General features: G+C 42.1%; 15 protein-coding genes and 2 long non-coding RNA genes across 34 annotated transcripts; 9 read left to right on the top strand and 8 right to left on the bottom strand.

Annotated features, from left to right (window-relative positions):
• Window positions 1-65,208: 65,208 nt before the first annotated feature.
• LOC125766662 (uncharacterized) lies at window positions 65,209-71,732 on the bottom strand. Of its 2 annotated transcripts, XR_007418680.1 has the most exons (4): window positions 71,201-71,732; window positions 66,655-66,974; window positions 66,436-66,575; window positions 65,209-66,371 (listed from the first exon to the last, which is right to left on the bottom strand). It is a non-coding gene; the product is annotated as an uncharacterized LOC125766662 (long non-coding RNA). The 2 variants fall into 2 exon arrangements; XR_007418679.1 differs by having other exon boundaries at window positions 66,436-66,974.
• Window positions 71,733-71,882: 150 nt separating this feature from the next.
• On the top strand, window positions 71,883-74,048 carry LOC125766654 (stress-induced-phosphoprotein 1). Of its 2 annotated transcripts, XM_049432881.1 has the most exons (3): window positions 71,883-72,092; window positions 72,186-73,108; window positions 73,194-74,048. In XM_049432881.1, the coding sequence occupies exons 2-3, from the start codon at window positions 72,204-72,206 to the stop codon at window positions 73,264-73,266; spliced, it is 978 nt and encodes a 325-aa protein (XP_049288838.1). In that variant the 5' UTR covers window positions 71,883-72,092; window positions 72,186-72,203; the 3' UTR covers window positions 73,267-74,048. The 2 variants fall into 2 exon arrangements, with proteins under 2 accessions (XP_049288838.1, XP_049288837.1); XM_049432880.1 differs by having other exon boundaries at window positions 71,883-73,108; window positions 73,194-74,046.
• Window positions 74,049-75,456: 1,408 nt separating this feature from the next.
• LOC125766639 (uncharacterized) lies at window positions 75,457-78,587 on the bottom strand. The gene is made up of 2 exons (XM_049432857.1): window positions 76,426-78,587; window positions 75,457-76,354 (listed from the first exon to the last, which is right to left on the bottom strand). The coding sequence occupies exons 1-2, from the start codon at window positions 77,996-77,998 to the stop codon at window positions 75,576-75,578; spliced, it is 2,352 nt and encodes a 783-aa protein (XP_049288814.1). The 5' UTR covers window positions 77,999-78,587; the 3' UTR covers window positions 75,457-75,575.
• A 576-nt stretch (window positions 78,588-79,163) lies between these two features.
• On the bottom strand, window positions 79,164-103,148 carry LOC125766637 (arf-GAP domain and FG repeat-containing protein 1). Of its 4 annotated transcripts, none has more exons than XM_049432847.1 (8): window positions 103,042-103,148; window positions 101,895-102,762; window positions 85,738-85,926; window positions 84,891-85,600; window positions 83,990-84,673; window positions 83,350-83,580; window positions 82,821-83,269; window positions 79,164-82,739 (listed from the first exon to the last, which is right to left on the bottom strand). In XM_049432847.1, exons 2-8 carry the CDS (start codon window positions 102,056-102,058, stop codon window positions 82,695-82,697), a joined length of 2,472 nt encoding a protein of 823 aa, XP_049288804.1. In that variant the 5' UTR covers window positions 102,059-102,762; window positions 103,042-103,148; the 3' UTR covers window positions 79,164-82,694. The 4 variants fall into 4 exon arrangements, with proteins under 4 accessions (XP_049288804.1, XP_049288806.1, XP_049288805.1 ...); XM_049432849.1 differs by having other exon boundaries at window positions 102,993-103,091; XM_049432848.1 differs by having other exon boundaries at window positions 102,965-103,053.
• Window positions 103,149-103,848: 700 nt separating this feature from the next.
• Window positions 103,849-106,852, top strand: LOC125766640 (intraflagellar transport protein 80 homolog). The gene is made up of 3 exons (XM_049432858.1): window positions 103,849-104,863; window positions 104,943-105,322; window positions 105,389-106,852. Exons 1-3 carry the CDS (start codon window positions 104,060-104,062, stop codon window positions 106,473-106,475), a joined length of 2,271 nt encoding a protein of 756 aa, XP_049288815.1. The 5' UTR covers window positions 103,849-104,059; the 3' UTR covers window positions 106,476-106,852.
• Window positions 106,853-106,962: 110 nt separating this feature from the next.
• On the top strand, window positions 106,963-108,543 carry LOC125766653 (reticulocalbin-2). The gene is made up of 2 exons (XM_049432879.1): window positions 106,963-108,002; window positions 108,077-108,543. The coding sequence occupies exons 1-2, from the start codon at window positions 107,164-107,166 to the stop codon at window positions 108,246-108,248; spliced, it is 1,011 nt and encodes a 336-aa protein (XP_049288836.1). The 5' UTR covers window positions 106,963-107,163; the 3' UTR covers window positions 108,249-108,543.
• Window positions 108,544-108,720: 177 nt separating this feature from the next.
• Window positions 108,721-116,606, bottom strand: LOC125766627 (dedicator of cytokinesis protein 7). The gene is made up of 7 exons (XM_049432819.1): window positions 116,295-116,606; window positions 116,103-116,187; window positions 113,593-116,031; window positions 111,493-113,517; window positions 110,383-111,427; window positions 109,919-110,318; window positions 108,721-109,827 (listed from the first exon to the last, which is right to left on the bottom strand). The coding sequence occupies exons 1-7, from the start codon at window positions 116,330-116,332 to the stop codon at window positions 109,623-109,625; spliced, it is 6,237 nt and encodes a 2,078-aa protein (XP_049288776.1). The 5' UTR covers window positions 116,333-116,606; the 3' UTR covers window positions 108,721-109,622.
• A 331-nt stretch (window positions 116,607-116,937) lies between these two features.
• Window positions 116,938-118,693, top strand: LOC125766651 (glucoside xylosyltransferase 2). The gene is made up of 3 exons (XM_049432876.1): window positions 116,938-117,358; window positions 117,431-117,743; window positions 117,808-118,693. Exons 1-3 carry the CDS (start codon window positions 117,207-117,209, stop codon window positions 118,471-118,473), a joined length of 1,131 nt encoding a protein of 376 aa, XP_049288833.1. The 5' UTR covers window positions 116,938-117,206; the 3' UTR covers window positions 118,474-118,693.
• Window positions 118,694-126,220: 7,527 nt separating this feature from the next.
• LOC125766658 (uncharacterized) lies at window positions 126,221-134,001 on the top strand. The gene is made up of 3 exons (XM_049432886.1): window positions 126,221-126,382; window positions 130,187-130,334; window positions 132,851-134,001. Exons 2-3 carry the CDS (start codon window positions 130,187-130,189, stop codon window positions 133,411-133,413), a joined length of 711 nt encoding a protein of 236 aa, XP_049288843.1. The 5' UTR covers window positions 126,221-126,382; the 3' UTR covers window positions 133,414-134,001.
• Window positions 134,002-134,744: 743 nt separating this feature from the next.
• Window positions 134,745-136,868, top strand: LOC125766661 (U2 small nuclear ribonucleoprotein auxiliary factor 35 kDa subunit-related protein 2). The gene is made up of 6 exons (XM_049432889.1): window positions 134,745-134,845; window positions 134,933-135,509; window positions 135,570-135,808; window positions 135,871-135,974; window positions 136,136-136,292; window positions 136,365-136,868. Exons 1-6 carry the CDS (start codon window positions 134,817-134,819, stop codon window positions 136,843-136,845), a joined length of 1,587 nt encoding a protein of 528 aa, XP_049288846.1. The 5' UTR covers window positions 134,745-134,816; the 3' UTR covers window positions 136,846-136,868.
• Window positions 136,869-136,925: 57 nt separating this feature from the next.
• On the bottom strand, window positions 136,926-138,941 carry LOC125766647 (putative gustatory receptor 28b). The gene is made up of 2 exons (XM_049432873.1): window positions 137,455-138,941; window positions 136,926-137,395 (listed from the first exon to the last, which is right to left on the bottom strand). Exons 1-2 carry the CDS (start codon window positions 138,670-138,672, stop codon window positions 137,282-137,284), a joined length of 1,332 nt encoding a protein of 443 aa, XP_049288830.1. The 5' UTR covers window positions 138,673-138,941; the 3' UTR covers window positions 136,926-137,281.
• Window positions 138,942-148,773: 9,832 nt separating this feature from the next.
• Window positions 148,774-159,040, top strand: LOC125761592 (uncharacterized). Its single transcript, XM_049422844.1, has 4 exons — window positions 148,774-148,923; window positions 157,464-157,577; window positions 157,665-158,065; window positions 158,178-159,040. The coding sequence occupies exons 2-4, from the start codon at window positions 157,478-157,480 to the stop codon at window positions 158,334-158,336; spliced, it is 660 nt and encodes a 219-aa protein (XP_049278801.1). The 5' UTR covers window positions 148,774-148,923; window positions 157,464-157,477; the 3' UTR covers window positions 158,337-159,040.
• Window positions 159,041-161,535: 2,495 nt separating this feature from the next.
• Window positions 161,536-276,754, bottom strand: LOC125761586 (protein gustavus). Of its 13 annotated transcripts, none has more exons than XM_049422828.1 (6): window positions 261,380-275,781; window positions 258,558-258,605; window positions 256,894-257,449; window positions 233,853-233,916; window positions 226,475-226,568; window positions 217,566-225,807 (listed from the first exon to the last, which is right to left on the bottom strand). In XM_049422828.1, exon 6 carries the CDS (start codon window positions 224,614-224,616, stop codon window positions 223,438-223,440), a length of 1,179 nt encoding a protein of 392 aa, XP_049278785.1. In that variant the 5' UTR covers window positions 224,617-225,807; window positions 226,475-226,568; window positions 233,853-233,916; window positions 256,894-257,449; window positions 258,558-258,605; window positions 261,380-275,781; the 3' UTR covers window positions 217,566-223,437. The 13 variants fall into 13 exon arrangements, with proteins under 13 accessions (XP_049278795.1, XP_049278794.1, XP_049278785.1 ...); XM_049422827.1 differs by having other exon boundaries at window positions 256,894-257,446; XM_049422832.1 differs by having other exon boundaries at window positions 256,894-257,446; window positions 261,397-275,781.
• LOC125761594 (uncharacterized) lies at window positions 226,594-233,378 on the top strand. The gene is made up of 2 exons (XR_007418128.1): window positions 226,594-232,603; window positions 232,719-233,378. It is a non-coding gene; the product is annotated as an uncharacterized LOC125761594 (long non-coding RNA).
• Window positions 276,755-277,787: 1,033 nt separating the features above from the next.
• LOC125761579 (ribonucleoside-diphosphate reductase large subunit) lies at window positions 277,788-281,221 on the bottom strand. The gene is made up of 4 exons (XM_049422814.1): window positions 281,001-281,221; window positions 280,825-280,913; window positions 280,502-280,679; window positions 277,788-280,172 (listed from the first exon to the last, which is right to left on the bottom strand). Exons 1-4 carry the CDS (start codon window positions 281,038-281,040, stop codon window positions 277,912-277,914), a joined length of 2,568 nt encoding a protein of 855 aa, XP_049278771.1. The 5' UTR covers window positions 281,041-281,221; the 3' UTR covers window positions 277,788-277,911.
• A 106-nt stretch (window positions 281,222-281,327) lies between these two features.
• Window positions 281,328-282,456, top strand: LOC125761589 (protein YIPF5 homolog). The gene is made up of 2 exons (XM_049422840.1): window positions 281,328-281,440; window positions 281,583-282,456. Exon 2 carries the CDS (start codon window positions 281,608-281,610, stop codon window positions 282,454-282,456), a length of 849 nt encoding a protein of 282 aa, XP_049278797.1. The 5' UTR covers window positions 281,328-281,440; window positions 281,583-281,607.
• Window positions 282,457-282,507: 51 nt separating this feature from the next.
• On the bottom strand, window positions 282,508-284,055 carry LOC125761591 (transmembrane emp24 domain-containing protein 7). The gene is made up of 4 exons (XM_049422842.1): window positions 283,625-284,055; window positions 283,302-283,412; window positions 283,016-283,235; window positions 282,508-282,943 (listed from the first exon to the last, which is right to left on the bottom strand). The coding sequence occupies exons 1-4, from the start codon at window positions 283,811-283,813 to the stop codon at window positions 282,786-282,788; spliced, it is 678 nt and encodes a 225-aa protein (XP_049278799.1). The 5' UTR covers window positions 283,814-284,055; the 3' UTR covers window positions 282,508-282,785.
• Window positions 284,056-288,358: the final 4,303 nt, after the last annotated feature.

The raw sequence follows: 288,358 nt of genomic DNA, 5'->3' as shown, positions 1-288,358 counted from the left end.
TTCGAAAGGGTGACAGGGTGCCTTAAGTAAGCCAACTAACAGTACCATGAATCATTTTTCCCCATCACGTAAGAAGTTTTTCATTTCTGATGCCCCACACTTAACAATGGCAAAATGAGCAATTTTTCTTTTTGCTTTTGGTCTTTAGTCTTCACTAACAGCACCACACACACACACACACACACACACACACGAAGAAAACTCCAAAATCAAGCCTCCATGTTGCCGTGACACCACAATGCCCATTATGAGTAGCATATTAATTCTCATAATCTGGAGCTGGTGGTTGCGCTAAATGGAAAAATAATTAACCACTAAAACAACTGACACTAGGCGTTTCTCTCTGTATTATTCATTTTATACCAAACATCTGGGCAATCCGGGGTTGCTCGATTGTCACGAACGTGTGCTAGTTGACTGAACCACCATCAATGAACTATTAATGCAGCCTTTTGCGTGGCTGACACGCAAATCGCAAGTCACAAGATTTTGTAATCAAACTGTAAATTATACACTAATCCTAGTTTAATAACTCTATTCCGGGTTGGCAATGCTAATGAAAGATTGATATCATTTAACATTGGTACGAAATCGTTGGACTAGATGAAAAAAATGTGTATTTTAAAAAAAGCATTGAAATCAATTTGTGATTTGTAGGATTCTAAAATTCAAGAAAATGTAACACATAGAACAAGGTTCGAGAAAGGAGAATAAAATGCATAATGAGAAAACGTGAAGTATATTGATTTACTAATTGATGTAAAAGGCAATTTTTTGAGAACTATATGTTAATAATAATTCTCAACACAGCTTTAATCATCACAGTAGTAGAACAGTAATAGTTTTAAATTTTTACATTTGATTTAGAAGATCACGACACATACTAGGCGTTTTCCATCGCTTGTAAGCCAATTTCTCTTTTCATTTTATATGTTTCTGTACAACTTGAGCGTGTTCTATTAGTGATAAAAATGAAGATAAAGAGGAGGCTATGTTTAGAAATTTTAATACTGCATTATTTGCATTGATTCTCCAATGTTGCTTTCCTCGATCCCCCTCTATGTTCCTAACCGTTCACTCCGTATTCGTCCTCCCTTAATTATCCCCAGACGTCGCACTGCAGCAGGTCGTTCTGACCCATTGTTGCCTGCTCTGCGATCGTTTAACTCCTCTTTCCACTTGTTTGATTTCCACGTCCCTTTATCCTCCTTTCGTAATCGTCTTAGATTTCCCTTTTGACCTCCTCCTCATACTCAATACTGTAGCCTTACGGCAGACATAATAATAAATTGAAATTGAAATTGAAATTTGCAATTAAAAAACAGCTAAATAAAAATTGACGTTTTTTTCCAACCAACCCCTGCATCAATCTATCAATCTATATACATATATAAAATTCTCCTCTTGCAAACTCCTCTTAAACGGCTGCACCGATTTGTACGAAATTTTCGCTGAACGTTCGTTAGGTATGAGAATGGGTTTACCGCTACTTTTCGTTTCGCTAGGTGGCCTCTGGCCAATATTATGAGTTCTTTTCTGTTTTTCCTAAGGGAGTTATCTAGTAGGCATAGCCATTTTTTCAACACGAATAATGTTGAACACTACTGAAACAAAAAAGTTCTAACGGACAAATCATTCAAAGTAGGTACACATGACGATTTATTTGTGTAATTTTATTCAATAAAATTTAAAGTGGGTGATAAGTGAATAAAAAGCAAGATAAGGAATAATTAAAAAAAATGTTGTGTAGTGATGGTCCTCCGCATCATGAACATGGTGCAATAAGTCCTTCGTTTTGATACGTATAAGAAGCTCAAGCGGCTCAGGAGTTGCTCGCAGTTTTAATTACTACTCACAAGCTAATACATATCATTTTTTTATACATGTACGAATGTACTCAAAGATACATTCGGCGATACATGAACTAGCCCAGAATGCTTTTAGTGATAGTTTAAAAATACTTCATACATCGGATCAACAATTGATGGTTCTTTTCAGCGAATGCATGCGTCGGTCATCGTGGGAAGGATCCTGAACATGGTGCAATAAGTCCTTCGTTTTGATACGTACAAGAAGCCCAAGTGACTCAGGAGTTGCTCGCAGTTTTAATTACTGCTCACAAGCTAGTATCATTTTTACCCCTCAAAGGTACATTCGGCGATACATGAACTAGCCCAGAATGCTTTTGGTGATAGTTTAAAAATACTTCATACATCGGATCAACAATTGATGCTTCTTTTCAGCGAATGCATGCGTCGTTCATCGTGGTGAACATGGTGCAATAAGTCCTTCATTTTGATACGTACAAGAAGCCAAGTGACTCAGGAGTTGCTCGTAGTTTTTATTACTACTCACTATCTCATGTTAACTTTTTTTTAGTGATTTGCGGCTCGGTGGTACATGTGGAATCGGTGGCTTCCGCGGAATGACCTGGTATTAAATCCCAATCGTCAAGGAAAGCCAGAAATGTCTCCTGAAGTAGCAGAAAAGAAAAAGAAGAGCCACAAAAAAGAAGAAAAATTGCTTTGATTGGGAATATCATTTGGATTAAGAATGGCAATAATTTAAGAATTTTCAATTAATCAACGATATTCTCTAATCGCCACTCTAATAATAAGACACGAATCAAGATTGAACACTCAAAATGTCTGCTTTAATTGCAAAACGCATGTTTAAGGGCAAAGCTAGGTTTGCCGGGTAAGCTAATTGTATTATATTATTTGTAGTGTACAATTGTTTTTCGTATTTATACTTTCTTTATTGTACTAGAAAAGAAAAAGAACCTTCAAGTACTTTTACATCGCTCGCAGCAATGTGGATGATGTAGTTAGGCAACAAATATATTTTAGTATTTATTATTTTTCATTTGTTATTCAAACTATTTTGTCTACCACGTTGGTTTAACAATATATTGGGTTATGTACTTAGGAGCGGGGAAAGGACAATTCTACTCTCCTTTGTCTAAAGTAACAATTGTACAATGACACTAAGATGAAAGAATGAGGAATCGTGGATGCGGAAACAAAAGTGGGCCACAGAGACATTATAGTAAAACAAGTGGCACGAATTGTTGAAAGCTAAAAGCGCTCAAAAAAGATTAAATACAAGGAAGGTCTTTTGCGAAGACGACATGATGGGGCATAAAGAGGTATAACTGATAGAAGAGAAGAGACATTCAGATCATTGGAAAGAAGACTTGCAATAAACCATGATTTAGAGTGGGAATGTAGAGCTTCTATGAATTTACTCGAATGAATTTTTGCTGCACACCTTCCAGATTGATCATCGAAGTTTTCATATCTCTGAATTAGGACGAACTCATGGCTCATCTGCCTCAACATTTTTGAAGGAAAAGGACATTATTACAACGTAGAAATTATTAAGGATAATCTAGAGGGAACGACAGTCAGCGGACGAACTCACAGGAAGGTAGATTCTGAGAGCAACCGCGTAAAGCAAAGCATCAGGGGTAGGGACTATAGAAAAACAGTCATTTGCAAATAGCATAAATAAAAAGAACTAAGAACACTCGATTGAGGAGTCGAAAAAAGGGACAATAGTATAACTCTAAACGATCTACCATTAAGATGGTAGGGTAGGAATTCACTTACTTTTACTAATATTCTTTAGTACAGATAAACGAAAGAATGGAAATGAGGGGGTAAAGGTGAAATCGACTTTTTGGATAACTTGCCCAGAAAACATTCTGCACACTAGAGGATCCACGATTCGTTCTATAAAATAGCTTTCCTTGAATCAACCAAACAGGCAGTTTTAGGAAAGCTGATGTTGATCAGCTGCTAATTGCCATTTTAAGGTTGGAAATTCTTGCGCCACCTACGACAGGTACTATTAAGCCCTAAAATATTCTCTATGTAAAGAATTCATCTACGATACTGATTGCCATCGCAGTTTCCATCAGTTCTATGTGCAAATATCGATGACACTTTCCAACAAAATGTAAAATTATCATTAATTGCTTCTATTTCATTGCGGCCATTATCAATCAACCTGTCTGATGCAATAAACGTTAGTTACCTTTACTTACATACATCCATAAAATGCCTTTCGTAAGAGTTAGGAAATAAGTCGAAATTCGTAACCAACCGTAACCAACGGCACATGATTCGAGCGAGTTGCGATACCTGACGCACCCTAATTCTGAGTTCCTGCTTGGCAAACACATAAATAAAACTATTCGTTATTTTCAACCGCCATCAAGTGGTGCTTGGCGTGAAGCACGATTCCCCTCTGCTTCATAGTTGAAGCTCCTGCACGTGCGTTTTTATTTGAATGTTTTCGTTGTTTTCGATTTCCTCATTCCGTTGCATGCGCTTCCTTCAGGTACATGTGGCAATTGGGTAGGGAGTTTTCCGAGACGGAGGGGAGGAAGTTTTGCTTTCGTTTATTAAATGATTTCGGTTACACTTTACGCATCGACTAGCGCACACTGTAGTGTGCTAGGGGCTGTGCAAACGGAGCACCATCATCAACGGTCGACCAGAAATGGCCGTTGGTCGTACGATGATGCACTTGCCATGTAAAAAGCGTGGGTTTAAAAGGCGCAGCATTGCATTTGGGTTCTAGCGTAGTAACGAGGGTGCTTCACTGTTTCATAAGCTAGGGATGTAATATCGCTGATAAGCAACATTGGGCACATAGACACTTTAAAGAGGACCCCGGATGATAATTTAACTGTCACGATCGTTATCTAAACCATCACTGCCCAATTCGGTTAATGATTTTATACCATTGTTTTCCATTTCTCTCCCGTGACACGCTGGGTACTGGGACCGACATTGCCAAGACTTTCTTTTCCTGTTTTGTTCCGGCCATCGCAAACCACCGCAATCGGGAATCATATTCATTAAGTCCCATTACTGTCACCGTTGAGTGCGTAAAAACAATATCCTGCGTACGTTTGGTTGCGTGTTTCGATTGTCCTATCTGCTAACGTTACGCTATAACGTTACGTTCGATTTGTAGTCGTAGGAGAAAGAAGAGTTCAAAAATCTGTTCTACTTAAGTTGGCCATTTTTAATGTCGGTTTAGATGTTTGGCTTTTGAAGATGATCTGCTTATGTTCAACCAAAAACACCTACGCACGAACGAAACCCAGCACGATTTTACCATAAAACGAAAGCAACGTAATTCATTACTATCCACTGGGACGTTCAGAAGAGGCTCGAAGAGGCTAGGAAGCTTGTTTCAGTTCCGCTTAACCACATCAACATAAAATGGTTTCTCCGCCTTGCCTATTTCGGTAACTTTATTAACCTAATTTAGTTCAATCGGAAGATTTGATAATCGCTCCAATATTGCTGAATATTTATGGGGATTGAAACGGATTGTAAGATTGCTAACCATAAGTTAATATGTTTTGCTGTCGTTGTTGTAGTAACATAATTTTGCGACATTTATTGGTTAATTTGCTCAAAAATCAGCAAAAACTATCATTGGAGTAGTCGATACATCAATGACCTATTTATGAATGAAGGGATTTCAAAATCAGATTTTTATTTAAATGTTCCTTATTGTTTACTTTTTATTTATGACGGTTTCTGTCCAAATCTCAGAAATGAAACAAAATTGAATGTTCGCACGATTCTCAGTTTTTGTCGCGCTAATTCTAATGAATGTATAATTTCGATACCTCTATTTTTACCTCACATATTCCAACGCCTTTTGTTCATCGTCTGTCTGTTTTTTGCTGAAATAAAATCGATCGGGCAGGCACATATTTAAAGCTCCACCACGTTGCACGTTGGAGCGACGGGTAAAACTAACCAATAATGTTTTGACAGCGACACACTAATCCAAAGCAAAGTAAACACCGTCGGTCATAATCGGAATGACTTCGATCCGTGTGCAAATAGGCTGTCACCGTGTTTCAAACTTCGCACTGACGTTTTGCTAACCACCGGTCCCGTTTTCATACAATCCGCAACGGCCCATCCGCCAGTCACTGGTCAGTGAGCAAAATTGCGTTTCAACACTTCCGTCCCGACCAACACTTTTCATTTCAAACTATCAGGGAGCAGTTTCGATTTCCGCATCGTTTTCCCCCAATCAATTGCGTGCCCCGGTCTGCACTCATCGAGTGCATCGGGCAGAAACGCACATCGCTTGTCGCACTGGCGACTGGCTGGTGCACATACATACACATTATGCGCCACATTGATTGGTACCGATTATTGCCGATTGGTGGTGTCGATCGGAGCGAATTTTCCGAAACACGGTAATTAAATTAGCCCCAAGTTGATAGCATGTCAACCGATTTACACGTTCATCCCGCACCTGGTAATACCGACCGGGGATTGGTTTGGATTCTCACTTCATTTGCCTCTATCGTCTATTAATAATTGATCCTTAAGGTTGACGCGTACGGCGTTATGATCGAGCTTTTTTAAGTTTACTAATAATTTCAAATCCGTTCAAAATTCACATAAATTTTTTGTAATGTTTTAAAAGACATTACGTATAAAAGCAGTTTTAACCATGAAGTTTTTTTTTGTAGTAAAATGTACATAAATTCTGCGAAATGCAAAAACACCTCAAACTGTCGCTAATGGACAATTCTTACACCTTCGGGACACTTGAATGTTTAATCCCTGATTCGATCGCATTAGGGGAAAACGCGATTGTAGTGTAGAGAAAATTGACAGTAAATACCTGTTCAATGGTGTGATCGCTCAGGGGCTCACCATGATACGCTGTCGACAAATAATCATCCCACACCGAAATGGTGCTGGATCTTCAATCACCGCTGATTAGACGTTCATTATCGAAAAGGGGAGCAATGTACCGGGATTCGCAAACCCACGTCTATCTAATCGGTTGTTAATTTATTATAATTTCCATCCCTTCAATCAGTCCGACACGTCGCGGATCACGTTTGGTGATTTGGTGAATTACAAATCCACCCGGATCGTTTGCGGATCTGTTGCGGATGCATTACGGCAACACGAGCCATACACGGACGGCAAGCATCGCCCTCTTCCATTGCATTTTTCGACGTTCATCTACCGGTGAAGGTGGAATAGTTCAAACAGATGAATGAATGGTAAAAACCGTTCGAGTGTTAAGTGGCCTGTAAATCGGCGTTCCACAATCGCTACTTCATCGAAACACGGAACCGTCCATTCGGCAAAAGTGTCGTCACGCGTTAAGGGGCTTTCTGCGGTGGCCATCGACCCAGTCACATCTCCGAGACATTCCAGTGCGGTCGAAACATTCTAGCACGGTTTCTTCGCGCTTCATAAAACGAACAACCGGAACATGGCGGGATGTTTGGGCATTAGAACCAACGCAGCAACGTTTGCCTAGGCTTCGGACACGGATGACCGACGTGTGGTTGCTTTGCGGGAATTGACCAGCGAAAACAAAAAAAAATGAACACGCAATCACTGATCGATGCGGTTCGAAAGGAAAGGTTGGAAAGGGATGAAGCAAATACAACGGGGCAGGCGATAAACGAGCGAAACGAAATTTCAATTGGAAAATCGTGATTCTCATTTGAATTTAAGGTAAATTTATTCGGCTCCTGACCACCGGTGCTACTTGTTCTCCTAAAGCGACGATTTAGTGGTTTTTTTAACGGTGGACTACATGAAATACGGTAGCATGTACGTGCGGTAAATTAATATGTAATTACATCACTGACCTGGCCGAGAACCGTCTATCCGATGGGATGGGACAGTGTAGATGGTGCTGATCGATTAGCACACTAGAGCGAACGGAACATATTTGGTATGCGTTTGCAGTGTTGTTGCTGCTGGTTTTGATTATAAACTTGTGTATGTCGCTGTTGACAGTGACCATTATCGTTTCTTTAAAAATGGCTACTTAATATAAAATAAGTCCAGAGCCATACGTGATTGAAGCAAACCTATACTAATCATGAAATAAGCTATGGCTTATGGTGGAAACCATTTCTACTACAATCTTGGAAACATACAAATAGAAATTAGAACTCTATACTAAAAGATTCGTTTGTGATAAAGGACAACATAGAATACATGAGCAAATTTTAGCTTGGCGTACAGCAATAGCGAAGCGGTAATTGAACAAAAGCGTCGTATTAACTAAAGCAAAATAAGTAAAAAAATATTCACACAACAAATTTACAGGCATTGACAATACGACTAAATGTCGTAATAATTAAATATAATTAAAATAAAATAAAAGTATCCTAGAAGTCATGACAAAATAAATCTTTAAAAAGTCATTTAAGTGTCGAGTTTTAGTATACATTTTAAACAATGTGTTCTGTGTATATAACACAGAAGCACAGTTGAAATTTCCTGAATGGTATATAATATTAATTTATATACTTGCATCACGGGCAAATTACTACTTTTGATGAAAAATGTCTCAACTATTAAACAACAATGAATAAGAATGTTACTTATTCATTAAGTTCATTAGACATAATTTCCAAATCGGGTTTCAAATTGCAAAAGCTTTTCCTTGTCTTCTCGTGTAACACAACCGGCAATTGCCGTAGGCTGTACGGAAAGCACAGACGTTTGTATAATGATTGGCCACCTTTAAGGTGCCGAAACGTAATCACAAAGTTTCTCCTGAAGTTCTAAACTAAAAGAATGTGCCGGAAAAGCTTCTAAGCTCAGTCGTAACCTAGCGCACGGTTAGCGATATAGCTACGTCCAAGCGGGAGTCAAACCTAAGAACAATAGTGAAAACTCATTCAACACATCAATCAACCGGTTGCCTTTGAAACTAAAATTTCCTAATGAGGACCGAGTGAAGTCGAAAAGTGAGTTGGCTCTACCCAAGAACGGTAGCAATATAGAATCGTCCATAATTGGAGATAATTTGTGCGTAATCTAGTTCTTACTGTTGCTTTTGTTTGACGAAAGTACCCAAACCACTTGTCTTTGCATTCGATGGCTGATTCGAACGGCATCAGTATTAGCTGATGGGCGAAAGTTCACCTTGGGAGTGCTACAATTAGACCGTAGTGGAAGGTTCACAGGTCAAACGATTGGGAGTCACTGTGGGACGTCTCGCTGCTCTCAGTTATTGGACATTCATCTTCAGCCTGATTATTCGACGAGCAAAGGAGCATTGGAGGCAGTCCTCCAGTTGAATTTCTCTTGACTCTGTGGAGAGTGCGGCCAGCAACGCTGTCGGTGGAATTGAACTTTTGAATCCGTTGGCTTCCGGTACCGGCCGGCCGGCTGCCTGGCAGGCTGGCTAGCTGGTTGCGGTGCACTATCGTCCTACCTACGAGGTTAGTGAAAGATTCTTTTCATCGCCAACTTTTTCAGCTTGCCTGCAAGCTCGCTACTATGACAGCATGACTGTCAACAGTCAGTCTATGGGTACCGGACTTCGAAGTGCTCCCTCCACATGCTGACGTCTGCACGACCCTAAGGGCTTTGGATCGAGAGCCCGAATGGCTGCAAACAAATTCATTTCGTACGTGATTTTTTTCCGGACACAACTTTGCATACAGAGTAGGGCCGAGTGGGACGCTACGTGGGGACAGACGTCCCCAAGTTCATGCCGCATGCAGCCTGTCTGATCCTGGACGGCGCAACAACACCCAACCTTCACCCCAACTCCCTTCCCCGTGGCCTTCTCACCAACGCCTGCTTAGGACAATCGGGACGGGAATGCTTCATTAGCATTCAACAGCACTTCAAATCCGCAGCCAAAGAGCCATAAAATAACAACGAAAGTTGACTGCTGAAGATGGCAACACGAACAGAACAAGGCAAATGGGCACTCGAAGGGGTCGAAGGGTCTGCTTCAACAGGGCACCAACAAACAAGATAAAGAAGCACGATTCTTTGGAAAATTACTTATGTTTCGCATCGAAAAGTTTTGCACCGCGTCGCTGCTGTTTTAATTTCGGATCTACCGGTGCCACTGTATGTTGATGCGAGGCTTTAGCATATTGGGTTGGGCGCGGTAACGTTGGTGGCCTCTTGTGGTCTGCCAGGGTCAGTTGTGGCTACTTCTTTTTTTGTTTCTTTTCTTCTTTGTGTGTGTGTTTTTTTTACCAGTAAGTGGGAGGCATTGTGCCGAGAAGATCATAAAGAAATGGAAAAGTGGTGCACGTCCCATGACCAAAAAACACAAAAATCTCCTAGTACGGAATCATTGGGTCGATTATGACGGCACGATTGTGTGGGCGTTTGAAAGAGTGCGGAGGTGACGATTTATCTCTGCAACGAGCTACTAAAACGCTTGAGTGCATCTATTGTCAAAGAGATAACCTATTCCATACTTTTGATAGATTTGTAACAATGAGAAACAATTAAAATCTGAGACATTAGAAATTAATTTTAAGCAATTTATATTAAAAAAAATAAAATAATTTATTTCTATTGCTTTACAATATTACCACAGCCCAAATCAAAAAAACACTTAGTTTTTCAATAATAATTAAGAACTAAAATTAAGGTGCTATGAAACATACGGTTACAAGGTTGTAATGTGCTGTAAAAAGTCACGTTATTTGTTGTGCCGTAGCGCGCGTTACGTTATACATAACGTCCCTGCGATTGTGAATACAATTCCTACACTAAGTGGATACTAAGTCTACCATTATTGTAGAACGAAATGCAAAATGAATCATAATTTAAAATAAATAAGTAACAGACCACAGATGAATTTGCTTTTCGGCAGTAGAGCTATTAAATTATAATGAGATCAAAACAACACTATCATCTTATCTAAATGGCCTGCATTCATAAAACTTTCGAAATAACCTAGCATGAAAATGCTATTTCAATAAATCTTCCAGACCTGCCGTGCAAGTTTTGATGTCTTACTTCAGACATTATGTTACACTTCTTCTATTGAGTAGCGCCGTTTAGTATCGCGCGGCGCGCTTTGTAATAGGATGTGCTTTAAAAGTTAAGCATAAGATAAATGTCCTTGTCCGTTAGGCCTTTCGTGAGCTTTTCCCGTGAACACCGGAATACGGCTTTTACGATGCCAATCTTTGACATTTGGTAATGATGCTTTACATATTTGCGTCACACCTGATGTAGTTTTACATTGTTTCAGCCGGTTTCATCGTGCCAATTTTGATATCGCAAATGCCAAAGCCGCATAGCATGCACGTTGCAGGAAGACCGACAGACGATATGCGATACAGCATCGTCAGCGTACGGATCACAACACATACACCGTTCACCACGGTTTAAGTGAAATGACTCGCTGCCGTCGGCAACCATCATCCTGCCACGGTGCCATTCGGCGGAACGGTTCGGCGGGATCTTTTATCACGGATTTCAACAGAGCTTTAGTGAGCATGGTGCACATAGCGCGTTCACACTTTACGATCGTGTGGCACAGTCTTACACGGTGATGCCACTGCAGTTAGCCAAATATGCGATGGTACAACGAAACGACACGAGAGTTTGCTACAAAATTTCTCCCAAGCGAAGCTGCTTGGAACCATTTGGCAGGAAGTCTAGCACCGTGTTCATGATGATAATAATATTTCCGCTAAAATTCTACCTGGTAACATCCGATGGTGCCGAACTCACTTTCGGAAGACCTTCGGCGTAAAACAGTGCCACGACGTTCATTGGCCTACGGTTGACGGTTTCTTTTATGTTGCTGCTTAATTTCCTTCGTACTTCACGCGAAATATGTTTATTTATGATGGCGGATAAGCGTTAAGCATTAAAAAGTCATAAATCTTTCAGTCAGTGCTCTTTAGAGAAAAAAAAATTTAAAATTTAAATCATACAAAAAGCTTCACGCGAGGATTTTTCTACCAGAGTGCATTTTTGGAAAAGGCTAGCGGCAGCAGAAAATATGCTAAAACCTATACAATGAGTATCCGTTATTAATGGAATGGCGCCGAGAGGGTTAATGCAGCACTGAACGTAAGTGCCATCTGGTACTTCTGGGAACTGCAACTCAAATAACTTCAACCCAAATAAATACCATGGAACAAGAATAGTAAAAGATGTTTAAATAAATAATACAGGTATATTTTAGTTTTAGGTTCAATCCGTTTGTTCAATACGTAAATTGGAAAAAAGTGAACTTTCTTCTCACATTAAAACATTTTTATGTAGACGAGTTAATTACGCATTGACTTATGTGAACAAATCCAAAACCTATTTATACCTTCGTCTTATTACACCAACCGTCAATTGCGAAAAGAAAATGACTCATTCATTTCCTCCGAGTAATCGTTGTTTGAAAATAGTTTTTCACGTCAACCGTAACCGTACCGTTGCATGTCGTCTAGAATTGTTGTTGCTTTGAAACTTCGAAACTCGATAAAAATGGGCAATAAAACAATAGCAGATCCGCAAGAAACATAAAGGTTCTCGGTTGCAAAAGCACTACCAACAAAGGCAACGAGAAAAATAAAACGCATACATACACTCACTTACATCCAATAGGACCCATCTTAAACCCGTGCAGCAGTAAACAATACTGATAGCAAACGTTTATACGAGCGAATCGTGACTTTGGGCAACGATTTCAGCTAATCGTCGCCCCGAACAACGAGTATCCACTGCCACGTGTGTGCAAGTGTATGCGAAAAGTTGTCACCATAAGTTGACAGACATCTGACTGGGACAAGAAACCAGGACCGTTGTTCGTTGGATTTATCACATCAAGTCCGAAGTCACTGGCACTGGGCGGCACACAAACACGCACACCACCACGCACGGACGTAATGAAGCGTTTACGAGGTCGAAAAAGTGGAAAAACCATCGGAAAATGCTTTCCATCGTCGCACGTCCGCTGCTGTTCGATGTTTCGGATGGGGTAAGCAGGGGTATAGGGGAGAGTTGTGGTTGCGGATCGATAGACAATGAACCCCGAAAAGTCATTATTATTCGCCTAGCACACGCTGAGAATGGCTCGTAAAACATACGTTACGGAGCTGTTTATTTCTCACAAGTAATATGCATCTGCTTTGGATCGTTACTGCCGGGTCCGATGAGCTTTCTGGACCCTGCTTCCCATGTGCTGGCACGTCGGTTCAGGTGAAACCATTTTACGACCCGTCCGAGCTCATTCCAGCAGCGTACACCACTGTAATCCGGTCGCGAAATACAAAAAGCGTATCGGAAAATTCGCAAAACCATGTTGCACATCTGTCCTGTCCCTGGGCTGCCCCTCTTCGGTTGGGATTCGCTTTCCTTCTCCGACACAAAACATTTCTTTGCGCTAGCATAAGCCGAACCGTCGTAAAGCATATTTTTCAATGACACTATCAAAATTTCATAAACGAAATTACCAGCATCCGAAAGCATTGAAACCGATAAAGCGAGACTAACCTTGTCCTTGGTGACAAGATTCGGGAGGTTATTTGTCGTGGAGAGCGTGCTGGCGACAAGCACTTTATTTGGCTTTCTTCTTTCTTACATACATCACCATCCTGCTAGAAAATCAAGCTATCAGAAGGGGCTCGAAACATTCTCCCCCTTATCTCTTCTCCCTATGCTCCCCTTTTCACACTTCGATGTAACCCATCGTACACCAACCGTCGAAGGTTCTACTGCTCGGCACGTAATAAACCATTCATGAGCTCCGAGGACATCTCGCAGCGTTCGGACTATAAATGGAGAAATTTGACACATCCTACAGTTCAAGAACATCCAGCAAAACGAGTTTTCCAAGGGAAATATGTAGGTAACAGCGTTTTGGACATTGCCGGCAAGCAGGGAACTGGGTCAAATGATGTATAAAAGTGCATGTCCGACGGCATCCTAAATCCAAACCATCCATTATTTGCCCATCCTAGGGAGCTGATGTCATTATCCGTAGCAAGAATCAGATTTATGCAAGTCATAAAACTTACATCATGTGTAGTTTTGACCGATAAACTTTCATTTGGCCTTTCGTTGCAATTCTCGAATAGGAAAATATCAAACAAATAATTTTTGCGAATCACTATTATAACCAAAATTTTAATCATGCGAAATATTATTGCATGCGCACATTAATTTGATTTTTAAATTCGGGTTGCGAAGTAATTGAAAACGAACAAATTAGTAATTAACTTTAAATAGTTTAACTCAGTGGCAGTACAAGCATTGTAGCAAGAGCTGAGGTTCAACGGATGATACAAAGACCCAACATTCCGAAAGTTTGCCAATGTTTTTGTTTCATAGGAACTATTTATCTATTTTCTTTTTATTTACTAGAATGTGTTAGAGATATAAAACACATTTCAAGTTATTTCAATAAAACTCCGGTCCGGAGCTTCATACAAACAAGTAATTCGTAAGCGATGCCCATCAGCTATACAAAGTTTATTTATCTAGAAGAATATTTGCGTTCATTGGAGGGCGAAACATCGCTCGATGGTTTCAATTGCCCATTAAAAATGATGAATGGTCTGTAAATCTTACTAAAAACAGTATTGATACAAAACAGTTCTCAAAATTAGATGTCATTTAAAAAAGCGATTATTATTAGTAAGCAAGATCATGATTCGACCAAAGCTATAGAAAGTGTAAAAATTATGAAAGAAAAACGAGAGATTACTATCGTAATAAATAGCCATCACAGTTTCTGTTTTAAGTTCAATTTTATAGCGAAAAATAGGAGCTACGCACATTGTGTTGTTAATGTGTGACAATGTTGCAGTAGCGTGTGGTGTTAACAAGACACACTACAGATAACTTCTTAATTAACTTAATCATACCAGGAAGCATCGTTGACTTATTAATTAAAAGTGAAAATAATGCATGCACCATTATGTGTTTTAATACTTTAATGTGCAATTGCGTTGCATGTACAATATGAAGGTTTCTTGCTACTGCGGGTTGCGTATGAAAGCACGAGTAATGCGGGTTGCCTAAGAAAAGGCGCAAACAGTACATAGATGTGGCGTAGCAACTACGTATGCATGGTAATTTCAAAATAATTTTAATTTATAAAACAAAATTTGATCTATAAACAAGTCTTTTCGCATATTGATTTTTATAGATATTTTTGGAGATAAATTATGCTTGACAGTCCCATATTTTGTTGACCAATGTTAGACCAGCATCCATAAGCAAAAAAAAAAAAATGATTGCCAAGCATAAATGCCGATGCCATAAAAATTCACAGCATAATATAAACTCTACACTAACGGCCAGGCCGTTCTTTATGAATAAAAAAAAATAATAAACTCTACACTAAACAGCGACACAGGTTAGTAATGATGAAAATTGCAAAATACTTGACGAATACAATTCAACCCATAGATTATTAAATTTAAGTATATCTAAACATTTCTTTAATAATTATTATTATCATTTATATATTTATTTTATATGTTTGTGTACAAAATTGCTACCTCAACAACAATTCAAACCCTCCTGCATTATCCGTACAAGCTGGCCAAATGCTCCCCGCATGCAGAACCCTCATGTAATGATTATTAACTCTAACCCGAGCATAAAATAAAAGCTAAACGTGACCGATAAGGTTATAAATGTTTGCGGTTTCTCCTTGGTAAATAAAAATGATCAAAACGATATTATTTCCTCTCTTCTTTCCATTCTTTGGCGCTTTTAAATTTGAATGTAATTTATTTATTTTAAATACAACGAAATGCATGTAAGCTGTTCTATTCACGCCTCATACCGGCTGATTACCATTACCTGCTGCAACGTTAGTCAATCTTTATAATAATCATCTTCAATTTATAATCTTCATAATCTTCATAATAATCACATAATTCGTTAAATGTGTAATCGTGTAATCTGTGTTGTTCTCTTCGTATGCAACAAGCCATTTGGAAACCGATAACGAACAAAGATTCTTTCTGATCAGTTCTTTCTCATTTGTGCATGTTAAATTAAAATTTGCACGAAAACGAAACCGTTTTTGTGGTCTACAACTAATTCATCGTTTTGCTACCATATCTTGATCGAAGCCCACATTTATTGCTTATTAAATGAAATTATTAAAACAATTCTTTATTAAAACAAAACTGCAATTTAAATGAAATACGGTATTTATTATACACAGTTGCAATATATGTATTTTCAATGCGTATTCATGAAACGTAGCCACTATTGTACATATTGCAAGCAATTTTAAATACAAGGCACCATTTGGCACCACATATCCTTATAATTGGCCAAGATTGCACCACTACTCCGATTCCGGCGCATTTTCTTTTTTTCTTTTTCAACTCATCCAATTCACCCTTTCCCTCGAGTATCCTTTCTTGTAGCTTTCAAAGCATTTGTTTTGCTTTTTCACCATACGTAGTGTTGTATGGTACTGTATTTTTGCTATCATCTTAATATTATTAGTATCATTTCAGCGATCAGCTGAACACGCTAGTAGCTTATGCCGCGGCACTGAGTGCCGTGAGTAAAAAGTTAATTACTTAAAAAGCTTTCACGTTTGTTTTATGTGTCTCAGTTTCCGAGCTTCGCTGTTCAGCAAACGGGGAGATTTTTTTGCTCGTTTTTTTCCAGGATCTTCAGTGTCGGCCGGCTAGCGCCCTCCTCCAATGCCCAAATGGCCAATTCCGGCCACTCGAGGGAGCGACACTGTCATTTCCATCGTCTGGAAAAGTTCTGGTACTTGCTATAGCAGCGCAGCCCGGGCTCTCCTCGTCGGAAAAAAGTCCTTGCATACTACTCCTGCCGCGTGAGAAAACGCAAGGCGATGAAATATGCTCAAGTGGACAAACAAACACAAAAAAAGGGCAAAGCAATGCAAACACAAACGGATCTGCACGATAATTGCATCCGGTCGTCCCTTGCTGCTGCTGCTGCTGCTGCTGCATTTTGCACTAATTTGGTAAACATTTTAACTTAATTTACGCCTGTCGAGCATTTGTCCGCTGTCTGCTACTATGTTACGCAAGGCGGTTGATAGTCCACTTTTAAATCATTTATTTTTACTTTGTTGCGCGTTTGCCATAAGAATGATGTTTGTTGTACTGCTTACAGAGCCGCTTGGGAAACCCAGGAAAAGAACAAGATATTTTATAGAACCAAGTTTCCCATTAAACGGCCTGAACTAAGGCAGGTATTTCGATAAACGTTAAATATTTCATGATTTTCTTTTACCAACTGAATCCTCCATTAAATGGTATTGTGGCGAATGGCTTTTAATCATACAATATGAATGGGAATTAAGCAAAGTTTAATTTTGAAATAAGGATTAGTTTAATTACCATCGCTTGACGATCCAAGCGACATCCCATCTGGTCAACCTGTGGCCAATCGATGTCGCGTGTACCTGCTGCAACCCCTAGCAGCAACAATAGTCACGATACTGCTAGATAACGAAAGCAACGTTATGGTCAACTGAATTTATGATTTTAATTAAACCTCAACACCGATAGCACAGGCTAATACTGATGCTGCAGGGCGTCGTAGGTGAACAAGCGACGGTAATACACCTGCAACACGGCATCCACTACTATAATCATGGCCCAAGATCCCCTGCCGACAGACTCACCGATGGTCGACATGACGAAAAACATCGATTCTTCCCACAATTTGAGGAGAAGCGGGTTGTGGTACCCGGTTGGATTCGATTTTAAGAATGAATAAAACCTTCAAATGGAATATAAGCACACCGCATCGGTTTGCACTATTGTGGGAGGCTAGTCCGTTGGTTGAAATATATTGCCACCGAGTTCGATTTTCCTTCACGTTCGATGACGGACGAAAAAGCGGGTCAGTGAAATTATATATTATAATTTCCTCACATGCACTTCCCGTAGTGGAGAGCATTGTCCGCATTGTCGCGCATATTGATATTGGCCCGAGCAGCGCACGGGCATCTTTTGCACATCTGATTAACCTTCCGCAAACAATGCGCACAGCAGGGTTGGGTGTACAGTTCGAACCTAGACCTAGTGCACTTGCGTTTAGTAGTGTGTGCAGTTAGTGGTGCAGCATCATTCAACCGACCGGCCGGCCGGTGTCTGATGCTTCCGGCTACGGTTACGCCGCAATGCAACGGTCTCTTCTCCCCTCCATGCTGGTGACGTGACGATGTTCGACGTTGCGCCAAGTGAAGTCGCATTATGCACACACCATAAAACCTTCAATAAAGTTGACAATATTTGATATTCTACGTCCCGTCTTTTTTTTTTTTGTTTTTGGGAAATGCATTTCATTGTTCTAGGAAAACGGCTCCAAAATCAACCTCAAATGCTTCACCGTCATGCCTTCCGTAGTGGTATGAGGTGGGAACGCTGCTTTCCGGTGACAGCTTTTGGTCAGGGTGGGTTTGGGCTGTTGATTTGGCGTTGACTATGCGGAAACACCGCGCCATTTGCCGAGTTGGAGAGCACTTGGGAACATCATGATGGCGTCGAATTCGGGAATGGATTTCACACGCGTGTGCAATTTCACAGCATCGAGTTGATTTGCTCTAGTTTACTTGACATACTAGGTGACAATGTATATAAATTATTAAACATACATTTATGAACTTTCTTACAATTTTTTTTACAAAGAGCACGCGAAACAAATAAAAAATAAACTTGCTAAGTTTTATCCAGCGATATACAAATTTGTATCAGAACAAATCTAGCTAAACGGTTCAACTTTGAACTACGCCAATGCTAGCAACGTGACCCCGGGTGTACTTCAGTTCACCATAAAACGGTTTTCAGTTTTCAAACCATACCGCATTCTCGCCCCACGCTCAATGAAGGTGTCAAACGATGCTGGAAGCACATAATAATTTTGCTATTGAATGCAATTTCCTATGATTGTGGTGTACAAATTTCTCTGTCTGAAAACTGCAAACACCAGCGACGACGATGACTCCTCTCGCCAAGCAATGACTGTCATATCGAGGCTTTTAATGGAAGCAAGATAGCGAAATGACACTTTGGCCATTGCGAAGGATGAAGGTAAAGGATGCCGCACATGATGATGGCACCCTCGGGTGAACGGGTCGGGTTTGATGCGAGTCAGATGTTGCAAATGAATGAAAACAAAATGCGAAACTTGGTGAGCGTCAATGTTTTACACACACGAAAAAAAGTGAAGGCAATGCACGAGTGTGTGAAAAGGGCACGGACAAAAACCGTATAGGTTTCGCATAATGAAAACTTATTGTTATGCAACACTGATTTTTTGAAGCACTTTATAGCACCCCTTATTCATGGCGTTCTTATCCAGCCGGTGTGAAAAGCGCTGTCAGAAAGCTTTCACACCCATCGGTGTTGACGGTATATAACAAGGAAGAGTTTTCGATTCATTGCAAATCCCAGTGATGGAAAAAAGCCAAAAGAAAACAAACGAATCCCCCAATCTACCTGTATCACACGCTTTTGCGTGTGGGCGTGTGTTGTGGTCGTGTGTTATAAAAAGGGAAAATTGCATCTCGTAACGAAAAAAAAAAAAAACAACTGCACATTGAACATCCGGAAAGGGAAATGCAACCCTGCTCGTTGTTCTCGAGGGTTTTTGTTCAGTGAGAAGAAGAAAAACTATTCCCTCGCCACTCTAGTGGCCACCGTTCGCTTTTTGTCGGATCTAGGGGCTAACAACGAAAGGAAAACTCAAGCCTTCTCGTGGCTGTAGTGCATGCACAATATAACCGAATCATAAATAAAGTTTTGATTTGACATTATTCCTATCCTGACCTGTACTGGATGTGGCGTACTTGCCTGACACAGACTAGAAGCAGCAGTCAGCACAGCAACAGCTCAAGACACGCGCGATAGAAGTATTGGGTGGGGGGGATGGGAGGTTAGTAAAGTTGTTGGAATGACGCATTGTTGATATAGCCTTTTTAAAACTTGTTTCTCATCCTCGTTGGATCTGCATGCACGTTCTAAGTGAAACTTCCACTTGGTAGTACAAATTAAACGAAATAGCTTGGTGCCAGAAAAAAAGTACTATGTTTTTTGGTCTGATTGTATTTAGAACAATAGTTCATCACCACTCATTGGTTTAGGAACAAGATTAGAACAAAACAATTTCATTATATTTACATAGGCAGATCGTACAAAGGGAATGAACTTTAGATGTACAGTCTGTTGAGAAACTTCGTTTAGTGATAACATTGATAACGTGTACATCTAATAAAAAAGAAGCGAAGTAAATGTAAACCCAGACATGTGGATATCTCGCAGAATTCTGAGCAGTAAGATGCATCTCAAACTCTAAATTAATGACGATAAGGATATTCAACCTAAATTGAAATTTGAAACGAATGGAACATTTTCTGGCCCTAAAACTTACAGATTTCTTTACACATGTACAACTGATTGTAGCGCCCTTGAACGCCCTTTTTGGCTTGGTAGGTTGTAGGTGGTTGGTAAGAGGGATAAATCACATTAAAATAATGTTAAATGTATGTTTCAGTGTATGTGTTGTTTATGTTTGGTGTATGTGATAAACGACGCCGGTCCACACGACAGGACTAGGTATCAAATCGCATCAGGACCGTGACTATCCTACTACGTGGTAAAATCTCTTGATTCGGCCTGGCCGTTCTTAAGCAAAAGCAAAAAATAAATAAATAAGTAACGAGCCTAGCTATCACATGATCATAGTTGATCAATCAATTCCACGATCAAATTTCAAAATAAATAATAATAAATTGAATGAAAACTTCGGAATTTAATTATAATTATTTAGGCAATGATTACTCTGCGGGGACTGTCCCCACACTTTTTACTGCCCCGCGCACTTGATGTTTTGATAGCAAAGTGCTTTTTAGATTGGGCGCGCTTAATTTTTGACTAGGAGCAATTGATTTCAACGGGTTAGTTTCTGACAGCTTTTAAGGTTCGAGTTTATAACTAGTACAATGTATGCATGATTTCGGACATTTTTTCCGGGTTTGTAGGCTGCAGAAGATAATTAACATTTTGTTTCTCGTGTCGCAAAATTTTCATGGCCAGCCAACTGGAAAAAGAGCGTAAGCATCACATTATGACTATTAGGACGGATTCTAACGCTTGGATACAACAGTTCGATAATATTCTATGTGAAGGTATTTTACGATAGAAATATATAAAGCTAGAAAATAATCTGTAATTACTAACGAAAGTTCATTCCCAAACACAAACAATCAATTTCGTCCTCACCTCATAAATCTTATGAAAAGCATCCTGGCTCAACATACCACATACCAATCAAACTGCGCAAACAAACACAATCGTTTCTATTTAGTAAGCGAAAGCGGGCTTTGATTAGGGCGTCAATATACGCACCCGTCACTATTTGCACTTACCCTGGGAAATGCATTAATTTCAATTTCCACCAATGTGCACAGACCAATGTGCACTCGCGTCCGAAGAGTGTCCAATAGTAAAGCATGAACTTTCGGTAACGAACGAGTTTGCATTGAACGGCAGTGCAACAGTACTGCACCATACCAAAAAAAAGCTGCCTTCCATACCAGGAAATATGTTACTATTTTGCACCCGTTAAATCTGTTTACACTCACTCAGCCCACACGCACGTCGACTATATGCACCGTTGGGCGCCATCATCGATGAATCGTACGATCGTCCATGCGGAAATGAAATAAACTTCTGGCAGTATGACGCCAGAAAAAAAAGCACATTTCGGTGTAGAAAACCCCCGACGGCACCGTCGCTTCGGTGGAAAATGATATAAAAACATTGCACCGGGCTGCCAAATCACCCGTTTAATTGGTACAAATTTAATCTGAACAAATTGAAAATCTATCTGATTGAAAATCGGCTGCAAATGATGACAATGACAAAAACGATACAACATGTTCGTTTTTTTATCTCCTTTTCGACGCGTCCTCAAAAGCTTATAGTTTCCTGCGTCGTTTGGAGCACAAAGTGAAAAAAATTGTGCGTTTTTGATAACAAATGACGAACATAAATTCGTACAATTTATCCCTCAAACGTGGCGCAATCGTTCAAATTATTCGTACGGAAATAATTGAGAAACATTTGAAACCGTGCATAAGAATTAAAGGAAACACACACTGTAATATTCTAGAAAGCTGTTTATTGTGCTTCATACAGATTTAATGTTTTTTTTCATTTTCATTTGTGTTTTTTATCTTTAGGTTAGAAAGATACAACAATACTAAAGAGTTGTTAATTATTGAGTTGTTGTAAAAATCCATTCGTGTAGAGCTATTTCACAAAATGCTACTTAATTGCTTAGTAAATATCTCAACCGATTTATTTCCACCCGTCTAACATTCAACACCATAAGCGAACTTCAAAAATGTTGAACTTGACACTTTCAACACCAACATAGCACATATCATTGCATATTAATAAGGTCAATTCATCACATCGCAAAGCAGCGTGCTTCTAGCTTGGCTCTTGATATTTGTTGCCTTGACTTATTGAACCTTTCATCCGACTGCCAGATCAATCGGTACGCACATATCGGTACGAAATCACTGACCGTGAACTTTTGATCCCGCACAGCATCCTTGTCGTTTGCACAAACGCTCCGTTCGAGACATAAGGTGGACATAATTAAACCCTACGGGCACTATTAGCTGTGGAATCGTTGAATTTCCTACCAAATACTGCCAAAGGCCATCGGTTGAGCAGCCTGTGTGGAATGTGCTAATCCGTCTTTCCAGCAGTTCAATACCATACCAAAATACACCGTGGTTTGCTTCGTACCATGGCTGGTATATAATTCCCCGTCGAATGCAGTATCTTCTTCCGATTGGCGAGCAACAAAGCAATTGAAATCAGTTTGAATCATATTATATTTTCAATTATTTCTAGCGGCTTTTGTTCCTTTAATGAAGTTAATTGTTTCGAGATTAGCTCTCGTACAATTTGTCTTGCTCGGTAGACCGTCCCGAGAAGAAGCATCTATGCCGCAAGCCACCGCCATCATCACAACCAAATGGACCAACTTTTGTATCACGTAGGTTCGTTTAATTGAATCGCATACGATCAACTTGGCGACATACGACGCTGCCTCCAGCTGCATTCGAACGCAATGCCATATGGCAAAAGTTACCAGCGATCGTTGCAAAGGACACAATCCTGCTCCGAATCCTGGTCGTTTGCAAGAAATCACTCCCGGTGCCATTTTGGACAAAGATACAAAATGCCTTTTTCCCCTGCGGAACGTTGTGCTCTGATGTGGTGTTTCCGCGAAACGGGCCCATAAGCTCCAAGCCCGGCATGTAGAGCGAAACATTAAAAAGCTATCCCTACCACGGATAATGTCTCCTGGGGGTGAACGTAGGCGGAATATGCCTGGTGCTGGCACTGTGAATTGTTTGATTAGAGATTTCGCCAGTTGATAATGTTTAAGGTTTGCACCACCGTTACGACCGCAACAATAATGATGCGGTTTTGTGGTTCTGATTCAATGCTTCCTTCAAAACATCAGTGAATCGGTTTTCCCGGACTGGTTGTGTTTAACCGTTTCCAAACCAGATTAAGACACGGATTTGGAGATTCTTCGTGAATCTTATTCCGAGTGGTTTTACTCGACACAATACCACAGACCGGAAGTTTCCTTTAGTAAGCAAACGTCTATACCGTGTTATTGATTTGGGTGGTTTGGTGGAAACAGAAAACTAAACTACGCCTACCGATAACCTTTAATTAATAATGCGGCAAACAACCAGATCGTGCTGATTTCATGCAGGAACATTTCATTATATGTATATGTATATTCCCACACGTGAGGAATTTAATTGTAGGTCAGATAATAATTCTTATGAAGTTTTTTTCATGTTCTGTTAAGTTTGTAAACAATTATTTTACATTTAACTATTCTGAAAAACAGACCAGCAATCTGCTGCTAAATTATCTGTTACTTAAAATTATCACACCAAAATGTACTTTGCACACTTAATATCTCTGTCGCTTCAGCTGAAACGACACTGCATGACAATAATTCTCATCTTACCTTAGCAACACGTACACTGTAATATTAAACTCCCTTTTTAACCCTACATTTAGGGGTATACATGACGACCGCATGAGTCCGCATGTTGTTATCCTCCAGCAACCAACTTCTTGTTCTTGATGCCACACTAAACAACATCTCCAAACGATGCCAGCAAACTGTAGCAAATTTGGAACATTTTAGCATCATTATTATTTTACATGACTACATTACAGAGAGAGAGAAAGCGAGCCGTACAAGACATGTAACACTTTTGCTTATCTGCCAGCCACCTTTCTCCTGTTGCCTGGTCGTTTTTCATACCGGCGAAAACGATCCCCGTAAAATTATACTCCACTGGGATGCATAGTACTATCACGCTACTACGCGGTGTAAATATACATATCGTGGCTCCGGTTCGGTTGATTCCGAACACGGTCCCATCCGTGTGCCTGACATGAAGATCTTCAATTTCTCTTCAGTTTTGTCAAGCATTATCTGCTAACAGCATAATAAACATATAGACAATATAATATCACTTATGCTACCCTACAGGGAACTGTTGTTGTTTTTTTTCTTTGCACCACGATAAGCTGGTTCGTTGACGTTTTACCTAACACGGGAGTATAGTTGCTATGCTACGATCGTGTCATAATGTCTGCGTTTAGAATTCTGCCCAGAACTTTCCTAACCACGATATAGCGACTCTCTAAGTCCTTGACGAAATGGGATGAAATGCGAGGGAAATGCAAAAAAAACATTCCCTGCAGCTCGAGCAGCTTTCGCATAGCCGGTTGCACGAATTTGGGGTGTTTGTGCACGTCGCGAGCTGCAACCTTTTCCTTGTTGTTCGAGTGTCAGCACCACTATGGTAACATAAACTTACATTCGGCACATACACGGAACATGAAGCAACGAAATTTCTCACTGCATTTCGCACTCAACACAATGCATTTAGAAACGTTTCATTATACATCACCCGAGTTTAGTTGCATCCTAGCTTAGCATAATACGGCTAGTTTCTAAATTGCACGAGATAATAGACGTGTGAGATGTATAAAAAATATAATGTTGAAAATTAAAATTTATTATAAAACATTCTTCACAAATAGCAATGGCTTCAATATGAAAGAATTGAAACGTTACGTCAAACTTGCATCATACATTTACATCAGTTTTGTTTCACAAAGCTCACATACAACCACAGCATCGCAATTATTTGCGCATTTTTAACGGCTACTGATAAAATAGTTCAAATTTCAAATTACTTTTTGGATTTATGCCAATATTAAGAATATTTCTTAAACAAAAACACTAATCAACCACCATGCCAAACTTTTCCAAGTCGAAAGCAAAATTCTTTAGTTTGTTAAGCATTCTTACAAATCCTTGATCCACTTGCAAGTTCATTCTGCATTGCTAGCCGTTACGACACAGTGCACTACAATCCTTACAGCTAGTGTGATTTTAGTTGCACCAGTTCCCGTCAACATTCCAACCGTTCCTAAATGAGCCATGTGGGTGAGCGTTCAGCTTCCCCGAGAGCGATACATAAAATGTTAAAATGTTGTTGTTCTTTTCGTACAAACCAGAGCACGATGTTGCTGGTACCTGCAGGACTCAGCCCTTGTTCCCTTGCCGACTGGCAGCGGTACCGAAAAATGTGTAATTTTGTTGTGCTAGCACCGTCAGCTAGCAACCAAATCCACCCGAGGCTTATCCCGGGTTCCACCAACACTTCGGTCTGTTAGTGAACCATTGGCCGGAAGGGAGTACATCTGCATCTTGCCGCGTTGTTTTCGGTGTGTTGCATCTGATACGTCTCTGCAACCCATCCCTTTGCCCTTGCAAACACGGGTGAGAGTCCTGTGCTCCCGGTAAGGTAGCCGGTATAATCCCTGAAATGAAAATCTCCTAACAACCGTGCGGTACCGGAGCTAGAACTTGACGATCTACGTACAACAAAAGCAGTCTCAGCAGCGATGTTAATGAAGAACTGCTTATTAGTGCATCATGCTGAGCTGCCTTCTGCTAACCGGATCCGTGCCGGGCCGGAAAGAAACAAATTAACGCACCGCGAAGCGCAGAAAAGTCGTCTTCTGCCAAGACGCCCAAGTAAAGCGAACAAAACTTTCCAGCCAACTAATTATTAAGCTATGCACAACTGTCTGATTGTTGTAAGTTAATTTTCAAGAAAACTGTGTTGTACGTTAAACGAGCAACTCAGCGTTATATTACTTTATTTACTTGGTTCATACCCCATTTACAGCTTTTGAATAAAGAAAAAAGATAAGAGATTATTCAACTATTAGGTAATGCCCAAATTGAGAATTTTTACCCCCTTCTGACTCACCCCTTCGTAACAAAAAGTAACATTGGAAGCATCCCTCCTATATTAAATATTTTATAACTTGATTTGGGATAATAATTTGATTTGATTTACAAATTTGGAGAAAGTTTTTTTTTTAATTAAACATAGAAATATATTCATCGGTTCATTTGCCACAAAATTAACTGCCGTTAACATTTTAAGAGACCAGACTGATCGGCTTCACAACCCTCTTCAGTCCAAATTGATCCTTAATACTTACTTGCACGATCTTTCTCTGAGTAAAGTCTGATCCTGATTTCCTGTTAAACAATATTTTCAGCAAAACCTTAAGATGAAATAACTGTTTAATATTTGGTCCAGTGTCTTCTTTTGACTACAACATTTCTCAAAAGATTTTTTTTAAGACTAGATAAGGAATATATGACATTCACAAAATGCATTACTCGCTCCGGTGGGTGGGGTATTGAATTGAACCGTTTTCTATTTGTTTTCATTATAATTCGTATAATTTAACTGATTAACTTTGCGCGGTAAAGAAGCTAACATTTTTTCATTCATCCGTTATAAATCAGGTCCTTTAAAAGCTTATATTTGTTTCGCGCCCCAGCCTGTAAAAAAATAAACAAATAGTATTTAAGAAATAGAACAACATTCACTAGTAATCACGTCGTTCATGCATATGATGAAAACCAAATATTCATGCACATCCGGAAGGCGCAAAAGAACTAATGCATTCTCCCTCTGCAATACTCAGTGCTTTCAAATAGTGGCCGACCGTATCTGCAGCATCAATGACCATAAATAACTATGACCTCGCTGCATTGTGCGTACAACGTTGGTGTGCAGGAATGAAATCGTTTTTTTAACCTATCGACAGTGTGGCGACGCTGTAGCGCATTGATTATTAATAGGGCCAATTTTATGCCATCCTGCTAGTGCGCAATCCTAAAACAATCCCAATCTGCAACCACCCTCTCAGCATAGCTTATTGATGGTGTTATTATTATTTGAAAGTCCTATCCATTTTTGTTCCCCGAAAACTATAAATATTATTTTGTCGCCGATTGTTTAGTTGACTGAGCCCGCAACTATCGTACAGTATGGGAGTGGCGGTAGGCAAACAAGGAAATAATGTTCGTATTTTCGTGCAATACTTTCTAGCCCATTATACATCGGCCACGTTAATCCGAAGAATCCGTTTTTCGGCCACGGATAACTCTGTTTGGAGAGAGAAAAAAGGGGAAAATTAATGTATGAAGCAACATCAGAAGCGCTATTGTAGTTGCCTGACCGTCGTTCAAAAGTGGATTGAGTAGGTAAATATAATGTTTCAAAGGGCTTTGTTCCACGCTTTCATCCTCAAATGCAAAAACGGTGCAGTTTGCCACGGATCTTTACTACCCTACTAAAAACTAAAACTACTACTAAAAAGGAGTGGGAATCAAAACAATCTTCCTACAAGTAAAACAGAATTTGAAGGAAATCAGAAGATATTAAAAGAAACAAAGCTTACAGATTCAAACATCATGATTGGTGACAGTTGCATGTTCATCATCAGTGACTGCCGTACAAGGATGCAACTAGAACTATCCCAACGGTTGCGAAAGTGTATGTGTGTCTATCTGTGAATGCGAAAATGAGCTGCAAAAAAGGACACTGGAATGAAATTAATTTATTTCAACTCACCATTGCCACTGCACTTGTGTCGCACCTCTGATTCATCCAATGCATCATGGGACCAGAAAACGTGGATCGCAAATATACCCAGAGTCGTCTGTTCGTGGTATGAATTTCCCTGCACTCAGTACTTCCTCTTAACCGAGCGCGATGTGTGATTTGTGTGCCGGTGTAGGTGTAATTTAACGCCCGGCTTCAGCTGAAGTTTGATTAAAATTAAAGCCCCAAGTAGCTTCGTACCCGTTTCACACCCGTTACCATCATGCAGAGTCTGTCCGGTGAAAAGGATTCCGCTGGTGCGTATAAAATTCTATTATCTACACAACTACTATACACATATTCACTTTAATTATGCCCCAATGTGCTTCCGGCAAGCGAGTACCTCCCAGCACCACACCAGTTGTAGTTCGAAATGGGAATGGGTCATCATTCGTGCAAACTATTCTCGCAACGGTCCTTTTGAAGGCAACGCAACCTTCCTACGATCCCGTTGGCCCTCATTAACGATGGTGAAAATACTTAATTGAATACACTGTGAACCGTTATTAATAAAGTTAAGGATGGTTTGATGGTGCGTGTAGGAGTATAGAGATTTATACATATGGATACGCTCAATCGTCATTCGGCCGGGATTAGGTTAATCACCGCCGTGCACTGACCCATTCACTCGCATGAACCACACTGATTAAGTTTATGTGTTTGCAATCTCATACCTGAAGATTCAACCAAACAACCATGGGAAATGATCCTTAACTTTGTTTGGATTTGTATGACATTCGAACGCATTTTGGACGAGTGCCGTGAGATGAACGGACAGGTACACTAATTAATTGAACTGATTGATTTCTGTACATAGAAAGTGAAAAATGTTCATTGAAAGCACGAACACAAATTAGTTTAAACGTATCGCGAGTTTGGATTGTAGCACGAGTAAAGTTTTTCGATAACATATCACCAGGTTTTAGAGAGATCCTTCACATTTTGGACTTCGTACTGTTTTATTTTGCCACTAATAATTGTGAATACTAGGGATAAATCTTTGTTTACCTAGGATTTATTAATCTAAAATTCCAGAACAACTTTTTACAAATTTGCTACATCTCTATTTGGTATCTAAATTGCTTCTGCTAGTAATTCATCCCTAATTCGCCTGCGTCCTAATCAATAATACAATCAAATTACATCAAATTCCTTATATGTTCATATCGCGAGATTACAGATATTCTTATTTGTTCGCGAGCGTGTCTTGCGTTATGTCTTGCCTCAATCTTCAAGGGTCCGAGCGTGGCTTGTGTCGGGCCGAACCCTGCTATTGCTCAATTCGCTCTCTTTCTCTCTTTACTTCTCTGTCTCTCTTTCTTTCTTTCTCTTTCTATTTCTCATTCTATCTATTCTATTTCAACGATTAAATAGGTCGTACGACCATAGGTTACTACCCTTCTATGCCTTACAAATAGGTCACTGGCTTACTTATCCGGTGCCACAACTGCTTAGTGAACTTTTACAATTAGAGTAGCGTTCTACTCATTAACATTAACATTAACGGTTGAATCGTCGATCAATTGTTTTTATTCTTGCGGACACATCAATTATTACTATACCTCTATAGCTGCAGGCATTTAATATAAGCATATTTTGCACTGGTGAGTCTAATTCGTTGAAAAACATTCATTCGATCATCGTATATTTATACAGCTCGTTCTTAGAGTGGCAGCTCCGTTTATTTCTATATGATGATGTTCTTAGCCGTGTTCAAGTAAACAAGGAGCAAGGAATAAGGAGTGTGCATCGGAACACTAGATCGGTAGTAATATGTAGATGGGATAGATAATGAGATAGCATACAAAGTGGCGCCCCCTTGTAAGACTTATTCGCTCCGGTGTGACGTTTGATTATTTTCCAAATCTTCGTCAGGAGTTGTGTGATGGATTTTGGATGAAGGAATATGAAAAAAAACTACAAGGAAAAGGACACCCGGTGAATCAGTTTCTCCAAGAAGATGGCTACCCACAAAACAGATTTGAAATCGAGTATAGCGAGAATCCAAGAAGTCATTTAATTCGCAGCGAGTTGAGTAAGAAGGGTTGCAAGAGAGGGGTGACCGAAAATGAGGCAAATTGCAAATATCATCTAAAGTTTTTTAATCCGGTGTATCTATACATGACATGTTGGCTAAAGTATACGATTCCAAATGCCAACACTAGACTCAATGATAGATCGAACGAGTGAACAGTATAATACCCTCATACTGCGTAGTTCGTTTAATTCACAAGAAGCTCAAATCAGCAATATGTCTAGATAGTAATTAGTGTGGTGCTATTGTGGTCAATGTGAGAAGTAAACGCAGCTGGAGGCTCCCCTAGTAGATGCACGATATCAAGCTACTGTCACCTAGCATTAAAGAAACCCAAAAAGCAATTCCCCAAAAGGTCGGCTCAAGAACAACAAGGTACCAGGCTCCGACGAAATTTCATTTCATTTCATTTCGTTTATTGTATGTCTCGAGGGTTTGGCAATATATAACTTCAGACTATAAATACAGAAAAAAACTTAAGATTAAAGTAAACTTAAGCAAAACTAACGACTAAGAAATAAGAAGGATTCCGTGAGCAGAGAAAGAATCTGTCTTTCTGAGCATAGGAAAAGAAAAAGGATAACTATAAAGAAATGGGCAGTTAGAAGGAAACAGACAGAAGAACGCAAAGAAGAAAGCGATACATTGAAGTCAAAGTGGTTGGACCCAAAATGAAGCTGCTTAGACAATTTGAAACCTGGATCGGCGCAAAGCCAGCGAGTCCAAGCTCAAAAGCTGGCAGCGAGAGGGGTAAGAAGGAATGAGGAAGAGAGAGCGCTCGAAAATGCAACAAATTGCAACTGTCGTAAAGAGTTTTTGGATGCGTTCTAAGCTATTGATGTAAACTTGACTCGAAGGGGTCCAAATAACAGCACTAGACTCGATTATGAAACGAACGAAAGAAAAGTAAAGAACCCTCAGGCAGCCTAGGTCGTTAAATTCACAGGAAGTGCGAATCAACAATCCAAGCGCTCGGCTAGCACTATTAATGAGGAGGTCAATGTAAGAGGCAAAGGCTTACAGAACGACGAGTTCGTGCATGAATTGCAGGGGCGAGTGCAGCAGGATCCGGGGGTTAGCATTCGGGCACTTGTGCGTGTAATTGGTGTAGGTGCAAACACGGTGAACCATGCGTTAAATGAGGATCTTCGCTATGCGTCGTACAAACGCCGCAGGGGTCAGCTTTTAACACAAAAAGGCCGCGAGAAGCGTTTGGCACACGTAAAAAAGTTACTTAACAAGATCAACATCCGGCGGAACCTGAAACGATCTGGTTCTTTTCGGATGAAAAAAGGTCATTTTTGTAACAGTATGTGTAGGCCCAACAGCACACCCAACGGAAACTCTGTTAGGTGTGTCAAAAAAATTCAGCATGCTTGTTTCCTCTCGCTATGTTGGTATTATTGACAGCAGACAGCAGTCTGCCACCCAAGATGCATACCCGACCAGCCAAACCAACATGCTTTCTCGCTTTGGCACGTTTGATTATTCATAAGACAGAACGAGAAGGTATGTTAATATTGCTAAAGGGGTAGCCACTCAAGATGCATAAATAAACGAAAACAAAGTAAACGAAAACACGATCCTACACTGTTGATGTCTGTACACGTACAATGCGTATAATTAATACGCACAGTACCAATGGTATTTACCGGTGCGTAAAAAACGCGATGTACTATTTCTCTCGATAAGTATTGTTTGGTATTTTATACTTTACGTATCGTGTTATCCTTCTCCTTCTCTTTTGCAATAACGCAGCAAAATCAAATTTTGCGATCTACGCAGATCCGTTCGCACTAGTGATGTGTCATAGGCCCAACTCACACGTGACGCCCACGCCCTGCCCACGTCCACAAGTAACTTCGTAGAAAGCCGAAACAAACCCTCTATGCTTACTGCACGCTGAAGCAAAACAACGCTTTACCGATTGCTACCCCGAATGCGGCGTACGTGGTATTCTAATGCGGATCACAGGTATAATTTCCGAATCCTTTTTCACTTTGCGAAGATCCCAGGTATAATTCCCGAATCCTCTCTCTCCTCGTGATTTGTGGACGCGTCCAGGACAGGACCCAATTTTTTTGAAATTTTGTATGACTTCGGCTTTTTTGGACGTCTCATGAGCCCTCATGTGTACGCGACCATACGATTCATTTCATGGCTCGACCCGGAGTCGGGTTCAACAAAATCGAAATCGACTCCGACTCGTGGGTGCAGCGGGTTCGGGCCGACCCGTAAACATAGGTATCCCGGTGTGCAGAGAGCGAGAGAAACGGACCAAAAAATGGTGGGAGAAATGGTCCGAAGCGCCATGTAAAAAATGGTCCGAAGGAAGACATGGTCGGACCATTTCCTATGTGCTAGCATAGGGCAAAAAAGAGAAACGGACCATTCCTAGCATTCCATTGCAGAGCGCGCTCTCCGTATTTCTGTCGTTGTGTGCGTGTAGGTTCAAGAAGTGATCTTCGGTTCCACGTACGAATGATGTCGAAGAGGATGACGAAAACACGATCCTTCGCTGCACATAGGAATACAGTGCATACGATACGGGCAAAACCCACAAGAAGAAGAAGACACAATCCTTCATTGTATGTACGAATGGGATGAGCGAACGGCGAACGACGCCAGCAAGAAGCACAAAAGGAAGACAAAAACAAGAGCATGTACTGCATAGAACCGCAGTGCCTGCGCGTACAGGATATTTGACATCATTTTTCACCAAATCAAATGCGAAAACTAATTTGCGGCTTGTTGATCGTACGGCACAAGATCAACCAGAACAATAATCACTATTTCACACACAACACACAACACCAACTGTATTCATCGGCGTGTAAAAAAGCGAAGAATTTTCCACAACATGTACCGAAAGTTTTTTTCCTCACTTCAATTCAATGCGCTTGCCGAAGCAAGCACGGAGTGAAGGGAAAAAACTAACACCACACGTTAATGGCTTGAAAAGACATACAAATTCTAATTAAATCGCAACACTTGCTTAAATACTGCACTGCACAAAGCTAAAGCGCACATTTCCAATCCTCCGCGCAGCATACACGCACAGATTCAAAATTTTCTAAGTCCCACAACACGTCCGCCCTGGACTTAGCGCACAGCAAACTGAGCCTTTCACTATGTGGGTTTTACGCTAGAGGAAAGAGGCAGGATGAACAGTTCAGGACGAGATGCAAATAATTCTACCTTGAGCAAACTCTGTCGGTTTACACATACAATCAAAGAACCCTTTTTTTTAAACGGATCCGCTCTGAAAATAGTCAAGTTTCGAAGAGAAAAACCGTAGCGACCAACTTTGTCCTAAACTTTTACCGAAACTACACGTCAACGGACCAAAATGGTCCGTTCGTCTCGCTCTCTGCGCACCGGGTAGGTTCAGTAGTTCCGACCCGAACTCGCTGCACCCACGGGTCGGAGTCGCTTATGGCAGTTTGCACCTACCGGAATCGTTGCACCTACTGGACCCGAACGGGTTCGGGTCGCTTATGGATGGCTCCGACCCGGTTGGTTCGGGTCGACCCGCACATAACTAGTTCGCACCGGCTCTACCATGGAGGTGGAGCCGAACGATGGATCAGAAACTTGCTTCACTACAGTGAAAGACAAAAGTTCTGATCTAGGACTGCCGGCAAAGAAAAAGCCAGTTTTGTCTCCCGGTGCTCCTTCTTCGTCTCCTGCAGTGGATCCGAAACCGAGACAAGGCCATATCATGCATCCTGTAAAGGGGTGTATGATTTTTTATTCATGCCCAGGAATAAACCACTTGATGTGAGATCGATCACAGCATCTATCTATAAAAATAGCCAGAGGTCCCGGATGTTCTTCGCCGGCGTCCAAACAAGACGTGGGTCTTCGCAAAAGACCGCGATCAAACCAATGGTGTTGTCGATGAATTCGAATACCCCCTGGAAAACATCCTGAAGTACGGAAACGGGCGTTCTTCGTGCCAAACTTGAAATTAAACAAATTTACGCTTCAAGCTTGGTTGACGGAGAGAAAGTGTTTCGTGAGACTTCCTCGCTCCCTCGAATCACTTTCGAAGGCACAGTCCTTCCGGATTTCTTGCTTTTTGAGGGACTTCGTGTGCCAATTCGTCGATCAAATAAAAATGGCGAATTGCATTAACTACAGCCAGATTGGGCATTCAATTCGTTGTTGCAGGAATGCAACGAAATGCAGTAAATGCAAAGGAGCGCACTTCACTTTGGAGTCCGCAGCCGAAAAGTGTTTGCGTTTTAAGCTGGAATGGCACGAGGTGAACGACTGCCCTCAGAAGACAGGCGGAGCGCAAGAGGACCGTAATTAACAGTGCCAGGGGATTATATGCCAATATTTTGAAGACGACCCCAACCGTGCATCTGTTCGACTCGTTTTCTTTATATGCGGATAACGAATCGTTGCCCAATCTTGTTCCTTTTGCGCGAGTAAAGCTATCGAACTTTTGAAGGCTGTCACGTGGAAACAACGTCACATCAGCGCTCTCCTCGGGATAATTCCCCACGTGATACGGTACGTCCTACAAGTCCCGTACGAACCCGAGTCCCAAAAACCTGGCGTTCCCAAGTGATCCAGATCCTTCTCCCAGATCCCTAGCCTGACAGAGATTCTACAATCTCGGATCGAGTACCTCCACCTTCCGCAGCCACTTGCGGGTGTGGTTCGCTTGGCACGTCCTTTCCTAAAAGGAATGATCAAACGATGGCCGGAACAATGACCTTGTCTTAGTATGATGATCCGTTTGCGCGAATGCAACATATTTATAATGTATTTGCCTTAAGCGAAACTTGGTTCTCCCATGAAGAAACTTTAACATTCCTGGGATAGAATATGTATTATACGTCAAGATCAATATAACCAAGCCAGTGATAGGCGCGGTTGAGGAGTATTAATTGGTATTCTACAGTCGCAGACTACAGTAGACTGTGATAGCGGATTGGAGTTTGAACCCATCCATATGATGATGCGCAAGTACTATAACGACTTTTTGGAAGAGGGAAGCGATGCAAGCGAAAGCTCAGTTTCACAACTACGGAAGGAAGGGTTGGACATCTATGCCTCCTTCTTGAAGAAGATTAAGGGTGCCAAGAAGACCCAGAGCGAGCGGAATGCCGCTACTCTGAAGCGCTTGCGGGCCTGTGTGGATTCAGCAAAGGACGGTGAGGTGTTGGAGGCCCAGTCGAAACTGCTTCGTCGTATCCTAAAGCTGATGGAGTCTCTCCTTCAGGAGAGTGAGGCAATAAAGGCGTAATTACCGTACAGCAGGCTACGAAGCACAAAGAGGAGGAATTCGTCAATCAGACAAAAAAGGGACGTAAGCTCAAGGCTAAGAAGGACGTCCCAAAGCTTCCACTTAGGGATCGGAAGAAGCAGCCGGCAAGACAGGACAAGGCAAAGGTGGTGGCTGTGGAGAAGCCACAGAAGGTTGCTCAAAAACCTTTACAACCTGCCAAGGAGGCAAAGAAAGCCGGCAAACCGCAGAGGGCCCCAAACCGCCCTGAGGCTGTCATTATACGTTTTGAAGAGTAGATCACCTACGCGGAGATTTTGAAGGGACTAGAGACGGACGATAGTCTAAAGTCAGTGGTTAATACGGTTAAAGTCCTCCAGCACAACCAAAACCACTGTGCTCCGTCGTTCCACTTAATGTGACAAACGGGGCTAGAGGAAGAAGTGGATATCGTACCATCTGGTGAGAGGCCATTCTCACAACAATAACGTCATCTATTATTCGGATCAGTCGGCCGCGAACGTGACGACGGGGTTGCTTACCTGTTCAGCGGCTTATCACATCTAGCCACAAAGGATTGGTTGCTGTGGTTATCGACAACACTATTTTTTGTAGTTGTTACGCCCCACCCAGCTGGACAGAGGAGGAGTTCGCTAGGTTGTTGGACCAGGTGGTGCCGGCAGTGGCCGACGCTACACGAATCGTCATTGGTGACATGCGCGGTCCGCATGTTGAGGAAGCAACATGCGAAGTAAGGGCGAAAGACAGAAGGGGGCAGTGAGCTTTTACTGACTGCGTTCGTCTTTTTGGACGTTGTCGTTTTAAACGACAGTGCAACTCCAACGATCCAGACATCCAATAAAGCGTCTTTTATCGACGTCACGTTTGCCAGTGTGCTAATGGCTCAGAATTCTCAGTGGAGGACCCTGGACACCCACATGCAGTATGATCATCGTGCTCTAATATAACACATCGGCCATGCTTCCTGCAACAACGGCCATTCATGCGAACATAGTCACTATAGATTAAAGACCAGCATGTTTAGGAGTGATCTGTTCAAAGAGGCTCTGACCTCTTACCTAGAACAGAATGAAGTTGTATATGCATCCTCAATGATGCTGGCACTGGCACATGCCTACGAGGCCACTATGCCGTTAAGAGGCAAAGGCTAGGGGATGGCACGGACTCGGTCCTTTTGGTGGACGAACGGGATTGCAGAGCTTCGCAAAGCGTGTCTCCGAGCGAGTCGCCTTTCGCCGAGCGAGCCGCAGAGATCATTCCGAACTGATCTTTGTCAGCAGCGCTTGCGCGAATTTAGAGCAGACCGTAACTCACACAAGCTGGCCATTTGGGAGAGCAAAAAGATATTGTTTGCTGAGCTAGTAGAGTAAGCGGACACGGTGCCATTTGGCCCCGCGTACCAAATCCTTATGAAGATCCTACGGGGCACCCGAACCCCCGTAAAAAAGGATCCAATACATTTGCGAACAATAGTGGACAACTTATTCCCGGAACACCCCCCGGTGGAATGGCCGCCATATGAGCCGGCGATGGATTGCACTTCGGTTCCTGTAACCAATGATGAAATGATTGAAGCGTGTAGTAAGTTGCAGCCGAAGAAAGCGCCGAGATTGGACGGAATACCGAACACCGCGTTGGCTGCAGCTATGAAGACACAGCCAATACCAAAACCAGGGAAACCCCCTAAGGGTTTGGGAATGCATAGACCAATATGCCTTATTGCTGGCCCGGATAAGGGCCTAGAACGTTTGACCTTGAACAGGCTGAAGGACCATGTTGAATCTACCGATGCCCTATCTGACAGACAATTTAGGTTCCGTCGTGACAGATCAACAATTGATGGGATACGAAGTGTCATTGCCATAGCACAGCAGGCCTGATCAAAAAACCGGTACAGCAACCGTTTTTGCGCAATTGTCACTTTTAGGTGTACACAATGATTGTAACAACCCAAGGTGGTTCGCCATAGCAGAGGCACTGAAGCGAATACAGGAGCCAAAGTATCTGTACGAACTAATAGGGGATTACTTTCGAGATCGAGTGTTGATCTATGAAACGTCCCAAGGCACAGGAACACGCAGAATATAGGCGGGTGTACCGCAGGGTTGGGGTAAACATCTCACCAAGCAACATCATTGCTCTCATGATGATTAACAAGGATGTTTGGACGGCTGTGTCTAGAGGAATAAAGGAAGTAATGGTGCGGCTTCAGCAGCATACCATACGCAATGAACGTCGTTTCCAGTAACTTAACCTTGTGCAATAACTAATAAGAAGAGCAGAGAAAAGCAAGGTTTCTTCGGAACCTTGCCCATTAACAACTTAATGGATTGTCACTGATTTGCTTAAGGGTGATCATGTGATCAGTGTAGACGGTCGAATTTTCGTTGGTAAGACTTTAGTACTTGCTGTCGTGGTGTGGATATCATCCATTTTAAGCCTGGTCCTCTAACCAAGGACCATAGCCCAGTGCCGTGGGAGGTTCTATATTTGATACAATCGAATGTACCCTAAGGGCCACTGCACGAAGTTATACCTTTCTGAGTGATCTGTCAGTGGTTCGAGGTTCGAGGGGAGTTTAGTCTGGAAGGTGCTCTGGCAAATCGGACATCGGAATTACATGACATGGTTGACATGGTTGCTGACCCAGGCCAGTCTCTTAGTTAATTGAAACGGCGGTTGGATTAATGGGAAGTATGTCTCCGTCCTACCAAAACTTGGCAAGTCTCCAGTAACGCTCACTGTCTGTAGTCGGTTCGTCCAACCGACGGGCTGTAGGTGCAGGTGAGCTAGCGCCCTGCTCTAACCCGACCTGGCTCTGAGTGAGTTGCCTCATAACGACACACATCAACCATCGCGTGGCCTCTCTGCTTGCATGGATAACATTGGGGTCATTAAGGGGACTACAGCCGTCGTATAGTGATAGCGGACTGGAGTTTGGACCCTATCGAAATGAACTCTAAAAAGTTTTCAAAATGTCTGAGACTGCTAAGGAGCAGTCTATATGTTGTGTACGGGTGTATTAACCGTGGGCGCTAAGCGTAACGCCGTTACTCGGTCCTGTCACTGCGTGACAGGACACGATGTATCGCTTCGGCAGTTATCGGCTTGCGCGCCGTTGTTTAGCACTCTCCATTGCCGGCCGCCAAAGCGACAAGTTCATGGTTTGTCCTGTCGTATAGTTTTACGTTATGTAAAAAATGTGTTGAGTCAATATTGTAATTTGTGACGTGAGTTTGTTTTTAACTTCTTTTGACGAGAACACAAAACTATAGAAGAAATTTTGTCCTTGTAGAAGGCCAAAATGCTCCACGAGAGCAAGCGTGAGGAAGTTGATGCGCTTATGGGAGCCGCAGAGCTGATCCTCCAGCGGTTCTGTGAGTACGTTTCCTCGGCAAGGGAGAACGAGACGGTGAAGGCAAATCCTGAGCCCGGTAGAGACGCTCTCGAAGGAAAACAAGTCGCTCCTTAAGCGACTTGTGCGACAGACCTCACAGATGCGAGGGAATGTGGAACGCACTGCATCCCGCACACTCAACGGACGCAACGGAGGCAACGGAGGCAACTAAAAAGCAACGGAGGCAATGGAGGCAAAAATGGCAAATGAAGGAACGAACGCAACGAAGGCAACTGAAGCAACTGAGGCAACGAAGGCAACGGAGGAAACAATGGCAACGGAGCTTACGGAGCCAACGGAGGCAACGGAGACAACGGAGCCAACGGAGCCAACGGAGCCAACGGAGCCAACGGAGCCAACGGAGCCAACGAAGGCAGGATCGTTGAAGGTGGTAAAACCGTCTTTAAAGAAGAAGCCAGAGGCTATTCTGGTAAAGGCGACAGTGTCTTTCTCATACACCGAGATCCTCAAAGGTCTTCGTACGGAGGAAAACCCGAAGAACGTTGGCGAGCAGATCTCGAAGGTCCGGAGGGCCCAAAATGGAGACCTGCTCTTGGAGCTAAAGCCTGTCAAGTCCGCGCACGCAATTGTACCGCTTCTCGCTGAGCATATTGGAGATAAAGCAACTGTTTGCGCCTTAAACATAGGCTATACTTCATTATAGCATGCTAGGAATAGGAATTTATGGTAAAATATACAAATATAACGACATCCACTAGGGCACATGTAGTTGTAATAAGATAGGCACTATGAGCTAGGTTAATGGTAGCAATAATGAAATAAAGTTAGTCTAAGTCGAACCATCGAGCATTATTGTAGCTGTCGAAACAGCAACCTTACGGACATTAGCGTGAACAGTCATGTTGGAGATCCGTGAGGTTGATGAGATCAGCAAGGTGGAGAATGTGGCAGCTGCTGTAAAGGATCAAAGCAGTATCGCCTCCCAAAGCGGAGCTGCTCCCTGCGTTCGCATGTCAAGACGTGGTGCTCCTTAATGACGGAGTTACACCAACATATTGGACACCTGAGCCGTAATCTTACATCGACTTCACGTTCGGCTCGATGGCAGAGTTCGCGAGACATTGATGAGCTCGGGAGGTTTGAATATTCAATCCAATAAAACATGAACTGCAACAGCAGTTCTACATCCATTGCAGCAAGATTGTAGCGTCCTGCACATAGTGCAGGGTGAACAAGTATTGACCTAGATCACTTTTACGTTCGTGGGCGTCGATTATCTAAGACTATTCAACATGACAATCGGGCCTAGGACTGAAAAAGGTGATGGCTATACATCTGTTCGTTGGACGTCGAGAATGACGAATGGAATTCTGCTCAGAAAACGGAACAAACTTTCTAGGTGCTGGTGAGAAATTATCAACCATTAGGGAGATTGATTTCGACTGCGCGGATGATTCAATCTATAATTATATTTTTCCCAAGATCAAGTAAACATTAATTAGATGGGAAATGGGTATAAAAGCAGGAACATTTCTATTTGTTAAACCGACGAAAGTAAGTTTGGTAAAGGATTTGTCTGTAACATCCAAACATAACAAAAACCAACTGAAACTTCAATGTACCTGGTATTCCCGATATGCGAGACGTGTATATCCGGAGGATCTGCGCACTATTGACGGTGTAGTGTGCGGAAGCTATCAGCAAACAGCCATAATGATGGGTTTGCTGCGGGATGATTCAAAGTGGGATCGCGCTCTTCAAGAAGTGGTAACCTATCACATGACGGCCCAGTTGCGCCATTTCTTTGCACTAATACTTTCGGCAGGGATACCACAAAACCCCCGCACCCTGTAGGATAAGCATGCGGCACAGCTTTGCAAAGATTTCCACCGCGACCGGTACACGGTGGAGGACTTGAATGTAAACATGATGCTAAAAGATATTGAACACTTCCGTGCACTAAGTGAGATCGATCGATACTTACAGGGTACCACGCCTCCAAAGAATCTAGAATGTTTCTCCGATATGCCGCAGCTTGCTGATTTTGCGCATGTGCAAGCACACATCGCTAACGATGACGGTGATGTCAACCAGCTCATCATCGCTGAACGTGTGTAGTCCGTCAGCGATTTAGAAAGCGCCCTTTCCACCCTACATGTACTGAACGAAGATCAACGCCGAGTGTACCATATTATAATGGCCGCTATCGATTATCACTTGACAACGAACGACGACACCGATAATAATAATAACGATGATGGTAAACGGTTTTTCTTTTTGGAAGGTCCTGGAGTTACGTGGAAATCGTTTTTGCTGGAAAAAATATTGGCATACACGCGACAACAACCCAAAATTGCACTTGCAACTGCATCGAGATCGTGTACACAAGTCCCAGTGCGAACGACACTTCGACAGGAGTCGGAGCCGACGTACTAACCATCTATGGGTATGCTGGAACTTCAAAATCATGTGCGGCTGCATCAGCAGCCATGATGTCTGGAGCATCGCTTGTCAGATATCGCGTAGACTGTGTTATGCCTGGATCATCTAATTGCCTATGCTACGCCGAGAAGGAGGGAATAGCCTCACCCGGTTGGATGGACAATGCTAACGTAGTATTCGACAGAGGCCTCGACTGGAATGTGGCCAACTCCAGAGAGGTTGAGCACTACCCCGACAACACCACGCGCGCAGTCTGTATCGCAACACGTGGTATTAGTCCATCTAAATAATCCCCCGCGGTTATTGGTCCATTTGGCTTGGCACCTTTTCACCCGCAGTCGAATGGGGAAGCAGAGCGATTTGTGGATATCTTCAAGCGCGCCCTACGTAAAATCAGAACGGGTAAAATTTCTCACGACGAAGCTCAAGAAATCTTTTTTATAGTGTATCGATTGTAATGAGATGTGGTTGTTTGGCAGCACTGGTGTAAGGGAGAAGATAGGTGAATCGTCAAACACATGTGGACTGTCAAGTCGTAAGGTAAGGATCAGCTACCAGTCCCTCTCTGGTGAGTACGGGTTCTGTTAACGAAATGCTTACGAATCCAAAAAAACGGTCCAAAAAAATGCTTCACTCTCAGCAGAATCACCTATACGGAGCCTAAACGACAATTCTGCACCTGCTCGATCGATCAAACAATAGCAAGGATCGCGAAAGAAAGTCGTTAAAATGTAACAGTCGTTAGAATTTAACAAAAGTCGTTAAAAACTGCATGCCATTTGTATCGCGAACAGATGAACTGATATCCGGATATCCGGATAAGGATCCGCATGGATCGTACAAGCATGAAATATGGGTGCGAAAAATAATAAAAATTATTTCAATCTTACGCTCTCTTGTTATATCGTATTTTTCGGAAATAGTCGCTCCTAATCATTTGTCTGAAAAGACAACGATATAGAGGTGCAGAAGGGACATATTCCATGCTGCAGAAAGGCTATGAAATTCACCTCTTTCGACACCATGGTTCACTGGTTTGCATATGACTGCAGCCAGCCCGGTGCATGGGACAGCCCGGGTATCACAGGATCGGGTATCAAATCCCAGCTGGACCGGTCCCTTCGTAGCATGGACTGACTATACGGCTACGTTGTAAAGTAATTTTAGTAAGCCAGAAATGGTCGGCATAATTCTAAGGGGTCGTTAGGCCGATAGATGATTATACGCATAATTTTTTTTATACGCATATGTAATTGTAATTATAATTACATTTACACATTCCTCAGAATTCTAACATAAAGCACATTTTTAAACTAAGTTTAACGAAAATGTCGTTTGCATAGCCGTTTCGTCCCATTTATTTGTTGTATTGGATAGAAAATAATCAATAAATTCATTTGTTAATTTTAACGACTGGGTCTGACACGTAGTTAAATAAACGATCGTCACGAGCGTACACGATACAAATTAACAGTTGTTTATTCAACTGCTCGAAACTTTTACCCGTGTCTCTTATGGGCCTTGACGTCGAGTCGTTAACTGTTCTAACAGTCGTTAATTCTAACAGAAATTTTTAACAAATGAATTCGGTTCATCCAAAATGAATTTTTAACGACTGTTAAAATCTGTTAACTGCTTGGCGATTCCGGCTAGTAGCTGCTTTGAAAGAATACAACATAAAACGTCATTATCAAACAAAACACTTGGATCATGGAAAAATGACTGGTCAAGAAAGAGCTGATCATTTCAAGACTTTGGAAAAAAAAAGTGAAAAAACAGCAGAGTATATTTACGGCTCAAACATTTTCGGCAAATATAGCAGTGAAAGCAAGCTACGCTGTAAGTTTGATATTGGCAAAGAAAATGAAACCCTTTACGGATGACGAAATGGTTAAAGAATGCCTAACTACTGTCTCAGATATTGCATTTCCAGAAAAAAGACATAATTTCAAGTATACGCTTATCTCGATTTACCATAGCCAGAAGAACAGATGAATTAGCGAATAATATAGTTCAAACACTCAAATTACGCATAGAACAATTTGAATGGTGTTCTGTAGCTCTGGACGAAAGCTGTGATATAGGAGACATTTCACAATTGGCAGTGCTTAAAGGGGCATAGATAGCAATTACAACATAACTGAGGATTTGCTAGAGTTAGTTCCAATGAAAGGCACAACACGAGCAGAAGATATATAAGTTCATAGTTCAAATTTCATGTAACATTACATCTAATGAGACACTTGAGATTGATGAGTTTCAATAATATTGTCTAAATTTGGAGTGATTGATGAAACTGCAACTCTTATGCAATTTTTCAATCTTGCATCTCCAAGTCTTGAGCGTCTTTCATTTTTGATAAGGTTCATGATTGGGCTAAAGTCTGAAACAAGACCCCCCCCCAATCACGGGCACTCATTTGAGTTACTTTTTTTCGAGCAGGGTGGCTCGCAATCGGTTGCGTGTTTTTTTAATTATGTTTCGAGACACAGACACCTGAGGGCATGGCCGTCGAAGAAGAAAATGTAGCCATTGGTGCCGTCTATCGACCACAGGTCAAAGATTGGCGATCCGTTGGATACCGCCCGAATTATGGAGCAAAGTTGGGCCAAAACTGAGGAAAATTGGGCTAAAGTCTGAAACGATGAATAAATCACTTTTCACTATGCGAAAACCTCCTTACAATTTAATCGTAATTGTAAAAAAAATCAAATTCAGGCCACATTGCATAGTCTCCGAACCACCCTGTACAAAAAATTGACACGCTGATGAGTGACCGTGAGTGGGGGGGGGTCTTGTTTCAGACTTTAGCCCATGATTGAAAACAGTTGTTCACAACCATATGTTGATCCAAACATACTCATAACGCGCTTAGCATGTGTAGACAATTTTGGAAATTTTTGGAAATTTAAGTATTATGTATGTGGAACCGAGGCGTATGTAAGGTGTGAGTGTACCCGCGAACTCTCAATTTTGACATGTGTCACCGTGACAACTGATGCGCAGTTGTTCGCGCCTTTTTTCTATTGAACCAGAGTGCTGTAAGCCGATCTCATTTTGCATGAATAAAGTTATTAAACTGAAGTAACGAAAAACACAAAAATTGGTGTCAGAAGTGGGATACCGTCTTCAGAAGCAAGAACAGTGATCTGACAAACAATGGCAACGCTTGATCCTTCGGCTATGGCTTCGCTTTCCGCTATGATCGCGGAAGTGTTGAGTGCTGCTATCGGTACTACAGCAGTACAAGCAAGCCAAGAAAGTAAACCGTCCGCACCTCGATTCACCCATGCACCCTATCAGACCAACGAAGGCACCGTCTGCGACTATTTCAACCGAATGGAATGGGCTCTGCAGCTGCACGGAATCCCTGTTGAAAAGTATGCCGTATACGCAAGGGTACACATGGGAACGGAGCTGAATAACGCACTGAAATTCTTGATTGCACCTGAGATTCCAGAATACGTCACCTACAAGGAGCTGCGACAGACGCTCGAAACGCATTTCGACAAGAAACGCAACAAGTTTGTCGAAAGCATCAAGTTTCGGCAGATAACGCAGAACAAAGAGGAGACCATTGCACAGTACACACTTCGCCTGAAACAAGGAGCTGCCCATTGTGAATACGGTAGTTTTTTGGATCGCATGCTCATCGAGCAACTCCTTCACGGGTTAGTAGAGCGAGACATCTGTGACGAGGTAATCGCTAAGAATCCGATCACATCCGATTCGATTAAAGAAGCCAACGAGATCGCGAACACATTAGAAGCTACCCACAACACTGCTCAAGAGGTCAGCACCAGTTCAAAAACAGCGGAACCGACCAACAAGCTGGGACCGAAATCGAAGAAAACACAAGCGCTTCCGACAAGCCTAGCAAATCGTTATGGCAATCGTCACCTAGAGGCAATCAGTGGTCAAATGTCACTACGGAACCAAATGCGTGTAATGGTTGCGGAGGTAACCATTTGCGAAACCAGTGCCGATTTCGTGATGCCCGTGCAACAAAATGCAACAAAAAAGGTCACATTGCAAAGGTATGTAGATCCGATAACACGCATAATCGTAGAGTCTCTAAATTCGATTTAGTACAAACGCTCAACGCTGTCAAATCAGCAACACTAGCTGACAAGAAAATGGTCCAAGTGCAGATCGATGGACAGGCTTTAACCGTAGTGTCTACGACCAAAAAAATACACGTTGTTCTACGACCGCCTACCCGGGTAGGCCATACAATTTGTATGGGAGTTTTCGTTTTTTCGGATTCTGAAGCGTATATCTTTTGATCTGCTCGTCGTATTTGCATGAAACTTTCAAGAAAGATGGGTTTTTTAGTTGTCCAACTAATATCATTTAGCTGAGAATTTTAAAAATTCTGGTTTTGTGTATTTTGCATTTTTTACAAAATTTTCTCCGTATATCTACGGCCGCCTACTCGGATAGACCATACGATTTGCATGGGATTTTTCAGTTTTCAGATTCTAAATCATGTATAAAGCATATATATCAAGTTTTTCGGGGTTAATTGTAGCCAATTAATAATTTTTAATCATATTTAATTTTTGTGTATTATTTTCGCAACTCTGCGTTATTAAAAACAATAAATCCTTTTTTTATAATTAAGAGCTTTCCACGTAAGCTACTATAAACCTTAAATGTTATCATATTATTAACACTAAGTGCTAATATTTCAAATTATTTACATTTGGAGAAATATGTGTTAAATTCAGAACGCGAAGAACAAGCAAGTTTTTTGACATAAATAGCAATTTCCTTTATGTTTGGTTCTTCCTGAGGTATCTCGGCTGAAGGTTGTCCCAGAAAATTTCCGAGAAAATAAAAACTCCCATATAAATCCCATGCCCTACCCGGTCAGGCGGTCATAGATATACGGAGAAAAATTTGTAAAAATGCAAAAAAACTGGAAACCAGAATTTTTAAAACTATCAGCTAAATGATATTAGTTGGACAACTAAAAAACCAATCTATATTGAAAGTTTAATGCAAATACGACGAGCAGATCAAAAGATATACGCTTCAGAATCCGAAAAAATAAAAACCCCATACAAATCGTATGGCCTACCCGAGTAGGCGGTCGTAGATATAAGGGGTATCAATCGAAATTTTTTTTTTTAAATGGTAAAAATAATTTTAAAATTTTTCTTTTTATACGAAATGGAGAAAAACATGTTTTTTTAGGCATTTTAAAAATTTCAAGTCTGTACGACTTTCCTATAAAAAGATATTAAGAAATAAAAGTGCAAAACTTACCCAGGTAGGCGGTCATTGACAATAGGGTTAAACAAGGAGCTGGATACAGGAGCCCCATGTGACATTATTTCTGAGGACAGGCTCCGAACATTTAAACAGCAGTATGGTCTACTTCCATCTGATCGACAATTTTGTAGCTACTCGGGACACCGTGTCACCTGCTTGGGACGTGTACCAGTGAACGTTGCTATCGGAGATGCACAACGGAAGCTGAATTTGTATGTTGTATCTGGAACTTCCGAGCCACTATTGGGGTCTATGATACCTTTCACTAGCTTTTTTATATGGACTTTGACGTTTGGCGGCTTATTTGCTGCATGTTTTCCATACAAACAGCTCATCAAAAATAGCCTGCGTATTTCAGATTAGAAAATTTTTCTAATGTTAGTTTCGATCAGCTACTCGACAAATGTCAAAACAAGGCATTTTTCTAGCAGTTCTGAAACAGGTTAGGCCATATTCGATTCGGGTGAATGTTGATTGAATTAGGATTTAAAACAATAATGAAATTACATGAGTTTAATTATGTTAAGCTTTTTATGAAAAATAATACACATTTTTTGTTGTGCTATGCCTATATTTCGAACTACATTTCGACGCTGTAATTCCTGTTTCGTCAAAACGCGGTTCTACAAAACTGCAGCCTAATGTAATTCTTTATATCAAAATGCTAGGTCCTTGAGGAATCCTTGCATGATGATATTACCTGTCAACAATTTCCCGCTCGATTCTGCTCGATGTTTTGACAGATCCGGGCTAAACATTTTAGCTTTCTAACTGAAGGTATCATAGACCCCATTAATAGGGTAGGGAATGGATAGCTCAGTTCGCAGATCACCTTGACCTGAACGCTATGTTTGCTCTAGACGTGCCCATCAAATCCATTACCGATAATGTAATATCAGCTAACCAAAAGTCCAAGCTAAATGAATTGTTAGAGTGTTACAGCGATGTGTTTAGCGACATTCCTGGAAATCTCATTGGTCCCTCGGCTAAAATACATTTGAAACCCGGAGCTTCACCAATATTTTCCAAAGCAAGAGATGTTCCACTTGCGCTTCGAGAACGGTACGCCGCCGAGTTAGATAAAAAAATTGCTGCAGGCTTTTACGAAAGAGTCGATTATTCCGAATGGGCTTCACCGACTCATATTGTAGTAAAAAATAACGGGAACATTCGAATCACCGGCAACTACAAACCTACCGTAAACCCCCGGATGATAATTGACGAACATCCCATCCCAGGGATAGAAGACATATTTACCAAATTAAAGGAGCCTCATTATTTTGCCATTTGGATTTAACAGATGCGTACACGCATCTACACATAGATGAGGAGTTTAGACACGTGCTTACGCTAAACACCATCACACACGGGCTCATTAGACCCACGAGAGCAGTATACGGTGCAGCAAACATTCCTGCGATTTGGCAAAGGCGTATGGAAAGTATTCTGCAACCTTTCGCAACGTAGTTAATTTCTTTGACGACATCATAGTTGCTGCAAATAGTTTCGACAATTTGCTGGAGACACTGAGAAGCACATTGGAAACATTAAAAGAAAGCGGACTCAGGCTCAACCGATCGAAATGTGTTTTCGCAGTCTCGTCCTTGGAATGCCTAGGTCACAAAATCCACCGCAACGGACTGCACAAGTCGGACAAACACATCGAGGCGGTCCGAGACGCACCGCGACCAAAAACCCCAGAAGAGCTTCAGCTATTTCTAGGTAAGGCAACCTATTATAGCTCCTTCATTCCAGATTTATCCACCAGAGCTCGCAGTCTTCGCAACCTGCTCACCAAGGAAACGTTCGAATGGAACGAGGAAGCTGATAGAGCTTACCAAGACCTAAAAGACGCGCTAATCTCACCGCAAGTCTTAGTACAGTACGACCCGAAACTGCCACTCATTTTAGCGACAGATGCGAGTAAAACGGGACTAGGAGCCGTACTTTCTCACCTATTTCCCAACGGAGTCGAGCGGCCAATAGCGTATGCCAGTTGCACAATGTCAACAACAGAACAGAAGTATCCACAGATTGACAAGGAAGCGTTAGCAATTGTGTGGGCAGTTAAAAAATTCTTCCATTATCTGTATGCTCGTAAATTTACGTTGGTGACAGACCATAAACCACTAACTCAAATTATTCATCCAGAGAAATCCCTTCCAACTCTGTGTATCAGCAGAATGGCAAACTACGCAGACTACATGGCTCATTTCAACTTCGATGTTGTTTTCAAACCAACAAATCAACATACAAATGTTGACTATTGCTCACGAATTCCAAGTAGCGCAACAAACTCTAACGTAAACCACTTCAAAGACGAAGGAAGAAGCACTAACGACGATTTCGAACAGTTTGCGTATGTACAGATAGAGCAACTACCAGTAAAAGCAGATCATATCCCTAGAGAAACTAGAAAAGATCGACAACTGGGAAAGATCCTGCATCATCTAGAACAAGGTCAAAATCTTGCACAATATGGATACAAGGCTCCTGAATCAAAATACCCAATAGCAGCTAACTGTTTACTTTTTGAACATCGGGTAGTGATCCCCACTACACTCCGCCAACCGATTCTCAACGATCTGCATGTGGCACAATTTGGCATCGTTCGTATGAAAGCTTTAGCTCGATCATATGTATACTGGCCCGGTATCGACGCCGATGTTGAACAGACAGCTAAAGGATGTGCAGCATGTGCACGCTACGGACCAACACCACCCAAATTCGACAATCACCATTGGGAATATCCTAGTGCGCCATGGGAACGTATTCACATTGATTATGCTGGTCCCGTAGCTAATACGATGCTTTTGATAGTCGTAGACGCGTTCAGCAAATGGGTCGAAGTAAAACCAACCAATGCGACAACATCAATAGCAACGATAAGAATTTTAGATGCACTCTTCGCAACATGTGGAGTAACGATCACCGTAGTGTCCGATAACGGCCCACAATTCACAGCTACTGAATTTAAAGAGTTCCTGCAAAAGAGTGGAGTCAAGTATCATAAACTGACTGCCCCATACCATCCAGCTAGTAACGGACAAGCGGAATGCTACGTTCAAACAGTTAAAAACGGTCTTAAAGCAATGGGAGTAACCAGCGAAAGGCTGACAAGAAACCTGAACATATTCCTGTAACAATACAGAAAAACTCCGAATGCCGAAACGAAAGACTCACCAGCCAAACTATTTCTAGGGCGCAACATACGTACTCGTCTGGACCTAGTTAGACCACTAACAGTGAACACGAATATTACAGAAAAGCAGCAATCGCAGTTCGAACCAACGTTCCGTGTATTTTAACCAGGACAACAAGTGTTCTTTCTGACAGGTAACACCCGCATGGATAAATGGATACCTGGTACCATCTTTGCTCATTTCGGAGATGTACACTATGACATCTTGTATGAGGGACAGCATATGAAACGTCATATCGACGAAATTCGAAGCTTAAATGGGAAACATAAAGTTCAAGAACGTTGGACGACAGACAGACCAATTCTACCAAACGAACCATCAAGTTATGCTAGTAGACGCGTTCGTTTTTACAGGTCCGCATCATCATCACCAACAGCCTCAGCAGATCCAATAACCAGTGGAACGTCTGCTGATCCCGTTTCGGAAGATGAACAATTCGTTACGACTGATTCGAGTCCTCAACGCCACCGAGAACAACAACGAGTTGTTTCACCAGTCACCTTGCGACGTTCGAATAGACTCCGACATCCGCCAATGAGATTTTCTCCTTAACTTCAATTTGTCTACACGATGGAGGAAATATTATGTATGTGGAACCGCGGCGTATGTAAGCTGTGAGTGTAACCGCGAGCTATCAATTTTGACATGTGTCACCGTGACAACTGATGCGCAGTTGTTCGCGCCTTTTTTCTATTGAATCAGAGTGCTGTAAGCCGATCCCATTTTGCATGAATAAAGTTATTAAACTGAAGTAACGAAAAACACAAAATTAAGTATTTTTGATAAAACGTATGTCTTAGTCTCTTTGTCTTAAGACCAACATTATTGTTGCAACTGTGCCAAAAATTGAATTGATCTCATGAAATGAAATAAAACTCGTAATTAGTAATTTCCAACTTAAGTAAGTTGTTTCTAGTATTGACAGAAATTAGTGGATTGGGATTGTTTGATAAAAGAAAACCAAGCTGATTTGTTTCATGTTTATTTTAACGGCAACATTTTCCAGAATATTTTCATGTAGATATTGTAGTAAAACTTTCTTTACATGCATTTGTTTCCAGCTAACGTTGAATCACAGTCATATTAAATTTACATTCCTATTAAATTTTAAATTTATATTATTGAGAAAAAGTTGAGCAAAATTTCTATGCATTTGTCGAAAAAAAACTTTATATTGCACATATTTATACGTTAATTATTTATATAATTATACATTTATAAACATATTGCAAGAATGTGCTATCAATCCATCGTGCGGCTCGCCACCTTCATTTCATTTTGAATGTGGCCCGAAGCTCAAAACAGGGTGCTCATCCCTGGTATTCAAGATAAGAGGAATGAATATCAATCTACTACCCGACAGACAAAGAGACCTCAAATTTGAGAGAATTACGGTAAAAGATCAAGAAGAACATGGAAAACGACGGCGAAACCCGAAAAAAAGCATGAAACCCTTGATTGTGTGTGTGAGCCGACAGAGTTTGTTGAAGCTAGAATTGTTTCCATCTCGTTCTGACCTACATTGTTATCCTGCGTCCTTACTCTAGCGTTCATCCCACACTGTGACGAGCTCAGTTTGCTGTGCGCTAAGTCCAGGGTGGACGTGTTGTGGGACTTAGCAAATTTTATATTTGTTTGTGCGTGAATGATGCGCGGAAGTTTGCAAGTATGCGCGATTGCTTTGTGCAGTGCAATATGCTGACCAGTGTTGTGATTTATGTAGAGTTGATGTGCCTTTTCATGCCATTAACGTGTGGTGTTAGTTTTTTCCCTTCACTCCGTGCTTGCTTCGGCAAGCGCATTGAAATGTAGTGAGGGAAAAAACTGTCGGTGCATGTTGTGGAAACTTCTTCCCATTTTCACACGACGATGAATTCAGTTGGTGTTGTGTTTGGTGTTTGAATGTTTATGCGTGTATTTTGGTGATAAATAGTGTCAAAACATATTGTACGCGTTGGTGCAGGATAGTGTTTTCGTCTTCCTTTTGTGCTTCTTTTGTGCTGCGTCATTCGCCGTGCGCACACTGTAATCCTGTGTGCAGTGAAGGATCGTTTTTTCTTCTTGCGCTGTTTGCCGCATCGTACGCGCACCCTAATCCAGTGTGCAGTGAAGGATCGTGTTTTTGTCGTCCTCTTCGGTGTTGTTCGTGTGTCGTCGTGTTTGCCATGCAGCGAAGCATGCGACATGACACACACTGTTACACGTCTTACACTATAATTGTAGAGCGGTGCTACAGCCCCGCCTACTTAAAAATCATGTAAAAGCTCAAAAAATCAAAAACAGAACGAGAGGTCGCGATACGTTTTTGAATACGGGCGCGCGAGAGGCACATAGGGTTTTCCGATTCGAGCAGTGGCTTCGCGTCGAGTAGTTTAAATGCCCATATTTTGCTATACGGGTAACCAGCCTACGCGAAACACGAGAACGGGTTTAGCCCATCTGAAGGCTACTCGCAAAGAATTTTTTACGCATAAAATGCATTTAACCAAGACCTTCAAGGTGATCCGCGGTATGCCGGATCTACGTGAGAGCGAGATTATGATTGGCCTGCGCAAGCAATCCCTGAAATCTTTATCGGTCCAGAAAATCTCAAAAAACACAGAGGAGGGGCATCGTTGGCAGGCTCGTGCAATTTACGTGCAATCTCCATGGCTGCTCCTAATTGCATCCGCGCAGTAGATTGCGTCCGCGTGTCTTGTGAGACTCATAGCGGTGGCCGCGGTCGAATCATCTAATTCGCCGTTGCCAAACCTTCGGTCATGGTACTAGAAATTGCTCCATGAGGCAACAATGCGAAAATTGTGCGTAGGAACACGACTCCGAAACATGCCCTGTGAAAACACAGGATAATTATAAATGTGCAAACTGCAAGGGAAATCATCGCAGCAATGATAAAGATTGCCCTTCTCTGCAACGCTACCGCCAGCTTCGCCAAAAAACCATATCCAACCGCTCAAAGACTCATGCTACAGCTAGTGTTGGGTAAAGTAGCACATTTTGGTGTGCTGTGCGCACACCAAGCTGTGCTGTGCGCACTGTGTGCACAGCAGCACATTACCCAATACTAGTTACAGCCCCTCTTCTGCCAATTTCGTCGCAATCGAATTTTTCGTCTCTTCGTCGCCGTGATTTGTTCGTGGCTTCTGCCTTTGCTGCTCCTGCCACAAACGACGCAGCAGCTGCGAAAACAAAAACAACATCACCATCGTTTGCTGCTGTAGTTAATACTCCTGCAAGTAATACATACACGCACCGTGATACGACAGTATATGCCATACATGCCTCGATCGCACGCCCTACGACAAGTACGAACACCACCACGGAAACCCATCAAAAATCGACGAAGACCATTCATTTTCATTCCATTACTGTTGAGGAATGGATTGGGATCTTCCCAATCATTGGGACCCAGCGATTACGTCATTGCCGTTCTCGTCACGAAAAATTTACCGTCATTGCGGAGCTAGCTATTCGCTATGGCTGCTAAGCTTCGTGTTGTAACATGGAAAGCCCGCTCGGTATACGCAAAGGAAATTTCGCTTGACGATTTTCTTAACAGGCAAGAGGTTGACTTAGCGCTCATCACTGAGACACATCTAAGACCGGATGTCAACTTTTCTCTCAAAGGTTGTCATTTCCTGCGACTTGACCGTAGAAACACCAACACTAGAGGCGGAGTTGCTGCCATTATCATTCGGATTGGCATCAACTTCACCCAATTGCCCCACATCAACTCCTCAGTCATAGAAGCAATGGGAATTGAGGTATATTCATCGGCTGGAAGGATTAGATTTGTCGTAGTGTACTGGCCAGTACAGTGTAGAATCAACGATGACACTGCTACTGCTTTTAAAAACGACCTGCACACCATCACTCGCACACGACAAAAATTGATCGTTGGAGGCGATTTAAATGCACGACATAGAGCATGGAATAATCCTCGCCGAAATCCGAATGGAGAACTACTCTTCAAGCATGCCCAAGAAGGAAACTTCACCCACGAGTACCCAACATACATCTCTGCGAGGATTTGCCAACATACATCTCTGCGAGGGGCACATATAGGACACTAGGCCACTTTCTGGCGAACGTCTTAATAACCAAACCAGAGACACTAGACGAATTTACTTCCGACCACTTTCCGGTCGTGACGGAGGTCGATTGTTCGGTTTCTAGAGGATATGCTCGACGGCGGAAGGATTGTCATAACGTTAACTGGGAGCTATTTGGTCGCCTAGTAGACAATAGCTTACAGACTACTGAAATTACCACCGTTGCGGAAGTAGACAACGCGATTACTAATCTCGAGCTAGGCATTAGAAATGGGGAAGCGGCATGTGTCAAGGAGTCAACGATCAGAGGTGAGTCATTAACTATTGATTCCTACACTCTGATGCTTATCAGGGAACGAAATCGGCTTAGGAGACTTTTTCAACGAACAGGTGAGATGGATGCCAACAGCATTGCTGGGTAAGCTTTTTGAGAGGATAATCTTCGATCGCCTTCAGCGATGAGTATCTGAGCCCGTCGAATGGAAGAGGCAACGGCTAGATCTGTTCTCCAAGGCCGGGAAACCAGCCCGGCAAAGTCCGACCTCCAACTCCATGTGGTGCCGGGTGGGATATAGCTAGACCGTCGTATCTAGTTTGCATACCAACGGAGGCGGCACGACCCACGCCTGAAGGACTTGTTTTGGATTTTAGAGAATGATCTGTTTTGGTGCTGGTGGGCGACCCAGCCCAGTCCCTTAGTAAGGTTGGGTGAAACCAACTTGAAACGGCGGTTTGGATCAATGGGAAGTCTTCCTCCGTCCTAGTAAAACATGGCAAGTCTCCAGAAGCGCTCACTGTCTGTCGTCGGTTTGCAAAAACTGATGGACCGTAGGTGCAGGTGAGCTAGCGCCCTGCTTTACCCCGACCTGGCTCTGAGTGTGTTGCCTCATAAGGGCGCACACCAACCCTCGCGTGGCCTCCCTGCTTACATAGATAACCACGGGGTCATTAAGGGGACTACGGTCTTCAGGCAGTGATAGCGGACTGGAGTTTGGACCCAATTGAAAGAATGAACTCGAATCAAAATTTTACCATGTCGCTAAGGAGCACTGCTAAGGAGCAGTGCATCGTGGAGATATCGGCCTTGGAAAAGGCCAAGATGCTTCGCGAGCAAGAATATGAAGAACGCGACGCGCTAAAGGAGGCTGCCGATCAGCACCTGCAGTGCTTCCGCGAATACGTCTCGTCGGTGAAAGGGGGCGAGTCAGCCAAGGCTAAGCCGAAGCTGCTCACACAAATCCTGGAGCTGCTGGAGACGTTAACCAAGGAGAACAAGTCGCTACATAAGCGACTTGAGGCAAAGATCTCAACGTGGTCTGGAAGTGCGGCAAGCACCGTAGACCAGAAACCTGAGGCACAAGAGTTCGTCCACCAGACGAAGAAGGGCCGCAAGCCGAAGGCCCAAAAGTCTGCCATGGAGTCGGCCAAGAAGAAGTCTAAAGGCGAAACGGTCAAGCCTGCAAAGCAGGCAAAGAAGGTAAAGGCGGTGGAGCGGCCCAAGCCGGCTAGTCGTAAGACCGGACCGCGGGCGGCGAAGCCGCAAAAGAAGCAGCGACCAGAAGCAGTACTGGTCAGAGCAGGAGAGTCCTCCTCCTATGCAGAGATCCTCAAGCGTTTTCGCCACCGGGAGGACCTCAAAGAGGTAGGAGATCAGGTCTCCAAGGTCCGAAGGGCCCAAAACGGAGACCTGTTGCTGGAGCTTCGGCGAGGGAAATCGGCTCGTGAGATTGTGCCGGCCCTCGCCAAGCACATTGGAGAAAAGGCCACATTGAGGGCTCTAGCCCCAACAGTTCTGTTGGAGGTCCGTGATGTGAACGAGGTGACCACGGCCATTCAGGGCCAGTGCGGAGTTGCCGTGCCCTCTGCAGACATACGGCTCCGCAAAGGACGTGTCCCAGGAACACAAGTGGCCAGCCTTAAGGTTGGCCACCAGGAAGCCGAGAAACTTCTCAAAAAGGAGACTCTCAAAATCGGCTGGTCGATCTGCCCTATAAAAGCAGCACAACGATATACTCGATGCTTTAAGTGCTGGTGCATAGGGTACTAAGTTACAGATGCCCTAAAGAGGACAGAAGACCTCTGCAAACAATGTGGACAAAAGGGACACGTCCTGAAAGATTGCCGCAACAAGGCGACATACTTGGATTGCAAGGGGGCAAGGCGTCGGGGCACTCGACTGGAAGCAGCGGGTCACAACCAGAACCACTGTGCCACATCTTACCATTTGATGTGACAGGTGGCATTGGAGGAGAAGGCTGAAGTAGTTCTCGTGGCTGATCCAGTGTTAGGCAAGACGCACAACCGCAACATTTTGTATGCGGAGGATCAGTCAACTGGAATAGTCACTTGCGGCGCATTCCCCGGCCAGCGGCTTATTCCAACAAGCCAGCCTGGGTTGGTAGCGGCAGTAATAGACGGCATCGTCGTTTGTAGCTGCTACGCGCCACCCAGGTGGACGGTGGGAGAGTTCGGGGCGCTGCTTGACCACATCGTGGTTGTGGCGGCGGGTGCGGCGAGGCTGGTCATTGGGGGTGACTTCAATGCCTGGTCTGCCGCGTGCGGCAGCCATATGCCTAGCAGAGGAGAACCGCAGAGGCGACGTGGTGAACAACTGCTCACTGGGTTCACGTGTCTGGATGCGATACTCCTAAACCAACCAAGAATACCAACATTCTGGACGCCTGAACGGTCGTCTTTCATTGACCTCACTTTCGTGACGCCGAGTATGGTCCCTTATTCGGATTGGCACGTGCTACAGACTCGCATGCAGAGTGATCATCGGGCAATAGTGTTTGACGTGGGAGCGATGTCGAGCACGGCGCCCGTCGTTCAGAGTCCTGCCGGTCGGTTCAGGATGAGCAAATTCAATGGAGAGCTCTTTAGAGAGGCTCTAGCACTGCAATTAGAGCAAATCGATGTTGAAGACTCACAGAGCCTGACTTTGGCTCTGAATGACGCGTGTGAGGCGGTTATGCCGCGATCATCGGATGGCGGACGGCCGGTACGTGCCCAAGCCTTCTGGTGGACCGAAGAGATCGGTGAACTGCGGCGTGCATGCCTTAGGGCTGGCCGCAGAGCGCAACGCTCACACAGGACGGAGTATTATTCGTTGCGCCGGGGTGAATGTAAAGTCGCCCGCGGTCAGCTCAAGAAGGCTATTGAAGCGAGTAAAAGGAGACTCTTTAGAGAGCAGATAGAGCTGGCAGATAACATGCCATTTGATCCGGCCTATCAGATCCTTATGAAAGTTTTGAAGGAGAATAAAACCCCCAGAGAAAGGGATCCTGTTCGGCTGAGCGCGATCGTGGACCATCTCTTCCCGGTGCATCCACCGGTGGAATGGCCACCATATATGTAGTGTGGAAGACGATCAGCCTCCTACTCCAATCGCCAGTGGTGATATCGTAGCCATTGGGAGGGGGCTAAAGCCTAAAAAGGCACCAACGATGGATTGTATTCCTAACCCGGCCTTAGCTTTAGCCATGATAGAACAGCCTGATGCATTCAGGACTGTTTATGAAAAGGCTCTAAATGAGGGCTTCTTTCCAACGAGTTGGAAGAGGCAGTTCATGGTTTTAATACCAAAACCCGGTAAGCCGCCTGGTGAGCCTGGGACCTTTAGACCCATATGCCTCATCGACGGCCCCGGGAAGGGACTCGAACGTGTGATCTTGGATAGACTCCAAGATCACATCGAAGCGACGGGGACCCTATCCGAGAGGCAGTTTGGCTTTCGGAAGGGTCGCTCGACCACGGACGCAATTCGGAGTGTCATAGCCATAGAGGCAGAAGCCAGATCGAGCCATCGATATGGTGGCCGCTATTGCGCTATTGTCGCTCTCTATGTTGAAAATGCGTCCAACAATGCGTCCTGGAGTGATATTGCCGCCGCTTTGCAGCGTATCAGGGTCCCTGTTTACCTGTATAATCTCCTAGGAGATTATTTCAAGGGCAGGGAGCTGGTGTATGAGACGAGTACGGGGCTTGTTTCACGTGCAGTAACAGCGGGAGTACCGCAGGGGTCGGTTCTTGGGCCGACCCTTTGGAACGTAATGTACGATGGCGTCTTGTCGCTTCCACTGCCAGAGGGAGCGACACTGACAGGTTTTGCAGACGACATCGTACTAAATATGCAGGGAAGTACCATTTCTGAGGTTGAAACGCGAGTGGAGGAGTCAATAGTAATCGTTGTTGACTGGATGCACTCAGTGCGTCTGAAGCTCGCACCTCGGAAAACTGAGTACATCTTGGTGAGCTCACATAGAGCTGTGCAGAGCTCATCGATCCGAATGGATGGACACGTGATCCAATCGTCGCGGTGTTTGAAGTACCTAGGCTTCATCATAGATGACAGACTAGAGTACACTCAACACGTTCAATACGCTGTTGAGAAAGCGACGAAGATCACAACCATGCTGACTCAGCTAATGCCGAACAGGGTCGGGCCGCGCAGTAGTCGACGTCAAGTCGTGGCATCTGCTGCTATCGCCATAGTGCGATACGCGGCTCCCGTTTGGCACGAGGTGTTGCGATATGACAACCGCCGCCAATGGCTGCGCAGGTTCCATCGAATGCTGGTACATCGGGTGATCAGTGCTTTCCGCACGACGTCACACGATGGGGCATGTGTTTTTTTTTTTTTTTTAATATTCGTGAAGTTTATTAGAACATTCATATATATTGCTCTCGTCTACTTCACTACGCTTGACTACTTCACTTGTTCCCGTGAGGGTTCCTTTTTGTGAAATAGATCTCTATTGCCGCTATAGGCTCTTCTTCTCACCGTGCTGAGCGCACCTTCCATTTTATTTTTATAATTTTATCAAGCTCGCTAAACATTGTTGATTTCGCTTGATCTTGGCCACGTTGGGCACTCCAAAATTACCTAAGTCCCCTTGGTGGTCTCGGACCTCACTTATTAGCGCGACGATGTGTCTGCCTCTGTTGCCGCGGCTTCTTCTGCGGCAGAGAGGCTTCCCGATTCCCTGACGCTTCTGGCAAGTGCCTCGTTACTTGCCGGGAAATCATCTTCGTCACTAGACGAGTTCTCGCCATATAGCCTCGCCAGTGAAACAGCAGTCCGTCGACGCTCCCTCCACCTGGCGACACGTTCACGGTTGGCCGCACGGCGAACGGCTGTTGTGGGCGATGGAGGTGGTGATGGTGGCCGACGATGGGGCATGTGTGGTGGCTGGCATGTTGCCGCTGCATATATTAGTTGAAAAGGACGCAAGGGTCTACTTCCGCCGGAGATCGACTGGTGAGACCACCGAGACCTGCAGGAGGGCCGAGCGTGTAGAATCCGTCCGTACATGGCAGCGTGAATGGAGCACGGCTGTACATGGGGCTTGGACTCGCGCCCTCATCCCAGAGGTTGAACCATGAATCGGGAGAAGTCATGGGGAGGTGGATTTCTACCTCTGCCAGTTTCTCACCGGACATGGGTTCTTTAATGGGTACCTCCAGCGGATGAATTTCATCTCTTTCCCCATGTGTCCGGTGTGCGACTTAGAGGAGACACCGGAACATGTATTATTCTACTGCGAGAGGAACGCCTCGTCTCGTCTCGCAATAGAACGTGGTGTAGGGTTGGCAGTTACCCCGGATAACATTGTCGCGGTGATGATTGCCAGCGGCAGTGTATGGGGAACTGTTGCCAGTGAAGTCAAAGCTATCATGGTGCGGTTGCAACAGCGTGCAATACGCAACGAGCGCCGCAACCAATGATATAATAATAAGGGGAGGAGCGAAAGCAAGGTTTCTTCGGGGCCTTGCAAGTAGTACATAGTGGCCTGCACTAATTCTTAGGACAATTACCTAAGACAATTCTTAAGTCTTAGGACAATTCAGTGACTGGTCTTGACGGTCTTATCTTCGGCGCTGTGCCGTGGGAGATTCGGTTCTTTTAACTCAATCGAATGCACCCTAAGGGCTGCTGCACGTAGTAATACCCTCCTGGATGATCCGTCAGTAGTTCGAGGTTCGAGAGGAGTTTAGTCCGTAGGTGCACTGGTGCATGGTGCAAATCGGACAGTACCCAGAGTGTGGTGCTTCCAGCTTAGTTGGTCTTCCCTTCTGGAAGGTGGGTTCCTATGAAGGTTCTCCTCTCGGTCATCAACAAAAAAAGGCCGGGAAACCACCCGGGGAATCATCGTCGTACCGGTCAATCTGCCTGCAGAGTTTTCTGGGAAAAGTATTGGAGCGACTTATACAGCGCAGACTTACGGAGCATCTGAACACAACGGGCGGTCTCGCTAATGCCCAATACGGATTCCGAAAAGGACGCTCGATCATGAATGCCATCAACAGGGTGATCGCCAACGGAAAGGTGGCGCTTGACAAGAAGTGCAAGGGTGATCGACTGTGTGCGATGGTGACAGTCGACGTGAAGAACGCCTTAAATACGGCCAACTGCACAGCGATCCGAGCAGCTCTGCAGCGCCGGAATACGCCACCGTACCTCCAGGCGTTGCTGCGGAACTACTTTCCGAATCGCACACTCCACTACGAGACGGATGAAGGTATGGTCTCGCTACCAGAATCAGCGCCTTTGCTACGAGGAACCTGAAGATGATCGAACGTTGAATTGATGGAGTGGATTTGAAGCTGGCCCATCAAAAGACCGGCTACATGATCTTCTGCACTCATCACAACCCGCAAATAGGTCAATTACTTGCGAGGGACACACGATCGTATCCACGGGTTCGCTCAAATACCTGGGGGTCGAGCACTCTCGCAAACAGCACAACAGCCGGCATTTGGAGAAGGTTTGCAGCAAGGCATCACGTATAACGAATGCCTTGGCCGCTCTGATGCCGAATAAGTGTGGCCCAAAAAACAGCAGAAGAAGATCCTTGGTTAACGTTGGGAAAAGCACCATCCGTTACGCGGCACCATCGTGGAGACGGACGCTTCTTCAGAGCGGATATCCGCGGCCACAACGAAAAGGTAGCGAGGGGAAGTTTTTTTTATTTAAAAACAATAATTATTTTTTATTGTAGTGTATAAATTTTAATTTTAGTAAATAAAATAATAATACAGGGTTTTCCAGCCCAGTTCAAATATATAATGGGAGGTTTCAAATTCGTAAAACGCAAAGTGAAAGAAGCACGACAGTATTCAAGTCTGGAAAGCCAATTCAAAGTAGGAAGTTAGCACCTCAAAATCGTAACACCAAATCTCAAATTCAGCAGTTGTGTACCTCTACTGACGTTTTGGCGGTTCTTCGAAACTATGGGATAGAGGTAGCGATAATTAAGTCAACATATTTTTTTAAAATAAAATTCTAAAAATATTTATTAATTTCCATTCAATTTTGCCCTTTTATGTACTGTTGTAACTGTCATTGTTATTTTAATATTTTTTGGAAAATACTGATGTACTATAGGCATACAAAAATGCATATTTTGTTGTTAGAGTTATCACAATTAATATTCAACGAATATTTTGACTTAATTATCGCTACCTCTATCCCATAGTTTCGAAGAACCGTCAAAACGTCAGTAGAGGTACACAACTGCTGAATTTGAGATTTGGTGTTACGATTTTGAGGTGCTATCTTACTACTTTGAATTGGCTTTCCAGACTTGAATACTGTCGTGCTTCTTTCACTTTGCGTTTTACGAATTTGAAACCTCCCATTATATATTTGAACTGGGCTGGAAAACCCTGTAATAATAAATCCTCTTTTCCGATCTCTTTGGCCAGTGTGACCGAGATGGAAGTCGAAAGGACTTCCTCCAACGATGGGTTCACCCCGGTTGGCAACAAAAAAAAAGAAAGTCGGAGGTCCAAGAGGATCCCATGGTTTCACAGAAATCTGTTGTGTCTGGTGTCCTGACGTCCCCGGATGGTGTTACCCGCTCTCGCATCGGGGTGAATATCGGGTATTCATGATGCCCGCTAAAAAAGAACTAAAATTGTTAGGATACTACGTGGAATTCTATCCAGGATGCCAATGGCAGCGATCACTTGCCGATCGAAATGATCATCACCGGGAGGAATCGTCTGGTTGACGATGCTTCTTTCAAATACGACCTGACAAGGAACATCAACTGGACGAGATACAGCGGACTAACCATAAGTGGAATATAAAAACCTCGTTGAGTGTATAAACGAGGGTGCCCTTGCTGCCCAAACAAGGGGACTCCACCAAGCAAGGTCCTTTAGCAAACCTCCTACTCCTTGGTGGGACAGAGACTGCTAAGCGGGATTCGTAGCTAAGAGGAAGGTTTTGGCCAATATAGACGCCATGGTTCCAGTGTTGGAAACATTGGAACGAACATGCAGAAATCTGCTTAAATAAAAAAGAAGCTTTTGGCGCAAATATGTCGAAAGCCTCTCCCCTTCCACTTCATGGGAACATGGGTAAAAGGATGCGAAACATTACTACCACCAATGAGAGCGAAATGTTTTCGGGAGACTGGCTTTTCTTGCAAAAATTCTTCTCCAGGTCTTGATAATGTTACGAGCAAATTGCTTCAAAACATCCCAGACGTGGCGAAGAAACGATTATTGAGCATGTTCAACAAGACGTTGGAACTCAATGTCGTACCGCAAGAATGGAGAGGTGAAAGTTGTCGCTATTTTGAAGCCTGGCACACCGGCATCAGAGCTCGGGTCATATAGACCTATATCTTTGCTTTCGAGTATAACTACTCGAGAGGAAGATTTTTTTTCGTCTGGACAACTGGCTGGAAACCAATTGCCTTTTGTCCCGTACCCAGTTTGGTTTTCGCAAAGGTATGGGTACAAACGATTGCTTAGCGCTCCTTGTTACAGAAATAGAGTTGGCACATACTCGAAAAGAGATGTTGGCCTCTGTATTTCTGGATATCAAGGGGGCGTTTGACTCAGAGTCTATAAATACGGTCCTGGATGATCCGTCAGTAGTTCGAGGTTCGAGAGGAGTTTAGTCCGTAGGTGCACTGGTGCATGGTGCAAATCGGACAGTACCCAGAGTGTGGTGCTTCCAGCTTAGTTGGTCTTCCCTTCTGGAAGGTGGGTTCCTATGAAGGTTCTCCTCTCGGTCATCAACAAAAAAAGGCCGGGAAACCACCCGGGGAATCATCGTCGTACCGGTCAATCTGCCTGCAGAGTTTTCTGGGAAAAGTATTGGAGCGACTTATACAGCGCAGACTTACGGAGCATCTGAACACAACGGGCGGTCTCGCTAATGCCCAATACGGATTCCGAAAAGGACGCTCGATCATGAATGCCATCAACAGGGTGATCGCCAACGGAAAGGTGGCGCTTGACAAGAAGTGCAAGGGTGATCGACTGTGTGCGATGGTGACAGTCGACGTGAAGAACGCCTTAAATACGGCCAACTGCACAGCGATCCGAGCAGCTCTGCAGCGCCGGAATACGCCACCGTACCTCCAGGCGTTGCTGCGGAACTACTTTCCGAATCGCACACTCCACTACGAGACGGATGAAGGTATGGTCTCGCTACCAGAATCAGCGCCTTTGCTACGAGGAACCTGAAGATGATCGAACGTTGAATTGATGGAGTGGATTTGAAGCTGGCCCATCAAAAGACCGGCTACATGATCTTCTGCACTCATCACAACCCGCAAATAGGTCAATTACTTGCGAGGGACACACGATCGTATCCACGGGTTCGCTCAAATACCTGGGGGTCGAGCACTCTCGCAAACAGCACAACAGCCGGCATTTGGAGAAGGTTTGCAGCAAGGCATCACGTATAACGAATGCCTTGGCCGCTCTGATGCCGAATAAGTGTGGCCCAAAAAACAGCAGAAGAAGATCCTTGGTTAACGTTGGGAAAAGCACCATCCGTTACGCGGCACCATCGTGGAGACGGACGCTTCTTCAGAGCGGATATCCGCGGCCACAACGAAAAGGTAGCGAGGGGAAGTTTTTTTTATTTAAAAACAATAATTATTTTTTATTGTAGTGTATAAATTTTAATTTTAGTAAATAAAATAATAATACAGGGTTTTCCAGCCCAGTTCAAATATATAATGGGAGGTTTCAAATTCGTAAAACGCAAAGTGAAAGAAGCACGACAGTATTCAAGTCTGGAAAGCCAATTCAAAGTAGGAAGTTAGCACCTCAAAATCGTAACACCAAATCTCAAATTCAGCAGTTGTGTACCTCTACTGACGTTTTGGCGGTTCTTCGAAACTATGGGATAGAGGTAGCGATAATTAAGTCAACATATTTTTTTAAAATAAAATTCTAAAAATATTTATTAATTTCCATTCAATTTTGCCCTTTTATGTACTGTTGTAACTGTCATTGTTATTTTAATATTTTTTGGAAAATACTGATGTACTATAGGCATACAAAAATGCATATTTTGTTGTTAGAGTTATCACAATTAATATTCAACGAATATTTTGACTTAATTATCGCTACCTCTATCCCATAGTTTCGAAGAACCGTCAAAACGTCAGTAGAGGTACACAACTGCTGAATTTGAGATTTGGTGTTACGATTTTGAGGTGCTATCTTACTACTTTGAATTGGCTTTCCAGACTTGAATACTGTCGTGCTTCTTTCACTTTGCGTTTTACGAATTTGAAACCTCCCATTATATATTTGAACTGGGCTGGAAAACCCTGTAATAATAAATCCTCTTTTCCGATCTCTTTGGCCAGTGTGACCGAGATGGAAGTCGAAAGGACTTCCTCCAACGATGGGTTCACCCCGGTTGGCAACAAAAAAAAAGAAAGTCGGAGGTCCAAGAGGATCCCATGGTTTCACAGAAATCTGTTGTGTCTGGTGTCCTGACGTCCCCGGATGGTGTTACCCGCTCTCGCATCGGGGTGAATATCGGGTATTCATGATGCCCGCTAAAAAAGAACTAAAATTGTTAGGATACTACGTGGAATTCTATCCAGGATGCCAATGGCAGCGATCACTTGCCGATCGAAATGATCATCACCGGGAGGAATCGTCTGGTTGACGATGCTTCTTTCAAATACGACCTGACAAGGAACATCAACTGGACGAGATACAGCGGACTAACCATAAGTGGAATATAAAAACCTCGTTGAGTGTATAAACGAGGGTGCCCTTGCTGCCCAAACAAGGGGACTCCACCAAGCAAGGTCCTTTAGCAAACCTCCTACTCCTTGGTGGGACAGAGACTGCTAAGCGGGATTCGTAGCTAAGAGGAAGGTTTTGGCCAATATAGACGCCATGGTTCCAGTGTTGGAAACATTGGAACGAACATGCAGAAATCTGCTTAAATAAAAAAGAAGCTTTTGGCGCAAATATGTCGAAAGCCTCTCCCCTTCCACTTCATGGGAACATGGGTAAAAGGATGCGAAACATTACTACCACCAATGAGAGCGAAATGTTTTCGGGAGACTGGCTTTTCTTGCAAAAATTCTTCTCCAGGTCTTGATAATGTTACGAGCAAATTGCTTCAAAACATCCCAGACGTGGCGAAGAAACGATTATTGAGCATGTTCAACAAGACGTTGGAACTCAATGTCGTACCGCAAGAATGGAGAGGTGAAAGTTGTCGCTATTTTGAAGCCTGGCACACCGGCATCAGAGCTCGGGTCATATAGACCTATATCTTTGCTTTCGAGTATAACTACTCGAGAGGAAGATTTTTTTTCGTCTGGACAACTGGCTGGAAACCAATTGCCTTTTGTCCCGTACCCAGTTTGGTTTTCGCAAAGGTATGGGTACAAACGATTGCTTAGCGCTCCTTGTTACAGAAATAGAGTTGGCACATACTCGAAAAGAGATGTTGGCCTCTGTATTTCTGGATATCAAGGGGGCGTTTGACTCAGAGTCTATAAATACACTGGAAAGATAATGGAAAGAAAATTTCAATTGCCTAACCTTTTAGATACCGTTTGGTTTGACAGCAAAAATGTGCGGAGGTCACATATAGAACAACTGGCAATAAAGTGTGCCAAAAGAATTAACTTCCTTACCGTGTTTATCGGTAATAGTCTTCTAAACATGACGAAAGAAAAAGAACATAAAACTATCGCACTTTCCGCCCCGGACAGCAAACCTATTGCTTATCTGGGAACCCGAGGATGGATAAGTGGATCCCGGCTACGGTGCACTCCCGTTTAGGAAACATCCATTACGATGTGGCATTCCAGGGAAAACATCAGAAACGATATGTGGACCAGATGAGATCTTTACTGGGCAGCCATCAATCAACAACAAGCGAAGCTGAGGTCACACGAGCTGAAGGACAACGTCAACGGAGACAGTACTATAGTGACATGCAACCTCTTAAAGTTCCTCTTTAAGAAGGGTGGAATTGTTATACATGAGACACATTGTGTAACCATTGACCACCCTGTGTTTTTTTATCCCGGACGTCAATAGTTTTTTGACGCCTGCTTTAGGCGCGTTTTTGACGGCGTGCCTCGATCTTCTATCTCTCTTGTTCTGTATGTTGCTTAGTGAATAGACGAGTGTAAAGCGAATTGCGAGCTAAATATACAATAATGACAAACTGTACAAACTATAGGATAACCTCTTGATCATGTAAACGGATAGACTTTTGAATTAAACAATTGGATTAAATGAATGCCTAAATGTAATAGATTTAAATAGAAATGGAGTAATTCTGCTGATGCGTCCGCAAAAAAAACCGTGTTCATAGATTGATAAACGACAGTGCTTCACCGTGAGAGGTTTTAAAACTTTTAAAACTGGTAGCAGAGCATTTGATAAGTAAATCAGTTAACATACTCGAAAACTTTGTGCTGATATACGGTGAAACTTATGGAAAGATACGGTGAAATTTATACACTATTGAATTCCTTTGGTCCAGCGATGGATCACCAGTAAATGGTGTATAGATTCTTAGTCCAACACAACCCGCAGAGTTTCGAGTTTTAAGAATCATTTGTGTGCTATTAATGAGTATATACTTTGCCTCATTCTGGAGCTGAAACGCAACAAGAAATTATTTGTAGAACAATGTACATAGGTTTTAGTAACGAACAACCTACCTTTGAGAACATAGCAATATAGGCAAAGCAACCATTTCACATTCTTATGTAAATGGAACGGCAATTATCACATAAGCGAATCTCCAGACACACTCTACGCCAAATGCATGTTTTTGTACAAAAGTCAATATATCTAGCTGCTAGAAAGAATAGAGAATTTTCACAATGAATTACGAATAATATTTGGGTTTTGAACAGTTGTGCATATTGATATCTTACTTATTTATCAGTTGCTACAACCGCCGCTTGGTGTACGAATTCTCCCTTAAGCGATCGTCATCTACCAATCCGTTACCCGCCAAAATTGGAGCCACTGTACGCTGCAAATAAAACAGTAACATGAAATTTCATATATCGCCACATGTAGCAGAGAGACAACTAACCTACCTTAGGGAGAATTACAAAGGTGATCTACATTTTGTTGTGCAATACGTCCTTTTTATCGTAGTTTATCGTATATTCGCTTCGTTGAATCGTCCCAAGCAGTAAATTGTCAAACGAAATATAGGCCTGAGGGGGTGTGAAAAGGTGAAAATTTGCTTGAATTAGATAAAAAAAAGATGGAAGAAATTTTCTTGGATTAAAACTTTGCAATGATGGATTCATTCTTGTAGAGGCCAGAATAGCATTGGAAATGACGAATTGTGGGTTTATGTCGTCAAAGAGAGACTTTGCTAAAACAGTTAACACGATTGGGTATCATGAGTCACCAGCACTATTGACCGACCCCAACACCGTGAGCCCCTCCTTGGAAATACCTTCGCACGTTGAGAGGAATAATGTTTGGATGCAAAACCCTAAAGGAAGATACTGTAGTGGAATGCAGCTACATCCGCGATAACAGTACTCCCTCAACATCGCGATCACCCCACAGGAAGTAACCGTCGTGGAATGTGGAGACATCCCTAGAAATTGCAAGTCTCCCTCAACATCGCGATCACCCCTTGTTACCAAAGCAACGTAGGCGAACCCTGCAACCGGGCGAAACGGTTGTAGGAAGCGCCCGCTCCGACAGCGCGCAAGCTGGCCACACTGCTGCTGAGCGGAATTAATAGCATGTATGAGTGTGTGAGCGGTTCGGGTTCGATCGGGTAGTTGGATCGAAGAGATAAAAGGCAGCGGAGCAAAGGCGGACCTTTTTTGAAGTTTGTTTTTTTTCCTTCGTGTATCAATTGAAGAATTTATAATATAAAATAATACTATCAAACGCCGAAACGCGCCGCTATTATCTTTACACTCCTAAAGGAAGATACTGTTGTGGAATGCAGAGACATCCGTACAAACTACAAGTTTCCCCCAACATCGCGATCACCCCAACGGAAGCCACCGTCGTGGAATGCGGATGTATCGGAGTTCACCCCTCAACGGAGAGCAAAGGAGATAGAATCATCGGCTAGGGCTATAAAAGGCAGAGGTTAGAAACAAACTGCGGCTTATTTCACAATTGTATTTCGTAGACGTTGGTGATAGGCCCATGCGGAGTCTTCATAGATTACAATTAAAAGTTTTTTTTTTAATATAACAACGAGACGACCCGCGTAATTATATAAAACATGTGTTATATAAGAATATAATATTATATAAGAAGTGTTTGTAGAAGAACGATGATGGGAATCAAGCCGGAACGGAACAAGAGGGTAAATATTCTGGGACTGATAGTAGAAATAGGCTAAGGGCATGGGATTATCTCTTAAAGCTAATAGTTTAACTGCAATTGAGAGATATGTTGCTTTTAACTCTCATATTAATACTATTAGCTTTCTTTGCTTAGGAGTGTATTTCCACCTTCCAATATGCTAGGAAGGAGCTAGGAGGAGCTAAGAGAGAAATGGATGCACTTTAAGCAAAGCATTTTAGACATACAGGATATCGCTGTAGCACGTCGAGTAGTTAAGGAATAAATGAATATCGTAGAAGTGCATGCCTTTAGTGACGCCTCTGAAAAGGCATACGGAGTCTGTATTTACATACGCACGATTACTGCAGATGGACGAATCTCAGTAGAGCTACTGTGTGCAAAATCAAGGGTTGCAACTATAGAAAACGGCAAAAGGCAAAAGAAACTGACGTTATCAAAACTAGAGCTGTCAGGAGCTTTACTACTATGTCATCTGCGACAGAAGATGAAATTGAGCACTAAACGCGAAATGAAGAGTCTATTCTGCGTAGATTCGACAATTGTACTGCATTGGATCGCTGGTAATCCTACCCGATGGAAACCCTTCATTACAAACAGGGTTTCGGAAATCCAACACATTACGGATAAAACGCAGTGGTAGCATGTATCAGAGGAAGAAAATCCAGAAGATATCATATCTACAGGTATGTTACCTAGAGGTATGTTAGTCAGCAGCTCCAATGGGCATCACGAACATCCATCTCAAATGCAAACTTCACAGCAGAACAATTGGAAGAGTGAATCATAGTATCGGTTGCTAAATCAAAAGGAACAAGCCCTGTGTTCATGCTTCGATCGTCATATACAACCTTAGTGCGGTTAGCAGCGTATATGCTCCGCTTCCGTTATAATAGTCAAAGAACGAACCGATACCAACGACGAATAGGATTGCTGACGCTTTCTGAATTACATCAGACCACAAAGGTACTAGTTCGGTTAGCACAATCGGAAACATTTAGAGAAGAAATAGTGAGTCTTACGGATGGTCAAGTTAGAGCAACATCGAAGATGAAATTGCTTGCACTCATATTAATGGACGATATCATATTTATGTATCGGAGGTGGACTTCGGAATGCTCCAGTTTCGTACACTCGCAAAAATTCAATCATATTCGACACCAATCATCCTCTTACCCTACTCATCATAAACTCTTACCATGGTAAATTTTGGCATTCAGGTTCCCAACTGCTTCTAGCAGTAGTTCGTAAAAAGTTCTGGCCATTTCGGGCGCGCAACCTAGCACGAAAAGTATTAAATAGCTGTGTAAAGTGCCACCGAACCAAACCTACGTGCCTTGAACAGTTGATGGGCGACCTACCGCCAGAAAGGGTCACAACAACCTTTCCGTTCCTGAATACTGAAGTCGATCTATGTGGGCCGTTCTGGTATATGGTGGTTCTCGCAAGTCTACACCTATTAAGGGATACGTAGTAGTTTTCATATGTTTGCCAACCAAGGCAGTACCAAGGCAGTAGTAGTAACTGATTTATCAACCCAGGCGTTCCTTGCACCCTTCAAGAGCTTCGTGGCTCGACGAGGAAAGCCAGAATTGATAGAATGCGACAACGCAAAAAACTTTCAAGGAGCATCTCGCGAGCTAACACAGCAAGCGCAAGATTACATTATAAGCCATTGTGCTAACGAAGGAATTGAATTCAAATTTATTCCCCTACTTGCCCCAAATTTTGGAGGATTATGGAAAGTGGCCATAAAAAATCTGAAAAAGCACCACAAATGTACAATTGGAGCAGCGATCCTTCTAAGAGAAGACCTTGAGACCTTGTTAATTCAAAATGAGGCCTGCTTGAATTCCCGGCCACTTACGCAGTTCTCGGGAGACCCTGAAGATTTGGAAGCGCTTACACCGGGACACTTCCTAATTCATCGCAGTCTGGTGTCCATACCTGAACCGTCTTATGAGAACATCAATCTAAATCGGTTGGATCGCTATCAGAAAGTTTGTTCGTAGAATCTGGAATCAGTGGAAAACAGACTATCTATCTGGACTTCATCCTCGAACTAAATGGACGGACAGAGAGCAAACCTTGATGTCGGAACGTTGGTACTGATCAAGGAAGATAATCTTCCAAAGTTGAAATGGGCAGTTGGAAGATTATCGCGAGTTTTAGAGGAAAGCATGACAACGTGTTGTAGACGTGCTAACAAAGGACGGAGCGTATCGGCGAGCTATCTCTAAAATATTCATATTACACATCCAAGACGAGAAATAATTAGCTACATGCGGATCTCAAATTAATAGGATTTTACGCTTGCCGGAACAAGCCACCCAAGAATACAATAAGTTGTCGTGGTCGAAAACCATTTTTATTAAAGTTTTATACACTATTGCTAGGGGCGGCCGGCCCTCATAAACGGCGGCGGTCCACACGGCAGGACCGGGTTCAAATCCCATCCGGACCGTCTCCCCGCAGCAAGGATTGACTATCCGGCTACGTAGTAAAATAAGTCTAGTAAGCCAGAAATGGCCGGCGTGACCTGTAAGGTAGTTAAAATCAAGAAGAAGAAGACTGTTGCTAGGTTGCTAGGTGTTCCTATTACGGTTCCACGACGGCGTACGCTCGCTCGTTCGTCGACAGGAGTAGTAAGTAAACTTTCCACGTGGGGCGGCATGTTAAGTACTGAACTAAGTGGACTAAAGCGAAGTCTAAATTTTATTTTATCGCAAAGCAATACATACACTAAATTGTAAAGCAAGAAGAATAAAGAGTTCAGTTGCAAATCACATCCAGAACGAACAAGTTACATCTCGCACAACCCAACGCAACACATGTGGTCCGCGGGCCATAGGTTGCGGTCCAGTGGTGTACCAAACACCAAACAGATTTGTTTTGACGCCAGCAGCAGCAATCAAAAAGATCATCTGAATATCAGCTACGATAAGCTGCCGATCCGCAAAGTCCATTCAAACAAGCCAAAAAAACTGCCCGCAATTTCTACTTGGAGCTTCATTACATAATCCTTATGCACAAGTAGCTAGAAAGCAGGAACCAGTTCGATTGCAAGACACTAACTAAACATGTATAACACAACATGCACACAAATTATGTAAATTAGATTATATTTACCTGTCCTGTGTATTATACACATAATAATTGCAACTTTTTACAAAATATCTCCGAATTCACCAACATTTCTGCGAGCAGCGCCCATTTCAGCTGCACGTTCGCACACGATTTTCTGTTGAAAAGAGCGGCAAATTGAAGTGATCGAAATGACAGCTCAATTCCGAAATGCTGTAGCAGCGTTTACACGTGCATTCTCAAACTGGATTCGGGTATGAAGACGACGTTGGTAAAATTGTAGAAGCCTGCTCCCAAAATACATTTGTATCCTCATAATTATTTTAAATAATAGCATGCTGCCAAAATATCATTCCTCAAACCGTAACAGAATTAAATACCTAAACATTTGTTTTGCTATATGGTCGAAAGCTTAACAGCTGAAATATTTCAACCATTTGAAAAACTGCAATAATACGCTTCCTGTACCGAGCGCTCGTAATATGTGCGTGTGTCTGTCCTGTAATTCGCATGGTTTAAATCTTTTGCACGACAAATAACTAGGTATGTTGTGATTACTATTTAACCTTTTTTACAAAATTTAATCAGATGCATTCGATCGGAGATGCTTGCAGCAATATCTGTCAACACAAACTGTCACGTTCCGCGAACTGAATGACAGCTTGTGTTTAAATTTGACAATCTCACCTGCTTTGACATCTCATGCTCCCGCTGCATTTGCACTGACCATCGCGGAACGCTCGCACAGAGAAACAGAGAACGGAAGATTCTCGAACATTCGGATGAGAAGAAAAAACAAACTTCGACTTAGCGAAGAAAAACGTGTCTCGACATTACTGTGAGTTGTGTTTCCCGAACAAAGCGCCTGTGAAATCAATTAAACGCTAAAGAGTACATCTGTTCGAGGGTAACCATACAATCGGCGTGTGTTTCGAAAGTAAGTGCTACAATACTATCACGTTTCATTTCGAGCCGGGTGTTTCTAACCCCTTCGTACAACATAACACTCGTTTATCGCGGTTGAACACAGACAGGCTGTATAGTGAAAATGGCCACTCAAGAAGCCAAGCAGCTGGCACTAAAGGAAAAAGATTTCGGCAATGCGGCATACAAAAAGAAGGACTTCGAAACGGCACTTCAGCACTACCGCACGGCTTTGACGCATGATCCGACGGACATAACATTCCACAACAATATTGCGGCAGTATACTTCGAACAGAAGGAGTTCAAAAAATGCATCGAAGAGTGTGAAAAGGCTGTTGAGGTAGGTCGTGAAAACCGGGCGGACTATAAGCTTATCGCGAAGGCGTTTACCCGCACCGGCAACGCGTATCGCAAGCTGGAAGACTACAAATCCGCCAAGACGTACTTCGAGAAGTCACTCTCGGAGCACCGGACGCCCGAGGTGAAGTCGTTGCTTAGCGACACGGAGAAAAAGATCAAGGAGATGGAGAGACTAGCCTACATCGATCCGGCCAAGGCAGAAGAAGAGAAGGAGAAGGGCAACGAATATTTCAAGCAAGGTGACTACAGTACGGCCGTGAAGCACTACTCCGAAGCGATCAAGCGCAATCCGGACGATGCGAAACTGTACAGCAATCGGGCCGCCTGTTACACAAAGCTGGCCGCCTTCGATCTGGGTCTAAAGGACTGTGAAACGTGCTGCCGACTGGACGAAACTTTCATCAAAGGGTGGATTCGCAAAGGCAAGATTCTGCAGGTGATGCAGAAATCATCCGAAGCGCTCACAGCATACCAAAAAGCCTTAGAGATCGATCCGAACAATGCGGAAGCGCTGGAAGGATATCGAGCGTGCACCATGGCGGTACACGCAGATCCGAAGGAAGTATGGAAGAAGGCAATGCACGATCCAGAGGTGCAACAAATTCTGAAAGATCCGGCAATGCGTGTGATTCTAGAGCAAATGCAAAACGATCCAAAGGCAGTGCAAGAGTGAGTATTGCACCCATTGATGCAACTAGGGAATGGTTTTACGTAAACATAAAACTGTATACATTTATGTCTTTTCTCGTTTTAGGCATCTCAAGAATCCTCAAGTAGCTTCCAAAATTCAAAAACTACTCGAGTCCGGAATCATTCAAATCTACTGAAGACGCTTCTCGAATGTACGACATCGGAAGGGCAAAGGCAACACAACACACCTGCAGCGTCTCTCGTCACTCTTCCACCGCCAGTCGAAAATATCCTTTGAGTTAAACTGAACAGAGAGAAGGAGAGAGTGATAGCAAGTGGAAAAGAGATAGAAAACGTAGTGGATGATCGTCAGAGCGAATGATCGAGAATTTCCCGAAGGTGAATTTAAATCGTCGCATCGCTTGCAAAGCTGCCCATTTTTCTTTTCTTCTAAGCGTTGTCGCAAAAGCCAGCTCAATTTGATCTAATTTAGTTTGTGCCCTTCTTGTTTTGATTTCTGGAGCCCGAGGTTCAACCATATTTAACCACACATTCTGGCCGTTAAATTTGTACCGGTACAAGTGCAACGGAATATGTTATGTTTTGGTTTTGTTTAGCCACCTATTTCCTTAATGGCACAGCAATGCGGCACCATTAACTACACAAACTCGATTCATACACTATTAGCAACGCATTCAGAATTGCCTAAGAACAACGGTTAATAATCCGACTAAGCATTAGGGTACGTCGTAAGCATATATTACTAGTAGTGCCGTAGACATTAAACAAAACAAACGTAGTAAGGCGCGTATGCGGTGTGTGCGTGCGTGCTTGTGTGTGTGTGTGGTGACCCGGAATTTGCGAAGTAAGCGATTGATGATTATCAAACGAAACTGAAAATTGAAAATAAAACATTTCTGCAACTAAATAACTTTAGCAGTATGATATTAAAAAAGGTGTTTTTTTTCTTAGAATATCGTAGAATTTGTCTGATAAAAAGATAATGATCACAGTTGTACAAATGCCATGTGATTTGTATTACCTTAAATCTAAGGCACAACATTAACAAAAGAATAAAAAAAGATAAAAATTTAATTTTATTACGATTCGCATATGCGAAAAAATCGGAGCGATGGAGCTGTGCCACCAGCCTTATACCTTTTGATGGGTCTAAAATACCCAGGCAACAAAAAGCGTCGGACTTTTAATGAATGCAAGCGTCCCTTTGAACGCTGTAGAAGAAGCGAGAGGGCATACATACGCAAGTATCTTGTTCGGAAAAGTGATGAAAATCGTCCGCTACCAAAGCCACCGCATTTGTTTTACGACCGTTTCAAAAGATGCAATAATTTGTGTTACTGCTTCGGATTGATGCAAGCTTGATATGTAGGGTAAGTCAGCCAATTTTTGGCATCATGAAATGTTATGTCTGGATGTATCAGACAAATCCTTTTATTCAACTTGCTTCTTCGGTTTAACAAAGAGAATTGATTTGTACATGAAATATTCCACGCTTTTATAGCCATTTCCCATCTCAATAATGACTACTTGATTTTACCAAAAATGTAATCTTGTTTGTGGATTGCTTTGATATCCAACATCTCCGCCCTTAAGGTTTCGTCATCCCCGTTCGAAATGAAAGGTAGAGTCTACTGCTAGCATGTCATTCGACAACGTTTCACTACGAAACGTGTAGATCGTAAGGGATCGTATAGACGTATGGAAATAAACAAGCAATGAGATTTTTGAACAAACATAATAATAACTCTAGTATTAAATGAAGCACACATGACCATGTTTTCTGATCCTAGGTAACCCTCTATGCCTAAAGTCTCTCACATGCACTGAAAGCAAAGATGCTCAATCGCAAACGATCAAAAGACGCACAGACTCCGTAGTTGCAGGATTCTAATGCAGATGGAAGTTTAAAATGAACCGTTCTTTTTCTTGCCTTCTACTCTAATTCGAATCCATCCTGGACTGGAAAGCACTATTGTTAGATACAATCAGTTAAAGAACAACATTTGTGTGTCGTGTTTTTGTCTATTATTTAACGATGAAAGGACTGAAATTTCTGTCAGGAGGATGCATGACCCTAAGAGAGTAAGTTAGGAAATCAGTACTATTATGTAGAGCAACAACAGAATTGGTTTTAGGTGATTTTGTTTAGTTGTATGAGTTATAGAAAAGTGTAATGCGGCTGCAGATATGGTTAATCTTAAAGACATCACCGGTGGAAAATAGGAGTATTATGCGATAAGTTTTTGATAAACGATTGTTTTTTGTTGGAGCAACATAACCAATGCCATGGATTTTATTGTGTTATGGATTCCTACGAAGCGTACGAAGGATGAAGGTAGTCCTATCCATTTGTAAGCTCCTTTACGTAAAATCATATTCTCAAACAGTTTTATTAGTAAAATAGGAATGCGGTATAAACAAATAGACATGGTAGACAAAATATATAAACTGACTGTTGGAACAAGGCTCTCTTTCTCATCTCAAATCACAGATCATTTGGCAACAGTTGCGTTTCACCCTCGGCCAGATGAATGAGCATCGCTTTGTACAGCAACAATATTCCAAGTTGCTTGCGTTTCTTCATTGGCCACGAAAGGCACGTGGAATAATAATCGCCCCGCTTCAGATTAGTCAAATTTTGTAGCCCAAACGCGTCTATAATGGCGGCCTCACGTGTGTATGCCTCCGCCGGCATGATGTTGTGGAAGATGTGCAAACATACAACTCCCTTGCCAGCACACCAAATATCGATGATACGATTGAGCTTCCTGCTGTCAGCAGCCATTTGTTTGCGATTTAAAACCTTGCCGGTCTCGCAAAATTTATTAACCTTATTGACACATTCCTCTTCGCTACATCGAAACAAAACTTTCTCTGCTGCAACCATCAAATCACCCACATTTCGGTTACAATCGTCTTCCGTCCGGCATTTCTTGTGATGGTAAAGCTTCATTGCATCGTACAGATGGCAGTAGGGTCGGCTACTTTTACCCTTACCGACGTAAAATACTGAGCTGAGGAAACGCTTCCATAGCTCGAGTGGCTCCAGAAGCTTTTGCTGTGCTGGCAGGTTGTTGCTTATGCGAGGATCAAGTAACAGATAAATAAAGCTCTTCTTTAGATGTCCCTCGCGGAAATTGCGAACCCCTTTAGCTGTGCTCGATTGAAATTCGGAGGCCATCTCCTGCTCCAGACACTGTTGCTCAACGATCCTTTTGAACATATCCTTTTTCCGTATCGTCGCCATCAACTCGACGGAGTAACCTAACACAGAACAGCGGGTAAATATGTTAATGATTCGTGCAAAAATTAAATTAAACAAAAAGCTTACTTACATAGCTGGGTGTTTGCTTTCGAATCCGTCACAACGCCCGCGTTTGCCAATAGTTCCGGATGGCGCTGGAATTTGACGAGCTTGCGTAGGTAAAGCTTTTTTGTACTTTTTGTAATTGGACCGGGAGCCTCACCGAAGGTGGTCAGTTCTGCACGCAGTACATCCGTATCGTAATCCAGTGGAGGCAACGTAAGCGCCGTTGAAACACTGGTTAACGACGCAGTTCTTCCCGTTAGTGATGGCGGATATTTTAGTTCTTGTGCTGCGACAAGTTCGCGACCGTCTTCCGAAATCGCCCGAATCGACGCAGTGTTGGTCATTTTCTTCTCCCGAAACATCACACCCGACTCATCGTCTGTGTGAATGTATTCTTCACTTATCTGTATGACGACTGTGTTCCCTGCCGCATCCAATTCTCCCTTACACTCGTCCAATTCATGTACAGGCGGATTCTGTTGAGTTTTAGTTTCAAATCCTTCCAAGGTTGCCTCCGGTTTGTTCATCTCGACGGTCTCAAAATGCATTTCCGAAATGACAGGTTTAACGATAATCTCCAAAGGGTTCTGCTCGTCTGGTGCAGTCACGAACGTTTCGTCAATGATCGATCCCGCGTTCTCCGAGAAGCTGTTCAAAATCCTACCGATGTCATCTAACCGTCGGCTTACTCGGGTTCTTTCCTTCATTTCCGTGATCTTTTCCCGCCAAGATTCTATGAAGGACGTTCTTCTACCCGTAGGCTCACTATCTCTTGTAAAGTTCTGCAAATTAATCTTGGTTAGTTCAAAAAGGTTCGTACTATTGGGAACTTCTACGGTACAATCTGGCTGCTGTTCAACTCGTTTCTCTGCGACGGAGGGGAAAGATTCGTTGGAAGGCATAATGATCGCTTCTGCTGGTAGAATGTTTTCCACATTGCAATTGATGTCTTCGGAAAACAATGTTTTAAATCGATCCTTCCGCCGGTGCGTAATGTTCACGTAGTACGGACTGGTAGCGTCAAAATTGTAGTGAATTTTGTTTGGGGTGAAGGCACGCTCTTCAAGCACCTTTAGGGAAGTTGCTGGATTAAGTAGAGTTGCCGGCAGCAAAAGATTGTTTTGATTCAGCTGCCGTTGCTGTTCGAGCAAGAGCTGTTGCCGCTTACGCTCCATCTTCTTTTCAAATACGTGGTTCTGTATCACCTCCAGCGCTTCGTAATGACCCTCATCGATAGCATGCTGAATCGGTGTACGGCCTTCCTCGTCCTGTAGTTCCACATTGCCGCCCGCTTTCAGGAGCATTCGCAGGATTGTAACGCGCCCAAGATTGCAGGCCACATGAAGTGGGGTTAGCAACTGTTCGACCGTCGGCAGATTGGCATCACCGCCGTGTTCCAACATCAGCGAGGTGGCTTTTGCGGCAAACGGTTCATCGTCCGCTCCGATCACTAGATGCATCGGTGCTACATCTTTGGCCAGCACGATCGTGTTCGGATTCGCACGGTGTTTATCGAGCAGTAGTTGCACACCCGCAATGTTGGCATCCTCGATGGCGTCCAGCATACACAGCGCAAGATATATATCTACACGCGACATAGCTTAGTGTTATCACTGTTTTCTTTTTAACAACGCACACAAAACACCAACCAAACAAAATAACGAACGAACTTATTTGGCTGCTGCAAAAACGATGAATTCAAAAAGACGGCGACCCAAAGTGGTTGAGCCAAAGTCTGTAGGAAAGTGGGTAAAGAGACTAGGTGGGCTCATAGGTTTGACGCGGTAGACATGCTGAAAACCAATTAGAAGTTTGTCGGTTCGATTGTGATACGTATATTTTCACTCACACGCATAGCACATTCCAAAGGATTCACATTCCAAAGGAAATTTTAATTCATTTTTCTACAGCGCAGAAAATCTATACTGCATCTATACTATACTGGGTATCTATAACCACTTTTGGTAGAGTAATGAAGTCTCGGAATAGGCTTTGTTGACATTGCCCTGTTGGATTTTCATTTTGACAGTTAGACGTCCTTCCCGGGTAGCAATATCAACATACCTTCTCGTTCTGTCTTATGAACAATCAAACCTGCCAAAGCGAGAAAGCATGTTGGTTTGGCTGGTCGGGTTGGCTATGTATTGGTGAATTGTTTACTGAGCAAATTTCAGCGCTCGTAGTTTTGGCGACAGTCGGGGCAGTGGCGCTAAACCAATGCTTACCCCGTGCCTACATGGTTAGCAATTGTCGCGTTTGCGAACGCGACAATCGTAGCACAGTTTTCCCAAAAAAATTTGCGACTTCCGGCGCGACTTCAAGGTTGTTTAAATTTTCTCGTGCAAGGTTGTGTTTATGTTTTCAATCTGGCCGGTAGCGGGAAATTAATTTCGAATTAAATTAAATTAATTTAAACAAAGAAAATTCTGACGATCTACGACATTGATCTCGAACGTTCTCGATGATTCTTCGCAAAAGGTTAGAAGAGTCTTAGTAAAACATGGGAGGATTTGTTTCGTTTCATTTCATTACCAAAATCAAATACTAGCGGACAGAAATGAATTGTCCTTGAGTACCCTCAACATCATACATCATCCTTTTCCAATAAATTGTCTGCATAATAATGTTGAAATATACCGTTCTATCTGAATAAAAAAAATAATAATGATGAAATATAAGTTTCATCTGATATCGGATTGTTCGTTAGAACGACGACCATGCCCATTTTACCCGCACAAAAATAAATAAGAAACACTATATAGCTAAGTGTGTCACCTAATAAATATTAAATAGTATTTTTCTTTATTTTACGACCTTTGAAACATAGTTAGCGCATAAAACTATGTATATGAAGATGAATCGCGCCTGATTTCACCGCGGAACTACGCTACTACTTTTATCACTACGCTACAGATTGGTATTATCAGGTTAATTAACCATTTGCTTTGTTTGCGATGCATATATATATGGATATAATAATAATAACGTTTTACTTTATTATGCTAGAACGCTATGGTACTTCTTTAAACTGTTTTTAATTGATATTGAGTTAAAATCATTCAACCAGTACTGGCATAAACGTACAATTTTCACAACAATTTGTTCATTTGTTTGATACCGCTACATTCATCTACACACAACTGCAAACCCTTCGCCTCGCACGTATGCGTATCACCATATGGGTGGCCTGTATCGATGCAAGTAGTAATAGTAAGGGCGCGAACAATTTAAAAATTTCCATTCAGTAGTTAGACACAGCTGTGCAAACTGATAGAAGCGCAGTGGCGCTAAACCAATGCTTACAGGACGGATTCCGACTCGACCCTTCACTCCCACCATCCTGCGTTTTTTTTCGTCGGTGTAGATCTTCGTTTTGATGCTACAACACGTATAAGAACATATAGGAAACGATCGAACATACGGCGCTACAGTAAAGATCATCCGACAACGCGATGAAGCAAGAGTTTATGCAAATTAAGGCACAATAGATGCAATGCACTCTACTAATCTTTTGATATATAGCTCCTACAATATACGTGTTCAATCCCCCACACTGTTCGCATATCTAACTTAGGCAATGAAAAGCACTATGTTTATTACATTCTCGTTTTCGTTCACACTTCTTCTTCTATCTTAAGAGAAAGAGTGTATCCTGTTATGTTTGTTCAAACTCTTGTCCGAACTCCCATATTCAGACGCTTACTTTCTCTATTCAGACTTCGACTATCCAGAGTCATAAGTTTCGTCCACTCGAATAAAACTTCAACACAGCGTGCGTGCAAGCGAATGTTTGCTTGTGCATTAGTAAAGCATAACACATGAACAAACATACACTGCATTGCAAGTAAAACATTGTTCTTAACACTCTCACAGACGTTGGTGGCAATGTAGACAGGTATAACAAGCAGCTTCAAATATTTACTACTTTTGTTTTAGGCTACTACTCCCTAGTATTTCAAACTTTCTTATTTTCATCTCCTGTGCTTTAATTACTCTTTTGATTTAGATCGTTCGCTAAATTGTTTTCACTGATTATATATTAGAAGGCGAATGTTTCATCTCCAAACACATTTTCACATTTGCTTGGTATCACTTATAAGATTTAGACCTTTGTCCAGGAAGTATATTGATTAATGGATAGAAATCAACATTATCTTTTTGTTTTGTTTTTCTTACTTACTAGTTACACTTGCCGTCTACCTTTTCTTATGCAGGTCATAATTTAGATGTTCGAGTAAAGACTTTGCTGACGCCATTGTGAAGGTAGATGATAATAGTTTTCCTCAATGATAGTTAGTAAAACGGCATCGATTTAGAGCGATGAAAATATGTTTAAAACAATGCCTGTAGTGATACATATGTTTTGCACTTGGCAATCTTTTTTAGAGTAAACTTTCGCTACACCTAAACCCTTTATATACCGTCGTTTAAGCTACCGTTGTTGAAGCGATAAGTTCAACTCTTATAGGTACTGCGCTTGGTGTTGTCGAGCTGGTTTTGAATGCAGCACTTTATCTAATTGATACTTTTTGTTTTGATGTAGATTTAAATTTAACATACAACACATTTATGTAACTTTCATTTTCGTTCTTTGTTTATGTAAGGCCACATAAGCGTTTTCTTTGATTTTGCCCGCAGGCTTTTATTCAACAGCTGCTGAACGTTCATTCATGCTAAAATTTCAATCTTTCAGATCAGAATAATTTTCTTGCTATTCCGTTTAGTTGCACCCGGATGGAAGGTGCTGTACGCCAATTTTTAATAGTGGCTTTACAAAAAAGGCAAACTATCGTTCATAAATCTATTCCATTGAGCACGTCTTATTTTGTTTTCGTTTTACTTGCAATTGAAGACCATAGTTTTTATTATACCACTCACTCATATGTCGCTAGTTTAATATTCTTTAAGAAGAGAGAAAACTACCTGTCTAAAAATGTTCTGTGTGCTGTATTTAACAAGCTTTAGATCGATCTGTTTGCTATTTTCGTTCATTTGACGTGGCGTATGTAGCATACGTAATCGCTGGAGCTGGAGTAGATTTAATGAGGACAGAAAATGGCTTAAAATTTAGCATTAATACTTCTGTACTTTATCACTTTTCTTGTATGTGTCACGAATTGTAAGCATAAAATATTTGACATGTTTGCTTCTCTTTGTTCGATTTTTACAACCATTATTGACATACACATCTCGATACGTATTCTGTACGTTGAATAGTTTACAGAATATGCGATTTCGGAACTGTTGTTGCATAGTTTAAAGAATTCGACGTAAAGGGTTCGTTTTTATTATAGATGTTTTAATCAACACAGAAGGGGTTGTTCGATTTGATCGTTAGTTTTGTTCGTTAAATAGTTATCTGCGCTAAGGCGTTCTCCGTTTTAATAAAACCGTGACAGTTACTATAAATTACAGTACCCTATCTTTGCAAAAAAATTAGTTTAGCAGCAATGTCCCGTCGCTATACATGTTATCGCATATTTTTTGGTGCATTCTTTCGTGTTTTAATTTTTGTTTAAAAATTAACCGAAAATCGCTGCATTTATAGCCAACGTTTGAACACCCGCTACCGTCTCTACACGCTGTGACAGTTACTCTGAAATGGATAAACCCTGCAGCCGGTGTTTTCATCCGCACGAATATCCCATTTTGAATGATTCTCAAAATCGGGTTTGCAGAATTTTCACACATTTCTACGTAGAACATTTTACACCTTCACTCCTTACAGATGCTGGACTGCATATCACTTCCTCACAAATGCCAGAAGAAACCTCCAAGAAAATGAAACCTTGTGCAGTTTAAATGATTTTGTTCTCGTTTTCTTCTTCACCCATATTTCATTCGTACGATGATTCTACCGTATAGTGTACTGCCAATCAACGGATTCGTACGCCAATGCTGTGCCTGTTTTCCAATGGTATAACTGTCATGCCCACTAATATGTCATGGGTTAAATAAAAGGTTTGCATTGAAGCAATTCATACCTTAGGATTTCGGTAAAATCTATACGTTGAATGTATCAGTTAGTTATTCTGTTTAGTTAATTTAAATTAAAATCTATATACAATCTGCTCCTGCATTCTAACATGCATTTCCCTTTCGCTCTTGCTCGCTTTCTTACACATAGTTGTGTATCGGTTCATTTCGCTATTTTCTGTTCTGTAACTGTAACACAAGTCGAAGCATTAAAACACTTTCTATGTAAAACACAAAAAAGCGTCATAAACACACATCCAAACATTTTCTTGTAAAATGTATAATTCACTATCTATACACGTCTTCTTATGAAGCTACTCATAAGAAAGGATTATTCGAGTTTCCCGCTGTAGTACCAGCAGCCTGCAAAAAAAAATCACAACAAAATATAACCGATTTAGTTAGTGCAAAATGTATGCTCATCACACCATTTACAAAACATACCATGAACGGATTTCCAAAGTTTCCAAAATGATGAACCGGATTGGTGACGCCGGAAACGTTGTTCAACATCGAAACACCACCATTCGTTGTCGCATTAAACTGGCCTCCCATCATAACACCATTTACTCCCGACATTCCGGAATATCCGTTACCATTGGGATGGTAGCCCGCCGGAGGAAGATAACTCATGCCTGCGATCGTAGTTCCATTGACAACATTGCCATTGTAGAGCTGTGAGCTTGCGCCATGAGCAAACCCTCCTTGGTACGGTGACGTAGCATAGAAACCGTTGCCATTCGTTGCTACCGCTGATGCCGCCTGATGTCGTACATCCGGTGACGTACCGTTAATGCCATTGATTGGCCAAGCCATCGTTTGTTGTTGTGCATGTTGATGTTGCTGCTGCGACTGGAACGGATTAGCCGTTTTGAACGGATTTGCCGAGGAAGCTAGAAAAAAAACAGCGTTGCACAAAATGGTTCAATTTCTAAGACGGTCATAAATCATCTATAGGCTCCCATTCACATACTTGGTGTAATAGAATCGTTTATGCTGGCCGCATTTCCTAGTCCGTTGGATGTTATTGTGTTGTTGTTTGCTTCTGCTTGCTGCTCTAACTTTATCTCCCGGAACTGATCGTCCAGATCCTTCAGTGCAGCGTATCGGTCAACGGACGGCGTTGAATGAACGGAAGTGCTACTGCTTTTGCCATTGCTCTGTTTGCTAGCGGAAATGTTCGATCCAACCGGCATTGGAAGACCTGTAGGCGTAAATAAGTATAATTTGTCATAAAAACACATCACACGCCATATTACAAAAGCATAATAATGATTTAAAAACAAACATATATTAGTTAAGGAACATTGTAAGAGGTAAAATATAAATTATATTTCAAATACACTCATAATGGTGAATAGCGTGGCTAGTGATGGCGGATGGCACAGTAACTCTAAGTAACTGCATTTTATACTAGAAAATAAAATAAGAAAAGATGCCAAACTACTCAACTACATGCTCAATTAGGCACAGGTGAAAAAGCAGCTGATGTTTGCATTTTTTGCTTATATCAGTAGTGAAAATCAATAAGCAAAATATTTAATATGTAAACATAATGTTGACCAGCCCTGAGCATCTACTCTAAAAGATAACAGTGTCACACAGCCACTTACTCCACCGGTTTTGATCTGAGTAACTTTTCACTTGGTTCACTGCTGCATGATGATGCTGGGGGCTCATCATCTGTTGAGCGCTACTATTGCGGAACCGTTGCTGCTGCTGCTGAACACGATCATCTGCCGACCAACAACAGTTGTTGCCAAACTGTTGCCAAAAGTTCCACTGTACGGTATCGTGTTGGGTACTGTCGTTGCTGACATTATTATTCAATTGATTTGTGCTTCCAGCATACCTCGTTAAGTTGAAATCCGGTTGCGTACCATTACTGTTTCCCCAAGGTAGGGTATAATTTTGATTAGCGTAACCGGATCCAGCACCGGAGCCACCGTTGATGATACACTCGTTGGTCGCATAACACGACTCACCGGTGGTGAAAGTGTTACCAAATCCATAGTTCGTGTGGACCTTTGCATGCGTGTTATCTTCCGGTGAGATACATGTGTAGCCAACACCGCGAACCGACGGTCCAGTGGATGCTGAACCCGATGAGGCTGTTGGCGTGCCGGCGGTAGATCCCGTGGAGTTGCTACCGCAATTAGTATTACCAGCGACAGTATTTGAGTAAAAGTTTGCAAACGGATCGGGACCGGACAAGCTTTGCACGCTGGCCGTGCTACTAACGCTTGTCGTAGTGCTGCTGTCAATGCTATTGCTGCTGAAGTATGACTTCATGTTTTCTTATTTTACAAATATCCAGAGAATACCCGAATGCCGCAATAAGAAAATTAAAAACCAAACGAATATAAACGGTCATATCATTTGCAGCTTAGTATAATCGAAACTTGATCACTTTCGGAACTAGCTACATTTACAACTAAACCCAATCTTTCGTTTTAATTTCGTCCTTTTTGAAATCTAAATCAATCACTTAACAAAACTACTTTCAATACACACCTGCTGAGTTAAAGATGGGATTGTGGTCGAAGTCGGCAAAGTTTTCCATCTCCCTGGTTGATGTCTTCTCGTAATTACCGTTATGCTGTGCGTACAACCCAACTCCATTGTCGCTGTTGCTGTGGCCATTCTTCAAGCTACTAGTACTCCCATAATGGCTACCCCCGTTGCTGACGTTGTTCACAATTGTTGCGCTACCAAAGTCAGCTACAAAGTCCGCATCTGGTGTAAACTTATTGGCATTAATGTCACCGCTACTTCCCGAGAGACCGCCCGCGGTGCTGCTGTTGAGTAAACCATTCTTCTGGTTACGTCCATACGTCGGCGGCAATCCATTGGACGGTTGCTTGATCTTGATGCCATTCTTTCGCTGCAGCATGTGGTTCTTCTGCGGTGTTGGTGGCAGAATTTTTGGCGGTTCGGAACCAAAAAAGCCAGAATCGTCGGGCGTAAATTGCTGCTGAAATTGTGCACCGACACCCATTGCACCGGGCAATGATGACGATGATGTGTTCACGTTGTTCAGTCCATTACACGAGCCGGAGTTGGTACGATTCAGTCGCAGTGTTGCCGGAGGCGTTAGCGTTGGCGTTTTGAGAGGAACTAAACTTTCATTGGCATTCTTACTGCTGCCTCCCGACAGTGATGTCAACGAGCTCGATGCGTTCGTGGGCAGCGATTTCAGTGGACTAGCAGGCTCCAGGTAATATCTGGAAGGGCACAAAACAAACATATTCACACGCGGCACGCAGTTTAATAAATCTTCTGCCCAATCGAAACAATCAATTAGCGGCCTGTCTTCCTGTGTGCCACTCAATCGATCATCCATTACCATCATCAGACGTACCTTTTCCTTTCGTATTTGTCTATCATAAAATCTCGATGCTCCTGCTTGATTGCACGCTTCGGATCCCAAAGACCCAGCCAAGTTCGGCTGCAGTTATCGTTACCGTTCTGCTTCAAAAATTCGATTTCCTCCTGGGTGAAGGTGGCCATAGAAATCGATTTTACGCGATGTGGCGGTGTAATTCCTCTTCTGCAATGTATATGAAAAGAAATAAGATATAAACATACTTCATCAATAACATTAAATAGAATATTTTTTGCATTGTGTAGTTGAGGGAATAATGGATCATGGTTCTTACTCATTTTTAAAGATCAAATATTAATCCCGATTACATTATATCACAATCGATAGTAATATATTTTTTCATTATTATTTTATCACGACCCATTGTAACTAAATCATAAAACACAATCATATAGCCACACTGCACCGTAGTATCACATCAGCCCGTAATCTAAATGTTGATTATCTTGCTACGTGACCATTTTTGCAGAGAAAGAAACAAGGTCTTCGAAAAATAAAACAGGAACAACAATTAAAACGTTCTTGTCTCGGATCACATAAGAAGCCCTGCAAACGCAGGCCAATGAAGTTAATCATACCGCTCACGTAACAAACGCGCGCGCGCACACACACACACACACGGGCTGCCCTTGGCTTATGTGTGCACGCCGCAACTATTTACACTTTGTTAGAAATGATATTGCGCATTAATCTTATCTTAAATATATTGATTGCAAACTGAAATCATTACTGTCTTATTGATCTGTCCAAATATTATGGCTATTGGTGTAATGTACATGTTATGTCTATAGATAACGCGATTAGCGTAGAGATTTCCTGGAAGGGATTCCAAAATATTACTAATTTTGTTTTTTGTTTTGGTTTATTCGATGTTAGGATGTGATAATTTTTCACTTTACAGCAAGTAAACAACAAACAAAAAATCATGTATCTGCAAAAATCAACAAAGATCTATCCTTTTTACTGTAAATGTTTTCGCTCATTAATAAAAACTACAATTAGTCGTATAAAAAAGAGTTGTAGTTTATAGGATAGTGTTATTTAGTAAACTAGTGTTCGTGCGGATTTGTACACACAGACAGCCAATTAGACTGGAATGTTTGCCTGTTAAGACAATGCAAATCGATGAGGAACGATACTTTATGAATGAATGATGAGCAGCTGTCAGCAATCGGTAGTAGTGGTAGAGATAGTCTACTACTAGCGTTTTCCGCTGTCTAGTAAGAGAGTATTTCGGTCTACTAGTCAGCAGAGAAACGTTGCTGAAATTGTTTATATTTCAACCATACACCTGGGGGCCCGTGTGTTAATGGCTGAATGTCAACACTTCCTCACGCGAAGCGTTTCAACCAGGCGATCGTACTTGTATTTAGCTATTCAAAGAAATCGATTTATGTTCATCTTAATAAAAAAAAACACACACACAAACAAAAATAGACAAATCAACATAAAGAATCGCAAGGTATAAAATATGATATAAATTCAGTTACGCTAGATCAATAACATTATCTGAAGATGTATAGTCCCACCCGTTCGATCGATGTACAGTAGCCGGATCGATAAAGGACGGCAAACATTTACCGTGTTCAGCAAACAACAGTGGCGGCAATAACTATGATTACACTTTATAAAGAACAAATAAATCCACTTTACCGTCTAACGTAATAATCAGCCGTTGCCCTATTTATATCATCATATTAAAACTAGCAAAACGTAATATTTAACGATTGATTTCACACGACGTCAAACGTTGCCATATGTTCAATAAAACATCCCACATACCGTTTGGTCCGACATGGTGAGGTAACTTTTGATCACATAATAATCTTGCTTGCTTCTTTCTTATTGCACTATTTGGGCGTCACAAGTCCCTTCCCGATGGCGACAGTATGATTTTTCAAATTGGCTACTATTTTGGCAATGGCTAGGCCACCAGTGCATCATTTTTAGTTTATTACAACAAAACGAGCAATCGGACGTGGACAGAATAAAGACACCGGGACAGAACACCAAGGATGAACGGAAGTGAAAGGGCAACTTAGACAAGATTAGTTTAAACAGCACTCAAAATAAAAACGATTCACCCGCACCTTCCTACGTCACTGCTGCCTGAACACGATGACGGGCGGTTGGCCTATCTTGCCCAACCCAAAACTTAGCCTGGTAGTGGGTGGCCTATTTTTAAACACCTGTTTACAACCGTGGCACGTTTCATCCAAACCATCGAATGTGAACGACTAAAATAAGGGGAAAATTCCATTCCGGCATTTTATTCTACTTTTGGTGCGAATGTGTGTAACTATCTACACAAATGCAATTTTGCTACAGATTTTTGTTTTCATGTAAAATTATGCTTACAAAAAAAACCGTTTTATCACGTTAGTTTAAAAACCATATGGCATTGAACTACACACACAAAGGATGTCGCGCCGGCTTTGGACAGGATATAATAATGCCACTATCTCTACTGTCGGTACGCATTAACACCTAAAAAAAACGTAACGAAATCTAGAGAAAACAGATCAACGGCGCCATCATGAAATCGGCGAAGGTCTTTTCCTTCGCATCATCCGGATGGCCGATTGTGCAAATGATTCCGGCACGCCGCGGTAAAGCCAAACGTAGCATTTTTACGGCTGCATGATGGTAATGCACGCTTGTCTGTATTTTCGCCCAGTCTGCTTGGTTGGTGGTTGACGACGTAGCGCCGTCAAACAGACGGAACTACACGGAAAGTCGCGACACGGTCCATGCGGCGGCTCGATGTCTTGAGAAAGGCAAACCATTGTCCATGACACATTGAAGTACGCGAGACGATCATCACCATTGTGGTGGGGTTAAACCGGCCGTTTGGAAGAATCTTTAGATTCACTTCCAAAGGGAAATGGTTCATTCTCATCCACTTTGCGCGTGTTTCTTGTGTTTTTTTTGCCTTTCTGCGGTTTACCAAACTCGTCGATCCACAGTTAAGTATCGATGTTGCTCAGATAAGCCTGCATGCATTACACAGCACATAGGCAGAGCGGCACAATTTAGATTCACAACAACAGACTACCATCAAAACAGTACGCAGCAAATGTCCTAACTCTCCCCTTCTTTTCCGCAGCAAGAAAAAACAAACTACAATATGACTCATTTTGCCTCCGGTGTGTGTTTGCGTGGCATGTTGTGCCCTCCAATGTGGAAAACTTTTACTTTTGCCAACCGTTGCTTTCGTTTGGCGCATACAACGACGCTCAGCTTCGGCCGAGAAACTAAACAAATAGTTGAGGGAAACAGACGTTTGCAGTAATGGGGGTCACATATCGTTTTTTATCGCTATTCGCTTAATCGCTTTCCTTCACACAAGTACTAGAAACGAAGTTAGGAAATATTCCGTACAGTTTGCAAGGTTTGCATGTATGCATTTGCTAAACACTTTAGACTGCATTTTGCACCTTTTGTGTGGCATTTACTTTCATCGCGCCTTTTATGAATAATGGGCAAACCAAACGAAACCCAACCGAAGATATCAGCACTACTTTATTTGCTATATTTTATGCACAACGGAAAAAAGTGCAACAATTTTTTATGATACAATTTAATTAATTATTTGAATAATATCAGACCGTTATTGCGGATTACCAATGCTGTGCCAGATCGCAGAATATTTGTATGTAGGCATTACTTATACATTTATTTAAAAAAAAACACAGTACTGCGTGTAATGTCATGCCCTCTCAAAGACCGGTTATTCATAGAACCATTCTGCCGACATGCGTCACGGGCGACAACACTTCCTTTCCATTCTATAGGACACGATCATTATCCAAGAATACGGCCGCTATTGTGGTAGTGTAACAATGTTCCTAGCGAAGGTGTTTGCTCTTTTCAGGCAAGCATCCACCTGCCTGCCATTGCTGGATGAGAAGCATTGAACACAATAATTACCACAATGCTTAAAACAGGCAGTCCGGTTCCCGTTCTAACCGCGCTTGAAAAATACTTTAAGCGTCAGTTTAATGCCGGCTGTACATGGTCATTGCGTTTTAACCGAAGCAAACGTTTTTACCATCACAGAGCCAACATGACACTCCATCGACCGTAAACAAGGGCTGATGCAAAGTTGAGTGACTTTGTATACACCAAGTTGCAGAAGTGATTGTGAGGTTTCTTACAACCCGCAACATTCGGTTCCGACTGACGGTTACAAAAAGCCGGAAATGGAAACCTAATGCAAACCAAATTCTACACACATATTTCACTAACCACACGGTGGTCACAAAAATGGCACTTTTGTCAAACAGCAAAGTACAAAGCGTTACTTAATAACGCTTCAAGCCATTTTTGATGGGGATTTATAGGCAATTAAAGATCATACGTCAGACATGGGTATTTGGTTAACGACGAAAAGATTAAACAGACACATTTATACGGCAAAACGTTCATGTGATGTTAAGATCAGCTTCTTCATTTTGAATTCATTGAAACAATACTTTTAAATTTCAAAAACTAAGTTTACTAACCACTGAATTGAATTAATATTATTATTGTTTAAATATTTTTTTCAATTTTACATGTAGATTTAAGCCACGATAATTTAGGCTAACACGTCGCGCCATTAAATCGGGTGTCGGATTATCCGTGGAGTTCAGAAATGACAGTTTCAAAGGCAAATTGACATATTAACTACAAACACAATTATGGTAAATAATAAAGGCTTCAATTGTGAATGAAACAATATGCTCTTTTCTTTTTTTAAAGATAAACTACTAAGAAAAAATAAAACCATGCTCTTGAAGAAACCCTATCTATAGCACATTATACACTAATATTAATCTATAAAAAGAGATACCTATTATCCATGTAATCCACCTATCCGGTAAGCGGTGAGCACGGATGATACGCGATTCCATGTATGTCGAATCTCCTCTGGACAAGCCCAACAAATATTCTTTGTTATTTGTATTTTGTATTCTTGCATTTTACTAAGACCGACTTGATCTAATCGTCAAAATAGTTAAATAAACATTACACAGTTACATTACTTAGTCCGCTGTCGAAACAAAATAAATCGACAAATGATGCGTTAAGGTGAGATATACAAACATAATTTTTAATTTATGATTACATTGAATGGCGTATGTTTAAAAGACGAAAATAAACGAAAAAATATAAATTAAAAAAAGTGCGGTAAGTAAAAACCTAATTTTTAAAGAGTATCACATACAAAATTCAAGCCAATCGGATCACAGGTGTATGAGAAATTTTGGATACTGGTGGACAAAATGTTATTGAATGCAAAAAATGTTTATGAATGCAATAAGCTGTTTTAAAATAGGTTTTTTTGTTCATGCTAACTGTGTATTCCATCGGCGTGAGCATTAATCTATTGTAAAATACTTTTTGAATTTTGAATACTTCACTCTAAAAATACATTTATTGTATATTAATCTCCTTGGTCATCTTCTTGGTAAGTCCTTTGCGTTCTTTGCTGAAACATTCTAGCGTGAAGTTCTAAAGAAAAAATGTTCGCGTCTCATGACGTATAGAGTAGTTTCTGCAAATACTTTTTTCTGATTTGCTGCACATTCAAGATACGAAAGTACGCGAACAGAATCATGTCGTTGATAATTGCTCGTACGTCAGACGTAAAGCATTGTGTCGCCAACTTCCGGGAAAGGGTAAAATAAAACAAGACAGCACTGCAACAACATGATAAGCATACACCAGCATTGAGCATTGATAAGTGATCCATCCGTCTAGTTGTTGCATGCCTTTATAAATCGGTCGCGAGTCATTGCTCAATGCTCTTCTGAGCCATTTTAATTGTGCTCTTGTAAAAATTAAGATTAACCAGCAAATCTAAATGGCGCGAAGTGGCTTTTGTATCCTTCACCTCATTACATCATTATTTTGGAGTCGTTTTACACCGTTGTAAACCGTGTAGTACAATAAACCGGCATTCAAACAAAACAAGACATGAATTAAAGCAGTCTACCGAAAGGAAATGCTTGCGCTTATTTACGTTCACGCTTCGCCAATACGTGCGTCTACAGGTGCCATGGTTAATGCTCCGAAAGCCCAATAGTTTCTGGTGCCTTGAAAAACGAGCGCGCGCACGAGCGATGATCTGTAACAGCTGGTAGTACGCGGCAGGCATTACTGCATCAGATTGTACTACCGCACGAATCAAGCCATTTGATTGATGCACCGCACGCAAACTCGCGAAGGTGGTGATGGTGGTCGTCGTGTTAGTTAACAGGTGAATTTCAATTGGTTACAATCATTCTTACTTGACAAGCTATTTTTTATCGAGCCTCATGCTCATCTACCTGCTTAACAACTAAATCCGACAATGAGAAAATTTTATGAACAAAGGAAAAATCGCAAAACAAGTTTTATGCATGTAAACAAAAATTGTACACTTTTATTCTATTAAAAAAAGAAAAGCTTTTTAGCTGTTAAATATTAATGAGCAATTGTAGTACGTATATAGAACATTCGAGTAACCATCTATGAGCAAACAAAACATAAGAAAAACCACAGATGAGATGGTCAAGCTCTCTTGCGAATGTAGTATTTCAAAGACAAAGATCAACTCAAACGTTTATAATCTTTCAATTCAATACATAATTTTGAGGTAATATTTGAACCAACACACAAAGTTATTCATTGGATCGTAAAGGATAAATTTCATCTTGAACAATAACGGAATTACTAAAAAAGTGTGTCAGCATTGTATGCGCAAAGAGAATTGAATCGAGCTAAAATAAAACCATTACAACAACATTTTTGTAAAATTAAACTCACCTCATCATAAGGTGCACAAAGAAACGTCACATCACGCTTTCTCAAACCGCTTTCTCGAATCTCGACAATGATTTTGCATGCAAATCAGATCATTAATTCACTATCCAAGCGGTTTTTTTTTGTCTGCCCAAAGTGTTTAGTGCTCTCTTTCGGGTTTATGGTACTACCTATCTTCCCTTAGCTGCATGTTTCCATCTACTTTAATTTCTATAAAGCGTCAACTTTCCACCCACCACCACGGGTGCGTTGTATTCATGAAGCGGTGAATTTCAGGAAAACAAATTTTCTCACTTTAAATCTAGGTTTCGAGTAATGTGTATGCATATTATTGTCAGGGCCCCGAAGAAACCAACCGAGCGCAAATCAAGCTGGACATTTTAGAGGCTTCTCCACTCTGATTACACTTTTATGCGAAAAAGCACAACCATACCAACCAGCACAACGAAAAAACATACCATATGCATACATAGCCTTTGCAATTCTTTTTTTTTTTGTTTTGACAAAGTATATGTTGATCGTTGTAAGATATCCAATTTTGGCTCTTCACAGTGCGTAACATAATTATAAGCTAGTTTGTTTTTTTTTAATAAGTTATAATCCAGCAAAGATGCAACTTATATTGTAGAAACCATTTTATACAATTGTGTGAACTGCACTGTTTTATATTTTAAAGACTATAAAAAAACACATTTTTTTTGTTTGGGCGCTACAACCGGCTAACGATCTTGGTCTGCTGGAGACAACCGGTCATGACTAAACCACTCATCATCGACCAAACCCGTATTCCACACCTTTTGGCGGATCACTTAATGCCATCATGTCATTCCAACTTGTGATCTCCAAGACCCCTCGTGTGATCGACCTAATCAGGTCGTTTGGTGCCATTGCCATGACAGTGACGCAGATCCTGGCATATTTTTGGAATCGTAGGTTTCTCCATTATCCTTCCAAACATTCGCTTATTGCCCTGAGGAAAAGTACTTTCCATAGCAGCTAACTCTCTCTCTGCCGCGTGAGACTATGCTAATCTTGGGATTGTAAATGTTTTCCATAGTTCAATTAAGATCCGTATTGTAAATGTTTTGAGAAGCTCATAATAAATATCTTTCAGCCACTTTTTGTTTCCATATCGAAAATTCTTCTATTTGTTATAATTTGTTTTTTATTCAATGTTCTAGCAAAAAGCTGAATAAAGAATTGCATCAAAAATTTATATACATCTTCATCATCATATCACTTATCAATCCTATACACATCTTCTGCTACTTCATTTGTGGCACCACAACATCAAAAGGTCTTGGACATATCATTATTGGCTTTCCTTGACTTTATTTACCCGTAGCAGGATAGTCAGTCCTGCCTGCGGGATTTGGTCCGAATGGTATTTGCTATCCCTTCCTGTCGTTACCATCTCCACCATCGCGTCGCCCCACACCTTCTTCATCATATTAAAATATTGATAAATGATAACTTAAAATACCACAAAAATCATTTGACACCTGTCTTTCATTGTAGTTTGTTTAATTCATTAACGCTCCTTTTGTTCTAAAATAAAAACAAATATTTCTACATTTATGCTACGAGCTGTAGTACAAATGCTGTTAATTACATTTATACATTTCGTGTGATTTTGATGGCTTGCTGGAATTTTTATAACAATTTTATTGTTTTGCCTTAAGGGAAGGAGGTATACATTAAACATTTTCGAAAATTTGCACGAATCGTTTCCATAAAAGTTTTGCTTTTAGGTGTTGGAACTTGGTCAAAATGTCTAATTAACATAACGTCAAATAACGTAGTTACAAAAGTAAAAACTCATCACCACGCCAAAACACATTTTATATTCCACGTTTGACAACGTTTTACAAATAACGTTTTCAAATCAGAACCTATAATTTTTCGGAAACCTGTCATTGTGACCGTAATTAATTTTTTTAACGTAATTTGGCCAGTGCTGGTACACATTTTTTTATGATCTTTACAACTTTATAGCACCGTATTTTACTTGTAATTTTTACCAAGCTATTGTTTGCTTATTTCAAATATATGTAATATTCAAAATAAGACTCTTCAGGAATTGAGATAAAGTATCATATTAGGTTTGTTTTTTTTTTGTTTTTTAACTTTGCAGTATGTCTCGTTGAAACAAAACTTAACAAAACAAAACAAACCAATTTAGTTTTTGTTTAAAAAAAAAAATGGAGAAAATTACATCCTTTCTGTTCTCTCTTTATCAACTACTGCTTGAATATTATCAACTATGTTTTAGAAAACTGATTTTGCGCATTTTTTTCTAAAGTTCAGATTGTTTGCTTAAACTTTGTAGTTTCGCTTGACGACGGACGTCATTCAAAAAGAAATATTTACACCTAATGTTAACATATATCTCACCACAAATTGAGAATGCAAATGTGTACGGATCTTATTCCGTTTAATTGTTTAAAATATCAGCCACTAGCTATGAATTGATAAGGTTTTACAACACAACATTGGATTCTCCATTACGTTACTGGAAATTCCCAGTTTTTTCTTAGTCACTTTGCTCTGTTACGGCCCGTTTTCAGATTTTATTAAAGAGAATATAGAAGAGTAAACACTCAACGTTTTATTATTCCCGTTATTGTCGACGGCTTGATTGATGACTCAACTATTCCCGCTCTTTAGCTCTTAAAATTACACTCAAGGATCATTTTCGGTTCATTACACTAGCTCCCAAATTCGTTTGGCAAAATATGAAGGGTAAATGATTCAGTATGTCATCAATTTGCAACAGAGGCGTTAATCACAAGATTATTAATAGTCGTGATTATTTTTTTTTCATTTTAAATATTTGGATTATGTTTTAATGCATTAAGCTATTTTTGGTATAGCAAAAAAATATATCAACTATCCGTTGCGTACACCTTGTTTTATGCTAGGAAGCCGTTTGGAATTATTTGTTTCATTTCACATATCATTTACGATAAAAGCAAAACGTCATATCGTTAAAAAAACCTCATCGTAAGGCGTCTGGAACTCTATCAACTATTGGCATTTCTACGGCTATGCGGAAAGCGAAAAAGGAAAGTAAAACCCGTGTATGATACATTGACCGGTTTGTGGACCAAGTCATACACACAAATGTGTCGGCTGGTGGTGTAGTTATAGACCGATCCGCTTGCATCAAAGCCCGAAGAAAGAAACCGAAGCTCGCGGATGAAGATGAGGAGAAATTTTAATAATTTGATATCCACCGTTACCGACCGACCCCACACACTCATCAAGGCGAATGCAATTTCCATCGAGTTTTAAATGAACCGTCGTTATAGTTTGTCTGTCTTATGTGCCGTGGTCAGTTCCATGCACTAAGAAGTGAAGGCCAACCACGTTAGTAATTAAACGTTGTTCGGAAAAGCTATTATGCTCAGATCTTCAGGCGAGCATGATGATAGAATAACCTTGCAGATTACCAGGAACTGAACAAGGTTAATGTGAGTTTGCGAAGCTTCTTAAAAGCGATGGAATAATTAAATAATTTTTCCCTTGCCTTACACTTACAATACGTGAAATGTTTTTTTATCTTTTAGCAAGAGCATCACACATTAGAAGAAAAAATGAAGGTGCCATTTATTTTGATTGTACTTGATACAACATAATGTTAACACAAAAATATTTGAAGCTCTTGCGCGAAGTTTTAGCTTTGCGTTCGTCACCGCGAACGCTATCGAGCATTATACGGGATAGTAGTAGCAAAAACGCATTCGCTATACAAATCAATGGTATGGATGGATGTACATTAGTATGGGTGTGAAACTGAAACGCGAGAAAAAGATCAGATGTCAATCGATATTATAATGACCTTTTCCACCCGGTTTGAATACAGCAAACTTTCCCCCAGGCCGTCTGACCTACACTGCCCTCCATGCATTTTGGGAACAAGTTTTGTTCTTCTATTTTTCATCCACTATTTGCTTAAACGCTTCATACGATCCACTTCCGCAAGTGGGTGAGCATTTATTTGCGAAAAGACGATAGCAAACATTTTTGGGCGATTTTACACAGCGCCGAAACGAACGCTCCCCTACCCTGTCAATCAAACTAATGGAAGTTCCACTTGGAGCATATACCAAGGTACAGATATCTTCTGTGTCCCACAAAAATACACAACTCATGCCATCCAACCTCACTCACTATCGCATGATTTCATGAGCATTTTATAGGTAACCGATCGAAACGTATACAGCTCAAAAAAAAATAAAAATTGGCCGTTAGTACAAGCGTTTGTTGCCAAAATATCATGCAATAACGATTTGTCAGACCATCGATGAAATTATGTGATCCAAAATTCGACTATACATTCTTTTTTAAATGCATCATGATGAAGACTTTTACACTGTTGTCCATATTTTTTAAAGCGTTCGTAATGTTATATTTATTATGAGAAAATTTAATTTATATTTCAAAATAAGTCCTTTAGTCGCATTGCTAGCTTGATTGCGGTTGAATAGAATACAATATTCACAAGACATGTTCTTTTCATATTTTGTCTTATCGCCGCTCGATCGTATGCTCGATTCAAACATTTATATTACTCAAGGTACAAATGATTTATTTTACTATGACGGTAAAAAGATGGTTTGTCCAATTTACAACACAAATATAAATATTTTCTCGAATATTTTAGCGGGACTATTAACTTTTGTTATTGGCATTTTCCTAGACATAACAACAGGCTAAATTGTAAGTACAAATGCAACTAAATGATATAAAAAAGATAAAGCAAGAAACTGTAATAATACCTCTATTGAAACTCATCATTTTTTTAAAGAAATCAGTCAACATAACACAAGTCAACAATCGATCATCGAAGCAAGCAAAGGTGTGTAAAGACAAGATCAATACGATTTATTTGATGACTCATATGTGATCGTAATTATAACCACAACTGCGCCAAATGCTCACATAAGGAAGCAGTTTGGTTTTCTTTATCAGCAGAGAACGGTTCCCGTTTGGTAACATTCGGTCCTGTGTTTTTATAAACATCTAGATTGGGAAGAAGATTATTCACATAAAACAAACATCACCAGTGGTATAAGCTGCAGCGGAACGTTCAGCATGACTCAACGTGCCACCACCGAAACAGTTCGACGATGAAAGCAAAAAATCGCATCACAACCAGCGATATCGCGCATTTTAGAATGCGACAGGCTCTTCTCGCGAATGCGCCGCTAGCATGGAATTTCATAAATGGAATTGAAAACCGGTTTCGTGTCGGTGGGTTTGGAGGGTGGGGGCAAATCACGAGCACAGCACAAATCGGACACAAAAACGCAACTGGAATGCGCCAAGTCAGAAGATTGAAGAAGCATCAGTACCAACCGCCACGGGGAGCAGCAAAAGCCTTCGCGAGCATCACACCAAGAAGCATTAGCGAAAAAAGGCCACTTGAGACCTTGGTGTGTGTGTTTGTTGTTTTGATTTCCATTTTTTTCCTCCATACGATGAAACGATCAAACCACCGCTACACTACCCTCGGACACCGGTTTCAACTGCGAGAGTAAAATGAGGTTTGTTTTGATTGCATACGATCCTTTAGTGGCGATTTGCTGACCTAAACAAAATTCTAATTGCACCAGAAACACTGAAACGCTTCCTCAAATTGCAAAATATGTCGACACAAGGCGCAGGGGTAAGCTTACAAAACATTCTGATGCAATCAAGGCAAATAGGTATAACTGAAGAAAGGCCATTTGAATGTTATTTGTACGCTCTTCTCAAAGGCATCGTTAACATCATTAGGTGATAACTAGTCGGCGGTTCCTTGTTTGTAAAAGTATAATGAATTCTACGCTACGATGAGACCACCAGCCCAAACCAACGAGTCAAAATAAGATGATTTTTTTTGCTCGGTTAGAACGGCCTGGCCGTATCAAGACTTATTTTTACCACGTAGCAGGATGGTCAGTCCATGCTACGAGGAGACGGTACCGTTTATCACATACATCACCGGGCCGCCAAAATAAGATAATTTTGTTATATAACATAATATAATGGTTTAGACTCATATCGCGTAATTCGCAATTAACTCTTTCAAGTAATTTGACTCCAAAGTCATATGAATCGTTCAAGAGTGTGTCAACGATCGCCGCAAAGAGTCATGACTCTTTCAGCATTTCAAAAAAACATTAATTATTTCAACTTTTTTTGAGTGAATGTTGAATGAACATTGCAAAGGAATTATAAAACTCTTTCTGGAGATTCGAATTACCTCACTCGTAAGAAAGATTTAATTCACTCATTCATTCTCACTCAGTTTGCACACCACTAATTCACGGACTTGGGCAGTTTTAAACCATTGATGATTGATCGCTTTTTTAAGCCATGTCTTAAGTAGGATGAAAATAATATTGCGAAATCAATCGTGTTTGAGATTTGATTAGTTTTTCCTTCAGCGGTACTTCAAATTGAAAACCTGCTTTTAAATTTAGCAAAGTTAAAAATAAAAATGAATTTTGCTGTTTTACTGAGGAATTTGACCTCGCAAAAAAAGGATATTTTAAAAGGGTTGTAAAATATATCACAACGTTGTCAAACACTATTGTTGATTAATGATATTAACATATCAGTTTTAACACTAGAACTACCAAGCGTTTTAAGCGTTTTTCATTAGTGGTTAATTTTTAAATAATTTTGCAGAATTGGAGTATGTTTTATTGTTTATTGCAGATCGTACTATAGAATATATATGTATAATTCATGTTTCAACTACCTTTGGACTGCTTAACCCCAAAAAATAATGTGATGAAAATGAAGCGTTCCAGTCAAAATGACTGGTCCGGTAGTTCTAGTGTTAATTGGATGATTATTTGGTTATTTTGACCGGTTATCACTATAATCTTGCGCCAACATGGCAGTTTTGGGACAGAAGGTAACAGTTCACCTTTTTGTGAAATATTTTCCATCACAAATGCAACACTTGAACTTGAATTTTCCGTCAGTGTAGATCAAAATAGTTAAAAATATTTTATTTCAGCTGTGCAACAATTTAATAATTTTATGAATGGATGTTGCAAGAATCGTTTTGCACAAATCCTTTCAATTGACACAAAACAAAGAATCAAGACAACAAATAAACAAAGTCTTTTTGAAAACATTTTTTAATTTTTGGCAGCTTGTGACTCATTTGTCATTTGTCTTAGGTATCTTTAAGGCATCGATTTTTCCTGAAATGACCACCCTCTATCCAAAAGCTTAGTATTTTGGCATAGGATTGCCACATGGAATTTGATGCCGGTCTTGTCATGTGAAAGACTAGCATCGCTATCACCTACACCATCTGATCGCATTAAAACTCATCTGTCGATGCGTTTAAAATATAAAAATGTTTAAAATATAGGTATTTTAATCATAACAGTTGTGACCAAGAATTCAATCCCAAAGTTAAATTCTCATTTTATTTGGGTATTTATTGTCTTTCTTAACGGTACGGCTCACCAGAAAGATGTGATTTTGGGCAATTTGGTGAGCCTTCTACACTATTTCTTTTGTATGATTTTTCTTCTACAAACATGTGGAACCAAAAGCAACAAAGCTAACAGCGATAAATATTTCTAGCTTTGTGCACTCTACCTGTTGATATGTTTCCAGGTGCCCATTCCAGGATGCAGACAAACTGCACTCATATGACACCATTCGGTACGAGTTCTGTACTCCACTACCTGTGCAAACCGATTGTAAACCATCCCTCCTGCCGTTCACACGCTACACGAATCCCATTATGCAGTTATTTGCACTCATTTCGAACCAGAAATGCTGGTTTTAGACACCCAATCAAGAAGGCACAACATCAGGGAAGATGGACGCTTTTGCGCCGGATTGTGCAAAGAAGAGTACAACATACTGATGATGTTTAGGAAGCAGAAATATCAATCAATTGGAAAAAGAAAAAAATATCTCCAGGCATGGCCACCATAAATGCTGCAGCCGGAAACGGGCGGTTCCGCTAGTCCACAGCGAAGGGACCCCAGAAGGACCGGATTGAAGCGTGAACGAGAAATGTGCTGGAAAGAGACGTAATGGAGTCGTCGTCGTAGCCGCCATTCGTTGACGACAAAACGACGTAAAGGGCCTTCACAAAACGGAATTGATGCCGTCTCGGCCGGATCACTGTTGTTCGCTGTTGTTTTTAGCATCCTCATGTGTGTGCATCGCACTGTAACGAATTGACAATTACGGGCGAACGACCTCCGACATCATCTTTGCTCCATTCACAGGAATGCCATCAAGCCACACAGAAAGACAAATATACACAGACACACATACACAAACGCGATCGCATAGTGAAAAGAAACTGATCGCAAACATGCCTTTTACAACACGATTCGTGGCTGAGACACTGTTTCTCAATATGGAACCTGGAAGGCCAAAACGGCGGTAATGCTTAGATAATCCGTCCCTTAGATGGTGTGCTCGGGTGCACCACATCTCGACATGTTGGCACAATTGAGGAAATCGACAAGGAAGGCAGGTAAAATCTCCTCCCTTTGGTTGGCGAAGGATTGTTCGAAAAGGTTACAGTTTTCTCACAGTGAAAACGTTTTACCTTTAAAGCTATTGAAGCAAAAGCTACGTAACGCTTCCTGCTAATAAATGCATTACGAAATCAACAAATTTTCTGTCAAAGTGACGAAGTGAATCAAATTCTCAAACTGTTCTTATCGAATGGGAAAGTTGAATTTTAAAACTCTACAACGATCTTGTAAACAGTAAATTGTGTTCGGAAACACGTTTGTGATGTTTTGTTATCCTTTGCGAACGAAATACTAACATTAATCACATCCGATTATTTTTATTATTTGTAGTTGTCGATTTTTAAAAATAGTCTTCTTAATTACTGCACTACCGCATTGTTGACATCCTTTGTGTAAAGCCGAAACACCGACCCAGTTGGTTGGGGTGGTTATGATGATTACGAATAACTACTCTGCTGGTACTACCATTTAACGATTTAATTCCTTCTTATCTTGGGCACCATTCTGGTCGCGCGTTTTTCATTAAATCCTACGAAATGAATGACTTCCTCTTTTCCGAAATGTGGTGACATCCTCAGCGGGGCAAACAGAACAATTCCAGATAACAAACACTGGAAAACCCCTCGGTATGCGGTGTATGTTTTTTTTTCTAAACAATTCTAAAGGTGACGCACTGGTTCTATGGACGTGCTCAATCTTTACGATAGTGGGCACCCATAAAGGCGACAGCACGAGCGCGAAATAGATGACTTGGTGACTTCAAATCATACTGAATGACTTTGGTGCTGTTTCATACTGTGCCAGACAGGTCAGAATTTATGCACTACTTACAGTATGCCGGAGCAGCTGGTGCAGACGAACGAACCGATAGTCATGTTGATGTAAGTAGGCCCTTTCTGGCCACAATCGAAGCATTCTTTGTTACCACCAACGCCTACCAGCTCTCGCAACGTTTTCAGTATTTTGTCATCGAGTTTCTTCCGCACCAGGGCCATCGTTGCTCTGCTTTTTGCTGTCCGGTTGTTTCTCTCTGTAAAGCTGACTGCGTTTTATTTGTGTGCCCCCGTGCTGTAAAACAAAACCTTCACTGCGTTCCACTAGGTGCCCTCACTGCCGCCTATCAACAGCACAGTGACTTGACCACTTCCGGCTGATGGGGAAGATGATGATAGCGGCCTAAATTTCACCTCCGCCTCGCTGAGGTTCGACAATTAAATTATTCTTTCTTTTTTATTTGTGGTTGGCTCTTTCTTTGCACTTTGAGCATTAACCGTGCTGATGCGAAAAGCTCCGAAAAGATTTTAGATACGTATTATTTATTCACACTAACAATGCTCACTGTGGACCACGGAAAAGCACTGCATTTTTCATTTCTCTTTTCTCGCACGCACGCACGCACGCACGCACGGATTCACTGACGGCACAGAAACAACACCAGAAAAACACAACAAAAAAGGACAACACCTAATGCTTTACTGGACAAATTTACAACCCGCCCGTATACAGATGGCAATGAGGATTGCTTTTTGCTTTAATTTACGAGAACCACGACAACTTCTTGCATCTGACGAGGACGGCTTTCTCTTTTTTCACCCTGCACGCACTGCACTAAGTCCGGTCAAACAGAGACTTTCTTCAATCGCCTGCACCACCTTTGAATTTTGCCACTTGACAGCTCAAACCAACAAGACGAAAGCGCCTGAAAGTGAACAACGAGAGAAACACCATACTTCACGCACACTACTTTAATCGGACAAGTACGGCCCACACGCACACGATCTTGTTTGTGCTATCGAAGAGCAATAAAAAAAACAGCCTGGTTTAGAATAAAAACATTGCGCTGTTCGCAAAATACGACTGCGAAATCCTTTGCTATCACTTTGCAAACGAGTAATTTTCACCTAATTTCTGTATATTAGCAAGCGTTACCAGGGCAACATGAGTGAAATTAAACAGAAAAAAATGAGTAAAAACACACAAAACTTAGCACAAAGCACACGGAACTGTAATTCAATTTGTGTTACGTAGTTCAAATGGCGTAGCGCGTACGAAATACTTTGCGTTGAATTCCATTCGCACTGCTGTTTTACCCAAGTTTCTTTTGTGAGTTAATTTTTTCGTAGGTACACGAACGTGACATTTCATAGTCTTAATTTCTCGAACAAAAATTAAAGTACAATGGTGAAATAATTAATTTACTGAATCTTGATTTTTTTTTTTCAATATTACACTCCGTGAGTACAAAAATCCACGGCATTTAAATAAACAATATTTTTCAATCGTTGCTTGGTGAAATAGATTTTAATACAACTAAACAGCTTCGTTTCCTTTCAGTGTTGATTTTTCTAAACTTTGAAATTTTTCCCTTTTTTAAACTTAGATTAATAGGCCAAATGTTTGGAAAACAATTGCTGTTATTAATGAAAAGACAAAATAATTTAAATAAAATATTTAAAAAAATATCAATTACCACAGTTCATAGCTGTCGTCCTACTGTGCGACTGCAGGGTAGTCAAACTCTATGTATATTATTCGTAGAAATTGATATCCGTTTTACGTTGCTAAAATCGTTCCGTAATTAAACTTAAAATTAGCGTGTCCCGACTCGTCTTCAAGGACTCGTGTATTTAATTTTCAAAATTATTTGTTATGTACTGTGAGCAGATTTTATTTGTGAGCCGTTATGCCGCTTTATGTTAATGTAGTGCATGAGTATGTTTTTAGTTAGCTAAAAAATGAAGAAAAACTCTCGTACCAATAAATCTACATGTTACACATGTAACATTAGCGAAATCATTGCTAATTGTAAATGCTTTATATATAAAATTTATCAAATTAAACCAAGGCAAATGATAAAATCTTCAACAAATCGGTTTTGTGAAGTTGTGGTTACCGTTGCCATGACAACAAATTATGCAACATAACACAAACAAATGCACCGTTTCAGTAGTTTGGGATAGTACGGAATACGGAATCGTATTGAAGGAATTGAAAAGATGAAATTCAAGACGTACATTTCTAAAGATTCTAAGCTGAAAGAAGCTATTGCTACTCTTGGTTGGAGCAACAATGAAGACATATACAGTTGCAGTGAAGATCAGCAGGTGTACAAGTGGAGTTCGACTAATCGAGAAATGGTCCAAGTGGCTAAACTTCCCGACGGATTCATATCAACAGATTTGCATTGGCTAATTGGTAAAGGGTCCGGATTAGGAACACCTGGAGCAAGCGCAGCAAGTGGCAGCAAAGGTGGAGAGTCCTTGCTGATAGCCGGCGCGGATGGTCGGTTTGTAATATTGAATAAAAGTGCACGTATCGAACGAAATGTATCGGCACATACCGGACCGATTGTGACTGCTCGCTGGAGCCCTGACGGTGCCGGTTTGCTTACTGCCGGTGAGGATGGTATCATCAAAATTTGGTCCCGCTCAGGGATGCTACGTTCGACAGTTGTGCAAAATGAAGGGCAAATTCGATGTGCTAGATGGTCCCCCAATGCTGCGGCAATCGCGTATTGCCAAGGTCCGTTTGTTGCTATTAAACCGCTTGCTGCAAACAGTAAGCTAACGAAATGGAGAGCACACGAAGGGTTGATCCTGTGTCTGTCATGGTCCAACAATACCAGTATGATCGGAACAGGTGGCGAGGACTGTCGCTATAAGATATGGGACACATTAGGAACGAATATTTATACGAGTGTCGCTGATGATTATGCTATCACATCGATTGATTTCTGTCCTGATGGAGAATTACTGGCGATTGGTGGATTCAATATGCTGAAGCTTTGCCATTATACAGGGGTAATTTTTGCATTTATACTGATCACAGTTCATCATCCACATGGAATCATACAAATTCAATTTTTTTGTTCTGTTGCAGTGGAGCCACAGTATCGTAAGGTTTAATCAGCAAGTGACTGGATCGCTGTTTAACATAGTTTGGTCCGCAGATAGTACACAAATAGCCTCCTCTACTAGCAGTGGATCTTTACTCTTTGGTCACATTATCGAACGTGAGCTAAGAAACCGAAATCTGAAAGCAATCACCACGGGACGTAAAACGATCCAATTGCAAGACATTGTTGCACACACAAGTGACACGTTGGATTTCTCTGAGAGGATCATCAAATGGGAGCTAGGATATGGTCATTTAGTGGTGGCTACGGTACATCAAGTGCACATTTTCAACGAACATTACATCAACACTCCGATCATCATAGACGGTCGAAGTGACATTCGCATCATCATGCTTGGGAAGAAGTAAGTAGACAACTATAGTACCAGCTATATGATGGAGTCTTTTAATGTTTTTCGTATGCTTCACAGACACTTCATTTTGGTTGACTACAACTCCATCTGGATATACACGTACACTGGACGGTTACATTTGAATCCTCGGTTTCCTGGGTCTCAAGCGCAAATACCACATCTGAATGGACGTTGCATATCACTAGGAATGGATTCCTTAGCCATACGCGACCATTCAGATCAAACGATCGTGCATGTGTTCGATCTGCTACCTGGTGCTACGCGCCAGGAAGAACCGTACAGCATTCACAGCAAATCTCCCATAGTCGAGGTAGCGGTATGCCGTTATGGTAATCCAGACGATCAGTATCTAGTGTTTATTGATGCCAATCAAGATTTGTACATCACAAGCGTACATAGTGGGCCGGAGTATGTGATGCACAAAATTGGAACCCAGGTTACAACAACGATGTGGTCCTCTGATACAAATATTTTGGTAGGATTGCACGACCTCAGTTACAGTGTTTGGTATTGCCCTGGGGAGGCCTGTGGAGATCCAACGTTAATTGCGCTGACCACATTTACATACGACACAAGCGAATTTGGGAAAAACATAACTTTAGAGAATTTTGAAGGAGCAAACATAACGTTTCGCAGCTCGGGTGCGATATTTACTATATCGGTGAAAACCTACTGCGTGATTCTTCACAAACTGTTCGCTGAGAACCAGTGGGAACGGGCCCTAAAGCTATGTCGCTTAGCACAGAATCATCTGCTATGGGCGACTTTAGCAGCGATGGCATCGAAGCGTAATCAGTTGGAAATCAGTGAGGAAGCATTTTCCGCATCATTGCAAATTGATAAGGTGAACTACTTAAACTATATTAAATCGCTGCCCCTTTCAAGCCCAGAACACATGGCAGAAAACTCGATTATGAATGGTCGCATTCAAGAGGCAGAAATCATTCTCATGCACAACAAGCGTATTCCGGAAGCGATTCGATTTTGTCTACGTATGCATCGGTGGAACAAAGCACTAGAAGTGGCAATTAAGCACGACATAGATGTGCAGTTGGTACTGGAAGAACGTAGGAAATATCTGCGGGCTTTGGAACGAGAGGAAAACGATGAACAGTTCCTAGCTTTGGACGAACGTCTCGACTAAACACTAAAGATGCATAACAAAGTGAATTTTATCTCTTTATGGTTTTTATTGAGCCCCAAAGAACTTTTTAACTCGTAACTCAGTTGAACTGATCATATTGGACGGTCTGTAAAGTACTGGTGATGATCGCTTCGCAATTAAATCTCAACAGGACCACTCGCATCAGCTAATTATGGGTAACTTTCGTCACAGAAAATAGGCCAAAGCTGATTATAACAATATAACAAATAAAAAAAACACCAACGATGTTGTAAAATATAAAAAAATACATTCTGTGAGAAATGTAAATTGTTTTCTGTTAAAAAATGCAACTGATTTGTTCGAAATTCAAATTGGAGAAATGTCAAAAAACACCGTTAAAATTAGGAACAGACATTTTTACTGTGCTTGAAGTGGTTATCTTTTCATAATTTGCAACAGCCTTGATTTGACAACACAGCCGCAACAAAAAAAATGACATATTTTGAAGAATTCTGAACAAGCTTTGGAACAGCATATCGCATCTTGTTTCTGTTTACTCTAAGTTTTAGGTAGAGTTAAAAAGTAAGCTCTCAACGCAACACCCGATTCCTAATGGTCCAAAAGAAAATTCTATTTGAGTGAGTTCAACGTTGTCGCACTTGAAGAAATTCTACGACATTAGTTAGCAGTGAGAAGATTTGCCTTCGTGAAAAAAAACTTTTGTAAGATGGATCGAGTTATGTGGTTATCGGCACTCTGGATTCTACTAATAGCCGTATGCGTTCAGTGCGCGGCTACGCATAAACACATCCACACACATACGGTCACTAAAGAACGCACCGAGGACGGAGCATACTCACCACGAGATGCGCATCATATGGAAGATGGGGAACACTTTTCCGAGTTCGATCATGAAGCGATCCTCGGTAGTGTGAAGGAAGCGGAAGAATTTGACAATTTATCACCGGAAGAATCGAAGAAACGGTTAGCAGTGTTGGTGGTTAAAATGGATCAAAACTCGGACGGTTACGTTGACCGACACGAGCTGAAAGCTTGGATTTTACGGTCTTTCAAGAGTCTCGCGGAAGAGGAGGCGTCGGAGCGATTTGAAGACGTTGATTTGAATAACGATGAATCAGTGACGTGGGAGGAATACCTTCAGGAAACATATGGAATGGATAGCGAAGATGAGGAAGGTGTCCGTCTCCCATTCGAGGAGCCCCGCAATGAAGAGGAACGTAAACTCATTCAAGACGACAAGGAAATGTTTGAAGGTGCGGATACTAACCAGGACGGAAAGCTAGATTCAACCGAGTTCGTTCAATTCATTTCACCGGAAGAGTTCCCGCAAATGCTACCGATAATTCTGCAACAAACCCTGCGTGACAAGGATGCGAACAAAGATGGACGTATCGACTTTCAGGAATTTGTTGGAGACAATGCAAAGGATCATGACAAGGAATGGCTAATTGTCGAAATGGATAAATTTAAAGAAGACTTTGATAAGAATAATGATGGCTTCCTGAGCGGAAATGAAATTCTGTCATGGGTTGTACCGAGCAATGAGTAAGTTGTTACATGCTAGCTTTAAATGTGAATTAATTTCAATAGAATATGCCTGTATTTCTGTTTATTTATAGTGAGGTTGCAAGCGATGAAGTAGCTCACCTATTTGCCGCTAGTGATGAGGATCACGACGATCGTTTGTCGCATCAGGAGATCATCGATAAATACGACATCTTCGTGGGTAGTGAAGCAACCGACTATGGCGATCATTTGCAAAACATTCATCATTTCGATGATGAACTATAATCGAAAAGACTGGCATAGTCTGGCCTTTGCATGAATGGCATATATACATATATCGCACACAATTTTATTTCGTGCTTTAAGAGCTCTCTCTCTATATTAGCTTCTATTTAATTTATTCTATTCAATCAAATGTAACTTGGTTTTTATAAACTCATTTATGTAGTGGATCAGTAACAGTTGCCATATAGATAGTCATTAAATAGCGTACCCAACATATGTTTGCCAAATAACTTATGTTCTTTCATTGTACAACTATTAAAATATGAGTAAAAATCTTGAATTACTAAAAATATAATTTTGGGTTTTAAATTATTTCCCGTATCACTATAAATTAAAGACATTCAAAATGAGTACAGAGATTACAAACTTAGGTGCATTTTATATTTGAAAGTGCATATTGGTTGAAGCAAAATGTTTGAAAATGCAATGACTGGTTCAGTTGGTTCGGATGAAAGAAATTTAACGCTCACTATTCATGCTTGTAATTTATATTTTTCAAAAAAAGCTCACCATTAATTTGTTTATTATTGTGTAATAGTGAATTGGGACATGTTTGCCATTCTACAATTCTCATATTTGCATTAAAGTTACAGTTCAAGTTTATGTGTTGTGCTTCCTGTTGTTCTTTAGCGCTCTTCGGAGATCAGACTTTATAATTAAAATAGATTAATTTGAAAAGGAGGCAAATGATCAAAATCGTGATTTGCAAAGATAATTTCACACGTTACAATACTTACACACATTATTAAATATTGAACATTATTAAGGGTGTAGACAAATGTAATCTATTTGTGACGTATACTACATAAATCTTGTTAATGGATGCTATGAAGATCAAGAATTCAATCAAATAATGAATGTAGAGAGCCATCACTTCGGATATAATATTTCTTTGGCACTGATTGGTCTGAAACATAACAAAATAATAAATCGCACTTCTGCGGGGATCACTGTAAAGGCACTCCCCATTAGATGCGCTTTAATTCCAACCCAAAGAAAAATAAGAGCCACTTTTCAAGGTTCCATTAATTAAAGTTAAGAAAATTATGTATATCTGTAGAGAGCAATTTCATGCTGATGCTGATTTCTAGTTATACCACTGCACTCAAATCAATATCATTACACCCAAAATTGTAACTTTAACATAGCTAGAAATAATTGGATTACCCCAGAAGGTTCTCTACTGGAACTTTACTTTAATGAAAAGTTTACGATACTTTTTGTGTATTGTACTGTTTGGTACATAACTATTACCGTATTGAAATGATCGATATTTATGGATTGGTTCATATTTACCAATGAAATGTAATTTTAAAAAATACAAAGAGAGCGTTCTAGTGTTAGAGAGCAGATGTAAGCTGCTTGAACGAACTCTTAGAACCGAAGGGAACAGGTCAAACGATTATTATTGTGTAGGTCGTTTTTCACTGCTACCAGTCCCTGGGCCTGAGAAGGACTAATAGTAATCAATGGAGCAAGTCGCTCGGTAAATACCTGATAATTTCGCTCCAGCTCCTTTTGGTAATCCTTTTGATCGGATAGAATAAGGTTACGATTCTTTTTCAGCGCATCAGCACACCTACAAAGAAAGCGAGAAAATGAAAAAAAAAAATACATTAATTACCTCTTAGCACAGAAGACCATCTATGATCCTATTTACAATGACTTACTTTTTGGAGAAATCTTTGAAACAAAGTCGCAACTTATTCTGATGTTTGGTCGGTATCGTGTTGCCATTAGCGATGTTCGATAAAAATACGAGAGCCATTTCCATTGGGCCTTGATTGACAGTGGTACCAATGCAGCCCTGAAGCACCATTTGTAAAATTTTAGGATCAGCCGGTTCCTGATTGGTAGCGGCAGCGAGTTCGGCAGTCTTTTTCTGTATATCTTCGATAGCCACCTCGATGGGTTCCAGTACTATTTGATGTCGGTGTACTACTTGTATGCGTGTTTTAACATACGGGAAGTGGTTTGCGGTGGTAAGAATAGTTTTACGTTTACACTGTTCATGCAAATCGCCATGTGCTTTTCCAGATTTTGTGAACGGTGTAGCAAATATGAAACGTTCTGTAAGCGAAAAGAGAGACATTAATAATCCATCACATTACATGCATTGTATCGACAAACTTACTTATATTGAAGTTGCGTTCAAAATACGTTTCCCTGTAGCGTAATTCGTATGTTTCAAAGTACGGTTCCACGTACGTAATCTGTATGTAAGCCTTTTCTGGATCCAGGCTCGCGACTTCAACTGCATTCGAATCCTTTATGATTTGTACTACGTCCAGGCCAAATCTATCGGCGTAAAAATTTTGCAATCGGCTGAAAATCTCCGGCAGCTTTGTAAGCGTCGGCTCCTTGTAAATGAATTCCTGCTGATCGAGATCCCCAAACTTTGCGCCATAGAAACCGACGCGGAAATACGTTCCAAAAACACGCTTGCCTTGCAACTGAGCAATGCGATTAAAGGCCTCTAATAGTTTGCCATGTATTTGGGCCAATTTACGAAAATCTCGATTAGCTTCACATATCGGTATTAACACCTTGTACACATCGTTCATCGCTTCGTACATGCCAGCTGCCTGGAATGCGCTGGCCGCATGATCGAGCAGTAACTTTAGACCTCCCTCGGTGAAACTATTACCGAGACATATACCATCTTCACCAGGGCTTACCACATCGTCCGAAACGGCTGATTCCATGAGAGCATTCGGGGAAATGTGCTTGAACGAGACGGCACCAACCGGTAGGTGAGTTTGAGATTCCAGCATACTGAGATATTCGGCTACGAGAGCGGCACTGTGCACGTAGCACATAGCCGCTTCCGTGTGATTCGCACGTTCCGTATGCTTTTTTGCCATGTTTTCCAGCCACGTGAGGCGAAGGTCGGGTGAATTTTGGTATCCCTTCGCAATACGATTCATGAGATCCAGCAACATTTCAGGATCCTCTTGATATTCCTTCATTTTAACAGTATCTGAGAGAATCATATGTAAGTTGAAAAGCAAATCCTGCACCTGTTCGGGAAATGACGTCTCTTGTAAATCTGTGTCAGATTCCGCGTAGACGAGTATCGTTTTTAATGCACGCCGCAAGGACTGTTCGCTAAACGATGAGCTAGTGCCGACCAGTGAACTTAGTGACATCGTAACCTGCATTTTTACGCGTGCAAAGTTCTGCGAAAATAACAGTAAAACACAGATTAATAAATAATTCAATGAAAATCTCTCATAATACGCACATTTCCAATTTCAAAGTTTTGACGCATAAGCAAATATAACGATGCCGCTGCTTGCGAACGAACCGTAGGCAGCTGAGAACCACAATGTTTAAGAAGCAGCAAACAAAGATCCGCACAGTTATCTGTTTCTTCGTCAAACAGCAAATTGTGATATTTAAATACCAGCGAGCGCTGTGAAGCAAACAGATTTTGCAGCGCCAATGTACTCTGATTGCGTGAAAGCGCATGGAGCAACACCTTCAGTACCGTCCCCAGAAGATTGTGGTGCATTTCGGATGACGATGCCACCTGCACGATCATTTCCAGTGTGTCCAGAATGATTAAACACACCTCGGTTGCCAGAGATCCTTCGATGAAATTGCTTATCTCCAGTTCTGCCTCGTTCTTAATGTTGCTGTCGTAAAACTGAGTGCGTATTTGATCCTTCTTCCAGCGAAGCTTTTCCGTCGAATTGCGCCCATCTTTACGGCGGTTGATGAGATCGTTTCTAGCTGATCCCGTGCCACGAATAAATTCTTCCAGCTTCTCGCGCATATCTGGCGTTTTTCGGAAGCTCGAAGTGTTGCGTTTGGATGTGCTGGTGGGTTGTTTCTTACCGCGATACTCAAAATTTGGTATGCAGATATTCAGTACCTGCAGCATTTGATGAACACGATGCGGGCTTAAACCCATCGTGTACTTGATCAGCGTCGTTGGTTCGAGATTCTTCAATACCCACAAAAAGCAGGCCAGTAAGTTGCGGGTATCGTTTGTCAGCACTGTTTTTGGTTTAGGCGCTTCCGAAACGTAGCTGTAGCGACGGATTCCAGAGATTGCAAATGCTACCTCCGGGCTGATTGTACTAGCCGCCGGTACAGATGCCGCAGGACCTTGGTAATCGTCCAGTTGTCCAATCGTGTTCAAACGATCATGTGATTGCGCCACCGGAGTATGTAGTTGTGGTATTACGTCCATTACAATACCCAGCAGGGGAAGGTAGAGAGCGGCAACACGTGCCCTTGCTTCCACCTCGCTGTAGCGTGGATCCAAATCGTGCGAAGTAAGCAGATTTCTCAGACAACGTATAGCTTTCCCGTGAAGCTGTGTATTTGAAATGTCCAACACATTGGAGAGCTCTTGCAGAACCAATCCTACCAGAAAATGTTGCTGTCGGAATTCTACGCTCAAGTCAGCGTATAGCGCGCGGTCATTACCAGTCATAGCGCTAATGTACGAATTTTGACTGTTGTTCGACGTAACGCTTGGAGTTGGGCTACACGGTGCAGAAAGAACCGTATACGGCGTGCCAAAGGGGAGGTTTAAAGCCACAAAGTGCTCGTGACTGCAAACTATTCGCAAAAAGTCCAGCTTATAGTGAATCATATCCGGTGTAGATGAGCTCTTAGTCATGATCACCTTATAGTATGTTTTAATTAACCCATATACAAAGCCACGATCCATGATGCTTAACAGATCGAATATGAAGAACGCTAAACTGGAGTTTATCGATTGGGCGAGTTTTGGATCGCTGCTATTGTAGCCGACTACTTTGGTCGTAACCAGGTGCACCAGTGTGGCGATATCATCCGTGTACTGATGAGGGAAACGACTTTTACGAGGAGAATTCAATGCATTTGTAAGCTCCAAGTGTTCCACCATGCTTTTTACGATCAGTTCAAACAACATCCAGGAATTGGTCATGGATAGTTCAGCAGCAGAACCGCTGGCCACTACCCAATTTAAAGCAATTTCTTCGTGCAACAGTCGTACCAATCCATCTTTCACACCTGATCCAGGCGAACAGCCATCCGATCGCATACTCAGCGCACGATCAACAGTACGGCTTGCATTTAGATCCGCGATTGCCATTAAATCAGAATTGCTTGTGCTACGATTCATTTCTTCGGCCGATGCTGGGCGACGGATTGGCATTTGTAGTGAGGCTAGCTTGCACTTTGGATCCATCGGATGGGGAATTTTACATTGAAATTGAATGTAAGTGCTAAGGATGTTTTGTCGACCGTAGCGTTCTTCTGGCTGAAGGAACTAAAAGAGAAAATAACAAATTAGGCAGCGGAACACGGTATATATTAACAAATTAATATATCGCTTGATACTTACAAAGATTTTGTCTGATATCTGGCAGATAGTTTCAAATACCGTTTGACCGAGGGACAAAGCTTCACCGCCAATCTTGTAGCTCGTCACCAGCAACTCTATCAGCTTATCTAATATAACTTGCAAATTCTTCACCAGTTGCTCCTGGTCGGCACTTTGCAATTCCTGTAACGTTTTCTTGAACTCCTTCTCCATGTTTCCTTCACCGATTCGGGGTGGTACTTTACGCAAGTCCAGACATTCGCAAAGATAGATAAATTTATCCAGATAATCATCCAGTGCGTGTACGGAGGTAACGGCATCGATCGTAACGGAAAATACTTGTCGGTGATTGTCCAGCCATTTCGTACCAGGCAGTTGTACGTCAGCGGGAATGAAGGAGTAGTTGTTCGGTGGTTCTTCAACCATTACAGGCAAATTGAATTCACCCACGTTTAGATGTCCGCCATCCTTTAGCACCGGTAGCCACGTGTATCCTACCGGTGTTTCGACCGTGGTTTGCACTTCCTGAGGTTTTTTCTGACAGGAAACGTGGAACAGCGTGAAAAGAATATGGTGGTTTTGTTTCAGATTCGCCGGTAATTCAATTTTTATCTCATCGTAAAATGTAGGCTGTTTGTTGTGGTAGTTAACAGCACTGTAGGCTTCCGTACTATACTCAGAGCACGAGCTCTTACCAAATATAGCGGGAAGTGCATCGGATTGTTTTTCGCCACCCATTAGCTGAACTCGTACGGCTATGTTACGTGCCGAACCGGCGCGGGTTGAAAAATTAAGCTCCTTCGTTGAGACAAAAAGCAAATTACGATAAGCGTAATGAGGATTCAATACCGGGGATGATGGAAATTCCAATATTTCCTTCACAGGACGAGAGTGATCATCAGGGAACGGGTCGATTTTTGCCAACTCAGGCGTCAATGCATATTTTAACTCTTCCGGTGCCGGAGCTATTTCTACCTTGATCGATCCCGGTATACATTTGTGCTTCTTCATTAGCGCTGCTGGGCGTTTCAGTTCCGGTAAAAACTTGTACAACTCTTCGTCCTTCATTTTATCGGATTCTTGCTTGAAAAAACTCGCCACCGTGATCGTGATTGGACGAAACGTTTCGATGCTGTTTGCAAAATCATCCGGTGACCAGGAACGACGCTTTTCCATCTTTCTCTCCAATGATCCACGCCTCGTAAGAGTGCCCATATCGCTTGCCCTTTTCCGGAACTGATCAAAGCTGCTGGTAGATGATTTGCGATCCAAACTGTTTGAGCTGGATGCCGAACCAATACTTTCACGATCATCCTTTTCCATGCCATCACCATTAAAAATGCTTGTCAAATAGATACCGGTCCAAGCGAAGGGCATGCGATACTTTCCGAGCCGTTCGCAGTAGTCTGCCGCATTCGATTTTGCTTTATCTTTATATTTATCTTTATCCTCCTTCAAATAGGGTTCCACTGAGTCTTTAATGTCCCCTTGCAGTACTTTTTCCAGTCGGATTACGAGATACAGTTCATTACTAGGATTCGTGATATCGAAGATTGCTTCTCGAGCCTGCGTGCTAATGTCAGCAAACGGTACATGGTTTACCAACATGCGCCGCAATGATTCCGGGTTCATGTCGAAGTAAAAATTTTCTGACAGTTTTTTCTTCTCTTTAGCATCGTATATCGCCATCGACGCAAAGATCGGTTCCACTTCCAGCTCCAGTTTCAGATGAAGACATTTCACGTGAATTCGATTGCCTAAATGTTCCATCGGTATTTCTGCTGGCATTCGTTTCTCAATGGCTTCCTCCATTTCACCATCCGCATACAAATCAAACAAGGCCTGTTGGCGTTCCTCCTGCCGTTTACTCTCATTGCTTTGGTCAACACTTTCCGGTGGTACCCGTTCCAACACACCTGTAATGAGAGGATCATTCACGGAACTTCTCAAGTCAAACGATGCCCAAGATCCACGTGGAGTAAGCGTGTCGGTACAAGTTGACACAGACGAAAGGCTTGCAATCGACTGACGACTGCTAGGGGTACAGCTTTCGCTAGCGTACAGAGTAGTGGAAGTGACCGATTCATCTAACGATACCAGATTGCTGAAATCTCGGTCTATTTCAAACTCCTGCTGGTAGGAAGTGGGACTTAGCGCTCCCTTTTCCTTTCGCTCACGAGTACTACACGAGCTGGAGTGATGTCGTGCCGAAAACTCTACCACCTTCCAAGGCCTTGTGAAGCAATCTACACAGTGCTGCACATACAGGGGTAATTCCTGCAGGGGTTCCTTCGGAATAACATGCTCAATAGTACGAATTTTGCGCGGTACTATTCTCACTTGCACATCCCCGGACGGGAAGTCCAGAATCGATCGAAGGTGATCTTTTTGCAAGAGATTGCTATGTTGAGCCAGAAACTCCTCATAATCAATCGGCTCAACGAGATCGCACAGTGATATCTGTGAATAAAGTATAATAACATACATGGTTAACGATTCATATCCCTAAACTAGATTTCAAAATGACTCACCGATGACGAACATACAGAGCTGCTATCGCTTTTTGATAGCAGTTGGTAGTTGGCCACGTTCTTGCGGATATCCGAAGAATTGTGTCTGTGGGCATGAAGGTGTATTGATTTTGTGTCATGCACTTTTGTTTGGAGGTGAACGTTCTTGAAGCACAAGGGCGTCACCGATAAGTTACACGAGGATTTACTTACTTGGTCAATTTCGAGGCGAATGATCGCTGTGCAGACATTTTCGTTGCACTGATGTTCTGCTAGCAGTGCTTTATAGGAACTGGAACACCTCTACGGACGATGCCTTTGTTCCTTTCGTCTGCTAGTAGTTTTACCACACACCACACGAATCAGACTTTACTGTTATTTCCGTGCTAATACTTCACTTGTAAGCAATGCAAAGATTGTTTGTGAGATTGTTCATGCTACCAAAATTATTCAACAGCACACATTTTCCATTTCTTGGAGCATATTCAATCACTGCTCTGTACGGGATGCAAAAAACCCCATATTTGTTGATAAACTTTAGCTGTCATTGTGTACGGTTTAACATACTGTTTCCAATACTACGATTCTTTTCGATTCCATTGCACAATAGGTTTCCCGCGTAAAATTATTCTCTCGTTATTTTCTTATGTTTCTATTTCGTAAATTATTTGGAGTTCTTTTTGATTGAAATGGGTGCGATGAATTAATAAAATTACCATTTATTATGTCCTAGAATATATTTCAAATTAATGCACACATATGGACGAAGCTACCCATTGTGCAAAGGCAGTGAAATACGTGGGTTTTTTGACAGGTACACACGAAAGCGTTTCATTTGTATTATTATTTACATTTACGTGCGGCATTTCTTGAATTTAATGTAGTGCGGCTTTTGGATTATTAATATTAGCACAGATTCTTCGCTAAGAGCAACGAAAGTGGCCAGCTTCATGCCCCACAACTACTGAATAGTGACGAGTTTGCAGTTAACAGGGTAACCGGTTCCCAGTGCCATACTAAGAACATTTTGTTTGCTATAGAAATGAATACGGTACAAGAATAGCCTTAAATGTATGGGAGTTCAGCAATAAACGATGCTCAAAAGGTGTCTTCAGTTACTTTACAATGAGAACTTTTCGATATTTGGCGTTGCTGGCAGCGGCATCGTTTTTGTTGCTATTGTACTACATATACCGGGTTGGAGACCGGCCCAATTTTAGCGATCAAGATTTGCCTGACCGTTTCTCTAATGGGCAAACAAAAGCTGAAATAAAAAGGTATGTCCCACATGTTAAGATTGTATTCACTAGAACGAAAAATACATTCGTAGATTAACACGAACATTACAGAAAATCTTATACTAGTTCATCGAATGGAACCGAGATCTCGGTAGTGGTGGTGGCATGCAACGAAAGGCACAACGAAGCCCTCAACATGATCAAGTCGGCAATAATGTTCAACCGCAATCTATCGCCGCTACGATTTGTTGTAATAGCAGAAGAAAAGTTGAAGCTTAATTTTATGGAAAAATTGAACGATTGGCAGGAGGTGACCGATCGAATATTTACCTACGAAATCCATTCCCTAACCTTTCCACGAGCCAATAAGGATGAATGGAGGAAACTGTTTAAACCATGTGCTGCCCAAAGACTCTTCTTGCCGGTAAGAATGAATAAAATACGTTTGCAAAAGTAAAGTAAATAACAAATCCTTGCTTTCCTTTCAGTCACTACTTCAACATCTGGATGCGGTGCTGTACGTTGATTCCGATACCGTGTTTCTATCGCCCGTACAGGAAATATGGTCAATGTTTCAGAGCTTCAATGCGTCTCAGTTTGCGGGCATGGCACCGGAACATGAAGATACAAATGCAGGATGGTACAACCGGTTCGCTCGCCATCCGTACTATGGCGAGCTGGGAGTGAACTCAGGTGTCATGCTTATGAACCTTACACGAATGCGAGACTTTCGCTGGGAAGAACACATACTGCCAATTTATCGCGAGTATCGCTTGCAACTAGTTTGGGGCGATCAGGATATATTGAACGTTCTATTCCACTACAATCCAGACCGGTTATATATCTTTCCTTGTGATTGGAACTATCGTGCCGACCACTGCATGTACATGAGCGTGTGCGACGCTCCGGATGGGGTAAAGATAATCCACGGAAATAGAGGATACTTCCATTCGCGAGCACAGCCCATCTTTAATCTTATCTACTCGACCATTGAAGAGTTTACATTTCGGACAGATGTTTTCGGTAACTTCATACGCACAATCGAAGAATCGCTGGTGCTACCAAGCAACTCGAACTGTGATAAACTATTGGACAAATTCTTACAAGATCCGCGCAAACACTTCAAGGAAAATCAGTACGAAGAGGTAACGTAGCGCATGGTAATGGCATTTGGTCGGTAGTATGTTTTTTGGAGAACCTTTAAGTCATCTCTTAAACTTAAACTCGCAACGTCCATTCCACGATGATATTTGTACCAGAACGGGGAGCTTAACGACCAATACTCACGAAGCAGATTTCTGTAGTGTAATGTTACAATCATGCTAAACGTAAGATCAAGTAATGTAGTAAATGAGCAACGTGTGTATAAATAAATGTATTGTATTATTTGTAATTGATAGAAAGAGAATTTTATTTCTTTACTTATGATACACGGCCGGGATGCCGATTTGTTTTGACATGAAGAACAATTGATAGTTTAGCTAATTAATAACATCAAAACGGTTGCTCCATTTAACCGTCTGCGGAGCATCCTACAATTGATCCCCAAATAATTACCCCAAACTATAAAACTTACGTCTATTCGCAAAAGCGATCTTACTTACACGTAAGATGTGTTTAAAACAAGTTTCACTAGACAATGCCCACCGGTTCACGAATAAGAAAATAAATCTCCCCTTGTTTGCAGACCTGTTTGTAGCGGGTGAATCGGAAAGTACATTTAACAGTAGTGAAATCTCGACGGGACGTGAGGAAGAGCTAAAGTTCAAACCAAATGACGGTACGGCTACAGAGGTTACATCGTTGCCTCGAAAAGCCGGTAATCGTCTCGCAGCCATCGCCATCGCCAGAGCTTCTGCTTACTTGGACGTCGTAAAGGTCGTATCTTCTGCCAACGAGCTGGTGTAGTGGCCGGTGGACCGAGTGGCGGCGGTGTAGCGGTTTTTGCTAAATGCACTTGGCGGACAGTTTCATTAATAATAATAACGAAAAACCTCGCCCTGCCTGCCCCATGCCCTGTGCTCAATGGTAGTGCCATCTGTACGATGGCTTGAGACGACTTGTCGGCGCACTCGGCCAATACACTATAGCCTCTTAAAATGCACACAAGTTGTTGAGCAGCAGTGTGTGTGCTTTTATGTGTTGTTAAAGATCTCGTAGCATTTGCATTTCACGGTTGGTTTGTAAATGTTGTTAAACTTTACAGTCAATATCAGCTGGCAAGTGCTCGGGTGGAGCTCATGGAGGCTGCGGTCGAGTGCCTGGCTCGTAGTAGTGGGTGTGCTGCCACATACGTGTTTGTGTAATGAGCGGGACTGAATGTTTAGGCGAGAAAAGCTGGTAAAGTGGTTAAACTTCTTTCAAGCTGACATTCGACATTCGATACAGTCCGGGCTTATGTTTCGTACATTGGTCGGTAACAGATTTGTATTCGACTGGTGAAACGTCCCATCGGGGCAAGCATAATAAGCCGGGCGACTATTTATGTTCGCCACGGGTTATAGCACACGATCTTCATCGTTGTCTGTTTCCAATCGCGAGATGGCGCGTCGCGTTTGCGTCGACGTACAGGCGCGTATGGGCCGGTATGGACGCCAGAGCCCTACCCATCTTTTGAATAGTGAGGGAGCTTGCACCTGCCAGGACGCATAGTTAAGCGATGCGTTGTATATAAATATGTATTCATAGTCAAGCACCCTTACCAAGTCGTTACGGTCATCGTTTCGAGGATGCATTGTTATGTTGAAGAAGATGGCTCTCATCTCCTAATGTTTGTGGTGAAGTGTGACTTGTTTATCATCAGCGTTTCACTGGGACCACGTGCTGGGGACACCGTGCTTTGGACAGCATTATCGCAATCATGATCACCTGCGACCAGACGTAAGCTGCGGGCCAACATCGTCGAGCGCCGTCGTAAATGCCGAAAATAAGTCAAGGTTAGGCTCGTACGTCTGGCGTATCGGTGCGTTCGGATGAAGCTGATTGCAATCGATTGGACAGAGCACGGGCAACTGGTGGTAGGCCCCGGGTCGTATCCAAACCCTGTGGTATAATCGAATGCAACAAGCGGTGCGAGGAGGCTCCGTTTACCCTTTATGTTGGTATGCACCATGTTTCGGTTATGTATCTACGCATTTCCATCACAAAAAACACCCTTTTTTCACACAGTCCTTCATACCGCGCCCGTTTTTTGCCCACTTACTGTCCCATAACCTGTTGCCCTATTTGGAAGCGGTGCGCAGAAAAGTAAATTTCGGCTGGAATGGAAAGCTCATCTTCGCTTTTGATGAATGAGCATCAGTATCAATGGGGAATTGGGACCGATTTCGAAATGGAGGCCAGTGATAGAGACAAAAAACGTTACAAAACTTTGATAATAACTATTTTATGAAAAAACGAGAACATTATTTATCCTCGTGTTTGGAGAAATATTCATACGATACGATCAAGTTCGCTCCAAAGCTCGTTGATCCATCACCTAAACATCCTTTGCAGATGCACTTTCGCAAAAAAAAAATCAAAAACTGGGAAATTTCACAAATACGATTAACACCAGTTCGATTTATCTGGCTTCGCAATACGCAACCAAAAGATGCTAATATACACTTAATATCGCAATTTCAAGCAGTGTCACATCATTGCGTATATTTGTGCTTTTTTGCAAGATTACGTATGGCCGGAATCTATGTTAGTCAGTATTAGGCTGCGAATGGATCAACTTGTCGTTAAAAGGAAAGTGTGTTTATCACTACTAAACGAAGGCATGATCCACCATACACTGATGTCGGGGTGTTGGCCTTTTTTTTCGGGTTGCGTAATCATTGTTTGTCGATTTGCAAACGAAAGGAAGAAGAAGCTCCGGTAACACAAACAGCCCAAGTGTTTATTAATGTTTTGATTGTTACACCACCGAGCCAATGGTATGGTCAGGGTGGTTTGGTAAACCAAACCCCGGCTGAGCAGTATCTCACCTTAGCGTTTGCGGTTCCTGTTGTAAATCATATCAACCTCAGCACAAACACTCGCCGTATTCGACAACAACACCTGGTCATACCGCACTGGATGATGATGTACTGAACAGCTGTCTGGTCAGATAGTTGGCAAAGAATGGCGTCGGCGGATAGTTTACGACGGTTGGTGAATAAATCATGTGAATTCAATAGATTACCCTCTCGACTGAATTATATTACTGAAGATCTCACTATAAATTTTGGCTTGTAAGTTCATTCAACACTTGAGCTTAAGCATCAATCATTTTAAGCATTTTTGGGGAATTGAAACATATGTTAACTAATCCAAAAAGATCTATTCTTTATGGAGTTACAAGCTATGGACAAGTTTTAAATAATTGTGATATACTTCATTTTAGCACACATTGTAAACATATATCTTTTTAAAACGTATCTATCTTCTTCTTTTATCTTTTTAGCTTTTTTAACAGGACTACCAAAGTGATAAGTCAAAGAAAATGTATTCAAATTAGTAACCCGCTGATATTAACTTTCTTTTATCATCTGTCATACAACGATCGAACACGATCGTGCGTCTACGCAAAGAAAGCTTTTGATGCAAATCATCAATCATGACATTATTGTTTTCTTTTTTTCCCCATTTCAGCAAGCAATTCAGCAAGGTGCAAACCGTATGCCATAGGTCACTCGATACAAGATAAGTTCATGTTTCGGACGAAACCCATTCCGATGCAGATCCTCACAAAAGTAGAAGCAATTGTAAAACTGGGAAGCACGGAATCAAATGTGTATGTGTTGTCTTCACAATTTCCAAATTTCGGAACAGGCTGATAAATAAACCTTTCTGGAAACGTGGAATTATTATCAACCCAAACCGGTTTGTGGTAGTTGGTACGCAAAGGAACCGGTTTTGCATATTCTGTAAAGCACTGTGAGTGGGATTATATTTATTGTTGATAAATTAGGATTTTTTTTAACTTCAAACTGGTGTTTCGTACCAGGAACGTTTAATTGTTGATATGTTCCAATCAGTTTTGGAATAAAGTCTTCTAAAACAGGAGATTGAAACAACGCCCGCAGGGGGGGTGGGGTGCAAAATATCAAAGATCAGAGCCTAATTTATTGGCAACCTGCTGAGCGAGGAAGCTGCACCCGTAATCAAGGACGGTGCGAATACGGACACTGCATGTGTGGGCACAAATGTGCGAAAATGTTGTGCGTGCTTGTCACTGACGATAAAGATTCTACCGCTTTGTACAGCTTTGAAACGAAATCTCACGATCCTCTTCTACTGCAGTGCCCAAGCATTGACATTGACCTCGAAGATAATTGATGACACATTACTGCTATTAAGTGGTGCTTATTGCTGGGAATGGCCAAGGTAACAAGTTCATCTTCGTCATACGCGCCTTTGGTGTCAGAATCGTCAAGAATAGTCGAAGTCGTGTATTGATTGGGTTAAAAAAAAACGGGGGTTTTCATTCGCCACACTGCTCATATCGTACTGTTTGATGAGATTTTTATACTTCGATGCGAAACGAATCCCATCCACGCAAGTGACTGTGCAGTTTACCAGCAAGGTCTATGCCGTATGCGTGATGATACCTCGAATGTCACCAATTTTCTCACGAATAACCAGAAAGACCCAATACTTGGAGTAAAGACTGTGGAAGTGTAATAAATTTGATGGGCAGTCAAACCTTCGCTCTGGAAGTGGAAAAAATTGACTGTTTTCAGAGCGACGGTTACAAAAACCAACTACATCGCGATCGGATATTTCTTACGAGTAATTCAAGTGGCCACCTTCCTTCTCAAAACCCATGTTCTGGTAAGGGTTGGAATTTATCATCATCATTTATGGAATCCCACTTTAAAATATTAATTATTTTAAGTAAACTCCAATCCGGGACCGGGTTCAAATCCCATCCGGACCGTCTCCCCGTAGCATGGACTAACTATCCTGCTACGTGGTAAAATAAGTCTTGATACGGCCAGGCCGTTCTAACCGAGCAAAAAAAAAATAATAAACTCCAATGTAAAACTGTACTATTACTCCAATTTATTATACTTTTAATACTTCAAGAGTTATATCACTTATAAAGAAATGGAACTTAAAATTGTAGAGTTCTGTTTGTATTGTACATAACTTACTGGTTGATTGAACACTAACGCCTCCGTCCCGATAATAAACTTTTCCGGAACTTGTGACTATAATTATCTCCTACCATTCTTGTTTGAAAATCCGCAAAATAGGAATCTTTTGTCTTTTCTTTAAATCTAAATATTTTACTTAATTTTTAGTGTTATCTATTTAGCTTTATTTTGAAAACAGTTAAAATTTGAGTTGTCCTATAGTTTAATTGATTTAATTAAAATTACAATTTTATCATCTTCCAGTACAATCAACACCTTAAACATTGTCACGATCATGTTAATGAAAGCTTATCGTCTACGGCAATTGTCCTTGTTCTCAATTGATAATCAATATTACCCTTCAAAGGACTCTCAAAACGTTCCATACAAGTAGGATAACCGCAATGCTAGATGTTGATGTGCCTTTTACTGAGAAGGTAACCATTTCTAGTAGCACCGAAGACAACTCAACTCGCGTTCTCCACATGGCGCATTAGACAGAATGTTCTGCGTGAAGAAGTGTGTGAAATGCTATTACGGTTGTGAGCTCCGTTACGCACCATAAGCTTGAAATGTCGACAGTTGACATTGGATCTGCCGTAGTGCGTGCGGTTGTGTTTTTTTCAACTTCTCTCTTTGAACTGTGCCGTCCCGTACAGGCGTTCGGTATTGAAAAGGGACGGTAGGTTGGACATTGCAGTATCAGGACTCGGTGTGGTAATTTGAGAGCAACCCTGACTTTCAAAAGTGCACCATAAAAAGATTCTCCCTAGTCGTTCGGTGGAGTGTGTCATTCGGCTAATAACTCGCCAAATATATCGATGAGATAATGCGCTTGATATATCAGAAGATCGTGCGCACCGCAGATGGTCCAATGGTTGCAGTTAAGTATAGTACCGACACGTGATGCATTTCAATCAGTCAATGCACAATGTGATTGAATCGAATCAAACCAATCGTGCCGCTCCGATGACACCATTTTGGAACGGATTCTCCTATCGTACACACACACACAGGGTCAACTGCACGCAAATTCGATCGATCGCATCAATCGCGTATTTGTTTACGCGCCGGTTTCCTAGTGTGATCGAGTGGGCTTGAAAATTACAACCATACCGTTTTAAAGTGACGATGCATTATTAGTTGAACGAGGTGTAGTTAGTGCAGTGCAGCCTTTCGGTATCGAATCGAAAGATGAGTAATTGAACGGTTCACGTTCAGCTGAACCTAGTCGACTCGCGTATCATCTCCGCAGCTTGCAACAAGGGAGAGGATAGTAAATAATTAGTTGACATTGAATGCATCGCATGCTTCTCGCGTATAATTATCCATTCGGGATCCGGCCGACGGTATGGCAGATAACCTATGAAACTGAAACAATTCCCTATTTTAAAATTCTAATACAAAGCACACTTAATCCAAGCGGCAAAGTGACCGACATCTGAAATGATTCCTATCCCTCCTGCACGTGATCTGATTGGCGAAGGCGATGGTTACACATAAAGGGATGATCCTGTGCCCGAGCAGTGAAAGGAGGATCACATGTGCACAAGATGATGCATTCGTGATTTGTACACGAGCCAAGCTTGGTCGGGCGTAATAAATGTTTATAAAAACTGCAAACAATGAAGAATCGTGAGCTGAGTGGCGAATTCGTTGTACCGCGTAAAAAATATCACGAGCATGGAACATGAAAACTTGCTCGTGGTGCATGTGAGCTGAGAATTAGCAACAGCCCGTGGAATGGTTTGATGTGGAGATTCGGAAGACGAATCTGTTGTTAAGAAACCCGGAATGGTACGATTTACATGCACCATTTCGAGAGCTAGCGAAAGCGGACAGCGCCAGGATTTTACTTCCGGGTTAGCAATCCAAAACAAGCAGCCATAAACAAATAATGCTCCCTTCCCCAAAACCCAAAATGCAAACTAATGCTAAGAGTGCGAAAAATGTTGCTTACAAAGTAGCAATTAAGCTAAAATTATGAAATACGATCCAGGATATCAGAATCTGTGCGAAACCTTGTAACGCACAAAAAAGCAGCTTAAACTGTGGACCGACCGCCCGCCAAACGCTTCAATCACGTACGAACGATACGCTTGGCTTAACTAACACCAACGCTGGGTGTTAAAAGTGGAACTCAAGTGTAGTTGAAGATCGTTGAAGAATCGGTTGCTGCTTGCTGGTAGCGTATAATAAACGCCGAAGGATTGAAGATTCTCCAGCGAACGTTCGTGTGGTCGTGGATCGGCAAGCAAACCGCGATCTTTGTGTTGATAGCGGTCCATTCTTAAACCGCTACAGCATCGTCGCCTCTTCGACCACTTGTAGTGTTTTGCGAAGGTGGGAGTGTTGTGCACACGTGGTGATTCGTTGCGTATACAATACATGTGAACATCGAGTATCAACTCGTGCTGGCACGGTACAGCGGCATCCCACTGAGAGATGTTCTTCCACCGTGTAACGGATCAGGAGCGCAGCGGAACGCCAGCGGGAAGGGATTCACGAACGCTCCCCACTAGTTTTCGCACACTACAATCGCAACTCCGGCCGTTCGTTATCCAGCCGGAATGGAACTATAGGTACACTACTACTACACGATCGATGCCGAATTATCCCGGGTGGATGAATCGTGATCCCCGGCTCAGTTGTGCATGCGTTTGGCTGGGTATGTGTGTGTGTGTGTATGGGCGCGCGATTGGGGGTATTGAAAAAGTCTCCATCGCGGATTCGCTGTGGCACTGTGTTGGTCCAGCAGTTTGCAATGGGCGTTTAGCTATAAAATCACAACACCCTGATGAATTCACTTTTGTTTTCGTTCGAAGCTCAACCGATCTAGATAAAAAGCGGACTCGCTTAGCATAGCTGTGCGAAGCGTTAAGCAGTCAGCAGCAGATAGACAAGCAGGAATTGAAGCCCGTTTTAGGAAGAAGCAGCATACAAACAGTGAGCCCATAAGGTAAGAATGTGATACGCATGCAAAGTGTTACCGTACGTCACGGTACGGAGAAAGTGATTGAATCGGGATGCAAGCTACGGCTACAGGATCTGCTCGTGTAAGGCGATGCTGTGATGCAGCGTGTCCGGGTTCGCGACCCTTGGTGTGTGACGAATCAAATAAAATTACTTAGCGCAGCGCAAATCTCTTTGGCAAGTGCTTACTTCTGAGGTGCAAATATTCTGATCATGGACTGTAGCGTCGTTGTGAAAGTTGCGTGTGTGTGTGCTGTTATTCATCCAGGGCAATACCAGCGAGTTGTGTAGCCTTGCTTCCCGCACCACAGCAACAGTGTACGGTGTTGGTGCCTGTGCCCAGATGCTGTCGTAACACATCCTCCTGACTGCCATATTATAATAACCCCAATCGACACGATGACTTGTCTTCGAGATAAGTAGAAAGCCTGCCTGAAAGCGAAATAAAGAGAATGGATGAGGTCCATGTGCATAACGCAATAAAAGCGTGCTACTCCATCCAGATCAAAACCACCAGATCGACGAAGGAATGGAACGGTTGGTGATCGGATGGGGAAGGTTTTTTTTTAGATATTGTTGTGTGTAATATGTCAAATATTATGTGCTTGAAGATGCAGGACGATTGTATTATTCAATCTCAAACGTTTGGGCAATGGAGTTGTTATGCAATAAATTAATGGAATGTAAATATCTTAACTTTCCGTGGGAAAAATGAGAATGGAACAGTTTAATTCTGTGCAAGTTTATAAACCTTCTCTACCTATTGATCATGTTAACTTCACAATTTTGCTTGTGTAGTTTTGTGCTTGGAACCGTCATGCTATTCGGTGCCATCGCCCGAGAGGTGCACAGCGTCCGTAGCCATCCTATGGTTACCAATTGTAGTGGTAGATTAATGATTATCTGTTGGCAAAGATTAATGATACTGTTTTTTTATGTGGGGATTTATGCAAAGGAAGAAAAATTGGCAGAAAACCGGCTTGTGGTTGTTTATGTAAGGTGTTTCCTATGCATGAACAATCATCTGCAAGCACTCCCTATCTCATCCGCTTAAGAGGAAATGTTTATTTGGAAGAGTTTGGTCATTACTCAAATTTAGTAAGATTCGTAAATAATCTCTGCCCATTTAAGAAACAAAAATGAGTAAGAATGGATGAAAACAAATATTCAAAGTATATTTGACAAATTTATATATAGGTAATGGTTGACAATGGAAATCTGTTAATAATTCATCACTAATGCGGTTAGAAACAAAAGTCCTCTGTCTAGTATTACACGACTAGAAGGGAAAGTATCAACTGCGCAAAACATTGTAAACCAGGGTAAGAACCACGATGAGTTTAGTGAAGGGGAAGACGATCATGCTTTCGCATTTTAATGCAACTACTCGCGCTGAGATGTCGAGTTTTGGTGTTAGCACAGATTCATCAGTGGTTCAGTTTGTGCAATGTCAATTGCTGCTGCTGCTGCTACTGATGGTGAGCGTTGATCGTACTGCTGCTACCTTTCATATTTTTTAAACTATCCCAACGACTCTACCGTTGGATGGTACTGACTGGTAAGTATGTTAATTCGATGGTTTTGAAACCATTTTACCTCGGTCGAATTGGAATTGCAGAGCAGTAGCTCAGCAATCGTTAATCTTAGTCAATGATTAGTAATACACTGAACTTACTGCACCAAGGCATAGCGATCCACCATCGTTTATGCAATGCAGAAGATCCAATTAAAAAAGCTCACCATCACTTGTATTTATGGACATATGTATGTATCTAACCTTTTATAATAATGATTTCCGGTAATACTTGAAGCGCAAGCTTTGGACTAGAAAACAATCTTGTGACTAATTCCTGACATTTCTTTATCAATCATTTAAATGGTATCGAAAATAGCTCAGTGAAGTGACTCAGAAGAGAATACGTTTCCAAATAAACTATTGACGTAATGCTATTAAAATTCACAAGGATGGATGAACACTATCTAGCCGTTCGATTGTGCGAGATTTCTTGAATCAGATCTAAACTAAACAAACAAGTTCTGCAGCATGCAAACGAAAGATCATGTTGATCCGGATGTTGTACCTGTGTGGAATGGGAAACTTCCACCTGGGAAACATCAGCAAAGCCTGCGAGATGACGCATAAAAGATTAACGGCTTAATTTGGATGCATGCAGTGGCAACGCTAATGAAATAGTCATCATCATTAGCAACGTAAAACAATGGTGTTTTATTGGGCTTGGTGCTGACGTTCGGCGAAACAATTGTGCCGATAACAACACCCCCAGCTTCGATCGAAGATGCACACCGCTATGATCCCGGAGATGGTGTAGTTTGCGTTTCAGCCCACATTTAACCCATGAGGGTTCATGTCTTACAGAAAAGATCATGCCTCTTTTACCAGCGCCGTTTGCTTCTGCTACAAAGAACAATACGTGGCAACAGCTCCGTCACTCGACGCTTGTTTGACGGTCGCCCCCAAGATGACAAAGTGGTGTTGGAAAAGGACAGGAAGGGTGGCTAGTACAACAATGATCGATCCTGAGGTAGCGGAGTGTAAAGAGAGAATCGTACACTATTGTGCCGCATCTTCCTCCCTGTCCATGCCCAAACGCTTCCCGGCACTTGCAGCTAGTGCATACCACCCATTCGTACCATTTTCGTGCACGCTGTGCTTTTGTCCATGTTGCGTTGTTTTACAATTCTATTAGCTTATCTGCCGGCAACGAACCTTCTAGACTTAGCCTCGGCAGTGTTTCAATTGAATGGATGGAAGAACACTTTTACAACCATTTGACTGCAAATAGTCGCGAAACGGAGGCTGATTGAGACTGCGATACTGTGTCGTTTGCTAGCAAGACACTGCGTCGCTTGGCACTGTTTAACAGCAGATGTGATGTTTTGGCCCGTGCACGCTGCTGCGTTGCTTTTCGCGAAAACCATTGTTTGCGGAGCTACGTAATAGGTCGAACTGGAAGCTATCAGTTACAGGTTGGTTTCGCTACAGATGGTATGATTATGGTGAAAAAAAAGATCTGGTGTGGCTTAATCGAACGGTAGCATTGCCATCTACTCATTGGTTTCTTTTGTGTAGGCTTATTTGGAAGAGGTCTTTTGTGCGCACAATTTCCGATCTTCTGCGCAACCGTTTTGTTGCCGGCGTTAGGTTGTCTAACATGCTAATACCAACCCAAGGAGTCATTGTTCTTTGCATTGTTGATTGATAATTCCCATGAGGTGATGAAAAATGTTGCACCGCAAGGAATAAAGCTGTTTGCGAAAAATGTAGCCAGCCGAATTGGATTGAATTGCCCAGGGCAATGGAAATGTTAGCCCCATTCTCTACCAAACTTCACCTGATATTGTGCATCCAGAAGAGTACCTACTACGATGTCCTCCAAACCCTGTGCACAGGGACAGGGACAGGGACAAAAGGGTATGACAAAAACGGACTGAAACTTCATGGAAAAAGAGAGAGAAAAAAATCCAATCACGATCGATGGCGCACGTACTGTCTACTGCATTTATGCGACGTTCATTGCCTTACTTACTTCTTTACTCACTCACTTACTTACTTACCTAGATCGTGTTTGACCGTGAGGGAATTAGTGATTGAAAACAAATGAAGGTAACTCCATTCACAGACCATCGGATTAGGTCGTCCGTTAATTCTTGTCAAACGGAGTGGTGCAGTCTTCTTCACAGGCCATTAGTTATTCAGTATTTTGTGCTCCCTGTGTGCTAATTGAATACCACTAAAGATCGCGTGTTTTTGTTTTATATTAATCCCCAGATGAAGCTGCTGCTGCTAGTGGTGGCGTCCTTGGTCGCCGTATGCCTTGCCGAGCCAAAGCCTGCCATCAATGAGGTCAAGTCAAATCAACCCTTGCAGAAGCCAGGCCGGTTCTTGTCACTACCCGTACCTGAGAAATGTGCATCGCGTAAGTATTATTTCTAGCTTATTGATTGATTGATGTGCAATAGGTTTTGTTCAACATTATCACCATAAGTAATTGATAAAAGCAAACATGAAAGTAATTTTGGTGCTATATGTAATTAAAGAAATGTGAAGTAACGTTTTCAATAATCCAATATTAAGTTTTTTGAGGTTCGTCGCTTAAAATGTGCGGGCTCGCGCTCGGACGTTGAAGTCTTTCGTTCAAACCAAGTTCATCGAACCGATGAGTTCGAACAAGAAGCTCTCGAAAAATCCTTTGCTCATTTGCATATTTGGAACACACTCCCGAGAAGCAGAAAACACACGCCTCGGTCACGCCCAGCCCCGAGCGAGACTAACAACACCGGTTCGACAGACCTTGAGGTTGTGCTTTTGAAGCAAAACCCGTTGTACGCGACGACTAAGACGGCGTGATTGCGAAGAGACGCAGGTTAAGAAAAAGGATGATCGTTGAAGAAGATCACCCCATACTGGCTTAACCAATACGATTACGCTAATTTCTTGGCTTTTAGGGTATATCTACTTCACGTGGCGTCTGTGATTCCCAGCCGCGACTTCTGGCAACAGTGGGCTTGAAGCTGCGCGGGAAGCGGGAATGGGCAGGTTCAGCAAATGTTTACTATTATGACAGATCCGCTTTGTCGTAAGCAAAGGCATTTCATAATAAATTGGCACCAACGTGGTTCAGGAGCACGGTCCGAAGAGAGAGAGAGAGAGAGAGGGAAAGGGAGAGATAGAATGAGAGAGATGAAAGTATAAGGGAAACATCAATAGTGCGCCCCATCGTATCGGAGAGAAGGGTGATTTCTAAGTATGCGTTTGACATAAATGAACTGCAAACCATCACCTTGTGTGGAGAAGCAAGATGATTTCGAGGTCCTCGTCATCCCTATGACCGGGGGCTATTTTCATCTCGCAGATCTTGCGAGCCCGTCCACGAGATATTCCGAATGGTACGGTTTCGACCTTTATTTATCGGTGTTAATAAGCACGATTTCTTAATGCTGTGGTCTGCAGCCTGTGACCTGCAACGAAACGTGATGGTGACTTTTCTCCTCATGCGAGTATGGCGCGTATTCCACCATCTCGTTTCCGTTGCCCTCGTTGTGCGGTTGGCGTTCTGCACCGGAGCAGCTGGTGAAGGAGGAGGAAGAGGTCTATGAGGCAATTTCTTGCACTGTCGTACTACATTAGCTACTGACACAGGACGCTACAAACTGGATTGTTGGTGGAGCTGCTGTGATAACCGGACTAAGACGACGACGACGACGATGACGTTCGGGTAAACCGTTGTGACCGAGGGAGAATATGGGCTTGTTGCGAACAAAATAACAGGTACCGAGTTATCGCCGTTGGCCTACTTATTGCGGCCACTTTTCGGAAAGATAGAAAGAAAAGGAAAGTGCTCCCTTTATGTCCACTTTATGGACCGCTTCAAATCGGGCAATCGAAAGTGAGAGTAAAAGTATTCCCAAATCATGATTGATCCGCAAAGTAGTTAAATTAATGTCTATTCAGTCACTTCATAATTGACACAAAGGAGCGGGAATGCAGGATTGCGATGTCTGCCAAATTGGTTTGCAGAAAAAAAGAAACGTATCAAATGCATAGACACACGTTTGCCCTTCCAGCATGCAACATGCAACAGCATTCAAGTGCGATGCGTAGAAAAGTGTGATTTGATTTATTTGAAATTGCTTTTGTGCCGGATTCTCGGGGCCGCCATAACGGCGTCACTCAAGGTGTCAAAACGGGACGGGTCGCTTGACAAACAGCGATTGCGCAATGAAAACTTCAGTGGCTTTGGTGAACGGATTTCCGGGGGTTCGCGTGCAGGGTGGCTGATGATATTGGGACAAAAATAAACACCAGCCTAGCCAACCATCCAACCAGCACAGCTCCTGGTCGGCCATCCAATCAACCGGTATATTACCACCACTTGGCACATTCATCCCACAAAAAGTAAACCTGAAATGGTGCTTCATTAATAATTAATGAAGCACTTGAACTTTGCATCTTCATATAGAAATATGGGAAAAGATGAACACTGAGTACGAAACACGATGGCGCTGATGATGAGTATAAAAGACAGAGAGGGCGATATAGGAGGGGGAAATAGAGACACATAGAGAAAGATAGAGAGAGAAAAAAATCGTATCTCACCATCGACGGCAACCGAAGCAGTAAGATTTGGCATAGGAATTTGTGTTACGATGCGTGCGTGTGTTTCGATCGTATCTTGACGAAGACGATTACAAAGATTAGCCACAGGCACGCTCCTGTGCACGATCACTGTCCCAGCAGGCAAAGGAATAATATAGCTGACAAAACACTACTTAGCTACCGCTGACATTTAGTCGGGCGACGTACGATTACGTGCGATCGGCAGTGATCTTTTGCTAACGGGGATAACGGTCTTCCGGAATTGTGATCAAGGATAGGTATCGTCATCGGTAACGATTTCTCTTTTGTTTGTTCCGCAATCTACTATATCCGCAGGTCCGAAGCAGTTCAGCTACCGTGGACATAACTACTTCTACAGTGCCCACGTTCCGGCACTCGCCGACAAACGAGTAGACTGGCTCGACGGTCGTAACATCTGTCGCGAATACTGCATGGATCTGGTGTCGCTGGAAACGCAGGAAGAGAACAACCTGATCTTCCGATTGATTCAGCAGAACGATGTGCCATACATCTGGACAGCCGGTCGACTGTGTGATTTCAAGGGCTGCGAAGGTCGCCCGGATCTGGAACCAAAGAACATTTACGGCTGGTTCTGGTCGAACAACCGTGAGAAGATTCATGCTACCAACCAGATCCCGAACGGCTGGGGCTACAACCCGTGGAGCAAATCGGGACACAAGAAGATCCCGCAACCGGACAACGCCGAGTTCGATATCAATCAGACGACCGAATCCTGCCTGTCGATCCTGAACAATGTCTACAACGATGGTATCGGCTGGCACGATGTGGCCTGCTACCACGAGAAGCCGGTCGTGTGCGAAGATTCGGAGGAGCTGCTGAACTACGTATCCGCCACCAACCCGGGTATTCGTCTGTAAGATGGGACAGTGACAACGGTGCTGGACTTGTAAGCGCATTAGAACTGCCCGGTAATGGTGAAACTGCCGCGGAAGCACCAACACCAACTCGAGGAACCAAATGTCCTCCTTTCTTTCTTCTGTTCAACTTTTGTTGCTACCATACTGCTCATTCTGGAAAGCCGTAGTACGTTTCCTCATTTCATTTAGTAGATGAATTTTGCAGAAAACATCCAGTGTGGTATGTTTGTTCTTTTGCAGACAAAAGGAGGGTTGATGAAAAAAAATATGCATTGCAATGAAAACGACTCAAACTATCAGTATGTCACCTTCCGAATCGTTCCAACACTAGCCATCCAGTGTCAACTGTTGGGGAAGTGTTCTGGAATTACAAATAACTTTGCCTGTCCACATATTATTACATATTTTCCTATCGTTTGAACATACCCTTCCTTCATCAGATTATCAATTTTGTTTAAATAACAAATGAAACTTATCAATATCAAGGTAAACCTTCGTCCATACACACCCACACGCACACTGGAACACATGTAAAATGTTTTCTAAATGTATATTTATTGAATAAATAGACTTTTTAAGAAATAAAAATTCTAGACTGGTTTTATGTACAATGTGCGGTCCGAAATCCAAAGTTGTTGAGATATATTGTGGACGTGAGTAAAAACACAACATTATTCATAAAAACTATGACAAGGTTTAAAATTGTAACTAAATAGAATGACTGTGCAACGGAATCCTGGATTACAGTACACGTGTTAAGTTTCTCTCTCTCTCTCTTCCTCTCTCTTTCTTTCTCCCTCTATATTTCTCTCTCTCTTGTTGACTTAACGACCTTAGAGATCATGCCGGTCATTTCTGGCTCACTAGACTTATTTTACCACGTAGCCGGATAGTCAGTACTTGCTACTGGGGGAAGGTCCTGATGGGATTTGAAACTCGGTCCTGTCGTGTGGACCGGCGCCGTTTATCACATACACCACCAGGCCGCCTCCACACATGTTAAGTAAATGAAGAGCATCTGACAATCTTATTAACAACAATTGTTCTGAATAACATAAAACAAAATTTTGTCAACATATTTTTCAACAAAATAAGTATATTGTTTTATCATCATCTTGTATAAGACATGTGTTTAAAATAATTCAAGAAGTGGAATTCTGAGATTTTGATACACGAAATGTTAACAAATATTGTTCTAGCGCAAAAACTGATCAACTAAAACACTGCGTTTTGCACTTCTACAAATTTATTAACTCAACGAAATAACGTTCACTTCGAGCACATTTGAATAGATCTCGAGCAGACTTTCGAGCTCGTAGATTTTTAACGATACCGTCAGCTGGGAACTGTCAAACGCAAGCAGCAAACTTAACGATAACAAAACAATAATATTGCTGTGCTACATGAACTCTTTGGCGGGAGGAAAAATGAGGTTCGTATTTAGCGTATCGTCAAGCAACTGGCTAGAGCTTTGCAATAAAACAATATTTTATACATTCGCTGTCAACCATAATTTCAGACATCGCGAATGGAGAAAACTGTTCAAGAAAAGGCGACGTAAAACAATACGTCAAAAGGCTGCACAAGCCCAGGAACGGCTAGAAGCTGAGGACGAAGAACTAAAATTGGCTTGTCCACAGTACCAATCGTATCTTGTTGAGAAGGAGCGCCAGGAACAAATTGCAGCAAACCGAGAGGCACTAGAAAGTGCTCTTAAAAATGCAATTTGGTTAGAAGAGGAACACAAAGCTCAGCTTAAATTTGAGGCATTGCGCAGGAAACAGGACGCTAAAGAACTTGAAGAACAAGAAAAAAAGGAAAAGATACGGAAAGAATTCGAGGAACGTGAAGGTAAAGTTAAGAAAGCTAAAGCAGAACGTTTGAGGCAACAAGAACTCTTACGTCGAATGCTGTACGAGCGGCAAGTGAAATTGCAAGAATTTGCTGCAACCGGTGTTGATGAATATCTGAATGAACTGCAAAGCATACACAACACACGGATCGATGCGGAGGACTGTAAATTCTTCCTGAAAACAGGTGCATGTCGACATGGTTACAGATGTATTGGAAATCATCCCACGCCCGGTGTGAGTAAGGTGAGTATTTCAAGCAACGTGAATTGTTAAAAAAACCCTAATTAAATCGGTTGTTTTTAGCTCATCTTGATTCCAAACTTCTTCAGTCATCCAGCCCTAGAACAGAAAGTACATGCGGAATACGGTCAAGACGTTCGTCTTGAGTTTGATGAAGATGAGTTGAAGAATTGTTTTAACGATTTTTTCCGTGACATAATCGTGGAGTTTGAAGTATTTGGCAAAATCCAACACATACTTGTCTGTAGAAATTCTGGAACACACTTAAGAGGTAGCGTGTATGTAGAGTATGAATTATTGAGGTAAGAAAATCGATGTATTTGAAGCGCAAATAGTTTAAACGCTATGCAAAACATTTCAACAGGAATGCAGCTGCCGCATATTTGCGAATGAATGGAAGGTTTTACGCCAAAAAACAACTTCACGTGGAGTTCAGGAGTCCAATCGTGTGGCCAGCAGCGGTGTGTGGTAAATGACGCGAAAAAAGTGTATCCTTTTTAAAATCAGTACTCAGCATAGAGCATTCGCAAATTATTGATTCTTTTTTATCCTTAACCCATACACATAATGGATAGCATGTTGAACTGTTGCATCTTGTAATGTGAAACACTGTCGAATCAAAATTGCAGGACTTTTCGAGCTGAAACGATGCCAAAAAGGAGCTGGATGTAATTTTCTGCACCTTTTCAAGAATCCGGATCAACATTACGTGTACAACCATTTCCAGGAGAGCCGATCAATGCGGAGGGAAGAAGTTGTACACCTGGCAACGCCGCTAGTTGAAAAGTAATGTTTATTCGCTCTGCATTTATTATAGAACTCAAATTAACAAAAAAGGACTTATTGATTCATTTCAAGGTCTTGGGATGAAATAACATCCAATGGTGGACAATCTTCGCGGAAAGCCGCCCAATGGCGGTGGTCCGAATCACCAGAGATGGAGGGTGAGCAATCGGACCATGAAACTAGGAATCAGCATGATGGCGAAAGAAAAAGCAAGAAATCCGCTCACCAATCTTCAAGCCGCAGTTCAAAACGACAACAAAGTAGTAAAAGTCGTAGGCGCAGTAGTACGCCCAAACACAGTAGAAGCCGAACTCAGAGTCGTAGTCGAAGTCGAGCTGAGAGTCGTAATCCAAGTCGAACTCGTAGTCGTAGTCGAAGTCGTAGTCGAAAGCATAGTTTAAAGGATAAACAATTGAAAGAGCATACCTCTAGGCATAGATATACAGAAGACAAAACACACGAACGTTATCGACAAAGCTCCCAACGACGTTCGGATGACTACAGTCCTTCGCGAAAGAGAACCCATAAAAAAAATAAAACATCAAAGGACTAGGATAACACATATTCCACACTGACCTTAAAGTGTGTCATTTTCAATGGGAACGATCACTGTAAAAAGGAGAACAACGTATGTACCGGCAAAAGTGAGTAATTTTATTTGATTCAACATGTTGTTATATACGAATGTGGTGCCAGAAAATATTTTGATAAGTTTCGTTTTTATTTTGAATACGTCTATATTTAACAACAAAAGATATAAGTGGCAATAGAACTGTGTAGCTAGTTTACATTTAAAATGTAAATGTATGCCATCCCGCTTAAACGCAGTCATTAACGTCGCTGTAAATCGTCCGCAATTGGCACTTGAAGTGTCTACAGGGTATGCTCATGATATGTGCCTTTTAGTGAATTCTTAGCTTTTTTGCGTGTGTTAGAAATACCATATATTATAACACGGATCAAGATAAAAGATCAAAATAGCACGAGCATTACCACGTTTCATTGCCCAGAAAAGCTCTTGCGATAGTTTCATGTCTACTCTCGTCCATGCTCAGCTCGTACTGGATCAAAATGACCAAATATGTAGTCGCTGCACCCACCAGCTACAAGAAAAGGAAGTTTTAAGACCTAATACGATGATGATGTGTGACTCGAAACGTACCGTAAAAAGCAGCGTAAAGTCCAAGCTAAACAGTCCGCAAGCGGAAAAGCGAACTTTGCGATGTAACATTTGCAAGGATAGCTGCATCAATTTTCCCGCGAGCTCACTGTCCGCTCCGGCAGCGGCGTTCAGCAGCTTGTGAACGTTGGAACCAATGTTGTCATTCTCTTGCACCAGCGAGCTACTTCCGTACACGATGTTGAACACTCCGAATCCGTACACCATAGCCTGGCAGAGGAAAAACATCGCAAACTGTCCCTTGGAAAATGGTGTGTCGCGCGAAGTAGATCCGAGCAGCGCATCCAGCACATAATACGAATTGAAAACGATGATTACAAACACGATCGTTACGATGGTTAGCATTTGTATCGTAAAATAGTCCTCAGCGCAGCTACACGCTTCGCACAATGCATCCTGTATTTCAGCCACAGTAGCCACAACATCTGGCATAGATTTGTCGTTGTTGGAGTACACGGACGCGATACCAAGTGGACGCTGGATTTTGATCGCATGCCAATAGCTGGGTCGTCGTTGTGGCGAGATTCTCTTTTCCAATGCCGCTTGTTTGAGGTGTTTCAGTACCTTGTTCAGCAGATGAAACCGATGTTTGGTTTGGTTGACGAAACACAGGAACAGCACGATCACCATCGACATCATAAAATAGGGCAGCAAAAATGCCATCCATGTGGTCACGCTCGGATACGTGTTGGATGAGATAAACACGGTCAGGCACACGACAAGATAGAGCGTGGTGATAATCACTTTGGTGCACATTACCAACAGATTGTAGTGCAACGTGCTTTTGTAGTTCGTTTCCATGCCAATTTCCTTAAAGCGTCGATCGATACTGGCGAGTGCGTGGAACGATTTGATCAGCTTGTTCCGCTGGAAAATGCTGCAGAAGAAGGTCATGAAAAGTGCAGTGATACCGATGGTAAACTGCAACACATCTCCCAAGGTACTGATGTCGGTGCGGAAGAAAAACCGCGTTATGGTTTCCCCATTCAGCAGCGCATTTACGTAGCAGCTGCAGAACAGGACCACGTGCACGCTGGAGTTGATGTACCCGAATGGGGTGCAGCGTAACATCATCAACTCCGTAGGTCCTTTTACAACTGTAAACGGTGTCATACCCACTAAGAAGGAGACCCGCAGCACTGGCCGTTGGGCGGCATAAAAGTCCTTTGGATTGAGAAAAGTTCGCAAGCACTTCCGCATCCCGTATGTCAAGATGTATCGCGGTCCGTATCGGTTGACAAACTAAAACGTTTACGGCATCGCACGAGGCCTTAGTTTGAACTCATTTCGTTTGATGACCCTCGCCGTTAGCTTCCACAGGCAGTTTCATTTTACCCTTCGGAAAAAGTCGTGATGAGTGACGGCTATCAGTCTCAACAAGAATATCATTTGCATCGTTAAACATCGATTTGGCATGTGTGCATTTGAGGTCTAGAGAAAACAGAACGCTGATACCTGATTCGGCCACTATACCCATACGGCCAATTTTCTCACAAAACATCACGAGGCGAACTTTCCGTTTCATTTTCCCAACGGGCACACGATACAGTTTGGTGCCTTTCTGTACATGGGGGTTGATTTGCTTTCCCCTGTTTTTATTGTATCGCATAGCTGGGGCTTGGCGTAATGTGCTTTCCACTGTTCGGCTGGGTGTACCGTCATCCGAGAGCCATTTGCGGAAACGATTGTAATAAAGGTGACGACCGATCCTATCGCTCGGAAGGACACTCGCTGACAGCCATTCCGTGGGTGTGCCGTGGTTGCCGCACATAAAGTTGTGTTTGAATTTTGCTTTATAACTCCGAAGCGACATGTAAACATTGGCCGGATAAACAGCGATACTATCTTTAGACGAATCGTTGGATGATTCAACAGTTGAGAAATGGCAGTGTGAAACGGATCGTCGTATCGATAACATCTTATTTGTGAAATTACACTAACGTTGATGCTTAGTGAAAAGGTACTGTGAGGATTGTGGACAGGAGTTATTGAAAATTAACCTTCAGCCAATTTTAGTCGCTCAGCAAAGCTAAAACGTTTGCAACGTACTCATTTAAAAAAGAAAAAATAATGTTTGTTTTAATTATGGTTTTGAGTAGTGAATTTAAGTAATTAATTTGAAGTGGTTTCAAGCTTCGACACACAGGTCGGTCTCAACCTTCTTCCGTGCCGGATCATACTCGTCTTCCTGGATATAGTTATTGCTTCACTCAGTTGCTGGACTATCGGCAATTGACTCAATTGGACTAGTGATTCAAATATTATATTGAATACTGCACAACTCAGAGAAGACAGAAGGCGATAGGAAATTAAACTTTATTGTTCTAGAGATTGTTTGTGTCTACAAGGAACACATCAGATCTGATCAGAGATCTGAGATCAGAGAAGGAACAACAACAAGACTCAACTTCAAAGGAAACCATTTTACTGATCTTCAATTTAGATCTTTTCTGTTCTTTTGGAATTGTCTTGATTTGAAGTTGCGGTGTTTCCGTTTTATGGCACCAAGCGTCTTCCTTAAAACCCATTTGATAACGCTGCAATTTGCCATTTCGTTTGCGTTTTCTTGCCATTCCGATATCATGGCCGCACCGGAAGGACAAACCGTCGGGTGAACGGCAATGCGATAAAAACAATGGCTGATGCCCAAAAATTCATCAAATTCTACTGTACGTACCATAAACTCTCGGTACGCAAGGGTAAACCCAAGACGAAAGGATGGGGAAGTGTGTGTGTGTGTGTGTGTGTGTGTGTGTGTAGGCAAACATTAAGCCGCTCGGTAGCGCGACCTTGTTATAATGAATGGACGAAGTATTAAAGATTCAGCGATTGGACGATTTGCCGGGGGAATCCGCGTTCATCTGCCGCGGGTCATCTCACCGTTGAAGGCAGATGGTCCATTTGCTGCGGTTGTCATTGACGGAAGGAAGGATCCAGAGTCAGCATCCGCTCACCGATCACTCCACGATCGTGCGATGCCGAACCAAAGGCTGGCGGTGACGGCGGTTCGAATGGTTGCTGTAAGGCTCATCCATTCAAGGGAGCAACGAGCGCATTGGCTCAGGGAATGGTTTTGGTGAACGATCGAGATCATAGCGAGCGGCCGACCGTGAACCACTTCAGTCACGCCGAAACTGTCCTTGAACCATCCGTACCATCTTATTTTGACACCCCATTAATGCGGTACTTGAAGTTAAAACAAAAAATAATTCAATCTAAGTCTAGCGCCCGGGGTACTCATTAGGTCGTGTGTTGATGCATAAAGTGTTGGTCGCGTTCTTATCGCTTGTTGAAAGCTTCCATTTAAGGAAACCAATTGAGGAAGGACGAAAACAACTTAAATCCAATCCGGAAGGGAAATGGTTTCTCAAACAGCTTCTACAAAACACCGTGGAGAGTCATAGTATCTATGTCTATCTAAGTTTTTTTTTGTAAATTTTAACCAACGACCCTTCTTGACACACATCAGTTTTTCTTCTAGAAATCCTCTTGAAGCATCTTCGAGTAACTCAAAAAATGTCACGTGATTGTGACGATTTGCAAGAGACGATGGAAAGAGGTAAAAGTAAGAGTTGTCTCCTTCAACAATATTCCGATGGTCACCACATGTCCGTCTTCTGGCTAATTCAGCTGGCTAATATTTGGACGGTGCTGTGGCACGTAACCGGAACCGGTTATATCAGTGCACACTGCATCATGCTGTATGACAAGCGTTGCCTTCCGCTCAGACGTTTCAACTTGAACTTCACTCACTCCCCAATGCTGCGTGGATGCGCTTTTAGAGAGGAACACTTGCGCGCAAGTTCATCCATCCACGTGCACCGTGGACGAGAATGACTTTCATTTTCATGTTCGTTGATCCTGACTGGTTCGGCCGTTGTGGCAGTAGCGCGTATATGCTGGTTTTTTTTGGACATTTGACTTTAGCGTTAGCAACAGCGATAGAAGCGAGAGTTTCGTTTTGGTAACACAGACGTTTGACTGATCATCAGTGTGCTTTATCGCTCAAGGTAGCAGTGAACGTGTGTGGCTATCAATTATATTTGTCGTCCCCAACTGATCTGTTTGGTAACATTTTGCATAAAGCGCTTGCTATCCATCCTAGTCCACGAAAAGACACAGCACGACGGTTTCACAAACTGTTCGCTAGTACTTAATTGTTAATAACCACCCACCGGTTAAAGAATGTACTGCATATAATCTTCATATCTCACCTCATTTATCAACATTCCGTAGACAACATCCCCGCTGGCAGGTTCTACGGCGTGAACAAATAAATAAAAATAATTGCATTACACCCTTGAACAAACAATCATTTTGCACACAAAAAATCATGTTGCACGATGAGGTGTGTTAGCCACAGTTTTGTGTTGATTGTTCGGCTTGTGAACCGTATCGAATAAGAAAATCGGCCCAAAAGCAGTCTTACTACTTCCACAAACGTACTATTCATTGGCCAGATCTCACCGGTATGTCCTATATCATGGGGTGGTGGTCGTGAGAAATCTTCAACATAAGCTTCTGACAAATGTCTTAACTGACACCTCAAGAAGCCAAGAACTATTGAACGGTGAGCTAACCACCAAATCTTTCCATTAAAACAATAACATTCTTTATTATTTAAGCAAACATAACGATGGTGATACTACTAATAGCAGAAACATGCTAATTGTAGTTTCATGCGAATTAAGATTTTCATCCACGAAAGGTCTCTGTGCGGTAGATGCAATTTTGTGAACAATGATCGCAGAGCTCAAAAAAGACCGCACTGTTTGTGTACAGCTACAGGTTGTGATGAATCTTTGATCTCTTGGAATAATTGATATTTTATTGATTGTTCGTCACCCATTCGCGTCCTTGGGGAGGGACAACAAAGACAAAACAATCGGTTTTTATGGGAACAATGCCTGTGAACCGTTTAATCGAAAGTAAGCAGCTTCTTTTAGTCTCTCCGCGATTTATGTAATAGTTCCCAGCCCATAACCCTTTTTCGCGGACGATGGATTTTCGTAGGTGACGCTATTTAGTGGTGGAAGTGGTGAGTAAGTGCACAAGTGTGTCGTAACGTTAATCTGCTCATTACAAACCAGAGCATCGCGATCGTTCGCAAAGGTGCTACTGGATTGAGGTACTCGAGGGTAGCCATTAAAATTACGTACGTACCATAGAGCGTAGCATAGCTATCAAGACGTTTCGTACCTAACGGCGCGGGCCCACAATACTGGAGCATCAGATCCGTGCTCAATTTCAGCTGTGGCGTGAGTTCCAATCGATCGATTGGAAAGTTGGTGCGGAGGTGAAAGGAAAAACAAATCGTTCGATTATTACACGCAAACCATGGTTTCCACGTAATCATACTTCGCAAACACATCCTAGAATGTGTGGTACCGATCGCAAGAAGAAGCTAATCGGTATGATTTGTTGGATAACAGTTAGACAACAAGCTTACAGGTGGTTAAACCTCGACAAAATGGTGTACTTGTAAAGGTTTCCCAGACAGTGATGTCGAACAAGTGATGAATTATAAATCGAATAAGCAAATTTTTAAATCCCATTCTTTAACAAGTCTTAACACTGTTTTAACAACATTTGTCAAATTATTCAAGTGTTGGTTTATTGGAAGCATTTGTACACATGTTGTAATTCTATTACTAATAATCCAGTCTGGAAATAGCTATATCGACCTCTTGGTTCGCTATCATGAAGATGTTTTGCTGCAGATGTTAATATTTGTTTGGTAGAGAGGTCTATTACGTCTACGAGGTCTATTACGTCTACGAGGTCTATTAATAATTATTATTAATGCCATTTTATACGAAATTTCGCAAGAAACACCTTTGAATAAATGTAAGCGATGCTTTTTTAAAGAAAGGACTATATGTAGTCTTTAGTAAATGAACTAGTAGGAAGGACGGACTATCCGGCTACGAGGTAGAATAAGTGGTTAAGCCAAAAAGAGAGAGAGAGAGAAAGAGAAAAACAGAGAGAGATAGAGAGAGAGAGAGTAAATAAACGCCTAGAAAGGATGGATAAATGAAATTTAAATTTAAATTAAAATAGAAAGGATAGAATAGTAGTGCATAAAACCTGAAATATGCTTTCCAAGAGACTGCGTCCTATTTTATAGTACCATTTATTGGAAAATGTGGAAGAATTGTTGATTTTTTTTATTTTCTGTGAAAATTGAACTTCCACCACGTACACCACTGGGCCGTTCACATTGCGTTAAAATACCATGAATATTTTAAACAAAACTTTCTCCGTTTTCAAAATGCAATAAAGATTGATTTTCATTAGATATGAATTTTCATGATGCTCAAGGTAATTTGAGGACTATTTCAGATCAATCTAGACAAACGTCTATATGATTAAGAAAATCGTCTTTCAACTTTAAACATCCACCGTTTTATCATAAATTCAAATATTCAATATCCACCATGATAAGAACTACGCAGATACACTTAGTTCATGCCCGAGGTACAAAGGCCAGTGTATTACAATTGCCATCGGTGTAAATATTTTTTCAGTGATCGATGTTTGCCTTTATTCTTTTTTTGTAAATTTGCTCAATCAATTTTTGTGTTTTCATTTTCAACTAAAATGTGCAGAGTATTAACATGATATTTAAAGATCAAAGCTGAAAAGCACATGCACATGTTGTTTACATAAAGGATGAAACTTATTACATTCTTAATGAATGAATGTATTGTTTTTCCCTCGAAATTGTGTTGGCATATGATGAGCAAAATCAATCTAAATTAATGGCACATCGGGACATGTAATTGAAATTTGTACTTTTCGGTGTTCAATCGTTACGTTACGTGGCAGAGAACAACACCAATCATGCAAGCCCATGTTCACCTGGCTTTATCGCAAAGCTTAGCGAATTTTAATGTTCGGTCGCTGGCGGCATACAGAATAAAAGATGCGCTAAGACAAAATGGAAAGTTGTTTTCCGTCAGCTCTTGGAGGTCTCATCATGGCTCTAGCCGTGCGAGATGTTACGAGCCCGAACTTGGTGTGTCTCGTGTGTGTTTGCGCTCCGGAGCGCGATGATAAATGACTCCATACCACCGGTGCTGTACTATGTTGGTTGTTGCTGTACGTGAAGCGGTTCTACGATGCATCCTTCCATACCTCGTTTCGGTTTGCAACTGATGGCATTGCTCAATATATTGCCATCGGTAGTACTAACAGTTTGCCAGTTTTGTTTTCTGCAACCAGTTGGAGGTTGGATGCTGCAGGTAGTAATGAAGTGCCATAATTATGATTCCTTCATCGTTTCCCTGGCAGATTGCAGCGCGCTTACCAGCGGCAAAGGCATATTTTGGTTTAATCAACGTAGTGTTTTGTGTTATTCAAATGGGCCACTGATTGGTGACGGCGTGTCATCACAGCATCCCTTCACTTGTGGCCATGCGGAAACTCATTGCTCGATACCCTTGCAATCGCCAACTGCGTAGAACTAGACTAGCTCACCCGCTCAGCATCGTTTAGGATCGGTAGCACTGACCCACATATTAATGCGAAGGAATTTCGATCCGTCCGATGCATTCGATGATGCATTCGAACATCGAGGAACTACACCCGGCGTAAGATCGCTCGGTTCACACGCTCTCCCGACATCGATCCCGCGAATCGTGTTTGACCCCAGATCGGAAGCATACCTCCTGCCGGTGGCACCGGCGTTGATTGTGCCGGTGGCTATATAAACGAAAGTGGTTACGCAACGACATGGGCATCGAATTTCGGCGTAAGCGGCATCACCGCTTCGACCACATTGGCCCTACCATTCCCTTTTAATACTGCGCCGTTTCTCTTCCCACTCAACGAAATGGGCGGAAAAAGACCTACGCGATTTGGGTCGCAACCGGCAAAATTCCCGCCATCTTCGCCGTAGGCCGAGGTGACAAAGGCCATCGGCTATAAGAAAAAGAAAGTGGCGTGGGGCTGACGGTGTGGAAAGTGGACGAAAATAGTAACAATAAAAAAACGACGTTGCGGGACGAGCCGGCCCATGATCCCCACTCAGGATGGGCACGGGGTTTATCCGATGCGGAAGACAGTTGATGCCATTTTCCCAATAGCATAGGAGGCGCGTTAGAAGTGCCATCGGTCCATGATATGGTGATGGGGATGACGCAATTTTCCACACTTCAAAGCACTCCAGCACAAGCCGTTTGCTCCCGCTGGGTTGACTTATCGAGCACTTTGCTTGCCTTGATCGCTGTATATGATCGCATCTGGGAGGGTAGTAAGAAAAAAACACCCCAACCCGAACAAACTCTTTGCGCACTGGTATGTAATCTCCGAAAATGGATAATATCAATTCTGACCCCATGGGACGTGAGATTAGCTCCCTCAAGGGTCACATCAGGCACTGTTGTTGTGTTGCATCATGGCACGTTGGGCATTGGAGTGCGTGGTCGATGTGTGAGTCGTGTCCCCGTTGCCCGAGTACCGAATCCCTACGACGGCCCTTCAATCCGAAGGAGGCCACATTCTTCGCACCGCTGAAGAATGGTACATTCAACAGTTATCTCCTCGTCATGGGATGTGTCGGAATGATGATGTTCAGTGAGCATTATTTAACGCACTTGAACGTTGAGGGATCGTGACGATCCGGTCACAGCTTCCAGCTCGTACGCTTGTCACTGCCACCGTGAAGAATCGGTTGTTTATCTTGGTCCAGATGAAACGGTGCGGAATCTTGGTGCTGCGACAACGAGCAATTATTAAACGAGCTTTATGCAACCGCGTAAAGCGTAAGCAACACGCAAAGCGATGAAGCAAAAAAAAAAGTCCAAAAAAAGCCACATTGTTTTGATGGGAAGAAGCTGCAGCTGGTTAAATATTGTTGGATGATGTCAAGTTTGATGCTGTGAGACACTGGCATGCCAGGTCTTACTGGGTTATGCCTCATATAAGGTGGGAGTAAAACACAATGATTGCTAAAAATTCCCAAAAACGGGCGTTTAGCAGCAGCGGACCAAAGTGGTCCCAAAATGCTGTCACACCGTTCGTAACGAGAGATTTTTTTTCTATTACATGGTTTGGGATTGTACTTTCAAGCATCAATCGCTGTTGAAATTTTTGGCTGACAGACATTACAATTTTTTTGTTGTTCGGTAGGATGTGCCGATTGTCAACTTCCTCCATTTCCTTTGCTTTCGGTGCAAAAAAAAGACACAAAATTACGTAGTGCAAATTGTTTGATGAGAGAGGAAATCTACATCCGTAAAATCAACAGTTTCATAATATCTTTGGCTATTAGCGAGGTTGACACACATAATGCTTAAATGTTTTTCTCATTCCAGCTAGGGTTGTTAACAATCAAACGCTTATCATGAACTGCTGTTTATTTTGCTATTCGCTTTCGCTAAACTGTCCAAACGATTAGATGCAATGGATGGTTTTATTAGCTTTGGTGCATATTTTATGCCCCAACGGCGAACCACAATAAAGCATAATTTATCGGAAAAGGAAAATATCGGTATATCGGTTGGTGCTGTTGACTAAGCCACGGCTCTCACACCACTTTACCACTAGTCAACGCAGTGAGAGTGGAAGGAAAGAAAAAAACGCGAATATAAGCGGATATCGTTAACAGACCATGCGAATCCAAACGAATCATGAACAGTCCATTCCGGACATAAGCCGTTAGGAAGTGGTTTACGGAACATGGACGAACAGCGCGTAGTTTCAGCAACGATTGAAGTAGAGCTAATTAATGCAATGAAGTCTATACTACCATTGTCTGCTGTGGGGTTCAAATGAAGCAAGCAAACATGTGTCAAGAAGACAGGCAAAAATTTGCTAAAATATTTGTCTTTTCAATATACTTTATTGAATTTTTCTTTGGAAGTCCAAGCAAAACAAGCAAAAGCTTTCAACACTCGATATTGCATGTTACACAATGCAAGCGCATGCGAAAGATTTTTGCTACGTCCATCATTCGTTTGATCAATTTCTTCAACACACAAAAGCTGATTATCTAATATGCCTTTGAAGATGCATTTTAGCACCTACTCGACCTATGGGATGTATCCATGACCGGTGAGCTCAAAGCGTAAGTCCTCGCAAACGGAGACCCGGTGCAGAAAATGGGTAACTCTTCAACAGCAACAACAGCAAATGAGTCCATCGAGAAAAATGGGTAAAAACTGCAAAATGATTTTTGTGGTGTTTTTTTACATGATCCTAACTAGCGCGTATGAATATTCATGAGCGCACTGCATTATCGGCTGGGCAGAAAGGCAGAAGTCACTCCGTCCGCTTATGTGATGAAAACGGTCGGGTGTCTGGGGAGCTATTGCTTGTGACCGATCATCTGGAACTACAGAGGGATCATTCTGTGCCCGGTGGCGTTTTCGGTTGTTTCGACTGATTGCGTGCAAAAATGCGCACTTTCGCTTTCCGCATACCTAGCTGAGGCTGTCTTTCTGAAGGCATCAACATGCCTCAAAGGATCATGCGAAGGGAAGGTATGAAAGGGATGGTGCGTCACCTGCAGTGAATCCCAGCTACGGTTGATGCTCTGCATAAGGTCAATCCTGCACAGAAGGTTTAATAGATATTTTCGATTGCATTTATCTACCGCAGTAGCGTCACATCAATTCGTCAAGCAACTGGTCTGGTATGCTGTGGACTGTGGCCTTTCCAGTTTGCAAGCCCCATAAGCCTGTCTAGATATGCTTTCTTACAGCGGTGTAATACCCTTTAGACATAGTGTGGGGCTTGTAAAATTGTATGTTCACATCATGGGTAAGCGATTCGCATGTCCGCATGGTGGTTCCGTTGTGATGATCACTTATGCACGTCCCCACCCAAATTCTCGCACGTTTTCCCGAGACACACAGCAGATCGTTAGGAGAGTATCGTTTTCTGAGGTGGAAAGAGAGAGAGAGAGAGAGAGAAACTTATTTGTTTGGAGAGTTTTCCATCTGTAAACTCACAACAGTAATTCTGCAGTTAAGCTGTATATTGCGCTGAAAAGCTTGTTCTCGTTGAAGCAACGCAAGCTGTAATGGATTTTGCTAAAGTTAATTAACATATGTCTTCAACACCACAAGCTTAGCGGGAGTTATCGAAGTCATATAAATTCCCGCCAAACCCGCTTCGGGTCGAACATTCCAGCAAATGCTGCTCCAGTGCAGAAGAGAATTAAAGCTGCCGAGAGTGAGAGAGAGAGTTCCCAGCCGAACGATCGAGAGAATCTTTCGAGGAAGTGTTGATCGAGAGAAACGCGTACGGCAGCTGATCAAGAGTGGTGTAGCCTTCCCGCGATCAGCTATAAACCGAAGTCGCGACGCGATTTTGCGTTCAGTTTTATGCTAAGCTCGCCGACGTGCCAGCCAAAGCCAGATTCCTTCCACGCGTAATACGCATTCTAAACATCATATTGTGAACTAGTGAGTGTTCAAAGTGCCAAAGCAGAGTCTAACAAAACACGTAAGTGTACATTCACACCTGTGATTGGATCCCGTTTTAAAACGTACCTAGATACACTGCAACCCGAGCGGGGCCAATGCGGTGGACAAATTTTCGCAAACCGAACGACCTAGGACACCGGCCCTGTTCCGCAGTAATGTGATCTTCCGCACACAGTGTGCACAGTGCAGTGACGGTTGTAGTGGGATCCCGGCCAGGCCACCACTTGTCGTACTGGTCGGCTGTTGGTGGGTGCCAACGGTGAAATCGACCGGAGAAGAAACCGTTATAACCGACTTGCCGTTGTGATGTTGCTGATGTTGTTGATGGTGCCCGTTGGTGGTTTTCTTGTACGTTAAAGCCAGTTCGGTTCTCCCGCGGCTTGTTGATCAAGCCATTGGTTCGAGATGGAACATTATTTTCTCTTCGGCCCGCGCTTCCGTACGCGCGTGTGTGTACGGGTGAGGGATAGTACGGCGAATTTTCCCAGTGACATTAGAACGCAATCTGGAGCACACACTTTCATCAGGGCGTTTGCACCGTAAAAGAAAGTGTGGCCATGACGCACATAGTTCCATTATTGATTGGTATGGAAACGGATGTTTTACTTACTTCGGAAGTGTGTTTGTGTGTTTTTTTTTAGTTGCTCGTAATGGCAGAGGATTTGAGCTACGTTTTGTGTCCCAAGTTGTTCAAAATCCATCTGGAAAAACTTTACTGAGCGAGGACGTACGTGTTCAAGTATTAGCAACTTACGGACGATTTTTTTATTGGAGAATGTTGTTTTATACCCACACTTCTGCAATAGAACCAACAGTGATCCAACAGCCATTCCGCTTAAATACAAAAGCGATTAAAAACATAATTGATAGTTTTGAAAAGTTAGTCAAATTAAGTTACAGAAAAAAATGTGGAGTTCAAAGTTACAATCACTTGACAAACTTTAATACATGGTCAAAATTTTACCAATACTGGCTCAAGTAAATCGTTCGAAAATTTTTGTAACAAAAAATAAGTTTCTGATTTACTTCGTCATTTTTTATATTAATTTTAGTATTAACAAATGTAAAACAAAAATTCATATATTCATTTTCACATTTAGTGTATTTTAGCTTTCGTAAATGTAACATCGAAAATTCAGGAGGATGAATTAAAAAAAATCACACGAAGAGTCTAATTTGAATTACTTGAAATTGCAGCCAAATGTTTTATATTGCGTGAGCTTTCATCTAAGATTAACGCTTCAATTCAATTCGAACCGCACATGGGCTTCCAAACAGTAATAATATCCAAAACGAAGAATCCAAGATGATACTATGGATGAAAATATGGATTAACATAAATTTGCAATGATGTAACCGTTTTTTTTTTCACCATCATTACATTGGCACCTAATTAAATAACACCCGCCAAACGCTTCGACCAACCAACCAACTAAACCGAAATAGAAAGCTTTTGCCTCAATTTGCATACTCTTCTACCGTGTGCAGAGCGATGGAACACGCACAATGCTGTACCATTTATCGTCGGCAGTGACACACCGAACAAACGGCAAATGATAGTCGCCGCGCTTTGATTCCGATTCGAACGCTGGCTGCCACAATGTTGCTAATTTCCGCTACAAATTCACGTTCCAATCGTTTCGGAGTGATTATTATGCGGCTGGCTTAAAGCCCCATTCCGGAACTCCCTTCCGTTCCGTTGTGTTATTGTTGCGGGAGGCATAACTGTTTCCTGACAGCAAACAGCAGCAAAAAAAGCAGACTTTACACTTTCCATTTCGATTGATTTGATAGCGGGTGTATGATGGGATGTGCGTATTGCTGGGAGCAGCAGACACAGCACGGGTACTCCACACCATGAACTGGAGTTGCTGACATTAATGTCATGCTTTTCGTGACAAGTTCCCTGCGCGGTAGTAGCGGCTCGGGCTTTTGAAGGGATTGAGCAGCGCCACGGCCATCATTTCGGTATTATGAGCACTTTCACAGCCATTAGATAAGCGTCGTTCTGTGGTAACATTTCACGACTTTCACCATGCAGTAATTTTGCACAGTACTTACATCCTTGCAATTGCATTGCCGTACCATATGCTTTCTGTGCACCATCAAAGGTCAATTTCGGATCCAACCAGCAACGGGTTTAGCAACGACAATTCATTTAATTTGATTGCCATCGTAGACGAACGGTACGTGTTGGCGGGGGTTTTGTATAGCAAGAAGTAAGACTTGTTAGCAAAAACCCTCGTCCAAATCGCATCAAACAGCATCTTTGCATTGTAAGTGCATCGCAATGGATATTAGAAAGGATATACCGCAATATGCCTTTTAAACAGATCGTTCAAATGAAAAAAAAAAGTTGACTAGTTACGTTGATTAGTGCTCCCGACGGAATGTCCCGTCAAATAGCTTCGATTGAATACGAACGATCATGTAGCGAATCGCAGAAGCAAGATTACAAAACAGCTCCTTGCCGCTGGACGGTGCCCAATAAAGGCAAACGATCGATAAACACTTTCTTGCCCATGCGCATGTCGCGCACCCTGAAAACGAGAGTCCAATCCAATAGCCAATCATTCGCTTTTACTACCCTTCAACTGGTGCACTTGGTAGCGATCCATCCATTTTGGTTTTGGAAAATGAAAGCGATCTGCAACTCGATCGGACGGCACCTGAACGCGCACAACGTGCATGATCCACCGTTGGCTTTGGGGTGAAAATACTTTCCGGTCCTAGCGGCCAAACCGCGCATCGCACAATCTTCGGACACGAAAGGGATTCCAAGATCAGGGACAGGTGAGGCCGCGGTGAATCCTATGCTAACCGGAATCCATCAACCAACCATTCCCATCTCCTGCTGATTTTTTGTGTGTGTGGCTCTTGGCACGAAAATACGCACCGAGAGTGATAGTTTATGATATTTTTTTTAAATCTTTCCTACTATCAAGCAACGCCACCAACGGCTTCGCATTCCTTCGGTCAGGATGTGTCGCTCGCGGCCGAATTGCTGCGGCATGTTCGATACAAAAGATTTGCAACGGCATCAAGCGACGAACAGCGCCTCGCTGTCGCTTCGAAGCGTTATTGTTGGGCCTCGTGGTTGCTCTTACCGATATGCGTAAGGAATCGTTTTCCGAGCAGTCTTTTAAATGTGGTACGTGGCTCACGAAATGCTTCTCCCGTGGCAATACCCATATCAGCATCCTATTACTATCACTCCGTCAACGCGGATGGTTGGTGAGAAAGGATGAACGGTTAGGTGCTATCAGCCTCCGTCTGGCATGGGTTCAGCCAATTTTCGTGCCGACCCCCCAAAACGACCGAAAACAGCCAACAAACAAAACCGCAACATGAAACGTCACGCGCAGGAGAAAGAAAAACCACGACCTTATGGTGACAGCCGCCGGTAGTGGGGAACGTACCGGGTGCGAATCCCTGGAGGAAAATCACGGGACAAGAGTGTTTCGGTCACGCCGGTGGTAAACTGGCGCAGAAAGAAAGTGATGAAACCCGTTTTTCTCGCACCATCACACAAAAGCAGATCCCGAACACGATCGGGCGATCAGGCGCGCGCGCGCGCCATTATTTTTGAACGGGGCCGCGCACATTCGCGGCCAATCCAATTCCAACTGAATGGCGGGATGAGGGATGGAGAAGAGAGGGAAGGGGGGGGGGGGGAGATCCCATTATTCCACTAGGGGAAGAGACGGGATGTTTGCGAGCGCGTTCCTTTCCAAAAGTGAAACTTAGCACGCCGGAGATGGAACCGGAACGTGTTCCTTTCAGATGTGCTTGTGTCCCAGCCATACGCGCGGGACCGAAGAGTGCGGGCGTACTGTCCTTGTTGTGGGCACATATGGGTTTGGAGAAAATAATGGCATCATAACCGTAAAGGGTGTTCAGCACGAATCAAACGTCCTCCGCCGGGGGCTATTGGACAAAACATCAAAAGTCCACCCCATAATGGAAGGGAAATGGGCAATAGAGGTTCGTCGAGCCTTAATCGAAAAGTTTTTTTCTCGGTTTTGTTTTGCCTTCGTTTGCTGTCTGTCAATCGATTATGTTTGCCGAACGTCTAGTGTACGTACACCTCATTTCGTGTTCGGGGTGCCCGAACAAAATAACCGAAACGTGGACAAACACAGCTAATTGAAATTGGTTTGCCAACCGGACGAAAGCATGCCGCGGGCCCAGTTGGTTAAGCTTTTCCCGGCCATTCGCTTGAGTAACACTCACGTTGCAGTGACGGACAATTGATCCATTGATACCATTGGGTAACGTAGAAAGTTGATGACGCCTTTTCCTCTGGCCATCAATCGTTTTGAGTGTCGTTTCTAGTTCCGAGATTGTTTAGCGAGATGATGCAACAACAATATGCGCAGAAACCGATCGCCATTTTTGGGGGGATCGAACCACCCAACACAACAAAACAAAGTGATAAACTAATAACGAATTGTTCATCATCATTTTCAAGTACCAACTAGGGGCCATATATATCATGTGATAATTGTACATTAAAAAAAGGAGAGTCGGTCAACGTAGAAAGACATTAGCAAATAGCTAGTTGACACATGATGATTAAGCGCGTTTCTAAACCACGCATGCTTATGTCGCCTTCCTTTCCAATGCTATTACCATATGAGGTTGCTGTTAGGTGGTGGACCCCCCGTAACGGGGATTTATTTTCTTTTTTCCCCTCATTTCATTTCGGTGTCGTCACGGCATCGCAATTGACCAAGCCCTTACCGTCGTCATCCACGCGGACACAAGTATGGCAGTGTGTCACGTCGTCACCAAGTGCGATGCGATTTCGTCTTCATTGGGAGGTACTATTGCGTGCAGAACCACAAACACAAAACGGTGCTATCGGCGGGAATATGAATTTACAGCTAGTGTGCTTTGTTCCCGCAAGCACCGATGGGACATTTTCGCCCACCTCGCTCCCGGGCTAGTTGGATCCGGGTTTGGGGGAGCCTTAAGCCTCAGCTGTGGAGTAAGCTCAGAGGGTGGATGTAATAAAATAAATAAACACATAACCCAAAACATTCCCATTGTGCCTTCCCTCCTGCCATCCCACCCGGCTGGGGTGAGGTTGGTAGTAAAATGGGAAATTCTCATCCCACATGACGACGACGACGGGGGCCATCTCAAGTCATTTATCAAGCCCCAGCGTTACACAGTCGCCTGTGCACATGCAATTTTGTAATGCAACGATCTCCGGCAACCGATAGCCGCGCCGTGTTTCGCGATGGCAAATCAGTGGCCCGATCTGAATAGCAAACAGCCACCGACTCTGGGCGCAATTGGCCAGCTAATTAGCCGTTAAGTGAGTGCACACAATAGACCCTTTTTTTCGTTTCGCTTGTTGGCGCAACCCATTCATCATTTTACTTCCACGCCCGGAGATCCAAATCGTCCGATTCGTTATTCTTTGGAAAACGGATTCATTCATTCTCACCGCGAACGGTCTTGAGGTTCCCATCTCGTTGCCATTCGAGTCTCCAGTCACCTATAACAAGGGTTTGCCTCGGTTCTGACTGGGTTATGCCGTTAAGTTCTGCCAGGACTTAAGACACCTTCTCAGACATGTTCGCAACGCATCGAGTGTCAACGAACCTTTGTCTTGTTGACGGCTTGAGCGCGCCGTCCAGGAATCCAGCCGAAGACCGTTAGCCAACCGGCTTTCCACCACACACACACACACTGACGCCACCGGATGCAATGGCGCGTCATCTTTATCCGGAAAAAGGGCAAATGCGGGGGGGACAGGGAAAAATCAAACAATTGCCAACCGTATTACCTGTGTGTCCGGGTAGTGAACTTGCAAGCTTCACATCGCAAACAAACAAACAAAAAAAAACGTTTCACGTTGGACCGGTTTTTTGAAGCAAAAGTGCGGCCACTTTAAAGGGTGGCCCACGAGGGCTGCTTACATGCATCGCCGTAAAAGCGAGTTTCAATGAGCTTCGTTCACATTCGGAAACCCCGTTTTTCGCAATGCACTTCCATTGCGATCAATCGCATTCCGACGAGATTTGGTGCATCTGTTGACTGTAGATCGCACAGCGGGAAAGCGCGCAAACCTGTCTTTGATGTGAAGCAAAAGAAAATAAACTTAAAAAAACAAGCCAGTGTGGGGGAAAACTTTAAACTTTTACTTTTTTCCCGTGATGCCGCCATTTGGGAAGTTTCGCTACGAGACGAAAGTGATTTGCTTGAATGCAGCAACTGTCGTCGGTGGGCGAACGAAAGGTGTGTTATCCCTTAGGTGGGATGGAAGATTGATTAATGAACTGAAGTGCTACTGGCACTTAAATCCTTCTTGCTAAGCGTTTAGGATAATCTTCTCCATTCGAATTGGGACATGAATTATGTGTTTTTTTGTTCGAGCAAGTAAAGCTAACCCCTTCCATTAATGCATTGAATGCTCATTCATATTCAAACAGCGTACTCATACACTGTCGTAATTTGTTCGGGGGTCCATCGTAACTTTTTTCGGAAAAAGGGCCACCAATTGGCCCAACGCATTGAATGCTCGAGTGGTCTGTCTTGTGTCGTGTTACACGACGACACCTCGACAGCAAGTGCGAACGTCGTGTGCAAGCCTTTCTTCTGCTTCCGCAACAGGACCGTCTTTTCACCCCGATCATACGGCCTCATTCTTGCCAACACAGTGACATGCGGGCACTATCGTTACACGCGAGAGAAAGTTTCGAACGACAAAACAGCTCGAGGTTGTGCGGCCGTATCTCGTTGTCGTCGCAAGACGAATGCCGGCTGTTTGTCACCAATTTTGCATGCACCATTCTTTCCGTACTTGAACCCCTCTCGGACACCGTGGAATTGCATCACGCGTCGCACTGTGTCGATCACGATGCACCACCAACAGATGGTGCTAGATGCTGGGTGCTAAACTAGGCCTGTCGGCTGAAGCAGAAGCTTCCATCTTCAGCGATCGATTGCGTCACCGTCTCGGTGTCCACAGCGTGCAGCTTCTAATCGGAAAAGGGCAGGGGCAAGCGGTTTTTAGCACTGCTGACAAGCTCTTTACGAAACACGGTTGCATTATCGACAGCTACTCCGGGGTGTGAAGTGTACTGGAAAGCAGCATCATCCTCGACCGGTGGGATTGTGAGCTCATGCCGGACATTATGGTCCGGAGGAGAGGCATCGTAAAATCGTCGGTCCCCATTTGCTGTAAAGAATGAAGAGGTAATCGTAAAACATTCATGAACCTACACGAGATGCAACAAAACAGGCGAGCCACACGATCGCTGTCTGGTGCTATGGTGCGCGCGATAAGTCAGTTGCGCAACGTAACGAACCATCACACAAGGGACATCTTCGGGTCCTTTTTTCACCCTCTCGATCGCACAAAATCAACTGATCGATTTAATGTTTTGATTAGTCACGCGAGTCATACCCGGCATGGGAATGAATACAACCACTTCGCCGAGCCATCACAGCCTTGGATGCCACGTTTTCGACGAAGACTTGATTGTGTGTTCGCAGATTAAGAATGGTTCGAACGGATTGGCCACATTGCTCTAACAACGAGACCTTCACCGGTGGAGCTTTGTATAGGGTATAATTCCGGTGGGCAAATGTTTGTTTGATTGCGACTCCTCGTACTCGACCCGTGGGGCACGATCTGACGAGTTAGTTAGGGGTTTGCAATTAGTCATAATTGAGGCAATGACACTGGGCTGTTTGCCTAAATTACGGCATTACCTTCCGGCACGGAAAGAAGGTAGTGTTTTGTGAGCATCGTCGAACGATTATTCAAATAGCATGCCGGAACTCGGGCGTACTTGAAAACAAACCAAGGAAGAAGACGGGGTTTTTGTTTGTTCACTTCGAGCTGTACGTTTGTTTGACGAGGGTACCGTCAAAATCATAGAAAATCGTGAAATGTTTGCTCAATCGTTGAATTTATCTTTGGCCAAACATTTTCTAATCCGGGGAATCTTCCAGCGCATTCTACAGATTCCCAGGTATGAAGGAGTGCATTTGAATGGTAGTGCAAAACACGAACCAATCATAAACGATCATCATCCACTGTTGTCCACACGGTGGCCACAGTCCGCTGGGTTTGCAATCAATTTCATCTGGTAAACATAAAAATCACAAACAACAATCAAACATTGTAACACAACGGTTTCGAATGGGTGTGGAATGAAACCATCGACAGGGCTTTACATCGGGAGAGGTCCATCTCCACCTGCCGCTACTCCTTCTCCCGTGCTGTACATTTTGTCCGAGATTCATCTTCCATGAAGGAAATGGGTTTGGTCGGCAGACACTAACAAGTGCACCTCGGCCAAACAATACCACACTACCAACGGCCTTCATCGTTGTGAAGCGATCGAGGTCTGGGAATCGATCGTTTTTGCATCTGTGCGTTTTGGAAGCTGGGAGTTCTGGGATTTTTTTTTTCGAGCGGTAACGAGTTCGTAAACTTCATTGTGGGTTTTTATTGTCACACAATCTACACCAGAGTCCGTGTTCGATAAATACTAACGAAGGGGGAAAACTTTCTATCTTTTCTATCATTGATTGCAGCATCCATCATCAACATGTCTGTCTTGCGGACATTGGCACTGTTGGCCATCGGAGCCACCGTTGTGCTGGCTCAGCGCCGTCTAGCCCTACCAGATCCTCGTAGCTGTGCAAACCGTACGTATCTGTTGCTGCGAAGCGTTGCCTCTACTTCCATCCACAGTCCAATCCAATCCTAACCGTGTGTGTTACCTATCCGAACAGGTGTACGGCATGCGACGTACCGTGACGCCCGAGGAGTAGCGCACTCTTACTTCTTCAGCTGGGAACACGCGCCGACGCGCAGCTTGGAGGTTGACTGGCTGGACGCACGAAACATCTGCCGACGACACTGTATGGATGCCGTCTCGATGGAAACACCGCAGGAGAACGAGTTCATCAAGCAGCGCATCGCCCGTGGCAACGTTCGGTATATCTGGACCTCCGGACGCAAGTGTAACTTTGCCGGATGTGACCGCCCCGACCTGCAGCCACCGAACGAGAACGGCTGGTTCTGGTCCGGATCGGGCGTCAAGATTGGACCGACCACCCAGCGCAACACCGGTGACTGGAGCTACACCGGAGGATACGGCCAACAGCAACCGGACAATCGTGAAGCGGCTCAGGTAAGACAATCATTAGAGCTCGTCCATTCGTCTGACGAAAGCGACCTGGATTAATGCTTCTTTTACTTATGCACTATCTCTCTCCCTCTCTCTCTCTCTCTCCCCTGTACAGGGTAACGACGAATCTTGCCTTTCAATCCTGAACAACTTCTACAATGATGGATTAAAGTGGCACGACGTTGCCTGCCACCATCTGAAGCCATTCGTGTGCGAAGATTCGGACGAGCTGTTGAACTTTGTACGTTCCCGTAACCCGGGCATCCGTCTGTAAACTCGGCTGATCCGTCTCGCTGTAGAGCACAATCTGTGTGATTGTGCATTTGCAGTGTCAACAACACACTCATAATACGACTCACGGCAACCAGGCAGTGACCCGAACAGACATACGATCATACGCTAGTGCAGTGTAGTGAAGAATGTTACTGCATTTTTATACCGCTCAATGTTGAGTCCCACCCACTACTAATTCCACCAAAACAGCAGGAATCAGTTGATTGGTTTCGTTTCGATCAATGGACTGCCAGTAAACGCAAAGTCCCAGCAACCGAGTAATGAGAAAGCTACTAAAGCGCAACAAAACAACAAACCCTCCGATATGGACAGGGCCGCCGTCGATGGCAGCTGGCCGAGATGGGTTTTGTTTGGGTGCGTGTGTGTGTTTTTTAAAATGTAGATCTGTTTTGTATTAACTCTGTTTAATTTCTATTTATTGTACTATAAGAAAGTCATCAACTGGTTTTTAGACTATCGTTCAGATCGCCAAGTGAAAGGAGACGCATTAAAGAGAGCATGAAGGCAAATACGCAAAAGTTGTATTCGAAGGAACAGATTCGATTTAGATCAGCACTCAGTACACATTTCGAAAGTTTGAAAATGTTAAACAACACGAAAAAGTTAAATGAAACGTTGTTTTTAAATTTGTAAGTTTTTGTTTTCATTGGACCGAGAATAAAAAGTACGAAAATACTGTTGTAATATGTTGGCCTAGATTAGAGAGTGGATTCAGGGCATACCCATTGTGGCAAACTAATACATTCGACCTGAGAAATGCAGGGTTTAATGCTTGAGAACCAACTTCGATCAATCGCAATTTTGTAAAATACTATTTTGTTTACTTCCATCGTCCTTCATTAACCTGAAAGGTTGAAAACTTTGCTAGATGAGTGAGTCGAAACCATCCAACTTATCAACAAGTTAAAAAATGAACACTCTTAGCAACAAAGAGAGTGAGTTATACGTTTTGGCAGCACATTCTTCATTCCTCTTGAGACGATCGCACCTGGTACTATACACAATATTTATGGTTTTTAGCAATCACATTCATCACTACTAGAACCTTGCTTTGCTCATTTTCATATAACATTTCTCTATTCAACCATAAGCTAGTCATATATTTATAACTTTATGGATATTGAATTGGCCGTGCAAATGCAAGCTGCAGAAAAATATGACAACTCTTGTCATCTTTTCTAATTTCTACTCATTCACGTCGCTAGATAGACCCTTCCTTTCAGTGTTATTTCTGTCCCAGGCCAAACTGTTTACGAGCCTAGATGTCCCAAGAAAATAGTGAACCTGCTTCCATGTAAATAATACCTTGCAAAAACACGTTTTTCGTTTGAAAAAAAAACAAAAAATTTCATGCAAAAAACAATTACTTTTGTTCGAAGCTCAAATTACTATCGTTCGGATAATTTCGTATACACTAACTTCTTGTACGGAGACATTAAGACTATTTACATTTATTTCAAATGTACTCCAAATCCTACACAAACATTTAGAACTTATTTTGATACTATATTTTTTTTAATATTATTTAAAATAAGTGCATTACGTATTGCCTACCCATAGGCGCAACACATTGGTGATTTCAGAAATAGTTGCTATTTAATTTGCGGTATTCCAAGAAGCCAACCGTCAAGTCATTAATTCTTCTTCCGTTCGTTAGTGCATCGGATGTGCAGTGCACGACCTCATCGTACGGCCTCATGCTGAAGTAACAGGTGTAGTTTTAAAACAACAAGAGAATAGAAAGCAGTTGTTCACAAAAAACGGCTTCATAAAGGGTTATTTCGAAGGAGTCGAGAGAGTCACAGTGCTCGAGGTGTGTCTTCCTGGAGTGTCCGCGCTTCATTTTTGTTCATCAACTTACATGTGCGAGCAAGTTTATACAGAGGTGACTGCGTCGAATTAACAACATCCTGATGCCTGCCAACCGTTATAAATGGCGCAGAAATTCGATAAAAAACACCATGGTGGTGCTGCTTTGGTGACGTTCCCATGGTTCCTTCATCCGGTCCTGAGGGTTGTCTTCCCGTTCCGTAGCTAGTGTCATCATGTACTGCTACTAAGGTGACGGCTCCACGTTATATCGTTATTCGTTGCTAGCGTGGTGACCCCTCATTCTCTAAGGGAATTCTGTGCATGATCGGATGAGTCACCCGTCAGTTGTGATGCGCAGCTTCGACATGATCACACATGTTTAATATTTGGCTGTGGTGTCCACGTTTTACAATGAAGCTGCCAATTTTTGGTAAAAGTTACATATAATATTAGTTTGTTATTTTAACTCTTTTATGCATTCATTCAGCTACTAAGTACTTGAGGTTTGATTTTCATCTAGAGGGCACGTAGTTGGCAGGCTATCAACTGAAATATTCATAGACTGGCCTTATAGGCTAATCTTCAAATATTTGAGAGTTCATTCGACCAATTCGAATGATCTGATGTACGTAGGAGATAACTGATGGCCTGATGAAATCATTTCGAACAAACACACTTTTGCAAATCTGGTAAACAGGGACGTTTTGAATTCCACAGAAGCATTGAGAGTTTTGAGTTAACATAAAACGGAAGAAATTCTATGGAAGCGATGTCGATCGTCGGAGTGATCTTGAAGATATCAAGGCATTCCAGACCGAAATAGAGCATGTTACTATCCTTCGGATACCTTCCAATTCCTTCCCGTCACAAAAGATTCAAATGTAGGTTATTTCGTCGCTAAGCCATGCGTAACTTTCGCCACCACTTTAACTACTTCTGCAATATGCTCTGTGTATGGTTCGTGTTGCTTAATATCTTTTGATCGTACTTAATATCTCATGCCGGTTAAGAATTTCGTGCTCTCATATTATGCATCCTCCGGGCACGGGGATTATTAACTGTTCATGATCATCTATCTTGCGATCACACACGTGGGGACGGTCCGAATGGGATTTGATCCCCGGTCTTTCCGTGTGGACCGGCGCCGTTTATTACATACACCACCGGGGCCACTAGCAAAAATGTTAAAAAGGTTCATAGTAATGGAATCATAGAGTGTAGTCGACTACTTACCTTGTTTACTCTTTCGTAAATCGCTTATGATCGAAAAGATCGCCTTCGATGAAGTTGTTGCTAAACATCATTTTAAAAAATGCACATATGAGATCATCAGCTTAAAGTGAAACAAAGCCCATATATATAAAGCCTTTTTTCTCACATTGTCAGTCCAGTAGATTTATTAAACAAGAGGAATCATCATCGGGAGTCATTCACTCGATAAATGCACACACTAACGGAAGGGCGCGCTCTTACAATGCTTTCTCTACTTTCACATTCACTCTTACATCGGCTTCTTCTCGACTAAGCATTCATTCTGTCAAGCTTCTGTGTGATTTGTTTTTTGTTTTTTTTTTCTAAACTCTTGCTTAATCTTTCTCACATTTTGCTCTATATTATATATACGTTTTGTATCCGCACGTGTTTGCGGAAGGATATTTTCTTGTCTATTCGTTGCCTTTTCCTAGCGCATTCATTCTCAATACATCCCTGGCTTTCGATTATTTTGCGGAATAATTCCGTTGCTCATTCACACTCGAATCGTATATCCAGACATTCGGTTCCCTTTCATACACAGGCAGTAGTATTATAATCTCTCCTCCTCTCCATCCCAATCACCTTCCTCACGTACGCACAAAATCCCAATCACACATGTCCCATGCACACCTTGTTCTTCTCTACTACCATCCCATCATGCACACGGTCGCGTTCGCCATCGCATTACTAGATTTAGGATGCTTTTGTCCTTCATTCTTTATCGCCACTATTATTTTTTCTCGTTCGTACGTTCTCTCTATCTCTCTATTCTGGCTCGATCACACGCGGCACTCGCGCACGTGCGCTCGCACTGTTTTATCTCATGCACGTTTTACAATATCTTTTTCACTAAAAAAACTATTTTACATATTTTTTTGTTTTGTCGTTAAAAAAAAGCTTATAAAAAACAGAACACAGTTTATCGATACTCTTTTCGCCGTGATTTCTAGTCCGTTTTGGGGGAAGGAAGGGTATGTGTGTAGGTGTATATTTTAATGATGGCCCAAATGCCGAACCGTTCATTAAACCAATTTCCCAAAATAGGCGCTGGATGGTTGAAACATCAGAGAAGGAGAGGGTATAATAGCCCATTGGCTGCAGAACATCGCAAGCGATAATAAGAGGAACAGTAAATATCTCAAGTAGAATTAGGATTTTGTTGGGTGTGATAACGCAAAGTCTGCGTTCATTGACGCACGAACGATTATTAAAAAGAAAACAAAACAAAAAAGATTCTAAAACATGTACATCACATCTGCTGCACACATCGATATTCATAGGAGGAGAATCAAAGGTTAAGAATTAAAATTGTCTACAACTTTAGAAAACCGGAATTTGTTCCGTTTGCTGCAACTGGCAAAGAGCATGAAAAGGATGTTGGTCAGAAGGGGGCGCAGGTGGCAATATTAAAGGAGCAGCGCCATATGACACACAGGTCCATGGTGGTTGTGGATGTCGTAGTTGTCGTCGTGTCCACGTCATGTCGGTCTTGGAAGCGCAATCCTTTCAAATACTAAACGACAGAATCGTTTTCAACTCTTTTAGTCAATTCTGCTCATTGTCGGACTTCTCGGGGTTGTCCTAAAAAAAGCTTTTGTCTGAGTTTAGCCCACCTAAGATATACGTTTGTATACATATATCCTAACACACGATTCCACATTTTTCTCGTCGTCAATTCTGATAAGATCCAGTGCCGGCCATTTTAGATGCTGCAGCTTCGTTTCCTTTACTGCATGTTTTGAACGCTAAGTGTTTGTATTCGTTAACCGCAGCTTTCTGGCGTTGCTCATTCATTCCTCTCTTCATGTAGGCGCTCGTTCTGTCGTGCAGGTGTTATCAGCGATAAGCACACACATCACACGGCAGAGTGAGAAAACTTATTGCATCGGTTGTCGTCGATCAATTATGCCACTATTTGTTTTCAATCCAAAAAGAGGCTATGCTCTCTGAATGGTGTTGTGTAGTTGCTATGTATGTAAATGTATAATGAGAGGTTGTGCTGTTCCGGGTGTGGTAAGAGTTTTGTGCGAAAGGCGATGGTCACCCCATCCACGTCCGTCCATCATTAGTCACCTCTCTCTCTTGACTTTCCCTAGCCTGTCTATCAATAATTATTGCTTTTAACCACGCTCTGCTGAGGGTGGAGAAGTGGATCTCGCGATGCCCATGGCGATTGTAATCCCAAATACTAGGAACACACGAAAACAACGGTCATCGTTCCTCCCCTTTAAATAGCAGCATCGACCATTAATCCACAGAACAGTGTCTTCCACGTTGTACCGGGAGATTTCATCGTACCACCGAATCATGCAAACGAATTCGTTGAATGTTGTTACGCTATCTTTTTATCACAAATAGTACAGGGATGTCAAACAAATCAAAACTATGCGGCCTACTACAGGAATCGTACCAGCAAACAATCCTAACGCTCGTGATCTAAACTCGAGAGTGAGAGTGTTTGCGTAGCTGTCTGACACCTTTCAGTATGTTTAGTAGTAAATGTAATGCTTTACCTCGTCCTAAATTTTTCATAATTATAGCAATGAAATATTTGTAATAGTAGCTATCATAATCTTCGCCACATTGGCAGGGACACAATTATTAATCTATACGTAATAGTCGTGCTGCCCTGGTCGGTGTTATGATCGTAAAAACTATGCTTGCTTTCGAATACTATCACTGCTCTTTATCTTCCGTGTAGATAGTACTTCTACCACTCTCACGAACTACGATCGATGTGCGATCCGATTCGAACCAAAAAGCTCGAGCTCCGTTCTCGGAGTGTACACTCACATTCTGCGCTGTACACATAACATGCACCCCGCAAACATGGTTTGTGAATCGCGAAACCGAAATCAAATCGATTCGTTCCTGGCACATGCTGGAGGTGATGGGAAGCGTATCCTCGGCGGTTGATGAAGATGAAAGTAAACACGAAGAACACACAGGGACCCAAACAAGCTGGCCCAGCTATTTATGACGACACCTGCTACTGCCGTCGCGGAGGATGTACGTTGTTTACAACTGAAGGATCGGTTAGACTGTTTTTAAAGAGGTGTAGTAATTTTGCATTTACTGCCATGTTCCAAGGTGATGATGCTGTTCCGTCCTTATCGGGCTCAGCGAGGCCCTTCCCCTTCTCTTATCATGTCTTCCACCACTTGTGAGACGTTTTATTATCTTCGATCCCGGTACAACAGATAGGTTTTCATCGACTGCGGCAGGGCTAGGTTTGGTATACGTTCCTCTAAATACGTCCGGCCGATTCTCTGGCGAATGACGCGCCTACAGAGATCCATTAGTGGTAGCGGTTCGGCTAAAAGAAAGCAAGGAAAAATGTATTAGCGGTTGGCATTGCACACTTTCATCTAGTTCATCTGGGTAACTCTACTTACGATCTAATCCGCCAATGTATTTCATCGTTATTTCACAGTGCCCCCAGACAGCTGACACGATCGGGTATAGTTTTCGTCCCTTCAATCCCTTGAACGCCACACCCAAATACTGGCCATCGACGATAAAACTGAGCGTTCCCTCATCCATGTCGAGCGCTACGAGGAACTTGTCCGGCACCAGAAATGTTTCCTCCGATTTCAGTATCGCAGGGTAGGTGACGCCCGGACAGGACTTGGAGTTGTGGAACAGTTTATTGCGTCCCAGGTCCCAGCCCCAGCTGTGCTCGTTTAGGCCGACTAAGCTTTGATAACCTACAGAGTGCAGGGGAGCTTCAGCGGTAGCTACACCGATCACCGCATGCGTTCCACGCTGTCGTGTCGACCAGGTCACTTCCCACACGTGCAGGCCCTTGGTGAAGCCCACCTTGCCCCGTATGCAGTCTGTGCTCTGTGCCACCGGATGTCGGTGGAAGGTCATTTTGTCGTCCTCCTTCACAAACACGTTTAGCGATCGGTCCTCCGAGTTCCACGAGTACTTGAGTTGCGTTTCCCGTGGCGCCGGCGGCATATCGAGCAGAACATCGAGCCGTGCTGGACGCTGGAAATGAGCTGCCAGTTCGCGGGGAATCTTCGGAATGAACGGGGACGGTTGATCACGGCTGACCGTTTTGACGCTTCCACTGATTTTTTGGCCCATATTCATGCCACTGTGACTACTGCTGGTGTTATTTGTGCGACTGCTTCTGGTGCTACGGATGGCAACCTTGTACGATACGCGAATACGCTGCTCACAGTCTCTGGGATCGATGCGGTTCAGGACCACGCGCGGCAGTAGTGCGGGGGTGGATGACGATATACTCTGTGGACGGCGACGTTCGCTTGACCTTAACACCGGACCCCGGCTAGATTTGTATCTGCAAATGTAAAGAAATAAAAAAAACGACCGTTAGTTCCTGCATGTATTTACGTTCACAACGATCAAGGTATATCTTTTGCGTTGGCATATTTTTCCATACTCTTTCCATCTTTCTTTGTGGTTTTTGGACGTTTTTTTACCTTTTCATAAATATAACAGATATTTCTTCCAACCTCCACTCTAAAAATACAATCAACCACATGTAGAGCCATATTTAGAGAGAGTTGAAAATACACAAATCGGTACTACATCGGTGTCCTTGGACGTAGTGATCCCTTTCTCCAGCAGCAGGAACAAAGCCACCCGATGTTTACAATGGTGCTTTTCTGTGACCCTGCACCGATTTGAGAGAAACGATCCAAAAATAATCGCACGCCTTTGCGTTCGGCGCACCCACCCACAACTCTTTCTGCATCGATGCACACAATTCCTGCTGAGATTCTCAGAGTTGCTATACTTTCTGGTTTGTCCACTTAGTGCACCATTCCATTGACGGAATGCCAGACTGGTGAATTGTAAACAAGAGCACAATCCGACCCAGAAAGAAACACGTTCCACAGTTGTGTCCTCGCTATGAACAATTCCCAAAACCAGACACCTTCACTCAATGAAAGTGCTACCAGAGAAACCGAAAATGGAAAATTATCGACAAGGTTAATCAAACACCACACTTTTCCACAAGCACATTAGCAAAATCGGTCTATAAAACCTGCTTAAAACATTTCATAGTAAAAGGATGCGTTTACTCAACGTTTACGCATTTGCTCACGCATTTGAAGTGAAAGACATCGAGGACATTTAAGGTGGCATATATGTTTTCCTTTGGAGGCTATTTGGTACCTTTTTTCTACTCGGTCTAGGTACCACATTTTTCAAATAAAACTAAAATAATCGGCAGATGGTTTGATTTCCTATATGTTCTGAAAACAACGTAGTATGTTCACTGCGATAAGTTATCCAACACGACCAGTTAAAGTCATAACAAATATAACCAAAAAAAACCTTACCAAAAACCCAAGCAGGTGAAAATAAGCATTCAAAGGATTACTTTTTTTATTGCATTTCATATTTTTGCTTCAACCTGCCAGACTTACTGCTGCAGGTGCGTATAAAGTGCGTTTGTGGCAACGAATGAGCAAAGAATATCAAAAGAAGGAAGTAAGGAATCGCCTTCAGGTAACAGCTGCTGCTTCTGCCAACAGCGGCTCGGGGAGAATTGAATGGTCGTTTTCAATAGTAGAACAGGAGCTTTATGTAGGCAACATGCTTATCGGTTTACTACAATGTGCTTCAATGTTCAAGGATAATCTATTTACTGTCGAATGCTATTAAAGTAGGTAATCATCAGCATCTTTCTTCAACTTTGTTAATTATCATCGTTCACACGTACTATCAAACGCGATGGTATATCTTTACGAGCGAGTGTTTTTACCAATTTAAGCTTCCCTTTCTTCTATGTACAAAATGTCAAAGCCATTTTAAATTGAATTTACCACTTGTCACTCAAACGAATTCGCAACTGCTCTCACGATGATGCTGGACTCCAGACACATACTACAGCGTGGTAATCAAATAGGCTGTGTGTGCGGTAGTGTGTCTGTTTTCGTTTATGCTAAGAAAACGATCGGATAGCCCCTTTCTATACAACATTGCTGCTATCATTGCATCGATTGCATTCATTGCGGCAATGGCGACTAAATGTCAAAATCATTAGCAATTTCCTGCTGTTAGTTGGTGAGCCTGTCCATTGCCTGTGTGCGAGAGTGTCGTGCCTTTCTGCTTATCAGAGAAGTTGTGTACGGTTCTGTGACGTATAAAAACACGAGTCTCATCGTTCTTAACACTTACACACTCCTGTGCATTCTATACATTGCTCCTATACAAGCTCTATTTTATGCAGGCGTATCTGTCTGATTCGATCTTCGTTTCCATTGTTTCATGGGCGGTACAGCACAAGACCATGCTTTAAGCGCAATAAATTAAAGACAAAACTTAGCATTTTTACCTTCTTCGCACTTTCCTGGGCCGGCAAAAAGCCACGATAACTAATGCATGAATTAAAACGCACATACATCTCCGGGGATCTACGCAAATGGCGATGTCGATAAAGAATGCGCAGCAGCACAACAACAGCACATACACACTTCAAAGGTTTGCCAGCATGGAAATTGTACAATAGAATCATATCGATTTAATGTCAAACAGCAAGATAAAAGGGAGAGAAATCACAATTCGAGTACAGCCACTACGGTTTCTTATGTATTCTTGCTCTCTTTTTCTCTCTTTCTCTTTCTCTCTCTCTTTCTTCCTCGGTTTTCTGGCCAAGCCAGCCTCTGCCAGCAGCAGCATCCGGCGGTAGCAACGCAGTGTATGTGTGAGTTTGTGAACCGCTTGGAACCGCCATCGGTCGATTTCGCACACAGTGAAAGCGCAGGAACGTTACGTTAGGGCAGCATCCATCCGGCCAGTGTAAATACTTTCATTGCATTTACTAACCGATCCCTTCGCAAACGTAACACGAACAGGATATACACGGATCATGCGCAGTTCCTGTTCCTGTGATGCTTGATTCGTTCCTTGTTCCACCAGCCGGTGGCAGGCTCTGTCGAGGGGAGTGCTTCCCTATATACCCGGGGCACGTCACGGTACGTCCGTTCCTTTGTTTGTTTCCCTTACTCCGAAAAACTGTTTCGTATTCCTTGTGCCGTCCTGCTCTGGCTCTATGTTTGAGTCTCCTTTCCACGCTTTAAAATACCCTTTTATGTGCATCATCGATCACAATTGTACATTTGCGCAATCCTGTCGTTCCGTGTTTCCTTTCCCAGAACCAACACATCCTGTCAGAGCGGAATACTAAAATAGGATGCTGCACATAGTTCCTAGAAAAGTTCTTCTTGATTGTTCAACTTCTAATGCTGTCTATAATTTGCGATCGATAAAATGTGTATCCTTTCCTACCGCTTGTCGTTGTTTATCGTTTATTTTGTCAAGATTGCTGATGTTGTATTTGCTATACGAGACAGAAATGGAATTCGTAAGAAATTTATATTGCATTGCTAACATTATTAAAATGTTTGCGTCTTGGATAAATGGTTCTAAATCATATTAGATTTAATATTCGAATGCTTAGGGGTGGTTTATGGTTTAATAATAGCTAAGTCTCTATTCTGTACAAACAGTGCAACAAAATACTGTTATATCTAGCAAAATTTCAACTTTTTGACTTTTTTACACTGTTGCTGTCTAACCACTCTAGCTCCCACAATGATGCTAAAGTAATCGCACGCACGCTCTACAAAAGACTGGGCCGCAGTTGTAGTTAATTCTCCTTATGAAAAGCAGAAAAAGGCACCGTTTTGCGTTGTATCAATTTGTCATAATTCATTACTCAAAAGGAAAAGTAGGTTCCCCTTCTGCTGTCTTACTCACTCGAGTCTAATGGTTCGGTCAGCATGGTTCCAAAACAGCTGTGTTTGTACGTTATTTGTTTGGATCGTAATTATCTGCCAGCCGTTATGAAAAAGTAAAGGCAAATAAAAAAATAAAAGAACCGGGTAGACGAGTTCTAACGAGTTCGGACTACGGATACACAAGCGGTACCCAACGCACAAGACTCATAAAAAACGTGTAACAAATTTTACAAACCAGAGGACAACTTCTACACATAGGTAAAAAGCGCTCGCTAATAAGTACACCATCAACTGGACACATAAATATCATTGCAGACCGTATTGCACCGGTGTAAAAGTGGAGTGGTATTAAGCTTAAGAAGCATTGCCTTACGACACCTGAAATGGGCGTCCCAACTTTACGGCAAGCAACGTGCTACAGCAAGCTTAGTAACGCAACTGTTAACACAACTTGACTCTTTAAGGAAAGGTGTCAATGGTTCGATCGCTCTAAGCAAGATCAATACCTCCCAAAAACGATCACTTTTCATATGATATTTAACGTGAGCTTGTTATAACTTCCGCCAGCAGCGACGGATGTGGTATTCTTCGAAATGATCAAGCACCATACAATGGCTAACATACTTGAAGCACTTAAAGAGCCTCCGCCAAATATACTTCGGTGTCATTTAGCAAAAAAAAGGAACACAAAAAACGGACCATATATTCATCTTCGCTCCACTTACTGTGAAGGTCTAACCTGCTGAAGATGGTAATGTGACACTCTGACCAAAAGTTTTCGACTGTCGATTACGGGCTGGAATCGGTTTACACGCGCATGCAACAAGATCGAGCATCATTGGGCCTGGGAAAAGGCAAACCAAGGATCTTGACGCAATGCAGACATGAAGAAAAAAGAAACTTTCAGTAAAAAACGTACCCCGAGCGCATATGAACGAACGAAGTGATACTATTCATTTACCACATCCGCCGATAAGTCTGAAAAGGAACCTAACTAAACTGATCTGGAACATCCTGTTTCCGATGATCCGATGAGTGATTTTGTGAATGTATACATTGTGTTTAATCCAGGGACCATGCTTATTCAACCGCGCCTGTTCTCAATGTTCCTGTCTGTTGCGCCCTGTAACACACCCGAATGCCATATGGTAAATTGATTCAATTCACCACAATGATGATAATGACTAACACCGCGTACCAGATGCAAAACAGATCTCACGAAGAATGAATCATTTGATTATTAATTTCTAACTGCGAAACATTGCATCCATCCAGCCTGCTATGGCCTGTCATATTATCTTCTGGAAACGTTACGGATGTATATATATATATATTCATATATGTTTATAGATTAAGAATGTTGTATTTGAGATATATCCTTAAAAACTATTAAACCTCCAACATGAAATACTTCCGTACAAGCAGAGTAGAATCTTTTAATGTAACGAGAAGGAAAAGATATTCAATAAACTTGAAATTCTCTTTACTTAAACAAATCCCTAAAAGATCAAGTAATGTGGGATTGCAATTTAAGAATGGAGTACATACATTTTTATAATCGAACCCTGCTATGTCTCCAATATTGCAGTATTACTTAACAAAAACGAAAAAAACAACAAACTATTCTAAAACATGCTTACAGACGACAAACATCGATTGTTCAATGTTGCTCGTAGTGCCATGCTGCGTTGTGTGCGGACCTTGGGAAGCAATTCGTCGTTCGGCGAAGGTTTGTTCGCGCTACTCGGTCAGCCAGCGAGACGGTTATGTAAGAACCGAGAGCATTATGATTGAAATGCAAAAACCCACACCGACCACCGACACTGTGTACAGAAAGAGACGGCACACGCGTTAACCTTCAATCTGACCAAATCGTGGCATAAGCAAGCCGCACATTTAGTGTGCTGGGAAACTGTATTTGGGAGTGGAAGCCCCGTCAAAGGAGTGTTTGTGCGCGCATTTATGTTGCGATGTCGGTGGTGGCGCCGTACAAAATAGTGAGAAGAAAAAATATGCGTGCCGTAAACAAAAAAAAAAAGGAAAAGAAATCATGTTGCCAGTTATGCTGCACACCATGACCATGCATCTGCAGATTCAATGCGCAGCAGCATCACACAGCCACGCCGGAGACGAGAAGCGTCTGGTACCGAAACCCCGACTACGTTTCGCATTTTTGCAGCTTTACATAATGCAGCGATCGTGTACCAATGCTGCCGCTGACGTTTGCAATGTGGTATTGCTGACACCGATAGCTGTGCGTGGTACGGTGGCAATGCATCACACGTTGCATCTATTTCCTTCACTAGTCTGTCAAAGTCGGGATTTACACTCAAGCTCGCTAAGATTATGTGCGATCTTTTGAGGTTGCACTTGGGTGCGTAGTGTGCGAATGTTTTTTTATATATTTGTGCTGTTCAAACGTAAGATATACAGAAGAAATATCCTCATTTGATTATTATAGTATTATAATGCATATATTACCGTATGCGTTATCGTTCCAATTTTTATGGGATACGTGTTTTAAGTAAGCAAACGCATAGGATACATGGCATATGGTTTAAAAATTGAATATACCATATGCGCGCACGCTCAACCGTCCGCATTGCAAACATTGCACAATGATCGCGCGCGCGGTTGAGGTTGCAAGCCCGTACAAAGCCATTGAAGCAAGGACCGGTTAATCGTGCTACAGTCCCAATTCAACGTTCGTCCTAGCTGCCAACCAGCTAACCGAAACGACAAGAGCGTGGCCTATTCTCATTGCAGGGCTGATCGGTTTTTCGGTGGCCGTCATATCATTCGAATTGACCGCACACGCTTCATGTCTACCTCGTGGTACTTCGAGCGCTGGCAAGGTGTTGGTGCGTGCCGTGCGCCATTAAGATGACCTCGTACGTGAGACCGTGTACGACCGTGTGGCTGTGTATGGTCAAAGTTGGCCGCTCTGCGAAGCCGCTCTAGGTAACAACGAGAGAAAGAGAAGCCGGAGTGGTAGCACGCCAGATCGTGGGCTAGCGATTGACCTTTTACCGAAAACAATGACCATTAAAAAATTTATGCAGATTGAGCATAATGAGACGACCTTGGTGATCAAACTCTCAACAAGAAACCAAGCGTATAAGACCAATATGTGTGTATATACGTGTGCGAGGATGAAGCAAACCACGCAATCTTCGCCAACCAGACAGCTGCCACCATCGAGCTACTAACGCAATAGATGGCACATGGTACGCAACACTCCGATAGAGGTGCAACAAGGGTACGCAGACGTGTGTAGGAATGGATGGAAGCCCATTTTTGTACGGTAGGAGAAGTTCGGTTTGCTATTGCTACAGTTATTGACATTTGCCTATCAATCGATACTTCGCTAAATGGCGCGTGTTTCTCTCACACTCCACCACCAAAAAGCGCTGTCACAAACGCGAAGTTCATCCAATGTGCGTTAAACAACGAACTCAACCCCCAAGCCGACCATGAGACGTCGGGATTCAAACTCGAATTATGAATGGTGGTGTGCACAGAGCTAAATGCAAATCAAATAAGCTTCTAAAGAAAATGGAGGTGTTGTATTAGTTTTGTACTCACGTGAAGAGGATGGCGGAGATCCTCCTCCTTGTGACATCACGATCTATCGACGACAAGTTGTGCGAGTGCTTGATGGTCGTTAGATATTGTCGGTATCGTTAAGCAAACGTTCGAAATATAAACCTGTTTCGGTGACATCGGTGGCGTATTAGTGCCCTTGAGATTATCATGCACACCCTTTGGCCGTACAGATCACATGCAAAAGAGCAATGATAGCGTTTGGGGTAAACTTGATTCATCGCTTTAGGTGACGTTGAGAGTTTCGTGTTTTGCTTGACTCGGTTCATGATCAGTAATTTCCTCGTTTGGAGCCTGAAAACTTCCACGATCGTCCTTCATCCCTGCGATCCGTCGCTGTACTTTAACAGCGTGTGTCTCGTCTACGAGCAATTAGCAGCAATTTAACGCTCTTTTGCTTTATGTAAATTTAAATTACAACGGCACGTTGTCCGTGCAACTTCCTACCATTGCTTTCGCCTTTAGTTGTGTGTGGTTTTTCTACGCTTTTCAAACTCTTCAGATAAACATCACGGGCGGGTGGATGTGTCGGGTGGTGCATTTGTGCAATTATGCGTTATCTCTCCGGCGTGTGGTTTTTCTTTCCTTCTTTGTGACACGTTTTTAGCATACGTTCGTGTGGACCTTGGCCTCACACGTGTGCGCGCACCTTCGTTGTCTACTAGATCGTCGTGCAGCGCAACATGAGCGCGTGCGGTGGGAAAACGCAAACTTCACGCAGTTTTGATTTCTAGCCATAGCCATTGGAATAACAATGATAAAACGATGCTAAAATGGAACAATTCTCACTCCCAACGTTTTGGTTAGAGTTTGATTGAGGCAGTGTTAACGTAAGCTAAGCGTCTGTTGAACACCCACACTTGTTCCTTTGCAAGGAAATACAAACGCTAAGCTTAAAGTCGTACTATTTTGTCTCTGCCCTGTCCGAACGGTAACCAGCCAAACTAAAAGACGCATGCAAAACGCAGGTTTTGATTATTCAACAGCAGAAAAACGGTCTCCGGTCCATACGGTCTCGGCTAATGTGAATGTGGCCAAGGTCAGCATCATTATTTCTATTATTTGCTACACCATTTACAGCAGCAAACGGCGGCACGATAAAATGGCAAACACTGCTTCTTACGACCAACTGTCGCGACAAACTGCGATCGCGGAGGTGGCTACAGTTCCTTTTTTGGGCGTCCTCCGCATCACCACACACATATTTATCTCTTTATCATTACCAATCGCTTAAGCACGGTAAGATTGAATTCCAAGACACATCCAAGCTTGCCTAACCTATCTCGATTATGTGTGTTAAGAGCCGGTGAAATAAGAAGCAATCGTAATCGAAGCTAACGCACATCAGAGCCCATCTTATGAAGGCAACTTTAAAAGTGGGCGACACTAATGTACGAAACCACCGGCATAAAACGAGCCAAAAAAACAGATTATTACAATAATTCAATTTTAAAGCACCTCAATAATGGGTGGAAAATGAAAAACAATTGCCTACTTACCACTGACAACTATGCGGGTTTTAAGTACAGTGAACTATTGATGACTCAGACCAGCAATTCATATTCATGTCAACGCTCAGCTGGCACTTATGAGACACTCGTTTCGACACAAAAATGAACGAAGGTCAGCAATACCCTTATAAATTGACACAATCTACCATGAACGATAAAGAAACCGATCGACCAAACGGCTACCCTTGCACGTTGGTGGGTACGGCGAACCATCTTTTTTACTTCCTCAAAATTATTGTTTGTGTAATCGATACGTCCGTTTGTGACCCTTGAAGCAAACAAAATGTTCGTGTATATGTTTGATGACGTTCGGGTCGAGGCGATTCAACAACCTCTAGAGGACATCCCCCTCCTCCAGTATGTCCTCGTTACTGTTGACGTTAGCATTTACAAAAAAAAACGCACAAAATATCTAAAAGGATGATGATGTACGGTGCGCAACCATGTGCGAGAGGTCAAAAAATGTAGTACAACAACTACACGCAAATGCAGATCACACATCACTCCAATCTCGACGTACATCGGAGGACGTTAGCATGTGGCACTGAAAGCGGATCGTGACGAACATCTTTCGCATAAGACCACAGATAATCGTTCTACGTAAATGCGGCGTAGCTCTAACACACCGCTACCACAAAAGATTACGTTAATGTATTAAATGAGATCACATTCATGGGTATGCGACTATACGAAACCTGGTGTCAGATCGAATGACTGTTAGATCGTGAAATGTTCTCTCAGTCTGCGCCTCAATAGCGACCTTGTTAAACGATTGCGATCCACACTGCGACCCGATCCCCACATTTGTTTATGCTTTATTAAATTAATTGGCCAATACCCTAGCACACACACACACACATGTTCATCTGTAACACCCACCACCCTTATCATCCAACATCACCGTTAATGAATGTTTGAGGTCGTCTCTGGTGGGACGTTGGCCAATTGAAAACCCACTGCCATCATCACTGAGTGTAAGCGCTTCAAACAACCAAGGCTTTCGCTCTTTTGGAGCAACCGGAGGTTGACCTGCGAGGGTCGTCCTGCAAGAAGAGCTGACGCTAACACGCACTGGCATCCTGCTATCGATCGAAACTGTCTGTGCTATCGTTGGACTCTCTCTTTCTTTCTCTCTCTATCTATCTCTCTGCTGCATTGAATGCGTCCATCAGTAGCATGACATGTTGAGGCAACAGACGTACGTGGAATACTTCTTTGTATGGTTTCGTTCTTTGGCAACAGGAAGAAGGATTCGATCGAAAGGAACACCACGGCGTGAAACGGTGGCCGGGCAGGCAGGCGAGATGGCTACTGCTGGTGTGTGAGCAGCATAACGAACGTGCTTGGCGAAGCGATAAAGATACTCAGCGATGTGTGCAACCGAAAAAACGCACAAACCGTGCACAGCGAACGGTGTGAGTGTGTTTGGTGGAATTCTAGCACTTCATTCCGTATGCAAGGAACGGATCTTCGCGATCGACGGCCGTTTCCGTGATTGTTGTGCCGAGTCGTTGCACCGACGACAAATCGATTTTTCGCCAGTGGTCCAAGACATGAAGCGACACACAACAGTAATGGTTCAGCTGACCGCCGATGTTGGATAGATCATCTTCTAACCGTCCGCGTCGTCTTAGTCCCCCCGAGAGCGAGTCCCGAATTGGCGCAAAAAAGGTGCGCACCAACACACGCAGCAGCAGCAACAGTAGCGTCGAAACCGCGCTCAAACCGTGGAGAACGCGTTTCCAACTGATCGCATCGCTTAGCATCGTCGCTTGGCTAGCTGACCGCGGAGCCGTGCCGCTTCGCTATGTAAAAACGGCCAAGCGAAACCGACGGAAATCCATTGTCAAACGCAGCTGAACTGTTTACTCGGTCATGCAGGTCGGTCGACTTCCACATCAATGCCGCTTTTTCATCCTCGGCAAACCTTGCGCCTGCTCCGACTGCGGAAGCTAGAACACGACCGAAGGGCACACTGTCCTCTCACAACGGGTGTGACAATACATAAGATGACACTTTTCTGTTAACATTCTGAACCGCGCGTTCTGTTCTTGATGTGCCAAGGACTATATGACTGAAAAAAAGATAAATTATACAGAAAATAATCTCTTTACTATGAGAGGGATAATACCCTGATGCTGGTTAACACAAAGTAAACCAGTTTTCTACGACCAACTCTTGCACTGATCCGTTTATCTGTTGGTGTTGTTTCACATTTATGAACCAAAAACCATAAACGCGTGTACCGCGAAATACAAAAATCGCTAGTTGAAAGTCCAGCCTCCATAAGAGGGGAAAATGAATTCCCAAAAATGTCATACGGTGGAAAATGACAAGTGGAGAAAAGGTGGGGCCCACCCAGGCGCAGGAATGTTAATGAAACCAGATGCGTGCTCCACTCACTACTTCCCACTGCTTCACACCCCATCAGTGAAAATACGACGACGGTGTGTAAATGTCAGATCGCTCCGCATCTGCCTAGTGAATGCCGAGATGCATCAAAAGCCGCAGTTTGAAAGAGAGCAAACCAATGATTCGCGGACGCAAAGGCAAACAAATCAAGAATCGAGAGGAAAAAGCTAATTTTAGTTCGTTTTCCAAGCGGAAACTGCATCTCGCGGCGAACGAAACGTGGCATTTCCTTGGTACTGACACGCACATACAAGGAAGTACAAACGAACGCTCCGTTCTGATAGAAACACACAGCTGTGGCCTGCTCTTGCTTTGCCGGCCATTGAAGTCCATTGAACTTGTCTGTTCAAGTACTTCAACTACCACGGCTACACATAAACTGGACAAGATCAACTCACGGGCTTTATCGACGAACGCTGCTTCCGGGGGTTTGTCTTAGCCGAATAAAAATCTATCACAGCTCAGCCGGTGATTATCTAATAGCATAACAAATTGTGTTTAAAAAAAGAAGCCATTTGGAGATGATTGTTGTTTCCTTCAATCATCAGTAAACTCTTCAACCTGACCTTCGTCAGGGATAAAACAACGAAACTAATACTACGAGAGATCATCGATCAAAGTATCAACACACACACACTTTTACGCATTCGCTCTAAAAAAGCGAAAAGTTTGTCCCATCTTATTATTATTGGCGGTTTGAAGTGCCAGCGTTGCAGATTGTTGCTACCGTCGCAACCGTGCCACAGCTCGGGTACCATGTTTATTCAACAACTTGGCGGTAGATTGACAAGCGATCACGTCATTTCAATTTGAATACGTTTTAAATATTTCACACTTTTGCTTGAACCGAATCTTCAGCGGGTTGTGTGCAGATGGCTGTCAACCGGTTGGAGGCAGGGAAAATGTAACTCTCCAAGATACATCAAATCATCTGTCGAGGACAGGTCGACGGTATAATCTGTCCACTCTATCCTTCTCATGCCGAAATGCCTGCCGGTCGACTAACCTTCAACAAACGTTCGGTCTAGCAGCAATAATAAACGAGGTTCATGAACATCCCTACCACCGCACAACATCATCACCAAGATATATCCGGATGGATTGGCTTGGAAGTCGAAGGCAACAAGATTTGGTAAACCGTTTCTATGTCGCAACAGTGTTTCTTGCAAACTGCTCAGAGATTTGGTAGCTCCCGATCGTAAAGGAAGGTCAGTTTACTTAACGTTCGTCGAAAACCGGACTGCACAGTCGCCACCACATCAGCTGACGATATGACGCACCTGGCGGTAGTAGTACGCACCAAACAATCGTCCGTGCGAATTCGAGTCGACAAGCGCACAAAGCGAACGCCAACCAAGACTATCGTGCGCTCAATTCCCGATGGCCAGCTGACCAGGACGGACATATGAGCATCGCATCGCTGTTTGTTGCCTTGGTCGATGCGCATTTCGACACGACTGAGAGGCTGGGTCTGTGCTGTATTGCACTGTTAGCGCTATGGTCTGTCTCCGGTTCCGGCAGAGCGGTGAAAAACAAGAGCCGGTTGTCGTAGCATAAAAATCCATTCGAGAGATCAATCGATCCGAAGCATGCACACACCATGCAGCACCAGCACACTACCAGGGCACCCACCATCATCATGCTCCAGGCCGCTTACGGTTTTATGTATATTGTTTACAATGCAGTGAAACGTGAACTGAACACCGAACCTTGACTATTTTCCATGCCAAGCCACGGCCATCTTCGGGGAGCACAGATCGTAGATGACTTGATCTTCCTCCTCTCCGGTGCTGTTCGAGGACCGGCTGAGTGACTCTGAGCTACCCAACCATGTGCTGTTGGAGCTGGGCTGAATTGAGCTGTCTCGCTATTATTCGGGTCTCAGTATAAGGCGTTACACCTCCGGACCAAAGCTGAAACTTGCCAGGTTGTATCATCTTTTCACTATGTGTGTTTTGCGTTCGGTACGATTCAGATTTCGCTCCATGCTAGTGAACTGAAACGGTACGGAACACTGACGCGCTCTCTCGTTCGCATCGGAAGGCATCATACATACAGCTCTCTGAAGGGCAGCATCATCAGTTGTGGCAGCAAAAATTAAAAAAAAAACAAAACAATACTAAAAACACTCCAACACGGACACGGTGTACTAACATCCAAAAAATTCAAAATTCACCAGTACGCGCGGGGCCGTTCTCCTCTGGAGTTCACGATGTGGAACACATCGTTTAGAACGTTTCCCTCCACCGTGTGTATACACTCAACAAACAAAAGTACAAAACTATACTCAAAAGACCGAAACAACAAAATACCCCTCCGTTTTCCTTTGGCGCGGCAACGGAAGCAAAACCAGAAAACCTGCCGAAGACGTTGCATCTGCCGGCGTTGGAACCCAAGTTTGCCAACTTTTACTGTGCTCACCTTTTCTCACTGGCACGAATCGGTTCCATTCTAGCGATCGTGATCGTGATCGTGACCGTCTTCCGTATCAGCCCCAATGTAGACGGAGGTCGATTTCGACAAACTACCACACAAAACCCATCCGGATTGAACCCAGCCGAGGGGATCGAACCGACCCACCCGAACCGACCGATACCAAAGCACCGGTGCTCCCCGGAAGAGGGACAGGCAGATGGCGGGGTGCTGTGTGAGTGCAAAAACCGTCAAAAATGGCATCAAAAGAAGCAACATGTGTAACGCATATTATTTTCGATACCATTTACCACGCCGGAGCTACCGAAGCCGCAAAACCCGCAGGGTATCGCGCATCGACAAACACGCGGTAGCATCATAAGTCCGGAACAGTACACACACACACACATACACCAACGCACATCGCCACCGGTGGCAAGCAAACGAAGCGGATGGATCTGCTGGTTGCGTTTCGACGTCTGAAAATACGATAATCACACATTATCTCAAATTATTCATTGGAAACTTTTGTTCAATTGTGAAACCTATATCAACCTCATCCCCTACGTACCTATGCAAGTAACTTCCAAGGGGGGTGAAATGACACGGTGGATGGTAAACTTTTAGCCCAGAACGGCCAGCGGGCATTAGCGACAAGCAAAAGCGGGATTTTAGGTCATCGGTACGATTGTTGTATAAGTTGCATTCTGCATCAAACGAACATTTAACAGCCATTACAGTACGGAATGTTTCATCAGTCAACACTAATTTTATTACAAAGTTTACTAGCTCAACTGAACGATTCGACGATACTACAACTTCAAAACATCGTAGCATGGTGGTACGGAAATGATACGATGAATAATTATCGACATACATAACCCAGCAGCTGCAACACTTTGATATCACCAAAGCTTACGACGGCCATGACGTTTCAAATACAAGAGTTTTTGGGATGGAATAGCGAAAAAAGGCAGACAAAAAACGCAAACGGCAGACAATGACCAGCGGAGAATAGTTCGTTCGTCGTGGTCATTACCGTAGTTGTTCACCTTGAAGCGGTTAGTGAGAAGAGTCCGTTTTCAAAGATCCATTTAGATGAGGAGACCTTCACGAAGAACTGACCGGTATTCTGAACCGCGATGAGATATGATGAGGCTTGTTTGACAAACGAGTGGAATGTAACAAGAAGGCACCATTAGAGCTACACCATAAGACGACGAACGGAATCAATCATGGACAACGATTTGGCAGTATTTGAACCACCAGTATAATTCACTTCCCACACATTCCAGACCGATATACATACATATTGTAACAAGCTTTACGTCACGTGTTCACTTACGTCACTTCTCCAAGTAAATGTCCTGCGTTGGCCTTGGTTAGACCACTAACTGTTAAAATGTTTTGCACGTGGTTCGAATCAGAATGTCTCCAGCACAGAGAGCATTATTGCCTCCTCTAAGACCCACGTATCGTCAAATCACAGTTTCTGTGTTAGGAGAGAAGAGTGGGACGATATAGCTTCGTTTAATTTGGTACCACAATGTTCACGGGAAGAATAAGATTTCCAAATTTAGAGGCAATTCAGTGTCTTTACCGTCATCAAAAAGATCTTCCCCACGCATGCTTCCAGACAGTGCAGTGCAGTTGTAATTTACGATCACGAGCAACAGTGAACACGGACAAGGTAGCGGCAGGTTCTTTGCCATAGTCGATTGAAATGTTCTCCCACTGATCTCACACGTGGGAATACAAGGATCGTCGATACATGTTCATTACCACGTGGTACACACAAATCGCCTGCAGTGTGTGCCACTCTTCTGCCACTGCAAACCCTTTCCAACCATAGCTGACATAAGAGACAATGCAAGATACTAATGCATACGATAAGCATATGGTTCAGGCCCGGATGGATCAAATTGAAGAGCTGCAAAGCGACACCCTCCCACATGGTGTAAACACAGCTACTTCTGTTCGTTAATACCACCATAACCACATGCGGGGTTTTTCATTCTCGAGCTATATGCGTTCATTGCCCCGTGGGAGATGAGCTCACACACTCCGACTGTAGGCGGCACGGTTCACTTTGTAGTACGCTGCAATTCTTGGATGGTTCCAGAGCGCCTATATGCGGGTGCGTAAGCATAAATGTTGTCTTTGTCGTTCTGTCACCGGATAGGGCGCTTTTGCCTGTTTGGGCCAGAATCTAATGGCAGTGCACACTACATCCATATGAATCTGCTGGTGCTCCTCTAGACAATCCGTCAGAGTCAACCACCTCTCGGAATCGATCTCGGGTGGGCCAGACCTAGCGTTCACCCATCCATTCATCCGTTGCATTGGAAAGATGCGACTCTTTATTGGAAAGTTGTTTTGTTTTCCTTCGCATGCATTTTGCTTTCGACTCACGCATTTGCGTTTGCGCCAAACCAAGCATACGGCCTTCTGCAACGGAACTGTGCGTTGGGTGTGGGAAGCGGGGGATGCACAAAAATGTGGTGCTGTTAAAAAAATATGCTCTACTGCCGCGAACCAAATCCGGACGACCGAAACGGAGTGCAATATTTCCCTTTCAATACTTGCGCCACTCTACACCACAGCCAGGGTGCTGGGCAATTGAAATTCGCGTACCAAAAAGCTCGCACACTTGAACGATTTGAGCGAAATCCACTCCCGGGGTGGACATGGCAGTCAGCTCCAGTGGCTGGGTAGGATATATAAGGAAATCTGCTTTGCTACACCGAGCACTATGGCTGGGTGGATTTGTTGGATTTGATTTCATTTGGTTGGATGGTCAGTTCCTGCGCATGACTGCAGTTTGCTGTTTCTACTACTACTGTTGCTGCTGCTGCTGCCATCGTCTCTACCACACAGTCTACAACGTTTTCACAGTTTCAAAATAAATTTCTTTGTCTATCGATCGTGCGCGAAAAATCATAAACTCGCGTAGTAAACGTCGACCACCCTACCCTCCTCGATCCTCTTCTACCTTCTTGCTCGACGGACTGCATCATCTCGGCTGCAACACCCGTACCCGCACATCTGAACTCAAGAAAGCGCGAAAAGCACGTGGTCGCACGTCGCCGAGGAGCTAAAAGCTTTGGGTTTTCGCTCTGCTCCTCGAGCCTTGCATCGATGAATTCGGGATACGCGTCAGTTGTCGCGGTACTTGGACCAAATTTCTCACTAAAACCGTCATCCAATCGGAGTCTTTCCTTTTGCTTATTGCCGGAGATTGCAAATGGTTGCACACTTTGTGCACTACACCACATAAAGTGGTTTTATTCGAAGCAAAACAACAAACCGGTTCACGATTTGGCTGGGGTTTGTGTGACTCATTCGGTAACTCAGCTTTTCGTCGTGTCAGGGCCAAAGACAGCTAAAAGCAACAAATAGACAGAAGGGAATTTTCCTTGGAAAGAAAATGATTGCAAGCAATATCGCCCAACGCGCATTCCGGAAATGAAAATAGGATTGATCATGAAACATTTTTTTTGCACGTGTATCTCTCACACAGGCTAAAAGTAGCGCATGATACCCAGGCGTAGGAAAAACCTTCACTCATAAAGATCACGGCGTTCACGGCGCCGATGTCGAGTGCTTCCAAGAAGGAAGCATGACACTTTCCGGCAGCTTGCAACTGCCTCATTTCCAGACGACGCCGCCCGATGACGAACACCGCACGGATTGTAGCAACCGTACAGCCGTGTTCTGCCGGCATCACATGTTTGCCGGCGTTTAGTTGAGCATTGCTCATAATGCAAACTCTTTGCCCAACCGTATGCATTCGTACGGTTTTACGACCCTCTAATTAGTTAATCCTTTCGCTCGCTTTGGCCGATGGGCCGCGGTTGGTTTGACTTGCCATTCACTTAAAGGGACAGACAGAAATATGCTGTACGTAAGGCCATTGTCCGATTTATGATCGGGATAGGGTATACACACACGCTCGCTGGGTCGGAGTATCGTACGCTGTTTAGTTTGAAATACAACGTCACCCAGCTCTCGCATGCGAAGCAAATCACAAAACTCGTTTCTCGAGGATGACGCATAAAAAATATCCTTTTCGTGCGAGAAGGGTAAGGGCTGCTTTTGCACCAGGCCGGGGTAGAGCAGTACGTGTGCCAACAGTTTATCGTTACCCTGATGCATTTGTGCCGTGTCCTCGTTTACCCTTCAGCCGTTTTTTGATATCCCTTGCCTAGCAATATACGCATCAGAGCATCGATTCCTTGTTGACGCTGACTTCCCTTATTGTCATTCGTGGATGAAGTAGCAGCAGCTTTAACAGCAACCCGGCAAACCGGCTGTTAAGGACGGAATACGACACAACAGCTGTCATATTTACACTTGAGGGGTTTTGCTGTGCCGTGCCAGTGGGCTTATCGGTACTACCGATGAAAAACAAAACGTAAAAAGGGATCGAAACATGAAGTTTCCAAATAACTTCTATGAACACCAGAGGTAATCAAATTTTCAGCGCAATTGGAATACTAACATATTGATGTTGGATTACGGTTTGGATGTGGTTCATTGAACTTTATAAGCAAGCCTGTGATAGTGGATAGCATATTACTTATTTACTGATTTATCCTGAACGGAAATCAAGTTGTACTGAAAAGAGATTCGTTTTTTAATCATCAACCGCCATTTTTGAGTTAATATAGATCGTCTTGGGTAAGTGACCTTAGCTCCAACCCGGCACCAAGTCATTGCTACAAAATACCGGTCTTGGTCACAATTAATTTTCGGGTTTCAATATACTGGACCGAGTATCCTTTGGCGACACAAAACTAAATGAATGACAATGCTTTCCTACCCCCAAAAACTTCTTTTCGATAGTGTTTCTATTTATGCTTGTCGAAAACGTATAAAAGCGAATTATTATTTATTTTTCCACCGACATCAGAGCTCTTATTGGTTGACTGATAAACTTTGGCTTCGTAACTCTTAATTCAATACGCAACCCAAAAGAGTATTTTAGGGAGAAAAATCGTTGCAAAATTTAAACCTTTGTTATCGCTGAAGCGGTGCGGTAAATTCTTTCCATCAATGGACACGCTTGTTCAAGCATTTCAAGCACGTTTGCTATTCTTTAATTTTCCCAGCAAATGGGTGACTAGTGTGGGAAAAGCAAATGAAATTCACCGCTCAACCAACAATCGAATTCCTCTGTCTGTCAGCCATCTTATCGCTTGCTTTTCTCACTAGTATCGATTGAGTCGTGTGTTTTTGCCCAACGAAACGAGCAAATGCCTGTGACGTCGCGAGGTTCCCAGAACGCGGAGGCAGATAGCGGTTCTGACTCTTATCAACACAACGATAGTAGCTAGAACTCGAAATGAAAACGCCAGTCCCTTGCCTGTGCTCACGATGAGACGTACTGCCAAGGTGAGTTTGGTTTGTTCTGGTTTGTTTGACAGTATTTCCCTTTATCACCACCAACAGCAAACAAGGTTACGTCCCAATTAGAGGAGGTTAAACAAAACGACGCTTCGAACACCGACGATCGATCATGGTTCGATGCGATCAATGCCCCGAATGTTGGGTGCTTCATCGTATCTCCCACAATCACATTAGACAATTTGGCTAACGTATTCGTTGCATACTTGACTCGAATTTCAAATTCGTTGCTACAACGAACAAAATAACATTTCACAAAAGTACGACACAAACCCGAAAGTATGATATGGTGCTAGGATTAAATTGACTCAATTTTTTATCATCCAACATGGTAAACTTCCATTTTGTTACTGCTTTTGATCGCTAATTTATAACCTTTTTTGCCGCTACGCTAGTGTATGTGGAATCCTGTTCCAATAGCTGCTGTCAAAGACGTTGTGAAGAAGTGTGTTTGATTCTAACAGTTGGTGTGCGTAAAATTAAATTTCATCCATTTTTTGATCGATCATCGAATACGAGCAATCGATAGACGAATACAGACAGACCGCAAATTACTCATGCATTGACACGAGCATAATTACAACTAATATAAAATGCTTTTTAAGTTGCTCCTTTTGCAAATAATTGGTCCAAAATTCGATTGATTGGTGTATGGAATAATAGTTCGTTTTTGGCAGAGCCGGGGGATCTTCTATCGATGGATACTAACTACCGACCGTACGTCGTGTACGACCAAAAGAGATGCAAACATTTACCTTTTTCGTGCTACTTCCATTTAGCTGTCTTTTCGGTCTGTTGTCTTGTTCTCGCTTCTTTTCCACACTTTCGCTTGCCGTTGCTATCAGGGATAATGAAGACAACCTTTATCCCTGATGATGTTGTACAGATATCCAAGTAAATACAAGTACTACTGGTAGAATACTGCTGGCGGTTGTTGGCGTTCGAGGGTTGTGCAGGCAATGTATTCTCAGCTTACAACTTCATCTACCTTCGATAGATAGGAACCGATGGGTTTCCTTTCCTTATTGCGGCGCATCCAATTTTATGCTGCTTCCCCGTATCGGATGATTTAAGGGCCGTTTACACTCAAAATTTATCACACTGTTTCCTCGGTCGGGTGTTTTTTTTATGAAAATGCTACTTTTCTCGTACTTCAAGTGATTGCGAACAAAATAAATATTTTTGTACTATATTTGCCTTCTACGGACTCGGAACTATCTTCGCACACAACACGTGATAAAGCGTTTTGCTTTCAACAAAGTGAAACAAAACCGCATAAACACATCGCTAGCAACGAGAGCTTGCTAATTAGCACCAATGGTAAGATGATGACCACTCTACACACACGAGCGCATCGGATTTAATTGGTTCGTCGACTTTGTTCTAGTACGCTTTGCTTTCACACTCTAAAGCAACACCTACGGTTTCATAGGCTTCTTTGATTATTCTCACGCGTCACGACACTTCCTCCATGTGGGTAAAAAAGATGGCGAGCAATTGTTAGTAGTCGGTACCATTTTTGTTTGCTATTATACTATTTATGTTACTTCTGCTAATGGCTTGATGTCGTTTTATCTGGCTTTCCGAAGCCCTTTCGTTTCACCGCGTTTTTGCAAAGACACATATTTTTCCTAGGTATGCACGACGATACACACATGCACAAACAACACTCAAATGCACGTACTGAAACGACCGATAACGCGTACACGTGCGCTCGGCAGTCCGCTAATCTTTGCTTACGATTTCGGTTACGTTTAAACTGAAGCCTTTTCTTCCTGCTGTGGAGAGATCGGTTTGAGATCGATGGAATCGCTTGTTTGCGGAAGCTTGCCGTTGTCGCTGCAGAACACACCGGATGATAGACGTGAAAAACTAGCACACTGAACAAAAGAGAGGTACACACACGTTCGGATGGCTTCTGTTTTGCTATTGTTTCGCGGTAAACGAAATGCCTAACGAATTAAAACGAACAACGCGAAACGAAGGAACGAATGGGGATTTTCTCGTGCGAAACGGCAAAGGGAACTTCAGTCAGCGTCTGGTTGCTTGCTCCGCGTACTAAGTGGAAGTGAATGAACGGAATGAATGAGAACAATCATGAAACGAAATGAACGGGTGAGTCGTGAGAGCGGATTGTTGGGAGCAGTCCGAGCTAACGGCGAGAGAAAATATTGTTTGTCTCTATCGTCCCTATTCGCTTACTCCAACGGTATTGAACGCTCGGAACAGCGGAGGCCGATGAGAGCAAATGACGAAAACGCGAGAGAGGTTTTTCGATGTACGCTCATTACGAGCGAACAAAATGCTTTGATGTGGGAGTAAGACAAACACAACACCACCAAAAGAGAGTAAATAATTTGTTTCTCCCTTATATCCACAGAGAGAAAAGGACTGCGCGAACGAAAGAGACAGCGAAATGTTTGAGGAGATCGGTAATATCACTATTTACTATAAAATTATTACTTTAATTGTTTTAACGATGTTCAACAATATTTCGATAAAATCGAATATTATATTAAATTCTATTTATTTTAATTAGAGTCTTTCTAATTAAAAAATTTAAAAATTTCTAATATTTTAAATTATTTTAATAAACAGTTTATCCTACAGCAGTGAAACATGTTCTAACGTTTAAACTAAAAAAATATGCAAGAGTTATGAAACCATCTTAAATTGCAATGAATTCTCTTTCTTCAATTTCTTCAAAATTCAATTCAAGAAATTCAAATTTCTTCAATACAACTTTAACAAACTTTTTAATATATACAGTATAGCAGCAAAAATGACAAGATATTTCTTTCTGAATTAAACTTAATGCATTGAACAAATCCTGAATCCTGCAGATTCCTAATCGAACCTACTCATATCCTTTAGGCGGGTCCTACACTTTGTTGTCCATTTGGTTTATTCCATTTTTCCGTTCATTTGTTCTTGCCTGTATAGGATGCCGTACCTTTCATGAACAACAGGTAGAAAAAGGCAGATTTCAGACTATTTTGTAATCTAATGGCATACATTCGATAAGAATCACATACACAACCTTGAAAAGCTCAAGGTACAAAAAAAAACATACGCACGGCTAGAAGGCGGACAAACAGATGCACTAACAGCTCAACCATTCGTGCAAGGCTCAACGGTCTATAGATCGGCATGCATCGACGAGTTCTGACTCTTACCCCCAATTGGTCGTTGGATGCCAGTTCTTAGGGTAGGTCTTTGATTCATTATGAGAATACCTGTGTTTTGAGGATGCAACAAATTCTATAGAACTACAAGACCTTCCCGGGTTGAGATTCGATTTTTTTTCCTCGGAGTCCTGGAGAACGTTGTTTAGTCCGAGGTTTTGCTTTCTCTTTTTCAGATTCTGAGTGTGGTTATACCTAGGTAGCTCGGAGAACCCATAGCCGCATCTCCAGCACTGCGTATGTATGTTTTCGTTTAAGGTTCTTGCTTCGTTTAAGGTTCTTAGCAAGAGGAAGGCAAAAGAAATACAACGGCAAACATAAAACTTCTTCTTTTCACCTTCCAGGTGAATTAAACCAACAAAGGTTCTGAGTCTTCCTTCAACGGGGGTGAATGTTTTCCTGTGTGTTATTTCTCTTTCGATACAACGATGTAGTTCTATCTCGTACACCGCAGGATACTGCGCCATCGACCGGGGTGTACGGGTGTGGGCAGAATGTGGTGTGAAGGATAAGAAAAACAGGTTTCTGTACAGCGCGGCTCCCGCTGGATCCTCCACTGGGATTTTCATTTAACCACGCATCGGATTGCAGTACGGACATCCACCGTACGAGGCCACCATATAAAAACTACCTTTCGCTCCGAAGATTCGATTCCCTTCGTTTCGCAGCATGCCACTTTTAAACAACTCGCCATCGAAAACTCTCTTTGTCCGAAGTAAATGATCTGAGCTTCTCGGTGGTGATGTCTGATCGTCTTTAGCGATACCATTCCGATGCTCCGGAGAAGTCGTGCGGGTGATTCGCGTGAACTTGAACTCCACTGGAATGTGTGGACATCGTGGACTCTCCTGGAAAGGCTTCTGCGCGATTGTGCGGGAACAACATATTAATGATCCTTTCATTTTTTTGTATTCACAAAGGAACTGAAATTGGAACAAAATCCACATTTTATGACTCATCAAGCAGTTTTGGGTTAAAACTGAACTGAATCATACGTACGAAATAATATCCCCGAAAAACTTGTTAAAATTTCATAGCTTTGGCAAAGATCAATAAAAGTCTTAACTCAAGAAATTTTTGTTGAATCATACTCTCGAAAGGGTCACGTACAGGAAAACAAATCACTGCAGTTTGTATGAAAACGAATACAACAATGTCGTTAACAGTTTCTACTTGCATTTTTACAGTACCATCCACATAGATCCAAATAGACCAGATGTGCAGATGGTACCTGTACATGGTAAATACTATTGTTGAAAAGATTTTTTACCTGCATCATCCTTTCCATGCAATACCTGTAAGAGGAACAAAAGAATGATTGTCCTCTCACCTACACATGTGCGCGTTTTTTCGGGTAAAAATCTAGAAAATAAGATCACACCAACTCTTGCTACCAACGCTTCTATGCTAGATCTTTACATTATTTGGAGGTCGAGCATTTCAGTGTATTTGTAGCAGGTGAGAAAGAGTTTGAATCCTGAAACGTTCAGGTAACCAACAAATATGAAGGATATAAACGAGCCAACAAACTGTGAGGGAAAATATGAACCTTGGATGAACGTATTTATGTAATATACGTACCTCTACCATTTGTGTTGGACTAAGGCATGTTCACGTCATTAAAAAAAATTGTCAAATGACATTCGTAGGGTAATTTGACCTCCAAAATACTATGTTTCTGAAGGGATTCTTTACTGCTAGGCAAATTCTAATAGACATGCACTTTATATTAAATAATGGCACTATAATTACTTTAGAGTTAATTATTTTTTATCTTTCTGCTTATTAATTATCGAACTGTTCAAAAAACATAATTAAACAACAAACCACAACACAACACAACAAACAACATACATACAAAGATTATAAAATTCTCAAGATGCCTATTTAATGTAATCGCACGAAAAAGGGACGTTTACCACGTTTAGTTATGCTATCAGTTTTTGAAGGAATATAATTGTTTAATGTTTTTGTTATGTAGGTTATTTAGTTACACTGATTTGACCTTCTATGCTAATCCTGTCCGGAGCGGTCACTCGAAAGCTACATTGACTAGCCAGCTATGGGGAAATGTTGACTAAAAACCCTTAAATGGTTGACCAAGACCTCCGAGCACATAGAGCCAAAAAGAAAAAAAAAATAATGCACTTTAGTTTGTGACGTGTCATATCTCATTAAGTAAAGCATTCCCAATGATTTTAAAAATTTATCCATTTTCCCAATTATTCTTGTGTGAAACGCTGGAAGCCGTGCCAACAAACTAATGGTTGTGGGTTACAAAATAAAACACAGCGGGATGGTAGTTCGATTTGTCCGAACTAAACTTTCAATTGAACACTGAAACTAACGCTTGCAGCATTACGATTTGCAGCAATTTCAAACGAGGTGATGGAATTTGAGGTTTCCAATCAAACCCGCTGCTGTGGTCATTCTGGTTCGTCTCATCACACGGGACCATCAGCTTGTTTGTATGCCCATGTCAATGGTTATTTCCGTCTAAATGGTTCTTAGACCCATTAAGGATATCTGCGGATTACTGAGTTGCCACCCGAACAGAGAAAGCAAAAAAAAAAACATTTAAAGCCATCCCCACAGCACATCTAGTATTAGTGGTGTGACAAGATATTTCATAGGACGCGACAACAAGCTTGTCCAATTTGCCAAAGGAATGGTTTGACTACAGATAGCAACAAACGCAGCGTCGCCTCACACATTACATGGACTCAGGCAACAAGGAACCGCAACGATTAAACGTGAGTCATGGTAGGTGAAAGGGGTGAGCTTCGGGCGCTGACCGCACCTTAGCTACTTTCAGCGCGAGCAACGATCACTATTTTCGCGTCGTTTTTTGCGGACTCTGCGGCAATAGATCGCTCAACCAGGGGCCCGACTGTGTTTTCCGATTTCCCGTTTCACCTTCACGATCTTGGTAAACCATTCTAGCGACGGTATAGCCGGGATGGAAGGCAAACACTGTGGTGTGGGGGGACAGCGCAGAACGTCTGACATGTTTGAGGAGCACCTAAATGGCCATACGACCGGAAAAAATCTACACCATCCGAAGAACGATTTCCTTGCGGTTAAGAGGCCTAGGAGCTGCTGCTGGCCCATCCGTCTCTGCGTGAGATTCGATTTGCTTCTTATACATGTCATCCTGTTGAGGAATGGACCGAGAACTCAGTGGAGGCTGTTAGCGTTGCTGGATGCTGGGTGGACCATTGCTCGGATGCGCGATGAGACTTTTGCTCGCTTAATGAGGTTTTTTGTGTAACCTTACATTATACGGCTAGGCTACAGGCCAAGTTCAACCATCAACAACAAAGGAATCGGATGGTAGAACAGCGGCTGGACGAATGAAACGAGATAAATAGCGTGCCCAGTCCGTGCCTAGGAATACGATTACGTTGCGAAGAAAATCACTACTTTGCTTCATTCTATACGTCTCGTATTTGGGGGGTTGGGCGTTCCTCACACGGAGAAGAACACGCCAGAATCTCGAAGATCTTGAGCAAAGTCATAAGTTGTAGTAAAGCAAGAACGAATGGAATTAAGGTGTGCTATGTAGGGAAACTGATCATTTGAATCAAATCACATTCGTTCTAACACCATGACTATTCTATCTTTTCTTCTACGACTATACCCAGAGAAACCGGGCGCAGATTTGGATTGAAAACTAAAGATGTTCATAATTTCTGATGTTTTCGAAGGAATTAGATTTTTTCAAACACTACATCCATGACCCACTAAAATTGCACCAAATCGACGATAGGTATATCAGATCTTCAAGAAAAAAATGCGCCGATAACTTACGATGCCCTTGTGACATTCAAACCATTCGCTTATGTTTCAGACCGATTTCCCTGAAAAGTTGGAGCTTAAAATCGTTGCTTTTGAAAGCCAATGGTTCATAAAATTTATACATCCTTCAGTTCGACAAAACCATACTTCGACAAACAATGTCCAGAACTCTCAAACTGGTTGTTTTAGAAAGTCGATCCAAAGCGAACCTCGCTGGGTAGCTATATCTTCGCTGGGTAGGAAGATGAAAGGGGAAAGAACTTATGGCGTTTTTTTTCTTGTTCTTCAGCTCGTTCAACAACAATCGTTTAAGACACATGGTGCTGGTTGGTCAGCCTGTCACTAGCGGACCAGGCGGATATGTGTACGCTCGAAGGGTATTTCGCTCGCCATTCCTGCACGTTGCTGTGGATATGCTTTCGTGTCAGTGAAAGAGAATGGTTCTGAAAACGAAGTTCATAAAACTTTCCTGCAGCAAGAATGGATGATGCTGCTCTTACTGTATTTGGCCGGTGAGGCAAGCAAAAGGTGAGTTTTTACTTTCCATTCTATTTCCATTCCTGTTTTACGTTTTATTTTTCGTTCTGTTGATGCTACGTCGCCACAATTCGGCCTACCTTCCGCGCAGCATCATCTGCCTTCCTGTCTAATACTCGATTAAAATCGTTTGGAAAAGGTATAAAGGAAACGTTCGTAAGAGGAAGGCCAAAACGTATTCTGGAAAAGAAGAAACACATCCAAATTGATGCAAGCAGCTAAAGAACCAAATTAAGAACCCAGACACGACTGATTTAAGCAAGATTCGAAAAGAACGAGAAACAAAGACCTGCACACGAATATGGTCGGCATTCGTGCGATAGACAGGGACAGTGTGGCAGCAAAAGAAAACACGAAGATCGTATAATTTCCTTTCGCTGGAATTATTGCCGGACCATCATCTCGACGCACTGCACAAATGTTGGGCAGATACCGGAGACGTAGGCACCACGTACATGTGGTGTTCTTTTGCTTCACCTTCATCATACCGATTGTATTCTTTGTTGCTCGATTATGATCATTAGTGTTTTGTATGAGAAGCTAATTTTCATAAGTTAGCGAAAGGTGTTTTGCTGAATTTTGTTCCGAAAACGTAACTTCTAAAGCTTCGGGCGCACCGCAGTAAGAAACCGAGACGAAAAGTTACTGCCGATGCAGGAAAGACTTTCAAATGTGTACATCCTGATCTTTCAATGTTAAAAATACCCTGACAAACTGGTTATTTGTATTTAACCAAACAGAAAAACGCTGATGGCATAACATATTTCGAAGGTTTCTGACGTAGAACAATATTTGATTATCATTTGAAGATTAATGATTGAACGGTTAGATTTCTTACAAATATTCTAAATTTAATTTTTTTGCTATTTGGCAACGACGGTATTACATATAAGTTCAAATTAAATTACAAAAAGGCGAAACTATAGGTTGTATTGTTAATCTTCTCGATAAATATAAATAATGCATTGTTCTCAATATGACCATACCTTTTCTCCAGTAAAGTAAACAATGTTTGGCCATTACCTGAAACGAAACGGGAAAATAAAACACATGGTTAACATGCTTAAGTTTTCAATTGTAATTTTTTTGTTCATTTAGTGTTCATTTAGTGCTTAAATGATTGAATATATGGATGAACAGAAAAAAATAAAGAAAAGCAAGGTATTTGGGGCTGATGTGCTTAATGAGATATTACAGCAAGCACCGATTTATTCGTTATTTTTTATTTTATTAAAACATATCGAACTAGCTAACGTACGACATATACTTTCCCGTCCATCTGACTATAACAAAGGGAAACAGAGCAGATTTTTATGACGTGACAACTGTTTAAAATTTGAACTTACGTGCTAATCTGGTTTGGTCAAAAATCATTAATTCAATGCACAAGTCGTTCTTTAAACGAGTTTTACCGTTTTGTATATCTCATTTTATGTAACGATCGTGCGCGAATCAGATTAGCAAATAACAATTTGTAGATGTTTAATTTATATGAAATATTTGATTCCTCTAATGCATGTGAGCGAATAGATTCATACATAATGTATTAGGAACAGAAGGTAGCTAATGGCGAAGTGGAAGAACTGGTAGAAATTCAACTTTTTCCTATGAACTTGAACTGTTTGTGTCACTAGAACCAATACCAAGTGCTTTGTACACTGGTTGCCCTGTATCTTGCTAGAAACCCAACAGATCCTTTCCGTCTTTCGAATATGCTACAAAAAAGAAAACAGATACGGCATATCCACTGTGGGAAACAGCACTAGAACGAAACAGGAACCTAGAACTTCGAGCTCATGTAGAACAGCTGTTCTACAGCTGAATGTGCGTCTTCAAAAACTTGTTTCTTCACCGCCAGGATCCGTTTGCCGCTACTAATGTATGTGGGACAACTTTTCGAGTGTTGGTAAAATAATTTCTCTTGCCAGCTCATTAAAGAAGCCTCGAATGGTTGTACCTACACAGAGAGTGGTAGCAGCAAAATCCTGTCGAAAGGCTCCGGATGTCGATTAAGGTACCCGTAAGACTTACCCATCAGCAGGCAGGACTGAAACCCGAACCGAAATTCTGGGCACAATGGAGATTCAAAAAAAAAAAAACAAGAAGCAGACGAAAGCAACAACACAAAAAGGAAGACCCTTGTATGCTGAGTTTCCTGGCCCTCTACCGATATCGATATTTTTTGAAAGGAGAAACGAAATAGATGTTAAATAAAAGTAAAAAAATCCATTTAGCTGCCAGGCGGTAGTGATTCTTGCTAGGAAGAGCCCAAACCCAGAAACCAGCGTACGAATGTACATCGTTCTGTATGTGTATGTTACAGAACTATAGAGAAATCGAAACGATTCCCAATCCAGGAATAGAGCGCACCAAGTGACTGCTTAGCAGGAAAGAAAAAAAGAGAATAGAAAAAAACAACCTAAAACCAAATGAAAAGCGAAGCATAGCAATGTAAATAAAAAATAAATCATGACCAAGCAGATCAACGGTCGGGTGTGTTGAGCGGGGGGTGGGGAACCGGGAGATCGGGTATGTTTAGAAGAAAAGATCACACGTTAACACGCTTTGCCGTTGGTTGTATGAGTGCAACATTATGCTACACACTATGTTGTTGATTGCCCTGATGTTGGTCGATGGTTTGTTTCCTCGTTGCTTAATTTGTCGCAGCCAGCAAGTGCCGCAAGAAGGGCCGAGTGCTGCAGCCAAACGTGGCAACGTTGCGTCTGGAAATAGAAAGGATCTCTTTTCCACGGCTTCGCGGTACACAAACGCGGACGCGCCCGGTCGTACGAAGCGGTGCCACAAAAAGGAAGTGATGAAAATTACAGCCAATGCACCAGCGTTCGGTTCCGTCGGCCACAGAAGAGAGTCAGTTATTATGCGTGATTGTGTGTGTGTGTATGTGTGTATGCAAGAGAGAAATAGAGAGGGAGAAGCAGTGATGCATTGGATTGCATCGCTCGTGAATGCTGGTCGCGACCGAGCACATGTGCATCGCACGATTGAATGGAGCACGCGAAACTCCAACAAGGACCCGTCCGTGAGAGCACCACAAAATGGATGAGAATTTTGCGCGACTCATGCACCGCGGTGCTGCTGCAAGTTCTTGCTCGCCTTTAATTGATCATGCTACAGATGTACTTTTTCACTCGTTTGAGAGTGTGGCAATGCGTTCTACGTTCTACGCTGTACGTTGCGTTAAGTGAAGATTCCATTTAGAATGCATCTTTTGCTTTCGCTTTGTCGCTGCCCTTTGCACATGTCTCGCGGTGGAACGATGATGATGTGATATTTGTGAAGAGGAAAACGGTAACGAATGCGATTATATGTGCTGCCAATGCTCGTGTTTGCATTGCAGCATCTCCTTGCTAGATGCAGGAAATGGTAACCAACGTGGCAACGTTGCGTGTCGCTTTGCGTGAGTTTGCACACATACATACGTGCACAAACAAAAACTCATACAAACAGCCACACACGTTACACACGTTTCAACCAACCAACTGCTCCTGTTGTGGCCCTTTTTGCAAATCACCCTACAAACAGCATTGGAAGCGACAGCATCCTGAGCATAATCCAATAAAATGCATCCTCGCCAAGGATGGGAGCTTGTGGCCTGTGAGCGCACACTCTGAGAAGTCACAGATGTTTAAGTGTGTACGTGTGTGTGTGTGTGCCCTGTCAAGGTGTTGAGTTCTTGCATTTCGGTTGTTGTAGCAGTTGTTCGCATCGCGTACTGCAAGGATCCTTTATGCCACGGTGCATTAATTCGTGTCCTGTACATAGGGTTCAATACTGCACAATGTTTCTCGCTATGCGATACACACACCAGTACTGCCGGTGTTGAGTAGAACTAAATGTAAGCGTAATTTTCTGCTTCAAATCTTGTAATGGTACACTCAGGCCAAAGCGCTAACTATCGTTAGAGATGGACGATCGACCTTGCTGACACGTTGCCAAGGAAGATCAATATCGTTGTGTAGATGAACAGGTATACGACTGAAAAATTCCAACTATCCAGTTGCTACATATACATATATTGCATGATCTTTTTTTTCTTATAGCGTAAAATCAAATAAGAATACCCTGCATATATTGCTATAGATTGGTTAGATAGCTGACATTTTTTTTCTTTCAAATATCCAACTATTTAAGCAACGTTTCGATTGAGCTGTTGTGCAAGATTTAATAAAAAAGTTTCATAAACATTTCAACGTCATAGAAAAAGAGGAAAGGAAGCTGACTAATAGTTTGCCACACACATTAAAGGCCGAACCTTGGCGGCGTAAAACTTAAAAGAGTTTCGCTTACAAAAAATGTCTCGCTGTGTGGCGGGATTTCATGGAGGATATTTACCGTGGGACGCTATGAATGTCGCAAAAAAAGGTTACATTTTGCGAGGAAGGGTTTTTATGTGCCAGGTTTCAAGGAATATACAGTTCGCTAATTCGCGACCGACTTCGCAATGTGTTCGAACATGTGCTCGAAAAGCCATATACAAACAGGGCCATCGAGTCGCACCACTTTGGTAAACAAAAAAGACATCAATCTCTACCACGAAAACACAAACTATTGGAAGCAAGCCGTATACGCTTAAGCGCCAAAGGTTCGTCTCTAACTGGAAATTCGGCCAGAAGGATGGGAGAAATCGAGGTCGAAAAATCCCATCGAAACAGACAAAAAATAAAAATCTCATTCAACCGTGGGTACCACGGACCTTCACTGGGTACGTTGGGTAGATTTTTTTTATTTGGCGGAAGACCAAGGACGTAATCGATCGTTGTAGCGGTATTGTGCTATGAGTGTTTGATCACTTGACGACGGTACTGTCTGTTGCTGACCGGACGTGGGGCAGATTTTTGCACTCCATGGTCACATATTCGCGATTCACATAAAAACACAAAGAAGTGACATAACGTCATCCAGCATTGGGTTGGAAGAGATACCACTAATGGTTTACGCAGTTTTGGAAATTCTCAGCAATCTGATACAAAGGAATGGAACAAAAACTGGCCGGACAACGAACTGTAACGAACTCTAGAAGAACGAACACGGCACACTAGCGCAGTGAAGGGATTCTTGTCCCTGTTCTTGCTTGTTGGCCTAGGAGCAAACGGGGACGTTCACGCAAATTTGTGGTATAATTAAAGAGACTTTCTTTGCTGGTACATTGGCTTCGTCTGAAGCAGATGCGGGGCTACAAAAACGCGATATGCTTCAACGGCTAACGTTACCATAATGGCGCTTAATTAGTCATTGCAAACAACGCGCCACAGACAACAAGGAAGCGGACAGAGCAATTCGCAGAGGGCACCGTTGTCAACAGCGTCATCATTGTCGCCATCCACCATAATGTCTCAACACACCCTACCATACATGAGACCGTACGCAATGTTGATAAACGTGTTTGAGGGGGCGCACCTACAATATACAAACAGTACCACTACTACCACGAAGATGAGCATATTGGGTGGTATTATCAAGCAGACTACAAACCGTCTATATTGGCATCATGTAGACGGACACAATTCAGGCCAGAGCACATGTCGAAGGATATCCAAAGTCTGAAAGCAAAGACGAAGACACGCAAAAAGAGTGTGGCCTTCAACTGATCCACTCTCGCAAAACAACATCATCTTTGTCACCGATCCAAACGACAAAAAAGATGTTCGAAGACGGGTTGATTTGGGAAAAATATAACAGTTAAATTGAGAAACGCGTTACTAAGTTAATTAAATAAATTTGATAAGATTGGGTTATTATTATTGCTGTTCAGGTCGTGATGAAATGTCTTCCATTTGAAATTATCTATCTTCTTCATTAATTTTTTTTTATTTTGATACATGTATATCCAGAGCTAGATTATAGGTCTCATAATCTAGCCTAGCCGTTTTAGGATAAATAAAAAATAATCTAAAAATTAAGAATTAATATTACAACCATTTAATTTCAACAATATACATCTTCTTCAGAATACACTATTGTTTCTAACTATTATCACAACCGTTCAACTCTTCCTCTTAAAAAATAAAGATTGATTCTATTTCTTCGCGTCTTTACGCTAACAGCATAAAACATACCCATCGCTCGATGCACGAGCAACTCTAAGCGACCAAATTGAAGCTTCAATACCCACCAACTGAACAGATTTCTTTGAAGAGGTCTCCCCAGGAAACTGTAGTCGGTGATCGACGTCACCGTATTCTCTCTAACGCATCCACTGGAGCTGAACAGCCGAGTGGATGACGAGAAGCACGGAGATGGAACCAAAACATAAACACAAGCAAGTAACAATTTTGGATGATAAAAATAAGCATGTTTATTAATAAAATCCTGTATCTCGAAGCGTTCTTGGGACATGGATTATTTTTCTTTCATTTCCCTCGTGCCGACACAAACGAGCCACCCAGAAAGATTGTTGTGTTTTTACCCGTTCATAAAAGATAGCCTAAGGCGCCTTTCCTGCCTGAGATTATCCTCCCACCTTGTCTCGGTGGTGGCACTGTAGCACATATTTTCGGAGCGCAAGTTCACTACTAACAAATGTGTAGTTGCATGTGCAGCAACGTGTAGTATTTCTCACCTTTTTATGTTTTATTAACACATGCTGTCCATGGGTTTTCTGATGTGATTCTAAAGATGCATTCCAATGGTAAAGCGCATTGACCATGCTTCCTTCTTGTGAAAGTAGCAACTTGAAGGTTGGCCAGTTTAGCTTGAAAGAAATTTCTTTCCAATAGAAAGATTTCTGTGTTGTTCAGAAGAATCATTTGAGAACGAAACTAGACAGCAGGAGCCCAACAGTTGAATGTTGAAGTTTGTTTGTTTACATATTCTTACGGTCATAAGTCGTAAGCTGGGTTCAAATCTGGTTGCGTTCTCCCTCTAAGAGAAGTTCTTGGGGGACACTTCTAATGGAGGTATACATATAAAAAGCTTTCAATTTACGGGAACACAGAGCAGGGGAATGTGCTGAATGTGTAAAAGTCTAAAAGAAAAAGGGCATGAGACAGAAATCTTTAAGGCCTTTCCTTAAAGACCAGATGATGAAAGGAGTGACTAAGCACAATAGAACCGAGGACTTCAGAAAGAGAGAAGACAAGATTAGACTAACGAAGCAATAGTACAAAAAAGGATAGAAAAAGGATGAAAATAGCTCCACCGGCGAGCGAGGATGGCGTGCGCGACTTTAACTCTTTGTTGATCGCGTGAAGAATATTGAGCATTTGAGTGAAGGCTGATTAGTTCAAGCCCCTTTTCTTGACCGAGCGTTTCCTCTTCCTCCCGACCTGAAGCCTTTCCGGCCGATCCTGAAGCCCGCGGGAACCAGTTCCACAGCCAGCCGCGCGCAGAGTCGTTTGGCTTTCGCTACGAGCGCCAGATTTATGACGCTCGTCGTACCAACGTCGCTTGTGCTTTGTGGTTAAAAAAACGAAAGAAAAAACCGGTTCCTAACCGGCATGCGTCGACCGTCGTCCCATCCCGAACCACTCGTGTTCTACCACCATCGGCGGAAAGCTTGAGGAATACGTTCTAGCGAAGGTAGAACCGTGGCGTTGAGGTTAAGTTCTTCCAACTGAAAGCTGTGTGCTGCATTCCTACCACAATCAAGCCGTGTGTGCTTACGATTCGTTCGTGTCTCGCTGGTTTGGTCACAAACCCCAAAACCGGATTCTTTACGGCCCCTCATGTCTTCTGTTTATCTACAGTTCAGGCTCAGGCACACGCGCAGCAGACACACTCCGCAACCGCACAAGAACGCCAACGGTCTTGTACAGAGGGAAAGGACAGCAGCACGATTAAGAGAGAGAAAGAGAAGCGAGAAAAAAGAACAGTACGAATGAACCGAACGAACTAAATTGGTTCGCGGAGGTAAATGTGCCCTGTTCCCGCGAACCAGAAGTGTCAGAAGTTAGCCAAGTTTAACGTCTGTTCCGATTGTTGTCAATAACTGGTTCCAGGGTGCCATATTTTGGCCCCGAAACGGTGTCACTCGATAGAGTGGGAGGAAAAATTTAGCAAATGCTGCAAATATGGATCTCAAACCTCCCGGGAAAAGTGCAATCTGAAACAGATTCCGTAATTTAACTGTTGGGACTTCAGCTCACCGTACAGAAGAGGAAGAGGGCAAGCTTTGAGTCAAACTAAAACGAATAAGATGGAATCGGAAATCGGTAAAAAAGAGAAGGACGATGAGTGTGCGATCGATTCTTGGGATGCTGGAGAAACTCGAAGAAGTTTAACCCGTACAGAGGAGATCTGCCCCCATCGGCATACCGTCTCTCCCGCATATCCCAGACCGACACATCTCATGGTGTCAGTGAACTTGTTCCATCAGAGAGGAACAAGAGAAGTGGATGAGATGTTCGAGGAGGAAGGCAACGCATAGGTTCTCAACAACGCAGATTGATCTTAGCTTGCGCTTGATTGCTGCCCTATCCGGCTCTATTTGTAGCCTCACGCGTTCGCGCTGGCAAAATCCCAAACATGGAAGTGAAGTTCTATCTGTACCATGTTCTGCAAAGCCCGGTGGGAAGCTGATCGCGAACGAGAGTTCGACGATATATTCTCGGATCGACTTCGTGATGCGCTTGCAGCTAGCTACCCACACGTACACCCGGTATGCCCTCTAGATCGTGGTCATGATTGTGGGGAACCTCAAGTGCCATCGCACGATCCAGTTTCCAAACTGGTGTGTCTAGCTCCAGTACGGTACAAGAACGGCTCTTTAGACAGCGCAAGATCATGGCCACATGTGGTGGCGAGTATTGACATTGCGCGCGGAGATCGGAAGGTACCGCGACCCCCGTTCGCAAGTTGCTCGGAACTAATGGGCGCCTTGTGGGCGGCAAAAAAGTGCGGCTGGGATGTAGATGAAAGGTAAAGAATTTTGTTTACATTATCTAACTCGTCCAACTCGTCGTTTTGGTGTTTTCCCTGCAAGATGCCCGTACGCACCCGATCAATGTTAGGAGTGAAACATTCATTAAGGAATGATTAAAGATCACCGTGAGTTCGTTTGTAAATAATCGACAGTACTCGGGCGGCCGCGGTGTTGGAAATTTGTTCTCGTTCATCTTTCGGAGTACTGGTCGTAGTATAGTCGAGGCAGACGGTTGTTGCTTCTGCTCTCTCTCTCTAGCAGATCTTCCGATCCATCCGGGCTACTATTTTTAGGGTACTATTAGAACACCAGAGCCTTCACGGATAGCTGTCTATTTGAATTTATTTACAGATTCAATGCTCCGGATGCATAGCGCAATATGAAACTCAGAAACTAGCAAAAGCATTCCGGCTAGGTGCTTCAACTCCTACAACAAGATGTTCATTTTTAGAATTAAATGGAAGGTGTTGCAAAATATTAAACTCTGCACTACGGGTATTCGCGGCAGATAAACTGAAGTGAATCTGTACAGCTGATATTTATGTTAGAAAATTGTTAGAGAATTAAAACAAACTATTCTTTATCAATGATGGTAATACCAATTTTGAAGACGCTAACAGTAATACACTATTGGACAATAAGGTATGTATTATTTATATAATACACACCCACTCTTCCAATAAGTAACAAGTTTCGCTTACGCATGCAAGGTTCTTGTTCTCTATTCCATCGAAACATAGTGCACGTACCATTTGCAGTAATGTACATATACCGTTTATAATTTTATTTCATTTCCGCTCCCAACGGCAACTCACAGCGGATGTTTTGTATGCAATACTCATAGCAAGGCACGATTTCGAAATTCTACCAATGCTTCCATGTGTTCAAAGAATTTTACGTGCCAAGAATGCAGTGACTAGAATTGCGTTTGTTAACTTACTGGGCACAGGATGGTTTGCGAAGATCATTTAGCATACAACGCGTAGGAATACACAGAAATAATTTTAACGACAATGTGATTTGTGATTAAACTAAGCGACGGTATATGAAGTTAAACAATGCTTTGCTCGTAGACATACAAATGGGTAAATGATGAAAGTGAACTAAATCGTCCAAAAATTTGTCTAAAATTGAAATGTGTATAAAACTAAACATTAATTTTCGGGGGACATAGTATAGTTCGTAGCATGATGGGTTCTTAAGCAATAATTTATACAAGTAGCATAAAGTTTTATAGATACAGACATACTGGCGTGCAATTCAACGGGAAAAACAAATTTGAAACAGTTCCGTAGAAGTTGCTTTGCAGTGTAACAATAAATGCGCACAGAGTCGTAAACATTTATTTAATGTGTTTACAGGAATAAATCAAGCTTGATTTACATTGCCATTTACATGCTAAATCTGTCGAACGCTTGCAAATGTCGATCCTTACAGCATAACAACCCTGCTGCACGGTTTGCGCTTGGGAAAGATCTATCACAGACCAAATTACCCACCGATCGGTCAATGTCTTCGGATTCAAAATGCAAACGAAACTCCCCTGCAGCCGTTGCGAGTGTATGCATGTGTCCGATGCTCGATGGTGAGTTATATTTATATGGTATAATTAACCAACTTGCCTCGAGCTACGCCGAGCACTACTAGGTGATCTCTTGGAGCTCCCTATTCCGCGTGCGAGTGTGTTTGTCTCTGCTTGGTGATGGATATGCGACCGTATGCCTGTCGATGCAAACTAGTGCCGCACGGTACGCCACGGTACGGATGCGATGTGCAATGGTGGGTCGACGATCGGCAATGCCCGGAGTCCTTGTAGCTGGACGCAGTAGCTTGCAGTGAGCAAAACCGGAGATGATGCATGTTGGTGTGCTCCATTGCTGCAAGCAGTGCGATCTTTTGCCTGCTATTGCACTGAACGCGTCCAGCCGGCCCTCGTGGATGGAACCTTGATCTCTTCCTCAGCTGCAAGCATAAGCCGTGTGCTTCTTGAGCGTACGACCATGCAGGCACGTCCCAGTGCAACCATCCCCACATGATGGAAATCCTTCCCCCTTTGTCGAATAAGCGAATATCTTTCCTCCCATTGGCCTTGTGTTGGCCTCGAACCTATAATGAACCGTAAGCAATTCAGTGAATTTTACTATGCGGGTGCATACGTACACTTCGATCGGAATCCCATGTAGGTTTAAATATCATCACACGGTTAGGAACTCCTATTTATAGGCGTAACTCTCCTACTCCTCTTCGACATTGAGTGTTATCACTGGTCAGCATATCTAGTTGAATGTTGTTGGTTGTATCGACTATCGGAATTTCATACACACCTGGCTTGGCAACCAAATTTTTGTTTGAATCGAGACCAAACATTTCGTCATTCTTACTCATTAAATACCCCAAACCCCAGCCTATCATTGGCAAGTGGGGGTCTGTTGTTTTTATGCTTCGCGCTTGCCTGGGTTTGCAATCACAGGTCCTTTTTGTTTGAGCGCTGATACTACTCCTTACGTTACTTTTGTTCAACCTGAGGTCATGCACTTGAAAACGTGCCTCAATCGCCTGCACTCCCCATCAGCGGCAGGCGGCTTTTACGTGTTTGCGAGTTTTCCTGGTTGCGTTTTTTCTTTAATTTTTTTACGTATGTTACTGTTCATTTTCGATTTTTATTCCTTATCCATGCTTCCTTTCATCCCCAAACATTTCTGACCGTTCCGTCCCATTTCCACCCATTTACCATTCCCCATTTTGCATGGAGGCCTTCTGTTGTGGCTGCGGTTACAAACTTTTTCCTCGTTTTTGTAACTATGGGATCGATGGCCACATGCAGACCGACACGGCACGTACCAGTGCGTACTTTCGATTCCTTCGAAGAAGCCGGGGGTTTTAACGAGCCGGACAGAACTGTAGGGCTTGAAGACCGGTGACTACATGTACGGCTATACTGAACGCTTTATCTGTTGGGCCAACAATGGCGGCAACGGTCGACGGTGACCATGAAAGCGAAGCATAATTTCCGTGGGCTTCGTTCCACGTTTGTTCCTGGTTATGCTTCTTTCTTGTAGTGCCTGAAACCATGGCATTGTGGAGCTTTCCTGGCCTAAAATCGGGATAAACACTCATGCACATACACTCGTTGGTACACGTAACAGCATCGCTGGACAGAACGACTACAGATCGGTCAGTCAGTGCACCGGAGATTCGATTCGATCCTTCCAATTTTCAATTACAATCGCCATCATTACCTTTATGATTTTCAATTTTCAACTCCAATAAATTACGTTCGAGAGAACCTTCAATTTAAAATGAGCATGACGATGTGGAAATAGGGCAACGATGTCGAACTGGGACGTGAACAACCGAACCAGAAAGCGACTGAACATTTACAACTTCTCGCCGGGAACATGATCTTGAAATACACACGAGTTACAAGATAAATGTCAATACGGGGAAGTAAAGTAATCGTCACAAATTTCTAGTATGAGTGGATGGGAGAGGTTTTAATTTCGAGTCTCAACTAAGTTGATTTCTCGCTTTGACAAAGCTGTTGTGCAATATTTGTGTATTGGGTTCACAATACCATAATATAATTTGAGCATATTGTACGGCTACAAACCGTTTCTTCATGTATCGTTACAAACTTTCAAAGTTTTCATAGTGTGTTCGACAACTTGACGAAGCTAGAAAAGCAGTTTGACACCAAAATCAAATTATCACAAGCGAATGAGGTTCGTTCATAAAATTACTAGCATGGTACCCATTTTCCGACACAAAACAGGGTCGATAAATCCTTCCTGCAAAGTTGCTCGAAGTTTTCGTTCAGCCTTGGTTGGCACGGCAGGGACAAACACACAAGGGCGTCAAAACATACTTTTGGAGAGTTTGGATACAGTGTTTTGCCGTCGCAACGGGGCCCGTTATGTTGATTATATGTACCCGCAGTCCACAAGGACGAGCACTCGAACGAGCTTGTGCCCACACTTTGCTACGGGAGCTAACATTTTACCCATCGGATGCCTTTTGATTTCTGGCTCTATTTAGTGAGAATGTAATTATATTGTCAAGGATACGCTGGAAACCAGTCAAGGATATGGAAACGGAAGACAAACCGTTCCTCTGCTCAATAATCGTGCAAAACGAATATCAGCAGTTGATTATTTGGATACAATGATCAAAGTTTTATTAGTGAAGCTTACGCCAGGAAAATTCACACCTCAATTATAGTTTAGCCGAAAAAAAAAATTATATTCTGCGTTATTCGTTACTAAGAATAAACGTTCTAAAACCTATCCCTTGTTTATTTGAATTTTTTATATTGCGTAATGAAAAAAACTATTTCAATATGATTTTAAAAGGACAGATGTCACTGCCATTTGCAGTTTTAACCGAATCATCATGAAAAAAGAATAATTTCTTTACGTTAAAAACCTGCATCTCTGGTTTTACTTCTCGTTTACATCTTCGTTTTACTTGTGGTATCCCGAAGAATCGTGGGAAGATTTCTTATGCATCACCTGCACGTGTGCAACCAAAACTCTGGCAGGATTCATCATTGAAGAAATAAAAAAGGGATAACACTTCAAACTGTTGGAAACCTTTTTTTGTGCGTGTTCGAGCTACCGCTGTTGAATTGTCTGATCTTTGGCACTCACACATATTGAGTTGAATGATGTAAGTGAAACATTTTTGAAGCAAACGCCCATACGGACTTACCTAGAAAGAAACCAAAAGAAAAAAAAACTGTTAGTGTGAGTACTTCCAATCAGGAAAAAAAGGATCGAGCGGATCCAGCTGCATCTTTATCGATCATCCAAGGTAAGGCGTTCGAGATCATCAGGACGAAGCCAGGAAGTCATCTTTGGAAACAGAGAACATTCAGAGAGCGTATATACGTTCCGAGCAAGGTGGAAGCGGTACCAAAGGGTAGAAGGTTGCATCGCAATGCTGGAACTAACATGAGATCGAGGAATCAAGAAACGGAACCAAACGGAACGGCCATGGATCGTTTGGGAGAGCACAACAACAAAAGAGTGAATGATGCGTATCCGAGTGGAAACGTGGGAGAATCGTCGATGCGTTGTCAGCAGTAATGTGGTACTTGGCGAAGGTGCCGGGGTTGGTGAAGAAGATGCCGCTTGGATGGCGCATTGCCTCGGTTACCGAATTCCCTCGTATTGCGTCAAATCATATTCTGAACCTCAATCCATGGAAACAGTGCACCAGACCCAACGACTCCCACCCAACATCTTTCCCCTTTCTATTCGACGCGAGACTGATTTTACTCTTGTGTTGATGCGACCGTCTTAAGATTCTGGCCAGTGCACATTTAAGCAAACGGAGCGTCCGAGGATGACGGAGAAGATGACACGACTTTCTAGGCGGATGGAAGATTGTTTTCCTGTCGCTTAGTCGAGTACCTTCCTTTGCATCGGCATCCGAATGGAACGCAATTTTCGCCACACTGACCACGCTAGAATGGCCATGGAAAGGTGGATTTGAGCAGGCGTGTCGAGGTCGATCGCATTTCCATGAAAGGTTTTCCCGGCCACACCTGTGCGCTGCTAGTGCTGCGATGTGGGGCGGGTGGGCGAGCAAAGGAATAGCAAAGTTGGGGCCCTGTTGGGCTTTGGATTTGTTTTCGGGGTTTGCGAAGCGAAGCGGGCTTTGCCACGAGACTTTCAATGCTATTCCTGCGGGTCGATACGAGATTCGATGCGCGTGGTCATTCGCGCGCAAAACCGAAACAAAGCATAAGGACAGCCGTTGTTGCTACACGCGTCTCTTAATCTCTGCTCCAATTTGGTTGTAAGTGCGTGAGTGAAACGAGCGATTTGACCTTTTTACTCACGGGATCAGAAAATTGGTGTCCGATCAATGAAAATTCCTTTCAAGAAAAATGCACTCACAAGCCCAGGTGCGCGTGTCTCCTCGACGAGTGAATTGGTATGTTTGCAATGCAGCTGCCAAACGATATTTGCAAGAACTATTTTCTGTACATAAATGTGGACACCGAACGTTTCTCGCTGTTGCTGTTCCGAAAATGTAACAGCAATGAATGAGAAAACCCCTTCACATAGGAAAACTCAAACGCACGTGGTTTGGTTTTCAATGTTGGTACAATCATTGCATTCCAATCAGTGAACATGATCAGCAATACAGCGATACAAAATACGAATAAATGAGCATGATCATTCTGACTGTAGGTAACAATAAACGTGAACTTTGAATAAAACGAGCTCAAAAGAGTAGAACGCTACTACAATAAATTAATTGATAAATTCTACCATGTTGTTCGTACATCACAATATAATATTTTTAATGTCGTAATTTTTGCGAATATAACACCCTTGTATAACCCCATTCCTAACACAAAAAGGAAGTTTTATTTGGTCCTAACATTATAAAATTATCTGTTTTTGACAGAATAACCAAATATTTACATCTTCCACTTCTGAACTGTAACGTTGTGGTTGCTTACATATTAGAACTATTCTCAATACATTCATTATAAAGAAATAGTCTGTCGTAGCTTAAGTGAATTGGTCTTGCTGAGATTTAATCGTCGACTTCCCTATATAATGTAAAGTAATTACTTATTTTACTAATTGTACTTACTTAACAACATTTCAGGATTCTTCAGTTTTTTTCACAATTTACATAGGAATTTTTCAATTGTTTTCAATTGGTATCTCTCCCAATCACATTCATTTTGTGATTAAATAATTTTGCTAATGGGTTTTAACCGGGCCGGTGGTAAATTTGGTAGTGGAGCCGGTTCTACACGGCAGGATCTGGTACAAAATCTTATTCGGACCGTTCGCCCGTTACAAGGAATGGCTACACGGCTACGCTGTAAAATAAGTCTAGAATACTTCCTTACAAAACAAGAAAAAGAAAATTAAAAACACATTGAAATATTTTTCCATAGTACAAACTCCAAATATATGTCAAACATCATTCAGCTCTTCGAATTTGTTATAAAATGGGTAAAGTAAAGTCAAGTGTTATTTTAGTAGCCCGGTGGTGTATATGATATCGGCTTACATGAAATCATACACGAAAGACTCTATAATAAATACCTTCCAGAAGGTACGCAGGGTTGTCTCGCTTTGGATAAATAAAATGCAAGAAATAAAGTCCAGGAGATCCCTATTAAAGTTGTAAAAACAAACAATAGAAATGAATAAAATTCCAGAGTTTAAAGTGATATAAGATAAAAATAATATTGATGCAGTTTTTCACATTACAAAATACATACAAATATATAAAAATAAGATTCTAAAACGCTTTGAAACGAAAAATCGTTTGCAAGTACCATAGAATCAATTATTTGTTGTATTTTGTAGCAACTGGCAAATAGAAATGACGATCGCACAGTGATAGAGCATTCAAATAAACATTTCAATCAATTTGCCAACTTTAGCACCAGTTCCAGCCGATCAAGCAAATTAATTAATCACTTCACCAACAAACTGCAATCCGTGTAAACAGTTGCTGGGGCAAACGTGACTATTTGCGCGTGTTTTACCTTCATTAAAACTCCCGCGACAGGTCGACTATCCGGTCGTACGGTTGCATCCACTTCCAGCATGATATTGGTTTGCCATTTATGCTGTTGTATCTCGCTAGCTGATACATCGATCGGAAGGCCTTCAGAAACTGCACTTCGGCAGCAGTACAGTGCCGCAAATCGGACGCAGTATGCACAATTCTTAACCTCAATCCTGTGAAGGGAAGTGCGAGACGATCGTCGTCGATATGATTTATAATGAATTGTGCAGTATTGCTTAAGTTTAACCTTAAAAAGCAGCATCGTTCCGTTGCCGACGTCACTAGCGCATCGCAATCTTCTCAACCAGTTGACGGACGGTTTTGGGTATATGATTGATTCCCACCCGTGCTCCTTGCAGCTATTCGATGCTGCTGGGCATCTTTCACCTTTGCCAAAGCACAAGGTACAGCACAGCAGAATCTATTCGAATTGCTTGCAAAGATTGTTATACGGATGATTGTTGATTAGCAGTAATTTGTTGATTGCTCAACCAAAGAAACCTGGTCCAACCTGGGCCTAGGCTGGAAGGTGTGCAGTATAAAGCTAATCGAATCATGAGGCATTTGAATCTTGCAAAAACGTTTGCTTCCGTCCCTTCTGGAGACAGCACAAATGGTACGAACGGTTTATTCACTGATCTACCAAAAAAAACCTTAATGCTTCCAGGCTTTCTGGTAAATTCTGTTTGCTCTACTTTTCGATCCTAGTACATCAGTACAATTGTCGACTGGTTGTCTGAGGATGACCGAGGGTGGTTGTGGCCGGGTGGGTATCTACACCTCTACCGGTTCTAATAAATTCATTAAAGTTTAAGGTCAGGCAAGAGTTGCATAAGACTGTAACTGCCGTTCTATACCGTTTCAGATCCGCTCCATTCTATTGCCTGTCGATCAACTTGTCGCTTTTGTAACTTCTAAAAGGCAACCCCACTAGCAATCTTCATGCCAACACAGTGCTAGTGTGCGTAACAGTTTTGTTTTTGTTTTGGAACCCCATAACGCTAATGTACCCTAGGTTGCTGGCAAGCAGTCAAGGAAGTAGGATATCCGATGTTGCAACATCAGAATTCATCAAAGCGTTTGATTGTGTTGAAGAGATCATTTGGAAGATATCAAGTCTTTCGACACATTGGTTTCGTAGAGGAGAAGCTCCATTCGTCTTTTGTCCTTCGAACATATTATTCAAATGTTTGTTTGTTCTAAAAGAGTGGTAAAATTTTTACAAAGCATATACATTTATTTTCAGTAAACCTTTTCCAATAAACTGCATGCAGTTATGAACAAGTTATGATGAATCATGCAATGGCGCTACAGTACTACAGATATCTCAATAACACCATTCCGAATCAAATCTAAAGGTCAGCCAGACTGACGAATACGTTGGTCGACGGGAGCGCACCTAAATTAGCGCCATTAAACTGTCGAAATCATCTCAGTCGTCTAAGATGCCGCCGACGATCTTGGCCATGTTATTCGTTGTCCAACAACTGCCAAACGCTGTACTTTACCGGAGTTTCCGTTTGATAAATTGATATTTTTTGCAGCCTCTTGAATTAGCCCAATGCTAAGATTAGCCGAGTTGAGGATTTTTTTTTCTTCTTAAAATCAACTCCACTCGTGGTGTTTCCCAATATACATGCCAGCATTGGATCGTTTTATCTTGTTCCGTCCTATTCTTGGGTCTTGAATTTGACACTGAAAAAAAGCGTGGCGTCCGACTTTGGTCATTAAGCTCCAAGTGGGTGGATTGTTTTGTGCAACTGTGAACAAGTAACGAAATAAAAAAAAACACACATACAATTCGTCATGGCTACATTAGAATGGCATGGCGTTTTGTCGAAACTGTCAAGGTGAGTTTCACTGCGCGCAGTGCCATTTGCAGCGTTTTGTTTTATTCGCGCTATTCAAATGTGGACGCAACAATACACGTATTTCTTAGCCCGCCTGACGAAGCGGACGGGAAAATTCATTCTCGACTTGCAAACAAAACCCATACGCGTTGCCGTGAAAAACGCGCATAGAACGAGGGAGAGAACCTTTTGGATGTCTTTGCGGAACCATTTTCCGAAAGCGCACATGCGAGTACACTCAGTCGCTCAGGGACAGCGTGTTGCGTTTAGTACAATTCGTTGATTAGATAAAACAGGCAGATAAACTATCTAGCACAACGCAGGTAGCGTGGAGCCGGGCGAAGAGGAGACGTGTGGTGCTAGTGCCGAGGTTGAACGGCAAAGGTTATGTCCACTAGCAAGTGCATACAGTTGACGCCAAACGGTGGGTAAGCTATCGACAGATCGGAAGAACTGGATGCAGTGCGACGTGCGAAGGGTGCTTGCGAGTAACAGAATTAAGGAGGTCAATGTACAAAAGATTGCATAACGTGTATCGGCACGAGAAGTGCACTGCGGTGTGTGCAAGTTTGCAGTGTCACACCAGTCACTGTTGCCGTTGAGTGCGACGCTTCATACCGATGCTTGCCATTTCCGCCCCACCAAAAACCCACGCTCAATGCTGCTGTTGTTGCCACTCTTGGGCAGCCTCCATGTACTCCAGCGGACCGTAACACAACCATTTGTACCATTCGTTTGATTGGATAATTGAATGGAAGTGCATTTTACGCTTACCGCCACCAGCAAACATACACTAAAACACATACGCCGACCGATTAGTGCCCGGGCCAATGAAGTGACACTTTTTTTTTGTTTTTCCCTTCTCTCACATTGCATACGGATCGACGCATATGAGACGATCCATTCGATGTTATCACCCCACCGAAAGGTACTTCGCATTCCCATGGTTGATAATTATTAAATAAACATGAGTTTCCTCGTTTCACAGGCGTAAATGGTACTCATTTGCCACAAACTAAGCGTGGTGTTGTGTGGACCGCCACTATGATTGTCGCAAAGACGTCAGTCTGTGTGCATTAGTGCGATTTGTACACATTTGGCAAATGTGTTTCCTATCGATCTTCCCACTGGAGCACATTTGCTCAAACAAACCTTCGTAATGTGCATAAATATTAGTGACGTGTCAAGCGACTCCTAATTACTTGCAATACATTCGTATCTTAGAGCAAAATGAGAAGTTTAAACTTATTGGAGGTCAGCAAACATTTTACCGATCGTTTTTTGCCTTCTTGTAACGTAACATCTGCATTAAAGCATTAACTGCAGAACTGTCATTCAAAAGACTCTGGATAGGAAATCGTACTTCGCAAAGCTTATCACTGTTCAACGCGATTATGTACGAGACATTGGAATTGAACTAACATTGACTTCCTTTTCCACATGCCTTGTCGCTTGGACGCGGCGACCACACCAGACACTGGTTTCCTCCTCCTTCCAACGAATCTACGATGTCAGTCACGGACAATTAAACGGTGTGGTTGCGTTCCGTCATTGTTGCAGAAGCGCGTCTTACCATCCGTCACACGTGGTCGCAGCTACCTCCTCGAGCGAAGGCTTTAGCGATCGCGGCAGGTAAATGGTTCCTTCCTTTAGCTTCTCCTACACGACCGTCCACACACCGAGGGGGGAACGTTTGTTTTGGAACTGTTGCCTCAGAACGCGTTACTCATCGCACGCACCGTTTACGTTGATAGCCGTGGGAAAATTCGATTCCTTCGGCCGCTACAGTTCAGTGGACAAGTGGACTAGTGCGACGATGACGCCGACAACTCTGATAGTCAAAGTCTTTTCATAGAACAAGCAGAAGTGAATGGAAGTTGAAGCACTCCACTACAACACGATGACGACAACGGCTGCGCGACAACATGGAATCCAACGTAGAGAACAAAACGAGAACACGATGTGTGCGTATGTTACGCACCGATTCGCCAAAGGTTTTTGATTGACCCACACATACGAACAAAAGCTGCGTGATCGTGTAGCAAAACCGCGTGCAAACGTGTGTTCGATCGTCGCGATCAACATCCTCGCTTCGGAAGCTTCGAATCGTACTGTGCCCGGTTACGATCGTGCTGATGGCGGCGAATGAACGGCAGACCTTGAACTTTTGGAAAACAGCATAAAATCCTTTCCGTTGACTTCATCACTACTCAGCGCGGAGGTTCGCCGAAGGAAAGAGCCGTCTCCTGTTGAAGTCTGCTGTTGCTCGTCTGTTGCTAGCCGTCCTGCCGCTAATTGTGGTAGTTCGTACTGCGGAAGCCCCCACCACCGCGCTAATCGTACGCATCAGTTAAATTTGACTTAACGGACACGTTATTGAACTCTAGCGAAACGGCCAATTTGAAGCAAACGTTCCTTTCGTTTGAATTATTGAAAGCCTACCCAGCACGACGATCCAGCAACTTTTGCCATTCTTAGGACGAGAAGTGCTGGTAACATGATAAAGTTAACTGGCAGGATCGCTATCCGGACACCTTACAGTTGAATATTTCGTACTGGAAAATGTGATTTGAACAACTTTTTCAACTCCTGCTTGGGTCGTGTGCATTGGGTGTTTGTTTTCACGGGCGCGTCTCGTTGGTGGTTTCGGTTGGTTTATTAATTAAAACACTTCCTACCGAGCCTGCAACGCCACCGAAGGGAGTTGAAGCATAGAAACATTTCGTTTCGGCTTTTAGCTTCATCACCTTGTCCACTCGCCAGGAAACGCTAGGGTCTGGAAAATGCACAGAAGTACAATCTGCGTGGCCAGTCGAATGTTTGAACGGGTCCGACTTTGTTTTTTTTATTCACGGCATCGCGCTGAAACCTTGGAAGTAAAACTGCTCTAGTATGCCTTAAGAGATGAAGATTCTTGATCCGTGGAAATGAACGACCATCGGGGTTATCCGGGTTCAGGGCTGCAGAGTTATTCGAGGAAGGAAAAAACATTATAAATGCAAAAGTAAAGCTCAAACAAAATTTTGAAAATTAATTTTTAAGCCTTCAAACGTAGCGAGATTCCATTAATTTTCTGCTCCAAAATGCTATTTGAATAGGTGTTTTTATTCAGCTGTTTTACTTCGAACGAAAGGAATATTCGTTCGCACTATGTAGGGCTAATTAAAATAAGCTGTAGCACACACAAAAAAAACGCTTGTACAATGTCTACTTGTAAACTTTTCACAAATGAATTGTTACTGAAATCAAATAGCGCTCTGCAGTGTGTACAGCATTAAAACAGGGTGTGATAAAAGCATTAGCCGCAATATTAATGTATCCTTGTGCCGTTTTTTTTTGTTAGTGTTTCTGGGCGCAGCTGTATGAATGTATACACTCCACTTTTCAACAGCAAATTGTCCCTTCTATAATGTCACAAACAACGCACTACGCACGGTCGGCACGGTCACTATGTAAAAGAACCTTTTCTTGTCCTTTAACGAAATGGAAACTTTATGTGATTGATTGTGCAGAAAAGGTGGGTGCGTTCTAATTAGAACCATGGCACGGATGGCGACGGTCACCTCACTAATACGCCACACCTCTCCACGCCACAACTGTTGCAGCATGGTCCCGGGTTTCACCGATGGGTGACCACGTGTCGTGCCGCGCCCTCCAAGCTGAACGGACTAGACGCGGTAGTGGTGGAACGCCATAAAAAACAACAATATTATGGCGTACTACTGTTTGCCACATTGACACGTCAGTAGTGTGAGCTCATATGCCATTTGTAGTCCTATTTATCAAATCTAAACACAGCCATTTGGAAGGACTGATTGAGGAAAAAAAAAACTCAACACAGAACAAATCCAACTGCCGTCATGGCCGTCAATAGATTCTTGTGGAGCGGATCGATCAAGACGTCGAGTCACGTCACGTTCACGATGCCGGTTAACAGCTCGTCCGTATTCCGTCCGTATTGGTCGGTTAACGTACTTCGGTATCGCTATCTGAGCACGAGCCTATAGCCAGCGGTCCTAATTTCACACGAGTATTCGCGGCATGTGTTGGCCGCTGATAGTAGCAGGGTGTACTCGTTACTACCGTGACCGAGAAGCAACCACGGATCACACACTAGAACAGGTTTTCTTTGTCTTGTCTTTCGGACCGCGTGTGCCAATGTGCAGCACTGGTAGCAGGGGGGGGGGGGGGGGAGCTCTAACACTAATTCGAGCACACATCAACCTCATGCAGCTTCCTTTGTGACTGTGACCGTAACCAGCCCACAAGCGATTGTAGTACAGTCCGCGAGGAATAGGAAGGGACGTCGATCGTACCAGTGGCAACCTTGTAACCTTGAAATACATCCACCGCTAGCCGCCTTATGAGAGGACGGTCCGGGGGTCTATTTAGTTTCCGTGACGTCAGCCCGGCAATACGCCGCGGTCTAGCGGAAGGGCAAAACACGAAGCCGTTTGTGGCATTATGTCATTAATGCTAGTGGTACTAGTGTGATGGTTCATGAGAAACTTGAACCTATCGGTGACACGAAAATTTCCACGCTTTTAGACACACTCACCGTCCACCTCGACTGCTTCAAGGTGGTGAACGGATGTGTAACGGTTCTGCAGACTTCCTACGTATGCCTGGAAGACGCATGGTGTATCGACTGCCACCACCAACCAATGAAGTTCAACACGCTGGAGAAAGGCAATGACCTTCGAGTGGAGGCTTCATTAAGTGGTACACCGAGAGTGGGGTGTACCCTTTGGCCCCGCGTTGCTTTTCCGTCGATGATCAGCTACAGTGAGCTGAAACCGCCTCGAGGGATCGATAGATCATTGAGTCTAATTTTGGTGCACACCATCGTGACGATCATCACATCGGAGCTTGATGGTGGGGCATCTTACGTAGATCGGTTTGATCCACTCAATGTGGTCAGACGTCAGGAGCCTGCTCTTCGCAACCGATGCCTTCCTACTGTCCTATCCCATTCGATGCGTGCCTATGTTTTGCTGACTAAATGAACGCACGACTTCAAATAGAAGGAGCTGGGAGTTGGGTACCTGAGTTTTTAGGCACCGAATGGAGCCCAACGAGCGCAGCGTATCTATGCTGCAATAGTTCTGCGCGAAGTAGAAGAACCTCTTCCTTATGTTGGCCAACCAGGTAGAGTTCGACAGCGAGCCAAGCTCAGCCGCTGGAGCTTTTGCTGTCGTCGACAAGCGCTGAAGGTTACTTTGGTTTAATGACATTTTCGAAATGAGCGCATGTTTTCATAACATTGACCTTCAATCGATGCGGCGGTACACCTTCTCGTGCCTTTGGCGATTATCGTATTTTTAGCAAAAGCCCCACAAACAATCGCAAAGCATACGTACATGATGACCGTACTCACACAGAATCGAAGGAGAATATTTTTTCATACGCTTTGCTTTGCTTTATGCTGAGTTTAATGCCTTCATGTGTACGACCGCTTCAGTTGTTGAATTTGATGTCGAGCTAAACAGCCAATTCCTTTAATGAGTTTATGCTGCCATGGGCGTTCAAGTATTTGTGCGCTTCGCTTGTGACAGTACTGCGGCACAAATCATGCAGAAAGCAAAGACGCTCGGTTGGAAAATATATTTCTATATGACCAACAATTATGATTCGTTCCATGCGAAATGTGTTGACGAAAGGAATGACTATGTGAATAAAATAAGAAAGACATGCACAAAAAGGAATGGGAGAAAAATTGATGGTTTTAAAATTATTATTACCAAATGCTTTTCTACCCCTCTCTTATGATTTCATTTACCAATAAAATGATAAACTGGAGAAAATGAACCGGAAGACATATTTCACATTATTCAATCTCTTCGATATGTTGTTCGATGTATCTGATGGTATAATTAACTCCATGTATTTTTAAGATATCAATTGAGTATAATTCTTTCCTTTTAGAATGCAGAAAGAACTCTATGCAGAAACGACACACTGATTGGCCGTTTTGGTAAGCATGTTGTAACCAAACTTCTCCCACATTGCAATACATCGTTTCAGCCAGTGCACCTTGACTGTGAAATCTTGAAGCGTTATTTTATTTCTTCCCGTGTTCGTTCCTATTGCCATTCCTATTTGTTAGCTGTAAGTAAATTGTGGCGATCGTCATGGGAAATGATTTTCCGCTACAAAATGTATACCCTATTTTCTACAGCAACAAGTTTTCATTGAATTTTCTTTGCAATGCTTCTTAGCGTGTGAGGCTAGGAACTTCTACAAGTAACAATTTTTATATAATCTAGGTTTTTGTAGCAACAAGAAAATAAATTGTAAATATTGATCTAGATGCAAAAACATCAATAACATTTTACCATCTAGTGTACTAGAAATTCCAAAACATCTGTGCGGGAATCGTTAGTGAAGTTCTAAAAATTCGATGACCTTTCCACCGCTCAGTTTTGCTGACGCTCAGTCTTGCTGTTGTAATCCCCAAGGTGCCATCGACCTTAACCGAAAGATCAACGGATCACATGGCCGAATGCGTCATCCCGTGCTTTCTCCAGCCGTGTCCCACAAGCACACCCACACACAATGCAATCCGCTTGATGGAAATGGTGGAATTCTAACTGTTTCTTGCGCAAATAATAATACAACACAAATCTCGAGAGCGGGTGCGACTTCCGAGCGCACATCAGAAAATATGATCGCTCCGAAAAGCGTTGCGCGTGGCCAACCTGCAGCGCTGTTGTTTGGGACCTGAATGGTGGGAGTAAATCTTAAACTGTGGGAATCTTCACCTCAACCCCATTCACGCCTGTTCCGTCGACCGGTGCAGTTAGAAATGTTCTTGCTTGGCATCATGCACCAACCTGCAAAACTGAGCTACTAAAGGGTGTTGCTCCAGTATTCATGGAGGATGTACCCCTGCTCTGGGCCGACCGAAACAATTCAACCTTCACAGCGTAGAGGGAGCATGGGTTAGATGTTTGTAATTTTTACTAGCTTCATACTCATCTCAACCTCGCCCACTAAACTCTTCTCTAGATGAGCGAACTTAAGTTCTGGTTCGGTGCATTTTTCGAAAACTGGACAACCCCTTTTGCAAATAGTTTTGGTCCTGAACATAAGCGGACTGTACATGTGTGTGGATATGCAAAACACAAATCAACGCGCATTTCTTCTAAACTGTCAAGAATTACCTAAGGAAGTGAACGACCCACATCTCAACCTCGTTTGTGGGCTGGTCCTCCATTCATTGACATATGAATTGGCCTTTCGAAACCACATATTACCACCGTTACTTAATCCATTGAACATTCACATGACTGTTGTTAAATACTAGCCCGAAATAGTTCGAAGTTTCTATTTCCTTACACAGAACTTGTTTGCATAGAAATGTTGATAAAACTGGTTGTAAACGAGTGTCGTGTGTGTTTTTTGCTGTCTTGAACTCATTTGACCACCATTGCTAATATAATGTACAATCACAAATTTAGATGGATAGGCCAACCAGACGCAGAGAGCTATTTCGGACAGTTCAGCTAGATGTATACCATGAAGTCTATATTTAGTATATATAAAGAATATTTAATCTATTTCGAAATGGCAGCAGATTTAATAAGTGATTAATAGAAGAATAAAACTAATTAAGTAATTAACTAATATTAAGTGATTAATATTCAAGAATAAAACCATAGAAAAACTTTATTTGATTTGATCGTAATAACTAGAACACAACAGTTTATGCTTATTAATTTGTTGAAATATTTACATCTTCTCAAAATTACCCGTTATCATTAAACTAGAAAATGATTTTACAAAAGAGAACGGTTTATTGATTTGGCCGCAATGTTGTCCAAGCACGAGTACCACCGCAAAGCAAATGGCATTAGTGAATGGTTAAGCAATTGGCACTGTGTATCGAAGGTATATCGATAAACGGAAAGGTTCGATAGGATCGTACTAACCAGTTATACCGGAATTACCATCGAAATCCAAGAAGTAAATAAAACTACGAAGCCCAAATAAAACCATTCACTACACTGTAGGTGACATTATCAACGGCCAACAGACAACAATCTCCGTTCCCCGACCTGATATCAAGCTCGAGTTTACAGAATGGAGTGTAGAACGTTCCTAAATCGGAAAAGGGAATGGTATTTCGAAAAACACAAAAAATATGCTTCCGTCTAAAATTATTTAGCCGGTGAATGTAATACAAATCTGAACCCTTCAGATTTAGGACACGATTCCCAAAGCATTCCTTTGCTTCCAGAGTTGGATGGTAATATTATAAAATTTAAAATTTCAATCTACCTGCAACTTGTTCGGGAAGCTCAACCGGGTTTTTGTGTGCTTTAATTTCGATTTGACAATCAACCATTAAACTACCGACGTAGAACGATTTTCAGACACTTACTCAACCGGTCACGGATGGAGTGGGTGGATGGGTCAACCAACAAACGATGACAGGCACGGCAAAAAAGACTAGATCAATCCGTGGACACGTTTCTAGCGCAATATTCATCTCAAGCCTGACTGTCGAGTTTAAACCACCCTCGCGAACGGGCCCCTTGAGAGAAAGTCACCGGAGCGAGAAGAAAATTCTTTTCTTTTGCCCGAATGTACTACCCACACCCACCTACTACCACACGAAACGGTTGAAAGATGATGAGGAGCAGGGGGGGGGCTTATTTTCTTCGGCATTACGAACGATCTCATCTCAATTGGCTGGCAACTCAAAGGGCACACAAGGGGCTGGAAAACTCACACAATTTTCATTTCAATAGACGAAAAACCGTTCGTTTTCCACCGTTTGCCGTTGGCCATTTGGTGGCAGTACCGCTTGCAGGACCTACGCCGTCATTCGAGCAGTAGTAGTAGAAGCTTCTATTTTGCCGCTCCACTATCAGCTCCATATCTACAGGGCACCCTGTGACCGTTCGCCATGGGAAATGAGCATCGGTGGCGCGTGAGCCACTTATTGTTGAGATTCTCGCGGAAGTTACGGTCACGGATGGCGCTTCGTGAGATTTCTTTTCTACCCAACGGGGGAGGAAACTGCAAGCGATGGTGGTGCTGGACAAACCGGTGATTATCATTATCATTACGGGTTGCAAATCTATGACGCACGCTACTATGAATGCTACTAAACCTAGAGTGCATGTGAGATCTAGTAAACCATTAACTATAAACCAATGATCGTATGCTGAAAAACGTAAGACTAATTCTGCATGCGTGGATATTGTATGCAATTCGGTACTAAGTACCAGAAGAATGTCTGGCACATTACGCTAACCACAGTTTCTAATTAGCTGAGCTAATAGCAATTGAAACCAATCGAGCTGAATACATTCAAGACTTATAGTTTAAGTTGGTAATCGAACAAATTCATCGATCATGTACACCTTTAAGTTATCGATCGTCCTTATTACGTATACCTTCTTCTTACTAACGTGACGATCTTATTGGACATGCTTATCGTAACTGGTGTAGTACACTTCATTTTTTACCGTGATCGATAAATCATATTTTGCTACGAGGGAATGGTTTGAATTGGGTACAAGTAGTATCGTGTAAAAAATGGCAAAGGCAACTATCTAAAATTGAAATATGAATAGTCATATTCTGGCGCTGCAGAAGCAATTCAATCCAGATTTCTGTTTCACATGGTAGTATTATGAAAAACTCCTTTATAATTTCTTGTAGTTGTTCTCCAGATTGTATTATAATTTATAGAAAAATGTTGAATACCAACCAAAATATCAACGTGGTAAAACTGAACTGCTTGTGCATGCTACTTTGCATAGCGTTGAAGTAGTGGAGTACTGTCAGCTATTATTCCATACCTAGTATCGATGTAATGTGATGTTCATGTAGTACCCTTAGCGTGGTTTCCTCACATCACCACTATCCAACCATTTCAGTTGTACGTACCATACGCTCATAGAATTCTCTAGCTGATCAACCTTGGTAACGTGATCATATTACGTTTGTATTTCCGCTCGTTGTGTTTGGAGGTAATTTCGCACATGACTACCGTTTACTTTTTTTCACATCACCTGTTCTACCTGCCCTCATCAACCAGCATTCAATGGGGTTGCTCTCAGCTGCTCAGCGTGCATAAACGCATCGTCATCTACATTCAGTTGCATAATAATCCGTTGACCACATGGCCGTTAAAGTACTCCACACATATGCGCTTCTGCGACCTCGACAAACTGATGGTATGACATGCGGTATGATCATGCAAAAACATGTGCCTCCCGTCCGTCTACCGCTACCGATTGTAAGTTGGGTCAGCTTGATGGTTGATCGCAGCTGCAGCAGATTCATGGCCAAATTTTGGCGCAGTGCATTGTTGCTATATAACATGATCGTTTTAGGGTGGTTGATTGAGGGTGGTTATCAGGTACATGTAAGTTACCGTGAGTTGTGTGTGCATTAGGAATATTCTTCCAATGGTCTTTCAATGTTCTTCCGTTTTTTATTTTTCTGTCTAGGCTCAAATGTATTAAGCACTAAATAAACTCCAGTTGTTCACGATCAATGATCGTTGGATAGGTCAGTAAGCTTTGTCCCATAGCAAGACATCAAAATTTTATCCATTCCGTCGCGTTCGGTGTATCTTATGGTGATAAAAAATGAAGACTGCACATTTCATCAATCAGTTGGTACAGAATTGGGATGAATGGGTCACGCTTGGGTATTCAAAAGTACTTTCACTATATATGCAGCGAAGCGAAAATTTCAAATAAGTATCATTTTGTTACCCCTTGAACGCTTGGACGAATGGTACCGCATTCTAATTGAAATTCAATCACTGTTAAAATGTGATGATGCAGTTCATCGATTTTCCAGAACTGGGCTCATTTTATTTTTTACGCTTGTGAGCAACAAAAGCTGTAGTATATGTAGTATATTGGTACAAGCCATGCAACAATTTACTGCGGTCGATAATTCTATAGAAACAATATAAAAAAGACAATAAAATTTTTATCTCGGTCGGACCATCTCCAAAATACACTAGCGGTACCTAATCAATTTAAAAACCAAACATGTAAGCATTAATTGTATTGATGTAACCATTCGATCAATTATTGAAATGACTTCTAGCTGTTTTTTTACGTCCTAAGTATGTAGTGGTAAGTATTATAGGAATTAATTTAATTATTATTTCTATAAAGATCACTTGTATCTAATGTATTTTATTTTTGGCTTAACCATCTCATAGGTCATGATGGCCATATCTGGCTTACTAGAATAATCTGGTGGAACTGGCTCAATTTATCAGATACACCACTGGGCCGCCCCAGTGTTGTAATAAGAATATTTCATTTACGCAAAGATTTTTTTCGCTATAATAAAGATGTTGTGAGGCGGCGCGTAACGTTAGTATGGTAAATAAGATTAATATTATTTTTTTGTGTTTTTATCATTATTGCTTGATTGACGGTTTGTTATTTTATACATGAAATACACTATTTGGGAATGAGTTCTCTTTTCATAAAAAGCATTAGTACTTAGTACTTAATAGACATGAAAAAAATGTTTGATTTTTATACTAGCAAGAATCAATGAAAATTTTGTTATCGAGAGATCAATGAAAAATTTAACGGTTCTTAGTATTAAGACGGTGTAGTATTCGTGGGAGCATGCAACCCTGGATTACATTCGATGGAAAATGTGAAATGTTTCGATGGAAAAGAAATGGAAAGGCAAATAAGAAACGGTCTAAGAAAATTACGAATAAAAATGTCCCTGGTAGATTTGAAAGAAAGGAAAATAGTTAAGCTAGAATCATCATAACGATGGTATAGCCTCAAACACCATTAATATTTCCATCAAAACTTTGTAAGGGTTCATGATTAACGCCATTCTAAATAATAAATAACGTAACTTCTCTAGATGCACTACATATCATTAGGAAATTAAAAGCTCATATCATTATACTTATCTCCCATAGTATGTATATTCATACTCGAAGAACCGAATCAAATTTCGTCACGAGCAACGCTTTTTTCTATCCTGTTCTACGTTTTGTTCGCAGCCAAAATTTGTTCTTTGTTCGATTTGTAACTTAAATTTACGGCATGTAAATTATCACAACTATTTGCGGAAATAACATTTTACGTGCGTTCTGCGAAGCACCAGTCTTTCGATAAACTCGTCAATAGTCTCATTCCTCCGTAGAGAAAAACAAACATCGAAGTATTTCTCTCGTTTTGGGAAACAATAACAAAACGTCTGCGAACAAGTGCGCTTGCGCAACAGGGCAATTTTCATTGAACTTAGGTGAACTTTAACTGAAACCGTCCCTAAAGTTTTCACGTAAAACAGAGATACATTTTCGTCAAACTGTTTTTTTATTCAGCTTAGCTCCATTTATATTCTTAACGCATTCATTTTCGTAATCAGCAAATGCATGCGGAACAATCTTGTTGCGAAAATTTTCCAACCGGTTTCTAAATTGTTGAAACATTCAAAACAAAATGTACAATTTATCCATCATTTCCTCATTCTTTCTCATTCTGAGCCCAACATTTGACTACTGCTGTTTCTTCTAGCGTAGCAAACACATACCGATTTACGGCGAATACGCGGCAACCGCGGGACGATGTCGAGGAAAATCGATCGAATGAATACATAGCGGATGAAGCATCGAAAGCACGTGGTTTCTATTTTTGCACAGACGCAGCACTCCAAACTCCAAAGAGTCTCTCTCTCTCTCTCTCTCTCTCTCTCTCTCTCTCTCTCTCTCTCTCTTCGTTCTGCCCTGTGCTTCACTCACACGCAATTGAATTTATATTCTATCGCACATCAACCTTCATGAGAAGGGGGTGATGTCTCGAATGGTCGTGTGTACAGGCAAACCTGTGGTTTTTCTTCATTTAAGTTCCGAATCACATTGCAGACAACAAAGAGAAAACTTCGTGTTGATGTATTAAAAGGACTGATAAGCATATACGGAACCGTTTTGCTCGTTGTCCCATTTGGCAAGAATGAATTAATGTAACAGCAGTTGGAACCCATCGGCAAATGCAAACATTTCTTAGTTGTCTAAAAAAATGTGATCCGTCAATATGATTTGATCCATTCGATCGGAACACGTGTAAACCGCGAAGTACTGGAATTGTCCACAAAAAAATAAAGGTTCCACAACCAATGTAACCGCAAATCCCAAACGAGTTTTAATTGTCGTTTGAAGTTGGTGCGTAAACGAATGGTTGCACTAACCTGTCATTAATGATGACATCCAAGGAGCGCGTTGACGGTGGCAACCTTGGTGGCGGTGAAACCGTAGACCTCGGCAATACTGGTGGTCCTGCGACTGCGGTGTGGCTTACAGCAATCGGCATCTGTTGGGGGTCAGGCAACGGTGTTAGCAACGGCACGTAGACAAACAGGAACGGCGTTAAAGGATTGTTGTTGCCAATCGACGGCCGGCTGCCATTTGTTGTGTTGATCGGTTTTGGCACCGTGATCCCAGCTAGTGTAGGGAGGGACGCCGCCTTTCCGTCTGATAATTGGTCCGTGTGATATTGGCTTCGACGTGGGGCTTGCTGCAGCCTATGTGGGACTGGCCGTTTTCCTCGATGTGTCAGATCGAAGTGCACGATTGGTTGGGAGTAACCACCATCTCTAGCATTTGAAATCAATTGGTAGAATGCTTGTAGAAGAGCACTACGGAGTGGACAGGGCGTCGATGTTTGTATAGTGGTTCGCACATTGGTACGATTTTTCCACCAGCGATCACTGTGCTGATCGGTAGCTTCCCATACCCGATACCAATTGTACAAATGTTGTGCTTGCATGGACGCTAGCATGCATTGCTGTTCGTCCAAGTACATGCGCTCCATGTGATCGAGCCAGTCAGCATAATGGTTTAATGCTTGTGGCAATCGGCCACGTATACTTAACAAGCGGGAATTTGGATGGAGACGAGAGATCGATCGATCGACAGCTGCACTAGTATTAACGTTACTATTACTAAAAGATATTTCAGACCCAGAAAAGAGTTGATGCCGCGTTATCACACTAGTGCGGTTTCGGTTCGTTGCATTCGACACTGACCGCAACGAACTCGACATTAATGCAGGCGTTTGTAGTTGCTGCTGCATAAACAGTAACAATGCTTCCAGCTGTGGAACACGCTTCAAAGCGTCGCACAGCAACGAAGAATCGTTGATAAAACTGTTCGGTTGATAAAAGTGTTGTTGTGCCGTGTAAAAACCGTTCATCGTCGGGCGTGCACGCAAATCGCTCTGATGGAAGAAGGGCCGCTTGTCGAACACGTGGGTGACAGTAGATTGAATCGGTTCGACGGCGTTTGCTGCTACACCAGTTGCCTTTGCTGAGAGTTTGGTCATTTTTTTTTGTTTCAGTTGATAATTTGTGAAATAGTTTAAACTACGAATAAACACACAATACACTGCGAATTACACTCACACTCCGACGAAAGTGTCCTGGTAATGCACAGAAAATGATCGTTTCAGTCTTTTGCTCTCCACTAACCGAAAGCGATGCAAAACACTGCTTTCGCGAACACGGTTCGAGTCGGATTCAAGGATAATGTCGTCTATGTTACCGCCCGTACCGACCGAGTGCCATCGGAGCATTCCTACTCAAAACCGTTCGTCCTTCCATGTGTTCATCCCCTATGTTCCAACCGAAACCCATCCCGTCGTGCTGGCCAACGTCAACAACGCCAGCCGTATCATCTATGCTCCGTACACCGGCATCATCGTCGTTGGTCGTTTTGGTGTGCATGCGATCCATTCGGGCACTGAAGAAAAAAAAACTACTAATAACAACAATGGCGAAAAAGATTCTTCACCAGACCCAGACGACGTCATTGCCACCATGCACAGTTGACGTTGCCACACTAGTCCTGGCGTTTTGCTCGTTTTACGGTGTGCATGCAACGAATCCTGCAAGCTAAGGCGGAATCTGCACAGCTGAAATGCGCACAGAACTGGCAGTTTTGTTGCCGCTACTAGCCGGCACATGCCAGGATGGCGAAAATAGTACGTTCTTTCGTTTGCTCCTACGCTATGTAAAGGACAAGACGCTTATATCTCCTTTTTTCACTCTAATATGCAGCTGGCTGTATGTGCAGGATGAAAATAAGTGCATTGATGCTGGAGGTTTTCGTTTTGCTTTTCCTCGCAACGAATAGCCATTATGTACATTCTTTTTTTTAGAGAATAGTTTGCTTCCGTACTAGTTGATATAGAAACATGTTCTCCTTTTCGTAACTGAAGGAAAATCATACTTTAATTTAAAAATTTATTTGAAAATATAAAATTATTACACTCTCGTTGTGAGGTTTCGTAATTTCAAATAAGTACTTTCAAAAAAATATCCTAAAAATAGAAGTTTAAAAAAAAGTATCCTGAAGTGTTAGAGCAAACGAAAATTTATACTTTCCCGCGTTGAGCTTATTAGAAGATTATTCCATTTTTACCCTCGTTAAGAAGGAGTTATCACCGTATCTTTGCATAATTCGGTTATGCTCAAGAGATGGTTTTTGAAACACCAAGAGTATGCGAGAGAAAAAACTATGAAGAACGATGAAGAAAGAGAGAGATAGAGAGAGAGAGAGAGAGAGAGAGAGAGAGAGCCTAAATTGAGATCACTAAATTGAGAATATTTATTGTTTAACCATGAAATTGTAGTGCATCAACGAACAAGTTGGTGCAAAATGGAAAACCTCTGCACATAATTCGTGTCTTGTTTTCTCGTACCTTTCTTCAAAAAGACACCAGATTCAGACCTGTGTTTCCACTCTCAACTTCGGTTATAGCTTCTTCGGTTTCTCAACAACTTCGGCAGACAGAAACTACGCAGACATTTTTACTTATGTATAGCATGTTATGTGTATTGACTTCTTTGCATTTCAGCCAAATATATTCCTCTTCGCTTGCAAACAGTGAAGGTCGTTGAATCGTCTATCGGTGCAAAATAGCTACCGTCTCAAAGGATCGATCGAGCTTTTTTTTCTGCTACAGGAAATCTGTCTACCATGTTTGAGATTCCGTTTATTTTTCCCTGATACATAATGAAACTTTAGGAACCAGACCGTCTGAGATCCTTTTTTAGATTTTAGCAGACAACAAAGCACTGCTGATGATTGTAAACACGTCAGATTAGCAGCTGGGTTGGTGGATTTACTCATCTATGATTATGGTTTAATGAGCTAATCTATCACAACATGAACGTACGTACCTTTAAATTTCGCTGCAGGACTGTGTATTTGACTGATTGATGGAATGGTGAGTTTTCAGCTTTCATCACATGTATGACATTTGCAATGGCATATCTGGAATACACAAGAGACAAGCGTGTTGGACATCAGTATGGTGTGAAACAAAAAAATGAACTTGAAACATTGAATAATTTCACCTGGAATTAATTTATGAATTTGTTTATCCTTAGCTGAATAATGCATCGTATGAACATGATAACTGCCTGTTAGCAAAGGTTTTGGAATAGGTTTATGTGAAAGACCGTTGCTGCTTAATCCGTTATTGTTTAACAAGTTACTTTAGAGTATTATTATTTTTTAAACTACATTATATCGCTTACTGTAATGTAATATCCGTCAGAATGACATATTACACATCACAAGCATGTTTCATAAGACTGTACTAAACTATTTACTCCCAAGTACGCAATATTTTTTAACATCCAAACAAAACACTCTCAAACATTTGTTTATTCAATAAACACAACAAAAAAGCTAGAAGTTGTTTTCCAAAAATAATTACACATACTGCACATGCCAGCTACCTGGCAACCAGGCAATTGCAGCTGTTTTCGTTTCATTTTAGCAAATAAACACAATCAAATGCATCCAATCGTAGCAATTTCCGGTTATGTACAGTACGACAAACGTTACTCAAATCATCAACCATAATCGTAGCGACAACAATAACGCCGGTAGCTAATGCTAGCAAACAAAATGCAAAATGCATTAACGTATCAGTGTGAAGCAATTATAAATGGCGCATTGCAAAATGTTAAACTTTGCTATGGTGATACTAAACATGGGATATGAGTCTATTTTCTCAAACACTATAGGCCGAACCTTCCCATTCGTGCTAGTCCTGCCGCCCACCTTCACACATTACGGCCGATCTTTGGTGCTGCTCCTCTAGCGAAAAGGCTTTTTCCAACCCGTCACTAGTGTCCTTTTTCAGTGCTAATCAATGTTGCATAAAATGAAATAATGCCATCGTTACAATCCACTGATTTTCACGCACTCGTGAATACGCTGTCCTTCCTGGTCGGTTCCAAAATGTGTGCCGCCATCGTCCACCGCACATGCTCTCTCGCCACCGGTCACATATATGTTCGTCCCACTTGGTGACGAAAATTATGGAGAAAGTATAGCTTTCCACTCCAGTGCACTATTATCCTGCTGTACCGTTTTTGGTAGCATTATCGTTTCCGTGTGTTCTCCTAACCCCGCTCACCACACCACCAATGCCCATTCGTACGATTCTTGCTGGGGTTAGAATAGTTGTTTAGTACTTCAAAACATCGCACTTCCCTTGATAGTGAAGTGGGGAAACAACAATAATAACGAAAAAAAAATACTCAAAAACGAACACAGCTCATATTGTTTGACGCTGTTTTCGCCATGACACCCGCATCAGTCAGACACGCACACATCGTTGTCGCACAATCGACAGTTTACCCGTACGCTAAACTTCCGCATCTAATTGTAGGTTAGGTTCAAAGTAGCAGCATATTTTTAAATTATTTTATACAACTATAAGCGATACATATTTCGTTCTGTGAAACTGTTTCTTATCATTGTCAACATATATGGCCTTTCTAATCCTCTTCACCGATGTGTATGGAAAAAATTGTCATGATCTATTAAACATCTCTCAATTTACATTTTTAAATTGCTTTATATAAGATAATTATTTATAGTGCATGAGATATCTATGTCGCATTGTGTTACATTCACATTTAAATGTTTTTTTCCCAATGAGAATGCAAATCACTGAGCAGTAATTGGCAACATGCGACACTCCTTGGAGACAATAAAACTGCCGTACACCATGTGGTCGTTATAATTTGCAACACCTCCACTAATTGTACATTATGTTTTATAGCTTTTGCCTTACATCGAACAGCATAATGTATGGTTTACATATTGTTATTTTTTACTCTACACACTTTGCGTATAGGAACAATAAATTTTGTAAAGAATATTATTTGCTAAGGCATGAATTAACATAAATGAGCAGCAGTGAATGGGGCTTACATAAAAAAACCACCACAAACACACACACAAACACACACACATATAGAGATATAAGTTTGCTTCGACCAGCTCTAGGTGCACTGCAGCATCTACAAGACCTGCGAATGGTCTCTTTGTGCACTGTATGAAATGTTCACCTTGACACACATAGACGCCGTTGTCGCAAGATGTACGTACGGAAAAAGTTCACGAGATACCCTTGTCTCGGGCCACCACCATTGACCCGGGTGCATGAGGGTAAGATGGTAGGTTGGTTACGGTGCGTGTCTGTTTCGCCACACACTGCACTGTGCACAATGACGTTGCGCAAAAAAAACGGGCAGAAGCGTTGACTTCCTCCTTGTGCGGGTCATTACGTTAACTCGCTGGTCCTGCACCCCGGACGGTCGATCCCGGGTTGCATGTGCAAGTATCGAATGTTTAAGATGCATGGGAGTGTCTCGTACAGAGACCACCGATACCCCATCTCTTGGATGCTATCCAAATCTAAAGACACTCATATGTCATCTTAAGACAATACAGTCCAAAAGAAAATTATCATCAGTTCTGTCCTTGATCGCTCTTTTTCTCTGTATCTGTCGCCGTGGTGCCGAATCGACTGATGGTATGATACTCTTCTGACCGAAACCACACACACACACACACACACAGTACACGTCAAATATAGTAATACCATTTGCTCGGATAATTGCCTCACTTATCCTGTTTCAATGACTTTCTTCCTGTATTCATTTTTCCCCTGATGGGCTCTTCCAATAGCTTGGTTGATATTTTCGTAACAAGATATTTACTTTTATCTGACCTTATGAACTGTTATTTTTATACTCCAACACCATCCCATAGCAAATGTCAGGCAGTTACATATATTTACTACAGCTAATCGCTTTACGTGCTACGTAAAATATCGCACACAGTTATTTACAGCTCTACTTGTTCGTGATATGTTAACAAATCCATTTGCACAAAGTTTCGTCTTACATACCAAGGTCTGCACGAAACACGTGTAAAAAAAAGAAGAAGAAAAGTTTCGTACCGTAAGAAGGTCAACCTTCGCGCCAACCAGTCACACACTCACCGGTGAAGGTCACTCGCGCTAGTTTTTGGGTCGTTCGACGTCATAAATGTTTATCGTTCACTTTCACCAGGAATCTGAGCGCGTAAGAATAATGTTACATGCAGCATTTAATCCTGTACGGTACGCGACCAAGTTTGGCTGGTAGTTGGCTGAAGGACACTGGCAATGGAGCACGAGCAAGAAAAGTTTTCTCCAGCACAACATGAATTGTCGTTTGTAGGTAAATGAGCCACTAATTCTAATTAACAAACATGCCGGATAGGTTTACTGTACGATTCGTCCAGAACCTTGCATCAGTCGACCGGATAACGACGATTGGTAATTTTCATAACGCCAAGGCGAAGACTAGGTCGATTGGAAATGTACCAATTCATTCAACCAACACACCCGCCTCGTGTAAATAAACTTCCACATGGGACCACTCTTTGTGGTGGGCATGCGTTTATTTATATATTTTCATTTTCCATATCATAAACCCCTTGGCCAGCCATTCAGCGTATGGCTAGTATAAACAATTCAGGTCAATCGGGTGGAAAAATCATCCCAAACCATGTGATGAGGTTTTGGGATTTTCATTCGAAATGACCTTACCTATACCGTTAATCAGCATGTTTGACCGAAATCACTAGAATAGATTAAATATTGTTTGGATCAGCTCTGGGCGATTTGGTGCGCGTGGTTTAGAGAGAGGTCTCGAGTGATGTGTAGCAGTAGCTTAGGTATTCCTTGTAAAACATTTTTTCCAAAAACAATTATCTTAAAGTCTGCATGGGTTCTTATGCTCCCTGTTAGAGTATCATTATATAGATACTAAAGTACGTAGCAAGTACATAGCAATTCCCCTGCGTGAGTTACTTCAGAATGATGTGTGTCAGGTCTTACTATTTCGAAATGACTTAAGCTAGACATGCTGTTAGTAGTGAAACTAATTGTGGCAATTAATTGGCCGTGTTCATCAAATACTCACAATGTTTAAATGACCTAATCAATTAAGTATGCATACTTAAGTACCGAATGTTTGATAAGCTTGATCTACTTCAACGCAACGCGGACATTAAGTAAGTAAAGTCTTGGACAACTCGAGGTCAAAACACGATTCCTTCAGGTCAATTCTGAACGAGAATCGAGCAGTATCGCAACCCGATCAGGGCACGTTTGACATTGGAAACGGAAACAATCGATTAAGGAAACGAATCCAACCGGCACGACCATGCTTTGCCTGCGACGCTGAATGGAAAGTCTCACGAACGCAAGGAGGCTGAAAGCAACGGCGAACTAGGGCATTTCATAACCTTTCCCAAACCCATCCAACCCCTTTATCACCACCCACTGAGGCACGACCAGCACCCAGTACTCCCGAAATGGTACGGAACCTGCACGAAAGCTGCAGGTCCAGGAAAAACTGTAAGTGACTTCTGTATCGTGGCGTCTCGCCAACGGCGTGTCCTTCCGATTCGATTCACGCCACGCCAGAAGAAGGTTATTTCGTTCCGTTGGGAAACTGCGCGCTGCCGGTTGTTGCTGCAAAACCGTTTCTGGTGAATGCTTCTCTGCATGGTTCAATAAGCTTGACCAGAGACCCCATTCGAGTGGGTTCTCGATATTCGCCTGGGATTGAGTACTATAATTACCTCTCTCTCCCTTACTGACATCCGTTTAGCCCTTCGTATGTGTTTGTGGTGAGAAAAGATCAATAATGTCCTCGACGACAACTCGGAATCCGAAAGTATGGCGATTAATCATTGCAAAACCAAGGTTTTGCACTGATTTTACGGTAGTTTACAACACAGGTAAGAAGATGTAATGCAATAACAGTGCGTAATATCTAAATTCCTAGGACAAAAAAAGGGTCGCAAAACCTTGTACTGAACTTTAATTTCCGGAATTCTTCAATTTGAACCTATAAAAAAAATCATGCTTATAGAATATTTTTCCAGAGCCTAGCCTAGCCTAGCCGTTCCAAAATAGCAGATATAAAAAACATAATTCTTGAAAATTTTAACTTGTTGTTAGTCTAAAAAACTAGTTAACATCAAGATTGAAAAAACTATCGTATTGATTCATAGAAGACAAGTCACGATCATAGAACAAAACGTCAGAACTCCTGAGGTGGTAGTATAAAAAATAGGAAAATTTAAAAATTGCCTATAAACTTCGCTTAAATCATTATTTGGATAGAAAATATAAATATAGGGTGAGTTACCACATGATTTATAGAAATATATTACCAAGTAAATCCATAAAAAAGATCTTATTCGAAGTACAAAAGATATTTTTTTAACTGAATTGTGGAATTGAATTGATTGTAGAATTGTGCAATGATGCTATAAATACCAAACAAGAACAAGTAAATTGTAATTGGGGCTATTCTAATAATAAGCATAATATCTAAAAAATACGAACCAATGAACATAATAGAATTTTGATTTTTTTAATTTCTTTTGTTAAATTAATGAATATTGAAAAAAAAAATCGTCAAATTTCAGCTAGTGTCTTTCTAATTTATTTTCGGTACACAGATTCGTAAAAAATGTTCAATCAAGGCAAATTAATAATGATATTGTAGAGTAAGTTGTATCTCGAAGAAACATGAAAAATCACACATTAGTCGAAACGATCTAAACAGTTTTTAGATAAGCGGATTTGAGCACCTTCAGAGTTTGATCCATCAGTATGTTATTATTGATACTGCAAATAAAAGTCAATCTAAGTGAATAAACTCGAGTTGACGAAACCGAAGATTTATCATAGTAGACGCAGACGTTGTAACATTGCACTGAAAATTATTTTTGGTCAAGATGCGGGAGAATTCCAGTTATTGTTCATTTTTAAACGAAATCCTTTCTCGCCAACGCCGGCTACGCAGAAATAAGCGATCATCGCATTCGGCGTTGAGAACGATTACTAAAGGATTGCAAGTTAGTGTTCCAAAAAAAGCATCGCAACATTTACCTCATCGAAAGAAACAGTTTCAGAAAGCGGTTGACATTTTCATACACAGGTGAGATCATCATCATCAGGCATCATCATGACGCCGTTGATACGCGTCCTGATCTTCAAATATTTGCTAATTTTGTAAATCTCTAACCGCAACCTGTTTTCGGGTTTGTTTCCAGTTCTTGCAAATTCGATCGGGTGAATGAACCTCAACGAAACAGAGCACCGACCAACCGATCGCACAAGCTTACGGGGAGAATGGCATCTAAATTTCTCACTCTGCCTCGCGCGGATCAACACCAATATCTTAACTGTACTGATATGATGGAGACCGCGAATCAGGTGACGGTATGTTCGGATCCGTTTCTATTATTTCTGCAGGATTTTACGAAAGAATGCAATGTGATAAATGCTCTGGAAAGGGAACATTTGTACATGGCCGGAGGAAACCAGGCAGTAAACCATATGCAGAACGAACTTAACGACATTGTTGATATCGACGATCCCGTTCTTGATGGACTGCCCACTGTTGATCAAATCCTATCCGTAGCCAAGTTAGCATGGAACGAACTTTCCGATGAAGCAAGAGAGCCGTACCGCTTTCGAGCAATCATGGCAGCACTTTTTCCTAAATCTATGGACCAGGCTTTCTGATAATTCTCTATTGATTTAATGTTACAACATATTATCTGAAACCTAGCTCAGCTTATTTACTTCATAGTGTTCTAGTTGTATATCTTACCAGTCAAATAATTGTTTTCGTAAATGGAAATTGTGAAAGAGAGCATGATTTTTTACTATTGTTGAGCTCAGTAACTCAGGAAGAGTAATTCTTTCAACACTTTGGTCTAATTCTTTTCAACGTCGTCTATGAAGTAATGTATAGCAAATTCTTTTTTACTGAACGAGCTATTCGGAATTACAACGTCTGTCATTTGATGATTTCTTTTTCTTCTTTTTTGGTATTTCTTTGGTACGGGAGACCATTCCAGAATCGGTTGAACTCTCAACAAAATCCTTAAAAATGCTCTATTGGGTAATATGGAGGTGTTGTAAAGGAAACTAGATTTTTTTTTATTTCTTACATACTTAAATAATAGACATTCAGACGGCCATGCCCTCCTAACGGAAATACAAAAAAAAAACTTAGATAAAATTCAAAAGGTCAATACTCACAAACAACTTTTTTTAAATAAAAGTTTAAGACACACATGTACCAACATGAAGCTAAATTATCACCTGCATGATATCTGCTAAGTAATTGATTCCATTCACTGGTACAATAAATGAGCATTAAATAATGTTACTCTTACCTTAGATTCCGGCCGCAAATTGTCCTTGCGTTTGGTAGCTTTTTTTGTTGTTGACTAGAGTGGTCTGTGGAAGAAGAGGAAAAGAAAACCGTGTAAGGATGACCAGAAATTTGTTACAACTTTCCATTAGTTTACTCTTCCGTCAATCATCCACACTAAGCTGATGCGTTTGCGAATGTGGCAGGGGAGCACCAAACAACCAAAGGATGGGATGAAATCAATGGACAGGATTAATGGAACCAACTACGGCAGGACTGCATCAGCCTGTGCGGCTACAAAGCGAGCATGATAAAATGTGGGCAAGTGGAATCGATCGGTACATTTCTTTTTTTTTTGTTCAGCAAAATCGGCATGAGGGAAAGTCGTGCGCCAGGGCTAACAGCGAGATGACTAATGCGTGTACGATTTTTCCCCCGAAAAACTCGAGTGTGCACTGAGCCACGAATGAAAAACATGGTCGTATCCTGGTTTGCTGGGCTGCGTACTGCACACATTGAGAGCCAGGCAGCGCAAACAAAACAAAAAATATATAGAGCAGAATGCACGAGTGCGGAACGTGCCTGTTTTCGAGGAGTTCATGCCCTGGAACGGACCCGTTGGCTCTGAGCTAGGCCACGGGAAGCTTAAACCAAGCGAAACTGAACACTATGGCACACGCGAGCGCACATCACAAATATCCGCGCCCGCCATCGTGTCTCTGAAAGGACGAAAGGAGATTTCCCTTGGTATGGGCAGAACGAAAAAAAACCCTACCTCTGCAACGAACAATATGGTGCGTTGGGCCAAATATAAATGTAAGTATATGGTCGAGATGCAGGACAAACACACAGCCCCGAATGTTGTGTTGCGTTCTGCACAAAACCATTGCAATTGAACGGAATGCTGAACCCTCGAGCCATTGTTGGCCCTAACTGCTCGGTGCGTGCGTAATTCAATATAGAATTGTATAAAACATATTCTGTGGTCGGGTTTCTTCACCCTAGCGATGATGCCCGCCCGTCATGCAGCAGTGTTCACCGTCTCCACCCCTCGCAATTTTGATCCTTTTTTCCAGCCCTTCACGGGTACGAATCTTCGTTCGTTGTCGTGAAGGGAAACGAATACATTTTTCAGATGCTGATATTGGATTTGTATCAAACAAGCCGAGGAGGAACTATCGATTTTTTTGCCTAGTTGTGTCAGGTTCATCACATATAATCATCACATGTGACAATATTAGCCCGTGGGCCAAATTCTCCAATGACAATACACACGTCCTGTGTTTGAATCTTTTTCAAATCCCATATCAGACAAGGATCCAGTTTCCAATTTTGGTTTATACTAATGCATGCATTAAAAAAGTGACTTTTTCACATGGATGGTAAAAACGAACGGAATGTGCTATTTTGGCAAACTAAGCAAACATGAAAAAAAAACTCAACATAATCCATCTGATCCCTTCCGCCCCAACTTGCCCCTGTTGGACTGAACTTCAACCATGGGTGGAAAAAAGTTTTTAAGCGTATTTTCCTGTTCCATTCGTCTTTTTGATCAAATCATCCATGGCTCTGGTCACGAAATCATTTTAATATATTCTCCTCCGCTAATTTGCCTCGTCCAAAGTGCTGCCAAATTACTAAGGAGATGTACCAAGGAGGTGTCCACATTGTCATCAGTTTCCCGTTTGAACTGCTGTTGATTCTTCCGTTCACTTAACATGTTCGGTTAACCAGGAAACCAGGCCTTCAAACGATCGATTCCCCAATCTCCAGATGAGCTAGGATCATTTAAAAAATTTCCGCCATCGTATCCGGCCGACATGCAGTGTGGCAAGACGGTTGATTTTGACGTTGATCCTTATGGGGCAGTCGATTTTAACAAATTTCAAATCAACGTTCGTTCACCCTTCTTGCCATAGTGGCTGCAAATAGAGTGATAGAAGTATCAAAGTTGTAGAAAACTGGTATACATTGACTACTGATAGGTTGGCCAACTAGCAGATGGAAGGGTAGTGACATGAAAAATCAACAAATTTATCGCTTTTTCAAAAGTAAAAGTTAATTATCATCAAAATTGTATTTAAGTTACAATTCCATGTTTCCCTCAGATTTTTGATGAAATATTTCTTTAAGACAAAAGAACCCCGCGCATTCATTACACTCAATTGTATATGAATTAAAAAAGTATGGAAACAACCTAAACCAGAACATTTTTTTAATAGTTCTGTAAGATCTTTAAGAGCGATATGATCGTGAAATGTTAATGGAACCAAGTTTGTAAACATTGAATAATTTATAAAATTTACTTAATTTGGTGTAGATAAGGTAGATACATATATTTTATCAATCAACTTTGTGTTTTCGATTTGTTTACTTTTAATAATACCTATGTTAGTGCAATTTCAATCAACAGTAGTACATTCGAACCACTTTATTATGATCATAGCAATTGCAAGTAAATAAAACGATAAAATAAACTATTGTCAAGTTTTTTATCTGCAGGATACTTTATAGGAAGCCTTTAGAGTAATGATGTTAACAACTCAAGTCTACCATTCAGGTGAAAGAGAATGCCATTGAATAGCATCCAACCTTTGCTCAGTGCGTTGCGAAAACAATTTTATTCCTGGTGCTTACGTGTTCACGTTAGTGGACAGTCGGCGGTGAAGCTTGCAGTTTTTGTTTAAATTATTTTACGCTTAGCTTTACAGTTGCTCTGGATCGTGGCGATGAAATCTCGTAAAGTTCAATGACAGAGTTCAGGGCCAGTCACTGTATACCTCGCTGATCTCCACCACCAACCGCCAAAGCATCGTAGGTAATACGTAATAATTGCACACATACACCGTACGACCTGTTGCAGTTACCAAACTGTACCACACAGTGATGTCCTTACAGCAGAACCGCCAAATAGCGATCACATGGAGGATACGTACAGCTTCATACTTATGTACAAAGGACTAAAATTCAGTTTGAACCATTTTTTCACTTAACTTGTAATAATATATCAAACACAGCTGCTATCGTTGGCGTGAAATAAATAAAGAAACAATAACATTTTCGTACAGCAAAAATAACAAACAAACGTGATACGTGAAAACGCGTTTACTGACTTACTAGTGCGTCCCACACTACGTCAATCGATAGCGACAACGTCAATTGGGCTGTGGACGTAAAAATTAACTTTACTTCCATTTTATCACTTCTCAAAACCGGCATTGCCGTTGGGACGCAAACTTCACATACGCGCCGGTCAGCAATTGGTGGGTTATTAATCGCTTTTGATTAAAATTAAACTCGCGCTACGCGTGAATGACCATCGGTCCAGACATGTGAGGACGTGAAACCGAGGCATGGACCATGCGGGTGGCGGACCGTCTGCAAAAGGGATACGAATGGTTCGTATCGTTTATGCCTCCGGGGTGCTGTTGAGTCCATGGGGGGGGGGCAACAAGGCAAGAAAAAACTGTCTGTTCGCTTGCTTCATTCGCGAACAGCGGAAATAGTGGCCAAAGTTCGGACGATGGTTCAAAAAAGACTGATGCACTTTAATGGAAAATAAAAATGACATAAAAACAAAATTAACCTCCACGAAGAATTGGTAATTTTGTGCAAATGCATCGTACCGATGGATGAAAGGAAAACTTCAAGACACAATAAGCTAATTGAGAAGGAATTATGTTTCTTATGAAATGCGAAGAGAACGATGTTGAATCAGTTTGTGAGATTTGTGATTAAAAAAAACATTATTAATCCTCCCAACACGCCATCATATTTCATTGTTGAACAGCTTACCCCGCAATAGCCTAAACCGACCAGCATAGTCGTCAGATTTTAGGAACATTTCATGAATCGATGATTAAAATCATTAACTCAATTAATTACACCATACAGACCTTTTAAAATATGGGAAACTCATTCGGAAAGTTGTTTCATTATTGCTTTTCATATGCTATGGTGTACGCTATGACGAAGCTTCTAATACGGTTTCGTTCTGTTTTTTTTGGCTTTTAGTTAATTTGTTTCACGTTTGTGAATTATGTGTTTTTTGTAACTATTTTAAAAATTCTGACGACCGTGAAATTCAAGTTCAATAAACGCGGCTATGGGAAAACAACAAAAAACTGAATGAATATTATCGTAATAAGAATGCAGAGCTAAGAGCGAGCTACAACAATAAGAGCAACGCAAACGTGTGGAATAATCGCACCCGAGAGGAAGCAATCATAAGCGATAAAAATGGAATCAATCTTGCCGTACGGAACGCGCAACCAATCGATTCTTTCAACAAAGTTGCGCGAACGTTGCTGCCGCCAGCGAAAAAATGGAGGTCGAGGTTCAATGACGCCATGTTGCACGATCGGCGGTGGGTTTGTTCCTTTTTACTACCCATCGGCCATTGGGGATGGTGGAGATCCTTTTCGAGCTCATTTCTAGGTTGTGTGGATGCTGATTGTGGTTTGCGTGTGCGTGTATTGTGACGCAAAGAAAGAAAATCAGATCCTACCACACTGGAATGCAATGCAATTCTGGATACCATATTCTCACCCTGGCCATGGCCATTGAACTAAAGCTTACAATGAATGCTCAATATTTCGTTGATCCTTTTCCACCTCGCCCTTTCCCCTAGCGTGCATGATCATATGCAACCGATAAGATGCTGTTGTGGACCTACTGTACGTGCTTATTATGTTGCACCATGTGTGTATGGGGAAGATCAAATGCAGCTTCCCCAAGATCAACAAATCGGCATGAAGCCAATGGTTCGTATTGTTTGCTGCAATAAATACGCCTTTTATGTGCCATGCTACGATATCTGTTTGTTGGTTTTTATTTTACGAACAATTTCATTGAACCAAACCGTATGTCCCGACGACGGAGAGCTTCCTAACAGCGAGATTGAAATGGTACGGCCAGAGCATTGTCGTTCACTAAACCAAGGCACGATGGGGACATTTTCCCTTTTCATTTCCGTTGAATACAACCTCGGAACGGTTGGAGGTTACGCGCGGGACAAGTTATAAACCGGTTTAAATAAGGGATTAATCGTGTAACCAAAGGTAATGCAAACAGAGAACAAAAACATTGAAAGAAATGTAATAATGATCAACAACGAAAATCAAACTTGAAAATTTCACAATTTTCGGAAAAACCATCACATTTCATTGCGCAATGAATTTGAAAAGCAAATATTAATTTTAATTTTTATAATTGGGCTGGTTTCTTAATGCATTGCAGCTGTTTAAAAAAAATAAATAAAATTGTAAGCAAAACGCACACAAACTTCATACACTCCCCTGATTCCCCTGAAGCAAGGAAAAAATCACGACTCCCTGCTATAAAAGCCCTCATAAAAGGTGAACACGAATTGTGCAATTGCATCATAACGAGATAGGATTATAACGAATAATTCTATATGTTTAAGCTGCTGTAACTGTGATAATCTTTTTATGGCTCTATTTTACAGCACGTTTTCTGATGCTGCATTTTCTTCTGTCCAGTTGAAGCGTAAGATGGCTTACCGTGCCGAGGGACTCAAGGTTACGAAACTCTACCGTCGTTAAAGCTTCACGAGATCTTTCACGAGAAAGCCACTGGGAATGTCGGTAGATTTCGGACGATACACAACGCTACACTGAAAACAGTCTGAGTCAAAGGGGAGCCGAAAGGGCTTGAGGGACACTCGTTGCAGAGCGTACCAACATCAGAGGTCATTGAATGCAATTTATATGCTTGCTTTCAAGGTCCTGAAGGCACATTGATTGCCGCACATCCGATGCCGACGACGACAACGACGAAGACGGCTAAGCCCGTTGTTGTGCACGATAGTTGGGGGCTTTGTTTTTCGATTTTTCCATCTCCCATCCCACCCGACCGTTTACCGTTCCGCTGATCGTGTCTCCCGTTCGTAGCTTTATCCTCGAAGGACTCAGCGCTCGAACTCTGTGCAGGTCCTTCTCCCTTACCGTGTCTGAGATAATATCCTCTTTAAGAATCGCACGAATAATGCTTTCGTGCCCGGTTATTCGTCATTGTTTAAAGCATGTCTTCCGTAGCATAATGCAACAATATTCAAAAGGATCCACAAGCGTGCGAGAACAACGAGATGACAACAGGCAAACAACACGCAGTGCAGAAGATTATGTTTGCAATGTGAAACAATGTCGATTAAATGCTTCTTCCTCGGTGACGACGATGCCGACGACAACGACCGTAACAATGATGATGTACCATTACTGATGTTAAAGTTTAAGTGGCTTTGTTGAGGTGTAGGTCGTGATGCTACGGTCGAGATGTTTGCGTGCGATGATCAGTATATTCTGATACCGGAAATTCAAAATTTTAAACACAAAATTGAACCTTTTACCCAATTTCTTACACATTTCATTTAAATTTTATGTAAACTATATAAGGAAAGGACTTAAAAATATACTTCAATATATCAAATTTCTAACACTGCTTTCAAGCGTTTGGATTTCAAGATCACTTTTAAATTTAAGTTCAACAATACGATTTTGCACATTAAATTCCACCGTAATAGAAATATTCGTACGCCACATCTTGTGATAAAGACGACCCACTTATGCTGCACGAATCTTCGCTCTTTGCCATGATCGATCCAAAGCCCGGCTGCCGTTGCTAGTGGCGCGAGTGCAACAAACTTTCATCGATTCGTGACGCACCCGTGAAGTTCCGCACACACAAACCCTGCACGATCGACCCCATCGACCGAAACGCCGAAAAATTTACGCCCAGTGAAGCGCGTATCCCTCACGTATCCGACTTTTGTGGGTTTTCGGGGTCTTTTTAGCGCACACGGTTCGGTTTCGGTCTCGGATTTTGGACTCGGTCCCGGTCCGCCGAACGACGCAGCTATCCTTGAAGTGTAAAATTATTCTTAAGCCTTCGTTCCCCATCGGATGATGATCTGCGCATGCGACTGTGCAGAAAGCCTGCGCACCACTCTCGCTCGACCATCGACATGAACAGTACAAAGCTCTACGCAATTTGCCTTTTCGTTTCGGACATTTATGTGTAAATACACGACTATTTACATCCACTAGGGTAGGTCACGGTAGACGCTGGTGGCCGTACCTCAGACAATACCTGCTACTGTATCACAGAACGTGCTAAGCGATTAGCGGGCAGAGTAGACAACAAACAGTCTTGCCGTTCTTCTAACACGTGTGGTTATTCTTAAGTAGGGTACGATCGTAAAAAGGCTCATCCAAAGTCTTGCTAAACGATTCTAGCAAGCTGCACGTCAGTAGAAAGTAGAAAGAACTATTTTTACATGGAGTAATGGTGACCACATACAATTATTACATTTAACAGCTTTCAATACCACAGCTCTTGAGGAGCTTTTTAGCGAATTAACTAGCAAACCTAAAATAGAAAAGCTTCTCAACATTATTCAACACTGTCGTTTAGCTTGAAGAACTACCATCTGCACAACACCATAACGAACGGGATCCCATTAAAGGCGAGGTGAGATTACAAATTGATTTACCCGCAAAATAACTTCAGCAGCTATTTGTACAACTAACCACACTCATCAAAACTGTTGGTTATGCTTCGTTTGAGAGACGAAATCGATTTTCAAACTGTGAATATGTGCTTTAGATGAAGTCTAACGAGTGTTCGAAGGAGCTCTGCCTTTAACAGCTTTTATTTGTTTATAACTTTAGAAGAATTTATTTAATTTATTATAGCCTACTGCACTTGTCGTATGGGGCGAATATTGAACCTTGCGCATATACTAAGCCCTTTGCATTGATGATGTTTAAAATAGTAAAATCTATACCAATGTGATAACCGTTTCAGTGTGTAAAGCATATTGCATGCCAATGGTTTTGTAAAACTATACGAAATGAAGATTAGCAGTAATGCATTCCAGAAATTGTAATTGCGAAATAAATACTATATTATCCTTAACTAATTTATATGCTCATTGGATATTGGATGCAACTGAGTACTATCTTGCTTCTAGTACCTACTCGTGCAGGTCACATAAAGGTAAATGGCATTTTATTCAAGCATGCTATTCAGGTAAACGATTTCAATGGTTATTAACTTTAGATAAAATTACACTCTAACCGATTGCTTCGTTAGGTTCTGGACAAGTTGACGATCGTCCGACTGATCATGGATCGATCCACCAACAATGCCTCGTCTATGAAGGAGCACTGACACAGGAAGGTGTACGAACAGAGCTTAGCACCATTGCGCGAAGAGCGGAAGAGCGCATGATTCAGTGAGGGAACGTGTGATGAAGCTCGAAGCCAAGACCTTGACTGCGGTCAACGATTTCTTGATGATGGACTCGAACTCGCGCAGCATCTCATAGGGGATTTTATTGTTCACCCTTCCTCGGTTCGGCGGCTTCTACTTGTTTTCGGTTTCCTTCACCATTGCTCAAGCACGTTCTCACTTCCGAGCAAGGTGGAAGATCACTCCAGCCTCCGCGGTCTGGAAACGCTCTCTCAATAGCGTATCTGTCGCGCACGAACCGAACGTGAACTTACAAAGCTCGTGCGTTCGCGTATGGGAGACGCGAACAAAAGTAAGCAGTCATGAACATACGGTGGGCTCAGTGCGAATAGGTACTGGTGAAGAAGAGTGCCGAAACCACGTGAGGTGGAGGAGGGACCGGGGGGCGAGGGAGGGCGGGAAGGGAGGCAAGACCACAACACCAGACCGTGCGAGAGATGAGAGTTTTTTTGTAACGTTTGTATTCTTTCTTCTCAAGAACCTATATCCACTTCAAATGGATTCGAATAAAAGGAAACGAAAGAGCCGTAGATACAAAATCTTCACTCAACTGCCCGCCGTCTGTGGCCGACCGAACCGGTTGGCATCCTGCAGCATATTAAAGTTTGTCCAGAGGCAACTCTCGATCAAATCACAGGCGGAGAATGGACGTTATTTATATATGTATGTTAACACAAAACGAAAAACCGTACCAATGATCGTTTCTGATGTTGTTTTTAAATAGGACAAATATAAAAGCTAATGGAATGGAACAAAATTAACTATTCTTCGACGCTTTTCACGCGCGCTAGTTGCACTGTGTATTTCAACTGATATAATTACTTTCACAGTAGGTTTAATGTGTTAAAATACCTTCACGTGTGGTGCATTACTGTAAGAACAAACCCAACAATGCTTTGCGGAAACAAATTCATCCCTGCGACATATTTGAAAGGTTTCATTTCAACTAAAAGTGGATCAAAAAAGTAAAAAACAAAGTTGAATAACAAAGAAATATTGCAACAGTTTGGCACAAAGTAACACAACGCAATTGAATTCGGTCGAGAGTGATGCTGCAGGAGAGCAAACCTATCATTAAAACGAATTTGGCAATTGTTCGACTACTTCCAAAAACCATCTTCTTCCGTGCGCATCCTTTGGCCACAAGACGATGAGCTGAACCGAACCGGGTCGGTTTGTTATCGCGGTGCAAAGAAATCCAATTTAACTTTTGACTCGTTCTTTGATCAGATGGTGCCAGGCCGAATGCAGGGAGGGCTTTTGTGATGGATTTCGAATCCTTCCTACCGCTTTGCTGTTATCAAACTTTCAAACCACAAGCGCAAGGAAAAAAAGGGTTCGAGATAGAATGAACGATCCTCTTCACGATACGATAATAGTTTGCATTGTTCATCAGGAAATGTTTGCACGGTCTTCGACCGCTTTGTCAACAGTTTACTTAATTTAAAAATGTTATCAAAACTACAACTAACGAATGTCACTCTCTCATCGTTTACGTTACTTTAATCGATTAACCGTACCATGCATACAACAGGTAAACATCGGTAAAAGGTCAGCAAACCCTTCGTCCGCCCGAATATAATACGATAACGAAGGAACTTGGATGAAATTACGCCTGCTTGTCCGGAATAGAAAATTCAGTCGGAAAAATTATTTATCCCATCAGCTCGTTTAACAGAACAACAAAAAATAACTGCTTGTTTTTCTGCTGACGATGAGCTGCCCCGTATAAAGATGTCATCGTGCTGTGCAACTGGCCAGTGTGGAGTCTGCACGGCTAAGAAAAAAAGAGACACAGCAAAAAGGAAGAAAAAAAAAACAAGAAAAACCATTCAGATGATTTCCCCGAATGGTCTCCGGAGAAATTTATCACTCCCTTTGGCCCCGGGAGGCCGCCCTTCGAAAGGTAGCGTACCCAATTTAGTTAGTCCTACATTTCCTCCGCCCCCCATTTACTTCCGCTTCCTTCCGATCCGCGTCGAACGAACCACACCAAGGTGTCATTTTTCGTGCGTTTCTTAGCGCCTTTTGAAAAGTGTAGCAGTTTTCCAAGGGAAAAACTTTCGTTCTCAACCCTCCGCGTGTGGGGTGGTTTTTGTGTGGCTGAAAGGTACGGAGTCCTGTGGTAACTTTTCCTTCCCCCGGCACAATGTTTGTTTTCAATACTCTGTCTTTTTCTCTGCTTCATTTTGCGCCCCCTTTTCCAAATGCGGCTTGCTGTTAAATTTCCCTGCTACGCGTACGTACTCGGTCTGTGGTACGAATTTTTGGATGAGAAATTAAAGGGAAACCACCACCAAACCACCGACGCGCGCCTTTCATAGCTGTGTTTGTGAGTTGTGAAGGGTGAACATTCTCTCGGCGAATGTTACGAACGTGAAACTCATAACAAAACGCTATCCTGTCCCTAACAAAAGGGAGAGAAGGGACGGAGAAGGTGGGGACTCCTGACCCGTCCCGTTCAGAACCAAGCTTAGTGGAAAACCCCACACAAATACTACTGGCAAACGGAACTGGTCTGTACTATATGGTCGTATTTTTCGCTCAAACCCCTGGGTTCATTCAAAACATCGCTGAGTTGATGCTTGCCGGTCGATATCAATGTTGGGCGAACGGAAACAAACGATAAGGGAAGAATGCGGAACTTGCCCGGAACCCGACCAGTGGGGTGGAAAACTTCGGAGCTCGTGTGTTGGTGTGTGCGTGCGCATTTGCAACAACGGCAGCATCCGCTTTGGAGCATCTGTTCACTTCTTCTGCCAAATATCGAACGATTCAAGTTAAGCGTCACACACATACACACAGTGCCGATAGCAATCAAGACAATTCGAGAGGGAGGAAAAACAACAAACGACAAAATGGCGACAGAAGGGCAGGAAAAATCGACAAGGACGCAGTGCACCCGATCCGTCAACTGATAAATGTAATACGAGGGCGAACAAACTGGGCAGGATAACGTAGGGGTGAAACAGAGAAACTGCCTTGGGATTAGGTTGGGTTGCTAAAACAGCTACAGTACGTCCGGAAGCTGTACATCTTGGCAGGTCGTCTATGCGCCAAAAAGAAAGCGCAAAAAAAGGTACCAAACGGATGCAGGAAATAATGGTCCAAAAGCGTTCTGCAACGAACCGAAAGTACGTCCATTTATCTTGGCTTTTCTTGGGGTTTTCGAGTGGCCCCGCCTAATGGTAATGCAAATTAAGATCTCTCTACGTGCTGCGAAGTGAATGTCCTTTTGCCATGTTTTGTACCTGGCTTCTTGGAAAACAAATTTCTTTCGTGTCGTCGTCATTTCTTTCCTGAAAATTGTCCACGTCTTAGATAAGAATATTTTGCATTACTCGATTTTTTTTGTTCATTGTAAGCTTTATAATTACTAAAAAATATTCCATTTTCACACTCATCGTATATAACGTATTTAAAAATAGATGGTATTGAAATAATTGTACAGTTGTTGATTCTTTCGTCTCATCTGTTTGTTCTTTGTCTAATACTTATACAGATAGATACTTTTTTAGATGATCAAGCTGGAACAACGTCTGTGGCAAAAATCCCATTCGGAGCGTTATTCCGGTGCGCATTATTAAACTTCCAGCTATATTTGAATATAGTCAAGAAAGCTGAAAATAGTTGAAAATAGTTAAATGGGTTTTCGCTAGTGTCCAAAATAGGTGTTGAAAAACTATTGGTTTGTCTCATATTGTGGCCGTTTTTCCTTGAATGCTCGCTTTAGACAAATTTGTTGGGTTCAATAACGCTCCTCAATGAAGGATTGACCTTTTGAAAGCAGTTTCTAATATACCCTTCTGTGTGGAAATATGGGGTGAAAATTTGCCCTCATTTCGCCAGATAAAAATAGAACGCCGCTTTTTTAAAAAATGACTTTAGCTATTGCTCAATAAAGTTACTAATAAGATTCTTTCCGTATTTGGTTTTTATTATTGGGTTATATTTCAGTTTCCTTTTGTTAACAATTACGATATTTACCTTACTGTTGAATACCTAGTAAATTAGTATTCACATTGTACATACGCATAATCTTAAATACGTAAATATGTCAACGGTGCAAAATCAACAAAATAAACAATAGCTTAAGCAAAGGTTGGAAGAAATTGGTACAAATGCGATGTAAATCATTTAAAATGGGTCGTAAACATTGGAAACCTATTCGGATAATGCGCATGGGATCAGCACTTCCACAAGGCTGAAAGTTGATTCCAAGAAGATTAGTTAATCAAAACGATATAAAAATGGTCAAAGTTAAAGGATGTTCAAGGATGCTTTTTAAGAAATTTTACGCGAATCAACACAAGGAAATAAACTAAACATGAATTATTTTATACCATAAAAATTTCTATTCATAAAAATTAAATAGTAAGGATATTCAGTACAGCTTCTCTTAACACAACATCTTGTCTGATTTTTTTGTATAATACATAGAGAAAAAATATTTGAATAATTTCCTCCATTAATAAAAAAAACAAACAATGAAACACAATTAAAAAAAGTCCAAATTTCCACCAACACGTAACAAATAATAGAATTTAAATCTTGCCACACTTAAACAACGGTCATCTACATTCGCTATTTTCAAGGATCTATAGCGAGACACGACAAACACGGCTCACCAATTCTGCAAACATCTCACTGCGAATCATATCTCACAATGATACGCTCACGCGTACTCACGCTGATTATGTTCTGCTAGGAAAAGGGCTCACACAATGTGCTTAAAAGTGAAAGTTTGGTCACGTGCACATTGAAGCCTGCAATATTTAAATTTATCAAACCGGTAATCTTTCCACAGCATCTAAAGCAACAAAAAAAATAATAATAAAGGTTCAACCATTGTCCTTTTCATCACCATGGGGAAAAAGGATTGCAGAACATAACAAGCGTCAGAAAACATTGGAAAACGTGACACTAGACGGGGGGAAAAACTATGTCAACGATGTTGCTTTAGAGCCGTTGCATTATCCGCTTCAGGGGGTAGCTACCCCTCGCGTAAAGGCCGTTTTCGGCCTCTTTAAATCGGACTCTGAGTGCCATCAATACATAACGGTTCGTGGCATGTTCTGTCTGTATTGGTGATGCCTTTGGAATTGTTAAATACACGACGTCGTGGTGTGTAGTAAAAATGTGTATATTTGTATGTGTGTGTGATTTTTTAGGACGATGAATGGTTCTCCCGACATAAAGTGCTGCATAAACACATGGTGGAAAAAGGATGCACCTATCCGTTCACCCTAAAGCCACAATTTACGGAACATAGAACGGATCCATATCGACCGACAGCTTAGCAAATGCTAGGGAGAACACAATAATTACAATATTTATAGTGATTCAGGAAAATGCAGCGCATAAATTAGCATACAAATGAAAGCGTGTTAATAACCGCCACGCGTTCGGTACACAATGTTTCGCATTGGAAGATAGAAGTTTATTCTAAATTTATAGCAACCCGTTCGAAGTAAAGCTAATATATTTAATATTTCACCTGGCTAATATATAATATATATCAACATAATTCAGCGAAGCTCTCAGTGGGCTGCATTGTAGTATTTTCATAAGTGTTCTGTATGCGATGACTCGAACTGCTGCAAAAATCAAGCTAACTTTATTGCTTCCTAAACGGATTACAATTGAGATTTAAATTTTACAATTTGAGATTCCTGTGAAAGTAGAAAATCAAATTTTTGTTCTACAAGTTTGCAGAGATAAATACTTAACTTTAACTTCTGGTATGATTCTAGAAAAAAGGCAAAACATTTGCTAGTTATGATCTGATAGCGTAATGCATAACGTAATTTAAATTACACCTAGCGTACGGCAGTGTATTGAACTTAACTACCATTATCCTTTTTCCAAACCCATTATTTAACGAACAGAATAGAAAATAACAACTTTAACGAAACATCACGATACCCTTGCGAAATTATTCTTTTGGGACAATAATAACCAACGAAGCTCAAAAAACTCGATTAGCCCGAAACGAAACAATACATATAATTGCATACATCGTGGCGTATTCTGAATAATAATTTTTAAAATTACCTCGAAAACTTCCGTTCACTTACATACCTTTGGGCGAAACTATGAACATTTAACTAAAGTATTGCAAATTGCATACGTTGCAGGCGAATAAAATTAACGAAAGGTTTGATCTCATGCATATACGGCTAGGTTTAGGTTTCACATGTAGATGGCGCTAACGGTAAATACAATTCAATTCAATTTCCACCATAGGTGGCGCTACTAGTAGAACTTATTCTTCGTTAAATTTAGATTGAATTTAAATAAAATTCATTTAGGATGGTGAATTTCAGAAATAATATTATCGTTCTCAATTCTACGAATTAAATTTTTTGGGATAGGCATTTAAATCAGTTAGTTTAATGAATGATCTCTGAATTTTTATACATTAGCAAAGCATTACGTTGTAATTATTTAGTAATTTTCCTTTTTTTTCGTCATATGTTCTGGGTTTACTTTGAACGAATCAAGAACGAACGAACGAACGAACGAACGAAACGAACTTTTCGTTGAACGAAAAGTCAAGAGAACTCTGAATTAAAAAAAATCCTCTATTATGCTACAAACAAACAACAATCATTTCAATGTACAACAACAATGTAAGAGTTGTTTTAGTTTTTTTTATAATAGTTTTAATTAATTTAGTACTACAATGGTTTGAAAGACCGGAATTGGAAATCATAGTCTAAGGTGATAAAATATAATTAACACTAAATTGACCGTACCGTAAGTATTTTGACTACAAAGCTTCATTTTCTACACATTATTTTTCGGGGTCAAACAATCGTAAGGTAGTTGAAACATGAATTTTACATATATATTCTATAGTACGATTTCCAATAAACCATAACATATATCCCAACTCTTCGAAATTGTTTAAAAACTTACGACGAGCAAAAACCTTTAAAGCGCTTGGTACTTCTAGTGTTAACATATAATATTATTTTTTTTATGAAGTGGTTATTAGATTTACATTGAAGAATAATTCGTCTTTACTTTTACTCTAATTTACTCAACAACAAAAATTATTTCCTTGGTGAAATGTTCACCATACACCAGAGGTTATGTTCACATTAACATATTAGAAGTTATGTGTTCAAATGTGAGTTCATCCGTAACATGGAATAAGTATCTAGGGACGAGGCAGAGAAAAAGATACATAAACCAGAGTTTAAGGAAAATTCTGCTTTGTGTAATATTCTGATCGTACTCTTATTCGCACACTTTTACACATTTTGTTGTTTGCATTGCATCTAGGTCATTCATTCCTCACAGACAATGTGGTGTTAGTAAATGATTTTAGCACTATCAAATATAGGGCGGTCGTAAGCCTGGTTCTGCGTCAAAATATTTGTTAGTTTGCTGCCTTGATCAATCAATTATTAAGATTGATCAATTTAAGATTTGATTTTTGATCAATCAAATAAATCAATGATAAGATTTATTTTCTTTTATTTAATGGACATTTGTCTTATTGAACCACCGTATCAATAAAGCACATTTTTATATTACACAATCATTATTTCTACTTTGTTGTATTCGTCGTATAAATATATTTAATCAGTCGCTTAAATTGCGTTCCTTTAAAGGACTTCTAAGTCTGAGATGGATCTAGCCACAAGTAGATAAACAGGAGCAGGGGTACGATACTAAAAACTATCATATTAGAAGTTTTTGTATCAGGACAAAAATATGTAATCAGCAATGAACCAAGAAAATTGTTCACATTCATAAAATATATTGATGATTATAATCAACGCATTGTAAGTTGTTGGAATCAAACATGACGATTAAACGTCGGGGTGGACCGGTAGTGTATGTGATAAACGTGGTTTATTTATAAATGTGGTTTACCACGACAGGATCGAATATGAAATCCCATCGGGACCGACGCCTGTAGCAAGGCCCGTGTGTCTAACTGTGTGGTAAAAATAAGTCTAGCAAGCTAGAAATGGCCGGCATGACCTTAGAGGTCGTTAAGAAGAAGAAGATGACGTTTAAAACTGTTATAAACATTTTATCAATGATCGACAGAGCTGGTTGCGTGGTATAAAACTGATTATTTATTGCTTTGCCCTTGGTTAGAAAACCCTTTCATTTTGTTTAAAAACTTGCATGTATTATATTTCAATCCTATTTGTAATGGTTACGCCAATTAACACATAGGATAAAATTTAAATTGCTGTTGTTGATTAACATTAAATTTCGTCTCCATTTCTTTGGAGTGGTTAATAAAAAGAACGATCTTACTTAAAATCAATACTATCAAGGTGAAGTAGTGCAAAAGCACACATACACAAATAATTCAATACAATCTTAACTTCCGTGACCATGAGTTGGTCACGATCGGGGAGGCGGCAAATCAAGATGATGGCTTTGCCTACCGGGATGATGGTGACGATGCAACACAGGGAATGTTCAGTTGACATTTTTGTTGGCGCTCTCCGCAGATGCATCAGTGCCTTCCCATTCCTTGCTCTAGGACGAACACTCTAAACCGTGTGCTGACCATGAGGAAAATACACACCAGCCCTGGCGCGGTGCCGCTGATGATGGAGAAGTTATTGGATTCTCCTCTTGGGTTTGTGCTTGCCTCGGTTTTATCCCGTTATGTGGCACACTTCTTTCGCTGGAGCGTCCCGCACGTACACCATACATGTATGTACATCCGAGACATGAGCCGACTGGACTGATGTTAGTGCGAACAGACACCCACCGTACCAAACGAAAAATGGCGCGACCGTCGAACAACGCTTCTGCACGCAAGTAAGGGCCGGTGAAATAAACGGCACGTGTAATAAGATGTCGATTGCAATAGGTCAGCAGCAGGCAATGTGAAGGTATGCGTGAGTACAGCCGTATACGCTGCGGTTAATCTTTTCTTTGCATCACAGCTGTACGAATATTTGGAGATTTTTTTGAGCGAAATTAATAGCTTAACGAGTAATCAAACAGGGTAAAGCCATTCCGAACCAGTTTTACTACAATATTTGTTCTTATTTTGTCGTTAGGATAAAGTATTCCAAAATTTGGATTTAATCGTACACTTCATTACCGACACACTGCAAGGGTGTTTTTCTACGCTCAACTATTTTCCATCTTAACTCATTTTCCATCATGCATCGGTGTGCAAATGTTGTGGCTGTCAGACGGAAGTCAAACCATCCGGCACTAAAGACCACCGTTGAAAAACAAAAATACACGCTTAAACTACGCTAAACGGAAGAAAACTAGCAATCCTTCACCTTCGATGTGCCGCAAACTGTAGCACAAACATCAAAAAGCCTTGAAAGATAAGTGCAGTTTACGGACAAAATTAGCGGACTTCATGAAGCATGAGGATAATGTTTTTTTTTTGTTGTGTCCAAACATTGGCACACTCAACTCACCTCCTGTTGCAAGGACTTTATATGTTGATCCGTTTGTGTGAACATGCTATCTACACCCCACATTTACGTGCAAAAAACCATCGTAGACCAGCGGTATTTTATACGTTTTTCTTTTAATTTAAACCGGTGGAAGAGATGGAACTTTCAAAAGCTCCAAAACGATTGCCAAGGTCGCCACCGACTGATTGGAGCTTTAGCCGTCCGACACTGGTTTGGACGAAAGGCAAAAAATATGACTCGAAAGTCAAACAACAAGTTATTAGCTTCCATTTTTTTTCTGTCCGGCTTTATCATTGCAAAATTTGTTCCAACAAAAGATTGTAACGGAATAAAAAACATTTTTAATATTTTAGCTTTCAAAACATGAACAACCTTCCTTTTAGCATGTTAATATTAGTGCACCTTTATGCAAATTCAACCCCCAACAATGAACGGTTTCCGAAATCCGAAATGATAACAGAAATAAAAAAGCGACAAGCAAACGGTATAGAAGCTTACCTTAACATGCTTGCGGACACTGCGATACATTTCGAAGCTCGATCAAATTCCTCCATCTATCTGAGGACCTTGAAAACGTCCAGTTTTCTAAAGGAGATGGCTTTACCCAATGCAAATATGATAACGAAATATTTGATCGTTTGTTCAAACCGAACAAAAAACCCTGTTTCCCGGAGCACCAAACGCCACTACCTTTTTTTAATCGTTTGTCAAGTGTACTACTGTTATTCAGACGACGACGGTCGTCGATATAACGGTGATTAGCTAAACATATGTAAAAAACCGCCTTTTATAATTACCTTTGTATGCATACAGTACACAAGGACGAATCATTACCGGACGGCATGACCAGTTCTGAATAACCTTTGGAGTCTGCCTGATAACGCAGTTCGGCAGGCGAACGAGTACAAATAATTATAGCAAACTCGCAAAACTAGGACACATCATCAACCGTAGCCTTTTTGGAATGCCCCGTCCCAAACGGGCAGATTTGATTCATTCTGGTTCAATGACCGTGCGGTGCTAATTAAAACCAACACAATCGGCGGACTTCATTCGGCCGATTTACGCAACACTATTATCAAGCTATAGACAATGAAAATAGGTAAAGAAACTGTACTGTTATCACTACTTTCGATTTGCAATAATTCTCAATGTATTGTTTATGTTTTTTGTCTGATTAGTATACAAATCTCGTTTGACTACTATTGCATCATTTAGTTTACGAAGCTTGATAATATTTTCCTTGTAATAAAACTATTGCTTTCCAGAAGTGTGGGTTTTCCTTTGTTTGGAATTCACACTTCAAATGATTTTTTTATTGATAAATGTAAATGAAAAAAATGAAACTACATCGAGTCGGGAAGCACCATAAAATGCGTACACGCACAAACACACACAATAACCGAGCCATTATTTTATATTCACTACATGTGGCGATACATCATCAAACGGGAAAGCTGTATGAAAATAGATCAATATCGTTGCCTTTCCACCAGTCATAATTCTCAGCACAACATATAATACAGTGCAGGCAAGCAGTGATAAAGTGGGTATAAGAGTCAGCAGTGATAAACCCCCCGATGCAGCTGATAATCCCCAAGGACTGATATCCGATGGTGAACCTTTTAAGTTTTTTTTTGCCAAGGCGACTACAGCTCAGTTAGCAATTACTTACTCAATCAAGCTTTTCGGATACGGTAATATGAATGTGTTTTAGTTTAGGAAACTATCAGAATCAAGTTTAATGAAGCCCAAAAATCGAATCGCAAAACCATGGATAACTAAATCTTCGATCATCTTGCAAATTGGGCGACTTGTCCTCACTAGGTTTTTCCAATCCACAACCATTCATGGCCAGTTGCGAGTCTTTATGAGACCAATGAAAACTTTTATGAGGTTTAAACCAATACTATGAGGTAGGAAATAATATGATGTATAATAAATATTTATTTGACTTAGAGTCGTCAGACTTTGATATGCCTTGTTGAAGGAATACTTGGTTTTAAGGGACTTCTGCAGCGGGTCACGGCCGCTAAACAGTAATGGCGCTAGAAAAGTAAGCAATTAAATATTATAAAAGTTGCTTTTTAACTATCTAATCGGCCTGTTTCAGAGCTATTTAACATAATTGCGTATGGCGGCGTATGATATTGGTAGTTTCTACCCAGCGATCGGTCAACTTTTTCTTCTTGATTGTCACCAAAAAACGTTATCAACATTTGCTTGTTTATCAAGCATCGATCAAACATAGGAAGCGAACAACAATAAGACCATGTTATTACAGATCCGAAGATGAGTTTTTTTAGAATAATTTTCATACCAGATGTTTGATTTTGTTTTAGAAAGGCTAGACCTGTAGAATTTTTAGCATGGACCAAAGGGTCTGATTGAAAGTTTATTCTATGAACTCAGAGATCTTTTCTGCCTGAAGCCTAGGCTTGGACTAGACTGCATAGAAGATCGATGCTTTTTTGCAAGTCTTCTTACGATGAAGACAGGTACGAAAACTTGAGAATAATTTACTGATGTAAAACCGAAAAAAAAATTAAAATAAACTCGTAAAAAATGCCAAAACAAAACATAAAACTACTTGAAAATGCATAGCAAGGAAAGATTAATCTTGAACCGAACCGATTAATCTTCAATCTCCACGATACAAAATCAAATCCCAAACCCAAGTATCAAATCCGAACCGGAGTTTTTTATTCTCTCTATGCGGGATTTAAATATCCACTACAGACAAATAAAGTGAACTAAAAATTGAGGATCACTTCCTTGTGACATTGTAGTGCAAAAAACGGTTATGAAATAATTCGTTGGATATGATAAGCTCAAGACTAATAACACTACTAATAAACAGGTTTGAGATCAGTTGGTTTGGGGCAATCGTGCCTTCCCTGTACACAGGACAGGACTGACCATTCAGCTACAGCTGATATATAAGTCATAAAGTCCTATAAATTGTTTATTGCAGTGCCACACTAGCAACTAAAAAGAATAAGATTAAATAAGCTTGTTATTTTATTACACGTTGCACCATGGATATATCATTAATATTCTGACAATGGTATAGCTAAAATAATACTTTTACAATTTATGAAAGGTGTATTCGTATACACATAAGTTCACAGCCCTGTTTCTTCGCTTTAATGCATAAGCAATTTATTACGTTTATAGAGCTTCTCAAGTTAAAAAAGGACCAAATTTCTGAACTATATCGTGAGTGTTTGATGAAAAGAGCATTATTCATATTGACAAAAAAAATGCAATTTACTATCCAATATTAGAATCGTTAGTCCAGCGTCTTTTCTACGATATTATGATCGATCGCATGGTTTACAAACAACCAACGCAGTAGTATTTGCAATCGCACATCTCAACAACAAAAAACCGAACCGAACGTACATCCACGATCAACTCTCATGAGCGTTTATGGTGTGTTGGTTTGTTTGCATTGTTTATTAACGATAATCAATCCGATCAGCGCAACGGGAACGCCGGTTCGACGGTTGATACCGGAAGAGAAACTCTCAATACTATCAATCTCCAGCCTCCACACGAACGCACACATACACATGCTGATATGCCGTCCATTACCATTTTAGATATGCTAATTGATCAAGTTGGCAAAGTGAATCATCTGCTCCATATGCCCAATACATGTACCACACGGAAGTTGATAAAAATATCACATTTTTCAAGTTGTTCACATTGTGTGCACGAACAGAACGAAACGCTCATCCGAGCTGGCATTAATCGATCGGAATAAAGTTTCTTTTATTTGGCAGAAACATAACATTGTGACCTTGTGCTCATTGCAATACCAAGGTAGCAGCAATAAATGACAGGTTCAGGAGAACAAAAAAAAAGAAGTTGCAAATGCAAATGAAGCTGTGATCGTTTTCCACCATCAGGATTCAAATGGAATAAAGTTCAATGTCAACAAAATACACACCACGTTATATCACAACTCTAGCTCGGTTGATAGCACGGTGGTAAAACACACATCTATTGGCTGTGTGAGCCTATACAACCTCTCGTTACATTTCGCTCGTCTCAAGGCACGCGAACGCTCATTACGAGTGGGGGTAAATAATTGCTGGCCATTGATATTGGGAGCCAACGACCAGATTGTTGGATTCCTGGTCATCAACACTATCCTGCCTTTGACCCACGGTATCGCTACACTTTCCAGGTCCCCTGCCATTGATCATCATCGGTGCACATTCCGCCTCATAAATAATGCATAGATCTTCTTACACGTTCTTCCTGGTGGGTAGCGAAGCATTGCGCTCTACTGCCGCACTCATTCGACTCCGATGTGCGTCACGACGCTAGCAACCGGGCAGCAATGTTCGGCTCTACCATTGCCGGTTCTAGCCAGCACAAGCACACAGCAAAGCTTGGAGCAAACAGCAGGCGCAGAGAAACTGGTTCATCCAGCACCGAAGCAAACGGCGAACCCAACACCCAACAATGGCTCCGATCCACTGATCCATCCATCCTACACTACCTGGTTCGGACTGGTTGGCTCTTCGCTCGTCCATTAGCGAACCCGAGGATTATAAACACGTCTTGCGCAAGGCACACAGATCAAGCATCGTCCTCTGTATATGCACACAGTGCCGTTGAACGTCCCGTTTGTTGAAGAATACGGAGTAGGAGTAGCACCATTCTGCTGCTGCTGCTGCTGTTGCTGCTACTCCTGCCACCCGGTGCCTGATGCTGACTGACCATCGAACAGTTCTTGCTAGTCCTCCAAAAACCAGTTTTCCTATCGTGTCTTCTAAAACCACGGCAAACACTAGATAGCTGGATATCCGAAAGCACGTTGGATCTGATGCTGTTTACGTATTAGTAAGCAATACGTAAACAAGTCACCGGGCGCGGATTGTATCATTTTCCCCGATCCATTATTACTACGTCAATTCAAAGCAATACCGCTACCGGCAGCTGTCAAGGACCTTCCATTCGGCTTGAAGCAAACAAAAACGAGGCTTCATTATGCGAAAGGTACTGCTACAAAACGCTAATAATGTGCGTTCGTTTTCAAACTCACATACGATTCACCTTGGTTGAAAGCACTTATTACTTTACATTAGGTCCCGAGCAGTGTCCCAAATGAAGGAAACGGGTAATAAATGAGCGCACGTGCGTGAGTGATCTTTAATCTTACGTCAAATACTGGGAATGGAATTTCTTGAGATTCTTTCTTCTTGGTGAATCGACTCTTTATGACGAAACGTACAAAACATTTAACTTTACATGTGGCTGTATGCTTAGTAATTATTAATATTTATCGTTTAACTGTATTTTTTTTTTCAAGTATAATTTTGGCATTGTTTTAAAACATGAAAACCAGGTACTTACCTTAAACAATCGGTGGCCAGTCTACCTGCTCTGTACGATGTTCGCCAATTCTCGCAGTAACCCTACAGGCCCATATATCACTTCCTCCGCTCCGGACTCTGCTCGAAACGAGTAGATGAGTGCGCAACTTAAACTGGAGCAATCGTTTTGGCAAATAAGACGGATCAGCTAAGTAACCACACGGGCTTTAACAATATTCTTCTCAACTCTGTGTAACTCTCTGCTTCGTCGCTGCGTAGGCCTTTTGCTCGTGTTTTGTTGGGTTTCGTTTTCCAATCTTTTTTTTTCCCGCCAAGGAATCAGTTGTTGTTGCACTCTCGCGCGGAAACAGACACAAAATAGAACAAAGACTCACGAACTGTACGACCGTTCACTTTAACGCTTGCTCAACGCGCCAGACACCTGAGACAAATGGCACACGGCAACACGGTTTACTTGGATGCCGAAATGGCAACGTTAACCATTTTCACACCAAAGTTTCTTACAAGCGACAATCGCCCGGCGTTATTTTTTCACACCAGCTTTTCACGCACCAAACACTGCACGCGGGATACTGCTGGAACGGAACATTGAAAATTCACCGAAAAATTAACGATCACTATTGCACACACTTTAAACAGCAATTGTGTGAACAATTGGTTTTTGTTGGCGGTGGAATTGACGGTGCGATCCCGGTCCAAGCGGACTGTGAACATTTGCCTAAAAAAAACACTTATTTACGCATCTCACACGTCAATATCCACCATCCAGAGACATCGTAAACACAAGGCAGTTTCTTTCATTTGCGATCATTGATCCATCTTTGTGTGGGAGCTGATATCAATATTTCGCCTCAATTTCTGCTACAACTTCCTAATTGATCGTGTATCACCTTTCACGCAACCGTATGTGGTACCATGCACGGGCATGGTTATAGTTTCAGCGCCATTCGTTCCGATCTTCATCCATTCTTTCAGACACCATTCTCACGCACACACATTCGCACACATACACACAGTCACATACACCCATACGGAAACGCGCAGACACTCTGTTGAGCCAATTTTTATAATCGATTCACTTCACAACCGATTCAATCGAACCGCATCGTTCTTTATGCACAGCTTATAAACACAAATTTTAATGAATCATTTATTTTAGAAAGAAGAAAAGGAAGTAGAGCAGATTATGCTGCAGTCAGTAGTATGCCGCCTGTCGGTTTAATCGGATCTACACTACAACTTTAACACTTTGTTCAATCTTGCGGATCGGATGAAAGTTCTTCAGTGTGATTTTTACTGTAATCAGCAAATTCGAGCAGCGCGTCACACATAGTCACACACCTTGCACATATATTCTGTTGCTATTTTACCACACAGCAGGTTGCTGATGGTGCGTTTGTTTGTTTCCCGCTGCTCTGTTGCACTTTTACTGAATTGCAATTACGTGATCGTACACATACACTCGCACACAAGTTCATTCGAAGGAAGTTTCACGGTCATGCGTTTATGCTTCAGTTAGCATAAAATGGCTCACGATCCATTGACCCAACACCCCAACATCTTCCCCCCCCCCCCCCCCCCCCACGATGGAAGTTTTCTTCTTCTCGTTATCCTGCCCTACCACACTCCGATTACTTCACTAAGCACTTCTTAAGCACAGCTATGGCACTATCCAAGTGTCACCTGCGGCTGCTACCGTCTTCGCTGTCGACTTCAATGGCTGGAACAGCACTGAAATCAAAAGGTCGTCACAGACAAGAGCACAAGAATTACTAGCACGAAAGGGAACAGCAAAAAACAAACAAGCATATTAATATAGACACGCGCGACTCGTCCACAAAGCCCACACGACAAAGAGGTAAGATAGTTGCAGTTATTAGCACGATAGTGGAGAAGAAAAAAATATATATACCCTCCCACTTACACACTTCGTGTCCGACAGTTGCTTATTGGTTGTATTAAAAATTCATATTAATTATCATGCTCGTCCGCTACCTATTGAATGGTGGCAACGGATCTGGACCAATGGATGGACCAACGTACGTAAGACCCCAAAGACCCGCAGTGAGCCGCAAGTACACGGTGTCACCTGCCATTGCTTCTAAGCTGCACCATTCAAGGAGCGTCACATTATAGCGCCATCGTTCTGATTAACTTTAACCCTCGCAGTCTCTCCAAGGAAATATGGTCATGGCGATTGAAGCGGACAACGAAAAAAAAAAGATACGTGCAAGCACGACAGCAGTGCCATTACGCACTATACTTTTACACTTTGTCTCACTAACATTGCGAGGCTACATATATCACTAGAACGAGAACACGAGTCGCCACAGTTGGTTTGCTATAGAACCGGCTGGTCGGCAGGTGCCGAAGGATATGGCTAAGGTTATTTGCACAATAAAATATACATTCACTAGGGGGCAGCAATCGATGACTTTATCATCCGGTCACCATCGGAAAGGATTTGGGTGTCGACTTGGTTTACCATACATCCCTTAGGCAACACCTTAGGCAACATGTGACTAGGTGCGTGTGGCGAAATGTTGGGCAGAATAAATGTAAGTCAAGGCACTTCTGACTAGCGATATGCATCTATCTTATCGAACCACTAATGGGGCGGGGTCTCACTCAATTAGATCTTTACTGTGCTCCCTTGCCAATGAGCAAATGACAAAGTAGTCCTTCAACTGTTAGGCAACACTAACCTTAACCTTGCATTATTGAAACCTTCTCCAAATCCTTAGCCTCCAATCTCGCATCACTACCATCATGACCGGTCTGTTACTCCGGTCGAGTAAATGGATGGGTCCCTGCTAGTATTGTTACCATCAATCTCAGACGCACTCGTACAGAAAACACTTTCCAAGGTAAGCCACCCTCCGAACGGGGCAGACGGAACACTACCCAGAACAGTGTATAATTTTTATGATTTTCGTACGTTCTTCCGTCGTTCGCTACAGCGGCAGCAGCACACTGTTACACTTCGAATCAAGTTTTTCGGGTCTATCTCAACAACAAAAAGAATGTTGTGTCATAAATTTGGTCATTCTTACAAGCACCACCAACACACACGGCTCCCACCACCAGCTTATGGCGATCAGGACTTACGCCTCCCTACAATTAGTGAACGCATGTAGTCGTCAAGGGATCCGTTGATGTTCACGGTCAAGGATACTGGAACACCTTTTTTTCTTATGTCCCAACGAGTAAAACATTTACTCAAGGCCTGTGAGATGAATGTAATGTACCTTGAAAGTTAGTACACCGGTCACCGCAAAAAAACAAGACCAATTCTCTTCGACGTCCTTCTCGTTGATGTGCACAACGCGTGTTACAAATCTTGCGGACATCAAAGATCATTTTGTTCCACAACTGTATGAACGATACGAGTACGAAAAGATGAGACACACACAATCATTACGGGTTTGGGCAACATATTGAAACAAGTTTCCTTGGGGCGGAGTAGTGTAGGGCCGGACAGGTGGATCACCGACTTAAAACAGGTTACTGTTCTTACTACTTTCAAAACCTTATCATATACAGTGCGGATTTCCCAACAAGAAAACCAGCAAATGATAGCAACCGAAGTAAACACGCTGATGGCAAATTAATTAGCATTTGTCAACGCTAGCCAACCGGCCGTCGATGCTAAAACCTCGACCGCAAATGTACAGAATTGCGCAAAAGAATCAGCTCCGTTGCGTTGTCACATTGAGGTAAGATTTCTGAGCAGCTTCAGAGTTAGCCACGCGATATGAGGCCCTATGTACGTCAGCGTGTTTCAACGGCGCAGGGACCAAAGCATTAAATGGCGTTCGAATTTGGTAAGCGGATTTTAGCCAATAGTGAGTAATACCTTCAGCTCGAAGCTTTTGATAGCTATCGATATCATGCGATGATCGATCGGATCGGTTCGAACCGGTACGGAACGCATACTAAATTGCCTTCGATGATCTTTCTTCGTTCTGTCCTCCGCATGCGTTCGAGCTTTTATTGTCACCATCGGTCTAGAGAGCATCTCGCCGACTTGACCATCACAAAGGCCACGATTTCAGCACAGCGCGTACGTATGTCCCAACACGATGCCATACTAGAAACGATGAAGCGAATGTGGTTCGCGATTGTGTGCCTACGTGTGTGCGTCACATTTATAGCTGTGCCCGACTACGAAAGTCTTACGGAATCTGCAATCCTTGACAAAACGGTTCATAACCTTCAGATATTCGTATTCCCACAAAAAAACGGTTCGAACTTAATCGACACTGGGCGGCGAATGTAGCAAACCAGTCGTAGCAGTTGTTTTTTGTTCGAACTCAAGTCGAACCAGCTGGAACATGCAGACCACTACACCCCTATTCGATTCCCGTTCGATCGATCAGCAACGAGCCCGATACCACGACAGCAAAAAACTGTTCTCTATGCAACCCCTTTCAGCAACGATCCATCCAGAAACGCAACGGAAGATGTTCCGCCTCCCGTCCATTACTGCCCTGCTCTTTATTTACTTGCTTTCATCCACTACCTACAGCAACACCAACTACACACATCGCACGAGAAACGCTACACACCGAAGCAGCACTGGCACACGAAGAGTCAGGCCTTCTTCGTCTTCACTGCAAAGCTTGCAAAGCTGCGGAAGTTTTTTTTAGCGACTAGCGATCATTACACTTCAAAATGGAAAACAAAACTGATCGCGCGGACGGGCTCGGTGCTCGGCCAGACAAACCACCCTACCACCCTAGAGCGCGCGAGCCAGACCCACACGATCTTGTGCAAACGATCTAGCAGCCGCCCCATCACCACTACCAATGCAACGTATAGGCAGGGGCAGCAGCAGCTGAGCTGAGCAGAGTACGCTAAACAGCAGCGCGTACGTTCTAGTACTGGCTGTCCGCTCGTTCTTCGTGGTGCATCGGGTTCACCGTTTAGGTGACACGTTTGTATGCGAACCCCAGAGTATGCGAGAGCAATTAATGCCCGACCGGTACGATCCTCCCCCACTTCCCCTTTTCGCCCTTTCTAAAGTGTTCGCGATCGTCTCGCGTTACCGGAACGCTTCCATTCCCGCGCAACACTGCAGCGTGCTTCAACAAACTCGCTGGACGGGAAGCTAGGTTCTTTTTTCCTTCGTTTGGTTGTGTATTTCTGCAGCGCGTCAACTTTTACCATTCTTTGCCAGCTTGCCAGTCGGCGCAAACACCAACACCGAAGTCATTGGCCATACACACCTGATTGCGATGGAATCCAACAAGCGCTCAGCGACGCGGAGCGCAACCGAAACAAAGCAGCGACGAAATCTTTGCTTTGGCTTTCTTATCACTAATGCACTAGATTTGGAGTGCAGTACATGATGCACTGCGACTTATCAGCGCTTGTAGCAGCAGCCAGCCAGCCAGCCAGCAGGCCAGTTGCTCGGTCGGTGTTGTCGTTCGTTCTCAAACGTTGAATGAATTCCGTTGGGCTGGTACAATGCATTATGTTAAGCAAATATGTATTTGCTCCCCTACGTAGGTACGGTGATTATTAACGATGGGCTCGGTATGGCAGTTGTGTTTTTGTGGTTGCACACTCTCATTTGCTTCGTGAAGGAAACATTTCAATGGTTGAAATAATACCTACACATTTCCATTTGCATCTCTGCTGCAGGGAAATGAGAACCACCATAAAAGGATCTTCATTTCAGCGGCTAAAAGAAAAGCATAAATAAACTTGCATGATTCCTTGCGGTACGGGTGGATTATGTCACACGTCAAAACCCCCAACCAGCGTCTCCGTGCACGGTAAATTCAACATTGTGGCATATTTGCGCACAATAACAGAAAATCATCTACACTGCACCACTGCCGGCCCTCTCGTACCCTGTCTACAATCGTGTACAAAAGACCACAGGTTCCAGGGCTAGGGCGTCTTGTTTGTTGCAGAAAGCAAAAGCGGAAGCAGGAAAATAGCACATGAGTTTTGTGTAATTTCAAGCCACGCTCTCACTACCAAAGAGGTAAACAGCTCTACTACCGCGAGTGCAGTGGAGGTTTTCGTGGTTATTACATTGCCACCGACGCCTCTCCCAGGGACGTATCGGTGGTTGGCCAAACAATGCCTTGGCATGTTGAGCTGATGCTGCCACCTGCCACCTCGTCCGTCGACCGAAGGCTATGCAAATCAGCGGGAGCAACACTTGCTTTGCCCAATTGAAATATCTGGCTTCTTCCGCGTTGCAGTTGCACTTTGTGTGAAGTTGCTTCATGATAAAGTGAGCGGATGGCGCGAGCGGAGGGCATTGCTGCACCGTCAAGGGTTTAATCGTTTCGTTCGTTCATTTTCTTTTGCATACATTTCCCGTTATATCACCGTTCCAGCGTATGAAGTCTTCTAATTCTAATCAACCAAACACTAGCCACAAATACCGTTAGTTTTCGATTTCGATTCCACTGTACCTGGTAAATGATCGATCCTCACCTTTTAGCTAGCGGTGTGCTGCGATACCTTTGAAGCACAACAACATTTGAGCCCCAATACAACTGTATCTTGTTTTGGGTGGTTCAAACGGACGACTGAGTACAAATGGAAAACATTCGGTCTTCCCGTATGCTGCATCACATCACTGCCCCCAGGTTGCAGTTGTTCTATCGGCTCAGGTTGACAGAAGTAGGTCGAAACCGTCGCCTACCTTAAACATTCTCCGAAAGCTTACACAAATATAAACACGGTTCAAGATAGTGCGGGAAGGTTTTTCAAATACATGATGTCATCCTCACCAAGCTTTGGATCGACTGTGGCCACTGTGCCTGTTCTTTGTTGGGGAAAAACATTGTACGCCCCTCCATAAGAAATTGGTGCTAATTTGTAAAAAAGGTCAACCGTAAGACACATAAAGTACTGACGTACTTTGTCAGCAATGCGGCGTATTCACCTTTTGAATCGCGATCTAATTGTTTTACAAGTTGTAAAATTCAATGCTGAAAGTTACAAAGCTCATGGTCGTCTTCCTGAGGGATACTTACTTACTATGTATCAGGTGCAGGAATCCTCTGCACCGTTCAGGGTCAACCATAATCGTGTGATGAATGCATCAACGCCATCACTCTGTCTCTATCTCCTCCCCTAAATGCCTGACAAAAAGAAACTCTGGAACCGCTGGATCGTCTAGTATCATTCAAATGACATGGACATTAATAACAGATTACGACTGCTATAATAATAAGTATTTTTGTGTTTATCTCGTTTATCACAAATCTCATAGTTTTACAACGTTTACCTGATCGGTGGAATCGGAGATCTAATCTCCGATCTAATCTCGGGAAATCTAATTTCCCGAGACTCCGATAACCTTCAGATCTTAGCTAGAGATTGAAAAGAGGACGCGTTAGTTCAACTCTCGAAATTAACATTTTCAAAATTCAATTATTAAAGAAAATATGTTCAAAAAACCAGACTGGAACGACTAATTTTATATCGTGAGTCGTTTTAAAGTAATCATCAGGTTGCTTATCAATCAAGAGGAAAATAAAATATAGATTAACATTCGCTAAGGTCTTGTATGGGTACAACATTTCTAGTTTCACAAATCTCGACTACTGTAAATCTCAATGGAATATTCAAGGTTACTTTTCGTTTCCGTCTTTAAGAAACAAAAAGAAAATAAAAACAAAATTAAAAATCTTCATTATCCTGCTGCAAAACAAGCGTATGTATCGTGTCATATCCAGCCGTAGTTAATTGCGCAATTAAAAGCTTTCTCCTAATGTGCAATGGACACTCGGGTTCTTCAGTGTCGACAGCACCTGAGGCTGTCACAGAACGGATGTTACACCAGAAGATTAAAACGCGGTTAATGGTCAAATGATTCAACGACCAGGGGAAGGGAGCGCAAAAAAAGTCATGCTCAACACTACGCAGTGCTTACGTAGGACGTGATTCCGGGCCTGGTATGCACTATGATGGCAGGCTCTGTTCACCGTACACGGTACAGGAAGGTTAATTGTATATGGGGCCCCCGTCTGGCTGTATGTGTGCGTAGGGCTTACCGCGAGATGCTTTCCATTTGGCAGACATTGAAAGAGGTATAATGCTACCTTTTACAAACGACGAGCGGGACAAATACATTGTGCACCGCGGAAGAGGTGGCGTGCGAAAATCGGAGGATGGCAGGAAACGTGACACTTTCAGCCGTGTTGGCTTGAAAAATGACAACCTAGCGCTTTGACACAAGGCCACCACTGTGCACTGTGCTAGCTGTGCAGTGTTGTGACTATTATGTGTCCACAATACGCTATCCTCCCCATACATAGGCCCAACCCTCCCCTTGTGGATGGGTAAGCTCCTTAGACACGTACTTAGAAGCGTGATGATGTTTGTGCACACCTCAACGGATTTTGTCCATCCGCTCCAGTGGGATACGCAATATGTTTGTACTTGTCGAAACTAACCGCGATCACTGGCGTATCTTTCGTCCCAGAGTGGTTTGTAATACTTAGTTGCTACTCTATCGGCAAACGATATCTGCACATCATCAAGCTTTCGAAAAGCTGTTCATTAGCTCACACTCACGTCGAGCAATGCGTTCAGTCGCGTATGTCTAACGACTTTCGTGTCTCCAACCAACGAGCAGAACGCATCGAAACGTACAGCGGAACGATTCTTTCCTACGCATCCAACGCATTCCCAGCGTGATTACGGGCGAAGACATCTCTGCGGGGCGGTGGATTTCCGCTATCTACAACGGAACCCGTGACTCTGTGTGTGCGTGTGTCCGTGTGTGTGCGTGATTAATTTTGCCGTTAGCATGGCTGTGTGCGTAAATACCGATTTATGACTGAACTTCAATCTCAAGGAAACCAACCCCAAAACGCAAGGCACCATGCCGCCAACGTGAGCGTTTGGATCGCGATCGTCTCCGTTGCTATTTGCGATCGCGTAAACGTGTTGACATTGACATCGCAGCATACTAATTTTTTGTCCAACAGTAGCGCCGCGAGTGACAGCGGCAAATGTTCACATCTGCTGAGCGAAGGCTTTTCGAGTGCCTAACGAGCGGTAGATTCACTTTTTCGGCCAAATTCAACCTATTTTGACCGTTTTAAGACTTGGGATGACGGATTTCTAACCGCTGCAGAGTGACGCTGTTTCGAATGGGAGTACAGTTTGTTGCGTGCTTTGCCACTTACGATAGCAAACGGGAGGGGAAAAAATATAAAACAAACCAATTACGCACAGTGCTGCGTTTGAAGACAACACTGATCGACGAACGCATAATATGAAAGAATGTTCACTATTTTATTCACACTCTTAACGAACTTCTGAAGATAATTACTCTAGGGCTGCATTACACACGGTTTGTGATGATGAAATAAAGAATGATTAATAGCTTCATTAGTGCAATACTAGCTAATCGTTACACCATCAATGCCATTGATAATAACCCTCAAACAATTTACATCCCTTATTTTAATGTTAACTTTTATAATACCATCACTGTCTAGTTAGACTATTAATAAACTTAGAATTTGATGCACAGAAATACTTAGTGCGGTAGTAACACATTTCCACGATACCTTCAGTAATCGTCTTGGTGACATTTGCCCAAAGTGTCGAATCTCTGGATATAATATACCGAAGGTTGTGGGTGAAATCACTTCTAGCTTCTAAATAAAACCCTAGCAGCAAATATTGACCATCAAGTCAGTTCAACTAAATTGAATCAAAACAAGATTGAAACCCGATATGAAGCGGGCGTAATCAAAAAGGCACTTTCAGAAAAGAAGAAAAATCATGTTGTGGAGTTCTAGAACAACTTTATAAAAATTCTGAAAGTTTGATAAAAAAAACACATTTTTTAAACTACACCTTTGCCACGTTCCGTAATGGCAAGCGTATCGTTAGCAGTGTTGGCTAACGAAATCTTAATTTGTAATCAAACCACTCTGAAACGCATACTACCACCTATGCCACTATTTCTTGATCGGTCTAAATCCTGCTCCGTGGCGATTGCTAAAGTGCAGGTCCGACACCGGTACCATCGTCCGGTTCATCCCACCGTGCGCATATAATTCTAAACGAAGTCGCCAAAGAGTGCGGCCGTTTCGATTCGAATGCCACCGTGACCTACATATCGAGCGTATACTGTACTGCACCCGGCAATTGGCCGCCGTAAGCGTGCAAAGTCTGGTACGTCTTTCTCCCTTACAGCGTGATTGCGTTCGGTCGGAGTACGAGCGGTTTTGGTGCGACAGACGGGTTTGGTGCATGGATTGCAGTCGGCTCTCGAAATGCTTGACTCTCCACAACACATCAACCGTACCCGCACACGATCGAACTCTTTGAAGATCATGCATCGGAGAGGCAAGCGGACGTTGCAGTTCGCAAAAGTTCCAAACACAAACGACCAAGTAAAGGTAGTGCGTTGCGGCGATCACTACACTTCGTGATGAAATTCGTTCATGGGATTTGGTGTCAGACCGTGTCGGAGCGCTTAGATCGGGGGCGCGTTGCTCCTTGGGCGAGTTAAACCTAGAACCGGTGTGGTGGCCACATGGTAAACCCGAACCAAAGCATCACGCATCTCCCTCCGAGCAATGGGCCACCATTTGTAAGCTTCTTTCGGAGTTCAGCTAGCGAACGGCGATGGAGGCAAAGGGATTGGAAAAAAACTGCTATCAAAAACTTGTTCCGATCCTATGTCCATGCTGTAAGCTACCCTCTCGTGCGCCCTTCGTCCCTCCATTTCTACCCAACAAACACACGTCTGCTCGGTGCGAACTAGTGTCGTGTGGAGATTCGAGAGGAAACTGATTGCCAATTTTACGAGGCACTGTATCGCATTGGTGTTATGCTTGCACAAGCCCATTGGACCGCACTGGTGGGGCCGAGAATTTGTGTCACGTTCTACTAAGCGATCGGTACTGGAAGCTTGTCCGGCCATACATCGGTACATGCAAGATCATTGATGTCTATCGACCCGGTGGAGCACCTCGGTCATGGATCTTGTGTAAGGTTGGGTGCGTTGCGTATTTCAACTTCTTGATTGATCTTTGAACGCAGCTTTGAAAGCTGATTTCTTTTTCTTTTTGCATGCTTACTCAACACAATACAGCAAATATATCGATCGTTTCTTACTCACACGAAACCGAACACACATCGTGTCTCAATTCTAGATAGACGATTTAGTCTTGTTTCTGAATAGCCGTACAATCCACGATTTTTGAGTAGAATTAAGAAAGATTCCACTTCGAGATAATTTCCAAGCTGAAGTGAAATGCGTAGTGGTAGATATGTAATTTTTTTTTCTGTACAAAACATTCTTAACTGTTAATAACGTTTTGCACAGAATCAGTTTCACCTTACAGCCTTACACCTCAGTTCAACTTGAACACATTCCAGAATTGATTCCAATTTTACCATTTTATCGCTAAACATTTGTAAGAAGTTGTGAAGGAAGATGTAGATGGTAAGAAGCTAATCTTAACAAAAATACTGCTAAATTTGTTAGAAATATAAAAACCGATAAGATTCATTTGCTTGTGACATTCTATCAGAATCGCACCTTCGACTACAACGAATAAAATGGACTGCGCTTCTTGCTTTTTGTCCATGATGATCCGCAATGATCCGTTCAATCGCTTATTGCAACATAATTGGCAAAGACACAGCAAAACCTAATTAGTTAGAAATGGATAGGATTGAGTGTCTCACAAGTGACAGCCAGCAATCGGGGAGTGTTGGAGTGGTTGTAGAATTTGTATTTAAATCAATTCAATTTCCTGATTCTGGACGTCCTTGGCTATGGCATTCCACGTTTCATTTGACACGTGGTTCCGGATCGAAACCGGAAACCCGTAATACTGACATCTCATAATGGTTCGTTGCAATATTCATTCTTGTCCAATCAGTTTATCGAACTGATTGCTTTGGATAAATTTATACTATAATTAGTTCATCTGTCAATGTACAAAATCCTGATCTGACTAGCTCAAGCACAAAACTATAATCTATCACAAGACTGAAATATAGAACGTAAAAAAATATTTTAAATATTTGGTTGATAGCACTATAAAATCTTCCGCTTCAATTCATTCGGAATAAGCTTTTTCAGCGCAGAGCACGGGAATTGTGTGGCCTCATTTGAATCAACGATGCCTGACGACTTCCTATTCCATCTTAATATTCTTTCCAATTTTAATGGGTGCTAGCTGGTGCATAATAATAGTAATGCAAATTTCAACGGCAAGGAACCTTGCTGGGAAGGACGAAAACCGAGAAATACACTAAGCATATCTAAAGCAATGACTGGGTAGCATTGAACTATTTTGCTTCAACAACGTCTCCGCATGGTGACATCCACCAGCGCAAACGGAACCAAATGGTCAGCTTCCTCATTGGCCTTGGCAGCAGACACCCGTAACAATCCGAGCGAGGCCCGTGCTGCTGATGCTCGGTATGCATTTATATGCATCTTCACTTGCTGAATCATGCACTTTTGAGTGCGGGGAATTCATTAACCCGCCGGTTATCTGGTCGAGTGCACTATGATGCAAACTGAGTGTGATAGCACTCAAGGGGCCAACGAGGTGCACCTACAAGTGTGCTGTAGCATCCTTGGTGAAGGAATTTAAAACGCGTATGTATGTATTACATGCTTTAGCATTCTTATTCAAACGTTCCATGGTTTCGTTAATAGAAAGATTCATTGCATCAGCGAAAGAGACTGCATGTGCTGAAAATAAATACGCTATCGCAACGAGAGCACAAAGTAACGTTCGCTAATACCTTATCAGTGCAGCTGCTCTGATAGAAGATTAATCAGTGTTTCAATTTTTTAATGCATTATTTTATTAAGTGTGCACAATCTCTAAATAGACTACATTTATTATAACAAACATCCAAAACATTAGGCATTCGATTTCTTTGGACATTTTTGTTTACAGGTATATGGCTACCTAGGGAAGAGTCCATGTCTCTAAGGCGTTTGTGAGTACTGGGTTTCATATAGTCCTAAATTCGAGAAGGAGTTTAGTACGCGAGATGTTTTTTAGTCGACCTTGAAAGGTGCGATCAGCTATAACCCCTGCATATAGATCAGTATTCATCGCAGTCTGCCTGTGTAAACTATAGTCTATATTTTTGTGAGCAGCTGCTACGTACAAAAACCATAAACCTATGTTATCTACATCTTTAGCATAGACTAGCATTTTTAATGTTTGATAGGAGAAGATCCCTGGAATTTTCCACCACCGAGTTGGCTCTCTAGTAGTGTGAAGTTGAAGAGACGACTAGCAAGCCCATCTCCGCGGTACAGACCAAATGGCTTTGGGAGCCATTACATCCACCATCATCTGGCATGTTACGTTGGTCATTATCAATAACAAAATCCAAGCTAGTTTGTCCAGCGTTCCAAATGAGATGATTGACATATGTTAGTCGTATGCGACCTTGAAATCAGTGAAGATATTGCAAAAGCCATGTGCTCCAGGATATCCTCCAGGAAAGTGATCGTTGTTAGATTGTCTGTTTCAAAATTTTCTATAATATTTTACAATCTATCCACAGTGTGCAGGATGCTTTATTGCCTGCATGCATACAAACATTAAACGATTTTTAATTACAAAAAAAATTCATACCAGCTACGTCACTTACAGATAAGAATGACAAACCCAAGAACTACTACTTTTTGCATTAATTTCACTTACCATACCCAATCAAGAGCACAAGCGAATGCTGATGTGTGCTGCTGTAATTAATATCGGGTAAAATGACAGAACTAGTTCCTGGTACAAACGCGTAATTCGATTACCTGCAAATTCTAACCGTAACGATGGGATGAGCCACCTAACAACGTAAAAATGAGTGTGACGCAAAATGGAATACTCATAGAACCACCTTTTATACATATCACCAGAACATAACAAACTCTGTTCGATTTAAGTTAAATGGATAAAAAAACGCAGCCTAACCAATATCAATACTGAGCTCTATATATGTGTCCGACCGTGTCGCATCATTCTGATAAAGCATCCCATAGCGAACAATACGCGGTCAGCCGCTGATGCAATGAACATCCGAGAGCATAGATATTTGGGCGAAATATCAACATAAACGAAAGCGAGCATTCACATACTCGGTCGGTCGATCAGATTGAAGCCGGTCGGCTAGCAAAGCTTGCAAGGCGGTGTGACATACTGAACTGCTCCCTGAATCATCGACCGCACATGACCGCCGACTGCAGACGTTGTCGGTGACAGTACAGCGCAATTGCACCAACACTCGGCAGGGTCGCAAAAGTGAAAGGTAGTAAAAAGACACATCCTCTCCGCTGTGCACGGTATGTGATGGAAGGAAGGGGTGGCACAGCATAGACAGTAATTTGGGTCGCTACGGTCACTTATGGCCAGTAGGGCAAACAAACACACATGCGTACGATACACGCTGTTAAACGCGCAAAATGTCCGCTAATTTTGCAAAGGACGCACCGGCCAGTAAGAAGCGCGCTTTGGTAGGTCAGCGGTAATAGGGATCCCTTTAGGGACCAATTTACTAGACCAATGAGAACTGACGATATCTCGGACAGGTTCACACGTTGACAATGAAGTGATGTCATCGTAGATATCGCGTTTGGCTATCGGCTCGTTGGAGCTAAATAGTTAATTGAATGCAAATTACTATTGATCCTCTGAATAGTATATTATATATATAAATCAGGCTGTTTATCTTGCAAACGAATGCAATAAATAACGAGGAAATGAAGAGGAATTCCAAAATCATACATATTAATGTCATTGATCTAGCTTCTGGATTGACGGATTTTGAAATATTTAAACATCCTTAGTTGAATGGAGAATTGTATTGCACATATAAGGACTTTGTTTTAAAGTTTATTTGCTGTTCATAAAATGTAAATTGTAATAAGTTTGATTCAGACACGGTAGAAATTAATGGATTTCCTTTCACTTCGTGCTGATGTTTGGTTTTACGATGAGCGACGAGTTTGTTTTTACTACTTTTTACATTCGCTCTTGTAATGTCAAGGTTTCTGATTATTGTTTTGAATGTACCTTTGCGCATCTCCAAAGTTTTCGAATGCTTGTAAGTTTGCCTCAGGTAAAAAATGGAATTATTTTTAGATTAGCTAGACTGCAAATGTATTACATTTAAACACTGTTTACGTTACATGTCTTCTAAACCAATCCGTTATTGTTACTTTGCAAACGCTTGTTGAAATATATTTGCATAAACCCGACCTGGCCGTTTCTTAACATTTGTTTACAGAGCATATCACAAACATCTCAAAACGGCCTAGGGAGGGAAAACCCACAACATAGAAATAATTAAAAACAGGGGGGTTTTCTCTTGCTTCGCATAACAAAAACATTACTAAGAAAATCATGGAAATGAGTAATTTAAAAATACCAACAAAAAATGCACACAAATTTCACACCGAATCCAGAATAATGTCATGCCTACCTTTCTCTTTGTGCTGTTTGTTCAAATATTCTCTCTTTTGTTCAGCTTCTACTTTTTGTTATACTTTTTTGCGAATCATTAGAGTAAGATCGGTACTAAATCCCATTCAGCCCGTAGATTTTGTTTACGTATATGAAATACTAACTATTCAGCTGTAAAAGCTACACGTAAATAAAGTAAAAGAAAAGTAAGAAATCGCAGAGCAAGTATTTTTGAGAATTTATTTTCACAAAATAAGAAGAAATGTTTTAAAAATTAATTTCATTTTTATTTTTTAAATTAAATATTTAATAATCATGTTAATACGCACTATCGGAAGCGGAAAATTTGCTAAAATTGTAAAAAGATAGGCATTTAATTCGGTACAAACTATTGGAATATCTTTTGCGTATAATTTTTGCCTTTGGACATTTAATTAATAGCTGTCCATATAGCCATGTTACGCACTGTATTCTCCTCAACAATCTGTCTGTTAAGCCATCGTTCAATATAAAAATAATTTCTAACATGTGACTAGAAAAATGTCGTATGTAAATAACAAACCAACAAGCAGTGGAAAACGACAGGAAAAAGAGAAACTGATCCTGCGCTTCACGGTATTTTCGTGGAATGTTTCATTACATCAAATTGACGCATTTTCCAAATTCTTCGTTAACGTCTTTTGCAATTGCCCAAAGGAGCTTACAGAAAAAAAAGATTCAATAGAAATCAACATTTTTATGTGTTTTTAAACGCTATTCAAACATGGCTAAAATTCAAATTGGAATAAAAGAATAATTTGAAGACATTTTCAATTTTCTAAAGAATAAACTCACGACATAAGCTATCGCAATCGAATGTGACATAATGCGGGACATATGCTAATAATCTGCTGCCTACGATTACTGGCCATCGGTAACACGTCAACTAATCACCAAATCATAGCAAACCCGAACAATCCAGTAAAAACGGGATTAACGTTTCCAAAACTTGCTGAGGTTAAAACGAACGCAAAGTTATCAGTGAAATAAAGCAACACGGACGGTGCTTTACGTTCTTACAAGCGAATCATTTTTTGACATTTTTTGTGAATTATCTCTTCTACTAGTCCATTCACCTTACAACATTATCAGATGAGTCATTCACTCATTACAGCATCAGCATTGCTCTTTCTTTATTGTTTGTGCCAATATTTCACTCAAAGTTAAAGCCAATATTTGGGCCTGTTTAGAATCTTTGTGAAAAGAAAGAGAAAGTGGGTAGTACTTTTATTGTTTTTCCATTACCCTGTAAGGCAGGAGAGTTGGCACCATTCTGGACGCCTTCAATTTCCCACCCAACATCTCTGGAAGCTTTGATCAGTTAGCGTACGAAAGGAAATCCCGTCAAAAGAAAGCCACTATGTATACGCCTAGTGGATCACTTTCACTTCACGAACGTGACATTTTGGGGTTACATTATTAGCAAAATGTACAGCGTCTTTCAGCTGTGATGAAGCTAGCGAAACAACAACAACAAAAAACCAATACCCAAAACCGTGAACCATCATGATTTACTCTGGCAGTGGGCCTTTGAAATGCTTTCTACTTGACCGTTGCATTAGCACGTTTATGCTGTGTTGCCTCTTTTCCCACTCCGATGTGTCTAACACTGCCGGAACTAAGTTTTGCGCTAATTTACTGACTGTCCCGAACAGACGTTTCCAGGTGATAGTTGGGTAAAAAAGGAATGGGTACAGATGCTGAAAGCTTTTTTCAATACGAACTGATAAATCCTACACCGAACGCCACAAGGGCTGTTATATTTCATTTTCAGTTTGCAAAATAATTTATAAAACAAATTGATAAGAAACACAAATTTGCATAACGAAACTTCAAATGGTGTTTAAGAAATGCAAACTAAAAAAGCCCAATATTAAAGGTTGAACTGTGAAACATTTTTTTTTTGTGTTTTCCACAACCACACAACTTCCCTACGTAGCGTTGTAAACATCCAGCGCACAAAAACCAGAATGAGGCCACTAGTTCAAGTGCATTACACTGTAAAAGCTCAGTTGATTGGTAAGGAAGGAACAACCATTTGAAACGATCGCGATACGGTTGGTCCCGTGTATGTTGGCGGAAGTACGCTGGTAAAGCAAAACATAAACCAACAAACTATCGATTTGTTTGCATAATAAAAGTTTCACCCCGAGCGGCTGGGACCTTTTACAACCGTTTGGTGTATGAATGTTTCCCTAAGCGGTCCAAAATAGTTCAACCGAAATCGTGTTTAATTGTGGCTTCATGATACAAAAAAAATCCCCGTCCCTTATCGTTGCAAACCTACAGTTAAATGCCTTCTGTTTCAAATACTTGCAGCACTAAAATGTAAAATACTAAACCATGTACCATTCAAATCGTACGGTACACCAGACGAAAAATTAGTTTTTCAACCCCAATTTAAACACCTTTGATCGACGGGTACAGTGGATTAGTACTTAGCACCGATCTAACACCTGCAGGAATGATCAACCCGTAAACCTTGACCTTCCTGACCATTGCAAGACATTAATTCCAATATGACAACGCGCATTTGCATACGCGATGACGACGACGACGATTACCCTTGGACGGCTGGCAGGCCAGCTTGTTGCCACACTTGGCCTCGCGATGTACGCGATGCAGTTTTGATCCGCAAAAAAAAACGCAAAAAATGTCGCTGAAATTGGTTTTAAACGAAGAGCATGTAAGGACATCTAAACGCATCGTAGTCATGATTCCCTTCAAGATGGGCACTCCACGTTGCCTAGTAGTGATATTAGTAGTTGTAGTAGTAGTACCGGAATACAGCACGCATTCCCCCATTAAGCATAGAGTGGAAGCATAAAATCATCGCTGCCCAGCAGCAAACCGTACACAAAAGAGTGGAGCAAAATAAAGAAAACAAACCTCCCTGCCCATCGCGAGAGAGATAGAGAGAAAGAAAGTGGGACAAACTTCTCCAATCTCCGGCTTCCTCAGCCGCAAACTGTCTGGCCGGGGTACGAATTCTGCAGCCGGAGCAAAAACGCAAAAGCAGGCCACCCATCATCATCATCATCATCATCAGCACGGCTCGTACGTACAGTTGCAAGCGCGAAATGAAAGTGTACTTTCAGGACCTCCCGTGCGTGGGGGGACTTGTACCAATTCGTGGTAGGTGCCGTGGCTACCTTCACCGTTTGGCTCCCACTTTCTTCTCCCGCATTTCGCCCAACGCAACCCACCCACTCGACAATAATGCCGGGTGTAATGCTCTTTTCCTTCGGATCTTTCTCCCTGACGGCAGTTCGCTCGCTCTCCCAATTTCTCTTGGGCCGTTTGATGTATTCCCGTGCGGGTTTCTCAGCAAAGAAGATGCTGTTATCATTAAATCTAACAAGCTTGTAAGGTCGCAACGAAGCGTGTCAATATGTGAACATTAGATCGAATTGCATTTTCACGAATTCTCTAGTGCTTACCTTTAATCCAGCGACTCAAGACATGCACATCCTTGAACTGACTTCTGTTCATCAATAGTCTGCCATTTCATCTTTAGTACTACGTCGAAAATAACTAATACACTAAATTACCCATTCACTACGATAGCACACTAATACGAGAAGCTTCCAGCATTTCCCAAAAGTCTAATTCTTCTATTTTCAGCTAGTTACTCCAGCCATGTACTCCCAATGCCAAGAACACTTCTGATCCCAAATTCCATATTGAACAGCCGCACACGCACAGTGCAATAATTTCCACAACCAATTATCGTACAGTAAAACTTTACACCGCCAACCAATCAATCACCGACAATCCCCGCTGCAGACCACACTTCAGAGAGTTTTTCACCTTCCGTACATGCAAACAACTGGCCCACGATGCCCCGGATGCCCACCGCACAGTGTGTGCACTTTCCAGCACTGGTACAATTTTCTGCACTTTTCAATAGCACCCGATCACACGATCCCAAAAACCAACTCCACGGCACCGTGTCTAGAGCAATCGGAAACAATATGTTCGAAACACCCTCAACGCTCACCAGGAACGGGACGGCCTCTTTGCTCGAACGAACTAAAAACGCCGGCCGAACATCAGCATAGGCCAACTGAAAAAGCCATGAGCTGCACCACGAACCTTCAGCTGGTTGTGCCAGAGAAGCTTATGCTCCACCATCGTTTTGCCATCGGGAGACTTGGGGTTCTATTACAAGCTGGTAGGAGAAAACTTCAGATTGACCAATCGTAACGATCGAAACAGGCGAAGAGCTTCGACACAGTGCGGTGAATGTTAATAGCATCCAATAGCATTGAATTGATCTAAAAAAACGCTCGTAAACACTTATTGAACTACAAATTTACTAACAATTTGCTCAACAAAACCTTCAACTGCTGCGAGCTTTTTGAGTTTCTCGATTGACAATCTATTTCGATCACGTTGGAATAATTTCATACCCGGCGGAACTTTTCGGAATTTCGCCCGGCGGAACTGAAATAAAGAGAGCGGGAGAGAGTGAGAAAATCATTTAATGCGCTCTCTTTACCGAACAGCTGGGAATCTAGTAGTGTGCACAAGCATGTGTGTGTGTTTGTACGCATCTTGCTTGAAAGCTATGCTTTTTATATGTTTCATCTCATACCATCTCACGAGCTTTAAAGCTTCCTTATGAGTATCATCGTCTATTGCAAAGGCGTCAAACCTAATTTTGTTTCGCTTTATTCATTTGATTTTTGGTCTGTTTCGTTATTGTTGTGCGGATGCCATGGAGGATTCCAAAGGAGTTTTTTCGTCACTGTTGGTCTGTTACGAAATACGGACGGCTTTCCCCTTACAATAGCATAGATATGTATTTTTTAATTGAATACTGTACTCATTCAAAGCATGAAGTCGGATTAATGTCAGTTAAAGGTAAGGTAAAGTAATTATGTTTATTCATCTGTAAAATTACGTAACAGTGCACTGTTATTATTCATAAAACCGACAATATTTAATTCTCTTGTTTTTTGCTTACCTATTTTTTTGAGAGCATTTTAAAATCTCTCTCGTGTTGGCTTTTGACGATCTTACAGGTCACGCCGGCCATTTCTGGCTTACTAGACTTATTTTTCCACGTAGCCGGATAGTCAGTCCTTACTACAGGGGGACGGTTCCTGATGGAATTTAAACCCGGTCCTACCGTGTGGACCGGTGCCGTTTAACGTATGCACCACCGGGGCGCTTCCATTTTAAAATACATTATACAATTATACAAATTGATTGAATGTTGCCTGTTGCGCGCTTACTAACACTCCCGAATGTTGCATCATAGAAGAAAATATCAGATCAGCTACGTGTATTGCGTTTACCAAATTATGTTTCACGAAGAAACTAAGTGAAAGAAACGCGGAAATTCCGTTTTAACAAATGTTAAGTAAATAAGCATTCTTTGGCTGGGGCCATTTCTACCATTCGTGCAATAAAAAAAACTCGATCGCCAGGAAAATGTTTTGCCAAAAGAGAAACACAATATATCAATACTTTATTTAAAAACTTCTATATAAGCCTTAATTATCTAAACATAAAGTGAAAGTGTAAAATGAATGACTGAAAATATTGTTACAATCGTTCTACGATCCGCACATCATGCACTCATCTTTGTTTTCCAGCGAGCAAACCATCTCCGCCATACGCCTATTTCTTTCCGCAAACGAGCCGTTCATCTGTGGTTGCTCCTGATGTTGCTGCTGCTGGTCCATTAAACCATTAGACTCGTGGTGCTCGTTGCGTGTTGGTGTGCTAGTACTTCCGTTCAGCATTGAATAACGCATCTGCCCATTGCGTGGTGGTGTACCTCCACCAACCCCATTTGACATGCGGCTGACATTTGTCTCATTGGCATTTTGTAACTTCGTTTTGTCCACCGTAAATTGGATGGCATTTACGGCCGGTTTGGTGCGCAGGTAGTACATGCCCGTTTTTAGTCCCATCTTCCACGCGTAGAAATGGATCGACGTCAGCTTGCCATAGTTCGGCTCGGCCACGTGTATGTTAAATGATTGTGACTGATCGATAAACGCTCCCCGATCGGCCGCCATTTTGATGGATGTTTTCACCGAGATCTCCCATACCGTCTTGTAGAGGTCGCGGATTTCCTTTGGTATTGATTCAATGTTTTGAATCGATCCGTTGTTGGACAAGATGTTGTTCTTCATGTCAAGATCCCACAGACCCATCGCTGTCAGATCTTGCAGCAGATGATGGTTCACCACCTGGAACTCGCCCGATAGCACACGTCGGTTGTAAACGTTCGACGTGTACGGCTCGAAGGACTCATTGTTGCCCAGTATTTGTGCCGTCGAAGCTGTCGGCATCGGTGCCAGCAGTAGCGAGTTACGAATACCGTGCTTTGCAATCTTCTCCTTCAACTCTGTCCAGTTCCACAGATCCGTCGGTTCTTTGTTCCACATTTCGTACTGTAGGACACCCTTGCTCACTGGACAACCTTCATACGTCTCGTATGGACCGTCCCGTGCAGCCAATTCGCAGCTTGCTTCCAGTGCTCCATAGTAGATGGTTTCGAATATCTGTTGATTCAGCTTTTGGGCCTCTTCGCTTTCGTATGGATAGCGCATTAAAATGAACGCATCGGCCATGCCCTGCACACCGATACCGATGGGCCTGTGGCGCATGTTGGAACGCTTCGCCTCCGGCACCGGATAGTAGTTTATGTCGATGATTTTGTTCAGATTGCGTGTTACTATCTTGGCGACATCCTTCAGCTTTACGAAATCGTACGTCCTATCGGATTTTACGAACATATTCAGTGCGATCGAGGCCAGATTGCAAACCGCAATTTCATCCTTCGACGAGTACTCCACAATCTCAGTGCACAAGTTAGAACACTTAATGGTGCCAATGTTCTGCTGGTTGCTTTTGCGGTTGCATGCATCCTTGTACAGCATATACGGTACGCCCGTTTCCACCTGCGATTCAATGATCGCGAACCACAAATCCTGTGCCTTCACCTGGCGAATAAAACGACCCTCTTTCTCGTAGCCAGTGTACAGTGCCTCGAACTTTTCACCCCAGCTATCAGACAAACCGGGACAATCGTGAGGGCACATTAGACTCCACATTTCATTCGCCTCCACCCGCTCCATGAACAGATCCGGAATCCACAAGGCGTAAAACATGTCGCGTGCACGCACCTCCTCTTTGCCGGTGTTTTTCTTCAGATCCAGAAACTCGAACACATCACCGTGCCACGGTTCGAGGTAGATGGCAAAAGCTCCCGGGCGCTTGTTGCCACCCTGATCCACGTATCGGGCCGTATTGTTGTACACGCGCAGCATTGGCACCAACCCGTTTGAAATTCCATTCGTGCCCGAGATGTACGTACCTTTCGCGCGAATACAGTGCACGTTCAGCCCAATTCCGCCAGCAGATTTTGAAATCAGTGCACACTGCTTCAGCGTATCGTAGATACCTTCAATGCTGTCGTCCGACATGGTGAGCAAGAAACAGGACGACAACTGCGGACGTTGCGTAGCCGCCGCAAACATGGTCGGTGAGGCATGGGTAAAGTAGCGCTCCGAAAGCAGATTGTAAGTCTCGATTGCTGCATCGATGTCTTCACCATGAATGCCGATCGCAACGCGCATCAACATATGCTGCGGTCGCTCAACGATCTTGCCCTTGATCTTCAACAAGTAGGACCGCTCTAATGTTTTGAAGCCGAAATAGTTGTACCCAAAATCGCGATCATAAATTATAGCCGAATTCAGGCGGTCCGCATTGTCCATTATCACCTTGTAATGAAAATCAGAAATCATGGGAGATTTCGTTTTCAGAAATTCATTTTCCATCATGTACAGATCGTGCATAACCTCTGCAAAGGAACATATACAAAAGAAAATTAAAACAAATTTCGCGTACATTTATGGCAAAACACAGCTTTGATTATATTATTACTTAAATAATTGAAAAAAGCAGACATATCACAATGCATGGCAACGTTCGATGCATTCATCACTATTGTAAACATCCTACACTTGAAACATGAGACCACCATTATGAAAGAAACGGTTGAAACGCTTTACAGGAATATTCTTGTACCGCATGCTTTCGCCCGCATGGGTTCATTATGACGCAGCTGGTATTTACTGTGAAACATACAATGAGGAATCGTCATTTTACAAAACCCCAATGTTAACTTACCAGAGAATTGCTTTTTAGTTTCTTTGTGCAGGTTAGACACGGCCAATCTTGCCGCCAGGATCGCATAATCAGCATGATCAGTCGTCAAGGTAGCAGCAGTTTCAGCAGCCAGATTGTCGAGCTCTTGCGTCGTTACACCTGAGTAGAGCCCGTTTATTACTTTCAATGTTATAGCAACCTATACCGAAATGGGAATGAGAATATTGCTATCATTCAAGCGGAAACATGGAATAATTTTCATTATCGAATTCAGAAGGAAACATCCTCATTTTAACCCGTAGGAAGAAAGCCTGACACAACCATTCACAAGGTGGCGCACTTACCGGATCAACGAAATCCATGTTCAGCCCATAGCAAAGCTTCTGAATCCTCGAAGTAATTTTGTCCAGGTGTACTTCCTCCTTCCGGCCATCTTTATTGCGAAATTAAAGCAAGTTACCAATCCTATCCGGTGCATTTTGCCATACAACAATGAGCGTCTGTTATGTACGTTGCTTACCTCGCTTGAAGACATACATCTTGTTCGGTTTCAGAACCATCTTGTAGGGAAAACGATTCACACAACAAAAGTATAAGATAAATAACAAAAAATAGTTGAACACTTGTAAAAGGACAGACAAATTAGCCTCTGCTTTGCAACGCGCAAGGGAAAACAATGAACGATGCGAATCTTTTGGCGCACTTTTCCACTGACACTTTCATCAAATTGCACAAACGGTGTACAGGCAAGGTGTCCGATTGACAGCTTGCGAAAGGAAGAATACCAAGGTGTATTGAATACACCGGTTTCGTGGAAAGGCCTTTTGGATATCTGTTGGAATAATAATGAACAATAAATTGACAGTTCCAAGTCATTGCGTTGACGTAGCTTCAAAAAACTCTATGTTGGACAGTGTTTTTATTTGCAAAGGTGCCTCGGTAGTGACGAACGGGATAAAAGTAAGTACAGAGTCGAATGTAGTGCATATTGGACGCCCACGAGCCAAGGATTTATCAGGCAAACCGTAGCACAATCATAGCCCAGTTTTCCAGCGTATGTGATTAAAGCTCCGTAAATAATATCCGGTTCAATCTGTTGTAGTACAATCGAACATCGCTGGCCGAAGATGTCCAACAATTCCGATAATCAGTACTGGGCGAATCCACCACAAGAAATGTACGATGGATTCAACGACAAGTCGCAAGTGCTTGACTTTCAAACGTTCAACCCGAACGAAACGGCGTACTGGAACGATGCATCGCAAACGGACCCAGGATATAATCAGGTACCCGAGACGGCTTCCCGCGATCCATACGGCATGATGCAGCAGCAGACGCACTACGGACCAGCGCCTTCAATTTTTACACCGAACTATGGCGATGATACTGGGGTTGGAACCGGCCCTGGCATGGGCATCGAAACGACCGAATTCGACGAACCGCCTCTGCTAGACGAACTGGAGATCTACCCTCGACGTATCATGGAAAAAGCAATCGCTGTACTAAACCCCTTCCAAAATTCCGGTTCGATGGTAGACACCTCGGACTATCTGTTTAAGGAAACTGATCTGGCTGGTCCGATTATATTCTGTCTTACGCTTGCTGCATGCCTATCTATCTCGAATAGTAAGGCCCAGTTCGGTTACATTTACGGTTTATCAACAATATCCGTGCTGGCAATGTACTGTCTCATCTGGCTAATGTGCCACGCGGTCGAATGGCACGTGACTGTGTCTGGTGTGGCCAGCGTGCTAGGTTACAGCATGTTGCCGGTCGTGTTTCTAGCAGTGATTGGAATGTTTACCTCGCTTAATAACTTATACGGCATGATGCTGGCAGGATCGTCCATCCTTTTAGCTACAGTGTACTCGAGCCGAATGTTCTGCCTTATGACCGGCGACCCTCATCAGAGATACTTGATAGCGTACCCATCCTCACTGCTGTTTACGATCTTTTCTATGCTGGTTTTATTTTAACACAATTTTGATATTATTCTTTATGTATATTCCTTTCATAACTAATTTCACTATGCTATCATGAAATATTGATGTCCCTATGTTTATTGTTCAATAAAATACTGCTAAACTGATATTACAGACTCACTTTAAGCAAATTTCAAAACAAAACAATTGAATAATGACCAGATATTCCGGACATAGAGGGTATCAAAAGCTCTCGTGTTAACTTACAAAAAGATAACTAAAATCGCCAATCTTTACATGGAAACAGCATTCAATTTAATTCCTTTTCATTAAATTGGTCTAATGCCACTGTGGCCAATGTGATGTTGACGGATGTTTTTTTATTATTTCATTAGGGAATAATTCATTTGGCTTGGTTTCTTTTCCGAAAAGAAGTTCCTTAACACCAACACCTGCCCGATGGCTATTATCAGGATGGCAGCGGTCTCCGTCAGCGACCACCACAAGACACGTTCGTTCAAATCTTCCGCACGCTTCCTACCTACAAACACGAAACAGTAATGCATGAGCACGCGCTACAAAAAGTTCATTTTACGATTGTATTTCACAGTACCTTGTGCTTCTCGGAGCCGGTGATGGGTTTGATAGTCAAGAATAGCATTCAGCCCCTTATGGGTTTCCTGGGCCGATTTTTCCATCTGCGTTAGTACTGTCGCGTGCTCCTCGAGACCGGGTAGTGGTTGTTCTTCGCCGACTTGGAAGTCCATATATACGATTTTATGTGAAAACGTGGAGAACTCGTTGCTAAAACATGCAACATAAACACCGGTAGCCTACCGAAAAGGAAGTACATATGAGCATTTGTGAAGCTTGGTTGAAAGTATTTAACAGCAACATACCGCAGCGACGAACTGATAGGAATCGAACTGCGTTTTTATCTGACGATAGATCTCTTCCCCGGTAGGGCTCTCGAGAGTAACATCTACATCGTACCTTCCACCGCTGACAACCTATGGTATATTAAAGAAGTTAAAATTTATAAATGATACTTTTGCCGGCAGTTTTATGCTTTAATAAAGGAACTCTATTATTCATTAAAAACCGTTTCTAGTATTTTGTTGTGAACTTCCACGTTTCATTGCAAATGTTTATGGTGTAAGCTAGTACCGGATAGGTTGTACCACAGTAATAACACGTAATCAACACAGCTAGGGTACATTACCTGGAACTCCAATGTAGCCGTCTGATTCTTTAGTATCTCCTCGTGAAAACATTCTTTCGCATTATCCGGCAGCTCGAATGTTAGCTCAACGCTGTTGACTATGGGAATTTTGTGGCAAAGTGCTAGAAATACAATTATAGCCAAACATAGAATTGGCTGCTGCTGCTGGCGAGATTTTCTCTCGGTCATTTTCAACTTTATTTATCTCGCTCGTTGCGGTGTTACACGAATTAGTGCTATTCTTCCAATGCGTTGGAAGGCTGACAGGCCGATCCTCTATTCGTGTATGCAAAACAAATGTATACTTTTCCTAAAACTTATTTAAAAAAATAGTTTTTCCACGTTCTTAGTTCTGTTTGCTATACCGAAGGGCTCCGAGGACTGTTTGTACAAATGCCAACACTGGTGACGTTTGACAGCCGTCGCAACAGATGACAACACCACAAAACAACCACGGTAGCTATAGGTACATCATGATTGTTTGACAGTATATTTCATACAGTGCGTGACTGTTTGTACTCAATAGAATAAGCATAAATTTCTACCATTCGCTATTGAAATCGTTATCAAACCGTAATACAAATGTTTTACTGCATTTTACAAAATTTGTACTACTATCGTTAATCGCTTACAAGAAGCAACTCAATAACAGTTATATTAATTGCTAACAATACATTTAAACGCTTCATTGTTATTTATTCTTTTATTTGTGTCTAATATCATGGATTTGTAATAAAAATGATTTTTGGAGGGTTTCTATTGTCTGTTAAAAATGTTGAAATGAAAGAACCAAATGCTCCACAGAAACAATCGTCAAGAATGTATTTAAAAGATTAAATTAGAATTTAGCAATCAACTGAACACTGATTAACGGTTATGAATCCACTGATTCTTCGGAACTGTCGCTATCCTGACAATTCATCATCGGAATCGGAACTGGGAGCGGCTCCAATGGAAGGCGAGCGAAGTTGTACCGGCCGATTTCACTCGGTGTCCACACGTACTCATCGAAGGAACCACATTTTATGCTGCCTCGTAGCAAGTATTTTGACGCTATATTGAAAACACTCTCGTCAGCATTCGATAATACCTTCCCGTCCCAGGTTCCGTGATAACGAACACTTCCGAATAGTATCTCCACCGGTCCTGCCAAGTGCCCTTCAGTCCACGATCCGCGCATACGAAGACCGTTTTGGGCAAATGAATACACTCCAATGCCATGCTTTTTATCCATACACCAGTTCCCTTCGTAAGTATCCTTATTTGAGTATGAATATACGCCATACCCATGACGGACTCCTCTCAACCAGTCTCCATTGTAAGTGGAACAATCCGGATATATTTGTGTACCACGGCCCTCGCGAAAACCCTTGCGAAATTCTCCCTCATAGCGATGCCCCGATCGTTGTCGCAAAACTCCTTCTCCGGAGAATACACCTTTTTTGAAGAAGCCTTCGTAATAGTCACCGTTTGTATATTTGGCAACTCCATTACCCGATGGCTCGTTCTTCTTATTTCTCGTCCCTTCATAACGCTGGATAGAACAAGTGAGAAATGTTAGTAAAATACTTTATCAACTCGTTTTCGTTTCGTTTTCGAATTCGTACTACGCAAAAGAACCTTTAATTTTATTTCGCACACAACATCTTCCATTTCTTGTCCAGAATTTATATATTCATCGTTTGCTTCTAACGATAATGGGTTCTCCACACCATCTTGAAGGCCCACTCGAGTTTCATCAGGCCCTTCAAAAATTCCACAATCCTGTTGGGATGTACTCATTTTGCAGACTACCTTAAAAATGGTTGCCAATGAATACTAGATCAAAAGAGCTTTTGAACAAATGATTAATAATTATTTTATGTGTATGATTAAAGTACTGGGCAATAGTGGCAATAGAAATATGTACCTACTAACTATTTTCAAAATTGGAGGAGTCGCAACAATGACGAGCTCTATGAGTTGTACGATGTAACTCACTACCGTACTACTAATAGGACTCGGACGATCCAGCACGTAAAGTCCTGTATGCTCGTCCACATGTACAGAGGAGGCGTGGTATGCCCAAACTGGGACGGAGCGATGGCTTTGACGCGTCCACCAAAAAGCTTGGGATAATGGATTGACAGACGACGGCGCTCGGCTGTGACCTGTTCAGAGGACTTCTGCAGCAGGCCAGGACCGCAGAGCGGTTTTAGCGCTTGATAAGTAAGTTAATAAGTAATGTTACGACTACTCAAGAGAGTTTCGAACGGAATTAAAAAGATTGGAGGTTGTTCGCGCGCTACTCGCGGAACGCTTTATTGCGAGAAATTTAGAGTTCTTTGTTACGCGAATTTTAGCTCCTACGTTGTGTTTGGCTTGTAATCTGGTAATGAACTGACGCTATTACAGCAGCGCGATGGCGCTGGTCCTAAACTGCCGTTTCGCCTCGCGCTAAACCATTTTCGCCTCTGTCAAACTTCGTTGTTGTCCTGTCATCAGTGTTGGCAAACAACACTTTTGTTCTGCGCGAACAGAGGTAGTTTAGTGATTAAATACTAAATTACGTCCAATCTGTTTAATTCCGTTCGAAACTGTCTCATATGTGTGTAGAATTGTTTCTTATCGTTTTTGGTGGTACTAAACCTTTATCTATATAGCTATCTATCCGGCTACGTGATAAAATAAGTCTAGTAAGCCAGCAATGGTCGGTATGACCTCAGTGGTCGTAAAATGAAGAATAAGCAGAAACCTCTGTCATATCTGACATGATTTTTAAACAGTGTTTACGCCTAGTAGATTAGATATGGCCGATTATCGCAAAGTTTGAAATAACTGGACAAGAGCTCTTTAGGATATAATGCAAAGAACAAAAACGTGGTGTTATGCAGGAGTCTCTTCAACTGCTCGCGATCTAACGCTGCCGTTTGTCAATTTTGACCTTATTGGCGAATGCAACCATAATTTGGATCCATAATTTTGGAATACTATGTCTAGATTTAATAATAATTATTATTAGAAATTATAATTACTTTTATTAATCACAAAAGTTTTGATAGAATGGGTCCCTCGGAACATTTAAATTTCAGCTTTGATGAAAGAGATTCTTCTTTGACGTAGCACAAAATATACACCAGACCATGCACAATCAGAATCAGAGTTCATAATTTTGTCTATGATGTCTCTTCTATCCTTCCCGGTGACGGTTATGCTCTTTGTAGATGATTTCAATATTTTCCTTCGCAAATCTAGTGTTTTTTGCTTCTTGCGTTCCTCCCAGTTCGACGTCTGTTCAGTTCAATAACTGGGAGTGATACTTACCTCGATTTTACTTACAACTTTTTTTTTACCTTCACATGTTGAACTTGGTTAACTCGTCTTACCGATCTTAACGCTTATTCACCACGTTGTCTGATCTTCTTTGTTGTATTGTATTGTCCGCTTTAGATCGGCTTACACTCGAATATGCCAGCGTTGTGTGCAGCTCTTTCGAGCATCGCCTTGAATGCTCTAGTTGAGAAAATGAAAAAAAATATTTACAAGCATTGCAATTAGGCGTCTCCTTGGTTGGTTCTAAGCACATTTACCTCCCTTGCCAAATTTTGGACCTTTCTTCACTAGAACATAGACGATCCTCGGCTGAAGCTATATTTGTCGGCCTTTTGCTTCTAATGGTTATCGATGCTGTTCTATCGATCCTGTCTACCTTTACCAATCTCAGCATGCCTCGCAGGCAATGCAATGCTATTTTTGACCATTTTCACATTAGTATATCTGTATCTGTCTTCCGTTCTGGACAATCGATTCTGTACTTCATTAATGCCTTCATTTTGACTGTTTTCTCTACAGCTCTTCTCTTTTCCTATATTTTAGTTTCACTCTGCGGGGTTTTCCTGCTCATTGATTAATCTGGCTACTTCACTTCTTTATAGTTTCCTAGCTTACCTCGCAAACCTTATTTTTCCCTTAAAAATGTGTTTTATAATTAAAGTTTTCTAGCAAACATTGTGAATGTTCAATCTTGATCCGTGTGGCAATTAGAGAAAATCGTTGATCAATTGATTTTTTTTTAATTATTACCATTCTTGATCGAAACGATATTCCCAGTCAAAGCAATTTTTTCTTCTTTTTTTTGTGGCACTTCTTCTTTTCGGGCCCTTTAGGAGGAATTTTTTTTTACTTACTTATCCCTCACCTCACGTTTTTGGAATAAAAAATGACAAATAAACAATAAACAAATAAACAATAAACAAATAATGCGAGGTGCCTGTCGCCATGCAGAGCGACATGAAATATTGCTAAAATTAGTCAATTTTTTCAATTCAATTTCTGGCTGAAATTGAATTCAATTCAGCCAAGATTTTCTATGTTGTTCCATGGAAATGTACCTAGAAGATTCTCTAGAAGAATTATTTTACAGTATGAAAACCTATCATCTTCGGTGTGTTTGAATGAATGCAGAAGCACTAAGCAATACGTTGTGCAATACATATTATGGAATTTTTAATTGATTTTTAATGCACACTAAATATATTTTAAAATGAAAATCTCAGTATTTTACAGTACATAATAAATGATACTAATAATCTAGCATTGTGCCTTTTTTGTAGATATTCTATGGAGCATACTCAAAATTTGACAATAGTATCAGTTAATCAGGCATTTCTTTGCGAATCTTTGTTTAAAAGCCCGGACTCACCAGGAACTCAAAATCCGGACTCAAAGCTCGGATGCTTTACATAGCATGGCACA

The sequence above is a fragment of the Anopheles funestus genome, chromosome 2RL (assembly GCF_943734845.2).
Source record: "Anopheles funestus chromosome 2RL, idAnoFuneDA-416_04, whole genome shotgun sequence".
NCBI lineage: Eukaryota > Metazoa > Arthropoda > Insecta > Diptera > Culicidae > Anopheles > Anopheles funestus.
The sequence above is the reverse complement of the archived record's forward strand: the minus strand, read 5'-3'. Positions and strand labels throughout refer to the sequence as shown.

Coding starts and splice junctions, on each gene's coding strand:
- LOC125766654 (XM_049432881.1), top strand. CDS start 72,204: ATGGCCACTCAAGAAGCCAAGCAGCTGGCACTAAAGGAAAAAGATTTC. Junction 73,109..73,193: donor GATCCAAAGGCAGTGCAAGA/GTGAGTATTGCA, acceptor TTCTCGTTTTAG/GCATCTCAAGAATCCTCAAG.
- LOC125766639 (XM_049432857.1), bottom strand. CDS start 77,998: ATGTCGCGTGTAGATATATATCTTGCGCTGTGTATGCTGGACGCCATC. Junction 76,355..76,425: donor GAAAGCAAACACCCAGCTAT/GTAAGTAAGCTT, acceptor GTTCTGTGTTAG/GTTACTCCGTCGAGTTGATG.
- LOC125766637 (XM_049432847.1), bottom strand. CDS start 102,058: ATGGCCCTGGTGCGGAAGAAACTCGATGACAAAATACTGAAAACGTTG. Junction 83,270..83,349: donor AAACGATTCTATTACACCAA/GTATGTGAATGG, acceptor TTTTTTTTCTAG/CTTCCTCGGCAAATCCGTTC. Junction 82,740..82,820: donor ACTTTGGAAATCCGTTCATG/GTATGTTTTGTA, acceptor TTTTTTTTGCAG/GCTGCTGGTACTACAGCGGG.
- LOC125766640 (XM_049432858.1), top strand. CDS start 104,060: ATGAAATTCAAGACGTACATTTCTAAAGATTCTAAGCTGAAAGAAGCT. Junction 104,864..104,942: donor AGCTTTGCCATTATACAGGG/GTAATTTTTGCA, acceptor GTTCTGTTGCAG/TGGAGCCACAGTATCGTAAG. Junction 105,323..105,388: donor ATCATCATGCTTGGGAAGAA/GTAAGTAGACAA, acceptor TATGCTTCACAG/ACACTTCATTTTGGTTGACT.
- LOC125766653 (XM_049432879.1), top strand. CDS start 107,164: ATGGATCGAGTTATGTGGTTATCGGCACTCTGGATTCTACTAATAGCC. Junction 108,003..108,076: donor TGGGTTGTACCGAGCAATGA/GTAAGTTGTTAC, acceptor GTTTATTTATAG/TGAGGTTGCAAGCGATGAAG.
- LOC125766627 (XM_049432819.1), bottom strand. CDS start 116,332: ATGTCTGCACAGCGATCATTCGCCTCGAAATTGACCAA. Junction 116,032..116,102: donor GCTCTGTATGTTCGTCATCG/GTGAGTCATTTT, acceptor CTTTATTCACAG/ATATCACTGTGCGATCTCGT. Junction 109,828..109,918: donor TTCAAAGATTTCTCCAAAAA/GTAAGTCATTGT, acceptor CTTTCTTTGTAG/GTGTGCTGATGCGCTGAAAA.
- LOC125766651 (XM_049432876.1), top strand. CDS start 117,207: ATGAGAACTTTTCGATATTTGGCGTTGCTGGCAGCGGCATCGTTTTTG. Junction 117,359..117,430: donor ACAAAAGCTGAAATAAAAAG/GTATGTCCCACA, acceptor CGAACATTACAG/AAAATCTTATACTAGTTCAT. Junction 117,744..117,807: donor CCCAAAGACTCTTCTTGCCG/GTAAGAATGAAT, acceptor CTTTCCTTTCAG/TCACTACTTCAACATCTGGA.
- LOC125766658 (XM_049432886.1), top strand. CDS start 130,187: ATGAAGCTGCTGCTGCTAGTGGTGGCGTCCTTGGTCGCCGTATGCCTT. Junction 130,335..132,850: donor ACCTGAGAAATGTGCATCGC/GTAAGTATTATT, acceptor CTATATCCGCAG/GTCCGAAGCAGTTCAGCTAC.
- LOC125766661 (XM_049432889.1), top strand. CDS start 134,817: ATGAACTCTTTGGCGGGAGGAAAAATGAG. Junction 135,510..135,569: donor CCACGCCCGGTGTGAGTAAG/GTGAGTATTTCA, acceptor GGTTGTTTTTAG/CTCATCTTGATTCCAAACTT. Junction 135,809..135,870: donor GTAGAGTATGAATTATTGAG/GTAAGAAAATCG, acceptor ACATTTCAACAG/GAATGCAGCTGCCGCATATT.
- LOC125766647 (XM_049432873.1), bottom strand. CDS start 138,672: ATGCGGAAGTGCTTGCGAACTTTTCTCAATCCAAAGGACTTTTATGCC. Junction 137,396..137,454: donor ACTTTACGCTGCTTTTTACG/GTACGTTTCGAG, acceptor CTTTTCTTGTAG/CTGGTGGGTGCAGCGACTAC.
- LOC125761592 (XM_049422844.1), top strand. CDS start 157,478: ATGTCTGTCTTGCGGACATTGGCACTGTTGGCCATCGGAGCCACCGTT. Junction 157,578..157,664: donor TCCTCGTAGCTGTGCAAACC/GTACGTATCTGT, acceptor CTATCCGAACAG/GTGTACGGCATGCGACGTAC. Junction 158,066..158,177: donor ACAATCGTGAAGCGGCTCAG/GTAAGACAATCA, acceptor TCCCCTGTACAG/GGTAACGACGAATCTTGCCT.
- LOC125761586 (XM_049422830.1), bottom strand. CDS start 224,616: ATGACCAAACTCTCAGCAAAGGCAACTGGTGTAGCAGCAAACGCCGTC.
- LOC125761579 (XM_049422814.1), bottom strand. CDS start 281,040: ATGGTTCTGAAACCGAACAAGATGTATGTCTTCAAGCGAG. Junction 280,680..280,824: donor ACATGGATTTCGTTGATCCG/GTAAGTGCGCCA, acceptor ATTTCGGTATAG/GTTGCTATAACATTGAAAGT. Junction 280,173..280,501: donor AACTAAAAAGCAATTCTCTG/GTAAGTTAACAT, acceptor GTTCCTTTGCAG/AGGTTATGCACGATCTGTAC.
- LOC125761589 (XM_049422840.1), top strand. CDS start 281,608: ATGTCCAACAATTCCGATAATCAGTACTGGGCGAATCCACCACAAGAA.
- LOC125761591 (XM_049422842.1), bottom strand. CDS start 283,813: ATGACCGAGAGAAAATCTCGCCAGCAGCAGCAGCCAATTCTATGTTTG. Junction 283,236..283,301: donor CCTATCAGTTCGTCGCTGCG/GTATGTTGCTGT, acceptor CCTTTTCGGTAG/GCTACCGGTGTTTATGTTGC. Junction 282,944..283,015: donor CCGGCTCCGAGAAGCACAAG/GTACTGTGAAAT, acceptor TCGTGTTTGTAG/GTAGGAAGCGTGCGGAAGAT.